Source organism: Vanessa atalanta, chromosome 10 (genome assembly GCF_905147765.1).
Source record: "Vanessa atalanta chromosome 10, ilVanAtal1.2, whole genome shotgun sequence".
Taxonomy (NCBI): domain Eukaryota; kingdom Metazoa; phylum Arthropoda; class Insecta; order Lepidoptera; family Nymphalidae; genus Vanessa; species Vanessa atalanta.
In genome coordinates this window covers 7,817,129-8,088,628 of record NC_061880.1, presented here as the reverse complement: position 1 = coordinate 8,088,628, position 271,500 = coordinate 7,817,129, and the positions used below count along the sequence as shown (strand labels likewise).

Here is a 271,500-nt window from a genome sequence, read left to right as displayed (position 1 = left end):
TTTGCACGAAGTTTATGTAAATCACTTACATAATAAAATTTTCAGTAAGTACATTACACTTATCATCGAGTAGCGTGATTATAGAATACCTAAAACATGTCATCACTTTCTCAATGTAAAATGTATCACTTTTACAATTATTAGTAAGAACTAGATCTTTTGAAATAAGTCAATAGTCTTACTGTCACTACAACTATACGCTTTATGACTGATATTTTCAATTGTATAATGAAAAAGTATTTTTTTTGTTTGGAGACAATGACAAATTACAGAATTATTATGATATTTATGTCAAATTGTAAGATTATATTTTAGACTTCATTTGTCTTCTTTTTTTAAATAAGTAGACGGACGGTGCCTACCTGAAGGTAAGTGTTCACCATCGTCCATAGACATTAGCACCGCAAGAAATATTAACAAATCTTTACAACACCAATGCGCCGCCAACATTGGGCACTTGGATGTTATCACTCTTGTGTATATAGTTACACTAACTCACGCTTTAAACCGAAATGTGATGAATGAATGGTACCTAAACGGGCTTGCTCCTTTGTGCCCTACCACTAAGTAAATAAAATCAAAACAATTACACACAAACATTATCACTGACTCAGCTCCTGATTATTATTAATATATAGGTATCAGATGAAACAAATGTTACTAATTTATAAACTAATTATACAGATGCAAAACTCTTATGTATGAAACAAACATTCGATTCCTGATCATATCACAAAATGTTGTAAGCCGACCGACATTGATATGCAATTTTGATGCTTATGTACTTTTAATATTATGTTTATTGTAGTCAATATTGCATATCAGTTTTAGGATCGTATTCAAAAACAATTCTTACGGAATAGCTCCGCAGTTCATTGTCGTCTGTGAATACGTTGAAAATTTTTCATGCAAATTACTCCCGAAACCGACAAGCTCTTATGGTAATGTGTTTTGATCAAATACAGTCTCGATTATTATGTACATATTTTCATTTGCTTTGATAAAAGATGATTGAATATGTTTGTTTCTATTTGAAAATATTAAAAATGCTATGAAAGCGAACTCGTTAGCAAGAAATTTGTATACGAAAATGAAGTTAGATGTCTCGTGAGTAAAATTTTCTGACTAAAAGAATCGCACATAGTACCTTTAAAACTTTTGTTTCGAAAATATTTGATGAAACTGCCTCATTGTTAAAGTGGCTAGCTGGTAACACCCTTGTCCTGGGTTCGAATTCCAGATAAGGCTGATAAAAATATATTGGGATTATCTGTTAAGAATCTTTTAAACTTCGAACGCAACGATACCTAGCAAAATACTCTATTGAGTTTATGGTATAGCTGTTCATAAACTTTTTTTTTAAACATTGCATTGAATCTTTCTTTGATACGAACGAATTAACTTAATAAAAATGTAGACAAAGTAACGAAATAACAAAATGCACCAACGTCAACAAGATTTGTACAACTAAGCTCAGAGATGTTATACTCAAAATATTTTCAACTTATAATGATCTGAATTGCATTAGGTATAAGAATTAAAATTGTGTGTACCGCTCATTTGTTGGGATTAGAATTTATATGCACCGTCCAGTACTGTCCGTGGGGAAATTTTCTAGGTTCAGAACGTGCTATGAACAATATAGTTTGTTTATGGCCATAAAATGTAAGCAAATTATCGCAACTGCTTTATCTACAAAATAACAATGAATTTTATATAGCACTTAAATTCATATTCTTTAAATATTACGATAAAAGCGTTAGTTACCTTATGGATATGTTCTACTGCCAGCAATAATACAATATAAAAAATGTAGTATAGGTAGGCAAACGGCTTATGTTAATGGCTACTTACCATATTTGTCCATTGATATTTGTGCCGTATAAAAAAATTATCATCGTTAATTACCTTCGCTCGACAATGCGCCACGTCCCGTGCTAAGATGATATGTATCTGTCGTTATACTAAGGTTTGCTGCTACAATAACATACATACATTACCAACTTGTAAAATTCCCACTGCTGGGCTAAGGCCTCCTCTCCCTTTGAGGAGGAGGTTTGGATATTCCAACCATGCTGCTCCAATGCAGGTTGGTGGATTCACATTGGTAAAATTGCGTTGAAATTAGACACACCCCACACGCAGGTATCCCCACGATGTTTGCCTTCACCACCGAGCACGAGTTGAATTATAAACACAAATTAAGCACATGAAAATTCAGTGGTGCTTACCTGAACGCGTAATCATCGGTTAAGATGCACGCGTTCTAACCACTGGGCCATCTCGGCTCTTTAATTGCTGCTTGGCAGTGAAATATATGTTGAATAGGTGTTACCTGCCCAAACAGGTTTGCGCGAAGCCTTCCTTACCAAGTAAACCAAGTTGCAGTGTCAGTTTCAATGGACGATTCATCCCAACCAAATTTTCGTTTGCTTTTTAATCTTATAAAACAAATGAATCACTAGAATATATCTGCTGCATTCCATCATGATGAATTATTATCAGCGCCTGTAGTAAGCGCGTGAGGGAGTACGGAAATTCGATTTGCCCGCACCGTGTGCAAGTATCCGATTAGATTAAAACCGACTTATAAACAACAGTATATATTTGTATAAAATCAACGCTAGAGAGCTTGTACTGTATAACCAACGTTGAATGATTTCAAATTTTATAAATAATCAACAAATTGAAATTAATAACGCTTACATTTTGTTACTGGATCAGTCATTTTAAATACATATACTAAAAGATTTAAATAAACATATGGGAAAAATATACACGAATTTATTATATACAGCTTTTCTCGATACTTTAATTACATATAGCACATAAAGTATTTGATAATAACTAAAACTAAATAATTTTACCGGTTGGATTTCGGGATGGGTAGCTAAATATTATTTTTACGAAGCATAATATAAGTTTTTTTAAATAGATAAAACTATTTGGTTACTCAAAAACTCTCTACCGTGTCTCAAATACTCTAATTTAATATGCGACTTTATAGAAAGGTGTTTTACTTTTGAAATTAATTACGTAAATAATGATATTTAACGTTGGACGGCTAATGCAATAAATTTACAAAGGCTAGCACACATGCATTTAAATGTCCACTTGATTGTCACATTAATTGCATTGGTCAGGTATACTGCACCTAATACTGAGGCTTTGATAATTAAGAGGAATATTGCAAAGGATACAATATTCCGTAGATATTGTTCTACATACGCTTTTAACTAGTTTAAACTGGTTATTGGTTGTATGTAACGACATATAACACTTATACTCTGAATAAAATGTGTTATAATCATTTATGAAAAATACTCATTCGAAAGAGTTTTAAATTTAAATTTAATTTCCTTATTAAAAAACAAGATCTGTATGTGAGCTTATCTGGATTTCGTGTTCATATTATTATTGAATTTAAGAACGGTTTTGTTCGTATGTTCGTTGACGATTTGTTTTTTTAAGCAAACATAAACTCCATTTTTTTCATAATATTTTGAAAATTAAGCTGTTTATGAATGTTTGGGCAATTTGACAAATACTTCAGACCAGAAATGGGCCACTTTATTTTAGATGGTGCTCTATCCGCAGAAAATAGCACACACTAAATATGTGTTATATTACATATTTGAAATGCTCGTAGCACTGTCTCAATAAACCTTAAAATAAAAGATCCACAGAAAAAAAAAAACAACTGTAGACTATATAATCATTAATAGTATCCACCCCAACTATCATTAGAATTGAAGCCAATTCTGGTATAAATACAAGATTTATAGGCATACGACTCTTGAATAAAAAAACTTTCAATGATTCTTATCAGTATTGGAATACACATGCTGTTTTAGTATATTTTATAAGCAATAGTTTACATAAGTACCCACAGCATTGTACGAAGACCTTAAATACAGTGCCCAAAGCTCGCAGCCAACTTTCTCTACAAACGGCTAATGAATTGCCATGTAACCCATACGTTTAAAGTAAATGAACACCTTCGCGAGTCGATCCGTTGCTTGGCAACGTTAATTGAATGAATCGAGACTTGTTTATATTGTCTATGTTTATTTAGGAGATAGTTCCGTTTCAGTAGGAACATGCCTGTTTAGCTTGGTATGTAATTTAGTAATTAGGAGCAAGCAATCCACTTTCTGCCTGTATAAACATATTTTGCTTCAGTCGAAGGGTTGGTAAATACAATGCAGTGGAATATGATCTAAGTAGGCTTATGTCGGTATTAATTATAATTTGTATATATTATGTACAATATATAAATACACGTGTATTGTAGACACAGTAGGTTAGAATAAGGTAAAGTACCGGTTAATTTATTTATAAGTATGATATCAAAATCAAATGAAAATATAAATTACTTTAAAAAGACTCCAACCAAACAAGGTTCGTCTCTATCGTGACGTCCTAATACAGGATTAAAATATGTTTTTTATTTTTAATTAGGCTTTCGTCTTGCAAATGAGCTGGACTAGATGGTAAGTGGGAGACCACTGGCCATAGATATTGGCGCCGTAAAAATTTTAACCATTCCTTACATGCCTAATGCGCCACCAACCATGGGAAGTAATATGTCTTTTGGACCTGTAGTTACTATGGCCTAGTCATCTTTAAACCGGATCACAACAATACTAAGTATTATTGCTTGACAGTAGAATATATGATCAGTGGGCATCATCACAGACGAGCTTGCACAAATCATTACTACTAAATAAAATTAATTTATATTGATAGTTTTTTAGAAGCTTGATCCTCATAAGGTCATCTACCTTAGGTCTCATTTACAAAAAATGAATAATAAATGTTATCAGAGCTCTATTTGAAAATAGCAACAGCTTGAAAATATCCAGCACCTGTAAGAAGGCCTCGTGAAGAGAAGGTTTGCAGCGTATTCTACCACACAACTCCAATAAGGATTTATGGATACAAATGATAGTATTTCGTCTGACACGTGCAGATTTGCCTCACCGTCCAGCATGAAATGTATACTTAAATCTTCTATATTTTTATGTAATAAAAATTAAAAACATATTTGAGGATCATTTTCATCTATATAAATATACTATAAATAATGGAACATATTCCCTGAGGGTAAATCTTGAATCCGGCGTTATAAATGGAGTAAGCTAATATTTTTTTTAATAATTATCTATTTCTATATATTACATAATATACCAGGATAACACCAGGGACCTCATAACCCACATAGACACAAGTCACTAGACCAACGAGGCAATTGCAACTAACTTACCAATTATATGACTGCAGCTTTATAATTTACAAATAGATAAACAGCCGTTCCAGTAATGCATTTTACACGAAATCCTTTGTTTCATTCGGAGCACGTCACCACCATGAACAGGGACATTGTTGTTGAAAACAATTGACACATTTTTTCACGTACATTTTTTCCTTTTATTTATGTAGCGATCGCGTACAATATTTCAAAGCGACTTAATTACGTTGTTGTAACATATGCGATTCGTTTGTAACAATCGTTGTCGTTTATAACAATTTCATTTAAATGTTTGTATATTGGAAGTATTTTAGGCTGCATGTTATTGACAATAGCATCTGTTGGATATTGCACATAGGTAACCATTTACATGTTTATGGGTCACCTAATGGCGACATTACAAACTATTATATTAAATAAAATGTTGTTGCAATAAATTGTAATCACCAAGTGGGAAATGGTTACACACCCGCGTCCACTTGCATACTCTTTATATCAGTATCGTATTTGAATATCAAATTTCTTTCTTTCGTTTAAAGCTAGTATCAAAATGATGTAATTCCTTTAAATATTTAGAATTATAGTGTTGAAAATTTTTATCTTAATAGCGTAAGCCGATTTTTGTCCCAGTGATTATTCCCATAATCACTGGGACAAAAATGTGAATATGCATATAAAAATTTGGTTATGGTCTCATTTTGAAAAGCTCCAGCCGTAGATGTGCAGAAAATTAAAGAGTATTCTTAATTGCAATTTATTAAATTATTACGATTTAACAAAAGAACTACTTTTAGAGAGCGGAAAACTAAACTAATGCAGCCACAATTATTTGATATTAAAAAAAAAATATTTAAAAGAGGTTTCGTAATTCCTAAAAAATATTTTGCACAAACGCGAAGTTTTGCGGGAGATCCTCTAGTATTATATAAATATATATAATGAATATGGTATAAGACAATAAAATGTAACAGCGTTATTTCTTGTATAACTTTTTTTTGGCTGTGGTATGCGGACGAACAAATAGGCCACCTGATGATAAAACGATTACGAGTACCCGGAGACATTGTACCTGTATGTTTTATTAACCACTCCTTATATAACCAATGCGCCACCAACCTTGGAAACTGAGATTTTATGTCTCTTCTGCCTGTTGTTAAGTTGGCTTACACTGAGTAAACTGGCACTGTAAGAAACATTAAACATTACTTACATCGCCAATGTGCGCTAAGACGTTTCTTGTGCCTGTAGTGATTTTGGCTCACTATCCCTTCAAACCGGAACACAACTATACCAAGTATCTGCCATTGGAATATATGATAAGTGAATGGTACCTACTCAGCCGGGCTTGCACTAGGGCCCACCACCACGTAAAACATTAGAATAATATTATAGATACAGAAAAAAAAAACTTTATTTAAGGTACATTCATAGATATTCCTTATAAGTATGTTAATGTCATTTTATATATATAAAGAATATATAAAGATAAAGATACATTTACTTATATAAGTAAGTGTATTCATTTAAATGTATTCATGAGATAAAGTATTTATATTTATTTCCAACTCTAAGATCGTAATGTTAGACATTTCTGCTTCTAAAAGTGGTATTAAACTTATATACGTTCGTAGGCAATTTCCTTAAGAAAACTCAGATATTTTGTACAAAAAACACTGTACATAAATAATGTAAAAAGCAAATCGTAAAATAGCAGAAATTTCGTAATCGTGACTAAACGTAATTTATCCAGACGGCTTTTTTACTACCGTCGGGCAAAAAATGCTATCTATCGCCATGCAGAGGTTAATTTACATCTAACCTGTGGCTTTATACAAAAAAAAAACAGAGAATAAACTGTACAATAAAGTAATATTTCCTTTTCGCGACGGAACCCATGATTAGCAGAGACTAGCCAACTACGTATCTAAAACAAGTGTTGTTGTGTACGTAAACAGTTTCTATTCTGTAACTATCATAAACCAAGGCAGGAAAGGTAAGGTCGAAAAGAAATCAGGCAAAGGTACGGCTGTATAACAAGTTTTACTCCAATAACTTTATATAAGACCAACTAAGAATTAATGCAAGAGCAACAATGGTTTCCAAAGTTGACTGGATCACATAAACGAAGCTTCTAATTTGGGACTAACGGTTTGATGAAAAGACAGGAGCCTGTTTTTTGACATTATAGATTCAGCAGAAATTCTATTTTAGCTAATTTTTAATCGCACTGAATTTCAAAACCTCCAGACCAATGAACCAAGATTTTTATATATATCTCTATATCAGACGTTTGTCTTCTTTTACTTGCCTTTATCCCATTTTAAGTGGAATGCAGGCTAAAGTACGATTCAAGGTTTTCTTTTTAAAACCAACCTGAAGCATTAAAATGCACTTTATATTGAGTATTATATTAGTAGGCTCTTAAAAATTTTACTAATTCTACTTCCTCCAAAAATGCACACTTGTAATATATTCAACTTCGATAGATGTTTTCAAACTATATTTCACGTGCAAACACAATCCCAGACATTTAATTTATTTTGGTAATGGGTATATTATTAGCAAACTTCATTCATGATTCTATTCGTCTAGTAAGTGTTGCTTAATTAATAGTTTCGCAGAATCACCGACTAGTATTCACGCCATCCGTAGTGTTTTATTGTTTGTAGTCTTTTCAATGTTTTTTTCAGCTTTAATTTCACCTGTTAGTATGCATAGGTCTTCTTACTCAACATCATTTTGGCAAACACTTTTAATGCTGGTGACAATAATCTTATACGCTAAATTTTCCTTATATTTACTATAATATAAAGAAAATTATACTAATAAAAAATAAATAAAATAAATTATAATAATATTATCATTAGGAATTTTTTTTTATTACTTTATAACATAAAGATAAATAATAATATTATACTATATTCAGAGTTCATGTGCTCAATATTTCAAAAAGTTCGGAAATTAAAAAAAAAATCACTTGAAGAATTTGCACAAACTAAAGAATGATTATATTTATCATAAAAGTTATTCTAAGCAAACAACAGACAAATCATGGATTTGCCTGATAACGATCTATTCATGTTTACAGTACCGTGTTCCCTCGTAAACTTCGTAACTGATTTCTGGCGTGCCATCGAGCAGTGAGCGCGGATTACGTTCTTGTATCACGAATGCCGTCCCTCATAAGAAACCCAGCTTTTTTCAGTTTATTGTCATGAAGGGTTTGTGTTACTATTGTTATGATAACATTTTCAAATGCAATTGGAGAAAAAGTCATGAATATTTTGACTTAATTAATGACCCTTTAACTTTAGACAACAAATCAAAAATCAAAACTGTTACAATATTGTAAAATTATTGATAATTTGTTTAAGAATTGAAAACAGTTGAAAACACAAATAAACATATATTTAAGTGGAAACGCTCAATGCTTTTAAGATTCTATATAAATATTTTCAACAAAAATGCAATCAGATTTTGAGAATTAGTATCATTACAAAATTATGCCAAATCTGAAATTCATTTCTTTCTTTGTTATAAAAATAAAAACTATTCGTACATAACGTTTTAGTAACTAAATCCTTATTTTTAATAAAATGTGAATATTCTTTAGGGAATGCATTTGAAATTCTCATTGATATATTTGTATGGAGCTATAGTTTACGTTTTTGTTTCGCGCAATTAAGTCATTGTGGGTTTTACCCACACATATCACGGCAACAAACAACTCGATGAAATTGTATTTCTCATACCATACTTTTCATTGAGCCTCACTTGGTTTTGTAGGTATTTCCATATATTTAGTATTTACCCACAGATCAGAGAGGTATTACTGCAACCCATTAACTCCTATGATTATTCCTGTTTAAAAGTTCAGCATGACGGTGTAATTAATTACGAGAACAAGTCGTGTAACATCTTGAATCGCATGTTTGACAAGGAATTGATAACACATGTAATGGTTTACACTTTTTCATAATATCTTAGATAACAAACAAGATTAGTACCAAGTGGTAGGTACAAGCATGCAGCTAATTTTACTGTCTACTAAACTGTCATCTAAATTGATAACTATTGTTTATATTTTGAAGCAAATGTTGTAAACATAGAAGAACAACTATATTTCAATACATTTGTTACATTAAAATTATTTTTATACATTCTATAACCAATGGAGCAAATAAAATACTGCAAAATCAAAATTAATACGACTTAACGTCAGAAATTGGAAAACAATTTAAAGACCTTTATCAATGCACGCCTTGATTTCCATTTCCATTTCCATATAACGGTAACGGACAAGCCGAAGCGGATGGTGCAAATTAAATACTGGAAAATCAACATTGATACAGATTAACATCAACTTACGTTAAGAATCAAACGGGATTTAGCAAAAATCTGATTATACAAACTTGACAAAAACGTCACTATTCGATTTAAATTTGAATTCGGTAAACGAATGCGGACTACGGAATTAAAATTCAACATTTGGAATAGTGGCGTGGTGTAATTAATCTTGTCCAACCCTTACCGGGTTACCGGTCTCGGGCGTGTCGTTAATCTCGCTTCTCATATCTGCTCACGTATACAAATGCTACTCCGAGATATGGTAGAATTATGGAATTAGCTGGTGTAGTATCTAGAATGTTGTTAATGAGAGCAACTGTTTTAGCAAGAGATTTGCAGCATAGGTGACGACCTTTGGCGTATTATGCGGTTCGGCGAATGAGGTATTACTAGTTACTTCGATACTGTTCTGTCTAGCCCTGTTTCTAAGGTACTTTTATCGGAAATTTATCTATTCATTAACGCTATCAGTTCGATAGCTATTGAAAGTGCGTTTCCAATTAATCTCGGACGGACATTCCGCTCAAGATTAACTTAACCGACCAATGTAAGTTATTTATAAGTTTATTTAATTTGATGTTAAGTTTTACATACACATAAACAATTAATATGAATATTGTATATTATAATTTTTAACACCAATTGGAACATTAAAAATGTTTGTGATTTTTCGTTTTGTTGCGATGAATTTGCGCGCTTTGGGGGTAAGATCGGCACGGGCATTCCGTGACGGCAAATAGCATAACGTTCTCTTATGCCGTGCCCCCTCTTCGCCGCCCTTACCGGCTTTCGTATTATTTATTAAACAATCCGGTACTATTCAAATTACCTTCGACAAAAAACGATCTATCACAGTATAGTAATAACACCGATAGCAGTTACTGTTAAATTACTATTGTCATTATTTTATTTCGAAGAATTATAAGGCTAATTATTTTAATAGTAAACTAAAACTTATAAAAATATCCGTTTTATTATTTTTTTGTCATCGCGGTCAATGATTTGCCAACTGCCTCACTGGACTGCAATCCGGAAAAAGTTCAGGGCTTAGGTTCAAAGGATAACTTTCTAACATAGACAAATTTTATCGATTCAATCTGCGATTCAAATCCAGATCCTTGGACAATGCAGTTGTAAGCAGCAAGGGATAGTTACGACATTTTGACTTACAATTTTTCATTCCGATAAATAGTTAATGTAAAAATTGTATTTTAATTCAATTTATTTGCAAATAAATAATGCAAACATAACATAAGCAGCCTGGAATTTCCCACTACTGGACTAGGTCCTCTCCCTTTGAGGTGTAGATTTGGAACATTTCCACCACGCTGCTCCAATGCGGGTTGGTGGAATACACATATAGCTGAATTTCGTTAAAATTAGACACATGCATCCTTACGATATTTTCCTTCATCGCCAAGCTCGAAATGAATTATAAATACAAATTAAGCACATGAAAATTCAGTGGTGCTTGGGTTTGAGCCCGAAATCATCGGATAAGATGCACGCGTTCTAATCACTGGGCCATCTCGGCTCCACATAATGGAAACTGATTTTTTAAAGTTTCCCAAAAGTATCCATTAATTTTTACTTTGACTATCAATAAGTAAGTGCTTCTAGATTGAATAAATAAATTTTAATTTGTGGACTCGAATACTTTGTATCTAGTGCGTAAGGTCAGTACTCTTATTAATAGCCATGATTGCAAAGTCAGATGTTAACACAACATTATTCCGTTGTTTCGGGTCTAATGTTTTCAACTTTTTAAGCAGATGTGCGCAAAGTATTTTCATATTCATATTGCATAAATTACATTTGCAGAGAATGAATTGATGATTTTTTGTAATAAGATCTTTAGATCGTGTTAATGATGCGCCAGTCGGAATAATTCCTACAGGAACACCAAAACTCAATACATGGTCAACTGACATTAAATACAACTTTTTCAATCATAATTACGGTCGAATTTCAAAAAAGTGAGAAGTTAAAATATCTTTTGGTTCCAAGATTTTCTATAAGCAGGTATGACTTCAATACTAAAGGAAACTAATATCATCGATACTTGATGCATACTGGGTAAGTTAATTTATCTCCGCTCGATTGATACATCTTTTGAGTTCTTACGGTACTTCGAAGCACTTCATACACTAATATGTAATAGGAAAGTGTCTTTAATCCCAAAATAGTCAAGTAATGAACTTCGCTATTCATTTATTTTATTTTAAAAAGAGAATCCACATCTTACATCATCAATGAAATGTCATTAACGGGATCTAAGATGTTATGTCCCTAGTGCTTGTAACACAAGCCCGTTTAGCTTACTATTCAAACTCAAAATCTAAAAACTGCTGTTTGGCGGAAGATAATTGATAAGTGGGTGGCGTCCACAAACGAACCCCTACCATGCCCACTGCCCCCACTGCTAGTAAGTTCCTTCTTAGTATAACCGGTATTTTTTATCGCCCAAAACAGTTGTATTATTTTTCAAAATATAATTCTTTAAACAAAGATAAGATATATATTTTTAAGATATCTAAACGCTTATCCGCAATTGATAAAATAACTCTTCAATTTATCGTAACATTCACCTTTCGCTATTTGCTGACTTTTTCAAAATAGATATGTTCTCGTTTACTTAGATTTTATATGTATTTTAGCTTTTTTAGCGTCTCTGTCTGGATGCAATTTATTATAATCGAATAGGATTGCGACAATCGTAACTTTTTTGGCGTAAAAAACGTGGAAATTTTCATTGAAACGAACTCTTAAATTCAGTTAGTCTGAACGTTAAATTATAACAATACTACAAATATTTTTTATATAAATATGGTCTTCATAAACATTATGGTTATATTATTAAATGCAAATGTATTTTATAGTGCTAGTAATATAGTCCTACTAGACTATTCATGTTTTACATATTATCTGTAAACTTCTTGGGCTATTCCGTACATATATCATAATAACACTTCAAGTGTAAGGCAATGTCACTTATTTTATATTTTATTTGCGCAATGAAGTAGCTATATCATTATATCGATAGAATATCAAGTACAAAAGATAGATAAAATCATTATTAAAAGACTATTATAACATTTTCCTTGTAACTAGTGTATATGAGTATATGAGTACTTTTATAAAATAATAATTGGTTTTAATAATCACTCAAAGTTTATCTATAATTTAATTGCTTTTGAATTTATATTAAATGAAACAGTTATGAGTTTTATTTGAGGTCTTGGTTTTATTGGAGAGTTGTTGCAGCTGTACTTCGTGCTAGATATAATATTAGCCATCTAGTAGAGGAATGGATGACGTAAGTTTTTTTTTATTATTATTTCATTAAGTGATTCCTGGTAGGCGTTTTTTTATTTTATTATATAGTATTCTACAGCAAACTGATTACGCGACTCTCGCAATAACTACGAAGTTTCAACTCGAGTCTGGCGAATTAGCATTTGAACAAAAACAAGCATACATTTTTATATAAATAATACTTATTGAACTTACTATTACAGATATTCACTTAGTGTACAATCATATACTGTAACAAGTACACTTGTTTGAAGGGCTTTGTGCCCAACCGGGCTGGTAATCATTACTATTCTACGGCCAAACCACAATACTGATCCATTTTGAAGTGTGACATAACATCTTACTTCCTAATAATTACATTCTTACAACGCCCATGGCTAAGGGCTGTGGTGACCACGTAGATGTATTATTTATGAATATTTATATTTATAACATCACTCATACGCACACATATAAAATTATCATAAATTTAACCTCTAAAATAATATCTTTTGTAAAGAATGTAGAACAAAACGCATCTCAATTCAATTTTAAACCCAGCTAACATAAAACCACCAATCCTTTTATACACAACACAAAGGCTGTAGAAAGCTTTCAACGAAATAAGTGCCTTTATTTTCATTTAACAGCTTATAGCCAAACAAATTTAAGTTCTATTTAAAATAAATGAATGCTTGGCTCAAGTCATGTTGTGGACTAATTATGAACCATATTATTCTGAGTGTGGTACACACACATATTCGTGATTGTATTCCTTATAGAGAGAATTCAAGATAAAGTAACTTAAGTATATATTTTAACGGTATTCATTGTGGTCAATTATTTTAACAGACGTATCGATAGTGACTTGTAACTCCTCTTTTATTATATAGGTTGACGGTCGAGCAAATAGGCCACCGATGATGTAAATGGTCACCATCACTAATAAACAATGGCGTTCTAAGAAATATTAAGTATTCCTTTCATCGCCAATACGCCACCAACCTTGGGAACTAAGATGTTGTATCCCTTGTGCCCTTTTTTGGCTCACTCACCATTCAAACCGGAACACAATAATACTCCTGTTTGGCGGTAGAATATCTGATGAGTGGGTGGTACCTGCCCAGGTGGGCTTGCACAAAGCCCTAGACCAAGAAAACTCAGTATCTAAACGAATCTAGAAAGAATCGATTGATGTATTTATGTAAAACTTTGCAAGTAAAAATTCAGATAACAACACTATCATTTATAAAGCTTAAATGATGATGGATCCAGCGTGTATATCAAACCCAATTCATTGAAACTTTAGTAAGTGAGCCTGGTTTAATTTAAACTCGTCCTAAAAAGTCGGATACAAAACCAAAGACAAAAGTGTGTTTTTATTTAATACTGTGAGTTATACCATATTTTTTAAATGCATATTATAATAGTACCAAACTAAACATCTGTGGCATTATAAGCTGAAACCTGGTGCTATTAACGCTCTGTATTGCTAAGCTCAGTCATCTTGGTTAAGAGAACTAATTTAGAAGTTTTTTTTTTATTGGTGTCTTCGGACGTGTCATTTCAAAGCCCAGCCTTGCAAATTCATACTCGTTTAATGAGTATTTGCGGCGCTTGATTACTTGAGTAGCGTCAACTGTAATTAATTTTGTGTAGCTTACACGCTGTACCGCGCTCCAACCGATGGGATGAAGCGAATGATGATCATTTGTTAGGTGCATTTATTTTGTAGGTCAAATGTAACTAAAATCGGGCCCATATTTAAACATAATGTTAAACTGATTCTTTAAATATACAGTAACCTGCAGACTAACAAATGGATATTAGTTCTGAATTGCTTTATAATTTTTTAAGCCGTCGTCAACAAGTTTCAAAAAACCTTGGCGGTGGGGATTTGCGCAAGGCTGACAAGGTAGGTACCATCTACTCATCAGATATTCTACTGCCCAACAGCAATACATGTTGGTGAAAGTTGGTGGCGCATTGACGATGTAAGGAATGTTAATATATGGTGGTGACAACTGCTAGACCGTCTACCTACATCATAAAAAAATATAACATATAAAATAACTCTTGATAGAACAATAAGTCGCATATGAATGTATGCATAATATTATTAATTTAGATTTATTTTATGTCGACGTATTCATAGAAATGCTTCAAAATTTCAGTAAAACATACTTGAATATAGTCAAGGTCTACGCGGTACGGCTTTGTGTAAGTCCGATTGAAAGGGACTTGAAACTCATCAATATTCTATTTCCAAACAGTATATTCGGTATCGTTGTGTCCCGGTTTTAAGGGTTAATGAGCCAGTGACAATACAGGCATAAGGGATTTCATATCCTAGATTCCATGGTCTGCGATGCTTTAAGCCTAAAGGGATTTGCGAATATAAATCACTATCAGAAAACCATTTCCTGCCTGCCGAATAAAAAATAAATAAACATACTACCAGTTATAAACCGTACCAAATACAAACTTTAATTTTGAATTATTCACGATCAAAAATCGACAAATATGGAATCACGTTTTTTATCAATACATCATTTATGTTTAATATAGTGTAACATAACACAATGCAAGATTAATATTTGACTGTACGAAAAGTGCGACATCAGTCCTACCACTTTTAATGAATTTTGTAGTAACACTGGTAAAACGTAGGTATACTAAGCTTATAAAGGTCTATATACTATAATAATATATAAGAAATAAGAAATAAGAAATGTTTATTTGGACACAGTACACAGTAAAAAGGATAAAAAAGTATAAAAATTTAAAACAAAAAGTAATAAAAAAAAATGGTATTAACTAATTATAACTACTAACTTAATTACAAAAAAACAAAAACAATACAAAACAACACTATGATACTTAACGTGTCCTAAGGGTTACCATTCAGCTTCCAAGTTGGGTTCCAAGAACCCAACGCTGATTTTCAATGGTACCCTGTGTGGTTGTGACGGGCTGTGACAATATATTATAAAAAGAATAAATAAAAAAAAAAAAAACTAAAATATTAAAATACACATAATAACAATATATAATTTTAAATATATAAATACATACATCATTTATGACCCCATTAGGAAATGGCAATTTTGTTCCATTAGCTAATAATTAATCGGTCGGGGGGAGACGGGGGAAGGAATGCAAGGTGTCGGTTAATGGTGTAAGTTTTATCAGTGAGGCGCGCGCGCCGGCAGTGGATCGACGCTGTCACGCAACCTTCAAATTTCGAATTACTTTCAACTATTTACTGTTTACCTTAATGAAATGTATACAGATACAAAATAAAACAAAAAACTATATAATATAAAAGTTAATAAGCTTAATCCGAAAGTTGTAAATTGTTAAGACGGTAAGTTGATTATCTAATCATTATATCTTACGTAACTCAACTGTATGCTTTAATATATTATTACCTGTCATTCAAACCATACAGCACAATATGTACAATATGTACAACCACGAAGAAGTCGAACCAAAAGAGAAAACGAACAGCAGCCTTTGCAGCAGCGCATAGCTAGACCAATCTGAGCCATAAGCTACGGAGCCATACCATTAAGGTAAGAGATAAATAATAATTATAATAAATGTTAAATTATATATACACATGTACACACATATATAAATGTTAAATTACAAATGTTAATGTTTAGGCAAGTAGTACCAGTAGATAAATAAGTTGTTTATAAAGAATCTGTATATACCACTACTTGTATTGTAATAATAAAAAAAAAATATATACATATAACGAAAAAAAAAAAAAAATAAAAATAAAATATATATATATATATACATATAAAACCAACTTGGTCTACACATATGTCATTTTGATATATGAATACTGCAATTATATGTAATATTTATTGTATACTAGTTAAACTAAATTAAATAAATAAATAATAAAAAACAAATTATGACTGAAGCTGTAGATTACGTAAATATGATTTGTGTCTAAAGCGAAATATATTAATGGTTTCCAGGATCCGAAGGGGAGGCGGCAGGTTGTTCCAGCACTTCGTCGCTGCATAGCGGAAACTACCACGAAAGGCTGCTGATCGATGAAGAGGCACGCTAAGCATATAAGACGACGCTCTCGTGGGATATGTTTTGTTACTTTCTTTTGCCCAACTCAACTTACTATACAGATATAAAGGTGCTTTATTTTGAATAACACCAAATAGGAGGGTAGCAAGATGTAATTGCCTTCGGTATTCCATCTTAATCATCCGTGCGGTATTAAGGTATGGGGATACATGTGCGCGAGGCGGAATTTGGAAGCAGTACCTGAGAGATGCATTTTGTACTCTTTGTATTAGGTTTTTTGAGCGAGCGTGCAGTCTAGGTCCTATAACCGCATCAGCATAATTAAGTTTAGACAATACCAGGCTATCACAAAGTTTAATTCGCATGTCTTTACTAAGAACGTCTCTTATCCTATACAATACTTTTAATCTGTAAAAACAACTACGAACTGTATTAATGGTGTGTTTTTCGAATCTCAATTCCTCATCAATCAACAAACCCAAGTTTCGCACTTCTTTAACGCGCTCGATATTCTTACCTTTAATTTGTATGATAGGGTTTAAGCTACCAATTAGGTTGATTTGTTTCTTCGTTCCTAATATGATATACTTAGTTTTGTCGGGATTTAGTACGAGATTATGAGATTCTGACCATTGCGTAATATAACTCAAATCATCATTCAATTTTTGAATAGCCACGCTAGCTTCAGATGGCTTAAACGTTATATAAATTTGTATATCATCAGCGTAAATGTGGTATTTGCAGTGCTTAATGCTGTTAACAATGTCGGCACAATATAGCGCAAAGATAATTGGTCCTAGTATAGAGCCTTGTGGAACGCCTGTATTAACCGTGCTACAGTCTGAAAGCACCCGGGAACCGTTTCCATTAACTACCTCAACCATTTGTTCACGATTACTCAAATAACTTGCAAACCATTTAATTGTTAGAAAACTGAATCCGTAATATTTTAGTTTGGACAAGAACAGAGCTCTATCAATGGTATCAAAAGCACGAGAAAAATCTAATAAAACAAGAATCGTTCCCTCGCCTACGTCCATACCGCATAGTACATTATCTGTAACATCCAGTAGCGCAGTTGTAGTGCTGTGATGTTTACGAAATCCAGATTGCATAAGTGGTAATACATTGTTATTCTCTAAGAATCGTGTCAATTGGTTACATACGATTCTTTCCAATATTTTGGATATGCATGGTAAAATGCTAATAGGTCGTAGATCCTTAAGTTCACAAACACTCTCCTTCTTGGGAATGGGTTTAACTATCGCGGTCTGCCAAAGATTCGGAAATGTGCCTGTTTCGATTGATGCATTTAAGATTTTAATTATAACTGGTAAAATACGTGGTAACGACAATAAAAGCATGTCTAACGATATTCCGTCCACACCTATGGCCTTAGACTTCAACGAGCGGAGTATTTGTAAAATTTCGACTTCGTTAGTCGGCAATAATGAAAAAACAGATGTGCCAAACTTGTTACATTCATAAAAATTCATTGTTTCTATTGAAACGTGATCCCTACTACTTGGCACATTAAGGAAGAAGTTATTTATCATTGTTGGGTCATTAAGATGTTCTGGTATATTTTGGTCGTGTTTCTGTTTTATATGTATAATTTTATTTAAGTGTTTCCAAAGTACAATTGAGTTTTTAATATTGGAATTAATATGAAAATTAAAATATGCAGATTTCTCCCTATGTATTGCCTGTACTACTTGTCGTTTTAGGTCTTTATAGTAATTTAAACGCAAATCTGTTTTAGACAACCTTGCCTGAGTTTGAGCTTCATCTCGACGTCTCATAAACAATTTAATGTTATATGTAATCCATGGGTAGTGAGTCTCTTTGATGGTAACCATCTTAATAGGGGCGATAGCATCAAATACCCATAGCAAGTAACCAGTGAACTGGCTTACCATCTCATTAATGTCCTCAATTTTGCATATGTCCTGCCAATTAACTAAATTAAGTGTATCTGTGAGACATTCTGTGTTAATATCTTTTAGCGGTCTGAACATTATGATCTTTGATGGACTTTTATTTCTCTTAATATTTATTTCACAAGATACAAATGCATGGCCGCTAAGCTCTGCAATATGTTCTACTACAATATTGTCAACTCTTGTATTAGAGCAAATGAGATCTATTAAAGTTTCACTGTTAGTCGTAAAATGTGTAGGATTCGTAACATGTTGTGTCAAACCATGAGTCAATAAAAATGTGTCCAGGATTTGTTTCTGATATTCATGAGTTCTAAGATAATCGATGTTGAAATGTCCTAATAAATATAAGCAATCGTAATAAGGCAGTGCACTTATAGTTTCTGACAATGCATCAAAAAAAACAGAAGTATTCAACCAGGGGGGGCGATAAGCCGTTCCAACAACTATAGTCTTGCCGTTCAATTTTACGAGTATCCACATTTGTTCAACCAAATGAACAACAGGATGCACAAGTGTACGCGCAGATATACCACATTTTATATAAAAGCCAACACCACCACCTCTTGATCGTATCTCCATAGGTCGCGGTATATGACGTAATCGATAACCTGGGACATGAGGTGCTCTGCCGTCTTCTCCCGGACGCAACCAAGTTTCATTAATGGCTATCACATCGGCTTCATGACGCTCCATTAATACTATGAATTCCTCATGATGTGACCCAAGCGAGCCCGGGTTGAATAAACCAAATTTAAGATTGCTCATATTAACCATTTGATAATATATATAGATAAATGAGAATAAATAAAATGTATTATTACGAATATGAGTAAAATAATGAATTTTATAGTATTAATAATTAGAGAGTAATTATACAGCACAACCCCCGCTTCATACGCGTTAATAAAATGATAATTGTTATAAAAATAAATAAATAAAATAATACATAGCTTATCTATAATATATCTTAGTATACAGAACAAGGCCACGACACTGTTGCTATCATTGTACATGCCACCACATCTCCCAAAACTTAATATTATTGTGAAATGATAAAATTGAAATAAAGTCTTGAAAACATCATTAATTACAGAGACATAAAAAATATAAATAATCATAATAAAATAAAAAAGTCGTTTACAATACATAAACAATAAGTCTACCAAAAGAAAACATAACAACGGAATGTACGAACTTAATTTTTGCCAAAAATTTTGCAGATATCGTTTTCTGAACGTACCCGTTGAACTGCTGCATCCGTCTCACGCCGCATGAATATTCTCCCGTCGCGACTCCATATGTAACGCCAACCATGACGTTTTCCCTCTTCTCTGGCCTTATAAAAGAGGAGGCGGTTAGCTCGTGTAAGATGTTCGTTTATATAGACTCGGGAGGGGTTGCCGTCAATGATGCCAGACGTATCAATTCCGCGTCGCACCCGCGCCGACTTTATTAAATCGTCGCGCAAAGACCGCCGCGCAAATCGCACCACGACAAGTCGCGGTCGTCGATCTTCGTTTGGCGACAATTGGTGTCGAAGTCCGACACGTTCGGCACTGACGATGTCGCGAGGGTCGAGTGTCATGCCCAGTTTCCTGGAGATGGCTTGAGTTAGGTGCACCACATTTTCACCCTTCTGTTCTGGAACTCCTGATATTTGAACGTCATTCAGCAATGTACTCTGTTCTCTATCATTAATCTCTGCTTTCAATGACGCTATTGTTTCATTAATTTGTGAATTACTACCCTCTTCATTTATTTTAAGGCATTTTTCCTCTAAGGACGTCATACGGTCTTCAACCTTGTCCACCCTTTTGTTGAACTCAGCCATATTTTCGTTTAGCCTTCCTAACTCCAGCCTGAAAGAAGTCATCTCCCGCGTAACTGTGATGAGCTCTATTCTTAGCAGCCTGATTTCCTCGGCCAATGATCCTGCAGAGCTTTTATCTACCGCATTGGCGTCTATAAATAGCTCTTCAGTAGGCGATTCAGCAGAAGGCTTGTTTTTGGTATCAAGTCCACGGCAGAGACGACACATCCAGCGCGCAGGGAGGCGAGAGTCGGGGCTTATATTGACACACGAACGATGGAATACCGAACTGCATTTATTGCATTTAGCGCCATCTGTTGTTGAGAGGAACTTGCCGCATTGATTACATTTGTTAGCCATTATTTAAATATATCGTAGTACTTTGAATATCCGATAGATGGCACAATGAGATGAGTAACAATTGTTAATCAATTAAGTGGTATTAATTTAATAAGATTCAATTAAAGTGTATGAGTGATGTGAATATATACGAATAATGCACGAATCGTTAGATGTATAAGTTGTGTTTTTGGCTTTGTTTGTTTGTTTTTTCTTTTTTGTGGGGGTACCTGCGCATTCGCTATTTGAGCAGCTGATTGTTGTATCCGTTAAGAGACACTTAAGAGACACTTATATCACAAGCTATACACTTGTATCAGTCTTATAATATTTCACTCACTTTGTCAGACTCACGTAAATGTTTAAATAAACTTTTTAGAACAATATCCAACTCTTTTTATTTTATTTGTTTGAAAATATACAGAGAGACTATTGTCACCGCCAAACGTCAACGTCGTCAATTCAATATATATATATCTAAAAAAAGAACGCAATCCTTATTTTTTTGTGATATTATTTCTTTTGTACTATCTACGTCATATTTCTTCAAATCCATGTGCTTAGTAAATGATAAACTTCATCAAGTCACAACTTTGTCCATAGTCCTATAAAAAATGAATATCAAAAATTTATGTAAAGAATAAAAATGTACATGTCCTAAAGAACATCTTTCCCAATTTAGACAGTCCAAAATAAATCGACTTAGCGTTTCACGTGTCAACATGACATATTACGCATTCTTTCCGCCATTTTGAATGCCGACGGCCATTTTAAGTTTACTCAGAAAAATGTACGCTTAAATCTGCGCCTAATTTATTTATCGCTCCAATTTTTTCAAGCGTGAAACATTCTTTCGCGTCCTTATAAAACATAAAGAGGCTTTGATGTCTTAAGAGTTGTTTTGGAGCCAATCTAACAGATTGACAAAAGAAATATGTGAGATGGTGCTAAATTGAGACCTAAACACTTATAACGGCAGAGACTTTTTTCATTTAAGCCACTTAGAGATTTTTACATTTAAAATGTTGAAAGCCAATTAGCAAAATGTTTTTATTTTGGGTAATCATTTACAATAATACAATAAATTTAAATAGCACGTATTGACATACCTAATTAAAACTGTTATAAGACTTTTATATTAATATGTTTAACGCTAAAAGTCCTTCAAAAAGTATGGTAGAGTCATTTTATATTAAAATTAAAATAAAATAAAATGCTGATACGCTGTATTCTGAACTTTGCTAGTGGCAGCGGGAATGCAAAGGTTTATTTCGATTTATTGCGTTCTCTGCGTTTCTGCTCCGTTTCAAATGCACGTTCCGTAGCTCAGTAAACTTGACATTGACACGCGTAGGAAATGTTACCAGTCACCGTTCCAACTAGTAAATAATGGGAAATAAACTTTTGTATGTATTCGGGTTAAAAGTCGTGTCAGTAGAGTTAGTTGTTCGAACAGTTTTTAGTATCTAAATTCATTTTTGGCAACAAATTTTCTAGACGAAAACGAAATAAATTTTGACTGTCGTGCCAAACCGTGCCATCCTACAAATTGAAGTTTGGTCGAATAAGAAATATGTTAGACATTTGTCATTGCATACTTTTAAGTATATTGAAGCGGAATATACTCATTTTAGATATTACACATATTTTATATAACACACTTTAATGTTGTTAATAATAAATATAGGGTAACTGTAACCCCTCGGAGGACCGAGGGGTTACAGTTAGTTATGTGATATTACGAGTATATAGTAAGGATACTATATACTCGTAATATCACATCGTTATATTATACCCCAGTACATAATTATGAAAATAACATGTAATAAAATAAAATATAATAAACAATAACATGAATTTTAGGAAATATTAAGCACGAATTCGTGAATGTTAATTTTTCTATTAGTTTTGGAATTACTTACTAATCTTTTATCATAAGTTCTCGATATATTGACTAGTCGATATATATAACATTTTTTAGTGATTTGAGACATATATTTATACTTAATAATTAAGAAAATAAATAAATCATAAAGCATGTCATGAAAACACAACTTACAAAAATTAATACCGTAAGATTTATGATTATGATATTATTTTGCTAGCATTCTTGATTTTTCAAGTAAAATGTAAGATTTTTTTCTATTAATTGCAGAATCAAAGCACAGACTTTATTCCGTTAGAGATCACTTTACTTTACTAAGATTTTACGATCGTGTTTTGCAGTAAGTTTCGAGATTGTTATCTCGAGCAAATCAATCAAAGCGTAAATCAATTAATTATTAATACAATTTTAATGAATTTGTTCTTAAACTATTTGATTGTTATTAAAATAATGATTAATAAAACGAATACAATTTTCAATAGGTTTGGTATATTATTTGAGTTCAATAGAAAATATGAAATTATTGTCATGGACAGCTCTGGCATAACAATACATTACTTAGTCTTATTACTTTATTAATTTTACAAAGACCTTTTTGTCACGAAACACTCAAATATTTTCTTAGACTCCTTGGGGAGTAATTCATAAAGAACAATGTCTGGGCTTTGTTAAAAGGGTACTCCGTTGTATCATAGCTTTTGATATGATTTTTAAATTACCTATTTTAATGCAAATATTCTATACGTTTTATCTAGTACTCTATCAACTTAGCATTAAAACCTTTTTGAAACAATATTGGTTTTCTTTTAACTTTTCTTTTTATATTTAATATATTATCTTTAGTTTCTTATAAATAATCATTATCAAGATTTTATTAAAGCTTGATAAAATTTTGTACATAATTAAATCAATCTAAAATTGTTTAGTACAGTACGAAATCGTCAATTTCCAAGATGAGGTTATTTTGTCGATAACAATATAAAAATGTTTATTTTATTTCATTACGATTTTTTATTGCTAATAGCTATCGTTACTATTACTATCAAACCTAGTTAAGCATATAGATAAAATAATTTGCCTCTAATACACGCTGACCCAAAGCGCTGGGCCATTGTTTTTGACGAACTTGTCCCGATTCGCGTGTTATTGTTTTAGCAACAAGTATTGGCCGTTATAGCTAAATAATACGGTTTTTTTTTCAGCGCTATTGAAATGATCTGAGCCAACGGTATTCATGTTTATCCAGCAGTCGTTACGCTTCAACAAATATAGTATTGCGCATGAGTGTATTAGTCCAGTTTTGAATTACAAAGCGGTTTGGATAATGTCAAAAATTTTTGGAGGAGTTTTTTACCGAAATAAATCAATATGATAGAATTCAACTTTTATATTCAAAATTATTTTACATGTATGGGTGTAAGGATGTAAAAGATTTTTGATACCATTTGAATTTATAAAAAAGTCAAAAGACTTTATATTTGTGTTTACTTCATGGTAGAGCTTCATGCAAACCCGTTTGCGTAGGCACCACCCACTCATCAAATATTCTGCCACCAAACAGCCGCAAATACTTAGTATTGTTATGTTCTTGTTTGAAGGATGAGTGAGCCAATGCAACTATACAATTTTTACACGGATGTCTATGGGCGTTAGTGACCACTTACCATCAGGTGGTCCATTTGCCTAATTATTATATAAAAATTATATATTATTTTTCGATTTAATTCAATATAAGATTAAATATCAAAGCTCCTATGATAATAATATTTACTGCAACATAGGTGGCGATTTGAAGATATTGTTTTTAAAAGATGAAATAGTATATTATTATTAATTTTTATTTAAGAACTATCCAATAAGTCTAGTCGACTATCATCAGTCACTCATAATTGATGAAAGTTTCTATATTTTCTTCGCAAGTATGTTAGTTAGTTAGTTTGGATATTATTAAAATGATGATCTCCGAATAATAACTTAATTCATTCAATACGTAGACAAACAACCGTATATTTATATTGATTTAAAAAATAAACGTTATTAAATAAATATACCATCTTTATATTTTATTGATGCACGCATTTTTCATTTTCTTTATTTATAAGTTGCAACCGTGCGAATCCGGAGCAGGTGGCTAGTATAATATAAAACATATTTCATTCAAGTAGACTTTTGAAACGTCATTTCACAAGTTTATCACGTCTATTCAATGTGAAGCTACTAACGGTTCGGAAAATGCTGTCTACCGAGAAGAACTGGCAATGGAAAAACTATATAAAGGAATAAAATAGAGGAGCACTCGTCCCGTAGATTTCCTCGCAGGATATTTGAACTGAATTGTACGCATCAATACGCGAATTAGGAGGAGCTTACTACATTATTGAATTAAAATAAAACTTCAGCGATAATTGTTACAAAATTAATGACAAAATTATTTGTTTGAATTTATTATTAAATAACGTTTTCTAAAGATTTGAAAAATATATCGTCAAAAATTTTAATGACGTGTTTGTTTTTACATTTATAAAGATGGTTTAAGCATTTGTATTTAAATAATAATTATATCAAATAAGAGTAGTATTTTTTTTTCAAATCAATATAAATTTATAAGCCTAGTTGTAAGTACAAATAAAATTAGGTAAGGCATATTAAACTAAGCACATATGCACGTACAACTTACATAGCATGCTATTAAAATTCCAATGCAATACAGTTTCTGAACAGCTCTCAGTTACCCGAGTAAATATCAAAATGTCAATTAAGAGTAGAAGGTACCAAATAACTGCATGCACTTCCAGCTATGTCTATTCTATTTACACGTATTCTTATATGCAGAATATTACCATGTCATTTAAAGAAGTCACTTTTTATTATTATCTGTTGGACTTCCACGTATCTTTTAAAATATATAAATAATATTCATTTCAATATTTTTTAACCAGTGCTATATTTAGAGTCAGCGTTACTGAGTTGAAATTTAAATTGTCATTATTTGTTAAGCGTAAAGTAAATTAATAATTTGTTTTATTTACAATAAAAAAATTATTACTTTCTTTATATGTAATTGCTTATATAATTGAATATAACAGAAGAAAAAAGAGAAACGTACGAATACAATTAATTACATAAAAGTGATTTTATATAACTTTTTCAATTCAATGGCGTGTAAAAAAAAGTTAATGTATGTTTCTGTAAGTACGCAGAAAATATAAAATGAAATATTTGCATTTATACCACGCGCATCATATAAAAGTTATGTTTGAAATTAAATAAAAGAATTCCTTTATATACGGTAGATGTTTCATAGAAGTCTGAACGTTTTTAATGTTTTATAAAAAAATCTTTCATTGGAATCTGCAAAAGATTTTCTATGTGATAGATTATCTAATTGTCTAAGAAATACTACCATTAAACTCAATTTTTATATACACTTACTCTTTTTTTATGACATTACTCGTAATCTAGTCAAAATTATTCTCACTATTTAAACCGGAATCGAAGTATGCAGTAGATAATCCCAACAAATAGTGTTATACTTAGCTCTTTATCTAGTAGAACAACTGATACGTGGATATCATCTACCTGGCACCAAGAACTGTTACGATTTTTTATTTTTTATTGTCAAGTAGAGTTAGTTATTTTATTAAAGAGGTTTCATAACGCCTTCGATTTACTTTATTTTATATATTTTCAATATTATATTTAATATATGCAAGTTATCATTTCCTAGCTTCTTTAATTGGACAACCTCAATAGGCAAAGAGAAAATAATTTTACTCGGAATAAGCAGTCCAAAACTCTCATAAAATAGCTCTTTCGTCAAAGATGTAATACGCCTACATCTAAATTAATAGTTTACCTACATAATTAAGTTTGTATCTCCATTCCATCACTGTGCTTACCTTAGCACGAATTAACTAATGAGTCGATAGTATTAAATCGGACATTCAGGTAGCTTGGGGCTTACGAGGAAAAATAATGATTCTTACGTAGTTGTTGGCTATAAATAACTTACCTTAACAGAAAAATACAGTGTACAACGGTAGAACGTAATACTTTATTGGCTTTGGACATTAAAACAAGAGATCAATAGTTTCAATAACAAAAAACAAGTAGTGATCTGTATCATCCGATACATCTGTAAATAACAGGAATATTTTGACTACTTGCGAATACTTATAGAAGCTATAAAAATATCCCTTTGCAATTACTACGTTCACTGTTTAAACATCTCCCGGAAATCCATTAAGTAATTGTTAATTATCTCACCCTACAAATGATGACATCTTGACGAAGACTCCAAATTAATTTCTTTCCTTGGGGAACGGATGTTCGTTGTCTGCACTTTTTTAATATCAATTTCGTTGGTATTCTTGGTACCCTAATATTATACGAATTATTTTTAACGTCATTATAGCCACCGCTATATGCTTAAAATTCTAATTTGGAATGAATTCTTATAAAGTTTTTGTTTCTTTGTATTTTGCTAGGACTTATGTATTCACGTGTATTTCAGTCTGTGTGTATATTTACAATAGATGAATTATTCCATGCATGCCATATACACTCGTATAAAATATTATAATATTTCTAAAAAAGAAAATGTTTTGAAATGTATATAATGACATAAATGCATGTGCATAAACCTATATCTTGCAATTGTAAATTTTGTCCAGAACACTTTGTTCCCTCGAAGATATATTGGAAAAGTTAAAGCCGGTGGCATCGTTGCATTTATAGAGAACAACATCGGAAAACGGCAAAGTTAGATTGGAGATCAATATCATATGGATATGGATTTGTAACACTTAAAACTACCTTTAAATGTTAGATTAAATTTCGATATTAACCGGATAAAACCAGTAAAGAAATTAATTTTGTCGAACTCCATATATTTTTTCATACCTCAGCTAACAAAACATAAATATTACATAAGTCCAAGTCAAAATTTTAATACAATACACTTGTAGCGTTACACTTGCTTAGTGATAGTCAAAAATCTACCACCGGTTCGGAAATAAACCTCGGACCTAAGCAGAACCAGCGAAAGAAAATCGGTTTTTTTTTTTAAATGTTATATTTTACAATTACAATTTTCATACAATAATAAAAATTATATTTTCATAATTTGAAAAAGCCTGGAGGCTATCATCTCATTCCCAAGGTGTGCAATCAACTAAATAAGTTTAGTAACATCCATTAGCACACAAACGCTCTTTAACGAACATCATAATGAGTTTCTTTAAAAATTATATCGAGGCATAAGTTATATTATGATCAACTAGGGGCCTACGACCTAGTTTATGCGACTACAGAACCCGATTTTTGGAGTTCGAGGATCAGGTGACTTGTTTTATTTCATCATAAGTTCTCAGAAGCGACCCGAAGCTAAAAATTAGATGGTATGATACGGACGTACCTAGAAATTAAAAAAAAACCTATGAGAATGAAGGAATTGAGAGAGTGCACACTAATTCACTTTAATGTAGCCAAAATTTTATCAGGGCGTCAGTAGGTCTCATAATGATATCATTAGATAGATAAGTTGCCTTTATATACATGTATGTAAATTATGAAAATTCTCCTCAAATAGATAAATACGAGTTATACCCAGAACTATTTTTTTTTTATTATTTTGCCAAAAATATTATATTACGCAGTATTTCATTTATTTGAAAAATCTAAATTTACATGATAATCGAATATAATGAACAATACAATATCAAACTTAGAACCAAAACTGAGTCTGAGAGCTAGGAATCCCTGTGGGATACTGTAAAGTGCATGGTAAGCACTTGGCACGTACGGAACCTTGTTGGCGCTGGTCTGGGATTAAGGGATGGCTTGAAATTGTCGCACGGGAGTACCTCCGCAAACAGACGTGCAGAGAATCCGATATATTTAGACAAATTAATTGAATGAGGTGTCGTGTGGCCAAGTTGCTGTCATAAGGAGAATGTGGATTTTGTTAATTGGTGTCAAATTTACTTCAACGTTATGAATTATGAATTAAATTATGGTTAACAGTTTTGCTTGTAGGTTACTACAATCTAAAATAATCTACATGATACATTTTTATTTTGAGGTGATGCTACTTACTTCGCTATACATTATACTTACATGTAAATGGGAAAAGAGTATGCTTGAAATAAGCATGCTACCTTATAGCACGGCACCAACTTTTATTTCGGCTGTTGGCTAGTTCTACTTAAAGATTAAGTTCAATTATATCTAATATTATTTTTTTTAGCATTAGCAACCTGTAAATTTTCCCACTGCTGGACTAAAGGCCTCCTCTCCCTTTGAGGATAAGGTTTGGAGCATATTCCACCACCCTGCTCCAATGCGGATTGGCGGAATACACATGTGGCAGAATTTCGTTGAAATTAGACCCATGCAGGTTTCCTCACGATATTTTCCTTCACCGCCGAGCACGAGATGAATTATAAACACAAATTAAGCACATGAAAATTCAGTGGTGCCTGCCTGGGTTTGAACCCGAAATTATCGGTTAAAATGCACGCGTTCTAACCACTGGGCTATCTCGGCTCATCAATATTTATATAGTTCACTTTTATTTCAATGAACATTATCTTAAACATAAAACATACATAAGCAGCCCGTAAATGTCCCACTGCTGGGATAAAGGCCTCCTCTCCCTTTGAGGAGAAGGTTTGGAGCATATTCCACCACGCTGCTCCAATGCGGGTTGGCGGAATACACATGTGGCTGAATTTCGTTGAAATTAGACACATGCAGGTTTCCTCACGATGTTTTCCTTCACCGCCGAGCACGAGATGAATTATAAACACAAATTAAGCACATGAAATTTCAGTGGTGCCTGCCTGGGTTTGAACCCGAAATCATCGGTTAAGATGCACGCGTTCTAACCACTGGGCCATCTCGGCTTAACATTATCTTACGATATATATATATTTATTTTATTATAATATATTTATTATGAAAGCTATAAAATGGCAAATATGCACATGTAAATATAAAAGAGTATTTGACTTTTTCAATTGAAATGAAATTAATAACTCTAGTCCTCTGTCGAAACTCTTATGAAATTTGGTATGGAAATAGCAAAGAAGGATATATGTTACTTTTTTAATTCATCATAATTAAAAAGTATGTTTTTATAAATTACGCGTGGGTAAAGCCACCGGTTCAGCTACTTTAATATAATTCGCAATCATGTTAAATTATATTATATGGTGTCAAATAATGAGCTAGTTTATCGCAGTCGTACGAGATCTTAATAAAATACGTTTCTCAATCTGCGCTTTCAAAAATAAATATAAAAGACTAAAGATGCTAAACGAAAGTAATTATAATAAGTTAAAGTAACACATCACTTTATTTAATAACAACGACGCCATGCGGTATACTTATAAATAAAGTATGTTATTAAGTAATGATAACATTTCGCGACTTTTGCTACATTTTATTCAAAATAAATAATTGAACACAATCATTATTATGATGACTTATTGTCTTGTTTATTTTATTTTCTTTTATTTTCTTCAGCTCAAACATATTATTATTTATTCCAGAGACTTTTTAAAGAATGGTCTATATTTATGGACAAAGATCTATCATAAATAATTTAGTTAAGTTGGTTAATGAATTAGTCGAGTAAGTAGGCAAAATTATTTTCTAAAATTATAATTTTTTTAAAACTTTGATAGAGCGTAGTTTGTAGGGTGGTGTCAGCTATTGTGAGTCTTGTTATTCATAGTTCATGCTACATGCCGTCAACAAAGCGAATGCTATGTTAAAAATTCAAATCTAAAGGCAGATGAACTCGCTTTCTGGGTCGAAAACACTTTTGAGCCAGCGGTGAACTGATTATGCGAACACGTGCTTGGTACAAGTTTGGTGGAAAAAATTTTTGTTAAATCATAAATTAAGGCGTACTTATAATGATTCAGTGGTTGAAATGCAACTATAACAGTCAATGAAATTTTGAAAAACTTCATTTTCTTGCTACAATTGTATATTTTTTATGTATATTTTAACCATAAAATAATAGCCACTAAAAAGAGAGTAGCTTAAGTAACTATTTTATCTTTTCCTTTAACATATTGATAATATTTGATTAAATAATTTGGCTGTAACTATTTTAAAGTATATTGTAATAACGTAACAAATTTACAATTGTTCGTGATAAATTTAATCTACTATCCATGAACTGTGAAAATAATTCGCGCATTTTCAAAGTTCACGTACAGCCTTTCGCTGTAATTATGGTTAAAATATATATTATATACTAAAAATTCACTAGCTTTACTTCAAAAAATATACAACTCAATCATTCGACTGTAATAATATAATAATATAATTCACAGATTTTAAAATAATATAATATCAATTCATTTTTTTATTGAAGTCTTTGCTCAAGCAATTCCGTGACGTCACCCAAAAAGACGGATTGGGTACCGCTGGACTTTTAGTGAGCATTCTATATGTATTTGCAGCAGGTGAGTCCATGCAATACGTTGGGTAAAATTACACCAAGAATAATATTTATGATAGAAAAATCATGCATACCTTCCGCATAGATATATTTTTTTATTTTTTAATATACAGCATCCACGGGCTCACAGTTGCCCGTGCCTTTTTTTACATTTTATTTTTATAAATTGTGGCGTTATTTTATATTTTTACTAAACATCAGCAGATCTTCGCTGGACTTCGCGAGCTTGTCGTCTTCTTGGAAGACGTGGCCCACACTGAATTTTTTTTTTTTTTTTTCACTTTAAAATCCGCATAGATAAGTACTTACTGTGCCATTTTATTATTTAATTATCATCATATTGTCATATACTGAATCATCAACATAAAGTACAAATATACTTACTATAACAGCTATTGGTAAATTACCCGAGAAATAATAATTAAAAAATATAAAATTCGTTAAAGCCACTTTAAGTCAAGATTTATAAAACGTACTAAAATATATTCCGCAGATGCAAAACTTCCGACATTCGATGTTTTTGTTTTTCTTATTCATATCGTCCAAGTAAAACATTGAGAAGTCATCCACAAATGGGGAAATAAATAAGACACCATATTCAATGATTAAGTTGCGTATCCCTTTTTTTTACAACATATGAAGGCAGTAGGACCACCAGATGGTATGTGGTTACAACTGCCCATTGATATTGAAATGCCTGCCGTATGAAATTTTAACTATTCCTTACATCGCCAATGCGATACCAACTTTAGAAAGCTATGTTCCTTGTGCATACTGTTACACTGGCTCACTGTCCTTTCAAACCAGAATACAACAGTACTATTGTCGCAAGAATATATGTTGAGTGGGTATCTACCTACCTAGACGGGCTTTGCACAAAGCCCTACCACTAAGTAAATTATCCTTCCCTTTAACCGAAAGGTTCTTTAACTAGTAATTGGAGATAAAATAATTGTATTTATTTACAGTACTACTTGTAGTTAGTTACATAACTAATGATTTGTCTTTACTTGTATGTGGAAATATACTATAAGAATTTCAATAGAAATTACATTATGGAAAAGTTTAATCAACATTCAAATAACCTTTATTTGTAATTCAGAACAAAAATCTAAGGCTCGAGAAGCATTGTTACCAGGAATTCATTTATAACTATGCACCCTTCCAGTGGAGGTTTGTTACAAGCACATTTGTATATTCATGTTTTTTTTTTTTTCATTACGTAACGATAAAATATATATGTAGATGGTACCTACACAGACGGGCTTGCAGAGTTACTTACTTATTTACTCCTCGAAGCCGTCGGTATAAACTTGTACGAATATTGACAGCTCTATGACCCTCGGCTGGCATCATTCAACGGAATACAAAAGCGTAAAAGGTCCCTGTACTAATGCAACTAAAGGAACATGCATACTTACAGGGAAGTAAATTTGTTTGTATTATGTAACGTATTGTTATTCTCAACCATAGTCGTGTAATTTTTCTATTCCGACCAGCAGTGCTATTGCATGAGAACCCACTTCAAGTCTCACTCTTGTTGAAAACCGATAAACGATGAAACTCTATTGATGCGTGCGTGTATAAAATGGCATAATTATTATATTCAATGTCGTCATCTTCTGACATTTCACGATCGATTTTTGCGAAAAGTTTCGAGTTCGGAGGATAATTGTACGTCTTTTTGAGCGTGATGGTGAGACTAACTTATACATTTTCATACGAAATATTATAAGTCAAGGATGTCGTACTTGGAATTTGCTTATATAATTTATACCACAAAAAATTTAAGAGACTTTGTCATACAATACTATTTTTTAGTTTTACGATTCCTTCTGGAACATTTTAGTTTTTCTAAAGGAATTCGCATTTTTTGTAAACATTGTTGAAATAATTTTACGATATGACTAATGGATCATTTAGAGTAATTGTGATTAGTCGTAATTTAATAAAACTGTAAAAAAATGAAGCAGCCCTCCTGTCACCAGCGGAGGCAATAAGAGAAGGTATTATACTTTTAATTAAGGAATAAGCACTACTATTCCAATATTCAAATAAATATCTCATTCCTTTCTCAGTAAAAAATGTAAATGATACAATTAATTGGTATAAACTCATAAACTTGAGGACGTAATTACCGTAATATTTTAAAATTAAAAAGTAACAATGCCGCAACAGTATGTTTATGGGCACGTAAATTTGCCTACTATCTCATATTAACAAACTACCACGCGTTTTTTTATGACGATGAATCCACAGTCAAAAAAACAACAACGGTTGTTCTTCAAAAAAAATGACGGTTCTTTGCCTCAACAAACTATCAATTTATATCTGATCCAACATATAGACAACAATACACCAACTATTATAGAGTTTCATTTTATAAACTACTTTAAATACCGTAAAACTTACACCGTACAACGTACATTAGATATTCATTGTGCAATTAAGGTTACAATGACCACATAAAAAAATAAACAATTTAAACTAAAATTTAAAAATTCAGCATTAACGTTCAAGTACGTTATTCCATCCCCAGAGGTTTCAAAGAATCTGAAAGGATATTGGGTAAATGAATTGACGTGTTCAAAAAGGTTTCTTTGGCGTTCAGTGTTCACGTCCCATGTAGAGGTCGCAGCTGTGCTCTTCTGTAGGTAAGGAGCTCATTCAATATTTACGATTGTTGCAACGACGCATGGTGCTTCTGACAAGAAATAGCGTTTTATACAGCAATATATACTAAAAAAAATCTTACTCTGGCTACTTGGTATTAATATTGAATTTGCTTGATTATTAATTTGAAAACGGTGTCCGCTCTAATTGCAGCACTTAAGCTTATAAAAGAAAAGTTATATTTCTCTTTCATTATTTTCGATGTGTACTTGGTTGGTGGTTTATAAAAATAAAGATGGTTTCTATCTTAAATACGACCTTCTTCAGCTACATTAGAATTATCCAGGCTTCAGACAGCGTCAGTATGCTGAAACCTCAAGACGAAAAAGGCTTAAGAAAAGCAGGCCAGCTGTAGGAACAGCGCTGTAACATCACCACGTATTAACATTAGAACATTATGTGTATCCATATAATGATTATTTTGATAGTAATTGTGACAAACATTATATACATAGACAAATCAAGATAAAATAAAGTTCTTGACTCCGACAAGTAAATACATTATTCTTAGAGAAAGGTATTCATTTTTTTAATAAAACTGTGTATTTAACTTTTATGAGGCTTTTATTTTACATAAGCGAGGCAAATTAATCTATAAGTGACTAAATAAATGATTGCTGGTAAATACGTGTATTTGTAGATTTTTAAGAAGAGAGGAAGAAAAGTACTTACGAAAAGTAAATATTAGTCACAAATAAATATATTTATATTTATATTAAATATAGATCAAAAAAGTAACTTATCCGAGCGTACTTGAACAAAATATAGCCGTATCTATATTGAGATATTATATTGATATTCAAATACTCTAGACTCCAGACATTATGTCAAGAAAATGTCAAGGAAATTCATTCGTTATTATTTAATTTAACTAGAACCTTTACCTGTCATGTGTACCATGTAGCAACATCTGATTCATGCTTATTATTTAAATATTGTGTCATCTATTTGAATATATCTGTCAAAAATTGCCAGCGTTTCTGCCATGATGACGGCAGGCAGAAACGCTGCAGGATCTACAACAAATGCTGAATGAGTTGGCTGATTCCTCTATGCGCATCGGCCTACGGATGAACTTGGATCAAACCAAGGTCATGTTCAATGAACATGTTCTACCGGAACCGATTGCGATACAAGGTACCGTCCTCGAAGTTGTTCAAAAATATGTCTACCTCGGACAGACATTGCGATTAGGTAGAAACAACTTTGAATAGAAGAATTCAGCTAGGTTGGGCAGCATTTGGGAAGTTACGACGAATCTTCACATCGTCAATCCCACAGTGCCTTAAGGCGAAAGTCTTCAACCAGTGCGTCCTACCCGTCATGACATACGGAGCCGAAACGTGGACACTCACGACAAAGCTGGTCCACCGGGTAAAAGTCGCTCAGCGTGCTAAGGAAAGGGCTATGCTCGGAGTATCTCTGAGGGATCGCATCAGAAATGAGGTGATCCGTCGGAGAACCGAACTCATCGACATAGCCCACCGGATTAGTAAGCTATAGTGGCAGTAGGCCGGCCATATTTGTCGTAGAACCGATAACCGTTGGGGAAAACATGTTCTAGAGTGGAGACCGCGTGTCGGCAAACGTAGTGTAGGACGTCCTCAGGCACGGTGGAGTGACGATTTACGCAAGACGGCTGGCAGTAGCTGGATGCGATTTGCCGAAGAAATACCACAGTGGCGTGCATTTGGAGAGGCCTATGTTCACCAGTGGACGAAAGCGGGCTGATGATGATGATGTGATTATGTCAAAAATTAAATGAAACTAAATCTGAAAATTAAAAAAAGTGTCTGTGACATACGGATAGACAGACATGACGAATCTATAAGGGTTTCGTTTTTTGCTATTTAACTACGGAACCCTAAAAACATTATTTTATATTTAAATAAAATTGACAAGCGCATCCAATTTTAATTATCATACTGATTTTCTTACATATCTGATGGGAATCGACGAGTTGTTCTTGATAAAATAACTCACCTTTATTGTCCGGTTTTAAAAATAATCTAAATTAAATTAAGTTGATTGATGTGAGAGGAGTTTAAGAATTTTAATTTCATGATATTTGAACTGAACTCGATTAAAAATACGTCAGTTTCTTGTACTTTTTGACTTGGACCACACATTCTCTAGGACCATACACTGTATACAAGTATAGCATAGTATAGCTCGATAAAGCTTACACAGAGACACCATAGCTGTATAAACAATGCTCACATAGCTTCACAAAGGCTGAGTTATCTTTGAACCCATACAACGGAACTTAGTATGTTACAAGTTAGTACCCGCAACGTTATTTTTCGTGGGTATTGGCCCCCTGGCTATTGACGATTGGTCCGTTAATATTTTGAGATAAACAGTTTGCTAAAAATATACAGAACCGATGAAACGATAGTAAATAATAAGCGAATATTTTTGAAATTAATTCTAGAGTTCTTTCTAGAATTATTTCACGATCCTCTCAAAGATACGAGACAATTTAATCATGAAAATATTTTCATATTAAAATAGGTTAATCTTGAATCACGCTAACATTTGGTTTAAGTCGTTCTATATAAAGTCTACTTGCATATAATTTGAGATGTACCATTAAATGTGATATACCTGTAAATTCCGATCGAGACCCATTGAGGGCTTATATTCCTTAAGTTTCTATCTGTTATTTCCATAGATACGAATGCAATTATTTATTTGTACTCGGCCGAGAATGAAGAAAATTATATAGATAGTTGCACATATCAGAAGAAATTTTGAAGTCTATTAACATAGTAATTAAAACTTTAAACGAGAGGAAAGATTTACAAAACATAGGGCCACATACAAATACTCATAGTTCCGTACACATATTTTTTTATTTGTTATGTAATTTCAACAGACTAAGCATCCATACAAAGGCTACATCCAAACAAGTGCAAATATTACATAATAATGACTGCAATTGTTTTCTGAGTAAGTATTAACATACTATATACTATACATTTAATAGTTTTTTTATAATTTTTGCGTTTAAATTCTTAGTCCCTTTATCGAACTCTCGAATAATTTCCGTACTGCACCGTTACTTTGGAGCTCCGCTGTTCAATTTAGCTCCTCCCAGTTCCAGCAAGCATAATAGTTTTGTGCATTCGAAACTAGCAGACTGGGTGGGATTTGTAAAGGCATCTATCAATATATACTATACCGAACCACAGGGTTTTGTAGCGTTACGTAAAGGCGGCTGAACCGACGTAATTACAGAGACATGAGATTGTATAATATCTGAATTTACGGTTGATAACGTTTTGTCAATAAGCTTGTCGGGGAATGTGTGTTCTATTCGCGATCATATATTCGAAATACACTAATATTAGGATGAGTAAATATTGCGTTTGTTTTTTTTATTTACGAATACAAACTGTTTTAAATATATTTATTTAAGATTTTATTTGACAAAGTGAATAACTAAGAAAAAAGAATCATAATTAAAAATAATATTCCAAGGATTGTTACCTGAACAGTCAGGATAACACAAACAATAATAATTAGTAAACATAATTAATAGAGCCGAGATGGCCCAGTGGTTAGAACGCGTACATCTTAACCAATGATTAAGGGTTCAAACCCAGACAAGCACCACTGAATTTTCATGTGCTTAATTTGTCTTTACAATTTATTTCGGTGAAGATAAACATCGTGAGGAAATTTACATGTGTCAAATTTTAACGAAATTCTGCCACATGTGAATTCACCAACTCGCATTGGAGCAGCGTGGCGGAATATGCTCCTAACCTTCGCCTTAAGGGGGGCTTTTTTTTAATTTAATTTACAACATCCACGGGAAGTATCTTAAAAGATACATTTAAACAATGTACTAAAAAATTATAATTAAAGTCTTAAAAAGGTCTACAGATAAATAAAACTCTCCTAAGTTACACTTTTTATCTTTTTAGAAAGTATTTATAAAACTATGTGTTATTTGCAAAACCTTCTTACAATTCATTATCAACGCTTATTCAGGTACATCTACATGCATTTACACATATAATATAATAACAATAGATACATTTTCACCCTGACTTTCGTATGAATAGCTACATTAGAAGGTGTCATCGTCTCAAATCATCGTTTCAAATGATGTGCAATCAAAATAAAAATGCTCGCACGAAACGGGTGATCGGATAACTGCTAGTTATAATAGAATTTTGACCTCCTCAATTAATTATTATACAAATTTGAAAATTTTAAGCCGCGGGACGTACTGTGATCTGAACATATTTAACAACAAAATTATTTTTCGTAGGAAATTTGATTTACTTCTATAAACAAAACGTTATATAATAATACTACTTGTTCGACTAACTACTACTTGACTAAGCGCAATCCTATTTTCTTTGCAAATAAATTGAACCCAAGCAAAGCTGGATCGGGTTGCTAATATTATGTAAATTGTTGTTTTTCAAACTACTTTTCCCTTTTAATGTCATTTTATACGACACAGACACGACGTAAATAAGAAACGTGCGATAAATCTACGTTTCCTTTTTTTTAAATTTGTATGAACTAAAATCAACAACTCTTTAGAAACAAGCATTTAAAACCCCAATATGAATAAGATTTCTTTACTCTTTTTTTTAAACACCAAAAATTTTGATATTATATTGTTATATGTAAAATCTTATATACTATAAATACTCAACGCTTAATATGTGTACAAGTAAAGAAATATAAACGTAACTTATTGCTGATGTACTTAGCATAACGTAACGTAACGTAACGTAACGGAACGGTAAAAGTGAAATTATAATAATCTTATAAATCCGTATTTATAATAATCTATCCCTATTGATCTTAATTCCGATTATTATATGTCCCTAATTATTATAATCCAGACTGATAACAGATTTCCATAAATACCCGTGTTATCATTGTTTTGATATGAATATCTAGTTGTAGCTGCATATTCGATTCGCATTAATCACAGTCAACACAGCTTTTGGACTGACTTTAAACGAAACTATGTCAAAATTTAGAATGTATAGCACTGAAATACATCGACAGGAAAAGCGGAAAATTCGACACTAGCTTAAACTTATTTCAATGACCTTATCCGTATAGAATTGCGGACAACTCGAATTGCACCATTGAATAACAAAAGGTACTGTTTTTTAAATTAACATGACATGTATGTAAGTTTACAAGCGTAATTAACTTCAATATTCATATCTAACCAATTAGAACAAGATTTTCCCGTTGCAAAATTCTCTTAGACAAAAAGTATTCATTTTTTATTTCGTAATTATAAAGCAACGTAAATAAATATTTTTATTTATTTATGTTGCTTTATAATTTATTTCACCATTATTTAACTATTAAAATTTAATAATTATTTTATAGTTTACAGAATTATCATAGTTCTTCCTTTTCGATAATTGTCTATTTTCGATATAAACATAATAAAATTATATAACGATTCTAAAACTGTAAGCAGTAACTGCATTAAAAATATTTACTATGGAAGATAAAACTGCAGCACAAAGTGTTAACGGTATCTCGATTGTCGCTTTCACTCAACACTATCATCACCTCCTTATATCACCAACCAGTACACTAGATCACGTGAACAACGTTTATTATGATATGCTAACTTTACACCTATTAAAGCAAAGATAAAGTTCAATTTTCCAGAGCAAAATTGCGTTTAATCCACACCTTTCAGCACGCGATTCTTTTAGCCGAGTAAAAGCCCGCTCGTAGAAGATTTAAGAGTTTAAGAGCTCCCCGTTGTACGGTACTTCATGACGACAAAGCGGTATTGTAACGAGTTCAGCCCATTTTTTAGACATTTCACAGCTTTTTGTTCTAAATTTTAAATTTCAGTACGAAAAACGTGCAGTGTATTTTTAAATATATAAATATTTTAATGCCGTTTTTCACATCTACCTAGAAAAAAAATTGAGACGTTTTGACGCTGATGCAGTTTGTATGAAGATGTTATGTATGGCCTAAGACATGAGATGCTTTAAATACTTTTAACATAGCCCATGCAGTACCATGGGTTTGTAATTATCAGATTCCTTGTGACTGCAATTGTGCGGGCTCCCCACATCACTCACTGCAAAGCATTGTTTTCGATAGTCGAATAGTTGGAAGTACTTTTAGTGCATACACAGACGAGCATGGTACAACTTCTACAATATACAATGTTAAGTTTTGCAAATATTACGCTAAAGTCGAAACTTATTACATTGTTTTGAAAGTTTTCTCAAAAATATTTGGCAAAATTATTGACACTATTTGGTATAGCATCAAAATATTCGAATTTAGAATCAATCATTATTTAGAACAAAATCTTGATTTTGGCGTTTTTTGCAATTAACTTATTTAAGTCCTAAAGAATTATTTTATATAAATAGACGATAATTAATAGATGATACAACGATGTTATGAAGTAACATACTCATAAAATAACCAAGAATACTACTGATTCTGTATTGAATATAAAATAGTGAAAATATCGAAGTACCCAAACACAAATATTTGTTTTAAGAAAATAATCATTTATCTTTATGAGAACCTTGAAGCCAAAAGTATTTTTATATTCACCGGATGCATGTGCATCTATAATCAGTACATATATGTAAATATATAATGTAGAGCCGTTTGTTATTTAAAATATATTTACTTACTCGTTTTTCTTATATATAATTAACTGTTATATTACCTGTCGGCACAACGATCTTTGGTGTTTGAGACTGATGAGGCCCTTCTAACCAATTTTGACGATGGCGACTGACCTCAACGAAGACTAGATAATTGCTCAGGGGACGCTGCAGTGCATACGTACATGCAAAATTTTATGACTATTTCACGATTAACACATTCTGAATATTTCTTTGAAAAATTTAAAACACATTCCACATTGGAATTTAAAGCCTCATCTTTACTAATATTATAAATGAGAAAGTCCGTCTGTCTGTTTTTTTTTTATTCAAGGCCAAACTACTGACCAAATTTAATTTAATATGGTATGAAGTAATCTTGAATTCCAAGAAAGGACATGGATTACTTTTTTATGTCTAACACGACGATCAACTCCTAAAACTCGAGCGGATCCGCGGGCGATAACTATGAAATAATATGACTTTTATTATGAGTGATTAATATCACGAGACGTAGACCAATCCTGTCAAGAGTTGTAACCGCAATCTTTAGTTATAAGTAAACTAACTTCATTTTCTACGACACGTTGTAGGGAACCCTTTTCTTTTGTAATTAGTGTCAGTTGAGCGCGGCACTTCAATTTTTTTTTGTATGATATAGATAGGCGGACGGCGAAAGTGTTCACCAGCGCCCATAGACATTATCAATGCAAAAATATTAACCATTCTACATCGCCAATGCGGCAATCACCTTAGGAACCCTGGTGCTTATTGTAACAGTTAATGACTCACTATTCAAACCGAAAAACTCAAAACTCACTCTTCTACCTACCCTGATGGACTTGCACAAAGATCTAAAACCAAGTACATCTGTAAGAGTCTCTGTCAATGTAAAGAAATAACCATTACACTTGTAGTTATAATATAAATTATTCAGCGTCTAAAAACAAAGAATTCATATAGTTTATTTTGATCCGACATAAACATTAAACACAGTAATTTGCACTAAATTCTTAAACAGACATAGTTGGCTCGTTTATTTTGTAACGCAACGGCTAAATTACAGTTTCTAAGTACGACACGAGTTTCAGTTTTGTTTTGACAACTTAATAAGTAACTTAATAACACTAGAAAGGAAATTTAATATATCTCAGTTCCTAGTTAGTTTTTTAGTTGATTAAATTATCTATTATATATTAAATGTATATTTTCTATTAATATGATTTTCATTTTTAAATACGAAAGAAAATAATAACTACAATAATATTGATCAGTGTTTAAAAAAAGCAGAAAAATAAAAACTGTGTTTTATTTATAAATATATGGCTCTCATTGATGTTTAATATATTCCGTAAAGTTGATGAACGTCACTTGTTCATTTGATGATAAGGCCATATAAGATATTCTACCGCCAAACAGGAATTCTTATTATTGTTAAAAGGTGAAAGGGACATAGCATCTTAGTTCCCTAGCTAAGGAATGGTTAGGTTAGTGTTAATCAGGCTACCCGCCTATATACATATATACTTTATAGTTCTCTAAGCGTTATAATATAAGCATGCTATACAGCGTGCATATCATTTGGCCACCAAAAGTTGACAACTTTTTTTTTCTGCTGAAAAACGCATTACGTGAAGTGGGGTTTATGTGGTATTCGCCCGTGCCCAGGACGACTAGTAAACTAGAATACTTACTAAAAAACCAGTGGTACCCTTTCTGTCTCTTCAGAGGGCGCCACGGGATCGCTTTCGCATGCTACCCTGACCAAAACAACCTCCTATTATGTGTCAAATCCATAAGAAAAATTAATAGTTGTTGATATGTTACTGAGAAACATCAGACTTACTCTTATAATTATTATTAATATGACTTTTAATATAAGCGTAATTATTTTTTTGATCAAAAACGTAACAGGCAGTGTTTATTACATTTTATATTAATCTGTTTTACCATTCGATATTTGTAACATTAAAATATCATTCCCAAAGCCAAATTTAAAGATAAAATAGATATAATAGCAGCCATCCGATGACTTCGAACATATTTCCATAGCGATAAACTTTTACGAAATCCACTTTAAGACTGAATTTTATTCACAGGAGAGCTCGTAATAGGGGTTTAAATATTCAACACTATTCTATATCCATAAGTTTTAAAACACAATTTTTAAACGAACACGTTCCCTAGCAAATCGAGATACTTATTTATAAAAGCTGAAATTTTACAGTGCAAAGAGTTTAATAGGCAGCTTTTAAGCGTAAAATGTTATTATAAATTTTTAATGGACTGGAAACACGAAGCACATTATTTCTAATCATATGCAGGCTATAATAAAGCAGCATGCAGTGTAAATAAACTGACTAATAACAACAATGTTCATACGAACAGACGGAATGCTTGATGTAAAAGATTTTAAATTGAGTTAATGGTCGAAACCATAGATAATAGATGCATCTCAAGTCTATCTAATTTTGAAAACGTCTTATCGTATACAATCACTTTGGGCTTATATCTCTTTTTATGATTTTTACCTACTCAATCACAATGATTTAGATTATATGATTACGTTTGTTTTAAGTTTTACTTTTTTTAGAGTGGAGGGGCGCGCCTATAATACATATATATAAAATATGAGTCTTAATAACTTTATTTCTTCCAATAATGACACTTATACTTATAGTGTTATGATTTACATGTGATTGATTAATGTTTATTTTTTCGTTAGTACATATTATGTAACGTGATAGTGCATGGTGAGACTTCCTGTAAATAGTAAAATATATGCCAAGATAATTTTGAAAAGTAATTTTGTTTTTCCATATAATATTTTCCATTTATCTACTGTTAGTTGTCTTACTGAAAATATAATAAATCGTTTGAAAATAGAACATTTAATTTCAGTTTGTACTTAAATATAATAGTATCTCGCATCTTAATATATTAAAATACAAATGTTAAGTAACAATCTGGGCCCCAGTGCTGGGCTAAGTCCTCCTCTCCTTTTTGATGAAATGGTTTGAAGCTTTATCTTATATATTAATCCCTCCATAATTGTACCAGACAGGTTGCTTAATATACTTTTGAATGTTGATAAGTTATATTAATTAATAAAAAACTTAGTTTAAGTAAACGGGCCGCCTAGCGATGTAAAAAGTCGTAAGGTCGATATGTATTTAAAAAAAAAATATAACGATTACCCAACTCTACATAAGAAAGTTAAGTAATAGCTACAAAGCCCAAAACAAATTTTCGTATAAAAATTCATAATTGTAATAAAGTAAGAGGTAAAAACTGCAATTGTCCATTAATAAATAAAGTGAGTCAAATAAAATACTTGGGAATAATGGTCGATCAGAACTTGTCATGGTACCCGCAAATTGAACATGTTGCGGCACGCATTAGGAAGTTCACGTGGATGTTCAAATCACTGAGACATATTGCAACCAATAATACTGTAAACGACTCCTCAAACAATCTTTTAAATCAAATTTATATAGCTTTGGTGCAATCCATAATAACATACTGTTTACCTATTTGGGGAGGTGCACGTAAAACACGTTTCATGGAAATTGAACGAGCTCAAAGAGCATTGATTAAAGTAATGTTCTTTAAAAAACAACGGTTTAGTACTGAAAGACTCTATGAAGAAAGTGGTTTGTTAACTGTACGGAAATTATATATTGTGCATACTGTTCTAAAAAAACACAAGTCTTTAACCTACGATATATCGTTACTCAATAAACGTATAGCATATAATGTTATATCTATCCCTGCTACTAAAACAGTCTTCGCTAGTATTCAGTATGATAATAGATCTGCCTATTTATATAATAAAATAAATAAATACGTTGATATATATTCAAAAACTTGTAAAGAGTGTAAAATTAAAATAATAAAATGGATAAAATCTTTAAGTTTTCAAGAAACGGAAATTTTTTTAGAATATAGGAACTAGCATTCATATCCTACTCACACCAACATGCACATACACACACACACACACACACACACACACACACACACACACACACACACACACACACACACACACACACACACACACACACACACACAAATGCGCACGCGCACGCATGCATACACATACATTTTAATCCCACATTTGCTTCCTTTTTGGTAATTACTTCTCTTATTATTACTTTTTTATATTGTTTCTTTATTATTGTTGTACTTTAAATATCTTGTATACTTGTACCTAATTCGTGATATGGAAGAGCGGAGTTTCCTGGCACAGGCTTTTCATATGCTTAAAAGGAGACTCCAACAACTTTATATTTAAGTACAAACTTGTTAAATAAAACATACCTTTTACTTTTTTTTTTACTTTTTTTACAAAACTGCCAGTAATCCAGAGATTATCTATATTACAGAATAATCTTGTCTAACCTTGAAGAAGGAGAGAACTGGCTGATCCTACAATGACTGGTCACTATCGCCTATAGACATAGGCACCGTAAGAAATATTAAGCATTCCCTTCATAGCCAAAATGCACCATTTTTATGTCACTTGTGCCTATTAACACCGTCTCACTTACCCTTCAACTACGAACACAACAACACTAAGTAATTTTGTTTTCGCAGTATAATATATGACGACCCTACCCAAGCGGGCTTGGTGAAATACCTCTCATTAGGTAAATTATTCCAACATCTGATATATTTAGAACCACAAGAACTATCCACTAGAATTAAATGTATATATATAAAATATATTGAATATACTATAAACGCATAAATTAAAACGTTGTCATAAGAAGTAAATTATTACACCGAAACTGTTTTACGTTCACCGCAGTGTCATTAAAGTTGACTGAATGTTTGCTATCATACATAACTCAACCGCTTGTACGCTCATATCGCATTGCGTACATTCCATTAGAACATTGCCGTACAATTAATGGCCTGAAGCGTACAGTACTATTAATAGCCTAATCCCGGTAACATAAAACACTATGTCATTAATGCGCCGTCCAGCCTATTTGTTACTGTTAATATAAATTGAAATATTTGATGCGTACATTCAAAACAACAATATCTCAATCATCCTTATATCCGTGAGCGCTAAAGTCGTTTTTATTTTACTCATTACAAATGATCTCAATATTAAAACTATTTTATAACGCAAAAAGAACAAGTATTGAACAAATACTTTAATCATGCAGGCTTTTATAAGGAGTTTCATTCCGTATCATTTCAAGTCTGATAGTTATACGTGAAGTTATTATCGGTTCGGACTTAAATTCTACCACGCACATACATACATAAAATAAGTAGAGCTTAAGTTTATTTTACTAGGCTGTTCCGAACTGGTTCTAGTATCTTAGATGTACATACACGTGGAGGAATTTCCTCCAATACATGTATTTTCTCAGGATTGGTATATTGATCGCAGAATACGAGATAAGTTATAGAGACAAATTAAGCGATGTGTGAAATATAAATTGCTACTTGCTTGTTTTAACCATTGCCACATTTAGTTGATATTAATTTGTTTGTGTTTCATGAACTGGTGTGTGAGGGTCGGTGGTTGCACATGGCAGTTTCTTATCCGCCACGTATAGGTTCCTTAAGATAAAATAATAGAAACCATACTGTATTGTGATTTCTCCCATTTATCATAATTAATAACGTCTAAAAAAGCCATATTGTTTATACACAAGCAGAAGTTGAGCAAAAATACTGAACGAATAAATAGTACATAATATAAAAATATCTTGCAACCGTTTTATGTGCTAAATAAATTAAAAAAAAAAATCGACGTGAAAAAAGTTAACCGCAATCAACTTTAGTCGAGTTGATTGTCAGCAACTATTATTACTTTATCAAAGCAAACAAAGAGGAAGGTTTTACAGTTCAATTAACAGAAACAACACCGTGTATGAGGTAGTAAATAATTACACAAACACTTTATTGAAACGAAACGTTGACCCTGCGGGTGAAATTAAAACCGACAATTGTATAATTTATGCATCAACACGGGTCCCCCAGGCCCCCTGCGAGTCCCCTATTCGTCCCTTTAACCCGATGATAATTAAATGCCATGTCCATACTTCAGACAAAGTTCGAATAACTGGTCAGTTTTGCCCCACAGAAATTGAAGGGTTGCAAAGTACTTGGCAATTAAACTCGAAAAGCATAATTATTCCATTGTGTGTACGACTAATTTAGTTCAATTATTACTTTTCACATTATATCTACTTTGCAGTTTTGATAAAAAAAGCCATTTATAAATTTTCGTCAACGCTTTGTTCCATTTTCCTGCCCGCCATTTTCCTTTTCAACAATAGCATATATTTTTTTCTATATCATAAAAAATATATTCACAAAAGGTGTAGAATTGTGAATATTTTTGGAACACACGTTTTCATCTAAAATACTTTTCAATATTTTTATGCTTACATCTTAGTTAATACAGATTCAAAACAAAAAAGAAAATAAGTTTGTTTGTTTTTATATTTAACGAATCTATTGATATAGAAATTTCATACTGAATAGCCTGAAGATAAATCTATACTAATATTATAAATTCGAAAGTAACTCTGTCTGGTCCTATGTCTGTTTCTCTTTCATGGCTAAACCACTGAACCAAATTTTATAGAATTTGGTGTGAAGCAATCTTAAGCTATATACAATATAAGCTAATTTTTATGCCTAATAACGGGAGTATTTTTTATAAATTTTGAAACTTTGGGGTTTTCTCCCAAGGTGAACCAATTAATATGTTAGTGTTTTTTTTTAACAGATAACTGTAAAGTCATTTCAATTTAAATAGATAACTATATTTTTTACAACTATTGTATTGTATGGGCAGTGGTGACCACTTACCATCAGGTGGCTTATATGCTCGTCCGCCAAAATATGCCATAAAAAAATTTACACTGGCGCACTCATCCTTCAAAGCGGAACACAACATTACAAAGTATTGCTGCTTAACGGTATGAATATATGATAAATGGTTGGTTCCTACCCAGAGAGGCTTACATAAAACCAACCAAGTAAAATACAGTAATTTGTACCCAACAATTCAATCAATGCGAGTATTATATTTTACTACAATTTAATACACCAGCGCGATAAATAAGAGAGCTATACGAATGTTTTTAATTTTTTATTGTTATCTTCTTTACCTGTACAGTTTATTCCATTGAAACTACTGAGAGGATTCTGATTAAAATCGTGATGTTGGTATGTCGTAGATAATACAGAAAATGCTTAGAAGACCCCATAATACCGTTGATACTTCGACTGATCTCATCCTGGTCCATCCGGATTTACATGACTGAATAATTTTAAAAAATTTGGCTAATCATACACTACAAATACAAACGGATCAGTTTCCTTTACGTTCATAAGCCACTCATCCGATTACGATGAAACTTTGAAAAGTTGCTCTGCGTATGCACGAGAAGATACCTGAAAAAGAAAACAACAATCTTTATTCTACCCCTACGAAACCACGGTGGGAAGCTATTTAATAATATTAAAATATTGCTCAACTCTTACATAAACATCAAAGACACTACTCAAAATTAATTCACAAATATTACTTAAACAACAGTAACAGCCTGTAAATTTTCCACTGCTGGGCTAAGGCCTCCCCTCCCTTTGAGGAGATGGTCTGAGCATATTCAACCACGCTGCTCCTATGCGGGTTGGTGGATACATATGTGGTAGAATTTCGTTGAAAATTAAACACAAGCAGATTTCTTCACGATGTTTTCCTTCGCCACCGAGCACGATATGAATTATAAACACAAATTAAGCTATTGAAAATTCAGGTGTCATTCGGTGCTTGGGTTTGAACCCGCAATCATCGGTTAAGGTGCACGCGTTCTAACCACGGGGCCATCTCGGCTCCAATACAAATACTAGCTATCCGTCATGCATATGCATATCTGATATTACCCTTGGCAAACTCGTTACCCTATGCAATGTAATGGCTCGAAAATGAGACGTGGACTGCACCATGAATAATTTCGCCAGCATATTTCAAATGGGGGCATTAGAGTGATTTAGCCTTAAATGTCATTTCCATCGTCATAATATAGACGCAGAGTATAATTACACTTAAATAGCGGCATGCTATGAATATTTTATGTTCATTATTATTTTATGTAACTTCTTTCAGGAAATAATAATAAGTAATATAGATATTTCTATTATCGTGAACAAAACGAACGAACTAATCGAGAACGGTTTTTCCGACTTGCACTACAAGGACTCAAACATTTAAATAATTTAAAAAAAAGAAAGCCATAAAATATTTTAAAAATAGAATTATGGTTTTATGAAAGGAACTCAAAAAGGCAAAAGTCGGTTGAGAAAAAATTAGATTAAAAAAAGTTTTACCTAAATGGCGTATATCAAAAGCGTTCAATAGTGCAGCGTATGAGTAACGTCTCGTAAATTTTGAATTAACATGTACGAATACTTGACGTATTGGAACGACTTTAACAGCTCGTAACATTACTCATAACTCAAAACGATCAGCTAGGTGATTCTGAAACTCATATTTCGATTCCTCATGTGGATTTTTTAATGAAAACTATATTTGGTATTCAGAAACTCGAATTAAAGATATACTAGCGCCACTTTGTGAGATTGTAAGTATATTATATAAAAATATTATAATATTATAAATAAATATTTATAAACAAATATTTTTCAATTCAAGGTCGTATCGAAATGACTTCAGAAATGAAAACTGTTTATAATCCTAGCGTGGTTTTTGCAGAATCGCACTAAAGTACTGATGTACATTAAATATAAAATTACGTTAGCATGAATCTTTCGATCTATTTAACGCCAAAATTATCAATTTTAGTATTTGAATTCAATGACCAGCAATCATGTATTGTTGAAATTTGACTATAAATCAACTACACTACACTCCTACAGATTTACGAAGAGGTTTTATTACTTCAAATAAACATGTCTAAGTTTTTTTTTTTGATACATACACTTTTCTTTTAATATTTGCCGACAACCTCGATTCAAAGTAAGATCTCCATATTCACTAATAAGTGGATTCAGTTGTTAATGTACCATAAGATCAAAACAAGTTTCTTTATCTTATCTTTAAAAAAATTTAAGTCTTAGCCATCGCCATATTAGTTTAACGTAATAAAGATTGCGGGAAAATTCATTCGGCATTCCATTATTGGCAGATTTCTATTTTTATGCGTTCTTTTTTTAATTCAAACTAGGGAAGTAAAGTTAATATCCTACTTCTGGGCTAAAGTCCTAAAAAGAAATATTACTTTACAAAATGCATTTAGCATTCTTGCCACCATTCTACACAATCATGATTTACGAGTTTATAGTAACTATTTAATTTTAATAATTCTTATTTAATAAAAACAAAACTTTTATATAATTATAATTATAAATAAAACTACAGATTTGTTTGGGCATAATTATAAATAACTCTATTAAAAAATATACTCAGTACACAAATTTAAGTCTTAAAATATCGTACAAATCTTATATTTTATAGCCATATAAGTCGCGCCATCGTTAAACTATAATGATGACATAAAGGCGGATACACACGCAGTAAATTTTTCTAACGCTCGTTTTATGTCGGTTCACATTCCTAAGGCCATTATATTCAAACGGAAAAATTGTTGGATTCAGTTTAAAAATACATCACTAAAATTTATTGAAATAATTTCACGTTTCAAGACTTACTGTTACTTAAGTATTTTAAACTAGCCATATCAATTAGTTATATTTACTTTTATGGAAATACTAATCAATATTTGGATTTAGTATTTGTTGTTTTCTAGACATGATATACATAAATTTAATTGTACTTTAATGACATACTCTGTAATTAAAATTACTGAGTTGCTTGACGGTTCTTCTCAGTAGAATCTACTTTCCAAACCGCTAGTTTTACATTTAATTCTACACTGTAACATGACGATTCAAAAGTATTTTTATGAGCCTACTTGAATAAAGATTATTTTGATTTTGAGCAAGTAAACGACCATTCATGTAGCTATTTTACTTTTAAGCAGTATTTATGACATTGTTTGGATGCTCGCATCTAACGTACATATTGTAAAGTTAAGTTAAACAGTGTGCCTGCTTTTTATTGCCCGATGGCAATTTAAATTTTGGGATTGCAAATTGATTTCAAAAAGTTTGCCTTGACCTCTATGACGACTCCTTATTGACTGGGAGTTTGTCTATGTACAGTAGTATTCCTTGGTCTCATTTATCTTTGTGGGAGTTTTCTCTGGATTTCTCAGGTAGTCTGGATGATACTTGGACAAACGTCCATAACGTGGTTATTTCTATTATGGATCGCCATTTAGAGATTGTAATCCAGAATCTTGAAGAAAATGTTTTAAAAGTAACCGTGATTTTTATTAACATTCACTCCTAATAAAAATATCGGTCTAAATATATAAATAAAAGTATTTTATTACGTCAAAGTGCTGTCTGAGTCGATAAAAAGGTTAATTCCCAAAAGAAAGGTTAAAAGAAATACGTCGATTCGCACTAACTGCTAAACTGCTAAACACGTTCTATAAAATACCAGAATGAACGAACTGTTTAGACATCTCATATAATGAGGCTTAGAAAAGGTTATTATTTATTTAATGATTTTCACTCCAAGCGTTTTTTGTGAATGAAAATATTTCTCATATGATATTATCGTTATCTTATATTAGGCTTATAGTATTTTGTGATACGTTTACAAAATACGCAATCTAGTTATGGCCTACTGTTTTATCCGCCATATTGGTTAAACTTTATGGTTAATATTCTACTCCTAGGCGTTCAACATGCGGAATCTTGCAAAGCAAAGTTAATAAAAAATATATTAATTTATTTTTTTAGGGAATCAGTTTTGAACAAATCATTAAACATCATTGTTTTGTTAGTGTACGTGAAAGTTTGGAACATTTTTTTTTTAACTTTCGTACTGTCATCCTTTTTCTGAGGTTTAAGACATTTTTTTAAAGGCTCACTCTTACCTTATACATAATGATTGAAATTGGATTATTTTCTGCCTAATTAGTGCATTCAAATATACAAACCCTCCAGCTTCAGAAAACAGTTGTAAATTAGTGTGTTTATCCGTGTAACATATTGATTTTTTCACAAAACATCCGACCGAGTTTCCCAAAATTATTTCTTAACGAGCACCTAGAAGCCAACAGAAACACTTGCCAAATAGGTTCAGAGGCGCAGTTGTATTTATACTGTAGTTCAATAGATTTCGCTTTGTTAGTAAGAAATTTTGAAACCTATAAAATTACATCAAAAATCTTAAATTTATGAGGACTCAATTAGTCAAAGTTATAACGTATCAAATCGTGACTTTAACTGGCGTTACTTGTTCAGGATTACGATCAAAATTTTCTTTACTTCTAGACTCATATTTTTTATAAAAATGAATCTTTTTTCATAAGTCAATTTTTATTATAACGAATTTTAAAAAATTGTGAAGTTAGCACTGCCGCGTATAGAAAAGCAAGTGACTTGTGTCAGATTACCATCTCTTATAAGTGCGGGAATAAAAATATACATGTGTTTGTAAGTACTATTAAATCTCCTATGGACCTGGATATTCTCCATTGCAAATGGCCAATTACCGAAAACAATCTGGAGGACAGCACCCAGCCAAGAATATACATCTTAGTTCCGACAGTTGGTGACGAAATAACCAATATCTACTTACCTCTGGCAATTAACATTTACCATAAGAAGTATGTTAAGAAATTCTCTATTTCTTTTATGCAAATGTAGATTATATAAAAATACTATGAATTTCTTATATTAACGTGGAAAATCCATATTAAAATAAATTATGAACCTAACGTTGAACAGAGACATTTAATTTATTTAAAATAAGTAAAATAATTTTATATAGAAGACATTGGCGATAAAATCAAATACTTTATATCATCAAATAAACTTGCAAATGTATTTTAAACTCTCAAGAGAGTTCTACAAAAACATCGACTGATACCGAACTTGGAAAGGACTTGCCAGTAAAGGTTCCATTCAAATAAACTTTCATATTATACTATTGCTTAAATTATGCTATCATTTAATCAATTTGTGCCCCATTATATTAAATTAAGTAAATATAACGAATTGACCGTTATAATCTATGTACTAATAATTTTCGAATAGGCCCGCCCTCAAAGCATTCATAGGTTTTTGGTATAAAGAAGTTCCTGTCTCGGGGTTCAAGTTTTCTTCATTTGATGAAATTTGTTATTTCATCAAATTCAGTTCAGTGGTTTAGCCGTGGAAGCATAACAGACAGACAGAGTTACTATCGCATTTATAATATTAGTATAAATGAACGTAAATTATAAAGGGAGCAAATTGATTCATTAAATTTTCGTCAATTAGTTTATTCGGTATAAATGTGGTAATTATGGAATCTAAATCCACTATTTAATAACGATATCATATAAGAGATTTTTATTGAATTTATAAATAATTAACGCTTACAATAATGAGACATATTTATTACATTAATAATGTTTTATTTATGTTATTTACACATATCTTTTTGATAGTAAATTCTGTACAAAGTCAGTATTCCATACATTCAAAATGAAATAGTTTAGAAATAAACCATAGCAAAAATCATATCTCTAGCAGATGCCATCAATTACCTAATTGCAAAGCCGATTGTTAAACTGCCATTTATATAGAACGGTATATAGTCGCTCATAAAAGAAAGTGGTCAAACAGTTTCCTATTAACCGTTCGTAACTCTTCGGTCGCTAATTGAGGCGTGTCTGGTCATTTGTTCTGAAGTTTCGGAGGTCAACGCTTGTTAGCTGGAATTCGGAAATCCAAATGCTAACGACAACCAATTTGTGGGTTGAAAAGACCTCGGCAAGTTGTGGTTACTATAACTCGTGAAAGGGTTGATTAGTTATTTTTTACATGTGTGGTGTTAAACCCAACTGTTATGCGTTAAAGTTATTATTTTACACAATAAATGTTTCTTAATAATAATTTTAGAGACTAGCCTGGTTCATAAACCATGTGTCTCTCTTTGTGTACTCTTATTCCTATACTATCAACTAGTTTCGTTAAATTGTATATACCTATAGACGTTAAAATATTTCACAGTACATTATATAGATTGAATAAACAGCCTTAAAATTTTACCGGAGGTAGGCAATTTCGGATATAATTTCATATTTCACCTGCAATTTCACAGCGGCGCGTCACGATGACGTGCGCGGTAACTCAATATGGCGGCAAGCGAAGCGTCATGGCCGCGGGCGCGTCATAACCTCAAAATCGCATTAGCGTGTATAGATTACCGGAAAATTAAACCTTCGCTGTGGCGATGGGTGCCTGGTACATGTCTGTCTTGCGTATACAGTAAGATATTATTTACTTTATTTATTTTAAAGATTAAAAGTTTTTGCGTGAAGTGAGAATTTAAATAATATCTCAATCTTTTTTCAAAAGTTATTTGTTTTTTTTTTTTTTTATCAAGGAATTATCTTTAGTAGTAGTAGTATTCAATTAAAAAATTTGAAGTGTTATAACACTAAGGTTTATCACGCGCATCGTAAACTACTTAAAGCCTTATCTTTTATACCTAATTTTATTTTTTATTATGAGACTTCTAGAATACAGACAGCATCGGTTTATGCGCTGGCATTTGTGCATAGTAGAATTTCTTCCACAGATGGCTGGTCTTTCAAATTACATACACTGGGACAAATTTAGTATATATTCCTTTTGCTTCGCATTGGTAATATTAAAGTTAAATATAAATTTAAAGTATAAAAATATAACAAATATTTTAATATTACCAGAAGACATTCCGTTTAATATAATATTACATTGGATTTCAAATATTTTAAAATCGATTTTTATAAAAAAGTATTTTATTATGATATGATAATTAGAACCTATTATTTGACCTCACTATATGTATATGTTCTTGAGTAATCAAAAAGTTCATAATGATATATTAAAGTATCCAAATAAATTATAACGATGTATGCTATTCCTTCAAAATGCACCCTAGATGTTCTACGTCTGGCAAAAATTTAAAGTGTCCATAAATTTAACGAAATCGCAAGAGAACGTATTCGCTTAGACACAGAGTTTAAGAGTTATGGATATTGAATACCGTAAAACGTTTGTTTGACCCTTACTTAAATATTTTATGGTGCATTTTTTTTTATAAATAAAATGCACACATATGTTTATTTATTACAATTCAACCCATTTTACTGTAAACTAAAGAAATTACAACTTTTAAAGTTTACAATTTAATTAACTTTTTAGAGACTTACTAATATCAACTTTAAAGGGTCTCATTTAATGTATCCGTTCAGAACTAACTGAAATTACTGAGCATGACAGGAAAATTATTTAAACTCGCCCACTCAAAAGTTTTAATTAGCGGTTCTCGAAAACATCTGAAAAGATTAAGAAAACATGCGAAATGTTTCTTTAAATTTTGGGACGAAATCAGACAACGATGACAGTTACAGGCTTTATCGTTAGACATGAGATGATAAATATTATTTATTGCACGCTAAGTTGTTTTTTAAAGCTTCTTGTATTTAATACATAAAAGTTAAGTAAGATTTGTTTTTCTTGTTGTTTTATGGTATCTACATAACAGTTTTACACCGACTAACATTAGTATTTAAGATAATTCTTACTAACACTATATGGGCTTGTCCGGAAATAAAGGATTATTATTTTTATCATAACAAAGCGTTAGCTAGAAAAGGTTCCATCTTTATTATTTATATTTATAATAATACTGTCAAATGCCATCGATATGCAGTCACAAGAATCTTCTTAAAAATATTATATTTCAATTTTATCACGACATTACCAAGAGATGACCGCATTCATTATATTTAAAAATCGTTCAAATACTAGGAAATTATTCCCAGCTCATTAATGAGCTGATGCGTTGCTCATTGACTCCATTGTAAAGACAATACAACTGAACAATGAGAAGTATTTGAACACGAGTAATTGTATTGGGTACGTCACCTAAATAATTTGCCAGATCGTTATAATTTGCCCATTGTACATACTGTGTTCATGCGTGCTCACAATTCAATACACTAAGCGGTTGAGTTTATGTTAAAGTGATTCCTTTGATTTTCTAAAAAATGTTGTTGTTCAAATTAATATCGACAGTAGCTTAACAAGCTAGATGATGACAATTTTTCGAACATTAATCTTAATTGTTTTAGGCATCCTAACACCTACACCTAAGATAAGCACACTGTACCTACAATTTAATATTCACCTTAACCTTACGTCAAAGTTCATATGCATGAAATTAAAAATAGAAGATCGAACCGAGCGTTCCTTAAAAAGTTGGCATAAAAGAGTCGACGGGTCAGAAATTCGTTTTCGCCACGTCAGCGGATTTCGTCAACGGTAATCCAATATGATCTGCAAAACGGCAGCATACGGACTTGGTGAGTGGTCCATGTGGATAATAAATAACCCTAGTATTTCGATCCAATATTTTTATAGATATTCGTTGCGAATTATTTATGGTTTCATATTTAAATGGCATTTATTCGGATGTAGACTTAAAATTTACTGGATAACATTATTTGAACGTTTGCCTAGCATTTATATTATATTTTATACATAATTTAATTGACATTGATTTTTATAAAGTTTATAAGATTGTTTTAAAAAATTAAAAATTATCTTCATATTTTTTTCTATTTTCTATTAATCGTGTTTATTTAATATTAGCAGTGGAACTATTTAAATACCATAACAAAATATATCTTTAATTGTTATAAATTAAATTACAATAGTATGTATACAAAAACATATTTAGTGAGGTAGGTAATTGTTAGGTGTAGCGCAGTGGAACCTGGTTATACACATTTGGGTGACATGGGTAGAAAAAAGCAGTTACATTATGTTTACCCAATGATCAATATTAACAATTTTGACCATTTAAATTATTTTAGGTTTTAAACCTCTGTAATACAATTTACTTCTTAGATAAATATAGACAGAGTCATAGACAGAAGTAAAAGGGGAAATAAAAAAACGTTGGTCTAGTTTTATGGCAACATTTTAAAAATATATACAAAAACCTTGTTCGAGACTAAAACAAGACAAGACATCTGGGGCATTTTATTTTATAAGGATTTAATACCCCTGCATTTTAATAACATACAATTAAATCTAGACTAGGTCAGTTATCTAGAATTTAATAAATATGCTTATTTATTGTGATTATAAATTGAAAATATTTCGCAACGATATTTGTTAAATTGTACCAAGGAAAGAAAGGGACTATAAAATTCGCCGTGTTCTGCAAGATGTCGTTATGACATACACGAAGTGTTTTATTAAAATGTTAACTTATTACAAAACTGAGGAGTAACTTGTGGACGAATAGTTTGCATTTCTAACGGAAAAGATAACTCGACCAAATTGTGCAGAATTTTATTTATTAGAAGACGAACACTATATTATCTTATATATTAATAGCGTAAGCCGATTTTTGTCCCAATGATTATGGGATGATGGCTGCATATAAAAAATCGGTTATAGTATCATTTTGAAGAGTTCCAGCCGTAGATGTGCAGAAAATTAAAGAGGATTCTTGATTGTAATTTATTATTTTTTTACGATTTAACAAGAATTAATTTCAGCGAGCGGAAAATGTTACTGGCCGACTAGAGAGCGGTACTACGACTGTATAAGAAAAATAAATTAAATGTTAACATACTATTTGATATTAAAAAAATAATTTAAAAGAAAAGAATTTCATTATTTTGGCGCCAAATGTAGATGAGTGACTCGGAGTTTACATTGAAATGAAATCAAAAAAACCTGTTAGGTTTCGAAATTCCTAAAATATCTTTTGAATAAACGCAAAGTTTCCTAAAATTCTATACATTCATTTAAACATATCTAATACCCGTATACTTTCTTATTTAAAGAGGCGATGTAGTGTTACTAGATATAATAAAAAGTGAAACTATAGAATTGCTGTACTTCTGAAAGCGACTTAAAAAGTTATAATTATCCTCTTGGTTTCTTAATTACATATGAAAAACATAAAATTATTTCCTTTCCTCCTCTCTTGATAGAATTGACAGATTTAATTATGACAGTAGAATGACATGATTATTAAAATCCATCAGCTCGACCTGACATCTATTTTCCTATCTAAAACCTTTTTTCAATTTTATCACATAAAATTATGAGCATAGATTAAAAGACGATGTCAATGTGGCATACAAAACTCCTTCGATGTATCCTTACAAAACAAAACTTATGCGTTATTAATAACTTTGATGTAAACATTAACAAACGTTGCGTAAATACACTTACTATGAAGTCAATTTCAGTAATTGATCGTGGGTTCGTTTACTTTGTGAGTGGCTTGACCAATAACAACCATTAAATATATAAAGCTACCGAAGCAACTTACCTCGATTATGAAATATTCTATCAATCAATCAAAATATAAATTATTCAAGAAGGCTCTTACACTCTTGAGTAATATTTTTAATTTAATAATACCGCCCGCTTGGAACGTACATTTATCCCAAACGAATCGAAAATAAAGTAAATAGTTTTTCTTTTTCATCGATGATTATAAATTAGAAGGATCGAATATCATCACTAGTTCATTTATAAGAACTTATGTATGGCATTGTTTAATACTAACAGCAAAATTAAGACTTTTATATTTTTATTTACTTATTTATCACGTGGCATATAACTGTATACCCAGTGTACAACCGAGTTGATATCAATTATTATTAGTGCTATCTCGGATTGAAAGTTGAGAAAAATTTACAAGTTATGATGATAAACCGCTTCGTTACGTAACGCGTTACGGCGCCAGGCCGTCTGTATTCCCTTTCTCTTACGCATACGACAGTGGTAGGCAGGTGTCTCCTCTCTCGCTCAAATCGACAGCGCTAGCCGTTATTCGGACAATTTAATGAATTACTTCTGTCGGGCGTCCCGAGACGCACAGGATTTTATACTTTTGGAATATAGGCAGGCGTGCGGTCAAATGGACCACCTGATGGCAAATAAACACTGTAAGAAATATTAACCATTCCTTACCAATACACCACCAATTTGGGTACTAAGATGTTATGTCTCTTGTAATTGTAGTTACACTGCTCCACTCATTCTTCAAACCGGAACATAACAAGCATTTCCGTTAAGCGGTTGAATAACTGGTGAGTTGGTAGTGCCTTCCCAAACTGGTTTGCTGAAAGTCCACCAAGATACCTGCTAGAGTTAGATTGAATGTGAATAATTATTAAGTACAACAAAATTAATTCGTCGTAGCTTATTAATTACCAAAAACTTCTTTTGTGTAAAATATAGTCCAATCAAGATAGTATATTCAACACTCTTGTCACCCGCTTTATTATTTTATTAAATAGATTTTCAAAGGTTTTTGATAATTTGTTTAAAGTAAAGTAACGATTATACAATATACCATATGAACATCGAAATTTAACAAAAATACAGCTTAGAAGTATATATATGTATATATTTTAAATCTTGTACCGCCACGTGGCAACGCGGAAATCCCTAAGGTTTCATTACAAACGAATAAATAATTAAGGATCGCATAGAATGCGAAGAAGCATTCAGTTTTATATATTCAATATTTTTATACGCGTATGTAGAGTGTGTTTCGAGAAAAACATTTCGTCAAACGAATAATCCAACGCATCAAATCCTTTTAAAATAATTAAAACAAACATGTACATATCTGAATGTTTTATAAAAGGTAAATATTTTCAAATCTAAACTAAAATTTAAACCAAATTGCATAAACAAACAATTTCACAACATTTTGAGTTGGATTGATTGTTGTAACTCATTCAAAATAATTGGTCATCCATTATTGGTACAAACGTGTGTTTATTGAACATCGCGATTTTTGTACCGATATTTTACACGTAGGTTGGCTAACTGTTTTATTTTTTCAGGATAGACTTGTACTCATTTTTTTACCCTCGACGTAATGAGAAGGGTACTATGAGATTAACATTGGTTATTTATATGTTTGGATAGACGATAGATGTTAAAGCTGAGCGTCAACGCATCGAAAAAATAGTGGCCAATAGTTGGCCAACATTTGACCAGTTGGCAAGTATAACTTTATTATATTTTCCTTTTTCAGTAATATATTTATAATGTATTTATTATTCGGTTAATTAAATTAGTTTTTACTTATTTTATTAGCCTTCCTTTCTCAAGATTTTTAATGCTAAATAAATAATTTGTACGGATTTATATAAAAAAAATAGTATCATTTTTATTTATATTGCAAGCATTTATTGAATTTTAATTTTGTTGTTGGTACGCCAAGGTTTTTGACATAGTACCGTCACCGTATACCAGGTTAATGATAATATATAAAATAACTTGTCAATACATACAAATAACGTCCTCGTAGCTATGATACAAAATATAAATACGAAAATGTATTCGTTATAATGACTCATGGTAAGCTCACATGTACGCGATCCTATATAAAACATTGACGAATTTATCGCCGCTGTACATCGAGTTTAATTAAAACGCCCATCCAGAAAATTATCCACGCCATAACTAAATTGTAAGGCTTAAAGGAACTATGGGTATAATTGTTTGGTAAATAAAAATGTTTTATCGGTCTATTTTTAATTCAAATTCTATACATCGAAAATTGAAAATTTTGTCTCTGAAATTGTGTAAAGGATAAAAAGACCTCTCCGCCGCCATAGCAACTACGGCAGTTGATAAAAGGAAAATTTATATTTTATATTTAAACAGAACTGTCATTGATTTCTCTCGATTTTCGATGCGAATCGAAGATTCCTCCAGTCTTACATGGTTTCATCCTACATGTTAAAGTTAGTTCTTGCTTATTATTTATGAATGGGTTATGTAAGGTTAGACAATTTTTTTTCTTCGCTGATTTTCAAATTAAGACTGGAGACAAAAGAGTTATAAAATAGGTTTTTGTATTTTTTTCGTCTTAGTCGGAATTAAATTAAGGCGCCAGACACATCTTTGCCATTTTTTAATTTTTTTATTTACAGTAACCTCATACGCCTTAAAATGCTTGGAATACATAATGTATTGTTATTTAAATTTAATACAAAATATTTAGTAAGCACATTAAACACACAACGTTGCCGTACACGTAATCAGGCGAAAAATAAAAATGTTGAAAACATCACGACTAAACGTAATGGAGTACAAAAAATATTTTCATAATTTCACATTTTCAAGGAAAACGACTAAAAAGTGGTCTGTTTTAGCCGTTAAAATGTTATCTTACAGTCAGCCATCGTGCATGACGCTATTTAACTCAACTGCCGTGTTTATTATTTTCAAAAAAGTTTACAGTTTTATTATAAATATTTTGATGTTCAAACATACACCTTATTACATACTACTTATTTCCGTACCACGCGAACTAGAAGCACTTAATGTAAATCAAACTTTCAAAGAACAACTAAACTAAAAATCGAATTACTTTTTTTGTTAAGTATGTTTTTATTTCAGTTTTTTATAATATTGCAACAATGTGCTCAGTAACAAGTTGCATAAAACCATAATATGTTCAGTGCTATCAAAGATCTCACTTTGCAAAATATAGATACATATTTACTAACCATAAATAAAGTTCGAAGTGCATAGTCATTTACTTTACTAAGTAATTGCTTCATTGTACAACATCCCAACAGTATAGTCTTCAAATTTATGAGTTTCGAGGAACAAATAGCATGTTATTAGTGAAGAAATTTTCACTTGTAAATTAATCCATGATAGCATTTTAACTACCTAAAATGAATATAAATATTGATAATCATTATAACTCGCTTTAAAATTAATTTTAAATAATAAATAAACTAACAAAGATATCGCAAATGTCAAATAAAAATTGTATAGGTTTTTGTGATGTTATACTTTTTAGTCACGTGACTTATATGACAAAAACGAAGTACTGAAATTATCAATACAAATATTATAAATGCAAAAGTGACTCCGTCTGTCCTTCCGTTTGTTACGCCTTCACGGTCATACAACTAAATCGAATTTGATGAAATTTCGAATGAAGCGAGCTTGAACACCAAGGAAGAACATATATTTTACACATAAAACCTACAACCGACCCTCCTAACTCGCGAATGAAGAGGCGAGCGAAAACTAATAAAAATATTAATAATAATCGTCATCTATTTTATAATATAAAAATCACCCTTAAGCTGTTAAATCTTCTTCTTCAAGTAATCCTTTCTTTTCTTCTTCTGAGTCAGGACGAACGTCACTCAGAGCCCGAGATGGCTCAAACTTCAAGGGTGAGTCCAGTACTCGCCCCCATGCCCGCTGACGCTGTAAAGACTAGTAGGACCAACAGCAAATAACAAACAGACACAAAAAAAACTTCCTAACTATTATACCGTTAACAACTCAGGAGAAATCGTAGTCTGTTAAATTATGTGAATAATTTACTCACCGTTCAAAGTTTGGTTAATTGTGAAGTGTGCAAGTGTGTCAATTTTTATAATCATTATCAGAAAGTAATCTGTTATTTTGTTTCCCTAATTGATTATTAATATTTCGTTTTAATTAAAATCATAAAGTTAATATCAAACCAAATATTTTGTTTTCTTAATCGATTAACACTTCTGATCCTAACAATATTAGATCCTGATTAAATTTGTAACTATAGTCAAGTAGTTACCTTATTACTCAGCAATGACACTTCTTAGCTTCCAAGGAACTCGTTGTCAAACTTGTTCTAATATTTGATACGAACTAGGACGAAATTCTTGATCGTCAAACTTCCAAAATTTATGCATCAGCAAGGAAACAGCTTTGTGAAATATATAAGAATTATCAGAAACAAATTCCAATTTTAACTTTAAATATCGTATATACTTTAAAGTCATAAGTAGGCTACCTAGACAGTATAACCTACTTTTAAAAAGTCAAAAAATTGATGTTGATATTTTTTCGGACAGATTGCCAAAATATAAAAGCAGGATTGTAGCAAACTTTAAGATCACTATGTTCTTAAATATCGATCACGTTTATATTATATCGTTTACGTTTTGTATTAGGGTGTGTGGCTGTTGTTGCAATGTTGTTACAAAATCTTTGTTACCTATAAAAAAGTTACATTTTTTTTTTTAATTTTTTAATTGTTTAGTAATTAGTTGGTAATTTGTAATTGTCTTGTCTTTTGTCATTTGCATTTTTACATTGTATTATTATTGTTAGTATTTTTTCCCCCTTTTGTATAGCATAGAAGAAAAAAAGTTGTGTTAGGTTAATAGATAAAACTGTCCTTTTCCATGCCGTGATAACTTTTAATTGAAACAACACTTAGCTAAAAAACAAAAAATAGTCTCCTCGAATTAATATCACTTAACAATTCTATTTGGTAAAGGACACACTTTAAATGCATATGTGTAAATTACGCTGGCCTAGACCAATACACGTAGCGACTGTCCATGTCTTAATATGATATATGGCTTAATATTATTGTAAAGACATATTATGTGTTCGATATCTCACGCGATAATAAAACTTATTCGTACTTTACATTTACGAAAAAAAACTTTTTCGGAACCTATACCATACATCGTAATTATTCTTATACAGTCAAGTTTATTTTTATGAGTACTAATATAGGTGCTATCTAGATATTTAAACCTATTCAACGGCATATATTCTTAAATTTTTAAACGAACAAGCTAAAAATGCCGATTAAACTAATTGATTCCCTTGATACGTTGTACCGCGATACAGTTCCTAAGCGGCCTAGTGAACTCAACCACAAACGATCAGCCACCGGTTGATTTGCTGGTCAATGCTAAGTTACTAATGCCTAATGTAATGCCAACAATCAAACTGTATAAAGAAAGATTAATTTAAGTGCTTGTGTTTAAAAAAATGACGTAAGATTATAAATCTACTTAAATTTATTCCATTTTATAAAAAGCTCTTAATCTTAACAATTGTTAGTTAAACAACATTGTAATATTTGTAGTAATGTGATTAATGAAACACAGTTTAAATATTTACCATTTATTAAAAAAAAAGTGATGAATTTAAATAAATGCCAGAATTTTAAATGAAGATTGCGGGTTAAAATTTTAACCTCGAGAAAATGAAAACTAAATGGAGTTTTCTCATGCTCGACGGCGAAAGGAAACATCGTTACGAAAAATCAATTTCTCGGATGAAAATCTACCTCATTCGTATCCCCGTATTGAACCAGCGTGGTGAATCTCAAAACCATTTCCTAAAACAGAGCCTTTAGTCTAGCACTAGACATTGACAGACATTAGCCTGTTAAGCTAAAGCTTGTTCGTAAGATTGTATGTACCACGTGAAAGGGTCTAAAAAACTATTCCTTGTAATTTATACATTATATTTATAAAAAATGATATGAGCTGTTTTATTAATTATTCTCGTTGGTTTGTTCTCTTCAGCAACATAGCCACAAATATATGATTATTTTTACCTGCAGACCATTTATGGATTGAGAAGTAACATAAGCTACTAGAAAAATACACGATAATTATATATTACCTTCATGCTAAAACATGTGCGAACCTGGAGTGGGTCACCTGGTGGTAAGTGGTCACCACTGTCCTGAAGCATTAGCGCCGTATGAAATTGTAACCATTTCTTATAAGACCAATATGCCACCCTAGGAACTGAGATGTTCCATCCCTGGTGCTAGTAGTTACACTTGACTAAGTGAGTCAGTCAGCCAAGAGCAGTCAAACCAGATCACAACAATACATATAATAGAATATATGACGGTGGTGGTAGGTACCACACCTACCCAGAAGAGCCAGTAAAGAGCCCAGTGAGATCAAAACATAGCCAACATTTGAATCGATTCCTCATAGCGATGTTGAGTATGTATTTAAACACACGGTATATGAGTGAGCCAAATCTCTGGAAGTGTGTTATGATAACATTTAATGTCTTATATTCATAATAACATAATAATACTAAGCTGTGTTTTGGTATTATAATAATATAATTATATAATATAATAAAATAATATAATTATTGGACTTGGTTTGGTGTATAAATTAGTTTCAATGCGGGTCATAGTTGTATGTGCATAACACTTTTTTTTTCCTAGAAACATTTTCAGCACACATTGTAATTAGCCACAAGCCGCTTTGCTTGGCGTAAAATATACCTAAAGTAGCTAATCCGGCCGCTTCACTGAGCGTAAAATATAGCTTAAGTACATAAGGAGATGTACGAAACGTGTTTGATACGCTTTTTTGTAAATGGGGCTGAAACTTTTCTAATTTTAAACCAAACCATACGTGTTTTAAATATATGTAGGTATAACACATTTGATATACCTTCACCCTTTTCTATGAAATGAAACCTTGGCCATGGATTTTCGTAAATCTATATTAAGTTACATATTACTCTTCTATAAATAAATAATATTGGACCTATGTTACAGAGGCTTGTAATCGTTCATTGTAAAATCAACAAAATATTCGTTAGTTTTCCAATCAACGAGTATCAACCTACAAGTATTAAGCATATAATTACTTATTAATCACGAAAATTTATCATCCAAAATGATGTGACTTCAAACTAAAAACAAGCTGACATCATTTCTTTTGGGATTTACGTAATTTGGCTCTTATGTAAATTGGATTCAGAGATATAAAAAAAAAGCTTTTTGAAAACCTTTCCCTAGGAGTTTTTTAGGGTAAAAATATTAAACATTTCGAGTATTTTCTCTCATGGTATATTTAAAATTCAAAATAAGTAATATACGTATATCACAGTAAACCGATAAGTTCCATTGGAAACTATTTTCGAAACTGTACTACGAAGTCACGTAGATAGATCGAAACGCCAGTAACCTCAAGAACTTTCGTCCCGGCAATAAATCCAGCCGTCTCCCGGGAGCCCTGGACCTTATCCTAAACCTAACCGAGCATCTGGACAATGGTTATTGCTTTCTACTTACATGCTCTTGTTTACTTGTTTATTTTTATAGTAACCAATGAAATGTGGTATGGGAGTTTTTAAAGCGTCGAAGAGAAAATTGATTTTATAAACATAATACTGCGTTATATTTAATATATATTTGATATTACTTCTTTTTTAAGGTTTGATTTTTAAAGTCGGAGTTTTATTTGCAATATATTAAATTGTTATATTTTAGGAAGTTAATTGTAGTATTTTCAGGCTATCTTTTGGGTCAGTTGAGTTTCCTACGTGGTCGCTACATGGATGAGCTTGTCAAAATATATTTTATTAACTCTTGCGATACCCATAAGCTGACATAGATACTATTCTGCTGTGCCTGGTCTTGAGAAAATAATAGATTGTTATCATGTTCCACAGTTATGTCGTACCCTTAGTAACGATGAAAGTTTTAGAACACTTACTAAATAGCTGTCTTAATCTGATTGTACAATATACTTATTACCAGCGACTCGCCCCGTCTTTATATACGTTCACATCTTTTTGTCATTAGACAATACAAACTGCTACATATGTTCTGCATTTTAAATCTATAGTATCTGCATAAATTTTCATTTAAATTACATACTATTAAGAAGCGTGTTGATCTATTCTATCAATGTATTTAAGGGGATACTTAATTGGATAATAATGAATGCTGTATCGCTTCGTAAATAAGCCATTATTTCTCGTAAAAGTAAATTGTTATTGTGGGTTATCCTTAAGACATATACCATTGCAGATTGTTTTTAGACTGTTTAAGGGGTACAATACTGTAGTACATTACTTTGACCTATCTCGTATGGTTCAGCCAGCGTTTGCAATGTAAGCGTAAAAAATGTGTTTATTTGCAACATGACATTAGTCCATTAGTTAGTATCCATGTATTATATCCATGCACAAAAACGTTCCTCTTGAATCACTCTATATATTAAAAATCCGTTGGGTGATTTTAAAAATCTAAGAATACACAAGGACAGACAGAGAGCGGGAAGCGACTTTATTTTATACTATGTAATGAGAAAGGCGGCTCAAAATGATTTGCCTTTTGTTTTGTTGCATAAAAATCCAACAATATATATTAAATAAATCTATTACATATTTATGAGAGCTTTGGTATACAATCCGCACTAATATTATAAATGCGAAAGGAACTCTCTGTCTGTTACCTCGTCACGCTTACACCGCTGAACCGATTGAGATAAAGAATGGAGATCGTTTGACTACCAAGAAAGGACTCAGGTTAGTTCTAATTTCGAAAATTATCCCTTAAGGATGTGACAAGGAAGATAGAAGTTTTTATGGGAAATTAATCATTTTTTAAACAGGCAATACACAATTCATCACATTTTAACTTTTTAAATAATGTTTTGTACACTACTAATATTATAAATGTAAAAGTAATTCTGTCAGTCTGTTAGGCTTTCATGGCTTAGTCACTGAACAGATTTTGATGAAATTTAGTACGTACTAAGCTTAAGCCCAGAGCAAGGGTATAGAATACTTATTTTAATACAGAGGTGTGACGATTTGTTTGCTATACATTTTTATAAAAAGCTGTTGGTGAAGCTAGTAAACACACGTACCGTGAAATAATACTATAAGTAATACTAAACTTTTAACATAATGTGTTTATTCGTAATATATCCGCATGGCTCCCATATATCCCTTGTACTTCCTTAGTGTATTCCGCATGCTTCCATCTTATATCATATCTCGCGTGTGGTGTGCACTGTTTATATATTAGACAATATTTTTTGTAAAAAAATTGTTTACATCATTCACTATAGGGTATAATTTAACCTTATACCAAAAAACTGCTCTATCAAAAAGCAAATGTTTTTATATAATTCCGCTTTTGTGGGTAAACCACTTTCGTTTTGCGACACAACAAAGTTATTTTTTACGCAACAAACGAATATTTTAGGTAGAAATCTCATTCGAGTAACTTTGATGAAAAAAGTACCTAAAAATGATTTGATTCTGGTTCAATTTATATTTGCGCAACTTATTTATAACACGATTTTATTAACTTGACCTATATGTCACAATGAATACAATGAAATCTTACAATTTCAATTTCCTTCATTCCGGACTTCACGTGAAATCGGAACGGATGATGTATTGTCATCTCTCTTTTTTCTATGAGCATGGAAAGATAATAATAGTATTTAAGTAACGTGTACAGTTTAAGTGAACAGAATTTAGGCATGAGTCAGATAAACAAATTGTATTGTACCTATTTATTGTAAATAGAGGTTGATAGTGTACAGCCTATTAAAATCGAATGTGTAGCGATAAACAAACTTTAAATTTACATATTTTATAGATTAACTAATAGCTCTGCTATAATATGCACAACAAAAACATCTTACTTAATAATATATGACAATTATTCCACTTTAATAATATATTATGTAGGCTATAATTTATTATTTTTTTATTTTATGTTTTTCTTATTCAATTATATATAATTAAATAATAACGACATATTTATTGAAGGGTAATCTTTTTTAGTTGCGTTAGGTGCAATTTGGTATAGGAAAATCTTATAGATTCGCGTCACTGACATGATCATTACAGCGCATGCGCGGCGGTCGTTTGCTATGCGCGTTAGACGCTTTTTGGGTGATTGAAATATCGTGTGCTTGCGTCTCCGACATGCTTTATTCTGTAGCTATACATCTGACGTATTATGCAACATTAATGCTGCAATATCTTGTATCATCGTTTGATTTGAATTATTTAACTGTAGTACAATAGTGATTTCTAAATAAATATACTAGTACTTTTAAGGTGAAAAATAAAGAAAATAATCTTCGTATTTATTTTGACATTTGAAAATTGCATATTATTTATTTTCTAATATTTTAACCGTGACGTGACTTGAGTATTTCAAATAGACGTTTTCTTACTAACATAGCAAAACAGATTTCTAGTTGTATTTTTATCATGGATTTTGAAATTAAAAATTTTATAAAATCCAATAATAATTTAAGATTATTGTGTTAAAGCTTAAAATATGATTATTAATGCTAAACTGTAGTTTACACATGGTTAGGTTAGGTTTAGGTTAGGTACCCCGAGAACCCCCTCTAGTTGTTGGAGGCCCGCATAGGCGACCATCGGGGCGTCACGGTAGCATGCGCAAGCGATCCCGTGGCGCCCGCCGAAAGACGGAGAGGGTACCGCTGGTTTTTTAGTGGGTAAACCCAGCGTACCTGGGCGCACTCGTCGTCCAGGGCTCCGGGGAGTAACACCCCCTCCCCTCTTTCCATCACGTGGGGGAAACGCGTAACGCGTTTTTCCAGCGAGAAAAAAAAGGCTTAGGTTAGGATTATTTTAAATTCAAAATCGAAATATACCTATGTAATGTACCTATACTATGTAATGAAATATACTTTTATATGCAATTGAAGCACTTTTGAAACGTCATTTTACATTATATAACTACATATTTAGATCATTTATCTCCTTAGGATTAAAAATGTCTTCAGACGGTTTTAAAGCAATAATTGAATTTCGAAACGAAACACCTGATTTAAATTCGTTCAAAGATCGAAAATTCAATAGTTACTACAAAACATAAAACGACGATCGATGCAGTTTTTACGCGATACTTACATAGTTTTCAATCAAACATTTTCATTCCTTACTTTAGTTAGCCCTGTAAGCCTCTTTCTTTTTTGCAAGACAATGACATAATTGAAAATACAAATGGTCTTAAGTATTGTTGAAATTAATTATGAAAATGACGCAAACAATGAAAGTAATGTTAATTACTTACTTACTAATAAAACCAAGTACATTTACATTTATGTAAATACAAATACTATCCATAAATAATATGATTGTATTTTAATTGTTATTTCAATTAAATTTTAGTCATGATATTGTACAGTCCGTTTTTATTTTAATAAAAACCATATAAACTTGCATAAAATTTAGTTTTAATTTTTTACTCTATATAAATTTATGATAAATTATATTATTGTTAATGTACTAAAACCAACTTATCAATTAATTATCAGTTTCTTCAAAGTTAGAACTTAGTACGGAACTTATCTCGTTTCAAAGGATTCGAATAAGTAACATTTAGCTCTGGCTATAAGGCTAAGTTGAGACAAAGTGCTAAGTTAGCGGGTCCGGCGGTTGTAAATCGATTTGGTACGAGTTTTGATTTTATTAGGGCCTAGGGAATACGGTATGCCTTAACATGAGTATAAGTCCTTAAAGTTTGTAAACGATATCAGCTCTTATTGCATCACAAATAAGGATGAGTTTAGCATATTCCAGTATAATATTGCTGTTCATTTTTTTATATTGTGATAAGATTTGAGTTATGTTTTGATGATTTTCATAAATTCTGTCCGGTATAATAATATATAATACATATATAAATATATATTGAACAATTTGGTTAAATCAGTATCTAAAACAAATATAGTTAAGAGAACTTTGTATAAAAAAGAAGAATTGATTATGATTTTATTTCTGCAACAAGAATATAGGTAAGAACATTATATATTACATATTTATATATCACTGTGGTATTATATAAATAAACTGTTATATTAAATAATGATCAAGATTAATATAGCTTCCTACCGGAAAAAGCAATTGAATTGAATTATTAGTTCCACTTCATAATATTAGTAGGTATAGATTTTAATAAATGTTACTGAAATATATACGATCTTGCAGATGAAACACGTAATACTAAATACATACATATGTATTTATGTACCGAAATTCCAAGTTTCGACTCAAGCAAAGTTACAAAGGCATTTTTCGTCTGTGGTAGATTCAACTACTCGTATTATTAGTAGTAGTATTATTTACTATTATTATATTATACTTATTAGTATTAGTTACTACTAATCTCATTATTTTAAGCTCATGTGTAAATGAAGTATCACATTGACTTGACTTAAGGCTTTAAGTTTTAATTTTTATGTTGCAATTTTATATTTCATACGCTCCCCTCGACTTCGCACGTGTGAGTTACTTGGTGGTAGGGATTTGTACAGGACCGTCTAGATAGGTGATACCCACATATATTCTACCTTTAAACAGCAAACTTTCTTGTGTTCTGGTGAAAGGCAAGTGAGTTAGTGAAACTAGAAAAACAAGAGTCACAATATCTTACTTCTGTAAGTTGTTGGCCCTTTGGCAATGGAAGGGATGGTTAATATTTCTTGCGGTGCCAATGCTCGGTGACAACTTACCATCACAAATTGAAACCCTAACTTTCATGTGTTTCTTTTATGATAAAGTTATTAAATGTGAAACCAAATTTTATGTCAACGTAAATTTTAAGAAACGGAGTCGCATATGACTAGCTAGTAGATTTGTGTGAATCGAAGCGTACGGTAAGATGTATTAGAATAAGGTAGACTGGCTGCCTAATCCTAAACCGGGCTTTCCACGGCCTGTGATTACACGGGCCTTTGAAGTTACCGACTATTGGTGGATCTGAAGGGCACTTACAGACGAGTCTGCACCAGCACGGGCGGTACGCTTCCCATGGCGCATTAGCATTACCTGACGCGGAAATCACAGGCCGTGGGAAACCAGATTAAAATATCTTTCCACACGCTTCGTGTTTTTTAGGGTTCCGTAGCCAAATGGCAAAAAACGGAACCCTTATAGATTCGTCATGTCTGTCTGTCTGTCTGTCCGTCCGTATGTCACAGCCACTGTTTTCCGAAACTATAAAAACTATACTGTTGAATCATGGTAAGTAGATGTATTCTGTAAACCGCATTAATATTGTCATACAAAAATAGAAAAAAAAAATCAATAAATTTTGGAGGTTCTCCATACGTAACTGAAACTCAGATCTTTTTTTTCATCAAACCTATATGTGTGGGGCATCTATGGATAGGTCTTTAAAAATGGTATAGAGGTTTCTAATATCATTTTATTCTTAACTGAATAGTTTGCGCGAGAGACACTTCCAAAGTGGTAAAATGTGCCCCCACCCCTCTGTAACTTCGAAAATAAGAGAACGATAAAACTAAAAAAAATATATGATGTACATTACCATACAAACTAGTAAGTAGTTTTTTTTTTAATATGTCATAAATCGTAAACCGCAATTTACTTTTCATTCAATCAACTCAAATATAAAAATAAAAAATTGAATTTCATAAACCTTGTTACGAAAACCTTCATGGACGAGTCCGACTCGAACTTGGCCGCTTTTTACTTATTTAATATTTAAAACATATTTTAATAACTACAAAATTCGTTGCGATGTAAAATTTAAACGCATGTTTTTATTTATATTAATAACGTTTGCATTTATTTTTTTTTACTATTTTGGCTGTGAAATTTGTGACCATGCTATAAGTTTTAACGCAGACGAAGTATCTGACGACAACTAACTACTGAGGTTCTTCTGGTTATATAGGCTCTGCCGGTTCTTCTACAACGGTGCTTAGCTTAACATTGAATATTATTATGTAAAATGACGTTTCAAAAGTTCATTTTGATAGATTTGATTTCAAGCTAGTAAAGTTTTTATAAGCGGACGTGTTCATACTAATTGCCCTTATAAGCATGAGGAACTCATTCAACCTTTTACAAAACATACATTCGATATCGCGACCGCAATTCGTAATAAATTTGAATTGCGGTCAATATAATTTCTATTTCACATAAACACTTAAACCGAATAACGATTAAACGGTAACATCTGTTTAGTGGCTATTTATTCACTATTAAATAAAGTTAGTTGGACTGAATTATTAACCGCTTCGGCGACCGATCGGAAACCATAATGCTTTTTCTATTTTATTCCCATGAAATATGTAGATTAAATATTAAGATAAACATTATTATATTTGTTACGTAAACTTTCTCCTGTCTTATTTTTAAGTCATATCTACATATTTTTGTAAATAAAAGTAAGAAAGAATAAATGAATAAAAAAATATAAAAAAATTAGGTTATAAATTCGAAATGAGGTTATAAATTCGGCCGTTTCTCTGTATCTAACATAATAACTTCGCTTATTGTAAACCAATTAATTTTTTTTTTAATTAAAAGATTTTCGCTTTGAAAATAATTTGACGAAGAAATATTATTTTATTTGTAAGCTAAGAGCGAAATCATAATTCATAAGTGATCCAAGCTTGTTTTGTACGTGTGGACAGTGGACTCGATAACTTTGTTGTTTGTCGATTGATTGAACTCGATTGTCTTATGTTTTGACCAATGCGTTTCCGCTTACCAAGCTGGGGCTTGCGTAAGATTTGCTTCGTATTCGAATTCACCATTTACAATACATTATTGCACCATTGAAATTGTCTCCCTTAAGATTGTGCCTCAGCACGTATTATATAGCAAGTACTATGTTAAAAAAAACATCGAGGATACAAATATAACTAACGTAACTAAGACCATGTCTCAGTCTAATACAAAAAGATTGATCCTATTTACCAACATAAAAAATAAGTCTCCGCGCATTAAGTCGTATGACAAAATTTTTGGTTTTTCAGGGGAAGGATTTTTAATTTTCATCTTTGCATTGTTCAGCCACCAAAATCAGTGTGTGATTAATTTTGGAACACAGAAATTATTGTAAGTACAGGTAGTAGAGAGGCTTTTTATTGAATAAAAAAATATTATTTTAGTAAAAATAAGTAAAAATAAAAACTAACGGCGCTATGTGCGGGAGTTTCAATATGATAAGACTATTAGCGAGTTAAAATCTCGGTATTTAGAGAAAATATGAAAATACGGTTTTCACGAATGTGTATGTGTAGTATTTATATAATATTACATTATAGTATCAAAATCTCATTTAGCCAAAAAAAAAACATTTTACGACTTTTTGTGTGGAGGGCGGGGAAGTGTTCTCGTTTTGTGTCTAATTTATTTTTAGTATTTTTTTTATTATATAATCATTTAGGTTTTTTTGTTACTTGATTTTAGTGTACTTTAATGAGTTAATATACTAAATTATAATTATGGGAAGAACGCTATCATTGTTATTTTGTGATAAAAATGTAAAAATTTCAATTCGCACGCAAGTTTAGTACATTTATTAATTAAGTAAATTCAAATGAAGTCTCGTTTATACAAACCAATACGCCGGAAGAACATGAGGAATAAAAAATCAACATAGTTAAATGTGGTTTCCACCGACCGTTTCCTGTTCAAAGCGGTTTATAATTCAGGTCGGCCGTCCACTATTTACTGTTAAATAAATTAACGCTGGAAAACAGGTGTTACCGTTTAGTCGGTACTCGACCAAAATGTTTCTAACAATTTGATATTAGCATTTTATCAATCAATTTTATAAGTAACAAAATAAAAGAGGAAGTTTCTAGATATATTTAAAGTAAAAGCGATGATAACGCTCAGTGATATTTATTATAATATTACAATCAACTTCCATGCAAGGCAAATATTAAGCCTTAATATTCCTGCGTTACATTGGCGATATAATAGACAGACGGTATTTTTTAATGTCACTACACCAACAATTAAATATAGTAAAAGTTTTTTTTATGCAATCGGTAGGCGGACGAGCAAATAGACCACCTGATGGTAAGTGGTCACCACCGCCCATAGACAATGGCGCTGTAAGAAACATCATCAATTCCTTACATCACCAATGCGCCACCTAGCTTGGGAATAAAGACGTTATGTCCCTTGTGCTTGTAGAAACACTGACTTACTCACCCTTCAAATCGGAATACAACAATACTGAGTAATGCTGTTTGGTAGAATACCTGATGAGTGGGTGGTTCCTACTAAGATGGGCTTGCAAATAGCCCTACCACCAAGAACCACTTATACACGCTTGTACAATATGAAATTTTTCGGCATTGGCGATTTCTTGTAGGTGCAATGTACACACACACTTCTCTATTTAAAACATGTAAGCTGGCAAACTTAGCGAGCCGGTGTTTAGTAATTACCAATGGTAATAGACGCTGTAATAACATTAAAAATCCATTAAATCATCAAAGCACCAGAAACTTTGGTAACTAAGACGACACGCCCTTTGCGCGTTGTATTACGCTGGCTTACTCACCTACAAACTAGAACTCAACAATATTCTGTACCGTTTAGTAGTATAGCAGTAGAACACCGCCAACACACTATAGCACAACTAAGACAAAGAGTTGAATTGAAATTTTATTAAACTCTGAATTGGTATTATATATTGAAGATGTTATTTATAATTCCTATATTCTTTTGCATTATATTAACCACTAGTTGTCATCCCCGGCTTTGCTCGAGTTTTAAGGGTTGATCGTCGGGTCGTCTTTGTCCTTTCTTGGGATTCCAGCTTACTTCATTAAATCACCAGCTTTCATTAAATTTGATCAAGCCGTTTGGTCGTGAAGGATTAAAAGTTATTTTTGCATTTAGATTTTTTTATTTTATGGTGAAGGTGCTAAACGACCACGAGGCTCTTGTGGTGGAAAGTGACTACCACCGCCCATGGATATCTGAAACACCGGGGTATTTACAGATACGTTGCCGGTCTTTAAGATATGTTCCGGTTCTTTCCTCAGAGGTTCCAAAGACATATAAATTCGGAAAAACCGCCGCCGAAAGCTGGTTTCACTGACTTGTTGTGTGAGGCAGAAAATACCTTAAAAATTGCGCTATTATTGATTTCCGAACATCAAAGTAGTGCGGATGTTATTTGGTATTCTGACGCGATGATTTTTTTTTAGATTGTCCCGTGAATCACATATGACTCATGGTTACCTTTTTTTGTGTCTGTTTTATGGGCAAGAAAATTGTTAATACTAGCTGACATCTGGGACGGTGTTTGCATAATCTTTAAATTGTTTAAGCCAGCGCGCCATCTTCATACATTCGTTATTGGTACATTGATTATATTGGTTCAAGAATTCTTCAGAAGCGTGCGATAAATTCTCGAAGTTTCGTTAAGTACAATGACCATAGATAATAATATGTGATTTACTAGAACTTCTAATAATAATCAAAACGAATTTTATATCCTCTAATTTGTTAAAATAGTTCGTTAAAGTTTTTGCCAAAAAATGTTGAAACGTAAAACATAAACCACACTGCGGTGGCTTCACCACTCGGTTGTTTTATTCGTAGCCATACATTTTTTCTTTATTTTTAAAGTGGAATTTTTGCCAGCACACTGCTTTAGTTCTATTTTGAACAAATACTTTTTCTTTTAGCTTTTATTCCGGTCTAATTTTATTTTCGCTTTCTAGTCAAATAAAACAGACTACGGAATAATTTGTAATAAAACAGAAAATAATAAAAAAGTATATATTTATATCTGTAGGGTACCTCTTTATTATTTAAATATTTATTATTTAATTGATGAAATAAATGTCGAATGAAACGTGGTAAACAAAAATTCTGTCAGTTCCGATACCAGAAGTATATATATATTGGTATCTCCAATGTACGCAAAGGCGCGTATATAAATATCTACTATTACTCGAAGGCTCCTAACACATCAGCTGTTAATATGAATAAGGTATGATTATTATTTCATACAGCACCACTGTCTATGGGCGGTGGTGAACACTTATCATCACGTGGTTCATTTGCGCGTCCGCCTACCTATTACATAAAATAGGACACCAATTTCCCGTTACCAGGGAACCAGTGTCAGTCCATCATTTATACAATCATCACGACAAATTCCAAAGGCAAAATCAAATTAAGAACATAAATTTGTGATTATATCACGTTATAGAAATTATAATTAAATTATAATTACAATGTCTTTTAATGACGTGAAAGCATCTAAATTGAATATTATTTAAGTTTTCTTTCTTAATCGTAATGTACAATATCGTATTCGATACAAACATAGTTTAAAAAAACTTTAAATTCAAATAATTCCGTGCTTTGTAAGTTTCCAATAGATCTCCGTGCTACTATAGATGTGATTTCCAACTTTTAATAAATCGTGCCCAGGTGGTCGGAATACTTTGTATAATCTCCCTGTAGAAATACTTGTAGCTTCGATTAATGTTCCAAACTTAAATTTAAATGTAATTTCAGACGATAAGATAATGCTTTTCTGATGTAAGTTGGTAATGTCTAATGTAGTGACAAGTTAAGCTTAGCAGAAAATTACAATATTTTTATGTAAGTTGACATAACTTGTAGCAGTGCAGGCTATTTTATTTATGGTATAGTTAGCAAGCGATATGGAAAGTCTAGTCATTTTCAGTCACTAGAATCCATGGGCGGTGGTAGTCCACATGGATATTTGCAACACCGGGGGGCTTAAAGGTACGTAGCCGGCTTTTCGAAATTCAGTCCATTTAAAAGAAATTGAAAAAATAGAGGCCCAGTGGTTAGAACGCGTGCATCTTAACCGATGTTTGCGGGTTCAAACCCAGACAAGCACCACTGAATTTTCATGTGCTTAATTTGTATTTATAATTCATCTCGTGCTCGGCGGTGAGGAAAAACATCGTGAGGAAAACTGCGTGTGTCTAATTTCAACGAAATTCTGACGACTTTCAACTAGATGACCACTTATCACCATGTGACCTGTTTATCAACGTCTATAAGATTATGCTTATAATATACATTGAATTATTCTATTCGGACAGATAATTATTTTGATTATTTTAAAATGCATTATGTCTCAGCAATCGCTGTCTTTTGTTTTTCTCAGAAAAAACAATAACTCGGATCGTCAATTTTATTCGTATTATATCTTCGAATAAAATTATGAGAAGAGTATATGATACATGATAATAATAAAACAAACAAGAGTTTTCAAATACCATATACATATTAACTAGATTCCTCACACGCCATTCAAACCGTCCCTCGTTATAAATCTTCACCGGTATTCAGATAACCCTGTCACCCCTACTCAAACAATTCACAATTACATGCAAATACTAAGGCAAAGATAAGGCATTATACGACGTTATATTAACAAGTTAGTGTCCAAGGGTAAACATATTAAGATCATTCCATCTCTGTCACCCGATTGTCTATCTCAGTCTAATGTGTAATTATTTATATGAACTAACGACCCGCTTCGGATTTGTTCGTGCATTCGGGATTGGTCTTTGTATAACCTAAAATGATTAATTTACAGGAAGTATTTTGCAAATAAAATATGTAATTTTGCTAAACTCTCTATCTGAATGTATGTTATTACAGTCACTTGTTTATAATGAACGGAAACTGCCTTCTTTTTTGAAGAGAAGATATTTCACAGATTATGAACATCACAATTAATTGCTTACCTGAGTTAGAACCAGCAATCGAGAATCAACTCGACTCTTAAATGCACGTATCACGACTATATAATTTAAACAATACATAATATGTATTAAGTATATAAAGATTATATATAGAATCCTCGTTCTATATTAACATTCCCAGGTATCAAATACTTAAACTAAAGTGTTGGTAATTCAAAGACATCAAACAATTATCTCCAACTTCTAACCATCATATCCCTGTCATTCTAAGCATGTTGTAAAATACAAAGGGTTTACGACAAAAGTTACACAAGAGCTCTTAGTTTGGACGAAGTTGTAGTGTGGAAAGGACTTCAGTAATCTTGAGAATTCCTACGAAAGTTTAACTTGACGATGAACTTGTCGAATTTATAATCTATTTTGACTTAACATGCAAAATGTATGTATTATTGCTTGCCCGGATAGCTGTTTGGTTGACTTATTTATCATGGGACGATCGGTTTTTGTGGCCTCTAAATTTTGTGGAAATTAATTCACAAAAAGTATATCACAAGATTTTCATTTATATATTTTCTTTTAAATTAAAATAAGTATAGAAGATGCCTAAAATATTATCGGTATTACTAACAAAATCTCAAAAAACTTTACCTCTTTCTTTCATCAGTAACTTGACATTAGCAAGAAATAAACAAAACATCTTATAACTATTGAACAATCTTTATTTGCAATGGGCTATTTATACAAAAGGTTAAGTTATACATATTATTAAAAATATATCATTGATAATTTGACTAAAATGTATAATTGTAAAATTATTAACAATTCATAACCGATTCGATTAAGAGAGACATAGTCACATAAAAATGTATGACTTTTGAATAAATTATTTCCACGCTTGTAACTTTTAAATTTATTCATGAAAAAATCTAATTTATTTCGCATATCGTAAACAATGTATCATAAAAAAATACAAGTCCTATCCTTAGTCCTTTTTTTATGATACAATATTATGATATGATAAACGTGATGACTCAGTGATATAACAAGATTACTTTGACTGTTTCGAGATCAAATCCGAGTTAGTACAAGTGTTAACTTTATTTCCAATATTCGTCATCAATGGTAAAATACATTGCAGTTATAACAGTTGTGCATACTGGAATATACCTACTTACTTTTAAATAGAATCAATTCTAGCCTTAGTTCAGAGTCACAGGATCATGTCGGACGTAAATTTGAAACACGTTTTATTTTTCTGCCGGCTTGATGAATATAGAAACATAAATTTGAATTTGCATGCAAAATTTCTACGTAAAGTTTGAGTGAAAAATTGCTGTCACAAATATGTTTCACGCAACATCACTACTTCTAAACCCCGTGAACTAAATTGCAAGTGCTTTATTTTTAGATTCCTCCGTATATATCATGAAAAAACTAAACCTAAAACTACTAAAACTATTTTATTAAGTGATGAGACAATTTTTTTGAAGTAAATATTTTTGGAAAATAATTCGATTACGCGTTACGTGAATGTTTCAGTATGAGTATATTACTCTTGCAAATGAAATTCAAACAAAAGCTAGATAATGATGATGTCGATGACCGCTTTCGGCCACGGTGCCCAATCTTCAAAGGAGACTGGCCAACTACACTAGACCTTTAGTGTACAAGTGTGTACACAAACACAGATGCACCAGGAAATCAGTAAGAAACTGAGAATATAATGGATAGAAAACCACAATATTTTTTATCGGACCGACCTGGGATTTGAAACCAGGACCTTGCCACCTGCCACTAGACCGTTGAGACAAATATGCTAGATATTATTTCTATTAAACTTTAAAAATTCTCACGGAGAACAAATCACAAACGCTCTGATGTCCATGAGTGCAAAAGTGTGTCCAGTCTTGAAATAACACCGTACAATATCCGGTGTATTGTATATTTCTTACCGACATGGAAAGGTTTTCAACGAACTACCGATTATTTATATAGTATATCTAGATGATGCGGTCAAGGGTTACGGAGTGAGTGCTTTTAAAAGGAAAAATTTCTAAATCCTTACACAGGTTGTATGAGCACGTTTCGGCTTTGTCAATGTTTACCGTCCATTACAACCTAATCCCCACTGATTTAATTAGATTAGAAGTTTTAAGAATAAGTTTGTTGTCATTGTACACGTCTTCCATGAACCGTTCACACTAGGTAGATTTCTAAACCAAACCCTAACTATTCACAAAAATATGCTTTAGCTATAATTTACATACAGGATATTATAAAGTCACATAAAGTATGTTTTCATTGAGATTAGATCAATAATGTATTGGAAAAAATGGCGTCGCAATAATCTTTACTTTTTTACTAATCTCTAAATGATAGTTAATACGATTTTTTGTAGTACATAGCTATGATGTATCTCCTAAGGTTTAACCAACGTTAGCCATACAAGCGTATGAAAATGTTTTTTCTTATATAAAACAATTTATCGCTATTATATCTATTAGTAAAAACTGTACCGAAATCCGTAGAGTTTTTTTTTTTAAAGAATAAAGTGATACAGACAGAAACAGAAACGGACTTTGTTATTTACTATTTATATAACAAGTATATACATTTTATTTATTTAATGAAATACTTTATTCATTATTACAATATAAATGTAAATTATTTGTAGTACGATTTTATTTTTCTTAAAGGTATTCATTATTTATATAAAATTTTAGTAATATATTCAAACAGGTTAAAGATATGACTACGATTGATATGTAGACTACGAAATTTGATATGTAGTACAAATAAAACGTTTACGAATTCATTTAAAAATTTCAATAGAAATAAGTTGTCATTATTTTGACGAGATACGGTACTGTATATTTATTTATTAATCAACATCGCCAAAAATGTTCAGCTTAATTTTTCTCTTAAGCAGAAAGAACATCAACTATATATATTATTATAATATATACTTGGCTGTTAGATGTTGGGTCACTACAAATGGCTCGACATCCTGTCTGCGTACTCTAAGGTTATTTTTTTCACGCTGCATTATACGCGGGACCTGTGAACTACACTATACAGCCAAAACAAAAAAAAAAAAACTTTCTTATGGATCCTTTGCAAACATCTCATACTTTATTTTTCTTTCAAAGTCATTTTTCAATTAATCAGAAAAAAATAACATTCACCAATTTTAAAGTAAATAGTTCAAATAATTGTTATATTAATGAAATCGAAAATAGGATAATATTCATGAACGGCATGATTTCCAATTATATTTAAATTATAATAACGGTAACAGTTACGGTAATTATCGAATATTGGTTAACGATTAATTTGCGTTGGGTTTTAATTATTAAAATCTTATATGTTATCTGTACTTAATATTTATTTTATTTATTTTCATTATAATTAGTAGATTTTATTAATTGATATTACCTCTATTGATATTATATCGTAATTATCCAACCATTTTCTACAAAATATATACGAAACTTTCTAGTTAGAGGAGATAAACTCTCTTTTTATTAAAAAGACTACAAGAGCTAAACGCAAGTTTTATAATGCATAAAAGTACATGATCCAATGCAGTAAACAAAATAAAAAAAAAATATATGATAATCTTTAGAACATATGCTAATTAGATAGTGATAGTTTTGAAAACATGATATAATGACTTTGATACGATAGAAAAAAATTAAAAGTTTCCTCTAAAAAATATTTTAACGAATAAAATCTATACTTATATTATGTTCTATTTATTTTTTATAAGATTTATGATTGATCTTCGCTCTGTTTGCCGCCATCTATTAGAATACTCGGGCGTAACCTCGTTACCTTGCTAAACCATTAGTGCACGGGCTTGCCGTTTTTGTCGATTGTGTAAGTGTTTGCGTGCGATTTTCAAGGACACTTAGCTCTTGTAGTCCTCTTAATGAAAAACGCATCAAAATCCGTTAAATAGTTAAGAAGAAGTTAACGATGATACAGAAATGAGCAGAATTTGGCTTTGTTTTATATTATTTGTATAGAGGTAAAGCTATCGAAGGTATCCCGCTGAAAATTCATCCCAGATAAACACAATAATTTCAAATACTGTGAAAGTTATAAAGACAATATTCATAAATATCACAATATTAAAAAAGTATATATAAATGTATATTTCTTCACCCACTCTCTTTAGAATTAGAAAAAGGCCGGGTACGATATTAAATATGAAATTCCTAGTCATCGCACGCCTCAGTCCCTCTGTAGCCCGCGCCAGCAGACACACTCCGTGCGAATATTTAATGCGCTCTCAGAAGCTACAGCTAAAGCCGCTTACAAACAACGCAGACAACGCCTGATCAGTATTATTATACGTGTACGGTTTACCTACTGTCATGTAGTTATTGGTATATGTGTATTATATAAATATATCACACAACGTCTAGTACATTTTCAAATGTCCTAGTCTAAATTTTGTCTGGAAAAAATCGCTAGTAAGCGATATTGCCGTCTTTTGTGACACTGTATGCTAAATGTTGTGGTATAAAGGTTAGTTTATCGTCGTTTTTTTTAAAGATTTATATTGTAGTGTAAAATAAAGAGTTAAAAAAATATCTATAAAATTTTATGTGATCAAAAAATAAACACCACTTTAGAGCCAAGAAAACGAAAATTTAACATGAATAAATTTGCTATTTTAAAAAATAGTTTTTTTTTTTTTTAATAAAAGTTTGTCGTTAAAACGCTTCGTCTGAAAGTTGCTTTAATAATGACAACAGTTATTCAGAATTCATTCGACTTCCACTCGTGGGCAGAACGATGCGAAACATTGAACAAGTTATACTCGCAATTGACAGAGCTTTGTTCGATTTTTTGTATAATTCTGTTTAATCTTACGCTAAATATTAACATAATGTTGATCAAATAGAATATTGCAAAGAAATGACTTTTTAAACAGAGTGTAGTAAAGGAGAAAATAAATATCTTCATTACAAGTTTTATTAAAAATTATATAATAAAATGCATATAAATATATAATTTTATACTTACTCATTCCTTTAACACTCATATAAGTGCTCAATAAATGTCGACAAATAATAATGAACAGTTTCCCATTATGGTTCAACAAACAAAACTTCGATGAATTAACAAAAACTGCCATTAGAAAAATAAAAATAACTTGCAATATATTAAAAAAAAAAGAAAAGTACAATATTAATTTAAAATGAAAAAGATTTAAAAATATCATTAAAGCACGTCTAGATAAAATTTAAAAAGTCCATCTTGAAAGTTTTTTAATAATATATAAAAGGCAGAAAGAAAGCAGACTTGTTTGTTTGAATTTTGTAAAAGTACGACTGCGGTTTTTACTGAGAGTAAATAAATAAGTATATTTATATAAAACGTTCAATATTCATAAGTGAAGAACGTACAAGTAGACTTTTAGACAAATTAATAAGAGTAAACCGCAATACAAACCTTAAGTTACATAATATGCTAATCGAAGCGTGGAAGATACTCAAATGCAATACTATCTGCGGCACTATGAACAAAGTTTCTGAACTTTGCTTAGCAATTTACGTGCAGCGTGCTTTTGAAAAGAAATCTTCGCTTTATGTCAATGAAATTTTATCTCTAGACACGGTATCTACTTACAAAGTTCACATCTGGCATCGAGTATTTATATACAACTAGCTGCGCCCTGTGGTTTTAGACTCGTTTTGATTGCTAGTATCGCGCAGTGGTTGAAATTTGACAGTAATTAATTTTAAAAATTTCCGGCAAATACATACATATGAATTTGTACGTTTGGTAGATTTTGTTTCTACTCATATTTTCATATTGTTTTACAACTAACACTTAAGAGGACTACAAGAGCTAAGTGCCCTTGAGAATCGCACGCACACACTTACAAAATCGACAAAAACGGCAAGCCCGTGTACTAAGGGTTAAGCGAGGTAACGAGATTACGCCCAAATATTCTAATAGATGGCGCCAAACCGAGCGACGTAAGATCAATCATAAATCTCATAAAAAATAGATAGGACAACAGAATTATTTTTATTTCTTTCGATGTTAGTTAACAAATGATTATGAAATAAAACTGATTCAATTAAACTTACAATATTTTTATTTATATTTTGTATACAATAAAATAGACAGTTAGTTTTAACCTTTTTTTTCTATTATTTATATTATTATACCACAATTAGTTCTTATACTAAATATTGAAACATACCAATTTAACATTTTATAAAAGTTTAATGATCTATTTATATAATAAAATCGTAAGTGTTCGAAATCTGTAGTGTAGTGACCGTGGGGTAACATATAGCGGAGTATTTGTTCGTTTTATTAATATTGGTTCATAAAGAAAAAATATATATTAAATTAAAAAAAAAATATCTAAATATTTACTAGAAAAAAATGTTGTCAATTCGGTTTGGTTGAATCATTGATGAATGAAAGGTTAATCATAATAGGTTTAATCATAAATCTCATAAAAATAGATAGGATATTAGAATTATTTGTATTGCTTTTGACTGTTATTCGAAAATGATTAAAAAATAAAACTGATTTAATTAAACTTAAAATATTTTTATTTATATTTAGTACTACAAAAAAAAAACATTTAGTGTTAATTTTTTTTAAAAAAATTTTATTTAATTTCACTTGTATGTATTAATGTTATTACATATGTCCTGGAATCTTGGAATAAATATTACACCCACTTTCAGCTAAAAGTTGGCACACATATTTAATCTCGATGACAATGCACGATTCATGAATTGCTGCTATATTCAATCCAATATGGCGGACGTTACAAAAAAATTTATTTTATGAATTACGTACAAATGACACTTCTAAATATTCTAGTTCTCTGGTTCACAACAATTACATTTTTTTTGTTACGACTTTACTTTTTTTTATTATTATTAAAATTAGTTCATACATAACTTTAATTCTTATTATAAACAATCGATAAAATTAAACTCTTACGCAATATAAATAGCTTCCGTGTTATTGTTTTCGACTTTCTTTATTCTGTAAAAAATAAATATATGTTAGTAATTACATTTTTATTAATTATAAAATTATGTATTTAAAAAATATGTATCTTAATATGTCATAGTAGTTATAATGAAAAAAAAATGTTTCGAGTTCATGGGGATCGAATGTAGTCACTTGATCCCCATGAAAGTCAATTGATGTTTTCCTTCCTTTAACCAAATACTCTATCGTAATTATTAAGAATTGCTCGAAAAATCTGATTATATGAGAACTGATTGCACATTTTTCTAATAGATGTTTTCAATATTCAAAATTTATAAAAAAAAAATATGTTTACTAATTAAATACTCTTACCTTTTAATATCGTTCATATGTATGTTCGGCGCTTGATTTATATAAACGTTTTTTAGTTTTCCTCACGCGTTTCACTTTATTTCCCATATTTACACAATTAAAATTTATAACAAAAAATATTATTAAAAATCAAATGCCTAATTACTACTACACTATTTTAACTTAATATATTTATTTACAAGAAAGAATAAAATTTATTATAAGAAAACATGAAACAATGAATTTACAATTAAAATTACAAAAAAATATCTCGTAACGTAATGAATGATGCGGCGAAAAGATCGACACGTCTGTATAGCATCAGGCCTCGGCCGGCATTGTCTGTACACGGCGTTTACGCACACATGCGTACGCATTTTGTTCGAAAATAAGAATATCGGATTTAAAAAAAATCTATTGATTTTACTAAAAAAGTGAAACCGAGGTTAAATAGTATATTGCTTGTAGAATAATCTGACAAAAAACCAGAATTATGGAACGTATATAAGTATAGTTATTATTGATTAAAAGATCTTTTTAGAGGTAACTTTGTGATTTTTTTCTATCGTACCAAATTAATTACATCATGTTTTCAAAATAACAAATACTTAGCATGTATCCTGAAGATTATCATATATTTTTTTCATTTGGTTTACTGCATTGGATCATATACTTTTTTGCATTATAAAACTTGCATTTAGCTCATGTAGTCCCCTTAAATTCTACACTAACAGTAATAGCTAACAAATATTTAAAAAAAAAACATCGACAAACATACTGCAGAAAATTGTATTGAACTCTTTTGTCTTTGCTTATTTATAATATATATATAGATCTGTGAGAAAACAAAACTTTTTGCTATAGATCTTGTTTATTGTGACAGCTATATAGCTGTACTATATACTATACTATGCTGTACTATATACTATATACTAGATTGAGAAATTGGTTATGATACGTATGAAATGGTTGTATGGATTAAATCGGCATCAATGTTGAGACAATGGATTGTCAAATATAGTAGTAGTAGTAGTAAAAGACCGTAAATGTTCCGCACGTTGTAATATGATCTGATCTTCAAGAGCAAGGTATAGTGTATAATCTATCACGGTTCTAAGGGTTGGTGTGCATGGTGCATATATCCATTCGATAGTTGTAGTCATATCATATTTCCTAAAGCATTTTTTATTAAACTATCATATATCATTGATCAATTTATAAATCTACTCGCCAACGAAAGCCTTTCGACGCGAAAATAATTATTTTTTAATGAAATATACCTAATTTAAAAAATATATGTATGTGTAATAGAATTTTTTTTTATTTTTTCTCACTCATACTTATATCTTATATCTTATATCGTGTGTACATCATGTACACACGAGCGTCACTCACTCATACTAATATAAGTAGATTATAAAAAAATATTGTTAAGCGCCTTCGTGACTGGATAGATCCGTATATTAGATGATAGTTAGTTTATAATAGATGAATCTTGATTTTCTGGTAATCAAGATTAATATTTAATGAATATATTAAAAAAATATTTTTATGAATAAGATAGACGTGCGTCTTCCCTAGACTTTATATGAATATTTATTTGCTTAAATATTATTATGAAATAAATGAGGAATATCGTGAGGAGATTATTATTTTGTTCATATCAGAATCGTATTCCCCGCACACAACCTATTAATGCAATTGAAATAAAAATATATCTATTTAATATGTTAAATCTAAATTTTAAACGAACTTTATTGATTTGTTTGTATCCGTGTAATTTTATAAATATAGCTATTAATTTAAATATGAACATATATTCAAGTTTATGCATAAAAGTAGGAAAACATTATTTTATTACAGCAATCTATTCTAAGATATCTCGAAATTCATTTAAAGCGTGGTGCAGTACGGTAGAGTTGACTATTTATAGGAACGGATTAAATATCAACCTTATTTCTATATATTGTGATGTCATATTCGATTGGCATTCACACAACATTATTGTCCAAACCAATTTAAATTCTACATTCTGTGAAAGATAGATTCGTTTTGCGCGCAACCAAATATATTAATTCAAAAATTAGTCTTATTGCGTTCGAAATAAGGTAGTGGGTTGTGAGTTAATTATAAATTTCGATGGTAACCTTTAATTTTGTTTTCATTGCACGTTATTGCAAGTGAATTATCGATAAAGAGTTTCATTGAAGTGGAAGTTTGGTACGATCTAAAAGGATATCGGCGATCGCATGGAAGGAAGTTTTGACGACACAATATGCAAAGTTTCAAAACTCTTAACTTTCTTAGAGACGGAAGGTCTCATTATTGACCTCTTCGGGTTCTAGTTTCGATATTTCTATATTCCTCTTAATATTTAAATAGCATCTTATGCCGGTGAATAAATGGCCGGATTTTAGCGAACGACGCAGAATTTTTCTTGTATTTTTTTTGCAATCGGTGCCTTTATTCGGTTTTTTATGTACCAGTTGTTTTATTAACGATTGCGATAAGATTATGGATTTCAAGTCTGGTCTGGATGGTATTCGGCCAGCCTGTGCATGATGGAGTCATCTTTATTATGGATCGCTTTTAGGTAGTAATCAATAATCACCTTGCATATAACATTAAAATTAATCTTGATTTTCATGATTAACTACTAACCCATACCGCAACTATGCGAAAAATTACAATCTGACTTTCGAATTTCAAAATACAGTAATTGTCAAAATTCTGTTAATTTACATTTGATTCTGTTTCATTTTGATTCAATTTATTAAATATATATTAATGTTATAGAGAAATATAATTTGTTTGTATTTATATAGGGGGGTATAATCTATGGAACTAATGACCCAATTGTAATTTTTTTTTACTGGTAGAAAGCAACTTTAGTCGTGAGCGTATTTAATGTTTACTTTATAAACTACTAGTAATGGATATACAACTTACACAATCAATGAAATAAAAAAACGTTTCAAGCTCTTATCAAGTTGAAATAATATTTAACAGATCAATTCGAATCCAAACAAGTCATTTAACGCGCATTACGTAATGAAAATCCGAGCGATCAGCTGATCTGACGCGAGCATCCTGATTGATGACGCGCACATCAACGAGTGCACTGTGTACCTCATCAATGATCGGTATGACAGCTATTTTATTAATCTACCGGATTGCGATCGGGTTTTATTGTTTTTAATACGGGTAGATTTAAAAATACGTAAAGGATACGTGGAAGCCGATATGTGCTAGTAGCTAAAATTTTTTTTTTATTATATACATAGGTAGGCAGAGGAGCAAATGTATACCTTACGGTCTATGGTCATCCCCGCCCAACATCATGCTTGAGCGAGGACTTCTTTGCCCAGTAGTTGGACATATACAGGCTTCATTTGTAAACTTTTACGTTTTTTTTATTACACATATGGATGGACAAACGACCATGGATGTTATGTAGGCAGTAGTTTATACACACTGGCGAAATCACTAAGACGCTAACTTTAGCACGCTTTCCACATTGGCTTGGTATAAAATACCTCTGACAGAATTTCATTCGGATATATAAACCGTGGTTAAGATATCCGTATGAAATGGATTTTAAATCAAATATCTAAATCATATCTTTTCTTGAATAAAATTCAATCGTTATTGTGTCCGTGTGAATGAACAAATAAAGAAAAATGTGTGCGGTCACTCGGATGGTAAAGGATTCGAATTTGTGCAAATTATATTAAAAAAGTGACTCGTAGTTCACCTAGTCCGTTTTATCTATACATTCATAAAATTTAAAATTTTGGTCAAATTATATCAAAATTATTTTAATTGTTTTTTCCCTTTTTAATTAGTTTTTTTAATTATTTGTTAAGAATCGCTGTAATAAACTTTTCTATGGTTTTACACATATGTATTAATAATTAATTAATTTAACCTAATCAAGATTAATGTAACTTTAATTACGAATGTTAAATTTTTTTTTATACTCTTTTTATAGATAATTACAACGAAACTATACAAAATTTTAAATATATAAGATATGTACTTTAATTATAGAGTTTGGAGTTCTTGAAATATAAAATTTTATTTGTTCACTTGATGTAAAAATGCGTTATCCTAAAAACGACTTCGATCAATCAATCCAGACACTTGGGTGGGTTAAGTACTCCGTAAAAATACTTTTTTCTCGAAATTATTAGCTGAGCACCTGAGCCCGTTCGTTTCCATACAATTTCGTTCAATTTTCTCCATCCAATATTATTTATTGACTAAGACCTTTTTGTATTATTTATAGAAGATGATTATTGTTTATGAGAAATATACGATAACTTATAAGTTAATTATTTAAAAAAATAAATAATATTTATTCGTTTTAATTTTTTTTTACTTATTGTCATTTAACGATAGTTTTTTATGCATATAGTTATATAAATATGTATCTTGTTTTAAATCCAAAATAATTATGATAGGTAAATTAAAATAATTAGTATTATGGTCGTAGATAGTTTATTCGTGTTCTATATTATAAGTGCAATCGAAAGTATGTGTTTTACGTTTCATAATATGATCGTAGTATTTTAAATTACTCATTTTGATACAAATGTAATGAATGTGTTCAGAAATCACTTCGCTCTAAATCGGACCGTCACCCGGCGTTTATTTCCGTCCGGACAGCAAGAGAACTCAAAATAGAAAAGTCCACCATCTCTCCTCAGTGGCGCAGCACGCACGCGAAACTGAACTAAATTAAAATACCTAAACTAAACATTTGCGTGTTTACGAAACCGTGAAATTAAATCCGTCTCCTATTTTCAAATTCAAAGTGTCGAATAAAAAGTGTGAAAGAACTAAAGCGCTTAATGCGTCCGCTCTCTATGATGGTACGACCACAAATGGCGGCCATCTTTTTTTTATTTGCCACGTGGCTCAATTTGGCTTTGGGGTGTGAAATAGACATGGCTGTTTATAAAGTGACCATCAAATTTTTGTGGAGTGAAGAAACATTTCCTAAAGATTATCCTTTATATCGGCCTAAGGCACAGTGGTCGTCTGTCTTTGGTTTGTATGTTTTTTTAATTTCCTCTGTTAGGTCATAAACAAAATTTACGATTAGAAAACGTTTCGGATACAATGTGTGTGTTGAAAATACAACCATTGATAAAAGTTTTATTTATCCGTTCCTTTACAAACGGTCAGCGCGGCGAGATCAAAAACCTAATACGAAACAATAGACAGGACGTCCGCTAATTCATTTCGCTATATCCAAAAAACTTACTCATCAACTTCATCGAAGCGGCGATTACACAAAAGTTCCGCCTCCATAAGCGAATTTTTTTGTCGAAAACATGCCTCTTCGCCGGAAACTTTTATTTATGTAATTAGAACAATCGAAAAGACAATCGGTGGAATGCCTTTGGAGGGGAACTAGAAAGAAGTTTTTCTTTTATCTTTGAAGATAAGTGACATTTCGCGGCTTCTCTCGCTCGAGATAGGGCGATATTTATTTGTCTTTACTTTTGCAAAGGGAGATGTTATCCAAAACGCTCTATTTTACCTGATCGCTCGGAGACATCAGCTTAAGGTTGTTTTAGATAAGGTTATTGAATTGAAATTGAAAGCTTTACTTAATATGAAATCGTAAAACACTTTGATGTAATCGAAATGACTCGTATATTTTGCTTCTAATTTAAAAGAAAGTAGTTGTTACATATACCGACATAATATTATCGAATACATAATAATAAATTACTTTCTAATTTATTTGATTCATCTTTTCAAATGGTAATATCATATGAATTTGAATGAAGTACATACATTTCTATTGAAACATTTTTAGCAATGTTTATCTTTAAAAAATAATAAAGTTCTAAATCACTTATTTGATTAAATTGTACCTTTAAATAGAACACTAGAGAATATTTCACACGAGTGATTCCTTAAGAAACAAAAAGTATACAAATACGCGTGAACCTAAAAATAAAACGGATTTATCACAAAACAGTACAAAAAAATGTCGACCTGTGCTTATGAGCGGACGCGTCGTCTCTTTCAAAGGAAATAAAAATAAATAAACGTCACTCTGAGATAAAATGAACAAAGCCGAAATTTAAAACAATTAAAGACTACTCGTGACACGAAAACATTGCGAATTTTATTATAAAATAAGTTGATATTGAATTATCTGATAGGAAACGAATCTTCGAACGCGACGCTTTGTGAGCGGCATTTGTTCTTTTTTTCCAGAGAAATCCTTTTGTTTGGTTTCAATCAAAAGGGCCGAGGACATAGGGCTGCGGATCATTATTACGAAATAATCCTTACTAATATTATACATCGGAAAGTGTGTTTGTTGGTTGATCCTTCTTTTATTGCCAACATTTTTAAAAGCACCGAAAGAGGTAGTTTTATTTTTGATTTAGATTGACGTAATATACTATCCATGTATGGAATATATTTGTAGTGATATTCTGTTATCGTGAATTAGATGAGACCGAATGAATTCCAATGAAATTTTACATGAACTTTTTCATAGTTACTTATGTACTTTTATACCGAAGTACGAGTACATGGTTTGAATATGATAGCTGTTTAAATAACAAACGGCTATTTCTTTAAAATAAAGTTAGATATGAATAATTATAGACTTTGAAATAGTACGAAAGATACTTTTTATCGCGGAAAAACGTCACGGTCCCTGTGGGATAGATTCAATTAATTACGGCCTTATAAATGGCGGAACGGATTTTGTTAAAATTTCGTAAGACTTTAAATCGTAAACATAAACCTTCTACCTCGTTGAAATAAAACAAAATGTTTTTGTGGCATAGCTATTGAGCATAATTTTGTGATTCTCCCTACATAATAAAACGACTAAGCGGATTGTGACAAAATCAAACTCCGTGTTTGTATGTGTATATGTGACTATTCGCGTGTGGTAATACGCGCGTTTGTTGTGTGTACGGCCGCGCGAACCTTTCGGTGTGTGCGTGTGTACAATACATACATCCAAAATTATCATGAGTTGGCTTAATCAACTAAAATAAATCCACTGAAAGTAAAAAAAAATATCAAAAATAAAAAGCATAATGTTTTCAAGTTTTTAATCTGTAGGTCGTAAATCTAAAAATCATAATTATTCTTTGGTAACGTTTACCTTGATAAAAAGAAGTTATCGACTTCAAACAATTTTTATCGTATCGCTCTCGTTTTTCATTATTTTAGAACTTAACATAACATAATACTGTTTTTGACAGTATTTTATGACAAAATTAACTCTTATCGAGTCTTGCTTGAGAAAATCCCGGTGCGAATTTAGTATATATTATTATATGTATAGATTATGGAATTAAAACTTGCCACCGACGTTCCTTATACTGCAAAGACAATAACTTAACATTGTATCTCCGAAGGTCTATTACCAAAGGGGTGAAAAGGGAGAAAGGAAGGAGGTGTTTCTTTACAATAACATAGTTTTATAACACTTGGACTATTTTATTTATACGTATATATTAATATATGTAGTTCAAGGCTTTAGCTACTATGTTATCTCATCAGATATTCTACCGCCAAACAAACTCAGTATTGTTGTATTCTAGTTTGAAGGATGAGTGAGCCAGTGTAACTACAGGCACAAGGGACATCTTAGTTCCCAAGTAATCTTAGTGGCGTATTGGCGATGTAAGTAATGGTTAATATTTCTTACAGCGCCACCATTTACCATCAGGTTGCCCATATGCTCCTACGCCATCCTATATTATAAAAAAAACTATGGTAAATAGTGTATTTATTTTATAATAAAACATAACATTCTTTAATTATAATTTCGTATTATTAGTTTAGCTAGTATAGTAGAAGGTACATATAACATAAACTTATTAAAAACACAAAAATGGAGATGAGGTACCGATACAAAACAATCTAGTACTTTATAATTATTATTCTATAATGCTATCTCGACATTCTACTAGTCTATAATGCTTAGACAAGACACGATAAATCAAACGAAATAGTTCACAATGTTCTCTAAAATTAATTGCAGTCATAAAATCGAGGCACAGTACTCTCGTGATTGTAAGGCAATATATATCACTTTCATTATGTTATGGAAAATTTTCGACATTTTCTTATAATATGGCCTTGAGGGTAAATTGAACTAGCTACGGAGTTTGGTAATAAATACAGCAATAAATCTAGATTCTAATTTCGTATGTTCGTATTTGGAAGATTTATATTATATATACCTAAACTTTGAAAAGTTTTAAGGCACCGACAGCTATAAAGCTAATAACAAAAAAGTATCGCTCGGAATAATGCTACAGATTTACTATAATATGCCAATGGTAAAGTAAGAACAAAGGCGGGTCCCGATTTTTACATACATAATTTAATTAAATTTATTTGTTAAATACACCAAAATATACTGAAAGTCCACAAGCATTTGACATATCACGTGATCAAAGATTAACAAAAGAATGACGATAAAAATCGATGAGACTTGAATCGAATACAAAACACATAGCTGCTGAGCTCTATCCTAGAGATGAATAAGTTCAACTATTTAAGAGTACAACGTAAGGGTAATCGACGTCATTATGACAATGTGTTTGCATATTCATTCACACCAAATGCAAAGAAACATTTTTAAAAACAAAAGCAAGTCAATTTATTACGTCGCAGCCACTTTGAGCTTTCTCTAATCGGTGAACATAGATCGCGCCTATTGTACAGTCGACTTTTGCATTAATAATTGCCATGTTTGATGTACTTATATTTATAGATAGGCGTCTTGGTGAATGCATGTATTTTATTGGTATTTCTAGTTTTATATATACATAGGCATTTTTAATAATGCAGCGGACGTGCTGCGAAAGCGATCCCCCAGCCTCTCCGTTTCCGTGCCGATGGCGGCCATCGCAGGGGTTTTTAGTGAGTACAATCTCACATAACCCGACTTCCCCCTAGGAGTCGGGTATCTATGAAGATTTACCCTGCGTCAACAAAAAAAAAGGCCCCATTATTAGATATGTTGATTAATAGTAACACAATTTACACAAACACAACACAAAATTGAATCGTTATATTATAATTCAATTTATCAGTTCAGTATTATATGAATACTACTCTTTTACTAATTATCTGCCAAAGACCAATTGCACTGACGTAAATTATCAAAGTTTGCCAGGCACATTGCGAGAAAACAACGGTTTCCAAAATCACGTAGACCTCCGATCATACAGACACACTCAGACATAGATATGCAATTTTTTAATTACTGGTGATCAGTAAGGCAGTTGGTCTCATTATTTCTGATAAAATTGATATTATATTTAAATTAAGAATGCAATCAAGTTAGATTAGCAAATTTAGATATGTCTATTCAAATTGTGCCACATATGGAACTAAATAAAAAAAAACATTTTCTCTATAACCATTGTTTTTTTTTTTTTAATTTTACCTGAATTTCCCGTGTTCTAGGCCACAAAATATATGATCAAATAAGATTTTTTTTTCTAAAAAAAAACATAAATTGTAGCGTTAAATTCAGTGTTACAGTCTAAATTTGTGTTTTATTATTTATATCAGTCATTCATATCAAAAGAAGTCAAGTATAAAATGAAAGCTAAATTTAATAAGATAAATTCAGTAACGACAATAGCTTAACGTCATGCGAAAATAATTAAGGTTATATATACCGATGCCTTTCAAATACTAATATAAATGAATTTATTATTTATATTAATAACTAATAAAACCAATTTACCTACAACTTATACAAGAAGACGCAGTGCGTTACTCGTTGATAACAAATTAAAATTGGTCACGAATTGACAAATACCACATCAATTCAAATATTTTATTGTACATCATTTCTTTGCGGCATTGCGTATATCATATAGAGTTAATAACAAAATCGATATTTATGGACAAATATAACTCATCAACACAATAAATGTATGTTGGTTTAGTACGTTTTCTTGTAAAATGACAAAATTACTGAAAAGGTTTTGTGATCTGTCGAACTATTGTTAAATTTTTACTATACTGTCAATCCAATCCAACATGATTTGTGTTGAAGGTATGAATAAAGAAATTATATTTAACACATATTTTTTATCTGTTTTAAATGTATCTCGTAAATAATTATTAAGGAACCCAAAAGTCCATACATTTATAAGATTACTTCATTTTAATCTTAATATTATAAGAACAAAAACTTCAAAAAGAACACGGATTAACACATAATAATATACAAATTCGTAATCCTAATAATAGTTGGGTTAATAAATATGTTCGTCTAAATAATCTTATATATCACATGCAATTAATAAATAATTTTACATTAAACCTTACTTAAACAACCTTCTCAGGTTTTATCGCCGGTTCTTCTAAGATATGATGTATGTCTTTCTGAACCGGTTGTAGAATTACGTGTGAATGAATTCTGTCTGTTGAATGCTCTTAGCATGAATATTAAATAAAGATTTCAACTTTGACTTGGATCTGCCTTTAATACAAAATAATTATTTATTTAAATTGAGCCCACCTTTTGTTGTTTTAGGACAATCTCACAACAGGTCCTACAATCTTTACCACATAGATGAAGTTGCGAGGAAATCAGTTCGTAATTTCGCCCAATTCGGAAAATTAGATGAATTGGTACAAGAAGGTGACGAGGATCAGAGAGTATACGACCAATTCTCAGCTCCGTCGGTCGGAGACGGTACAGGTGAAACTGGTAACATGGTGTTTGTAGATGGAGATCATAGCTTAGTAAGTGTTTTGTTATATTAGGTTAAAAAAATATGCACAATTGAATATAGAACATGTTTTATAAATTTTTTGTCGTCGTGTTTTTATTTATTAAGCGATTATTCAATGTACGTCGTGTTTGCTTTAATGCTATTTTATACATAAAATAAAAATGTAACATACATTTTTAAATTATATCTAATAACCTCCCGCAGAACTATCAAACAATGATAACATAAAGTAAAAGATGTTTTGATTTAGATTCAAACCTTTGAATATGTTTTGGTGATAAAATAATGTTATTTGTTTAAATATATACATAAGATAAAAATGAAAGAAACCTCATAAAAACATATTCTTATTAACAAATCCACTTTCAGATTTCAGTTATCTCTCGTATCATACCTTCGCCGGATTGGTTCGTTGGAGTAGACAGCTTAGATCTGTGTATTGATTCGTCGTGGATTGATGAAATAACACTTGATGTAAGTATAAATTTTAATATTACTTACACGTTATATTAAAACAAATAAGTATAATTTTATTGAAATTAAATATAGGTTTAATTTAGTGATAACTAATTTCGAAAACTATTTCATCTGTAAACTTAGACTTTCGTCAGAAAGATAATGAATAATTTAAAGGCACACTTAATTATTAATTTACATAAAAAAAGACTATTTTATTTATCATCTATATACTCGTAGAAGATGTGCTTTACATTTCATTGTGGAATTTAAAGTTTTGTTAAGGCAAATAATGTAGTTTAATTTAAAAATTTAAAATGAGATAAAAACCATTTAGTCATATTGGGGATATCGTTCTATTTTAGTTGGAACCTCTGGATGCTGGAGCAGCAAGCGGTCTCACTTTCACATCCCCACGCTGGGAAACCACTCCACCAGATCCTGTCAGTAAACATGGCCCTCGTCACCCAAATCACCCAGCTGCTGGTTTCTATTACCCAAACCTAAGAGAGTTACCGGCCATTGCGAGAATAGAAATTTCTAAGGTAAGATAAGGTATAGAAATTACACTATTTAAACAAAATTCAATTTATTTCCCTTTTAAATTGACTAAACTTCTGTTAATTAAATTCAAAAGTTGAAATTCTCCTAATGAACAGAATTTTTAAGAGAGAGTAATACAATGCGATTGTATTAATACTAAGTATTGTATTTGTATATTATTTAAATAAAATTAAACTTTTTATCATTAAAATTTTAAACATTTGTATCAAATAGGTAAAAGAATATTCAACAAAGCAACTAAATGATTTAGCTCGAAAGGAACTTCTTCAAAATTTGAAGTTAAAAGACAAACGTAAGGGTTCCCCGAGGAGAAAGGTAAACATCGTCGAAAATTATCAAGAATCAGAGAGAGACGTAACTACAAAGAATTACGTCGAACAAATAAAAGACCTCGAAGAAGATGCAGTTGACATACCAACATATAATTTAGCTGACAACAATGTTATTGTTGTTACTAAACCTCCAATTACGTAAGTTACATACAGCCAATATACGTATATATATATAATAGTTATACTAATAAAATGACAAACGGAATCAAATATCCTGTGACGTTTAAAATAATATTAACAAATAATACGTAATATATGCGCCTTTTGTTTATTTAACAAACGAGCTAAAGGTACATATATATTGCAATTTAGCTATAAATACTATTGATACTGATCTGCATACCTCCATCTGTACTCTCTCAAAGCCGATATTACATGTAAGACTAAGGCCGGTTGCTTAAGCCTCCGGCTGTTTGACGACAGGGGCATCGGTTGAATGATCGTGGTAGTTCTGATCAATCGTATTAAATGTTATGTAAATGTCACAAACCATTATGTTCAATAAGCAAATCGTCACTGTGATAGAGCTGAAAATCATTGAGTAAATGTAAATTTTCAAGTAAACATAGAACTAGAGATAAAATGACAATTATAATACATTTCTGATTAAATGTGGATTTAATTGAGATTTGATTTGAGGACAGTATAGAATATCCATTCATGCATAAAAGCGTTTCGTTCTTCGTTAAATTAACCTCGTTTTAATAAAACAAACTTCATTAATATAATCTAATTCGTATATTTCTGCTTCCTTTACTTTTATCCTCACGCACACTAAGACACCGTGTAAGCATGAACGCCACTCACACTAATACACTCCGATAGTTATTTAACTCAGTGGAGGGGCGCGTCTTTGTGATTGAATAGATCTGTAACATCAATATGGAATATAGCTAATTTGCCCGATAAAAGATTCATCCTTGCATTTTTTGTCTGGCTTATATATGTAGATGTATAATTAAATTCACCTTTAACTTCTCTTTCATTTCAGTACAACGACAGTCCAAGAATTCGATAGTCATCTTAAGAATATGGATGACGTCGTCCTAGCTGTGGCTCACGGCAGGAAACTTGGATTGGGAAAGCATCTTCCAAGGCATTTTCGATCTCGTCTACACCACGCTGTTAATAAAATACAACGTAAGTAAATAATACGTTATAATAATATAATTGCTGTGCTTTCATTTGGTAGCTTTATATTTAATTCAATACTGTAACATGACGATTCATAAAATCTTTTATAGGCTTACTTGAATAGAGAATATTTTGATTTTGATTTGAACACGTTCTGAAATATTATAAATTCAATTATGATCTATAAAACATTGCTCACACTTGACCTTATCCGTTTCTAATACACACATTTTCTTTTGTACTATATAAACAAAATTAATTATGGACATGGTCGTTGAATTTGATAAACAATATCATTTTTTATTCACAATAAATTTCTATAGAATTGTTTCAGATATAGTTACACGCTTAAGCTTTTGGGTAAATCATATTTGGGCGTATTATGTATTAATAATATTTTATTTCATCAGCTGAAGATTGCCTCGTATCAGAATGGAGTGATTGGACACCATGCTCTGTGACCTGCGGTTTCGGTGATAAATTTAGAAGTCGTCGCGTCGTGCGAGATAAAACAAAGAACGGACGCAACTGTCCTTCTCTAACTGATAGACGGCACTGCGGCGACATTAACTCTTGCGCGCACATTGACTACTTTGAATGGTGAACATATTAATGTTAAACTTTTTTAATTATGTTCTACAATTTTACCCTCATTAACTTGAATTAAGACTATAAATGATTAACAAAGATATTTTGTTTTCTTTACCTACGTCTTTAAAAAAATTATTGATATGGAACTAAATATAAAAGCAACGGACTGACGAAAAAAAACAGAGTTAAGGTTTTCTTTATTGGTTTTTTTATACGTTCTATTATTCAAAGTTTTTTTTTTTGATACTTTGTTGGAATAACAAATACAATTTAATTTTTAGAGTTAGTAGTCAAACATAAACACGTAGGATTTCATTGTTAGTATTTCATGTTATAAAAACTTGATTTATGAATTATTAAATGCACTTGAAATTATAGAATCATAGTGTAATAAATGTATATAATTTATTAATTTTATACATTACTGTTTTTTTAACATATTTGTAACTAGCGAGCCGCCCCAGCTTCACAAGGGTGCAATTTATTAATAAAGAAAATGATGAGTGCGCTTTGCAAGAAAATACTAAGTAGGTATTATTATTTTATAACGTTTATTTATTTATTAATTTATAAACGTAAGTCATATTAGAAAAATGAATAATTATTTAAATGTTAAATATAGATCAAGTGCACGACTGAAAGATTTAAATATGAATAAATTTAACTGCCAAGGTAAACATTATATTTTTACAGACATTTATCCGAACAGATTTACATCAAAAGATTTTTTTTTTTTGTTGTACGTAATTTGAAAACGGTGATCCCATTTTAAAGTTTCACTGGCTCACTCACTATTCAAACCGATAAACAACAATACTGGGTACTGCTGTTTGGCGATAGAATATCTGATGAGTGGGTGGTACCCAGATGGACTATCACAAAGCCCTACCACCTAGTAAGTAAGTAAAGTAAAGCAAGTGACTTCGCAAATAACATTAACACGTGGGAAAGCTAATAATGCTACATGAGACCTTGTTAATAAACAAATAAAATTACGAATTAAAATTTAAATATTTCATACGATAATAAACAATCCTTTTAAACTAAATGTGGAGGTCTGACAGGCCCGCTCGGGATCATACTAACTAGAAATATTTGATAGCTCTATCAAAGCTTTTTTTACATATGTGTAATGTGACCTAAAACCTTACATGTCATGTCATGTCATGAGTGTAGTGCGATACTAACCCGTACTGTCCCCCCGAAGAAACGGAATGGGTAACGCTGGTTTTTTAGCCGGTATTCCGGTACACATAGCGTCATTTAGCGTCGGTGGGTCCCACATAACCCCCACTTCTTTTGGGGTTAACACATAAATGCGTTTTACCAGCGAGATACAAAAAGCTTTTGTAATTATAGCTAAACAGAATAAAAAACTAAATAATTTTAAGGCTAAGATCAACGAGCCTACGGACAAAGATACAATACAATTAATATCAACCACTGGAAGTGCTCTCGATGAATGCATGATGTTCATTTTACATAGATCTATCTACGTGGAATAATATAATAAATATTGAACATTATGTACCAGTTACATAAATCAAATTGTCGGAAACTTGTTTTATTGGATCATGTATCAGCAATATTTCATTGGGATGATAACAAAAACGCTTACCCTGGTAGTCCTCGTCGTAAAGTGCGTTGAAAACGTATATTTTCGATTACCTATCCTCTAAAACGAATCATCCAGCGAATGCGTAGATACGCAATACGTTTTTTACGAATACACGATAGCAAAATACCAAACCAATAGTGGTCACTGACTGAGAAACCAAGATTGTTGAAATTAGAGATCGTCATAATTCTCAAAATTAGCTTTCGACGAGAAGACAACTTATGCCCGAAAAATAATCACTCATAAAAACTGTCCATATTAACATTACAGTATGTTATGACTACACAATTTGAGTATATATAGATTTTTTATAAATAAGCTTTCGTCATCATGATATATTAAATTATAACACAGGACTCACTGTACCAAAAAATAATCAGTTCTATACTGCGGACTTTTATATCGCCATACTATTTACTTCAACAGTTTTCTATGCAGGGGTTATTTCCCAACATACATAATGAGTATACTGTACATGTGCTTATGTAAGTATCAATAAAATCTGCGACATTGGTCTAGCCATGTTCATCTAGATATGGGTTGAAAGACCGAAACAATCAATTATGGGTGGGAACGAGATGGATCGACCACGACTTCACGCTACATGTCTACTGGACGAGCGCCCTGAGGGTGAAAGTTCGATCGACGGTGGGACATGCTCATTTATATTCCTGGCATCGTCTTCGCAAAATCAAGGAGTATGTGATTCGATTTCTAGACACTTACGTAATTATATGGAGTTGTATCGACAAGTGTAAAATATACACTATATAGTAAAATTTTATTCTAAGCTTCTAAATTTTTACATTCAAGGGATACCTTATTTATATTTTTATATCTTACACATTTTAAAAACCATTTTATTATATTTATTTCGTTCCTAACTGAAATATATTTGTCTCTACAAGTACCTATACATCCTATACGTACACGTAAGATTTGCGAAATTAGAAATTGACGTGTTATTGTTATATACCTATATATGTCACCGTAAAATTTTAAAAACCGTTAGATAATAATCTATCTCACGAGATTGTGAACTGTCAAAAGATTTTGAGCCGTAAAATACTGCTTGCAATTTAACTCATTACTTTTCGGTAGATTATCATCTACCGAAGCTAATTTAAGTTAAATTATAAAAACTCTAACCTAACCTAACTGAAATATCACAAACTATCGAAATTTTTGACAAAATAAGATTCTGAGTTAAATCATCGTTCGCAAAATTTGGCCAGTTTAAAATTTCGCGAGATATATTACAATCTAACAGTACTTACAATTCTACGGTGATATAGGAATATGTATATAGGTTATTACGTAGGTATTTTTTGCGTATCTTCAAACATTCATTCACGCTAAGTTTTCAATTTCAGCAGTAATTTTATTGCATTGTACGAGTATGAACAATAAACATAGATTTTAATCTCTTTGTCTTATGTGGTATGTTTCTTTTTAAGCCTTTTTTAATACGCTTCACTACCCGCCTTACCCTTTCATATAATTATGTTAAGTATATGAGATTTCATTATAAATACAATCAAGTCGCACATATGGAAGCATTTTCTTGCTACGTGGTTCCATATTATAAGCTCTTTTGAATCCCTCCCCTTTATGATTCCTACATGACTGCGTTGACTCAACCTCTATTCCTCGCATGTAACCTAGTTTTTCTTATGAATTTCAAAAGAGCATTGTATGTTTTCATTAAACTAATCAAAAATCAATATAAATTATAGTTTAAATAAAGCTGTGTTTACAGCTGTTCTAAATAAAATAAATAAAGAAGATTTTATATATTTTTATAAACGCGTATTTAGCCAAGGGTACGTTACATTTAAATTAAAAAAATATATACTGCTAGATACAGGCCCGTCAATTAATATACAGATAAAATAAACAAATTAATATTCAATACCTTCCCATATTCAAAATTAATTCTTTAGGTAAATACAGCTTGATATAAATACTCTTGTTCACTCAATCGGCAACATCAATTGAGTGTTGCGTCACAAGTTACATACTAAACAAACGGACCGTTTCGGTGAGGTTCACCTCTTGTCAAAGTTGACCAGCTTCTAGGACACAGATACAATGTTATTAGTAATATGCATACCAAAGGCGTATCTAGACACGCGGTAGCGTGTCAGCCAAGTTCTAGTAACAGAACTGGCTAGTAGCACCGTGTGTACTATTACACGAACCATTTGGAGCCACTTTTGACCTCCTCATAACTCAAAAACTATTTGACATAGATGTGTCAAATTTGGCTCATATATTAAGACTCGCGAGATACATATGTGTTCCAAATTTCATAAACGCATCTCAAATGGTTATTTAGATATTAACGTCTAAAAATCGTCATTTTTATCACTGACTGACCTATAGATCAAAACTATATCCTACTTCCAGGTGACCTAGAAAGTTCAAATTTGGCATGCAGGTAGATAATTAAGCCAATATAAAGGAAAAAATCTGAAACTGGTAATTTTTTATCATTTTATTATAATTTTTCATTTTATTGGGTCTATAGGAACACTTATATACTTAGTTCCTGCAATAACTGTAATAATAAAAAAATGATGTAAAAACCAGCAATCAAAACTTATGACAGCCGGTCTTCAAGTGGATTTTAAGGTCTTCACGTGAATATTTAACAAGTTGAATACCACCCTTAAGTTTTTTAAATCCAAATATTTCCGTTTTAGTACTTATGAGTATAGCCGACTTTCATATTTATTACGTTATTAACTAGCATTTAGCGCACATCAATGGTGCCGAATAATTATACTTAAAAAAATAATAATAATAGGCATTTCGGTACACGGCGCGCGACGCGACGCCGGAGCAGCGGGTTAGGAGCGTTGCGATTAAACCTTATCGCGGACGTGTCTGAGCGAGTGGCAACCGCGCTCATAAGAATTATTTCAATACCTTCCGATGGAAACTGCCTAGTCTATTCGACTGCATATTTTTTGTTTGAGTATACTAGTATACAACAATAAAAAAGGTTTCATGAGATTGTAGTAGAGTATGTATATCGTAACTGGAATGATTTAAGTTTGTACTCTAGCGCTACAAACGGGGATCCTTATTGCTTGGAAGAACAGTATCGAGCAAGCATGCTGATGTCAGCAAAGGACTGATGAATGGGTCCAATGAAAAATAGAGAAGGTACATTGGGGACGTCGATAACAGCAATAGCGCACGTAAAATAACAATTCAATTTAAACATAATTTAATTTGCGAACTAGAAGTCAAAACCAAGTTACAGATATTAAGTAATGTACATATATGTTCAAAGGAAACAATTCTCTATTTGCTTAGCATATTCTACTATTATACACAAATTACAAGGCCTTCGCCTTGACGGTGCTCTTTTCGACATAGGCTCCTCTATATTAAGTAAAGAGCAGGCTTACGTTGGCCTCTCTAGAGTTAAAACCTCAGATGGAGTACATCTTATCAATTTAGGTCCAATTCAAATCAAGACACAAGAGAGCTCTATTGTAGAGTACAACCGTCTGCGCACGTTATACCACCCCTACTTGGCCAAATTAAGTATAAACAGAAAACGCGTAAAAAAAAATCCGGACACTGAATGGGCAATTCACTCGAACATTTCAGAGGTACCTACAAGAAAAATAAGAACGTATCAAAAAAAAGACAATTATACCCCGTAAACGTAGGAAAATAGAATAGCTTAACAAAAACCATTTGGTATTAATTTTGTTATTAATAAGTACCTATTAATAATTTATATACAAAAAGTAGTGATATCCCATCAAAAACATAAATGTAAAAATGAGAGCCAAGTTAAATATTATGATATATACCTTGGTTGTTGACTTCAACGACAAAAGAAGTGAGATCTAAATTTTTGCCAAGTTAAATAGCCCTTCTGAAATTTATTTATAACTACATAAAATAGCATTTCTTCTTATAACTTGGGATAATATATTGTTGCCTAAGGTCTGACTTGGCTAGTTCTTATATGTTTATAAACACAACTTGTAGTTTGGTTTAGAATAACAAATTATAACTCAGAACATCTAAGAAGAATGGAGGACAGCTCAGTATTGCTTAGTTAGTATATACGTACATTAAGAGCTGTGATGGTCCAGTCACTAGAAAACATTAATCTTAACCAGATATTGCGAGTTCATATCTAGACAAGTACCATTGAATATTTGCGTGCTTAATTTGTGTTTATAATTCATTTGTAAAGGCTTAGAACTTACGAAGGCTATAATATAATTCTTATATGAGAACTAGCCAAGTCAGACCTTAGGCAACAATATATTATCCCAAGTTATAAGAAGAAATGCTATTTTATGTAGTTATAAATAAATTTCAGAAGGGCTATTTAACTTGGCAAAAATTTAGATCTCACTTCTTTTGTCGTTGAAGTCAACAACCAAGGTATATATCATAATATTTAACTTGGCTCTCATTTTTACATTTATGTTTTTGATGGGATATATGTTACTATAAATGAAGGGCTATCGGAATAGTTTCTGAATAGTTACTTTATTTATGGTCTATTCTACATTACATTACATTAGCAGCCTGTAAATTTCCCACTGCTGGGCTAAGGGCTCCTCTCCCTTGAGGAGAAGATTTGGAGCATATTTCACCACGCTACTCCAATGCGGGTTGGTGGAATACACATGTGGCAGAATTTCGTTCAAATTAGAAACATGCACTCACGATGTTTTCCTTCACCGCCGAGCACGAGTTGAATTATAAACACAAATTAAGCACATGAAAATTCAGTGGCGTCTGCCTGGGTTTGGAACCCGAAATCATCGGTTACGATGCACGCGTTCTAACCACTGGGCCATCTCGGCTCTTCTAAGGAGAATTTAATTTATTCTTATAGTTTCATATGATAATATAAAAACTTTTTTGTGAACTCCGGGTTCAGTCATAATTATTACAAAATTTGAAATTTCATAGTCATATAAACTCACATCCATAGTTTATGGTAATACGACGTTATTTACAGCTTTCGAGTAGTTCCAATACGAATCTGAGATCGTCATACTTTCATACATACCAACACACAAGGGTATAATGTTATGAACGAATTTACCTATTATAATTTATTATCTAACTTTCAAAATGATTTATTAAGACTATATAAATATTAAGATTATATCATTAAAAACGAAATACTAAGATATTAAGAAGATTACTATTAGGATGGGAAATGCAGAACTCGTGCTTTCGAACTATGAATGAAAAAAGGATTACAGGAAGAAATCTAATAAAAAAACAAACCTGTGGACATTGGCACCGCAAGACTTTGAAACTCTAATATATATCTCACAAATTTATTTAGCAAATTCACTTACCAAATAAGAATAAATCAATAATGAGTATTGATGTTTGGCGTTAAAAAAAAATATGGGTCCGTTGGTTCCGTACAGACAGGCTACACGAAGCTTGGGGAATAAATTTTGAAATCTAATATAAATTGTACGTGTCAATTTTATTAAAATAACCAAAAAGTGGAAAATTATTATTGTTCATAACCTGATCTGTCCTAAAAATTATTATAATATGTTCGAACTCTCTTTACTTTTAGATTGAACGAGAAAATGGAAGTTATCAAATTGCGATTTGAAAAATCTTATCCAATAATCATATCATATCTTTCATTAAATGTTAAGAAATAGACAAATCTATTTGCACATTAATACTGAATGAAACATTTAACTTATTAAACATTGTATAATATTACGTCAAAAACTTTTTCTTTAACAAGATCAGAGATATTTACTTCTAAATTTGCAGTTTGAGTTGAATTTCTGTATTGTATACGTAGACAGTGATGTTTCACACGAATTTATTTCATTTAAATAAAATATACTGAAAATTAAAGTAAACAAATATTATTTGTAAATTCTTCTATGTATTACGTGTGCATTCCAACGAATGCTCCAGAGCACATTCTCAACCTCCCGTACCCGCTTACATACCAACACGTACTTAAAATATTCGAGTTGTTTCCAGAAAATTCTTAGAATAAAAATCACTACGTAATCATTCTAACGGTGAAGGTATCGAGCATTCATGTAAACAATTACCTACATTTGCAATTTTTTCGTGCTGTTAAGGTTGATTATTATCGATAACCCTTGCAATACTTGAAAATCGTATTACATGGCTTCGCGCAAACTTTTCTCTTGTATTTGGTGAGGCACCGGTATTGCTTATCATAATCAAAATATTATGTATTCAAATGGCTTGGGAATCACTTTTGAGTCGTGTTACTGTATTTAATTAAATGTAAAGCAAACGCCAGTTCGAAATGTTGATTCTACCAAGAACAACCGACAAGAAACTCAGAAGTTACTCTTTCCCACCAATTTAAACGTGAACATTAAATACAATTAAATTATATGTTACTAGTAACACTTGACATTGTTTTATTGATTCAGTATAACTGGTATATGAACCATAACATCAAGGATCCCATGGTCAGTAGCTAAAAAACAGTGTAGGCATTGTTTATTATTAATAGTGTAAATTTGACTGTGCAACGGTTACTATTTACTCTCAAGTGACTTGAGTTTTTCTGCCATCAGGATCATTTGAATTATGACTCATAAAGACCGACCTAATAATTGAAATTTTAAAATGGTTGAATCAACATCTAGGTGGCCGTATTTGCACTGAGGAATGGACTGAAAATAGCAGAAATTATATTATTTTAAGTCTTATAGTAAGCTTTTAAGTTACATCCATTATATGTGGCTTTTTCATTATGAACCTTTTTTTATTATTTTAAAATATTTTGGCTTTTTTAACACATAAGATTTTATGATATTGTTATGAAATGTATTTATTTTATACTTTCTATCGCAAGAACGCTGGTGGATTAACTAGTAAAATCTTAAGTTACAACATCAAGGTTAACATAATGTTTACGATAATTTAGTATTTTTAATATTTATCACTACTTTTAAATGATATAATAAATAGCAATTCTACAATTCTTACGTCTTAAAAATCAAACATTTACTTGAGTAAACTAGAGCGTTACCGCACATCATCGCATTGCAAATTTTCAATTTTCCAATACATTAGAGATGGTTTCGCATCTAGGGGAACTATATAAGGGCGCGTTCATTTTGGGGTTAGAATAAAATTTGTTTTTTTTTTTTGGAATGTTCATATAAAATAACAGAGTTTAATGTTGAATATTCTGAATTTTATCCCTATACCTTATTACCGTGTGATTATTATATTAGTGATATTAAAATGTAGAAAATCTCAAATGCTTGTCAATCTTTACGTTTATAACGTAGAAATCTTTAGATTTCTGGTGAATGATAATCCTTAGTGTATTGTTGTGAAGTAACTTTGCACAAATAAAAATCATTTCGTTTGTTTAGTGGTAGGGCTTTGTGAGAGCCTGTCGGGGTAGATACCACTCACTCATCGTATATTATACCGCCAAGTAGCAATACTCTGACAGTGTAATTTCAGGTACAAGGGACATAACATCTTAGTTCCCAATGTTGGTGGTGCAATGGTGAAGGAAATGATTAAAAATTCAGACAGAGGTGACCACTTACCATCAGGTGGTCCAGTTGCGCGTCCGTCCTAATGTATATTAAAAAAGTTTGAATCAATTTACAGACTTATTCTGCTCTACCGCTTTAATAAACACACTCATGCCATTTTTTACATACAATAATCTCTTTAAAGAAATATACTGGCATATTTTGTTTCCATAAATGACGTCACCATTTAGACTTAAGTATTGAAATTTAAATTTTCAGACCTGAAATCATTCTGACCGTTTTCAGTCACGGCGGTCAACCTCATAGATTAGCCAACTACACACAAATGTGTGCGCAAACACAGGTGCATTCTCTTTTTCCTCACTCATAATCCAATAGGATGGCAAATCCAACACACCGGAAACAGTTCAGCAGTACCATCGACCACACAAGCTTTCCGAGGCACGGAAATGGACACATATCCAATTTCGTGACTCTGGGCTGTTGCCGAGAATTTTTCGACACAAAAAAGATTTTTATCGGCCAGACCTTGGACTTAATTCCAGGTCTTCGGGGTAGATCAACAGGGCAGTTCAGATCAACTAAATAATTAAACGTAAAAATATAGTCACACATTCATATAAACACTGCCTTATATGATGGATTTCCCATCCGGCGCGCAGATACAGCACTGATTGATTGTTTAAACGAAGAAAAACATAAAAACTCGCGATAATGCGCTTGTATTTAAATAAATTCCTTCAACCAATGATAAATTGTCAGGGGCCTTGATGAATGTGTATCGGGTGTGGAATTTTAAAGGGATCGAACGTCAATCGTATTGAAATATTTATTTATCTTTTCATAGACATTTATTGATCTTTGCTTTCTTTAGATATATATTAATTAAAAGAGTTATTTTTTGTAACACCAAACAAAAACCAGAACCAACATTACGTTAAGGAGGTAAAGTGTATACTTAAATTATTACATAGTACTAATCTAATACACTGCGGTGCTTCACTGTTAAAATTAGACTATTGAGGCGATATTACACATAAAAAACGATGTTTGTCTGACTAAATTTTAATTCACATATATCGACAATAAGAAAGAATATACTTTGCAGAATTTAAATATGAAGGCCCATCTTTAGCATTAACCGATCGATTCATTTGAAGGGACAAATAAAAATATTTATATTAAAATTCGAAATTCGAAGTTTAAATGTAAGCGCTATTTGAACTCGACTACGGTGAAGCCAAGTGACAGTTATGTTTTCAATAAATATCTGTTACCCCTTATATTCTAAACTCAAACGAAAATGACATATGAGTTATCGTTAATAAGGTCTTGTTTGGTTGCCAATTATTTGATAAATCAATATGGCACGGATATAAAATAATTTATTAAATAAAATAAAATATATCTTTTTGGTTATGCAAAAATAAAACTTTTTTATATATTTAAATATCATCCTCATTCCTAGCAACGCAATAATTTTAGACTTAATTCGTAGAATATCGTGTAGAATTTATAATATTATAGAACGAAAACTGAGTGACGTGATCAAGGAAGTGACGTCACTTTTGAGTTAGTTATTCAGTGTCTGGCGATATTTATTTTAAATGTTTTAGTGAATGGTCGATTACAATATATATATTTTTAAATAATTATACTAAATTAAGTTAATTCTACACAAATCTTTTTATTTTTAAATGTAATTACTCCAGAAACCGGAGATTTCTTTTTTCATAGTTAATTTCCCCTACAAAATTCTTCAATGCAAGGATTTTAGTCTTTATAAGAATTAACATACTTCGGTGTCTTGTTTCTTACATTCTTTTAACCGTTAAACTTAAGTTAAAACTGAATTTTCGCAAAGAAAAAAAATACGATTTAAATACTTGGGAGTGGAAAAGCGTAATAAGGTCTGAATTCTTAAGCAGAAGAAAGGCCTTTGCCAACAATGAAACAGTTAAAAAAAAACTTAATTCTGCGGATATTTCTGCCTAATAGTAGTAAGACATTTGATATCGGATAAGATAAACTTCATTATTAAATATATTTGATATCTATTACTATTCAAATATTTGTTTTATTAGATTCTTGCAATAAATCAATCAATTCACAATTCTCATTAAAGCATTCCGAAACGGTTCGCATAAAATACAATTTTCTGGGACATTAAGCGTTCGGATTTCTGAGCATTCATCGAGTTATAGAATAAATTGAGATTTATTGAATAATAATAAAAATACCATCAGACCGGAAGTCATTACAATGTATTATTTATATTGACATTTCAAAAACGTCGTGTGTTAAGATACTTATTTATGAATTAACTATGCAACTACAGTTTTATGCAATTACAATTACACTAAGGGATATTAACCATGCACAGTTAAAATAGAGCACACAGATAGTTACACACATGAACAATATTCGTCTGTACTTACAGACCACTTGACGGGTCTACTCATTTCGAAACTCATGAGGCTTTTTCTGTTGCCGAAGATCTTCCCTGGCACCGGTAACAATGATTTGGTAGATAACATAGGTTGTCGTATGTCTACCAAATCGTTGTTACAGAAAGTTACCAGACTGACAGCATGGACCGAAAAAACTCGCCGAGTTTATTTCGCTGGTTTTCATCAGGCCTGTGGGTATTTTATTGGGCAGATATTCTGCCGCATGTGTATTCCATCAACCCGCATTGGATCATAAAGAAATTTACAGGCTGCTAATGTATAAAAAAAAATGTATAGAATAAATTGATAAACACATAATATACTAAGCATGAAGATATATCATTCCTATCTATAAAAAAAAGAAAATGATTAATGTGAACCGACGAAAAAACATCGAATGTTAACATTGAAAGTTAAATAAAAATAAATTGATTTCATCTGAAGAGCATTAAGATGCCAGACGCGAATATCTATGGAGGATTTTTAGCGAGACATGCTCAGACTTTGTCATTTGTTTATTTAAATCTGAATCGTCTAGAGATCACATTCAACCGTATAGAAGTTTAAAAAATCACATATTACCTATCGTTCGTGAATTCTGTCACTGAATACAACTCCATTGAGAATTCATGGATTAAAAGTTTAAAATTTAAAAAACGCAATCTTATGTTAGAACTGACAAAGCAAATAAAAATGGAACATTTGAAGACGCAATTTCTTAGTATACTATTACAGATATTATGATAAAAACTATTAGTTTTTGAATGAACAACGATACTGAATAATTTATCACCTTGTTTGTCTGCAATATGAGACCGCATCTGAAAATCTATAAGCCGAAAAACTTTAAAGTAGAGAATCGATTCTATTTTATCAGCTATATAATCTTGATACTTGAGAAGTGAATCAGACTATGCGAATTACTGTGAATTAAAACATATATTGCTATCACATACAATAAAAAAACAGTATCAAACGACAAAATATAGCAATTAAATTTTTAAATTCCTAGCACTAGCTTACAATATAAATTATCATTTAAGCGTAAAATTTAATACAATTATCCAAATGCAAATAGATTACAAGTAAACACAGGCCCCACAAGATAAATAACTTTGTATTCTGACTGTCATAATTCTATACATTGTTTTAATTTATTCCACTAGCCATCACGTTTAATATAAACATTTGCAATACACATAGCTGAGTGATCGCTTCGCCCAATCAAGTGTGAAACAGGTCAAGTTAATTAAACTCGCACAGTTTTTTAGATCAGCTCTCAATGTAAATAAAAACGACTACTCTAAATTTCCCATTGTGCGGATGAATGAAACAAAAACTGTTGTTTCTCGAAGTTTCTAAACTAAAATGGCCCTAAAGACTAAGCCGACGGAAGGGTTGTGTCACTTAAATGAATAATACTCATCGACGTTGTCAATATAGATGCTAATAATAACAATAGTATGAAATAGTATAAAAATTTTAGATGTAAATATATATATGTACATAATTATAAATAAATTTGCATATATATAATGCAAAACGCAATTAATGGAGCGAGACAAAAATAAATCGTTACTCCTAAAAATAACTCCTTAAACAGCACAGACAAGAAATTGTATTAATACAATTAAAAATAAGAAAAGAAATAACCGTCGTGATCAAAACTCGAACATAAAAAATGGGTACCACATAAATATTTACATTTAAATTGATAAAAATAATTAATCATCATCGCCATATCACCAGACGGCTCGTTTTTCTATCCTACGATCGATCCAACAAATATTCTATATAAACAACATTTCGTCGGAAAGTAAAGATTATAATTTATATCTTAACATTTTTTCCCATAGGTCTAAGGAAACTGACATTTCACGGGTCCCTTAATTCGTGTACGAAAAGTTGGGCAAGATAACATACCTACATTCTGAATGTCATTTAAACCTGCCTACAGTTCTCAAGGTTGTAGGGAATTAGATGTTCAAGTTAATTCTCGCAAACATAAACATGATACAATTTCTTTAATACAAGAATAATATCAATAGCGAACAAAAAATGAAAAACCCTGTATGTGACAATTATTATATTATGTCAATTTTTACTTATATTATGAAAGTATATTACTTTCCTCCTCCTCCTCGGCCATTTTAGTATTACTTTCAGAAATAGTGTAGTGGATACAATAACTAATTAGTGATTATGACGTCATTAGCCGTTTACAGTCCTAGAAAGTGTTAAAACATGCCAATGTTCTGATGTGCTAAGTCTCCTCTTCACTCTGACACCTAGTAAGAAAAATGAACAAAGGAACTTTATAATACGAGATAAAAGCACAAAGCATTTCAAACATTAAAGACACATCTAAAAGACTCATGTATTTATTTTGACTTCTTATATGCTTGTGATATAAAAATACTAAACAATAATAAAATAATATCAATATATTTTGTCTTATAGTCTCAGCAGGGCGTAGACAAAGGCCTCTATCCCTTTAACGAGAAACATTTTCAGCTTAGTCTGCCAGACTCCACTTCGGATTAAAAGATATACATATCTCAGAATTGTAAACATGTATACTAGTAGTTTCCTCCTTTGTTATATATACCTCTATAACCTCAAAAATAATTGTCAACTCACATTTAAATAAGGCCTAGTTGTTTAAGCATGGGAAGCTAAAGCGAAATTTGCAGGATAAATATTTTTCATGTGTTTTATTAGTTTTTCTCATTAACATCATAATAAACGTAAAATTAAATAGTTGAGTAACATAAACATCTAATCTGGACGTGTCTTGAGAGACATTAAGAGCTATTGTTGTGTAATAATATCAATCTATTTAGACATCCTCAAAAAGATTATTTTGGATAAATCCATAATCGCTCTTCCGATAATATTATAAATATATAAAACACGGCAGTTTTATGACTAGCTTTTGCTACGGACTTGGATATGAGTGCCAACATGATTTTTTCATCAAGAAATTCACAGTAGCAGTGGAGATAGATAGTAGTTAGAGAATGGATTTGACTTCTCTTCAGCCGTCTGATTTTCGTTCCATGGGCCTTGTAACACAAGCATATAAGTAAGTTTTACTAAAATTTAATTATCACTTAAGTTCACCGAACGATTATTGGCGAAGTGAGTTTCCTGAACATATTAGATATTACATGATAGCTTATATAGCTAGACTAAGTAAATTATAATTGTATATTTTACATAAAAAATAATTGCGTATTGTAAATGTTGCCATTAAAAATAATAGTATTAATTTACCGATTTTTATAATACTCGTATATAATTATACGGCTATTTTTGATAAATTCAATTATCACCGTAATAGATATCCCAAGATCGCAAGTTCATAAATCAATCCCCGGAAAAACTACCCGCTGTCGTGACGGCGCGAAATACCGAATACTGAAAGTTACATTATCTTGAACATTTTTTGTTTACTTTCTGAAAATAAGAATAAAATCGAGATGTTTCTTCACGACTTTGAAATGACAGTGCACATAATAATAATTACTAAATATATATATATATATCGGAGCGTGGTTACTTTAGTTGTTGATTTGGATAATTAATTAATCGAATAGTTGGCAATAATGTTTGATGCCTGATTTACTTATAAGAGCGGGTCACCCCGAATGGAGTTGTAAGTGTCATGGCAACGCGAGTCGTTATGTTTTGACAAGCTTCTCGAATGCGATGGTTGCTTGCAAACCCATTTGCTCTTAATCGAGATGAATTATTGTAATCCTTTGATATTATTGTAGTGTACGATTATTGAATCAATGAATACAGTGATTAGACGATAGTAAATACGTTTTATTTTATGAATATCTCCATTGCACGCCCACATAGTCTTACAAATGTCGGATCAATCCCCGAACCCAACTGTTCGGCATCCTGCTTCTCCGACATCAGAAGTGGGATCAGAACACATATCAGACCACGCAGGCTCACTCAGCAGGTTAACAACGCCAAAGCTCAAGCAAGCAAGAAATACAATGGACGTCTCGAAGAAAACATCCCCGCTGACGTGTTTTTCTTGCGGCGAGCGAAGCCAAATATCGACGCGTTGTGCGAAGAAGGAAAACAAAACAAGCGAGTCGGTTGTGGAACGTCGAGTGGATATCTGCACCATGAAGCCCCAGCTCTAGGTCTATTTTCTATTAAAAACGGTGGGCAGTTTTCATTTTGTTTTGATTTCGGTGTTAACAAATTACTTGGTAAGAGAAAGCAAAGCATAGTGACCCTACTAGAGATTGACTTGGTGACAAAGTTGGCCTTGGTGGCAAATGATGGCCTTGGTGGCAAGTGATTGACTTGGTGACAAAATTGGCCTTGGTGGCAAATTACAGCCTTGGTGGCAAATGACAGCCTTGGTGGCAAGAGATTGACTTAGTGGCGTAAATAGACCTAGGTGGTCTTGCTGGTCGCTTACCTTGTAAAGTTATGCTGCTAGAGAATATTATGCTATTGAGATAGCATGGACGGTTATAATATTCATCGTGTGGTGGTCAGAATGGCCAAGCGTGTTATGATGTGTACATTTGTTGTTTCATTGTTTACAGACGAGGAGGTTTACAGCAACGAGACACACGAGGACGTGTGATAGTGCAGGATGGCCGTATCGGAGCGTGGTTACTTTAGTTGTTGATTTGGATAATTAATTAATCGAATAGTTGGCAATAATGTTTGATGCCTGATTTACTTATAAGAGCGGGTCACCCCGAATGGAGTTGTAAGTGTCATGGCAACGCGAGTCGTTATGTTTTGACAAGCTTCTCGAATGCGATGGTTGCTTGCAAACCCATTTGCTCTTAATCGAGATGAATTATTGTAATCCTTTGATATTATTGTAGTGTACGATTATTGAATCAATGAATACAGTGATTAGACGATAGTAAATACGTTTTATTTTATGAATATCTCCATTGCACGCCCACATAGTCTTACAAATGTCGGATCAATCCCCGAACCCAACTGTTCGGCATCCTGCTTCTCCGACATATATATATGTTTATTAATAAAAAACAAAATATATTCACCTTACTATTTAGGTAAATTAAATTAAAAAATATTCCGGTACCGGGAATCGAACCCGAGCCTCCTGGGTGAGAGCCAGGTATCCTAGCCACTAGACCATACCGGATGATGCATGCTTACGTAAATTTTACGAATTATTATTACATACCACAACTAAAATTATGACAAAATAATATATTGAGTTAAATTTTAATTTTATTTTTCAATTTATACCTGTAAATGATATTCAATTCTCTTTTACATAGAAAATAAATGTTACTTGAGGCAACATACTTGCTATTGACAGTAAATAACAAAATCACGTTCAAATCGCATATACAAAAGACATAAAAAATAGTGTACCCAAAATTGTACACTCTTCAAATATTAACGCCACATCTTAGCTCTTACAGCTAAAACAATAAAGTCGAAAATACTATAACGTAATAGATCTATGTAGCTACCCTACAGTTTCATACAATTCGCACAAAGTTGTCTGATAAAGAAACAATTTGTATTCAATAAGCCTCGTGAGGGTGTAGAGATCTGGTATAGCGTTGGAGTTTTTACTCCACTATTCTTTCTGGAAACTGTGGCAACGAGAAATGTAGAATAATCCTGTGTTATTTTATATCCAGTTACTATAAAATTTTATGAAAGCGTTTCTTTTTTATTTTCTCCGGTCCTCTTCGTGACCTATTTTGAAATACTATTTTATCACTGTACGTTTATTTTTTAACGTGCAACATTGTATTAATCCTTATAGATAAAATAAAATCGAATACGTTCCTAATTCAAACACGTTAGCTGTCTAAATTAATTATTTAAAAAACTTGTGTTGTTGTAAACATTATTAGTAAATACGTTTTCTTTTTTTTATGTTAGAGGTGGCAAACGAGCCGGAGGCTCACCTGATGGTAAGTGACTACCACCGCCCATGGACATATGCAACACCAGGGGGTTTGCAGGTGCATTGCCAGCCTTTCAGGAAGGAGTACGCTCTTTTCTTGAAGGTTGCCAAGTCGTATCGGTCCGGAAAAACCGCTGGCGAAAGCTGGTTCCACAGAGTGTTTGTGCGAGGCAGAAAATGTCTTAAAAATCGCGCCGTTGTGGTTTTCAGAACATCCAAGTGGTATGGGTGATATTAAACAATAACATATATCTACAATTGCTTTTTTTAAACAAAAATAAGTAAATATTATATCCATCGAATTACTTCTTAATATAACAAGATTTTAAATTTTAATGATTGAATTTTATTAAGTAAAACTTATCAATACTAACTGCATTCATAAATTGAAATCATTTGTAAAAATACATTCATAAAAAAATAATATTTTTCAATACAAGATTGTAGAGATGATAAAAAAGCGTGGACTTAATACTTGTTGACTTCAAGGCAAGATATATTATATTCATATATAATATATCCTGCCAATTGTGTTTAACTAACATAATTTTGTATTTTGTTGAAAAAGAGTAACTGCTGAGTTTCTTGCCGATCCTTCTCGGTAGAATCTACATTCCGAACCGGTGCGGTGGTACCTTCACTTAATATAGTTTGATTCTTCAAATGACTTCAAAATGACTTGATTTTTTTTCTTGGTACCTTATAGGACGTTTACAATAAATGTCGTTGAACTCATACAGCCGCTCCAAGTATATCTTTTATGTGGTTAAAAAATCTATTATGAAAATTTGTTGGAACATCAAACATTTCTAATTATACGGCATTAAGGGCATAAAATATACAGGGCATTTTTACCGACCACTCAGCATTTAGTATTCGTGCTGTAAAATTTTATACAAATATTTATACCCTATTTGAAAATCAACGAATAGTAAGTATTTAAAACAATAGTATTTTTCCTTAAACGTTGCGCAGCATAGGCGATTTAGTAGTATCAACGTCAGTTACATGTCAAACTTTTCTTTTCGCGTACATTGCGGAGTTGAGCATTACAGGAACCTTAATGTAACCACGGCTGCGATCGAACAGTACCTTCGAGATACGCAAATAATATATACCTATATAGCAATCGATTGATGATGTCGTTAACATTAGTTCATGGAAGAAGTTACAAATAAGTAATAATAATTATACTCTTACTCATATAGAATACTTGTTATAGATAACATTTACTACTAACAAATCCGTGATAACCCAGTGGTTAGAACACTTGAATCTTAACCGAACATTGAACCGAATTAAACGCTAGTAAGCTCAGCGGTGAAGAAAAACAATCAGATAAAAATCTGCTACAAGTGTCCCAACAAGTATTGGAGCAGCTTGGTAAAAACATTGTCAGCAGTGAAATATTTATAGTTACTACTTTACTACCAAATAAGGCTTTGTGTAAGTAGCACCAGCAAAATTTGTATTGCTCATCTGTAGCTGAAACCGGCCTTGGGCCCGTGTAATTATAGGCACAAAGGCCATAACACCTTCCTTACCATGGTTTACGGCATATCGGCAGTTTTTACTTTTATTTTAGAGAGGAATAAATAGGCACCTATCTATTTCCTATCCTTCCTATAATAAAAAGAAAATAAATAATGTATCGAAGTCCAATATGTGTGAGAAAAAATTGTCTCAATTTTGTCTTTATATGACAAAATGATTCTATCTGTCAAAGTGGGCTTCCACTAATAAAATATTTTTGTTTATATATAAACGATTGGCAAATTGGCAAATTGGCCACTGGAAACACTGCGACTGCCGTATCATCCGAAGAAAGTTAAGGTTTCTTTCATTTTTCTTCACGTGAATGTTTCAAGGCATTAAGGTATAACTAATGAGGATTTATTTCGAGCTTCGAGTCTGAAGTGTTTCATTAAGCTCTGTATTGTCTGACATTAGCAAAAAATGTGGTTAACCTTTATTGGTCAAATAAATAGTATCTAATCATTTTTTGTTTTTTAGTGTTTAGTATTTTACTAAACCCATTTTTTTACAAATAACGCATATTATCATCGTCTTCAAATATTTCTTATATCTTAGATTAGGTCTTAGGTCTAGAATATTTGAGCGTGATTTAATTCAATAAAACCTTTAAAATAAATCGTACACACAACAACACAATTCAGCGACAACCGAACAACAAAATAAATTCTAAAGTCCCTAATGCGCCACATTTAGCATTCGATACTCGATCAAACTCAAGTGCACTTGCATGCGAAGTTTTACCATTATCTAAAGTTCCGCATGCACGCCGACTATCGTCTACATATCCTTTAAACATCATAAAACTCCTTAGAGGGCTCATGTACTGAAAATGTTGAATTAAGAACTGAATTTATTACAAATTTACAGAAAAACAAAGGACGTACGGCTTATATTTTGCCAAGAAATTAAACCTATGAGAAATTACAAATTTTGAAGGAGATATTTTTATATGGTTACTTAATTCAAAATTACTAATTCTGAATAATGTAAAATACATATTCTATAATAACTTTTCCGTCCCTATCAATTTCTAATATAATATTTTCCTAATACACGTAGCACGAGTATACAAATTCATCCATATGTTCTAAATAACATAATATTATCGAAATTTTGCGATAGCATTTCTACTCATATTGATTACCAACTGTCGGATTTCAGAAGACAGTCTCATTCCTTATTCTTTTAACTCATGCACACTAAACACGTGTGCTTATACACATTACTATACATACATACTTTCTGAACATATATTTCTCTGTACTTTATAAAAAAATTCATGAGCTACTGAATTTTTCATTCGTGGAAAATGCATATATATAATATATAAAATATGGTTGAAATTACCAAGTAACTAAAACTTAAATATTTCAAAAAATAAATAACTAGTTATCGCCCGTGGCTTCGCTCACGTTTTAGGGGATGGTCTTCAAGTGATAAGCATAAAAAGTATGTCCTATATCTGTCCTTGGAGTTCAAACTTCCTTTATACCAAATTTCATCAAATTCGGTTCAGTGGTTAGGCCGTGAAAGAGCATCAGTTAGACATACAGACAGAGTTACTTTCGCATTTATAATATTAGTATAGATGGTAGGTTTTAATTTGTTAGAATTGTTTAATCTATCTAAATAATTCTCGGGCGACCTAGTTAAGTAATAAAAATAACTGCTCTCTCGCACCTAAGTACTTTCACAAGTACTGAGAAATTTTCTTTTTTAAATTGCTCGCGCGACATACAAAATTGAATAAAGTAAGCATAATTCTTATCCTTCCGTCTAGACGACAATTTAGATGTGAAATGATGGCGACCTTTTGTTTCTACAGTTCACAAACTGCGATAGGAACCCACACAAATTGCATTCACTGTTGTAGCTCACAATTCACTTAAATGAAAAGTGTTGGACATAAATTTTTCGCTGAACGGTGTTCTGATAATTCATACCAGAGTTAAAAAGAAACTTTGGCTATTCGTTGAGCAGTTAGGAATTCAAGTCGTGGCTTGAAAAATACTGCAACTAATAAGTATATTTCTTGACAAGTTTGATATCGAAAAATGAAAGAATATAAAGTGTTGTATTATAATTAATACACTTTAATGTAAGAAAATAAAAAACCAACAGTAAGCCTGCAATTTCTGACACATTTTTGTTCAGGCCGTAAAGATCATTCGATCTTTCAAGATCATTCGAAACAAAAATATAAATATTATTAAGAATAATTAAAATCTCTTAAAAAAGGAGGCAATTGCGGAGGAAAATATTCTAGAGTGTCCCAGGAATGTTCGCTATCATTACATGTTCTTTTAATCTCTTGTCTATTATTTTTATTATATGCTTTAATGGATTGTTCTTTATTATAATTGTCAGTATCTAAATGTTCATTCGATATAGACATATATTTATAACAAGGTTGAGAACAGCTACCATCAACAACGTTGTTATAGGTTTCTTTTGACACGCTTAAACTACAGCCACAAGACTCAGTTCCTGGCTGGTATTTATTTCGGACATTATTCGACTGTTCAGCTGGTGTTTTAAGAAATTTAAATTCTGCGTTGCTTAAATCCGATCTTTTACGCATTAAGTCACTGTATTTCAAGCTGTTAGATGAGTTTTGTTTTGATTTTACACTAGTATCACACTGAATATTCATGTTTTTATGGTCAGAATTTTCCCAACGCCATTGCTTTGATTTATAACATATATTTTTACAAATACATTTACTTTTATCACATAAATTATCTTTGTATTGACCATTACAAGATGTTGCAATCTCTTTGCATGCAAATTTTTTACCCCCTGGATAGTCCTTTTGATATTTCTGTTTATTTTGGTCTAATAAATCAGACTTATCTTTTTTGTACAATTTTGAGTCACTCAAAGACTTAATTGTAACTGGTAATTTGGTAACTTTCGAATTATCTCTAATATCTTCCTTTGATATTGATTGGGATTTGATTAAGAGTTTATTTAAATCATTAGCTGTCATTACAAAGTTAGATGATATCGAATCTTTTCTAGTCAAAAGAGAGTCTGTTTTGGACTTGTCCACTAGTACTTTAATATTTCCAGATTCAGTCTTAATCAACAATACCTTATTTTTGTCATCGTCACTATTTTCTCTAAAATTTATTACAAAATGCCCGGAATTAGTTTTCAGTAATTCAGCAAATTGAACACTGTTATCTCCTTCATATTCTTTGATAGCTTGTTTGTGATATATTTCAAATTCTTTATCTAACACTATTTTAAAGTTGTCGGATGACGTTTCTTTAATTGCAAATATTGTTTCCTTATCTTTGCAGTTGTTAACTCCTTTAAATTTTACTTCGTGTAAATTATTTATCTTATTTCCGTTATTATTATATTCTTTTTTATGCTCTTTAGTATCATAAAGGTTATATTTTTTTAAACTACTTTTACTAGGTTGACTAGAATTATCTTTAAAACTTTTATCAGTGTTTTTTATTTCCTCGTGTTCCTCATTTGTCGATTCTTTACTATATGCATTATCAAATGAATGTTTGCGGATCGGCTTATATGCTTCAAGAGTTATGTTACCAGATGGCGATTTCTTTGGTAAAAATATATTTTGATCATCCGCTATCGTAGCATCTGATTGCAAGCTAAACACTGGCTGACCAAACTTAGTTTCCATAGTCACAAAGACATTAGTACCTTCTTGTAGGTGTTTGTTTATCTCTTCTACCAATGTTTTATTTAAGGCTATTTTTAAAAAATCCCCAGAGAATGATTTTAGCATAATTGGATTATTATCAATTAGATCGTATTTATCGTGAGGCACAACATTTAATTGTTGATTTCTAACCACAGGCTCAACAACCATTTCGCAGTTATCTGTATCGTTTATTTTGTCTTTTACTGCTTTCAGTTGTTTGGTATCTGTAATTTATTAAATTATGAAGGAAAACGTAACATGAATAATAAATAATAAAATGCCATTCAATATGGGAGCACAAAACAAATGAAAGCAATATTATATATAATATTTTTTTTATTTACGATTTTGTTCTCTATTTCCTTATTTTCATGGTCTAGAGGATCTAAGTGAGCACCAGAGTTTTCATCACACTTGAGTACCAATGTATTTCGGGTGCAAATGAATAATCTAAGATTTACACCCATCGCTAAATCCGATCACGACGATCGACGATCAGACGGTTAAGTTAAATCTTTCTTAACCACTCAACAATATTCCTTTAAGCCTTTGGTATCATAAATACTTAATAATAAGCTCAAATCTTAGCACTTAATAAGTACCCATACCCATACCCATTCTTTCTTCTTTGATTTCTTTTACATTTTTCTATTCAGTTTGTTCATGTTTTGTGTTTATTTCACTTTACAATGTATTCTTCCGTAAATATTTGATTATATTTTAATACTGTAAAATGACTTTTAAAGGCATGTGCAATATTTTAAAATGAAACTACTTCTAGTCCAATACCATTTATTTCAAATATTGTTGAATAAAACAAAAACAGAAACCACACTGAATGTTCTTCAAATTTAATTCTTAATATCAATGGAATCACTACTAATCATTGTATAACTCACTTTCTCTATTGGTGTTACTTCTGTATATCTACCCAAAACTTCTTCAATAATACGATCACGAGGACGACATCTTAAATCTAAAATAATTCAAATTCAAATCGAATTCAATCATTTTTTTAATAATGTCTTTATTTTGTACTCCCATATAAATAAGGATATAAGTTTGACTAACCTTTAAAAGAAGCATGAGGGTCTGTTGACGAATGGCTATTTTTAGATGGATCCTATGAGAACAAAAGAAAAATAATCACCATAGAATATGAAGTTAATTATAAGTACTTGCAATGTCACTGACCTTATGGGACAATAATTATAGTAATAAACCATTTTGTAAAAAATAATGCATTTACCTCGTCTCTTAATATTTTTGGACTTGAAAATGTAGACAGACCTTCCTGGCCCAGGACACATTGCGCTGCTCGCATATTTTTAAAATGACAAGACGGTCCTTAAAAATATTAAAATAATTAATTTAGTAGTGTTATGTATGTTGTTCGTGTTAATTTTGTATGCCGGAAGAATAAACGTAATGTACGTCAAGTATACTAAGTAGGCAGTCTGGCAAATGAGTTACTTAATTTTATAAAATCATCACAACAAGCTCATGAGCACTGTAAGAAATATTAACCATCTCTAACATCGACAATGCGTTGGTAACGCTTTGGAAACAAAGGTTATGTCCCAACAAGACGCATTAGCGATTGGTAGAATATATGCGTTGAGTGAGTAGTACCCGATGGGCTTGCACTTTGTCCCTGACAATAAATGATTACTATTATTTTTATTCATTAGTAACTATGTTAGAAATAATAAGGTTTAATTAAGTGCCAAAAAGTTTAGAAATAAGTTAATACCTTGACAAGGATTAGGCCTCCAAGATGCCACTTCGCTACCAACAGAGTCCGGTAATTCATGCATAGCACAGTCTGGACCACATGCTGCAGATTCTTTATAGGGACATACAACGGCTTCGCCCTAAGGAAAGAGCAAGAGAAAAGAAAAGAGGATTTATTTAATTCTTTTATAAGATTTGTATTTCATTTTATATAATTTTATTCTTACCGCATCTTCTTTATCTTCTGTTGTTGGTGGGCATGTCTTTGGTTCATTTGGTGGTGGTGGCGCTTTTTTGGTACAAATACAATCTTTCGGTCCTTTTGGACAATTACATTCACTATTACCCCAACGTCGACAGGGATCCTAAAATGAAACAAAAGGAAAATTACAGTATCAAGTTTACCCAATTAATGTTGATACAATATATGAAAGATTTTTATTTATTTTAGAAACTAACGTTATTATCATAATAGATAGATTAAGACACATTGACAAAACTTAATCAATGATAGTTTCCTACATTACATTCATGTTAATATTAAAGGAAAAAGATGGTAAAAATGTAATAAAAATATCAAATTACATAAGAGAAATATAAAAGTGGAAGAGAAAGAGTCTATAAGATTATATTAAATTAATAAGAACACTGTCACACCACATAAAATGCTATAAGAATTCTAAATGTATTAAAAAGTTAAAGTTAAATCTGAAATTAATACCTTTTTAGATTCTGTTCCTTTATCAACTTTCACCGGTTTCGTCACTTTAACTTGTTTTAGACAAAGCATCAGTTGCTTGTAAGTTTCACGGTCCATCTAGGGAACCATTAACATAATAAGTTAGTTACATTGTTAAGTTACTTGTTAATTTTCATCCAAAACTAAAATTACAGCCGTAACAATAAATATTCTTAGTTTATACCATTTAAAAGCAGAGCAAACAATTTTTACCTCGCATCTTGTTTTAACAGCTCCACCGACGATAGTCAGATTCAAATTCTTCTTAACAGTTGTCAAAATGAAATCCTGTAGAATTTTCCTCGTCTCTGCATTCAACTTTCCATTTCTACTTTTCTTTAAGCAATTTAAAACTACGTCAGCCACTGCTTTTCCTGGTCCTGATTTCACTTGCCTTTCCAATACCGTATACATATTGTCAAAAACATTATCCAAAAGTTTATGTTTTACTGTTGTACAAACACAATCAAGTGCATTATCTGGAATACAATGATCGCCCACATATAAACAATCTCTTTCATTAACACATCTTGGACAATCAGTACAAAACCTCCTTATATCCAAAGTGTCTGTGCATTCATGACATCTTATACATTTAACTTTGAATTCAGCAATTTCTTTATCTAGTGTTTTTATTTCTTCGTTAATAGATTCTTGCTTATTTTTGCATTTGTCTTTACATTGATCACAATTCTGTTTTAATAATTCAATTTCTAATAGCAACGCTTCTTTCTGTAATATTACGTTGATAACATTATATTATGTTCGGTTATTATTTTATAATTATTATTCAAAATGTCATTATGCTGTATAAACTTAATTCAAAATTAATATTAATAATTCAGTTTTTATTTATTTATTTCCTAAAAACAATCTAACCCCATGAATACATATTACCTAAAAGCTTCGATACATCATTGCTTTAAATACCCATCAATATGTCCTTGTAAACACTAGTTATAATGATATTCAATTACCTCAGCTCGCATATCTTCACTTTCAAGTTTCTTTTGTAACAATACTTTACACAACTTTTGCAGGTCTTGTCTCGCTTCTTTTACATACTTGTCAGCTTCTTCTTCTTTTGTTACTTTATACTGTTGCTCCTCTTTCAAAACTTTCTCTAACCTTGATACTTCTAGTTGTATATTACTAATTCTTGCCTTAAATATTATTTTTTGCTCAATAAAATAATTAACAAATAAATTGAAAAAAATAACTGGAAGATATTAATTGTTAATAACTATAAACTCACTTTAGAAGCTTGTTTTTTTGTACCGAAAGATTTTTTCGCTACTTCTAAATCTTTTTTATTACTATCTATACGTTTTTTAAAATCATCGATTTCCACATCAATACATTTAATATCGTTGGTTTTTTGGTTAATCCTCTCTGTTATTTCTTGTTGACATTTATTAACATGGTCTATTTCGAATTCTAAATCCTTTTTGTTTTTACGCCATTTCATATTACTTGTCTCTACTTCTTTTAACTGAAATGTGTTCAGATTAGTATTTTCCTTTTTTCTTAAATTTTAACAGAAATATACACAACGTTTAGTTATAACTTTAATTTAATATTATCTTTGTATTTGATAATTATACCTGCTTTAATAATTCCTTTTGTCTATCTAAGGATTCTCCTATTTTCTTCTTATATGTTTCTTCCATACAAGACCACATGCAATCAGCTTGTTTTAGCAACTGAACACCATCTTTCTCTCTCTGTTCTAAAACTTGAATTTGATCTTGCAACCGTTTTTGCGTTTCTAATAAATCGTTTACTTTACTTTGACACTTCTTCTCAAATGAAGCAGCCTTTGGATGGAAGTTTAAATTGTAAATGACTTTTTTAAGAATACTTATTTAATTTGATTACTACAATAACGTGATTTTATGACTGAATATATAGTTTGCTTAAAATTCGATATAGTACTTTTATTTATACGAGCAAGAAACCGCAAAATTAGGGATAAGATTTGGTGGTAATAGTACTTATATCATCGTAATTTGGAACTCATACGAATATATATGTTATCATGTTGACATGACATGAATCCCATGACATCATTCGCTTACGAGTTATCATGCAACAAACTAGTCATCCAATCCTAATGAGATGGAGTTTTTTATATTATAACCTCCTGTTCTAGTAGATACAACCATCATTTTCAAGTTCCATATTATATTTAAACAACTTCGAGAATCCCCTCAACCTGACACTTGGTGGCCGATTGAGACCACCACCTCATGCTTGAAAAAGTCAATAATTTAAGATTAGAAGATGCCTAAAAAATAACTATTACTTTTTCAGGAGATAAGACATTAGTAGGAGAATTAGACCCCATTTTAAATATACTATGTCTTATAACTTGACATGAAAAAAATAATTGATTATACTATCTCACACTCATACATGAATACAATACATACATTAATATTACCTGTTTCAAGTCACAAAGAACTTTATTCAGAGGTAATTCATTACTTGGTGCAGTAGATTGTGTTACGCAACAGACATTCTTTTCAGAACTCTCTTTGCTTGGCTTACTCCGTGTACTACAAAGAATACTTAATTATTCAATTTCATACAAAATGTGAATCGTCGCTTTCATTATGTATCGGTTAAAAAATTTATTCTTAATTAAATTATTTTTAATTAAAGTTTAACTTACCTTTTACATTTATTTATAGTATCTTGTTTTTTATCATCGTTCCTTTTACAACATCCAGCCATATAACAATTGATATTATGCGACCCAAATAAAGTACATCTCTGTGGATTTGCACACATACGTTGCTGCACAGCTTCCTGATTCATACATAAAATAAAACACAGTCTTCAGAAATTTACTTTTTCTTACTAGTTAGTTTTGTTTATTACGTAATATTCAAACAAAAGTAATGCTTCGTTAATGACCCACTAGTAATACATTTAAATCGTTTTTATTACTTTTATTTTGGAGTATAACACTATAATAGAACATAGTCTGCATGAGTTTATGTGCACACGCACACATCTATAACTGTTTATATATAAGCGTGCTTGAAAGGGTGCTTGTATATACAAACTAACAGCATATTGTAAATAAACAGACCTAAAGTGTACCATAAATAAATATATCATTACAGAAAGTAAAAGGGTTTAAAATACTTTGATAATATCTCTTAAGTATAAAACTTAATACAAAGCAGAAATTATACCATACATATCATTGGAGAAAATATTTTCCAAGAAACAATTATTAGGTATTTACTAACGAATTAAACACTTAAATACTTACTGATAGATTAACATCAGGATCTTCTTTAAGTATGTCCCAAAAGTTGCATAGCAACCTGATACTAGGGTCCCCAGTTGAGCAGTCAGCATTAGGCCTCGATTCAGAAGTAGCAAACTCTTTGACCAGTTCATCCAGCGCTTTATAGCGTCGGCTTAAACATTCCGGTATCTCCTGCATTTTATTTTAATAATTTCGCATTTCAGATGTTTAACGTTAATGAAAATACTTAATTAAAAATAGCTCTTATAACAACGACTTTTGTCTTTTATCTACCCACTAACAGCTAAGTAGTTTCTCAAAATAATCGAAAAGTATGAATATTTATATTTTCGCAGTTGTTTTCCTTTAGTTCTATAAAATAAAAGTAAATAGATGATGGCTTGTGATCTCAGACTTAATTTTTATTTGCTATTTTCTAACACTGAAAATTTGGCGTGATTGTTTGTAAGCGTGACTTATAATAATGATTGACAATTAATTTTGTCAAAAAGAAAAAAGAACTTTCATGGCCACTACGTAAATATTTTATTAAAGTTTTATAATTTTTGAATATTAGTTATAATAAATAATTAATGAAAATTTATGTGTATGACGTTTACATGACCATTCTTTGATAGGATAGGAGAGGATGTGGGATCTTTTTCATATACGCATCTGCTGCCTGTCCCGTGCTGTGCCGCGCTGGTGACTCAGCGAAGCTGTCCTATAGGGATTTGCTTATGCCCTATTATTCTAAACATATTTAATTCTGTTTCAATATTGAATTGCATCATTAACGTTAATTGTTATTTTTATCAAGATTAGATAGGTACCTAAGCAATAGCTATTCGATATTCAACAAGCTTCATAGTATGAAGCTTACAAAATAAAACAATCCATCTCTTTGCTAAAAATCAATTTAAAATTACTCAATCAGTTATGTACTGAAATTAATACTTAATGGATATAAATATGTCATGTCAAGCAATAATGTCAATGCGAACGCTTGACACGACCCTTTTGACCGTTTCTGTATAAATCAAAGACTTATTATATTAAAATTCAACATTAATGTAATGGCATGTAGGAAACATAAGGAAATGTTTCCTACATGCCATTACTTCCCAGAATTTAATTCTTATTAATGACACTATCAAATCGTGTAATAATACAGACAGGTGTAATATTCTAATTTCCATCAAAATTGGAACAGACTCCTTTGAGTATTTTTCGCAATTCCTTATAGTTTCGGATTTTCAACTACCACTAAAAAAATATTATATATGACGGAGTAGCATAAATATTATATATGATGCATTAGCATTGTCAGAATTGCTGACGTCATGAAAAAAAACAAGCCGGGAAAACATCGTAAGGATCTCTGATCGGGAAACATCTGCATGTGTCTAATTTCAACGAAATTCTGCCACATGTGTATTCCGCCAACCCGCATTGGAGCAGCGTGGTGGAATATGCTCCAAAACCTTCTCCTCAAAGGGAGAGGAGGCCTTTAGCTCAGCAGTGGGATAATTTACAGGCTGCTTATGCTTAAAAGTCAAACAATTTTCAATTATTAAAACTAATTAAAACAATAATTTCCGGGCGCGTTTTTTTCTTAAATACGTAATTTTCCGCCGACATATACAAACGATTTACATTTTTGTAAAACTTTTTAAGCCTAGACGTAAGATAAGGAGCATCATATTTGTGTACAAAAAATGTTTCTTAAAATAATAATGTAACTTAGACGGTGCTGCTGGAATAAAAGAATCAAATTTAATGGAACGCGTTAATACCCCATAGAGTTGAACAGAATTAGAGTTATCTGAAGTTAGTTAAAAGGGCGCATTTTTCTATTTTATTACTCTCATAATCAAATATCATTTCAATCAATAATAATTAATAAATACATAGTTAATGTTAATTTCCGATAATACCCAGACTGGCCAGTACCAGTCAGGAAGAATTCACCCACTTTTTTTTATTTTTGTGTGAATATTAATTGTTCTGTTCTATATCTGACACTTACTTCTTACCTCTCAACTCACACATTCTCCATAAACGCATATTGTGTGTAACTGTCAAATTCATTTTACGTTTTGTAAATGTCATTTTGGTCAATACAAAAAAAAAAAAACATTTCATTTCTGACAAATGCTGTCATTGTCAAGTGTTTACTAAATAAAATATACCCAATTGGAATTGGTAGCCTTATCAGGCATAACTTCATTCTTTAATAATTACTAAATAATTAGATAAGACTTATCAGCCAAGTTCAATATACACTGATACAATTTTATTACAGTAATGTTATTCATTATTGCTTGAATTTAATACATGTTAAGATATTCACGAAGTAAAAATGACGGATTTTGGACCTGTAAGTTAATTATACTTGTTCTACAATAAGATATTTGTATTTTGTTATTCAAGTATTTTTAATCCTGTGTATATACATATTATTTAGTGTCATGTGTCTAACATAGTATTTTCTAATAAAGAGATTGTATTTTCTAATAAATATTATGTATTGTAAAATACAAAAATATATAATTTTATATAATATTTTATACACAGGAACACCCTAGGAATTTGATTCCAGAGCTTTGCAAGCAGTTCTACCACTTAGGATGGGTAACGGGAACCGGTGGGGGTATATCTATCAAAGAAGGGTAAGCAACTACAAAAACAAAATAATATACTAGATTGTTTAGTAACTTCAAATTCTACATACAATTTTACTATAGAGTTCTTGATGTTACTTAAAACTATTTATATGAAATAATTGTATAGGATTGTCAAGAAGTGGCTTATAAGTGACTAATATAAAATTAACATGAAGTTATTTATAAGTAATATGAAGTTTAAGGTATAATAAACTTCTCAATACTTATTGCTAATAATATATACTATTATCATTATTACTAATAATACTGCAATCATGAAAAAAAAATCCTTGCTTCAACAAAACTAAAAAAAAAAGAAATGATCAACATTTGTAAGACTACCTTCCTATATTCAGTACTTTCTATTAGTATCAGTGGAAACTTAATTGATGTAAGTACTATTGTATATTATTATGACATAAGTGTCATCTCATTGTTTGATTCCCTAGAAAAAAAAAAAATATTGAATTTATAAAACCTAATTTCATGATATTTTCATATGTTTATTTAGGGATAAAATTTATATAGCACCCTCAGGTGTCCAAAAGGAAAGAATGAAACCAGATGATTTATTTGTCCAGACCATAAATGATGAAGACTTGGAACTGCCACCTCCGGATAAAAAGTAAAAGTATTTAATAAATCTTTTAATTATAAAATGTAATTTTTTCATAACTTTGATGTGTTTATTTATGATTAAATATATCAATCATGTCAATGAATCTCAGTATGAATGAAATTTATTGTAATAAAATTGAAAAAAAAATAAAACTAAATGAACAATAAGGAATTAATGATTATTCTTCTATATCACAATTTCAGGCTAAAGAAAAGTCAATGTACACCTTTATTCATGCTTGCGTACCGTGAACGCCATGCAGGAGCAGTCATACATACGCACTCCCCACATGCAGTGAGGTGTACTCTGTTATATGGCAATGAATTTGTTATTACACACCAAGAGATGATTAAGGTATACAAGTTTTAAACCATTCCAAATTATTTGTGATTGTTTATTGTGCCTGAATTTTGATATAACATCTTGATAAATTTAGTCAGTAATTCCATATTTAAAATCTATATTGTGAACAATTGTAAACAATATATTACAACAACAACTATATATTTGTGAACATTTTTAATTTCTATTAATTTCTTCTTAGTACATATTATAAAAGAAGGGAAATAAAATTCTCTTCATTGGTGTTTTATTTATTATTATAATTAGAAGTGGAATTCTATTATATTATTGTTATTATTGCTAGAAAATATAACTAAATTATCTAAACTGAGTTTTATTACAAATTTCAGGGTATTAAAGATGCCAAGCTTGGACGATACCTCCGTTATGACGAGAAGCTAGTAGTTCCTATAATTGATAATACACCATTTGAGAAAGATCTCGCTGGCAGTTTGGCGGAAGCATTAAACAAGTATCCTGGAACGAGTGCTGTACTTGTTAGACGACATGGTGTGTATGTGTGGGGAGATACATGGCAACAGGCTAAAACTATGTAAGTTCTACTCTCTTTCTCACTTAAAAATTCTTCTAAGTTAATGTATCAAGCTGTTATAAATATTAAATCATTCCATTGGTTGGCATCATACTGTTGATCTTAATCAAAGGTTTAAATTAGACAAGAACTTTTTTTTTTAATTTAATATTGAAAATCTTGTTTGTTTTAAGAATGAGGCAGTTCCACTGAAATTCTTGGCTATTTGTGTGTTTGTACATTTTCATTTTTACTCAATAATGGAGGATTGGTACCAGCACACAAGTTGGCTATTTGCCGAGGGAATCTATTAAGACAAAACTTGAGCATTTATTGTTTGAAAGAAATATTACGTCATTATGATAAAAAATATTGTACTAAGTATTTTTTTTAATAATTAAATAAACGTATTGTTTGCTATTTGCAGGACCGAATGCTATGATTATCTCTTTGAAATGGCCGTCGAAATGAAAAAACTAGGCCTAGACCCGACCTGTCAAAAATGACAAAAGTTAAATTAATTATTCAAATATGTGTACAGATGTAGTGAATAATCCTTTCCTATCGGCAAAACTCGGAACAACGATAACACCCGAATGGTGCCGATGTGTCTATGAATTACTGTATTATAAAATTACGCGTAGGTATCAAATAAATCGCATACTTTATTTATCAATGTCAAATGTCAAACTGCCCTTTTGACGTATATTATACTGAGATGTTAAAACCACCACGATTCTATCATATAAAGAATTCGTTAGATAAACAAAAATATAACTAGTTACCGAGGATGTTTTATTTCAATAAAACGCACTGATAAAAACCAAATTACGGTTGGGATGATCTAATGATTATATAAGTATTGGAACCCCAAAAGTCTAACTATAAGTCAAAACTACAGTAAGAATTTGCAGACCTTTTTTATAACAATATATTTTTGTAATTAATTAAAAATACTTATAAATGACATAACAAAAAAGACACCTCAACATAAAACAAAACAAACCAGCAGAGAAATTAATATAAATAAATATGATTTTCTGATTGGATGAACGTCTTCGATTATGACAGCGGGATAAGAGGAGGAGGAGCGGGGTGGACAGTGTGATGCGAAACAATACTTCCAACTTCCATATCACAGTCAGAATCAGAACTATTTTCTGGTGTATCATCGTCAGAGTTTTCATGAACTGTGATTACAAAACTAGCCATATAATTTTCCAACTCAGGTTCGTGTTTTCGGTACTCGTTTTCGCATTTGATGGCGTGGTCACATACTTTGGCCCAAACATCGGAACCAATCATATTAACCTTTTCCTGTACCAATTGTTTCACAGTAGTCATATTCATACTGATGTTTCTTTTGGATGCGTATCCCTTTATTTGAGACCATATGTTTTCAATCGGATTGAAATCAGGATGATATGGTGGCAATCTTAGTATGCTGTGTCCATATTCGTACATAAGTTTATCTATAGAGTATTCTACAAAGACCACTGGCCTCCGAAACTAGTTTTTGGACTTTACAAAAGTAAGCAGTATAGTTGGTATGTTTGAATTTATCATTTTCAGTTAAGAAATATAAATAAATATTGAAAATAACTTCGCAGGCTTGCCGATCTAAACGTTTCCCTTTTCTTAGTGCTTTCGGCATGTCTGTTATAAATTGTTAATGTGGATCGAATAAAATAAATGTTTATTATTTACTAAAATTCCAGACAAGAGTGAAATGTAAAAAGTCTGTCAAAATATAGGTGGCCTGCATTAATACACGAGTCCATGAAGTTTATCACAAAATCTAACATAAATATCAACAAAATATTTCTGTGGTATTAACTACTCTATATAGATACTTCCTCTTGCAATGCGACCGTTCCCTACGTTGTCTCGATGGGTACTGAGTGCGAGTGAAGTAGTAAGACAAAAACGAACATTTCCGAGAAAATACGAAAGGAAAGGATTATTCACTACATCTGTACTTGAATTACCCATTTGTGTATATAATAATAATATATCTTAAAAGTGGATTAAATAATTTAACTCAAATAAGAGACTAATATTTTTATAGAAATTTTGAATAAAATACAATCATAGAAAGGATCTTTTATTTCTTATTTAAGGAATAGTCATCACTTTTTGTCAACTCTGCGAAAATACTCTTCGAAACGTCACTAACGCATTCAATTGGTTTCGTTTCTTTCGTCTCGTTTTCGCTTTTCAGAGTTCGTCTATTGATTCCATGTTTGCTTGTTGCGCATTTATTCGCTACCAAATTTTTTATTTCTTCTAATTCCACTTTGGATAGAAGATTTTTGTCTGTAAAATTTTCTAAACCAGGACCTTCCATTTTTGCCATTGCATATAACGCCATTAAATCTAAAGAGGTTTTTACCTTCCGAGCACATAATGCTTGTTTTCTTTTAAGGACTTTTTTTAAATCATCTAAATACGGCTTATTTTCAACTATCATACCATCTATAATCTCTATTTCCTTTTCGTCTAGTTTCCCTAAATCTTCATTAGTTACGTTGAAGTTACGTTTAACAGAAGATGGTATTATTGATACTGGAACATCTGGAATATTAAACTTATATAAACTCAATTAAAAACATGCATGTGATAAGAGACATGCAATATAATGACAGGATGAGCTATAAATTGTTTAAGTGAGCCAAATAGCTAGTCGTTTTCCTCGACTGTCCGTCTGTAATAGCTTTATTTATCCACTATAGAAAGCAGCGTGTTAAGGAGGTCTTTTGGCTGAACATTTAGGATTAAACACTTAATCATATTAAGGTTTAATTCATAAACAGAGGTACCTTTATGTTTATCGGTTTTTGGCTTTACAGAGAAGTAAGCTCTCAATACTTGTTTCGGAGCTTTTAGTTTATTTTCCGCTATACATGTTTCAAATACGTCGTATTCTATGCACACAATCTTTTCTTCTAGTTTTCGGAGTTCAACATTATTCTTCTTAAATTTTGAAAACTTCTCAATAATCACTTTTACTTGGGGTATTTCAGATATATAAATGTTTTCACTAGTATTAGCTTTTGTCGGGCCACTTAGTGTCTTAGCTAAAAATTAAATTACGGAATCATTTTAATAAATTATAATAATGATAAAGTGAATCTCAAACTGTTCAATGATAGCGATCATTGAATGTTAAATTTAAATGTAATCCTCAAGAATGTTAATAAAATGAGGAATTAAATATTTCTTTAAAAAAAATATTGAGAATATATTTAAATAAAAAGGAAATATGTTTAACTTAGGTGACTTTATAATGCTTATAAAGTCATCTAAGTTAAACATTCAAGAACAAATTTATCCCATTTGAGGATTGTTTTATGAAATCTGCCATATTCTTCTGTATAACGAAAATAATATGTAATAATTACTTCACAGAAAATAAAATCTCCTTTTAGACGAAGATGATGATCGAAGAAATGTATATCCGATATGGCGACATTTCTTGACCAACTAAATAGTTCATTTTATCTCACCTTTCTCAGCGCTAAGATATTCTTCAACATCATCAACGTTTTCTAAGCTTTGCCATTGAGATCCATCAGCTGTTACCACATATGAGGGACTCCGTGGCCTCTGACTGACGTACTGCGAGCAATTATCAACCTTATTTGTTACACCACAAAGCACTTTCTTTAACTCCTTTATTTGCTTGATGGTGTCAGGAATTGTCGGATCAAAATCGTATTGTTGCAGAATTAAATTATTAAACTGTAAATTATTTGATTACCAATTTAAGAAATATGTATGTTTAATTATACTTTTTTACTACAAATATCAAGCATACTTTCAGCTCGATGTGCTTAATTATTTTATTCGGATTTTTTTTTGAAAATTATTGTCTTTAAAAGAAAGCTTACTTGATCATCAACTCCAGAATATTCTGTTGACTGTTCTACATCCTTGTAATCAGGAGTCACATAACAACATCTATTGGTCATAAGTTTGTCAGTTTTAAATAGATTTCTCCTGCTTTTAGGAGGTAGAACTTCTTCAATATCATCTCTCTTTGAATTTTCCTTTAGTGCGCTATTGGTATTATAATTTTTAAAAGCGCTCCGGACGTTTTTACGTTGATTTTGGTTCATTTCGCCGTAAATAAATCATATTTTAAATATTATTACGTTTACATGTTACAAGAAATTTATGTTAAAAAGTTGACATATTGTTGGCAAATGAAATCGAGCGGGAGACAAGCTTTTTTTTTAATACAAATCTGTGATACAACTGTTTATAAGCAAATAGTATATATGTCACCGTAAGATTACAAACATCGGTAGATTACAATTTATCTCGTCAGATTGTAAACTGTCGAAATATTGTGAACCGTGAAATATGATTGCAATTTAACGCATTATTTTTCGCTTCTCTCTCATCTTCTCATCTTCGTATGCCTATCTGGCACCACACCGTGGCGCCAGATAGGCATACGCCACAACATCGTGTTAAAGGTCACGTGATATACAGACTAAAAATTACGAATTTTAATATCTATATAATAAATTAATAATGCGCTTTTACTACTCAAACTCAATATAATTAAGTAAACTTCTAAAAATACTTTCAATTTTTATTAAATTTCATAATTTATTTTTCACTACCGAAAATACCCTATTGTTATGAGTTCATTGAAATAAGTGAAAATAATTTAAATCAATTTATTATTTAAATAAAATACAATATATATGTAGTGATAAGAATATTCATTTATTTATTATATGAAAATTTAATTTGTTTTGATAGACATGTACAATGCATATTATTAAACGTCATTTTTAGATAAAAAATGTAGTCAATATAATAAATATTTGTTACTGGAAACAGCATTTCCTTTTACGCGAGGACGATAAACAATAGTAGCTGCAGGCTGGTGATCGAATGGTAAGTTAGAAGTGATCAGTGTTCGAATGGTTAGCAGTAGTTTTTCACTATGCGGTAAGCATGTCAAAATTGCCATGCATCTCGTTGGGCTGAATATCTTCTGAACTGGTCGACCGTCTACTTGTAGCTGGTAACAAATTAAGTAACTTTTAAGTTATTTTTTACTGTAATATTGTAATTTTAATGAACTCTATGATTTAATGTTGTCTTAGATTTTCGTGATTATTACACATTGAAATAAAACTAGTTTTTAACGGATTTAATCACGAAACAGTCTGCCCGTGACCACAAACACTGCAAAGTGCTCGAAACGTCGGGATGTTAAAATAATTAATATACGCGATTAAATCCGTTAAAAACTAGTTTTATTTCAACTCTATGATTTATTAAAATAATAAGTTAATAATATTGTAAATAATATTAACCTCATATCCTTGAACATAAATTATTTCACGTGGTATTCTCCATTTCACCATCACGGTGTGGTCTGAAATAGTTCTTAGTCCTATGAACGTAGCTTTGAAACCATGGCAGCTGCTTTTGACCGACTAATTATGAAAAGAGAATATAATTTAAAAAAAAACGCGCTAAATATTACCTCCTACTTTTTAAGCCGTTAATTGATAAATTTGTATCGGACTCGCAGAAGACTAGTTAATTTGTAGACATTGGTTCGGCAGAAAAGACCAGCCGTCGTCATATTTATGTACGTCCAAAAGTCGTTTGTGCGTACATTACAATTAAATCAATAATTGTGTTCTATCTGGACTCGCTAGCTCTACCAAATAATATTTATACTCACATTTATTTTAGGTAGTTGGTGCGTAAGTCCCTTTTCCATATTTAGCTTATTCGTTAAGAGCTCTGATTTATAAACAGCGTTTGTTAACACATTATTCATAAGATTGGTTATATTTTCTTGAAGTTTTTCCTACAGATAAAATTAAAAAGATCAAATTTACTTTTGATGTTATAGAATACCATCGAAATAAGGTAACAGGAGATCATCACAAGGACCTGTTGATGGCAAATAATAAACGCTACCAACAAGCGATTCAGTTTCACATTGATAGACCACACTGACCGTCAAATATAGCGATGGTAATCAATATAAATTACTGGTGGTTGGTGTGGTTAAAAAATATATTTTATAAGCATAAATATTACATTACTTATAGCTGAGATAGACAAATGAATAAAACATGTATATTCATGTACAAAATTATTTATCTTGTATGTATCTCGTCGGATAAAAAGTTTCATTTAAAAAATAGTTATGCGTATAACATCGTTTTGGAATGTTATATTGCTTGAGTAAATATCCCAACAACTCAATGCAGACGGAAAACAAGTATCATTTTATTATATATTCATACCATACATCGTAGAACATACCATCGATCGGATGAGATTACAATACGTTTCCTTGTCAATAGGGCTGCACTTTGAATGCGTGTATGACGTGGCATCTTTATGAATAGTTTTAAGATCTAAATCCAATTTACTCTAAAATAAGAGATATATAATGATCTATTAAAACTGAGAGAGAAAAAAATAACGATGCAAAGTAGCAGAGAAAAAGGAAAAAAGCAAGACAAACTAGATTGTATATTTTAAGACCAAAATTCAAAAATTTTACACCTAACCTTGGTAAAGTATATATGTATGTATCTATTGCATTATTATCTTTATTAAGGAATTTGTCCTATTTAACTACTAATTATTTATTATTCTAAATATATTCCGAAAATATCCATATTATTTTTTCGGGTTTTGATCTGGAGTCACTTATTTTTTTTCAGATTTGCATCCGTCGTGGTAACGAATTGACCTTAGCGTTTGATATGTTATTAATTCAAAGTCAGTCAAAATACTATTTTTATAATTAATACCTTAGATAGATGATTTGATTCTTGTTTTATATCAGGAGACTTATTTGAATGCGATGATTGCAGTAGCGGTGAATTTAATAAATTATTCACTTCAATAAGTAGCCGAGTCTAAAAAAATATATTAGGTGTTTCACATTTTCTCAAAATATTTAGATTTTTAAAATTGATCATTGATATTTACCAATGCCTGTTTTCCGTTGCTTGTTTCAACTTTATTAACATATTCCGGAGTTTGCAATGAAATTGATTTCAATGTTGTCTTAATATTGAATTCCATTGTGGGTATAGCACAACTACCCTTACTTTTAACGACTTCGGCACAGCTTAAATATAAATTCTTTCTCAGTATCGGCCAAGCTTTATTACTATCTATTGCATTATTGTTCTGAAATAGATATTTTAAATTATGATATATAATTATCGAAATTATCTTAATTAAACTTCAGAAAAAAAAATGTAAAATTTAAATACAATAATATAATAAATTATAAATACAATATTGACACATACTTGCATTTCCGTGTTCAAGTTTTTACAGAAAATATTTTCCGATGTGACGAGATTATTCGATGTCTCGGGTAAAACCATTCTTTGAAAAGCCAAGTCTGTCTTAATTTTTTCTTCTAAATTTAAATTCTCCCCTTCGTTATCATTTACAGACAATAAGTTTTTTTTGACAGACTCAAAAATAGCACTTCCTTCCGGTTCAAAATTCGTTTGATTTGTATGTGTAATATTTTTTGCACTACCTCTTCGCTTCATTATTCTGCTATACAATTGATTATATTTTTTGCCTTTACTCTTTTTAGACCATTTATGAATGTTATGTTTTGATAGTTTCGTCATACATTTAGCGGGAAAACTATCCCTTTCTTCAGCTTTCAAATCTTTATTTACTTTACCGTTCTTTAAATCCATAAGTACATTGGAATCTGTTGTAAATGTGCTGGTATTATAAGTAGCTCTTAAGAAATCATTGTTACCGTTGATTTTATTTGTATTAACAAATTCATTTTCACAATCGTGACCAGCAATATTAATTATTGATGACATTTTATCACAAAATATAATATTTTTTGAGGAATTAGCGTGGAATGTATTATAATTTTGGTTTTCATTTAAGTATTCAGTACTTACAGCAGACGAAGGAATTGTATAAACGAATTCTTTGGATGTATTTTGATATATACATGGGTCATTTTTTCTATGTCCATCGAGTGTCCGAGAAATGTCCTTATTTAACATTTGACTTGAAGCATTATTTGAGTTTGTTGATGATTTTTTTGATGCTGCATTTGTTTTAGGCAGCATTTTTGATAAATATATATATTTTTCTAATAATTCCAGGTCTCTTATGGGTTTTTGTTTTCTTGCATTAAAAATCTCGCATAGCTTATCATGAGTTCGCATATTATCAGCGCTGTTTTTAGAAAGTATGGTGTTCTTTTCTTTTTGATGCATACCATCCCTTACTTTCTTTAATAAATCTGCATTTTGATAGTAAGTATTTGATGAAATGATTTTTGATGGAAGTTCAGAAACATCGGATAATATATTATTTTTGTCATGGACACTCTCTATATTTTTATGGTTTGATTCTGTGTGGCATGCTGTTACATTTTTATAATGCGATGTTTTCCTAAAGAAAGAATCATTCGCAGATATATTAAAGTGAGACGTATTTATAGTTTCCTTTGTAAGCTTATTATTACTCATACAACTTTCTATTTTAGATACGGAATTCATGTGGGCGTCAAACATAGACGGTGTTAAAAGTTTACCCTTTTTAACTGGATAACATGTCTTGCACGAACTATTCTTAGCTGATATTATATTGTTGTCTTCATTAGCGTAGTGGAGTAAACTCTTACAATCAAAACAATCGCATTTATTACATCCGCAATTAAATCGAAAGCAACTTGCTTTTGCAAATTTTTGTTTGTTAATTTTACTACATATTTCACATTCGCAAGATGAACATTTACAAGTATTGAATGAATCATGATATGGTTCAGGACTTTTATTTAACGTTTTGCGTTTCCCTTCGCACACCATGCATTCACAATTTAAGCATTGGCAATCGTCGCGTTTGCTTTTACGATACGATTTCGGGTTTGAGTAGTCATTACTAGATAGAACGTATGTGACTATAGTGTCATGACTGTTAAACTGACCTGTACTTTCTTGGTAATTAATTGTAGCTCTATGAATATCGTAGTCGCGACTAGCTCTCTCATTAGGTTTCATCATTAATTTACTACGCATATCGCATCTACAAACTTCGCTATTAAGCTGACATGCATCATTTGAACATCTTTCACAATGACAGATTGCATTTGTCATTATCTCTGTTGATACTTGACGCCTCAAATTTGAAGCCATAGCAGTGTAGTTATGGGTACAATTAATACATTCACAAGGTTCGCATTGACACATAGTCTGCTGAAAATTTCCTTGTACGGGTGCAACTATGACTGTTCGCAGTAGAGAGGCTCCTAACGCATTACATTCTGTACATTGACAGGGCTCGCAGTTACATGGTTTTGAAGGAAAATCCCAACATCTTACACAATCGCAGGGTCTACAATCACAATTTTTTTCATATTGTTCGTTCTTTACAACACCTCGACAATCTTTTCTGTCACAACTAACGCATGGGCATCCGGAGTGTGGTGCAGATTTTAAATCGTCTTTAATATTTCTCGCGTATTTAGTACATTCATCACATTCACAGGGTTTACAATTGCAAGTATCATCATTATTGAATAGAAATTTTCCAGAAATGCATTCACATACTTTACAACTACACGCGTTGTATATTTCTTTCAACTTTGTTAAAAAATCTGGTTTATTAATTTTATTCAAATTCGAAGAAGACATATTTGTTTGAGAGTTTGCGAATGAAAGAGAGGATCTAAAATCGTTAAAGGGCAAATTCATTACTTGTGCGCTTAATTTAGATTTTTCTGGTAAGTTATTTTCTTTTGGTAAGGAATTTTCTTTAGGTGGCGGGTTTTGTTTTGGTAACAGGGTTTCATTTAGTAAGGAGTTTTCTTTCGGTAAGTATTTTTCCTTATGAAAATGATTTTCTTTTGGCTTATAATTAATAGCGACACTATGTATGTGGTGACGAATAGAAGATTTTGTATATGATTTATCTTTAATGTTCCAAGCTATTTTATCTTTTGTTAGTGAAATATCTTTACTACTATACTTTGTATATTCACGTTTATCATTAGACGTATTTGCCTCTTTTTTTATTACGCGACTTATTTCTTTTTTAAGCTGATTTTTTGGAACTTCATTAATATTTTTGGAATCGGTCTTATCTTCCGTGATTGATATATCTTTACTGCATTTTTCTACATTTCTATTTTTAGTAGATAAATTAACTTCTTTAGTTTTTACGTGACGTAATTCTTCTTCGATTTCATTTATTTCATTTTTTATTGAATCCTCGTTTATATTTGGAGAATATAACTTATTATCAGTTACCTCTTTCTTAATTTTGGGACAAGTATTTGGTTTTTTGCATTGAATACAGGTACAAGATGATTTAGATTTTTCATTTGCAGAAGAGGGCTCATTTTTTGTGAATGATGTATCTTTACTGGTATCTGTTTTATGGTTACTATTATCGGGAAATGATTTTTGTTCTCCATTTATTATGCGGCGAAATTCTTTTTCAAGTTGATTTATTTCATTTTTTGTTAAACCCTCATTAAAATTTGTATAATAGTGTTTATTATTTGTAAGACTGTTATTTGTTGTATTATTACTTTTATCAACAGATGAATTGGCTTCTCCATTTATTACACGACACAATTCTTTTTCAAATTCATTTATTTCATCTTTTATCAAGTCCTCATTAACATGTGGAGAATAGGGATTTTTTGTAATAGAAATATCTTTACTGACATTTGTTGTATTTGTACGTTTATCAATATATGAATTGGCTTCTCCATTTTTTACTTGACAAAATTCTTTTTCAAGTTCATTTATATCATTTTTTATCAAGTCCTCATTATCTTTTGTAGGATAGGGATTTTTCGAAATAGATATATCTTTACTGATATTTGTTGTATTTTTACGTTTATCTATAGATACATTTGCTTCTCCATTTATTGCTTGACAAAATTCTTTTTCAAGTTCATTTATTTCATTTTTAATTAAATCAGCTTTTGTAGAATAGGGATTTTTTGTAATAGAAATATCTTTACTGAAATCTGTTGTATTGTTACGTTTATCAATATGTGAATTTTCTTCTTCATTAATTACAGGAGATAATTCTTTTTCAAGTTGATTTTTTTCATTTATTATCAAATCCTTATTAACTATTGTAGAATAGGGCTTAATTTTGGTTAGTGAAGTATCTTTGCTAACATTTGTTGTAAATTTATAAATATCGGTAAATGAATTTGTTGCTTCATTTATTACGTGACAAAATTCATTTTTAATTTGATTTATTTCATTTTTTATCCAAGCTATATTACTTTTTGTAGAATAAGGCTTATTATCTGCAAGTGAAATATCTTTACTGATATTTGTTGTATACTCACGATTGCCAATAGAAGAATTTGCTGCTTCAGTTATTACGTGAAATAATTCTTTTTCATTTTGATTTATTTCATTTTTTATCGTAGTCTCATCAATATTTGTAGAATAGGGCTCCTTATCAGTTACCTTTTTCGATAATTTGGCACAAATTTTTGGTTGTTTGCATACACTACACGTACAAGACGATGTAGATTTTTTTTTACGTAATTCAAAGCACAGGCTTAAGTTACATTGGGAGCATGAACAATAAGAATCGATCCGAGATTCTGTAATTTCTTTATTGGATAGAGTGTTTAGTACATTTGGTGTCAAGTTATTAGTGGACATGGTCCTTTCCTCTAATTTTTCAAACAATTATGTTTCTTTATCCTCGGTGATGCTGCAACACTGCATGAAATATTCTTAGTTTTGGGGATCTGTAAGAAATTCTATGTGTCATACATTTTCTAATGTGAAACATTTTCTTTATTTGAAGAGGGAATCGAAAGATAATTTTTCTCTAAATTGAAATGATGATTAGATCTTTGTAACGTGTTATCGTAATTTATCTCTAAAAGCTACAAAGTAGCCATTCTAAAGACTACCACGGCAATTTGAACGTTTAATTTGAAATACTAAATTACATATAATTAATCTAAACTACAATATACTAAAGTAATTTAAGCTAGTTACAAGTAATTAAATGCTGTTCATTGCTATTGCTATTATTTTAAATTTTATTTTATTTTTCCAATTTTTAAGGTGTCATTGTCACACTGTTTCGGCGAAAACTTTGTTAATTTTAAGTGTCAAAGAGTGACAATTAAGAATTTTAAATATTTGGCAGAAAGACCAAATCGAAGAGGTGTGAAAACCTAAAAAGTAAGTTTCGATTAAAAAAAAACAACAGATAAAATTAAATAATCATTTAATTCATCAATGACATTCATATTTTTTTTAATATTAATAACATTATTTTCAATACATGAACCATGTAAATAAAATACAAGCTTCGATTGTAAGTCGGAAGTTTTGTTATATAATAATATCCCGGCAGGCTTAAATTATTTACAGACAACACGATTGGCACGGAAATTATAAATAAAAAAAACTCATTACAAACGTTATTTCTCGAAATATCTTAGTCGAAATGAAGGTACGATTTTGTTCGATATGTGTTCGCTTAATTTTATTAATTACTTAGGTATTATTAGTTATACCTAACTTAGTATAATACAATGTATATACATATACAGGTCGCTAAAACTCGTTAGACTAATGAAGGCACCAGATTGAGGTCGGTGGAGGTTAACTGAAATGGAAGATAAAATTATTGACAAACTAATAAAGATGAAATTAAAAATAATTCTTGACCAGACAATAAACAGCTTTACCTACAAATATTGCATAGGGCGTGATTCGTTAAACTATCCTCTGTCTTCTTCTTTTGAATGTCAAATCAATAAAGATAGACAGAGATAAAATAAGTTAGACCCAAACACATTTGTAAATTCGTTTGAAAAATCAAAATACTAAGTTAGTGTAATTTTAATCTCCGATAAAATATTATTTACTCTGTCAAATTTAGATTTTTTTTAATATGCGGAGTTTATTATTTATGTTGAAATACTTACATAAATTACACGCGAGTCCGCACTAGACATCCGTGCTCCAAACTATCGCATTTGTACCCAACGCACAAGATGGACAATTCTGTAACAACAAAAGTCATAAATGTGCTATACTTTAATGCTCTTACTCATAAAAAGCAGTATCTGAAAAATATTTAATATAATTGTTAAAGCTTATCATTTGACACTCACAACAATACTTTCGATCGCATTCGCCAACTGTTCCTCCATAATTTTGACATCGCCATGATCCAGTACTTCCTGCAATTTTAAGATTATAATCGTTCAAATGACATTTAAATAACACAATTCAGGGAATAATTTATCTTTGCATCGATCAATCGTGTGAATATTTTTTTTGGATTTCAAGTTTATGCTATTTGGCTTCTAAATAAATACAAAAAAATAACCGGTCCGTGGTATACCAACAGAGTTTAGTTCTCTTATTTGAATCCACTAATCGTACGGATACCGGCCTCACGGCACACAAACGCAGTCAGTGTATTGGTAAAATGGTGTCGGACCTGCTGGCACGCGTTGACGCAGTCGGCGAGCGCGGGCGCGGCGGCGCACAGACGCGCGGCGGCGCACGCGCAGCTCACGCTGGCGAGGCGCGCGGCGCCGCGCAGCACGCCCGCGTTGCCGCCGCGCGCCGCCCAGCTGCCCGACGGGTACGACAGCGACGACACGGCGCGCTGCCACTCCTGGGGTTGCGGATCAATCGAAACTCATGTTGCGTGTACTTTCAGTTTTGAAGTTAAAATTGTTTAGATTCGGTCGGTTATGGTCGGCGCTAAACTTCAGAAATATCCATAATAATTTAAAGGACGGGACGAGTTGAGCGATAATATTTCGAGCCTGTGAACGATTCCGTTCCGATCGATATACTACCATTAAATATGCGGTCAAAAACTATTGATAGATGACTCATATGATCCCAACTGCAGTACCGCTTTCATCGGCTATCAGGTTTTATTTACGACGATGGTGAATGCTCTTTATAAGTGTTTTGTGAATGTTTGTGCCATTGATTTATCATTTTTTTTTAAATATATCGATAAAAAGTGTTCTCTTTTCTTTTTTTTTTTGTTTCTAACATGCGAGAAGTATTTCATTTAGGTTAAATATATTGTAGAATACCAATCCCTATTCCTAAAAGTTATCACCAGTTTATCCAAAACCAACATTAAGATTATTAAATAACATTAGTCAAAGTTAGACACATTATCTAACGCAGTTAAAATTAAAATTTAGTCACAATTTATAAAATAGTAATGTTTACTCACCTCACTGTCGGTCTTTGCGTCTGCATCTCCTATTGATCTAATAAGCTCTTTAGATATAGCCATTAAGAGGTAATTCGTAATTTTAGACTTTGCTTCCGCGGTCACTTTGCCATTAACTGGAGCGATCTCTTTACAAAGCCTCGTCAGGTCTTCGTCGACCGTATTATGGATTCGGTCGAACAAATCCTCGATCAGTTGGCTGACTAGTTGACTCCTCATAGATGGGCATGAACAACGCGATTCCGACGTTATGTAACTCATACTGTGGTGCATCCTTCCATAATCAGTCTTCTTTGGTACGGCCGTATATATCGAGTATCCTTCATCGACATATTCAGTTCTGTCCGGTTTTAAATCTATACGTGATGCGTGGAAAGATTGCCTCAAAGTTTCACTACGTAGCTCCTCTAATTCCTCGGTCTTTATAGACAGCTCGTGACTCATTGTCTTTAACTTATCGTCACATTTCCTCTTACACTGGTTAAGGGCTTTTTGTGTTAACGCTAACTGCTTTTCCAGAGATTCCACCTAGAACACATGTCTTCTTAAAAGGAGTTTCCTGGTTTCCATGCAATATATACAGGACACTATCCACAGGTGTTCAAACATGCACTGTCTTCGTGAACCGAGCGATCGGAATATTTACATTCGACAAACATGCTGTTGTCAATTATAAGCGGAAAAGTGGTCTAAAAATACAATATAGCTGCAGTTTCCTCCTTAATTTACTTATCGAGTAAAAGTGAGTTTAAAACAATATCCAATAAGCATTATATCCCGCATTAAAAGTTTATCAAACTACTACAGTTAAAAACCAACAAACTACAAAATCTCTACACCCACTAAAAACACTTACTATATCTAAAATATCAAGACATTAAAATTTGAAGATATATCCAAGGTAAATATTAATTACTTTACAAAAATGTAAACTAATTAATAAATGAAAAGGCAGTGATTGAGATTTTAGATTAAAAGCAGCTTATAAAATTGTTTCCTTAAGTTAACCCACCTTACCCCAAAATAAGTTTCTTTAATTGATATTAATTAGTATTAAGCAGCGGACATAAGAAAACGACGTACCTCCTCTTTAAGTTCACTGTTAGTAACTTCTAACTCCTGGTTGTTTTTGCACGCCCGGGTTAGTTCTTTTCTGATACATTCGAGGTCACCCATAAAACCAACTTCAGTTTTCTTCGACAGTTCTCTATGACTCTTCAGATCTTCGTCTAGCTGCTTGTTCATTTTTCGCAGTTGGTCGATTTCACGCTGAAATTGAGCAAACGAAATAATTGTAATTAATTATTATCTTATTTTGATATACATACATTATATTTAAGCAGTTTTCAATTAAAATATCGGATATAGTTGTGACGTATTTCAATTTACCTTAAATTTACTTTCTAAAGCTTTAACTGTTGATTCGGCTTTCTTCGCATCAGAGTCAGCCTTTCCAAACATCGCAGTTAAGTTGGTATTCTGTACTTTAAGAGTTTTTGCATCTCTCTCTGCCTTCTCTAGAGCTATTCTCATGCCAGATTCTGATTCTTCGACTTCTCGCAGCTTCTTCTTTAGTGGTTCAAAGCAATTCTTCCATTGGTCTCTTTCTGTTTCCAGTTTTTTTACCTGTTGACATGTTTGGAAGTAAAATATGTTAAAAAAATAAAAGCCATTTTATTTATAATATCCTCTTGATATTTCCTTTTTAGCAGTAAAATGCCTATGTGTTTTCTTTTTGTTAAATTAATTCATTAAACCTACATTTAAGTTAAAAAAAATCATATTTGTATTGTTTTTTTAATTGTTGAATAACATGGATAAGGTTTATAAACAAGTATGAATTTTTACCTTTCCATTTAATTGCATCTCTGTGGCTTGCGCTTCTTCAATCTTCTTCTTGTATCCTCCTTCCATCTCCGCCCACATGTCATCAGCTTGAGTCAACATTTCCAGATACGCTGTTTCTCTTCTCTCCAACTCTGCTATTCTGTTCTTTAGTTCCTGTTCAGTTGTGAGTAGAGCTCGGATTTTACTACTCGTTAGAGAGTCCATTGGGAGCTAGAAACGAAGATTTCCATTGTTATCAAGAAAAAGTTAACATTAATTACATATAAACTAACTGAAGAATAATTATATTTTACCAATTCCCAGAAAGGCATTAGCGACTCCATTTCGATAAATTTTCATAATATTATGTTTTTGCCGATCGATCTATCTACATTATTTTGACATGTTTAGTGATACTTAAATATGAATATTTGAATATTTTAGAATAATTAAATATAAATGTGAGCTCAATAGCATTACAATATATTATTAATATTATATAAATTGTATTAATAAGACCAATGTCATACTTGTTTCAAATAAATCTTCTAAAAAACATTGTTGATAAATGACTTCATATAACAATTATGACAGAAAATAAATTAGCAAATAAAAAAAAAAACTACCGATTGCTTTGTGCTTTTTAAAAAAGTCAGATCAATATGTCATGGAAATAATTACGGTGCATCATCAGTATACCAAATAGATAATTTATTATAGAAATCTGTCACGGCCAATGATTACTCGAGATAATAACATGTTTATTCTACGCTCTGTTTGTTTGCGTTTCTATTGTTCCTAGTATTTTCATTATTTATATCAGAAGCCACCGTTTTCAAATAATCATCTTATAAATTTTCTTTAGTATGCTATATAAATAATATTTTTGTAAGTCGAGTCTGTAATTATTTTAGATTTATTTTGGGATATTATAGAAGAAAATGTACCTGCTCCTCTTCTTTCTCCTTTTTAATTTTGTCTTCCAATTCATCTATCTTTTCTTCTATTTTGTCTTTCTGGATTTCAGCTCCCCAAACGGCTGTAGATACTTGTCGCCTGGTAGTTTCTAATTCTTCTTCAAGTTCTTGTACTCTAGTTTCTAGAATCTTCTTTATTTGTGACGTTTGTTTCTCTATCTCTTTCTTTTCATGAATTAATCTAAAAAAACAGATTTATAATAATAATTATGTTACGCAATTAATTGGCAATTATGTTACGCAACTATTATTATTAGTATTGTATTTATCAGATTTTATGCATTTATCGATAAAAATATTTAAAGCTTACTTGGAAATCTGCTGCTGCAATATCTTCACATTTGTTGAAACACCAGAGTTTATTTCGTTCCAGACAACCACTGCTCCACAATTCGATTCATTACCATCCGTATGTTTAATTTCTGTTAAACCTGATCTTGTTTCATTGCCCAAGTTACCCATTCGGTTCATTAGAGCTCGCTATAATAAAAAAATATATTTACAATTATTATTACTTGTGTTCTATATCAGTAAATGAAAAATGTATTACATTATTGACAAGTATATAATCTTATTTAAAAATAGATATTCATTATAAAATGATAACTCTTGTATTTTATCTCTAATATTAAAGTAACTGAAAAATATTACCTGATTTCCTTTCGTGATGTTCGCTCCAACAACTTGTAAGACATTCCAGGCGATGAGGGCTGGAACAGCCCTTTCTAAGCCATTTAACCTCGTCAGCAATTCATTCTAAAAGTTACAATTTTTTTTTAACATGTACCCTAATTTCGATCATAATCCTTAGGAGTTTTGTATTCCTTTATTCTGTTTCGTTTAAAGCATTTTTATCAAATAATTTCACGTTTAGTATTTCCAATATCTAGTAGTTGTAAATTATTTCATATTTAAAGATTTATTTTTAGTTTAAGCAGAAGGTTGATGATAAGAATACGATTATGTAGCATTAATTAATAAATTCTCACCTCTCTCGCTTTTAAAGTACACTCTCTCTTAGCGAGTTCTCCCATTAACCTCTCTGCTTGCGCTCTAGAACATTCCCTCTGTTCCGTCATGTCTCTCAACTGCGCTGAACAGAGCTCGTAGTCCATTTCAAGCCTGAAATAGAAATTATATTATATTAGATATTTAGAGCGATGTTGCCATCCCGTATCCTCGCCATACTTTGTGTTAGTATGAAGGTTAATAAGACAGTAATATTTTGGGCACAATGGCTATGAAAATATCTAAAATCAATAATATTCCTATAAAATCCATACAACTCTTTTTGCTTATCGACCTCCCTAATACCAAATAAAATTATAGAATAAAACTAAAACTTACTGCTGCCAATGTAAGCGTGTATCATTTTCAATCTCCTCCAATTCACAACAGTCCTCCTCTAGCCTCTCATACTTGTCTTGAAGGTCTGTTAGCTGCGATTCAAGTTCCTGTCGAGTTATTTATATGTTAAAACCTTTGTATTAGTGTTTGTGTTCATTAATATTCATGTCTATTCCATAATAATTAATGTTTCTTTGTCTAGTATGACCTTGGACAATCTTTTTAATATGAGTTTATTTATTGATATTTTACCGAAAACTCTTTTTTAAAACGAAAGTATCTTTTATTGACCTGAAATATATTGTATGACAATTCACTGGCAAAGTTTTTCATAGGTTTCAAACAATACTTAGATAAACAAGACCGTTAAAACATTATTGATCATTACTTGTTCGAATAAATTATATACCTAACTACAATTGAATTGAAAATACTATATAATGTTTTGCAAAGACGCGAAGGAGTCATATTGTATTATATATATATATATGCCGGTAGCTGTAATATTTTAAATATATTATTAGCATATGATAAATAATGAAGCTTAGTATCTTTAAGCATTGTTTTCAAAACATTACGTCATTTTCAAAAACCATTACTAATACTTCGACAACATTATATATATTAAAACTGTGCCTGATGTCATTATTACATCGGAATGACCCAGAATAGTACATGCTAGAAGAAAATTCTGATGTCCCTTAACAATTCTAAAGTAGTATATTTATGACCTGTCAAATTTTATATTCACTTTTAATGTCCTAGTATTGACCAACTCGGATTCTGACAAGTAGCTATAACGCTAATTAATAGAGAATGTTCTAGAAGCACCATGGAAAGCTAATAAGGATAACGTAATACGAATCACATATAATGGCGTAAAAAGAAGTTACTCATAATATGGTACCTAATCACACTGACTATATCTAGTTTTCGAGTAAGCAAAGTTAACCCGTATTTTCTATGCAAAGTAAAATCCCACATATCTAACAGTTACTAGCTTCGTTTTTTGTGAAAAACCATTTATCAGCATAGCTAATAAATCACGAATATAGCGTCGTAATATACGTCGTGCGTAGGTTTATAATTAATTTAAGATACAAAAGTATTTAAAAGAGAATTTAGTCGTTTATATAATGAACTGTGCACTTACTTGTATTCGATTCTCCAGTAGAAATTCCGTCTGCAACCTCTGTGCTAGCTTGGCTTGCTTAACATCCTGTGCTGCTTCGTATATTGATATCTTTCCCTCCAAAAACTTAAGCCTCCTCTCGTAATACTGTTTGTGTTTCTTTCCCAGTTTAACACATTTGCATTCTAGGCTATCTCCATCCTCTTTAGTATTAAGCGTCCTATTCCTAACACCTTGTTTCTCTAATTTTTCCCTTATACTATTCAGTCGTTGTATTTCAGTGTTCAATTCGCCGCTACATTCAAAACTTTCGTTTATTTCCGTCTGAGTACCGATCGATTCAGTTTCCACGCCCTCGAATATACCGCTTTCCTGTAAGATGTTGCTTGGTTTTCTTTCTTCGCATAGACTTTCTAAGGATTCAGATTTGTAACCCTTTTGCTGGTACGGTGTGACAGTTGCTATCGCTTTGTGGGTTTTGTGCGATGGAATGTCGATTTCGGATTTTAATCTCAGATCACATATTCTTCTCGGTTTCGTCTGGAAATTTTAATTTATTTATTTTAGTACTACATTATTGCTTTTTTTAATATGATTGACTTTGACACTAATGACACGTTAATTTTATATATTTTTTTCTTTATTTAATAGTACCTTATTATTTAATTTAAAAATAATTAAAATAAATAAATAAGTGCAAGGAAGTAAAATCAATTAATATTGCATACCTGATAGCATTCATCTTCACTAACAGAACTGCTCAACGCTTGGAAATTGTAGAGCATCATCAAAACCTGCTCCAAGCAGCTCCTGTCCTCCGCCGAAACCGCATTCAAAATCATCTGTTCCAAATGATCTTTGACGGGATTACTTTTCAACGAGTCACTGGTGTCTGAATTTCTATCTAAGCTGTCGGCTAGTACTTGAGCTTTGGCGAAGTCATCCTTGAAGTCATCGTGCGATGTTGTAAGATGTCTTCTTGGATTGCAGGGACTGCTGGGCGTGTGGGGGGACTTGTAACCGGAGTCCATTCGTTTGAGTTCTGGGGACGCTGAGTCCTTTATCCGGGAGCCGGGGGACACGCAGCCCGAATCTGAGTCTGTTAGGTTGTCCCTAGCACCCTGAAAGAAAATAAATCATTTAAATAAAAATATTAACATTATAAGACATGGTTTCGTCAGTGCAACCATAGCGTAGGAACTTAACGACCTTAATAAATCTCCAGATTGAAAATCTACGACCCATCTAAATTTTTGCACAATTATAATGTGGCCACGTATATGTATGTTAAGTTTCAAGTAATAAATGATGTGATCGCTTTGTTTTCGGTACACACGAGTCGCGCAGGCCTTACTATTTTCGGCAGTGGTTATCCAGCCCACATAATTCAAAGGCCTTTAAAAGGTATTGTTATGTATGGTATTAGCATTAAGATAATTTGATTATGAATACAAATGTTACAAAACACCGCGGCTGTTTCTCGTTTGATATAGATCTCAAATCTCCTTAGACGGCGAGAGGCCGCTTCGTAGAAAAATATCAACAACTGCGCGCGGGCGTAAGCCGTGAAATGGTTTGTTTTAACGCAACTGTTTAATTAACTAGACGTGACGAAATAATATTAATTACAAGAAGAAAATAGTAATGTATAAAATGTTTTTTTTTTTTTACTATGTCGTTTGTGCAACAAATGTCTCATTTCGGGAATTGAGATTTGGAAAAAAGTCTATAAAAGTTTATAAGGAACAATATATTACATCACAACGATCCGATTACCAACAGTCAATTACACTTCACTGAGTATTTGTAACAGAATACAGCCATAGAAATGCGTAATCTTCTTTCACGACAACAATATGGTTTTAAATAGGCTTTCTTAGAATATATTGTAAATAATATTCGAACTCAATGTTGTTAAAGCATTGTTTATAATATTAAAATATTTTTTTAAAATAAATAATAATTGAATCAATTTTAGCTTAGCGTTTAAACGGAAAACTATTGAACGGGTTCACAATAATAGTTTAACATAAAAACATGTTTAGCAACATCCAAAAATTTACTAATTTTCCAAAACATAAAATAAACCAATTTCTTATAGAACTTAAATGATGTATGTATGAATACGGTTTAGTAATACAGCAGATAAGTTTTGGCGAAGCATTTGATACGGATTACGGTACCAAGTCAGTGCATAAATAGACTTTAATTGCGTTCAAACGGAAAGAGGAAACGCTAGCGACCAAAACTGTACGTCTTCGTGCGTTATGACGTCAGATTACTACTTGCTCGCGGAAATCGTTTAAAGTAGGCAGTCATTGAAGTAGTTGATGTTAAAAAAATATTGTAATTAAATTTTTTATGGATATATTTTTTCTTTGCCTGTATGAACGTAATAATTAAAAACTAAGTTATAATTATTACGATGATTAATAATGTATAAATTTGACCTAGATTAAGTAACAGACGTAACTTACTAAGACTTGGTACTTAGGTATGTTTATTAGATACGACACAACAGGATATTGGAAATAAAACTAGTATAAGAAATGTCGTAAAGGCAGTTGCAACTAGTAATATGTCAATAAGATTTTAAAAATAATTACAAGTATTAAAGTTGATAAATAATTGACAAAAATCTTCAAAAACAACATTTGAGCGATCTAAGATACAACAACAAACTTCAGTTTAAGAGAAGTTTAAATCATTGAAACATCGTGATCATTAATTAAATTGAGCAAGATTGAATTCAAGTCTAGAATTTTTAAAAAATATTTATATATTAAATCTACTCGAAATATCTATCTTAAAAAATGTGACAAAGGATTCGTCAAATGTTGATAATGTTATATGCAAATGTTTGTTACAAAATATAATATTCACAATTATACAGATCACAGATTATCTCAATCAATTTTTAATTAGTTAAGACGAGTGGAAAAAATACTAAGTATTTTTTTATTACTATTCGAAAACAATCTCTTACAATAATGGTTAACGAGATAAACTTCCTGCAACCTTGGTAAATATCCTTTCATTTCTATTGAATATGCTAAGATTCTCAAACGTGACCTCCGCTCTACAAGTAAACAAATAAAAAACATGAATTTTTCCATAAACATATCTGTCAACAAACATATTGGCATATATTTCTTGTATAGAACTTGGACATACAAAATTTTAATCAAAAAAGTCTATAGAATCATCATTCATAAATTTAAATCGTACCTTCCTTACTATAAGGCGTTATAAACAATTCATTTTTAATAAGAGTGTAACGAAGCTATACACATTTAATACGAAAAGGCACGGACGCAAAACCTCGTGGAGAAATAAATAATTACATATATGTAGATTATATACCTAATTTGTCGTATTTGAGACTAAGACTTTCAATCGATCTAGATACACGACATAGGCAACATGAACTTTAATATCCTCTTAATTTTGTTCGCAATGTAAGACAATAACAGTTCAATCATGTTTAAGTCATAAATCATTAAAATTTGCTTTAAGTGTAAGCTAACCGAACAGGCGTCGCAAGCGTAGAATAAGGGTTTGAATGAAATGGTTATGAAGTTACATATTAAGAAATTAAAAAAAAAGTTGGCGCTTGATTTTTTCGTTGAACATCTAACTTAATTTTCATCACAATCGCATGAATGAGTTAATAACGCATAGCGAACGAACATAGAAAAATCATTAATTTTATTTATTCATTGGAGAAAAAGAGTAATAACAATACTAACACCTGCCGACTTTTATAAAATAGCATGTGATTATTTACATCTTACCAAGGTATCAAGTACACATAGCAATGAGACTTTATATATACTTACATATATATCAGATAATACGAATGAAGAGATGTATATTTAAATCGATAATACTATTTTAAAGTTACCGCGACTCTTGAAGCAGTGTGACTTGAAGCGAAACTAATCAAAGATTTTAACAAATTGGTTAAAGGTAAAAACAATTTAGTTTCAACCGAGGAGCTAACATCTAGCATTGATAAAACAATAACCAGAGGGAACACTAGTATTAGAGTATTATTCCATTATGAAATTACTTCAAGATTAATTCTATTCACTTGACGTTAGTAGAAATAGTTTCCCCATAAGGTACACAACAGATGTAACGTATTAAATATGCAGGTCTTGCAGGAAGTAAGGATGACGAACGCTTTGTATATTTGGTTTGTTTAGTATCAGAAGCACTTGTTGAATCACCTTAAGAGTTTGAGTGTACTGAGTGACAAGAAAATGGTCTTATAGGTCACTTTAATAATATTCGGAAAATGATCTTTTGCCAATGGCTTTGGCTGTAAAGTGTGCCATTTATTGCCACTTTGTTTAATAGAACGTAATTTTATACGACCCTTGTTTGATCATTATTTAAGTAATTATTAATTTAAATATCGATATTTCCTGTAACGTCTTAACTAATGAGCCAAGGAACTGTCTGTTATAGTTTATTAGTAACAATTTACAAATAATGACAATAAATAATAACATGTGAATTAAAACTTGAATGATATTAAAATCTTAGCACAAAATCTGGATGAAGTGAAATCTGGGTTTATTGTAATTCTTAAGAGTGTAGATTAACTAACAAATGATCAGCTAAAATATCCAAGTTTATACAAATAACTACTCAATTACGCAGTTATCGCTTCGACGGTCAAAACCTTCAACGTAGAGGTTTATTGAACAAATCACTTATTTAAACAATGGCCTTTAATGACAATAATAAAGTTACTTTAAAAAAAGTAGTATGTGATTAATCAATATACTATCCGTTTTATTTAATTTAACTGAATATAATTGTTGTTTTAATAAATCACATACGTTTTTCATAGTAAACATTTAAACTTGTCATAATGAAAAATAAAATCTTCACAGAATTAAAAATGAAAAATCAATACATTTTATCACAAAAACCGATAAACATATTTTGTTTCTTAAAGCACATGTCACAAAACTTTAAAAACAAACACACTGCACATCTCGATCGTACCTTATCAGGGCTGGCGTCTTCTAACTCGAGTAGTCTGAACTCCATGAGCTCGAGTTGGTCGCGAGCGTCGCGCAGCGCGTCCGCGAGCCGCGTGCACTCGCGCGCCGCCGCCGCCGCCCGCTCCGCCGCGCTCCGGCACTGCCCGCATGACTGAGGGCACCGTGATGTCGATTAGCACGGGACATTCAAGGTTGGAGACTTTCTAAAGGTGTGATTTATGCTACGATTTAATTCATAAATGCAAATACTCTCTACTCAGTATACGTTGCTTAATTTAAAAAATTACGGTTCCTCTCTAGTGTATAATTAGACTGTGCGAATTGTATTGAATAGAATAGAGCCAAGCAAATCTAATCAATGAGTGTCGTAAAAGCCAATAAAGGGAATTTTAATTAAGAGCCATTATCGACCAAGCACATGGGAAAAGGTTACGCGAATTAATTATGGTAACTGTACAATTATAAGATAACAATTATTGTTCAATTTCGATTATATGGTACAAGCAGGTCGCGTAGTTTCACTCCTATTTACTGCTATTGTACGTCCCTTTGGGTCAAAGGAGAAATAACAAGGCTCATAACCTTTCTCGACTGGAGCTATCTAACGGAAAAATATTTTTTTAAATCGGACTGGTAGATGTCTTTAAAACGTGCGCTCAAACACACAAACATTTACTTTTAAATTTATATTTTTAATATGAGAAATTTAATATTTAAGTATTTTTTTCTTATAATTCCACTTCGGCGTTGTCACCCTACACAACAATGGAGCAGTGACGCAAGATACAAGCGCCAATAGTTTAGTGGGTGACATGCTCATATCGCAATAATGACATTAGCGGTGTGAGCGATGCTCTTGTGATATTTCAAGGCCATGAGGTTCCGAATTCCTCACATCTAGTCAACATTACATATTAAGATAGATATATATTAATTTAAAATATAACCAATAAATTTTGTGCCGCCTATTATTATAAGTTGAAGATTCTATCTTGGGGATTAGTCGACCCCCATAAGTCGATTATTAACATAGCTTTACGCTTAATTGGCGGAGTAAATTAGAACATTTTTAATTAAAAAAAAATAAACAATACGAAAAATACTCCAAACGATTTTACGGAAGCAATGAATTTCAGTAAAAAAAAAAAAAAAAACAGATATATTAATTTTACCAAAAAGTAATTTATTTAAAATCTGCAAGCTACAGGCGAAACTGGAGATTGATAAATATTACTCGTTACAATAGTTATTAAATTAATTAAGTTATAATTGTGTAATTGAGACCAGACTTCTTGTAACACGACCTTATTGTTCGGAGCAAAATCTTACAGACTTTATTCACTAGCGCAGAAAGAAATGTTAAGTAATTTATTCCATCTAGAAATATTCCATGCACTCCAAAATGGTACAAAATAATAATAAAAATAATAATAATACAGGTTCAGTCTTTCTTTATTGAAAACGATGTATCGATGAATCTTAATTAAATAAAAAAAAAATTCATAGTTTGTTTGGATACTTTTTTTCTTTTATAAATAAAAACAAAAGTTTGCTTTCTGTATGTGCAACACCATATTTTACCACCATATTTATATATATATATATATATATAGAATTGGATATACAATAAGTGGCTATAGACATAATGAATATTTACAAAATATTTCGATAAAATTTGGGTTATACATAAGACCACAAATTATTCTTATTAAAAGGTAGGTTTAAATGATATCTTATAATATCATAACTACTAACCTATTTACATAGATATAATCACATGGATATATGTATAATCAATAGGAAAAGTATTCATTATTATAACCCATCAGTATCAACCAAATAGGCGACTAAATATTAACCTCATTTAATTTTTATCATACAGACCTTTTAAAACTTTTTTTTAAGTCGTATAAGAAAGTACATTTTTTTATTGGAAAGTATTAATTGTGATCTTAATTTTTGAAACGTTTAAAATTAATGATTATTTTCATAAGGATGAATATTGTGCGTCAAATAGTTATAACTTAAGATAATGGGAAACGGGCGGATGTCAGAGCGTTAATGTAAGCTGCGTTACTATAATGTAACTTAGAAACTACTTAACCGACTTAGATAAAACAATACGTGTTCTTGGCAATAAATCTATACTAATATTTTCAATGCGAAATTAACACTATCTGTTACCTCTTCACGCTTAAACTGTTAAACCGATTTAGATGGCATTTGATGTAGAAATTGTTTCGAGGATATCGACACCTCCCGCGCTTTAAGTCGTAGGACAAAATTTGTGATTCTTTTGGAAAGCTAATTTTTTTGGTGACCTTTTATTTTAAACTTTCATCTTTGCATTGCTCAGCCACCAAATGCAGTTTGTGATTAACTTAGGAACCCAGCACTGATTACCTACAATCAGTAGAGAGTATAATAAGGCTTTTTCATTGAATTAACAATTCATACTTTAGTAATAATGGGTAAAAAAGAAAAACTTAGTGCGTGATTTATTGTTATTGCAGTATTAGCGTACAGTGTGATTGAAGTGCATATAAGAGTATCATACATCTTTTTTGTATGTTAGTAACAATTACTTTATTTTAAGAAATTCTTAAGGATTTAGTTTTAAAAAATATATATTACATATTTGTTAATGATAATATACATATAGTGTTGCACTTTGTACGATCACTTACTAAACCTGATGAAAATTATATTCTGTGATACTTACCCACATATCGTTGAGCGGTTGAGGAGAGAGGGAGGCGGGCGCGGAAGACACCGCGGAATCTTCGTCCGACGGGGCCTCCTTAAAAATATCTTTTATTAGTCACTGTTATCATAGAAAGTTGAAATAGAAAGACCCGAGATAGCCCAGTGGTGAGAACGCATGCATCTTAACCGATGATTGCGGGTTCAAACCCAGACAAGCACCACTAAACTTTCATGTGCTTAATTTGTGTTATGTGTATAATTCGTCTCGTGCTCGGCGGTGATGGAAAACATCGTAAGGAAACCTGCATGTGTCTAATTTCAACGAAATTCAGCCAAATGTGTATCCGCCAACCCGCATTGGAGCAGCGTAGTGGAATATGCTCCAAACCTTCTCCTCAAAGAGAGAGGAGGCCTTAGCTCAGCAGTGGGAAATTTACAGGCTGTTAATGTACCTATGTAAAATGTTATCATAGGGCTCTAATGTAATACTTTAAAAATAAATCGTATTATAGTATTAGTATTCACGTCACATTCGAGGACATCGCTAGTATATGTGACGTTTTCCAAAAAAAAAACATAAAAAGGAGCACTTCAAATTATCCCCACAGTTTTTCACGTCAGATACGAGTTAGAACCATGTAATAGTTATAAACATATAACATATTTTATGTATTGTTTTATAAACAAGATATCTCACCCGATAAAAGCTTTCTTTTCGATGTTGTATATCTGTTTTCAAACCTTCTCGGTTGCTCTTCTCTTTAGCCTGAAACAAAATAATAATATTATAACTTGATTAAGTACTTCAATAACTGTATATATTATAATATGATAATAGCAGGTTAATATAAATTGCGATACATATAAACTATGTAACAAAACCTGTTAAGTAAACGATTGTCATTGCATGTTTCCCGGTTTGTAATTAATTTTATTAACTTCTAAATGTACCTCATAAAATTATACAAGCATTCCATAACATTATTATTATTCCATAATTATTGGCAATATACATAATAAAACTGTAACAACTGTGAGGTATGTATATTGTGTATGCCTCGTTTACAAACGTGACATACAAAGGTGTTACTATTTACGAAATAAGACTTAATGCAGGAGTGTTTGGGAGGCTACTCATCTCTTATTAATTATTCGACCGTCAATATATGTATATTACATTACACATTCTGCAGGAAGAGTGAGCCAGTGGAATTACAATTAAGGACATTTCATTTGCCTAGCATAGAAGTGCATAACCAATGTAAGGATTGCTTAATACTCGTAGTGCCAGTGTCCAGTTTTATTAGAAAAACAATTACACATCTGAGTGTTGTTAACCTTATCAATTAATTATTTTAAATACAAGTAAATATCTATTAAATATTCAAAATTAATTAAATAACTACGATAACCACCACTAATAGAAATAAACTTTTATTGTGATAAGCTTAAAACAGGTGAAAGGCAGTTTGGCCGAAGATGGTAATTTCATAAACGGGACCCGCAATGTGTTCACCGCAAACACTGGGCTGGTTAACTTTCTAGGGAAATTTTAAGTGCTTAACGAATTGGAAAATGTGGATGGAAAATGTTGCTGGTATATAATACCGATGGTGTCGAAAAGTATCAAGATTTTATTTCCAAAATATCCAAGTCACCACGTGCACAGGTGTATTGTGAAGTCCCTTTTGGTGTATATTTTGTTTCGTTTCAAAGTTTTTTTTTTAATTGCTTGCATGGTTTTGTTTCCAGCCAGCAAAATCAAAATTTTAGGATGATGGATTGTTACATTTTAGTAGCATTTTGGTGCCCTTTTGTCATTTTATTTTATTCGTCACGATTCTTATAGATGGGACGAACTTTATAGTACAACTGGATTAGTACCGACGGACAACGAAGTTACTTTTATGCTTAGTTTTTTACTGTATTTACTTTAAATTATATATTGATTATATTTTACTTTTTACTATTACGTAAGTGAAATTAAATATTATTATGTAAAGCAGTAACACTTATTACGAGACTTATGAAACTGTATTTGTTGTACTTACTTTCTTTTCCTCGTATTTTTCAAAGGTCATTTATGAGTATTTTATCTTTTGAACACACTATCATTTACAGAGTAATAAGAACCAAAAAATGATACAAAGTTTTCTTTCCTTAGGCATGAGCCACAAAAGTAATAGAACAAATCCTTTGATAATCGTTCTATTACTTATGTGTCTCATATTGTACAACAATGAATAGATGAAACGGATCAAGACGAACTAAAACTGTTACCTTCACCGTCTACATTACTGCTCCATCCATCCATAAACTGTGGAGGTATTTTATAGTATTAATCGGTTGCATAGCTTTTAATCAATCGAGATATTTCTGTACATTCAATGCAAGATAGATCCCGTCTGTCTGTTTGTACTATCGCGATGACCCTCCTTGCCTTTCAATTGGCTTTCGCTGATCAAATATTGATCAGTATCAAGGAATCCGCACATTCATAGTTGGAACACGACACGACTACATTGTAATGTACTGTAAGTACATTATTCGTGAGTTTTTGTGCCTATTATACCAACATATTTTTATACATAAAGGTTAATAAGTTGTAAAGAAAGAATAAAAACAAAGGTTTTATATTATAGAACCATTTTAGAAACTCGCTGATGAATTCATATATTTTATTCTTGTCAAGAATTTAAGCTCTTCTAGTAAGGCACTCTCTTACTTATTAAGTAACATACATATTGTTTAATCGAAATCTTTTAGTGGTTCGACACATTACTTGTGTTTGTGTAGTTGATGAAACTATTTTCTGCCTAGCTATTTTCTCTGAATGACCAATCAGCACAATAATAAAATGTCGTGACGTCTCAACTGATTTCGCAATCAAAATGTCACATCGAATTATTCGAATCGCAATCGTATCCTTGTAATATCTAATGTAACTCACGCAGCTACGATTCGAACATTCAATAATCGAGAAAGACTCCCGAGTCGTGAAACATAGGTCACTAGTAGAACAGCATATTTAATGTTCTGTAATTCATCTTGACACCACTGATAAGTACTCGTTACCGGTATTGGATAATTCATAAACAAAACATTGAAGACGTATTCCTCGGTTCGGTCTTTTGTCCGATTCTGTGTACGGACAGCACCACTCTGTATTCCTTGCACTCTGATAATTGGATGAAAAACGCTCAGGAATTCCAAGAGCAGGAATAACGGCATCACTTGCTTTCTGAAATACAGAGTGTTAACTCTACCAACTTCATCCGAAATCATAAAGTTAGCAGAGTTAACGCTGCTTCTACTCTGATTTCTGAAACTAAATAACTTAGGACTGTAAACGCAACACTGTTTTTAAAATCAGGACCTCGAGATATGCAAGCTTATAAGCTGTTTCTTTTATAAGAAACATTAACCATTCCCCACAAGACCAACGAGGTAATCATTAGGCAGGCAATAGGATATTAATTGTCCATTGAATACAATAAAGAGTCGAGTCTCGTATTGAGTCTACATTATCATCTTGGCAACGAAAGTATTAAAGTATACCTGATCCGAATTTAATAGAATTTCTTCATTGATTCCATCGAAATTCTTGAACTAAACACACTTTCACTATTTATTGTTCCTTATAGTATTGCTATCGGAGTACCGACTGCGACGGCATAAAACACGGCTATTGTGATCGTATAGATGATAGCTGATCTGTAAATGAATCGCAACAAAAGCCAATTGCAATTCTCTAGATTAAAAATCTTTTTGAATTCGACATATTCGAAAATTGATTTCTCTACTTTAAACATCGTATCGTATATCGGACGAATACTAAAACTTAACTCAATATAAGTCCATTAAATTCAACAAAAGCTGGCCTCGATATGGTAGTATTAGTATAATTTGTAAGTATTTTATCTGGACTTCCGCGTAGGGTATCCAATGAAGTGTGCCATTGGCGAGACGGTATATCACAAATAAATTATCCTTTAGACTATAGTCCGCGGGCTGTTTGTGGATCGCGCTCACTTGCCCCAGTTCCCAAGCTGTTGTTAATAGCTAGCCGTGACTTGCTTGGTACAGACGCGATGTGCTCACTTTGTTTATATCTAGCATAAATCTTACTATTGATTGGCACTTTAAAATATGACGAAATAAATTACATTTTGACGTTTTTCGTTATTTTCATTTTAACGGAAATCATGTTTTCTAAGTTCATATTACAAATTCTTGCTTTATTACAAATTTTTGTGTCTTCTATTGACTTCATCTTGGTAAATTTAAAAAGAACAAGATTCTTTCGTCCCTTATTTAAAATTACAAATATCCATAGAATATTATCTAACACATATTTCTTAATTGAATTAACAAATACTGCAAGTTTGTACCGTTATAAATTAAATAAGCGCATTCATTGCAATCGGTAATCGCCTAATATAAATCAACGAGACACGATAAATAGCGATATTTCACTTGACGTAATATTTCAAACAGTATCGTAACAACGCAAATTCCGTAATACCTAGGACTTTGTTTGAATATCGATGATAATAAATCGGAATGTAAATGCAAGTGGCGCCGCACTAGTTATCGATAGACGGCAAAAATTGGTGAATTTTATATATAAAGTTCACCTTTCAGGTGCAATAAATTGATAGTTCAATGAACACCATTTTTAGATATGAGCGATAACAGATAAAAACAAACTTGCTTCTATTAAGAAGTAATAGATTTAAGTCTAGTGTTGTTTAATGTTTAGTAGAAGTAAATTTTATATAATGTCAAACGACAGAAAAAAAAGTTTTAATAATTATAATAAATTAACTAATTAATAATAAAGTAACTGAGAGCGCAGGAGGCAATTTAAACAATTTATGCAAAATTTGACAACATTTTTTTGTTGTCTGGCAAATGAACCAACTTTTTTATGGTAAAGGTTGGCGGACGAGCATATGGGCCACTTGATGGCAAGTGGTCACCACCGCCATAGACAATGACGCTTTAAAAAATATTAACCATTCCTTACATCGCCAATGCGCCACTAACCTTAAAAACCAAGATGTTATGTCCCTTGTGCATGTAGTTACACTGGCTCACTCACCCTTCAAACCGGAACACAACAATACTGAGTAATGCTGTTTGGCGGTAGAATATCTGACGAGTGGGTGGTAACTACCCAGACGGGCTTGCGCAAAGCTTACCACGAAGAAATGAACCACCTGATGATAAGTCGTCACTACCGCCCATAGGCATTGGTACTCTAAGTAATATTAATCATTCTTTATATCATCAATATGTCAGCAATTTTGGGAACTAAAATTTAATGTCCTGTATGAAAATATATGTTGATTTTTTTATTGGTGAGTCAACAAGGAATTTGATAAATGACGTACGAATAAGAAATCAAGTCAGAATAAAGGCATGGGAAAGTTCGACCCGCGCTGAACTGACCTACGAATATGACCACGACACTTAACGGGCCACTGGGGTGACCATAAATGTTTCACTAAACTAAAACATTGTTTTCATAAGCCTTAAAAAATATCTTATATTTCGATTACTTTTCACATATAACTTGTTCGTAATGTTTTTTTTTTTTGTAAAATTAATTAAATATATGATAATTATTTAATCAATAGTTCTACTCAGTACATTAGTAAATACAAAACGTATACAGTTGCCAAGCTGATTATAAGTAGATATTTAACTATATATTCTTTATAAAATACTAACAACCCGTCCCGGCTTCATACGGGTGCGATAGACCCTTAGTTTATATACAACTTTTAGATTAAAGAACAAACATAAAAAGTTGTTCTTCTTTCCGGCTATGAAAATTTAAATTCCCGGCTTTTCTCTAATATAATATGCATGTATTATCATATAAACTTCCTCATTAAACACTCTGTTTATTGATGAAAACAACATTAAAAACCGTTTTACAGTTTGAAAAATCTAATCGTAGAGACGGCGGGAAGCGTTTCATGCTACCTAATCTAAAAGTTGTATATAAACTAAGGGTCTATCCCTTAGCTTATATACAACTTTTAGATTAAAGAACAAACATAAAAAGTTGTTCTTCTTTCCGGCTATGAAAATTTAAATTCTCGGCTTTTCTCTAATATAATATGCATGTATTGTCATATAAACTTCCTCATTAAACACTCTGTTTATTGATGAAAACAACATTAAAAACCGTTTTACAGTTTGAAAAATCTAATCGTAGAGACGGCGGGAAGCGTTTTATGCTACCTAGAGATACGTTGATTTACCATGTCCGAGTCGAAACTTCTGGAGTCACAAATAATGTTTTCCGAGTAGGATTCAATTCGGTCATATATGTCTATTAAGAAATGATTTTTGAATATTCTACCCCTAAAGATGGAAAAGGGCTAGAAACTTTATATGGAATTATAAAAGTTCTTTTATAAATTTTGCTTTATGGTCACTCTACAAATCGCGTCACAAGTGGGGATGATCAATTCGATTGAGAATATTTAGTACAAAGAGTATACGTGGATATTAGAAGTGGGATATTTCAATAGATTACGTATATGTTGATGTGGTGTACCAGTGGATGGTTAAAACCCCGATACAAAAAGTGAGATATAAGTAATAAAATTAACTTATGTATCTCCGTGTATGTCTGATGGCATCGTAGCTACTAAACGGTTTAACCATTTTTTTTAATTCATTAAGTTTTTAATACAATAAAGTCACGCAAGACTTTAAAATAATCACCGTGTTATTTCTTTCACTAATTGGTATTATTCATTAGCTAATTTTACAAGTAATGTTCTTAAGAATAAAAGTATTCCATTATTTTTATTTGTCTTGCAATCTTGCAAGTCAAATCTTGCATACAGAGTAAGAACTATTCCCTTTTTCCAACAGTTTTCCAAAAAAAATACAAATTATGTTTGCAGCCTATTCTCAAAATTTTGGAAGCTGCTGTAACAATTAAAGCCACTGATCGCACACGCGAGTACGACGTGCCATTTCCATTAGATATTACTCTTTGCGAATATTCAATTATGTAGTGTTATTGCAAAACATTGCCCATCACATATACATTTATATGTTGATAGTGAGATGGTGTGAAAGTGCCACTCACATAATAAACTAACCGACTGTTTTGTCTCTTTGATCGTAACGAGCTATTGTATTTTATTGTTATAGCATTACCACGCGACTTCTGATTACCATTGGTCGTAAAAAAGATAAACATCAACCTTAACTTAAGTTACCATTAGTTACCTAAAAATTATGTAAACATATACAATAAGCAGATTGTTTTAATATAATTTGTGCACTCTGTAAATAATATATATACAGATATAATTATTTTTTACCAGCCCTCCTGTCACTAGTGGTGTAATAAGACGAGGTTATAGCTTCGTTAAAAATAAAGGTTTTTGCACTTTTACTCCAAAATATATATTGCTTTAGCCGGGTTTGGAAAATGTTAAGGCATTTAATTCAGAAGTCTTGATCACTTTTTTAACTTAATTTGTTAAATAAAAAAAATTACAAGATAAGGAACTAGGTAATAAGTTTCTTATATTTATGATCTGTATGGTTATTTTGAATTTATTATATTCAATTTACAAACTGATGGCTTAAACCTACCTATATTCAAGTAACTTTTAATATTAGAACCCGAAAGATAATTACGGATCCTTATTTAACAATTGTAAAACCAACTCATTGGTATTTTTAACATCATAAATAAACACACTTATTGATTTATCTAATGAAAACGACTCATACAATCATGTAATATTTATCTACCCATATATAATATATTTAGCAACTGGTGATTTCTACACGTAACATTTTAAGTTTATTACGAAAACGATGATAGGATTATAAAATGGACTGCGCGAACTATTTTTCATAAATGTTTATTTTAAAAGGGATAAAACTAGTTAAAACCTAATTCTTTGTTCATTAGGAAAATATATAATAGTAACGAATACCATGCCCAAGAAAAAAGTATTGACTTTAGGAATTGGGAAATTTAATTTTATAACATGGGCAAGAAATATACATACAAATTAATTTAAATTTGGAACACTGATGGTAATTTTAAGTATGTAAATCTTTTGTAATAATACTTTTCCGTTTCACTGAATCGATTTCCCTATAATTAACGCACCTATCGCAATTTTTAATCATTGGCGATCATATGACTTTTGTCACTTAGATTTTATAACTTAGAAGGCGTACTCGATCAAAAAGGCGTTTGTGTTTGGCTCAGAGTACGTTGACGATTTTACGTTCTAATCTGACAATTCAAGGACCTTTGACCTATTTAGGGGTACCATTCTCTGCCATTTTAAAGATAATTTATAAGAACAAAGAAACCTACCGTACTACATTTATTGCGACAAGACTCGGGTTTCATTCGTAATATTTTATCACATTAAATATAAAATTGCTTTTGCAAAACCGTCCCGACGAGTATTTAAGTGAAAATTTAATATTAAAATTGCCGTAAAATTAATCATCTGATAACAATAAATGGCAACCTCATTTAAGAATCGCATGTTTACTAAAAATGAGTTAAAGTAGGAAATAGTTTTGGGTCGAGCAAGACGCATCAACTTTCACCAGACATTGCGAATTCTGATCCATTCATTCGAATATATTTGTTCGATTATTGGATTACATCATTTGATAAATGCCGGCACAAATGGTCAGGTGTTATTTTTTTTTTAATTTTATTTTGGCTGATCATGTATGACCTATAATATTTTGTAGATTTATAATTTATTTGTGAAATTAACTTATTTGATTATATAATTAATTTATATTAAAGTCACAGTCTGTAAGAGAAGTGTGTCATCTTGGAGAAGAAGATTTGATTTATTCCATCACGCTGTTCTAATATACGTTGGTAGATACCCATGTGTCAAAATGTCATTCGACACAATCAGGATTCCAAACGATTATTTCCTTCACCGACTAACATGTGAATTGAATTAGAAACACGAATTAAGCACATGAAAATACATTCAGTCACGCTTACCTGTGTGTGATCTCGCAGTTGAATCTTCAGTTAAGATTCATGCTTTCTAGGGAACGGTTCATCTCAGCTCGTATATATTAGCGTGTATGTAAGTATTTATTTCATTAAAAAACGTTGTGCTTAATTATATTTTATAATTTCAAAAATAGAACAGTAATATTCTCAACTGATTTCTGCGCTATCAGTAAGTAAGAATTCAAATAATATCATCAAAATTCAATTTTGAATTTATAAAAAACTAAAGTATAAGCCAAAATTACCTAATCTTAATATGGATCTTGAATAATATATTGTACTTCATATAATGAAGTAATAAAAATTCTTTAGTCGTGAAACAGTTACCATAGTAGGCTTGCTAAGACACGACGCGCCTACAAATTTTAAAACACTTAAAATACAACGCAATTTAATAAGATCCTAAGTTGATTTAAAAAAAGGAATCAATATTTTTTTATAATATGAATAAAAATGTGTTTCTAAGAGTTACATTTAAATAAAAATAAGGTGCTGAGAGCTCTTTTGAAATATGAGAACGTTTAAGTGCCACGCTGTGTAAGTAGTTTTGTCAAAGCTATTCGGTATTATCGTTAAATATACAAAAAGAAAAACAACTATTATCTCAGTTTAGGTTTTAAGTGAAGTATAAGCATGACACCAGTTTACTTGTTTATGTTTAAAAACCGCAATTGTTCCGCAAATGACCCTAATAATAATAAATAGCAATAGTGACGCTAGACGATAAAACCTTTAATATAATTTTATTTTTAATTTATTTATTGAGTTCTTCAAACTGTTGCAAACAAATTCCCACAATCCTCGAGAGCTTTCTAAATGTTGTACCTATCTGTCGTTAGCTAGATCTGAGATGCAAGCAGGGTCGAAGGTCCTCAGAGAGCCTACTTTTGTTATTTAATGTTTACGGGTCAATGAACTTTACGCAATTATTTAAATATATATTAACTGATGATTTATAAATCATATACGAATACGATTTTGCTAGTATGACTCAGTGGGTGAAATACTTTGTATTTAACCAAAGATCGGGAGTTCGAATCCGCGAAAGCAGCACATAATTCTTCGCTGTATTCATCCGGCTGTCGATGGCGAAATCAACAGTTAGAAATCCAATTCAGAATTAAGCGGCGAGGGGTATTTACTACCTAATAAATTGGTGTTCTTTTACCGGCTATTTGACATTTAGATAACTACCAACACGACTTAAAATATTATTATTACATCATATAACATTAATTATACCTAAAAAGGCTTTATAAGGCCTTTCAAGCAACAACACAGTCATAAAAGACATAATTTTATCTTTAAAAACATGCTTACCTTTTATCTTTAACAAAGTAACAATAACAAAACTCTATAACTTAAAGAACTTTCGAGAAAGATGTGAAATCTCGGATTTATGTGATAAGTTATACGATATTTCTGAGAGAAATCTCAAAGAATCCTTACGAGGCGACAAAAATGATGGAAAACTACACGTGAGAATGCAAAGGCTTCCGGTAGCACGATTCCCTTAGATTTATGACTCATACATGAACGAGTTACGTCAAGATTTGTCATGATAAATATTTTCAAGTATAACTATGTTCTATCATGACCTATACAAGAAAAGCGAAGTACCATTAATCGGCCGAAAATTCTACCTACTTATGGAGAGATACAACGGAGACACCATTGACACTTCAATTTGGTTGCCACAATAAGACAACGGGCTACAATTTCGATGAGAAAAGTATGTACCTACGTAATATCTATCGTTACACAGTAACTCGTATTACTTAAATAAAAATGAAGAAAATTTGTTGTAACTGCTCTATACATTATCGATTTTTCGTCGTTCGATTATAATTTTTGCCATAGTAAGTAATTCATAGCAATGCGACACTTCAATTAAGTATATGTCGTCTTCAGAAAAAGTTATCGATTTACAAAAAAAAAATCATAGGATTATGTTGTAACTACTCAATATAGTTACTGACTTTTGGAGTTCGAATACAATGCTGATAACAGATTACCATTAGGCTTATATAAAAACGAAGTGAACGTAATCGTTGAAAGTTCCATATTCCTTATTTTATTGTCCAGAACATCAATTTAAACGAAATTATCGGTCATAACTGTCAATAGATCACATTTTTACGCTCCGTTACATATCGTTCAAGATTCGAATTTACGCGTGTTATTGAGTCGGTCCATTATGTTAAATGTAAAAGTTTTATTCCATCATTCATTTATAACTGTAAGATTACCGACACATTCCTCTTGTCATCTCCGTCGAGCGCACTTATTTATGGCAATTTTAATTTCCCATTCATAAATAAATCGATAATTCTCAACAATATAATGACGGTGACGTTCAAAATTTATGGATTGACTAATAAATCATACTTATTTAAAAAATTAAAGGAGGATTTTTTTAATTTTTTATATATGTCTGGATAACGCTCTCAACTTCGGACAGGTAGAATAAGGTTTAGCTTATAAGGTCACGTCACGAAAGTATCCGTTAATTTTTGTCACAATGGAACGGGGACGAAATTTAAAATATTTATTTTTATTTATTTAAATGGAAATGCATAAACAATTGATTTTAGTCAAACCAGTCTACAACTGATATTGATCGTTTTTTGAACAATATTGGTTCAATTTGTGCTGTCGACATTTCGATCTTCGTTCGATCTAAAGACTCTGTATGCATCGGGATTGGTTACAACCTGTTTGCAAAACAGAAGTCGTGATATATTTTCCGGTTATTAAGGGCAAGTCTATTCATATGTAAATACCAGCTGTTTATACAAAGATACAAAATAATATTCTAAATATTGACATAAGATATAAATTATCTCTACACCACCGATATTTCTTAGTTTTCGCATAGAAAAACTATATTTTAATGGTTTATGGTATTGTTTATACTCTTAACATAATTACATTGTTTTAAATTTATTTTTTATTATAATATTTATTATTCAACATATAAATTGTTATCGTTTTACTAATATTCTAAAATGACAACTTATAAAAAAAATAAATATATTTATTATGATTTCTTTTAAAAAAAAACACTTCAATTGCTGAGACCCCTACTAATATGATATCCCTACTAATACTAAAAATGCAGAAGGTCTAGAAGGTCTAGAAGGTCATAAACTCTGTCTAATACCTCTTCGTGCCTAAGCCGCTGAACCGATGTAGATAAAATTTGGTTGGAGTCCCGGGGATTTACTTAGCTTTTATCACGAAAACCATACTTTAAGGATGTGTAAAGTGAGTTTGAATTTTGTATGAGAAAGGTTTGTGTGCTATAAAGTTTTAAAAATTTGCGCTCGCAAAGCCGCCGATTCAATTAGTCGTATGTATGTATCAATTTTAGAATACCGTTCGCTAGAAAAATGTGTAGGTAGTACCTACTGTAGAAATCATACAACTTATATATATTACATACTTATAAAATATGAAAGTTCCATGTCATAGTGGGAAACGAATAAATAAAACTTATTTATATTAATAATACTCGCTACTACTTTTTGCTTCCCCTTAACGTTTACCGTTCTGACCGGTTGTCGCTCGGTTCCCGGTCCGGTCTGTCGTGATGGATGACCACTGTGACGTCAAATTACCGCTGAATGGGACGGGTTCGAAAGTGGGCTAACAAATTTTGGTGCAATAGCAAATTTATCGGCTTTTCGGTTTTCTCTTTGAGTGAGTTTACGACCACCATTACTTCAAATTAACAATTTTCTTTTATGTAAAAGGCGAACGTGCAATTATGCTACCTGATACTGAGTAGTTACCACCGCCCATTGACATTGGCGCTATAAAAAATATTATCTGTTCCTATAGGGAACGCAAATGCGCCTTGCAACCTGAGGAATTAAGATCGCATATCCCTTGTGGCAGTAGTTGCTCTGGCTCACTCACCCTTTATACCGGTACACCAGTAATGAATACTAAGTATCGCTGGACGTGCACTCGGTACGTGTACGATGTTTTAAATAGTATTTTTTATGTTCTATTTCAACATTTTGGTCACTGTGTACATGATGCTGTATATAATAATCAATCATTTTCTAAAATATAAAATGAAATGAATCGTTACTTTTTGGGAACGCAATACAAGAAATAACTATGTGTTAAGTTAAATTTGTTGCAATATTTTGATATATATTCTATATATATGTGGAATATGCTTCAAACCTTCTCCTCAAAGTGAGAGGAGGCCTTAGCCCAGCAGTGGGAAATTTACAGACGGTGACTGTGAAATAGACCAAAATATCTTAAAACATTATCGCGTACTTAAGATAAATTAGCAGTATTTATTCTGAGAGCTTGTTATCACACAAGCATTAAACCATTCAGTTGTCAACGTCTCCAGCTTCGAGTGACAGCTTGTGAAACGCTATACAATTGAAAACTGTTCCATTGTTTATCGCATGGGAATCGAACTTGTGCTTATGACATTCAGGTTTATCGGTCAAGCCATAATCGTAAGTATAATCGTTTCGAGGTAAGTCTCGTTAATTTTTAAATTCAATTTGGAGCCCATACATACTGGCAAATAATATTGTAAATATTTATTTTCTCGGCTCCATTAGATATTACTTATATTTTTGAAAGATAGTTTTATGACAAGAAAATAACAATAAGCACGACGCATTTGTAAGACCAGCAAAACTATGATCAAACTTTACGACCTACAGAAAAAGTATACCCAAGGGAGATCAGGCAGCCGGTGATAAAATACTCCCAAATTCAATAGGATCACGATTCACGACAAACCAATGATGACAATGCGACACTTTTGTTACAATGTAAAATGTATTAATATCAATAATATTACAATTTACTAGACACATATATACATTGGTAGACAAGATGGTGTCATTGATATAATGCGTGCGGTACGGTAGACTCACCATCCGGAATTTCCCGGATTTGTTCTAGTTAGAAGAGTGCCCGAACAGGAGTTTTTATACAGACAAACTGTTTAAATACAAACATAATACAACATAGAATACCAATTACTCTCAAATTTAAACATTTCAACTTAAATTTGTAATAAAACAAACATGTCAAAATAAGATTTGGTGCAAAGAAAAGAAAAAGTATTTAGCGACCAACTGCATCGTGTACTTTTCCCGCCAAACGAAGCAAAAGTTCAAAAAATGTATATTCAAAATATATTTTTGTTATTCCAATTACGTGTATACTATACATTCTATAGTGCCCTGTAAAATCATAGATGGCGCTGAACGTGAATGAAATTATTTAATAAACTTATTTTTGTCAACGTACTTACCACGACTATAATATTCACAATAGCGCATTATTGTCGACTAATACAACTACAAATCAATAATAGTAATTTTATATATAGGTTGGTTTATATGTTCAATAAATCTTCATAAGCAATTATGGTTTCTTAGACATTATATAAATCTACGTGGTTTTGTGTTATTTTTATTAGTATTCAGAATTAGGATTATAAGCCTGCATGTCTTAAGATTATTATTCCTGTAATACGTGAAATGTTACTAAAGTAGTATGCTAATAGAACTAATTATATTTATTATTAGCCTGAGATTTACAATGCAATACTTTCGCTCTGACCGGGTTCAAAATATTATAAGTCGAGAAAACTATTCTTATTAATATCCTAGAATAATCGTAACTGACAATTATATTAAATTTGAAATTTGAATAAACTTATTGATTCCAATAAAAAGTGAGTCGACAATGTACGTATTTATTGAATAAAAATAATCTAGAACGGAATAAATTAAACTAATATGACAAAGTAAAAAATAATAATAGCGTAAGATTTTACTTTTATTCAAATATCAATGTATCTGTAATGTCTAGAAAGGAGGTTACAAAGCCTTACGATTCTACAATACGCGAAGTGAAAAGATGATAACGTATGAAACATTATCGAAATGAAATTCGTTGTATAATCTGTAATTATCAGAGAGATGACTAAATATGGTGTTAGAAATTTTACAACATGCTATGATGTACGTTTGAATTAATTGACACCCACTCAATAACTCATACTACTCGTAATTCTATGCTTGATTTATGTTACCGGTGGAAATAATTGTTACATATATATTGAAATCGTAACTTTAGTCGATATACTACAACTGTCTTTAATGACACACACTATGAAAAGCCAAAGTTTGTTAAAATACTTAAGCCAATATTGGAACGAATTTGCATGCCGACTTAGGTATCAAAGAACATGCACCCAAATCGAAACGAATATGTCTTTGGCCAACACCAGAAGTTAGCACCAACCTGCGTTGAAATTGTTTGGTTACAACTCTTTAAGAGGTAGAAAGGGCCAGCAATGGAACATGGAGATGTTTTTTTAAATATAATTTTACATGCAAATGGAGCCGATTATGTTCCATAATTGACAAAACTAAATAATTGCATTTCCCTGGCGAGAAGTTAGAAGTGTATATCTTTACTCTTTATCATTAACATTATTTTCACCAATTCTTAGTGGTATGATATCATAAAAAAACACAAGGGGCTATTATTAGAGGCCTAGGATCACTTTTTGGCGCGATGTTTATGTGCTTCGGACAAAATACTACGTCAGAACATATGTGTCATTATTGTAATTCATAATTATTTATATAAAGTAATTAGTTGTTTGTCCTTGAAATAAATAATAGTTATCTCTGGGTATTATTTCAAAAAGTATCGTCAATTTTAATTGCAACCTTAACTTACTCATAGTATTATTGTATTAACACTGTTTTTAATTTTATTATTGGACCAAGCAAATGATTTCCTTATGAAAATTCAAATATTCGTTTCATGACACTTACCTAAGGTTTTTTTAATATTAAAAGCACCAATCAAAAAAATATAATATCATGGCTCTTTTGCAAATTGTAACATTTTAATTTTATAATAATTACTTTAGTTCTATAATTTAAAAAATTAAATCTTATTATTTTTATTTTTGTAAAGTTTGTATGTAAAATCGATGTATATTTTCTTACTTTATCTGACTTGTGTACACAATCCATTCTTTATAGATAATACATTGAGCTCGTGCGTAGAGCGGAACCGTTACACGAACCGCTCGATCATTATTGATATCGAATAGAATCGATTTGATTGCACGTGTACAATCGAAGTAACTCTTATACGAGTACAATTTTTTTTTTAATTAGCAATCATTTTTACAGGTTTTTTTTTAATTTTCACTAAATTTAAACAATGACTTATTATTACCAAAAAATATAAAATGATTTATAATAAAATAAAATTTTATTTATTTTATTACCGTCCGAGATAGTACAACAGTATATTAATTAACGAAATATGAATACAAAAAACTATTAAAATATTAGTCTGACAAAAACTAGTTTTATTTAGATATAAAATTCCATCGACAGTTAGAGTAATCATAAAAAGTATCACATCTGCCTCATATAAGTAACGATGTAATTATAGCAGGTGTTCGCAATAACTCTTCGATTGCATAATTTGACAGCTGTCAATGTTCGTGAAAGCGGAATGGCACGCGCATTTTCATTGGGTGAAATGTCAAAGAGTTTTGACCACCGGTTTTGACATTCAAGTTTTGTTTTTGTTCGTTACATAAATATATACATAAGGACGAATTTGTAAATATATAATTGGAAATATAATTTGTTAGTTATTTGAATTTATTTTCTTAAAAAAAGCTAATTAAAAACATACGTACATACATATTGTGTTTCATAAATAAGGTCTCATCGAATAATAAGAGATTAAATAAAGATCGCGAGTTCATATCCAGGCAAGCAGCACTGAGTTAATGTATTAATGAGTTAATTTGCTTAACTTTTCTTGGAGGTGAACATTAACATCGTACAGAAATCTATAGGTCAGAACTAAAGACATTGCTATCTCTTTCACTTGTTTGGTATCAAAAGCCTTTTCAAATAGTTTCGTTTAGGTACTACATATATTACCAAACATTCGATGTAAGCACATACTTCCAATAACGCCAAATCAATTAAGCCACGTGCACATTGAAATAATGAATACCTAAAAGGTTACGAAACAGACATTATTATCGGCGCTATTTTGATCGAGATATGCAAATATTTGTCATCGAACAATAAGACTGGTTTAATAAAACCTTGGTCTAATACCTATAAAAGTAAACGTATACTTATCATCATGTCATTTTAATGCAAAATAGAATAGAATGAATTGAATAAGGTATTTAGGGTACATATAAAATTTTAATTATATAAATATTGACTTAAGTATTTAATTCATAGTGGAATATTGCCGCGTTGAGATATTCATTGGTGTGGGTCATAGTGAAAACACTCGCACCAAGATTGAAACGCATATGGGCATAGCAAAGTGTTTAAAAACACTCAAATTAAGATCAGAATGAATTTTTACATGACCAACACTAAAGTAGTCAACGACCACGTTTGAATCAAAACGAATGTGCATGGCCAAAAGAAACATTTGTAGCGATAAATCGTGCCAAGATCATAACTAACGTGATCAACCAGCATTAAAATTCGTCGTGTGTGTGCATGGCATACATGACCATGATATTTCACTGTCCAACTGTCAATAAAACTACGCAGGTTATATCGACAGCCTCAATGGTTGAGCAGCTAGTGTATAAGGCCTCAGGCCTTGAGGTTTAGGCCCCGGTTCTTAAAAATTAAAAAATATTTTTTCTGTCAAGAAATTCTCGGTAGCAAGAGTCTGGAAAGTGGCTTTTTACCAAAACCGTACCTACGAAATCATGTAAAGCCGTGAAATGTCTGAAATCTTTCCTGCCCCTATTTATTATGAGGGTATAAGAACAGAGTGTAGTTGAGTTTACGTACACGCGCCTGAACTAAAATATGTCCCGTGCAGATCAGTTGCGGTCAAGAGGACATTATCTCATGACACATGTTACCACTAAACAGAAGGCACGAGTTGCAAATAGCTTTCAATACATCATCATCATCAAGTGTACGTTACGTATCTTGTGTTCGTTACGTAAAAGGTCATTTCTCTTATATAGATTGTTATTGGCACACGATTTATCTTAGCCGTCGTCTAAAATAATAAACAAATAACGAGTGGGAAGTTATTAATAATGAGGAAAAAATTTAAATGCAAAAATGTGTTATGATTATGAAAAAATTACTCCCCTTCTTTTGCAAAGATGATTTGGAGCTAATTAAATACACACATATAAAGACACACACTTACACACACGCCCACATAATACTAACTGTTTTTTTTAAATTCATTACTTAGATTGGTAAATAGTATTTTTTTTGTATTTTTTTCATTATTATTATCTTTACTTTTTATTTTTTTCTTCTACTTTTATAATAAGAAACAAATTTATAATCTAACATTTGGAAAGGAACTGACTTCCAAAACAAAGCTAGTTTGGAATTCATGGCTGGAATTCATACTCTAATGTGGATTGGTTGGATTACATGTGGCAGAATGCAACCGAGAAATTCTTGATTCGTCGTGTTTTCCTGTTCCCCTTCACCGCAGAGATGAATAATTATTGAAAAAATTGATAATATAATATCAATATACATAGAATTAAAGTGATAACCCGAAACCAGTTTACACTTTTTATTTTTAATATATTTTATCGAGATATACGAGATTACGATGCAAAATAGGAGAGTATCTTATGATCTAAGACCAAACCTCTACCAAAGATGACACTTTATTTGCCAAACATCGAACGCATTAACATTTACTGTTACGTCCCTGGTGCCTGTAATTACATTAGCTTACAAACACTTTGACCCCAAAAATACAAAGCATAACTGTTGGCGGTGGAATTACTGATGAGTAACCTACCAGACTAGACTAACCTACCAGAATATATTCAACCACTAAACTAATCAACGATCTCAGCCTGTACTAAAGTTATATAAAATAAATAGTCTTTTCGTAAAACTGTGTAAGGTGTATTCAACTGAATTTAGCTCGAATAACATTTTTGTTGTTTTTTTATGTAAATGGAAGGTTAATAATTAATGAATCGAGTAGCTATTCAATTATAGTCAGGATAACAACTTAAGGAAATAATTTAATTCTACCATATATTTCAATTAGACACAAGATATGTCTTAATACGACTGGTCAGCTCATCTTCCAACTCTGTTCATTTGAATTAAAAAATAAATTCTTACTTGGTCACCACGCTTTCTGCCGAATTCTGTGGTTCCGCACTCCATCCTTTGCGCCTGTAACAAGGAAAAAAAAAGAAAAATGTTAATTTTATTCGAATCAAAATTATGAATGCTTTAAAAAAAACATTTTTTATAATAGGCAGGCAGACTAGCAAATGCCCCATGATGGTAAGTGGTCATCACTGCCCATAGACATTGGTGCTGTTAGAAATATTAACCCTTCCTTAAAAAATCTATTATGCACTTATGTCCCATGTATGTGTAGTTACACTAGCTCACTCATCCTTATAACCGGAACATAACAATACTGACTATTGTTGTTTGGCCGGTAGAATATCTGATCAATGGGAGTTACCTATCCGGCCTCGTTGAAAGCTCTACCACCAAGTTAACCTTTTCTTAATCAATAATAGCAAGGTAATATTCTTTAAATATCATCCTTTTACTTTCTGAAAACGGAGTCAATACGCAGTCTCATGTAACATTAATATTTGGAGTTAGAAGTGCTAACTGGTTATTAATAATTATTAAGATGGGTCTGCACTAATCACCTGTCCTTATAGCCCCTATAAAAACGTGTAGTTGTTAGCGCTCGTATGTTCGCTCCCTTAAGTATTTAACGGACTAAACAGTTACTCTACTTATGTCTAATATGGTCTGAATTACCCGATAGCTATCCTAACGTTATGCCGAGTACAGTGGAACAAAAAACATCGTCCGTTTAGAGCGTAAGACAGGAAAACGTAGCAATGATTGTACAGCATCCGCTTTACTTCCAAATGCCTATATATACTCATATACAAGCAAGCCATTATAGTCTTTATCACTTCATAATAAGAGTCACCAAGAATTGTTAGACGATTCAGTAAGCAAGTGATGATACCGTTACAGGTCTTATACCTTATTTTTAAGGGAACAAAGTTTAAAATGCATCTTTACAATTGTAGAAAGCATATGACTAATGATTTATATTATTACTATCAGGATGCGAATAATCGCGCACAAGTGAACATTTTTTGCCGCTTAATGACAACTTTCAATTGTAAAAATATGTAGAGGAGACATTAGTGACAATCTTTTCTAACCTATTTGTTAAAGTAGAAACTCAACCGTATAACTCTGTCAGAGTAGATGAGAGGTAACCCCGTAGTTTCGTAAAAGCCGACTAATTGTAAGATGTATTTTGTTAAGCTCTTCAATTAGTAAAACACGTATATACCTCAACTGTTCATGATTTAATGGAAAACCAGTACTAGCAAACTCATTCCTAAAGAGTGTTAGCGGTCTGCTCTTAAATTCTATTACATTAAATTTATTTTAATTATATTTTACTCAGAGTTCGCGCGCACACACACTCACAAACTTAATTTGTTAGAAGATGCGATAGTCAAGTCAAAGTCAAAAATCATTATTCAATATAGAAGTGTTACACTCGCTTATTGATAGTCCAAAATCTAACACCAGTTCAAAAATTAACACCTCGGATCTGAGAAGAACCGGCGAGAGTTACTCAGCTGATATATATATTTTAAATCTTTACAATATTCAATAAAAAAGAAAATACATTAAAGCAGCAATACTTTTGAGCTCGTGGTGTTGTCATTAAGGTTAAAACAAACCAGAATTCGGAGTTTAATAAGATATATTCTTTATACTTTTCATTTTGAATAATTATGTAATCCCCAAGATCAAACAAAGAAGCGAGATTAATTAAATGTAAATAAAATGTCATATACAAAATTAACGTATAATAAGGATGTCAGTGATATAAATGAATATTATATTTTTAATTGTGACATTTAATAGATAAAGGTCAGTCACATCATCACATGTGACTCTCAAGTCGTCTACGCACGATTGAATTAATAAATATTTACTATCTAACTGGTCGGCACGAAGCGGTGAACCTTGAAATACCTTGATATAAAGTACACATAATATCCAGAGCTATATCTATAGGCGACGTGGATAGTTGGGAAAACTCATTAACATTTTGTACATCGGTGCAACTTGGTTTAATAAAATGTGTATATATGTACATAAGTATTATGTACGACTGACTGTTGTATGGAGCAATCAATATATCATTTGTATATGTTAAGTATTAGGTAGTTTATTTATCTTATACTTTTTTTCATATGAATGTAACGCATACGATAAACTTTTATTTTGCCTGTATCGACATATAATGACAAACTCATTGTATGCGCGAGAGATGAGTGGACTGTATATGATAAGTAAAAAGTTTTTATATTCATGTTAAACATACCAAAGTAAATAATTGTTGCAAATATATTAAAATACAACGAAAAAGGACTGAAATACATATCTATCTTGAAATTCTGCACTCATATATGAGTTCTTTTTTATTTGATAGCAATCGTAACACCTCAATAGTGGGCGACTATCCACACAATTACAAACACCTGTATAATATTTGCAAGCGCTATTAACCTTCCGAATCTGATGTACACTTCAGACGAAACGTCGCCCAAAAACGCGAGTTGCATACTTAATTACGTTTAACGATTCTGACCTCTATTACAATGCGATAAGAGTATTTATTATGACTCAGATTAACTTGGTGACATACCAAGTATTGTGCAGTACATCTGTATTTTTAGCGATGATCATATTGTTGTGTAATTACAAACAAATTGTAACAAAATACGTATTTTTTTATTAATAAATTCGTTAATCTCTGTCGTCGTATTCATGTCGTACTCACGAAGACGTGTTCCGCCACGCTGAATTAACGCTACTATTCTTCGGACAAAACGTAATAATATGCAAGCTCTTAAGTTAGTCACTATTGACTATTGACGCTGTGAGTATTGACTCACATAATATAAAACACTCAGTACAAATACTATAATAACGACTGAATCTATCTTTAAGATTAATATTTTTTAAAGAAATAACGAATTTTCAGTGTCCGGTGACGTGTAATCTCGGTAAAACGAAGCTGAAACTCAGATATCACAAACTGGTAAGAGATTACTCTAGGGATATCAAACGTCCATAATTATGAAATCGGAAATGTGATTTCGTGAAGGGTTCGCGCTTGACCGGTGTTTATGTCAGTTATGCCCTGGTTGTCGCAGATATGCAATACTTTACCGTATTGTATAATATAATATGATACGGCCATATACGGCGCATTCGGAGCTCAATTATTCGAAGTTTGTTATACAAAATGGCAATGTTCGTTCATTAAACTTTTTCACGGATTCCGAGTAAGAGGCGGTAATCTGGGGCAGGCACCTAAATGCGATATAAACGGCAGTTAGCCGTAGTAGGTATAACCAAAAATATGTTATATAGTACGTAAGTTTTACTTACTACACAACGATTTTTTTTTTGGTTATTTATGGCTGGCAATTTTTTATGAACATTTGCTGGTCTGGAGCTAGAATTTCGTTACAGTTTCATAAATGCTCCTATTGATAAATATTTATTTTATTCGTAAAGTGTACCATTCTTCTATACTGAGAAACTTGTGATAATTTATCTCCTAATAAAATACCAGGAACGAATTATAATAATCCCATAATTTCACTAAAATTATAAAGTGATGTAGGGGATGTTGCATCAGTGATCAGACAGTACTAAAAATTACGATCAATTTATTACACACTAGTTGTCGTCCACGGCTCCGTTCACATTTTCGCGATTTGTTTATTCTTCCTTTAAGTTCAAGCTTGCTTCATACCCAATTACATCAAATTCGATTCGGTGGTTTGTGAAAGAGCAACAGACATACCGAGTTACTTTCGCATTTATAATATCAATAATTAAGATAAATAAATACTAGATATAATATTCAATCTATTTAAGACATTGTCAGTATTTGTACATCTGTAGATATACGGTACTTTTACTACTAAATCTTATTTGTTTATACAATTTGTATAGACTGAAGTCGAGGTCAACAGACACAAATATACAGTAAATACTCGTACGTTATTGAACTCAACATAAATATATTAAAACTAAAGCTCTAACTCAAGCGTCAATAAAGAAACGAATTAAATCAGAATTACATATTGCACGCGATAATCAACAATAATAAATTTGGTTCCTGTACTTTTGATTAGCTTTAGTTGTTACCGATTGACTTAAAGTCGTTTTAAACATAAATCAGACTCCAAATATATACTAAAAAGTAAATCAAAACTCAACCATTTCAATACTAAAATTCCAAGATCATCTACGACCAATAATACTATACTGATGTTAAAAGAATGTTAAAAGAATAATCGGTTCATAAACAAAAATACGATATAGAGTGATGGATTAGAGTGTCGCACTAAGAAGGACTAAAACAAACGGACCAACATTATTATCTTAGTGTGCGTGGCACTCGCCAAACGTCATACTTATTTACTAGTGTGCGTGGACAGACTGTGTAATCGACATTTTGACTGTGTTTTACACATTTTTTTTCGACACGTTCTCTTTAACATTTTATCTAAGCATATGAATAATCAAAGAGCTGAACATACACACGATTTAAGAACTTCTGAGTGTGTTATCGAGTGCGAAATGAAAAATGAAAAGGACAAACAGCTTATAACACTTGTAGATGAAGATTCACATGTACTCGTAGTATCTGTTACACCACTATCTAGTTCATATATTAATCAACAAATTACACTCCCACGATACAACTTACATAACAAATATGAAATTGGCTCGATTGATTTTCACTTAACGGTGATTACAAAACGAATGCCCACAGATAATCGATAAAATAACGTATAATTATTTCATCTCCGCTGATGACATTATCTGTGGACTCGATTCTATTTGTTATGTAACATTGCAAATTGAGAGGTTCTTTATATCTATTTAGTTTTAATTTTATTCGAACTTAAGGCAAAGGTAGACATAATTCTCTAATAAGTTTATATTAACAAAAAAAACTCTATTACAAATCTTGTGTAATCTAGTAATAATATACTGTAATGTTATTTTAATAAATTACAGTTTAATAACAGTTGGGAAGGTTGATTTTAAGGAAGAACAGAAATTATTAATTTTGCATTACATGTAACTCACGAATATGCTTGATATTTGATCGCATTTAATGCAGACGAAGACGCAGAGAAAAGTTATTAAAGAGAAAAAGATAGCTACTTTTTAAAGACTTCTTGACTGTTCTTTTATATCCTATATGAGCAAAGGCATATTTTCCTGTTAAAAACCACGATCCGAAACCAATCATTTTTATATATCGCATTCGATTTAATTATACAAGACATTAAAATTAGTTTTATTTATCGTTTAAAAAATCTCATGCAATTTAGTTTAAAGATAAAAAGCTACACTACACATTCCACATAAACTAGATCTTAAAGATGTACATATTTATGTATGACTTTCTAAGGAAAATAGTAAGAAAATAAGTTACAAGTGGGCAACACACTAACGTCATTTAAAATTATAATATAATTTCTATTATTCATACAAAAGCCCTCGAAGCGATCGAATACTGTATAATGAATGGGCAAAGTTACAACATATGTATTATTATTATATAAAAACAATAATAAATTATGTAAGAGGGAAAGTAAACAAAAGTTATTAAATTTCTCACACACAGTATAAAGAAAAACTTTAAAGGTTACGGATATAAAGAAATATATGAGAAATTCGATCAATACTTTCAATGATTGATGATCTCGATTGATGAAAGAGAGTAACTATTGAGTTCTTCTTACTTCCGAAAAAAATCAAAATTCTGAATAAGTTTTATAATAAGCTTCTTGAATAAAGTACATTTTGATTACATAATATAAGCGAACAGTAAAGTATGGAACAGCAAACATAAAATTGAAACACACACGAGAATATGTTACAATTAGCAGTATCTTCGAACCCGTATATCTCTCTGCTCTACTTCCATTAATTGCAATAATATAGAGCCTATCCTAAATCACTACTAACAAAATCGTTATATTAAGCACAGGCTTTTTAAATGCTTACAAATATTGTTAGGACCAAAAATGCTACACAAATATTTTTTAATAATAATACATAACTTATACACCGTAACGCAAACGTAACGTAAACAATAAATCAGAATAATTAATCATAAAACTGAAACAGTAAAAGATTTAATAAAATAAGCATAAAAACCGATTACACAATAACAAAAACATAAATAATATGAATCAATAAAACCATATTACTTATGACTAATATTTAATTTAGCTTAAATTAAATAAACAATGAAATAAATATTCATTAATAAATTCGTTAGCATGTATATACAAGTAACTATGAATAAGATAGACAACCGACACTTGTGTCATTCTCGTAATCCGAATCACGACTTCCAATTAGTAATGCTATGGCGTGCTTTCAAACATACAACTATGTATACCGATGCCTATTGATGTACCACGCACTACAGTTTGGTAGTAATCTCTATTGCATAATCGTCGTTAACGATTACGATGGTATTTGTAATAATATATAATTTATTATAATGAGTTTCGGAAACCTTTAGGGAGCGGACGGACAACGTTATGTTGTGAGAAAGTTTTTCGTAAAAATAAACATCTGATAATCGGATATTGTGAAATATTCAATATATTTTATTCGTCGAGACGTAAGTTATATATTTATATATTGAATATTGATAATTTATTATATCTTTATATATATACATACCTTATACAAAATCATTAGATGAATTATAATTAAGTTGAAATCTAATAGTGTACACCTTTTGTTACTTAACTTTAAAAATTACCCAACTCGTAAAATTATTATCGTTACATTTGTTAAGGGGCAGCAAAAGGCGAATGCATAACAGTGATAATTACTTATTTCTTAATTAAACTTTTATATTTTAGTGTGTAATTACTAGGCATTGTTTTACTACACATATGACGATATCAACATAAGCCAAGTTTCATTAGGCGAGTAAGAGACGATCTAAGTGGGTCACGCAAATGTCTATATTTTTAATTAAAGAAACAATTGTTAATATACTTCGCTACATCTACTTACATTATATAATAAATATCAAGACGACTCTAATACTTTCCTGTTCTGTTATCATGATTAGTATCTACAGTGCAATCAAATAGGCGGATAAATACAGAGTCTGCCGCCGATCGCTAATTTGATAGACTCGGTAAGTCGGATACGAAAAAGTCAAACTGACATCAAGGAAAAGTATGCCTTTCGAAATAGAATATACACTAATATTATGTGTAGCCAATAATTAATTTAATGTATTAAAATGAAATAAAGTGATTTCAGTGTTTTTGCTTCTTCATATGTTAGAATGCACCCTCTGAAATGGTAAAATGACGATTCAGAAATGCAACATCCTACTTAAATGAAGTAAATATCAATTTGCAAAGACAGTTTGTTAGTGTCTAACAAACATTAACAAAATACTGTAGAGTAATATTCAGTTCGTTCTAAGATGAGACGGTAAGACATCTTAGTCTTAGACGGCTAAGATGTTTCACCGATTTTTGTGTCATATTAGAATACATCGACTTAAACTCACGGGAAGAACAAAAGCTGTTTTTTGGAGCTATATTTGACTTCGTGTTTATGCTTTTACAGTAGTGATAAGTATGAATTAAACTGGAACCAGTCGCGCGTTTCATGTAGTGTCATACAAAACCACTCCGCACGAGCCAGGATGTTTAATTTTTTTATATAGCAACATTCATAACTTTTAAAAATAGACCAACGTGTATTGTAAAGATGTTTCCAAAACAATTAAGTCCAGGTGAAAATATTGCCACATGTCGACCGGTTGTGATGATCGAATGATTCCGACGTAATTGGTAAACGAACCGTTGAAAAATATAAAAAAAAAACTATCTTTAATTGCTATTGGGTAAGGTCAAGTGTATTGTTAGAATTATTTCGAGTTTTTTCTCGTCTTCATTTCACTCGTTATGCTCGTGGTTTCTGCAAATGGTATCTTTTAATGAGCGTATTTTTGCGTTATTAATGTTTTTTTTTATTTTTCATTGAAATTATAACGTAAAACTGTAACGTTATTACATATATTAAGCCGTATAAATATTTTAATGAAATCGAGTTATTTATAAAATAGTAGAAATTAGATGTAATCATGGTTTAGGTTGATTTTTCTTGAATAAATTAATATCATGAATATGTGATGATGACAGATGTGTTACATGATGGGAAATAGTCTTTCCGTTGTTACCAAGTAGTGATTAAGAGATGATGGAAAAATAATGTTTCCGCAATTATGATTTCTATTACTGGCTTAATAACGACGAAGGACATAAATTTGGCCTCAAATTAACCACACATTGTCAATTGTAGATATATAAGCCTGGAGATCTCGAAACTCTGGGTTGAAATTGGGAATGCCAATAAAAAGCTATTGAGTTTTTCCCATTGCTGGACAAAAGACTATCTTGGTGAATATATATGGCAATAAGAATATATCGCAAGCTGTTTTCTTCGGAATGATTTATTTCATCTCCACTAGATTAATTACAAACATTAATAAAGCGCGTATGTACTGAATGTTGCTTAACCGGATTTGTACCCATGATCTTCGTTTAAGGTACAACATTTCGTATGTACTTGACCATGTAATCTCTTTTAACTAGGTATATATCTTGCTAAAATTCCAAATTCAAAGTCTTCATATAAGAATTCAAAGGAGACTTTGTTCCTCAATATTATTACTAACGAGGTCATGCCTTTATTACCGTCAGTTTGTGAATTTCAGCCATTTCACAAATATATGTAACAAATGCTTGAAAGTATTGTCTTAGACTCTCATTACTAACGCTTTACGCAATGCATTCTGGACTCTCATTTGTATGCTTAGTATGTTTTGCTAAGTACTTTGCCGTTTAAATTCTTAAGTAACGTCCTACTTTCTGAGCATTCATTACGATAATCTTAAAGCTTAATTTCATTTTATTTAGTAGTATTATATGACATATATTTGATTTTGTCAAAAATAAATGTAAATGAGGATTGATAAATAAAAAAATATGAACCAAAATACAGAAAACAAAATCCATTGACAAATCGATTTGTATGTTATGTAATGCAAAGAAAAATATATTTCAAACATACTCCACATTTATGAAAAGTCAAACAAAAAAATTGCATATAATTTATTGTATTGTTAGATTTGAACAAACGAGCAAAAAATCTGAAAGTACGCGCCTACGATACACTTTCTGCACATGACACTTTAACTGCTTTTGGCTAGATTCTTACATACCCGTCTCATTTTTTTGTATTGCTATTTTAAGGTAAGCAGAAAAAATCTTCAGTGTGGAATAAATCTATATTAATATTATAAATGCGAAAGATACTCTGTTACCTCTTCACGATTAAGCCGCTGAACCGATTCAGATGAAATTTGGTATGGAGGTAGTCCTGGGGAAGAATAAGGCTACTTCAACTCGAGACGGTAAAATTGTGCATGACGGCTATGGGTAAAGTTTTATAAATTTCGCGCTGGTAAAGCCGCTGGTTCAGCTCGTATTCGATAAGTGACATTCTACGGCAAATAACTCCACTAAAGACTTGAATCATCAACGCCAAATGCCGTCTTATATTACTCTTTGTCTCGCCTACCTGTAAAATTATCGCTTTAATAGAAACATTGGCAAGCACCGCTGTATTCATGTGCCTAATTTGCGTTTATAATTGATCTGATGTTTAACGTTGAAGGATTGAAGGAACATATGTCGCCGACGAAATTCTGCAAATTTACATATCCACCAGACTGATTTTCTTAATAAAAGCAGTAGCTGTTGCCCAGTTATTGGACATACATAAGCCGATACCTTTTTACTTGCACTTATAAGCCAGACAGTTATGGATCATGTCAAAAATAAACGTTATGTAACTGATAAAATTGATCACTGCAAATTGTTAAAAAAGGTAATATTCCATATATTTTGGATTTATTTAAAAATGGAATGCCCCAATGAGTTGTAGGATAAACAAACACCATATCCGACAAGTTGTTTGAGAGTAAAAGCAGTTCATCTATCTAGGGCTATAGGTTTCCGTGAGAGTGCCTTTACGTGCTCTTTAACTAGTTCTCATTACCTGTGTTGTAGCAAACGCGAATACGAATTGTTTTCCATCTATCCAAGTTGAGTTTGCCATTACTAAGTTTCAGACCAGTAGAGCTATTCCTTAAGTTTCGAGCTAACCTTGATAGGTATTCGTGAGATACGAAGTAAGTTCTAACAGAATAACACTACTACAGAGACAATTGAGATTTGAGAATGAGAGATTGAATTGAAACATGACACAATTGAGATACATAATAAAACTCCGTAGACATTTTTAACTTTGCCGTTTCATAAATTCAAATCATTTGTAAAAAATAAATGGGTAAAGAAGGCATATCATTCGATACAAGATTATATAGATGATAAAAAACGTAGAATTAATGCTTGTTGACTTCCAGTCAGTGTCAGAAGACATAACCTACATATATTGTATTTAACTAACGTGACTGTATTTTTAGATGTTGAAAAAGAGTAACTACTGTGGTTCTTGCCGGTTCTTCTCAGAAGAATCTACATTCCGAACCGGTGGTAGCTTTACCTTATATAATTTGTTGAATGACGATTCAAAAGTGCTTGTAAAAGCCTACTTGAAAAAAGTGTAATTTGATTTGATTGTAAAAGCAGAGAAGCAATAAGCTGTTATTTACTTTTAACGCCGCAGATAAAGTATTTCGGGAAGTAAATACGTTTGCATGAAGAGAAGCGTAGGAAGAAGGTCTGTAAATATTGGTTTAACAACAATGCCATTAAACTACAAACTGATTAAGATTCTGTGTATCATCTACTTGTAAATTACAATATATAAAATATAATTCAAACCGCTACATATAAGCTATAACTAAAAAACACTGACATATGTTTGTACGAAGACACGCCTATTAGTACCTACTGACAAGTAAAAATGTTCTAGGAAATGACGGCGGCTCACAATTCAACGTCTCATAGAATAAATTAAGAAAATAAATAGGCGATTGAAATGAAACGTGTTCTTGTGATTATGATTTTTGTTATATATAATTTTTTATACGTAACGGTATTTAGTTCTTCTTTCAATCGAAGACATTGATAGCCCTCTTTCGTATATTTAACATGTTAATTGACAATATATTAAAAAAAAAAACACTTTCTAATACCCTTTAAACGACAAGATTATGTGATAGCGACGTTTATATTACATGAATACAGACTCATTAACATAAGCCGTAGAAGTGAATACGAGTTGGAAATTAAAGAACTTAATTTATTAATCAACCGGCTTCTGCGTTGGAGTTTTGACCGCGTAAGATTGATTGATCAATAGACGCATTTCATGTAAGAGATTAGATAGATTCTCATATTTTATAATAAGAGTCCGAAGTATGAATAAAGATGATCATAAAGCAGAAGAAAAACTGCGTAATAAGTTGGACACATTATATTAGATAAGAATTAAATATGTACTAATATTATATATGCGAAAGTAACTGTGTCTGTTGTTCTTTCGAGGTCAAAACACTGATACGAGTTTGATGATTTTTGGAATGAAGCAAGATTGATCTCCAAAAAAGAACATAGTTTACTTTTTTATACCTAACTGTGACAACCAACCCCTACAACTAAAACACGAGCGAAACCGCAGCCGACAACTAGTAAGATATATATAGGGATGTATATATTTTAATTTCAAAATTATCTTTTAAATTGATTCATGAACTGAACATCTGTATGTTTTGTTGCTTGTATTATATTGTATTGTATTTACTAAGTCAAATGGATTATTTGATTGAGTGGACTGATTCAAATGTAGGATGTAACCCATTAAATCGTTTTAAATTCAGTATTAATATTAGGTGTCGATTAAAACGCCAATTGTAATATAAAATACTACTAAAATATTCTTAAAGACCCATCATTTGTGATTCATTCAAGAAATATCAATTACTACAGGTATATTTATTTAGCTAGTATATATTTTATAGGTGTATGTTTTGCCTACATCAATGAACCTGGTGTTATCCGATCAGAATTTCCAAGCAGGGTCAAGACCCTAACGCGTATGATAATAAACAATTAAACATTCCCGACACAGCATGCGAACGTTACTGCGTGAGGTAATTCGGTTATTCGCCTTCTTTGGTTAACCAGCCATTATAATTGAAATTATGGAAGCGTTTTTCTTGTGAGAATTTATTTTACAAAACATAGTTCTTTGTTTAAAACGTTTCGATGCATTTTATTAAGTGTATATAATATGGAAATTTTATTTACTTATATACAAAAGGTGTACAATATACATACTAGTGTACGTCGGTGGCCTGAACAAAAAGATACAACAAAAAGATAGAAGTTTATTGTCAGTACGTTAAACTTGCCACCTTTTTTACAGTGGGCAAATGGATCACCTGATGGTAAATGGTCACCACCGCCCATAGACATTAGCTTAGTGAGAAATCTTAAACATTGATTTCATCATGAATGGAGCTATTATAGAATTTGGAGCTAAGTTGTTATGTCACTTGTACCTGTAGTTATACTGGATCACTCACCCCTTCATCCGTTGTTGAATAAATCTATTAGCGAATATGTTCAAAATTTAGCATGACATAAAATATTCATTTTATTTTATATTCCATTCGATGTTAGGGCGGATATAAACTAAAATCTATATTTAAATTCGACTAAAACTGTAACAGAATCACATTACACTTTACCACTGCAAGTGTTTAAGGGATAAAAGTGTAGCAATCATCTAAACCGCAAAACCAGACGCATATAAACTGAATAAAATGATTTACGAATTTAATTTATAGATAGTTAATTATTAGCGTAAGCACTCCAGCCATCTAATGGTAATTTAAACAAAACAATGGTTTTACGGTCGTGTGACCGCGAGCCATTCGCACGCTCGTGGTTATGTCGCGAAAATATTTGAGAGTCAAATCGTTTTGATTTCAATATAACTGTGTGTAGTGTATACCGATTCTCACATAACTTTAGTTTCGTTTTATACTCAAAAGAATAGATGGCTTTGTAACACACATGTATTTTAATAAAACTTGTTACTAACAGTTAATCAATTCAACAAAGTCGGGCATGAAGTTAAATTAGTTAGCACTTTCAAAATTAATAGCTACATTGTTTCATTGTAAAATTATTACACTGACGAAAATGGCTTATTTATTAATAATATTAAAACGAACATAAATGAATAGAAATAATATTAAAACGAACATAAATTCTAAATTCTTATATAAAAAAAACTACATTTTTGAAGGGATAGAATGAAAGGAAATATAATTAACAGCCCTAACCGGTAATCGAAGGTGTGAAACTTTCGAAGTTCGGTGCTAATATGATATTCTTAGTCCGGTCGGTTCAAAGAAAACTATTGGTTTCATTCAGTCACAGTAATATAGCTTAAGTTATGAGACATAGCGATTAAAATCGATTAAATTAACCCTTTATTATTCCTGTAGTATGCGTATATACGATTACATAATGGACCGATGTTTATACAGACGGCCGGGTTGTCTGTGACACTGTGAGGAAATAATTTATCAACATAAACTATTGATCATGACATAGAATAAATATCTTATCTCCGTCTAACAAGCAATTAGTCAATAAAATAAAAAGAGACAAAACATGGTCAGGTGTCACAAACATTTTTTATTCTGTGAAAATCGCTAACATTTTTTAACTCACAAAAAGTGATAATTCAAACATAGGTTTAAGAAGGCTTATGTGTTATGTAAATAATAAGAAAGGGTCCGTGGGAAGAGCAAATAGAGAACTTGTGAATGAACACACAGTTACACGACTACCGAACCTGTTGTAATGTCTTATGACCGTAACATTTAAGAAGACGTAACCTTCAATCAATCAATGGTACAAGAATATTAGTGTGACAAAGAAATATAACGTTAAAGGCACTTTTTTAAAAATTTACATTAAATGCTTGAACATTGTTGCTTGAAAATTGTATTAAAAACATATTTTCTCAATGATAGGTATTTGTTCAAGCCCTTCTACCACCAGTAGACACCACTCATTCATGAGATAATCTACCACATAAGAGCAATACTTTGTATTATTGTGGGCCGTTTTGCAGGGTGAAAGAGTCAGTGTAATTAAATACCTGAGTGTATCTACCCTTTGGTAAAATTATCATATTTTACTTTATCGTCAAGTAGCAATACATACCCAGTGTAACTACAGGCACAAGGAACATTACATCTTAGTTCCCTAGGTTGGTGGTGCATTGACAATGAAATTAATGTTAATATTTCTTACAGCGCCAAGGTCTAAAGGCGCTGGTGGCCATTTACCATCTGGTGGCCCACTTTCCCGATGGCGCCCCTATATTACATAAAAATATAATTCTTTTTATTATATTATGCGTTAATATTTAATGTGTAATATCACATCAGTTTTTCCTAACAAAACAAAATTTAAATACTTGAAACTATTCAATACATACTTTAAATTACATAATAAAAAACAACATTAACCTTAGAACAAAAAATAAACGCACACGCATGTTAGAAAGTGCGTGCGCATTCAAGGTGACGCATGCGCCGTATAGTTAAGCGCCCTAGTCACGTATTGGAAACTACGATCCGCATTATCGAGCATTTCGTGATAATAATCATTACGATTCATAGACACACACACACACACAATATGTATGCATAGTTTACACCCGAAATTACTAGAAGCGTTGTCATTATAGACAGACTGACAGTGATTTATCGGATGTTGAAAATTAAGCGCGACGAAAGGTTGGTAACCTGTGCGCCTTGAATATAATTTAAGATAATTTATGTTTCATTTGTAATTAAATCGTTACATATGATTAAATTGTATATATTAACATTTCTTTGAAGTACCGTGGATCGTCTAAACTATATTACTAGCAGTAGGTACAGAAGATAGAAAAGACACGGTTTACAGCTAAAACTATTATGTACATACTCTGGAGTAATTTCTAGGGATGGTTAAAAATCCATAGACAGTATAACATTTTTATTGGGGAATAATTCTATTATTGAAATATAAAACATCGAACTATTTATGCTTATTTTCAAAGTTATCGTTTTTATTATGTTGCTTATTTGTTTATAAATACAGTGTTGTTTAAATAAAGATATTATTTAAAAAAACACATGTTGTGCGATTAGCTTTACAAATACATAAATGACAATACAAAATAGAAATGGTATAACTGCAATTTACATTACATAATTTCATCGAAACAGCTGTACGTCGCAGACAATAGCTCGGCAATTATTTGTATTGGCGATAGCCTAAAGTTATGTATCGTACGTATATAGTCGACGGTGACGTGTCGTTGTGTAATAGTCGCCCCCACACAGTGAGAGTTTAATTTACTATTTTCCTCGATAAAAAACATAACCTGATTGACATTTGACAGACATTTAACGTGAGATAAAAATAACATTTTTTTTTTGAATGTTAATTAAATACAGAATATATTAAAGTAAAGTTTATTAACATAAGAATTAATAACATTAAGTGCTTAAATATATACGAATATGAATTAAATATATACAGTAACTATTTTTAATTCAGAATATATTGATACTTATTTGTTATGCATCTTGTACGTCATAAAATCTGTTTCTAATTTTAATGAGACGCATATAATCGTTATTCGCATATGGAAATGTGATTTTACGATATTTCCCTTTTGTGAGTGTAACATAATTCTAGGTTCCACATATAATATACATAAACACATATAAACAAGATGATGTTGTTTTAATTAGATTATCTTTCAATCTATAACAATTATAATACTCGAATAATGTTTCCCTTTTCGTTTAATTATGTCAATCTTCAATGGATCATCAGGACATTTTTATCAGCCATAAAAAAGTCCACTTCAAGTACGAGATGAACACATGAAATTATTAACACCATTTGTACCAGGACAAATCCATAAAGGGTATCATTTTGTTAAAACTCAAATTAGGAAATACTTTAATATTTCTCTGAAAAACTATCATAATTATCCCAATTGTTATTATAAAAAAGAGAAAAATCTCGACGAACCTAGCTAAACTCGTATGCGTCACTCACACTAATAAACTGTATATTATCAATGTGTCATTACACTTGATTCGTAAATCTGCTTATAATCTCTCGGCAGGGTTTACATTCAATCAGCATAACATACACGCAGACATAATAATAAAAGTGTCCGTCGTAGTGTTTATAAGTTAAATGTTTTTAGAAAATAATAAACAACGGCATTTTACAATAGGCGAGATTTTTTGTTTTGCACCTGAGTTCATAAGTCTGTACGTCATCTTCTATCATTGCTATCGTCATCAGTAGCTAGGGGGGCTCTGGAAAAATGGTCCGCATAAAATTCTTCATGAACTGTATAGTCAAATCCAATTAGCATATTCTTTATTCAAGTGGGCTTTTACAAGCACTTTTGAAACGTCATTTAACAACACCGGCAAGAAACTCAGTAATTACTCTTATAGTATATCAACTTCTATGTCGATCGGCCAAAGTGACGAGGTCTATCAGTATCATACAGTTATACCTATACAACAATTTTATACATAAGATAATAAAGTGAATGTTGCGGGTTCAAGTTAGTTTGGATATAATGATGCACTTTAGTGCGTGCCGTCATTGCTCACGACACGGCAAATTGCATGTTAGATCATAAGCGGCACTTGTGATCGCTTCTTACATTAAGGAACGTCTTTAGAACTTTCCTGTTTTTATGGAGAATCGGAAACCAGTCGGTTTACCTGAGATCAACAGTTAAAGTTAGAAGGAGAAGGATTTCCATCCAGCGAAGGTACAATTTTTACTATTAAGACCTATTTATTGCTATTATTATTTTTTACTACAGAGAAGTAATTTGAAGTTATTGTTAAAAACTTAAAATACAGTTCTTCTACACATACAAGTATACCTAAATTCTGATCAAAATACATACAGACTGGATCATGTAGCACTTAAAAAATCAAAAGATTAAAAAAAATCTTAAAACAATTGTATATTTGGTAATGAATATTTTAAAAAATATGTTAATAAAATCTACTTTATTGAATTTTTAATACCTTTGAATCGGCCTAGAACGACAAAAAAAAAAAAACAAATTAAAAAAAAATTATCCTTTAGAACGCGTCAGTCAATTCGAAAACTATACTTTTCTGTTAATACTTAACCAATTTTGGCCTTAGTAAACACTTCTAAAAACTCACAAAAGCAAAGAAGTCAGGAGGACTGAAATTTTAATAATAATTCAGTAGGTAAGTTATTCCATGGAAGAATACTCATAACTGCTTAAGATATGACTTTACACTTCACAGGGTAAAATTGCACAGTGCATTGAAATCGATCGTCGACACAAGCACCGAAGCGCAATCCGAACACGATATCCCTGAGTAAAATTTTATGGAATATTATTATTTATTGGAATTACAACCTTAATCATTTGTGATAAAGATGTCTTCCCTTTACAACATAATTTAGTGTCAATAAAATCAGGTTGACTCCGGTGTTATAATATTTATGTGTTATGAAATTTCTTGTTTGTGTCTGGGAAAGCTTCGATTTGAATTAATTAACATAATTTAAATTTGTATATACGCATACTGATTTCTTATTTCCGGTACACCCATATATGTAATGTGTAAGACTTCACTAAACGTAACGCACTCAATTTACGATATTATGATATTTTCTTTATCACGGATCTTGAGATTAATTATACGGAACTGGCTGGGTTAGTAAATAGGTACTTATATCGAACATTTAAAAAACTACTATGAACTAACTATATCAAAGCCCGTAGAAATAAAACCACACGAATAAATACAGAAGTTCGGTGTTCACCTTATTATTATTTTTTTATTTCAGCTTATATAGATATACTTTATTATTATGTATTATTGAACATAAAGTGTTATATAATATTCGTTCGACTAGTGTTTGCTACACATTTAAAACAATTATTTCTTCTTAAATATAAATTTCTGACTTAAGGAGGTCGACTAAAATAAGGTGTTATTCAACTGCGACCATAAACAACTTTCCTTGCGATAATTACAATAAGACGCATTCGTATTCGAATCAGGCTTAATGCTATCAAAGCCGCGGGCGAAACTAGTCTGATTATAATCTGTACCATAATAATTGCTATGAATCAAATACAAGTAACGATAGCAGAACCTTTTTTTTTTCAATGTTATAACCACAGTTCCTTCAATTAGAATTAAAAAATTGAGATGTTAAATTCAATATTCTTATTGTAATATATTTTATTTAATCATATTGTTTGAGTTGATTACTTTAATTTCTAATATTTATTATTTAAAAAATATTATTTATGTTTTTGATAACAGTACATCTTTATTTATGTAGTGATATTGTCTATACGCATCGCCTGAAGCAAAATTGCCACCAGGCGAACGGTGTGTTAATAAATCATGTTATTGATTTGTTTTGAAAATAAATTACATTATGCACAATACGTCTCATCAATAGGACTTTATGTAATGTATATAACTGTATAAACATACTTTAATTAGTCAACTATATTGCTGTCTCATGATAATTAACTTTAGTTTACGTAAATATTAATAAAATATGATACGATAGCAATAGCGACAGTAAAAATAATTAATTAACATGGACTGTTAGCATCAAACATGTAATTAAAACGATCATACATCTAAAACAAATAATTATTATAAATAACAAAAAAGTTTTTAAAATTATAATTTATTTATGAATTATTTACCAAGGGCTGTTCACGTTTTGTTTTTTTTTAAACGTCCTTACACGCAATAATCCCGGGAGCTAGCTGATTACGAGAACATTCATTAATTTCTAACTAAACAATATTTAAAAAGTCTAACCTGTTTCGTAGCATGATTTATGTTCTTTTTAATGTTTCGATATCGATTACACATGTCTAAATGTATGTCAAAACATAAGTTGAATATATAAATGCAAGAGCTATTAATAATATTTCTCAACTGCAGAATACTGTATATTACAAAATTGATAGTACTCGATGTCAGACTCGACCGTGAAATCTTAAAAAAAAAAAGAAATATAAAAAATTTACCACAACACGACATTTTCGCTCATATATACTTCAAATAGTATAATTATTATAAAACTAATATTACATATATTTTTCTGACATTTTATGCTAGAGATCTACGACGCGCTTTGAGCCTGTCCTTAAAAAAATAGTTTTACTTTTAAGCGTTGCATCATGAAAACAATAGAAAATCATATTTCAATCGATAACTAATAATAAGGCTATAGGCTAAGGCTAATTATATACATAAATAAATTACAATGTTCAGCCAACCTTTCTTAATATGAATACGATTATAACGTAACGAGTTTAAAGACATATTAATTTTCTTAATGACATACCTTTAGTTAACCAAGTAAATAATAATTCTTTCATTTGTCCATTAGTAAAAATGAATATATATATTTTTTACTTAACTACAATTAGTGCTAAAATGCTCCAGGCATTGTGAATGCAGCACAAGATTGGTGATTTAAATTGACGTAACTTTCAATTTATTTTTTTATAGAGCCATTTTGTGCTTTGCGATAGAAGATATCCTGAGTCTTAGAACCGATCGGTGCAAAGAAAGAGCTCACGCAACAGCTGTATTATGCTATTTATTAATGATAGTATTTTTTGCTTTTTAGTCATAACTTGTCTGCCTTCATTACAGAAGACGTTAAATAATCTTGAGGGTTACATATTCTCACATACTTAATTAAACTTCCGCGTTGGCCCAGGAAAATATTTTATAAATAAAAAATATATTGCAAGAACAATCAATTGTATTCAATCATCGTGGTAATGTTTTAAGAAGACCCTTGTAATTATTACTGGTTCAAGGGTATTTAATTGTATACTTTTTGCAGTAGAATATGATCTACTTAAATAATATTCCGAACATTCTTCCACGTATCGTAAACAACTATTACGTATATAATATTTTATTGAATAGTTAAATAACGGGTTCGATACAAAATTTGAAATAAAAAATAGCTTAAAATAATTTGACGGTTCAATTTTACGATTTTTTATCAGTATATTTATTTTGTTCTTTCACATGTTATGGTTTTTACGAGTAATGTATTACACATATATGAATATAAAACAACGAATATGTACAAGTCTGAGCTTAACCAAGTATAGTGAACAGGGCCGGATCTACCATATGGCTTTTTGGGCTCCAGCCCGTAGATTCAAAGGGGGGCCAGCTAAGTCAAGTCATAGTCAAAAAAGACGATAATGCTAAAGAATCCATAACTTTATTAAATTAAACAAATCGTAAAGTTTGCAGCCCTGCGAGTCCTGTAATTAATCAAACCAATTCAATTAATTTAATTCAAGTCTACGTTCAGATATGTCTTAGGTGGGTCCCTAAGTAGTATTAGCCAGGGCAAACTTACGGTCGGTCCCTGAAAGTGAAGCAGTCTGTATACGAAGACTCCAAAATCTCTTTGCTGTGAATTTCGCGCCTATATTCTATTAGTGTGACGTAGTTTTAAAACATTTCTATTTACAAATGCCACGATCGCACTTATTTGTTCAATATCACACCAAAATATACTAAGAGCAATCAATTCACCTGGTATTAATTATTATTAGACAAACCAGAAAACCTATTCAATTGACAATGAATACATACGAAATATTATTCGTATATAACTCGTAGTATTTGATGATATAACTAGCTCTAAGTGCTAACTCCTTCGACAAATATTTAATACATAAATTTGACAGATACGTAAGTCATATTTATCGTGTATATGTTTGTCCATTTCTCCTCGCTTCCGGCACGCGCTTTCGTTTGTATTATTATTCAAGGTACGGGTACTTTCTTAGAACCATGGGCTTCTGGGATTTTAATGTGGGCTACGGAATGCAACGGCTTGTATATTTTAGGGATTTTAGTCGTTACTGCGATACATTAAGGTCTATTGATAGTATATTGATATTGATACTTAGTTCGCTATGCTTCTGTTTGTATTTTTTTTTCTGTGAATGTAATTGTTTATGACGATAGCGTGTTTATTTGTTATAAAAATACTTGTGACATTAAGCGCATATAGATGATTCTAACCAGCTGGTATATGTATCGTGATAGAGTGAAATTTTTATTTACTATATCTAACTCTATCTAAGTATAAAATTTAATCAAATTGTCCATCTATAGGTACATATAGTTCCAGAAAAAAAATATCAATAATATATGTAGGTATAAAATCCTTTCATCAATTAATAAATCTTTGTACTCGATTTATTTCAAACCGCAAACACAGAATCCCATTATGATACTATTAAAATACAATTTACGATTATGATACTGTTACTGGTCGTATTTTTAAAACATAAAGACACGCACACGCGCAAACATACGCACGCATACATTCAGACAGCAAATATGCACGTATGTAAGTACGTGAGGCACGTGAATGTATTCAGGCATGCATATAAAACTTGATGGCACTTAGGCTTAATAGAAAAATAAAACGAAATTAGTTTCGTTAAAAGAGTTACTTAGTGTAAATAATTTTTTCTTTTTTATTTCAATGTTAGCATTGATTTGAATAGTATATAATGACTCTATATACTATAGAATGTTTGTTAACATATCAAAAAATTCAAAAATCGTACGACAAAAATACATGTACCTATAATTTTTTTAAATATTAATATATTTCTGTAATATTAATATTTTTTTTAAACTACCGTTAATATTTTTCGAAATATTATCGGTATTCAATAAAAGTCTTTATTGACAACAATAAGATGGCAAAATATATAACTTTTTATTTTATTATTACACTGATTAGGTATTTGAAAATAATATTTATTACACGATACTTTCGATTTTGTGATACTACTGAACTAACCCCTGTAGTTCGTCATAAAGAAAACAGCATTAAACATAGTATTCATGATATCCCATTTTACTTGATTTTGTTGAATTAAAAGGTATTCTGTTTTTAATTTCCGGACTTGTTGTAACGGGTTGTTAACAGAACTCTGGTAGTCAAAGGTTTGTTAAATCAATAATGCGATGTAAAGTGTTTGTGAATTACCGACGTCCCAGTGCATAGTTATCAATTTGCCAACATTGATCAAACACATACAATTACTAAGAACAAGCAGTTTCAACTTGGATTGCAAGGGGACAGTTAATTGGCAATAACGGAACATTTCTCGTTCAATCACGCTCGAACTAAACTATTAATTTACATAGAGGCACGACTTGTTTTAATTTCAATACTTAGCCGGTAAGGCGACCTAGCAAATGCACGTTTATTCTAATATCTATTGACTATTTCAATGTTGCTTTTTATGAAAATACGGAACGATATCATTTATTGCACACCTCGAATGGGAAACGGCGTGTTAGTGGTCTATAAATTATCGTCAGGATATGAAAATTGCGATCCACTTAGATTTAATTATTCGTAATAACTTATAGGATTAAATAATACACTAATATTAATGAGATATTCCAATAAATAGGAAAGAAATAAAGAAATAAATAAATGGAGAAGGTATTTCATTTAGACTAATAATAAACAAAAGTGAAAAAGGAAAAGAGATCGAGAGTCCCTGGAAAGATGGGGAGTCGAACTTATAAAATTCGGTAATAATGACAGGATGAGAATAGCCCAACACAGGAAAAAGTGGAGTAAGATGGAGGGGCTTATACTTATAGTCGAAAGGCCTTTAGTTAAAAATGAAAAGAAAAATTAATGCACTGTTTTATTAATTCTAAAGAAGTCAAGAAACTATAATAAATAAACAAATGTAAGTTTAAAAACATTGCGCGTTCCAATTTTGAATTATTTCATAACATAACAACATTTTTAATGATATTTTTAACCATATGAATTGATCTATAGAAATACATGTGTGTCATATATGTGTGTATGTGTCATTGAGGATAAGATTTATATAATATAAATAATATAATGAAATGTGTACTGCAGTTGAATATTAGTTAACGTTTATCTACATTAAACAATACAAAGTATTAATGTTCAACGTGCAATAAGTGATGCCTTGGTTATACCCATTTGGACGGGCATGCACACGTCTTAGTCAGCCTTGCTATACTAATCAATATTCTATCGTAACCATAAATATAAGAAACTATGAAATATAATTACGATTTTCTCCTAATATAGAAAATCATCTGATTGTTCTTTTGTATCAGAAAGATTATGACATGATTGATCATTATTGCTAAAAAGTAATTGTTGTTGGGACTCTGGACTTATGCATATATTTAGTAGCGTATTACTTCGCACTACAAACTGAGTTTTGAAAGTTTAACAAAGGGGTTCAATGGTGTGTTATTTGAATAAAAATCAATAATTAGAAAGGGGAAATGGAAAACAAATACTAAGTAATACGTTCGATGCATAAATAATACATCTCCCCTTTTTCGTATAAACGTTCTATATTCTTCTTTCGAATGACAATTTACTGATGATAGAAAGAGACAAATCGATGTCTAACTATTCCTACACAATATTAAAAAAAAACTTTTATAAACTATTAGAGAATAATATTTCTATATATGTTAAAATATATTATTGTTATACGTCCAACATGACAAGTTGGAGTTATATAGATCGATCGTGTGGTACTCGACGAAGGTTCAACTTCTACGGTTTGATTAATGAAGTATCGTCTGTGTTAACGTTCATCATCTGATGTAAAAGATGATGAATAACATTATCGGCATGTTACACTGTATGAAATATTAATATTAACAAGAAATATAAATACAAATGCAGGTGATGCTTTACATGTACTTTCTGCGTCAGAATATTTTTTAATCGACGTTTGAGAATTCGAGATGCTTAGAACACGGGAATGATAACCAAACATCAAGGGTCAAACCTCCACCCTATTATGCAAGCTTTACTTAATACTCATGTGCTCAATAATTGGTTTGAATTCAGGATGAAATCATCGTGAGAAAACCTGCATGTGTCGGATGAAAATACACTCAAAAAACTAACTCGCTTGCACTGTATTGGAGAAGCGGGATGGAATACGCTGAAACCTAGATATAATTATATAATGCCATTTCATCTATAAACAACTGTATGGGTACATTATATTTTTATATAAAGTAAACTGTTACGGAATTTTCATCGAATTTTATATACGTTTAAAATTATAAGAATTTTTTATTATGTACTTATATCGCAAAAAATTGAATTTTAATATTCGATATTCTTAAGTCAGAATATCCTGAGAAGATTATAGGCTATTTGGCATTACGGTAGACGAGCCGTAGTTAAGCTGGTTAGAGGTAACATCATACGGGATATTATAAAATGCTAGTTATCTCTACAGCGATCTACACAGTTAACTAACGCATGTGTCTTTGGAACAAAAGTATATGAATATATATGGGAGGATAACGTGACTTATACAAATACAGACGATCGATCGACTTCAAATTAAATTTAACTCAAAATTAATTAGACAATATATACAAAAACGACACTGTATGATCGGTGACGACAAGCTCCCAATAAGAGTTATTGAGTTTCTCTGGCCTTATTAAAATCCCGAAGCTCGAATTGTGAAACTAGTTGATCCTGCGCCAGAACTCCCTCCAGCCGTATCGGATTGCCGTCCAATCGGACGTACTCACAAAGCACCTAATCATGCAAAAGAATATAAAGTACGAGAAAACCGTGTCGAGGGTACATGTACAATAATAAAATCTCATATCACGCCTCAGTCATTTCACTCGTATAATTGGATGTGAACATTACATAGATTTGTCCGAGCCTAATGGTTGGTTGTTGAACTCTTTCTCTACGTCTAATGATTTGAAAGTCAATATATGTGATTAATCGAACATTTGCATTGTAACTGTTAAGTGCATTCCGTGTCGCGTGAGAAATGTCTACTTCGAAAACGTTACTTGTTTTATTTATATGCAAATATTGCGTACAGAAATCACACATAATGTTATAGCCAAGATGTCTCAGTGGAAGAACAATACGTCTACTTAGACCGAAGATCGCATGAGCATATCCGAGTCAACGACACTGCTTTGAAAGAAATCTATCAAAATCTATTGCCATGTGTACGAGTATATCTTATAATCCGCAGTAGACCACCTTGAATGTTAAGTTCAGAACACTACCCTAAAAATGATAAGATCTTTGTCTAGTGGTACATTTACGAGTTCTTAATACGAGGCCAATAATAATGATCGATATGATTTGGATACATTTTATTAAATATCTTGGCTTTTTGATAGAGTGACTTACCTACGGTAAAATCATGTATATGAATATTATATAAGCATAAATAAAGACTATCATCAAGTCGCCGTATGCGTATTGGCATCCCAGAAATTTTTAAACATACATAACATTTTTTTTTTTTGTAGCAATAATCACGTCTTTGCTTATCCAACTATTTTAAAATATTATTTTTCCTTCCTTTGATTACTGTTACTTAATTAAAACCAAAATTACAATTAAAGTTATAAGTCGTTTTCGAATTATATTTAACATAATTTAAATAATAACAAAACTTACGTTTTACATAGTGTCAAAGATTTATCTGTTTACCTGAAACAATTAACATACTATTATAACATTATAATAATCACATAAATCATACAACACAAAGGCGCCGATTATAACATATTTTATATTATTCACACAAAATATTTATTTTAAATAAATTATTTGTAATTTGCGATGATAATATTGTAGATTTCGCATTAATACAAGCCGTAAAGAATGTATATTCGTTCATCCGCAGCTGAGCAGACAGTTTCGTTTGAGAGAACCAAATTCTATCCAAAACGCTAAGATTTTCAAAAAGTTACCCGAATTTAAATTGAAACCTTCGGTTTTTATCTATACCATACCATTATCTACAATCAGTGTATTGTATAAATTATTCTCATGCAAAACAGTTTCAATACTTTAATTACTAATCGGCTTAGAAATCAAAACATTGATTAATATACAACGCTCGTTCAATCAATAAATTAAACTTGAACAAAATGAATTTCTCAACTCCATAACATGTACATAATGAATTCATAAGCATGCATGTTTCGTAATGAGTCCTACACCAAAGTCTAGGCAGCCTTAATACATATTTGATGCCATTGGGCAACTGAATTTGAACCTAGGCGACGTTCTTTTAACAGACGCATAAATTGAATCAAATTATAAAATAATATAGAATCGAACGAAATCATTGTTAAAGTTAATATCGTAAAGACAATCTTATTTCAGTAATTATCCTTGTAACCAAATCTATATTAAAAAATTCAAGTATTGTCTATTCTAGCCTTGTTTTATTGTTAATATTCTGTTTATTGATTTATTTTTTTAGCGTAGATAATTATTGTTCTCGAAAATGGTTAAATTTGGATCAAAGATACGTTCGTGAAAAAAACGTAGGACCCATCATCGATTGTTTTATTCAAGAATCCTGTTACCAACGGTTGTCTGAAAGAGATTTCTAAAAACAATAACCCTCTTGCACGCTGTCAGTAACATATTATAATTTTAAACTGAATGCTGTAATGTATTTCGACAGAAGTGCTGTGCAATTAAAGTGTTCTATTCTATTTTTTAATAAATAAATATATATATATATATATATATATATATATATATATATATATATATTTATTTTGTGCCTATGTACACTGGCTCATTCACCCTTCAAAGCGGAAAACAACAATACGGAGTACTGCTGTTTGGCGGTAGAATATCTGATGAGTGAGTGGTACCTACACAGACAAGCTTGCTCAAAGCCCTGCTACCAAGTAAAAGTATTTGAACTATTCTTTCTTTTATCCATTATAATAAAACTTCTTGATTAAACGTTTGCACTATCAAGGAATATTAGAATCATTCGGAAAGCTTAAATTTTAAATAGTTTAAAGTCCTTGTCATGCAGTTCACCGACTAAATTGAAATGTTATAGGATATGCAAAGAAAGATGAATGATGATATTATACCAAACTAATATGCCAAATCATCTGCCGCTTGGCCTCAGTGACACAAATAACAAATTTTGCTCTATGGCGGTAGAACAATCGATGACCGAAGGGTACCCAGGCGGGACCGTACATCAATTACCCCCGCATACAATTATTAGAAATTATACTCCATCATAAATGTTTGCAATTATTATTGTAAACTCTTGCACATACCGACACTTTCAACTATTCCTCTATTGTTACTTTTACAATGTTATTGTTTTCGAAAGTGTCTTAACTCATTGAATTGCTGTACCCAAAAAGGTGCGGTTGAATCGTGATCGACAGATACGGACGATGAAAGCGACCCGCTGTCCCACATGCATTGTTATTGTATTTTGCAATAAATTAATTATATTGATTATTATTGTTAAACTGTTTTACAAACCGATTTTCAAACAAGGACATGTTAATTGTATTTTTTTAAAACTGTATCTGGTTCATACTGGTATACCTAAATATGTAACTAAGCATTCCATAGTGTATTCCTCCTGGCAGATTTATTCACAGGCGGCGGCGGAAAGACAGGTGCTGAACAGGTTTCAATATATATACTTTTTTGTTAGATAATCCCCTTAGGAAAAGAGGTTATAACTGCACATAATAATCACTTCACGCTACAATTATAAGAAGCTGAACAATAACCACAAACCAATATGTCAAAATTGTTGGAAGGTTTTCATCGTATAAGTAACAGTTTGGAGATTGCCCACTGCTGGTCTAAGGCCTATTATCCTTTTTGAAGAGAACATTTGGAATTTTACGCTGCTTTAATTCGGGCAGGTTTTCATCCTGCACATACAAATTATCTCACGATGATTCCCTTCACCACCGAGCAAGAGATGAATAAAATAACATAGAAATTTAGTGGTGCTTGCCCGGGTGCGAACTTGGTATCATCGGTAATGAATGATGATAATCATCACGGCTCATTCAAAACCGCAGGGTACAGTCAGTAAAAACTTAAACTAATAAGAGCAAAACGGTTGTGATGGTACAGCACAAACGATACAAAACAGTGATGTCAATTTATTTATCGATTAGTGTAATTATTTAAAATGCTTTTGCTTAACTCATGAACTCGGCGTTTTCATGTGTAACGTTTGATCAAAACATAGTCACACGATGTATAACGCAAATAAGTTTCATTCTGTCACGTATTGTGCTTTTTACTTATGTTCCACCAATTCAAATATTTAGGAAATTAAAATAAATTGTTATGCAAAAGTCTTTATATTTAAATTTCATTATTTTTTTTTTTTATATAAAAATATTTTATATTTCATATTACATTATTATTATGATTTTCAAAAATATCAATAACATTTTAGCAAAAGTATTTACTAAAATTAGTAATTTAATTAATAGCCTTATATCTATCATCTCAAAACAATTTCCGTAATTAGTTTCGATAAATTAATAAACTTCAACTCTCATTCACACATAATCATTTCTCCGTCACATTTGATAAACACGATAAAAACCACTGTAATTAAAACGCATAATTGAATTACAACATCCAAGGTCGATAATAAGGGTCTGAGAAAATATCGACAACGTTTTCCCATCACTATCCTCGATCGGTCAAGGCTTAGCGCGAGGTTGTGGTATTGTTTATCGTGATCGGCGGAGCATGGCTACACGGCTTTTTGAAGTCGATGAGAAATTATATTCTTTATGGGACATCCGTGTTTATAACATTACAGCGAGACTATTCTGTTCGTAACAAATTCAAAACTTGACAATGAATTACATCGAAATGAATTATACCGAAGCATAAAATGAGCTTTAGTGACGTGCGACCCGAGAATCTTTATAATTTACAGATGCAATTGTTACGTAGTATGTTTGAAATATTATATTGCTATTTCAAATTACCCGACTACGACATGCGATGCCAACAGGAGATTATGATTTTAACCCGTATTTATGTATGTATGTTCATCTGTTCCCGCATAACTTCTAAACTACTAATCACATTTCGAAAAATAAAGCCTCCCGAAAACATAAGATCTTGTACTATACGGACATGTATTGGATTTTGAATGCAAAGTTGCGTACGACCACATATATTTATGAAACATTATTGTCTATCTATGTATTGAATTATAATGTATGTGTAAGTGGTCTGCTTATTAGATGGTAAATATAGAATAGTTTGCAGATTAAAATGTCACACAAGATTATTTTCTTTTTACGTTATATATTTAAGAGGACACTATTGTTATGCAGGTAATTTACTTTACTTTTTTTCAATTATAGCATAAAGTAACTTTTAATATTTTTTATTAAGAAAACACATGTCGACAATTTTGTTCAATTTATAGTCGATATCAAAGCGTGACTAAGCGGTGAGTTTCATACTTCGAGCTATTTGTTACAGCGTTCTGGTGTTATAGGTGTTCTTGCTGTATTAAATTACATTGGAATCGATAATAGTCTTTATGAATATAGACATAAATGTTAAAATTAAATGAGCAACAAAATAAAATTGACAGTTATGGTCAAATACTCGATTTATCGAATTAAAAAATTATATGGTATTATAACTTTTTACGGACAATTTTATACCGGTCATTTCAATGTACCTTTTTACTTTAGCTGTTTTTTACTTTATAAAAAACAACACCATAGCTCATTTTATAATTCATAAATTATATAATTTACTATTAGCTTTTGCGCTTTGATTGTATTTTCATATAGAATTTTCTATAATTTTCTTATCAAACTAGTGTAATATAGGTCATATTTACATTTCTTAGCGCCAGATCGTTATCGGAACGTAGGTGTAATGTACGCAAGAGTCGCTTACAATAGGTGCCAAAGCGGGTCATGAACAGTCACCATTATTCAATACTATGTTCACAGATATACTTATTAAAGATAATTTAGTTTCCATATTTGTAATTGTCATTTACAATAGTCCGAAAATATTATTTCAAAATAGTGGAGCTATTCTGTAAAAACAAAGTCGAATCTCACCGGAGAACACGATAAAGTAATGTCAGATAGTGATAATAATTGATTACAATAATAATATTTAAAGTAAGTAGAATTTACAAACTTATTCGTATACCTATACGAATAAGTTCATATAGAATATCAGCTAAACGTGAAATTTAAGACAAATATCGTTGCATTTCATGCTTGTGTCAATCAAACTCATCATGTTGGTCCTATTAGATACATTTACAAACTTAATAATAATAAATTTCGAAGATTATTTATTATTTTTAATTTTCAGTCTGACTGATTGAGATAACATCGGTTTGTGGAAAAATCTTTAAAATTTGAATGTAGCTCCTAATATACTTTTTAATTACAATAATCATGCTTCCTGAGTATTTAATTCCCAACAGATACCTTATCAATTGTAATTTTGAACTTTAGTAAACCTAATATATAAAATTTAAAAAACAAAACAGAAACAAATCGAATAATAGAAGTTAGGATTCAATTTTTGAATTAATAAAAAAAGTCGTTGTTATGACTAATTAATTCTGGTTATATTTGAATATATGTATACTATTTGGCAAACACGTGTAGAGTTTCTTTAAAAAATGGTTTAAAAACTAGAGTCTTAACTAAATTCTCACTGAAATATTGCAAATGTTATTAATACCAACAACCTAAACCTTTATCAACGACTAACAGCGAGTCAAAAACGGGTTCTAAATTCTCATCAAATAGGACAACGTGAGGTCAAATTTAAACAGTTTTGTTTTTTTTTTTTTGTAAAAAGTTAATTATTAAGTTAGGTGTTCACAGAACTGCATTATAAATAACAACATCCTTTTTTTGAAATGTCAAAATTTGATACCTGAGATAATTAATTATACTGTAAGAATATCTACTCAAAATATAACTTCAAATGAAGACGTATATATATTTTTTTTTAATTTTATTCGACATTAATCTCAGTGGTAACTCTTCAAATACCAATATCACATGTATTAACCGTATTTATTTTTTATATATCTAGCATGAAAATCGACGAATACTATCTCAACGCTTCTATATCAATTTATAATATTATAAAGTAATATAAACTTACATACATACCTATTTTACAAAAACATACCTAGGTGGGGCTTTAAAATTAAAGTAAGAACCGTAATACATTTTACAGACGTAGTTCAGAATTGGTTTACTTGGTGGCAAAGCATTATGCAAGCCTATCTAGGGAGGCACCACCCACTGATCAGATTTTCTACCGACAAACAGCAAATCTTAGTATTGTTGTATTCCGGTTTGAAGTTTGAATGAGCCAGTGAAACTACGAGCACAAGGTTGTTAACACATTAGTGATTTGAACTATTCCTAGTTAATATTTCTTATAGCGCCCATCTACGGGTGTCGATGACTACTTACGATCAGATGCGCCATTTATCCGTCGGTATCGTAAAATAAACTTCAATTGTATTTCGTATATTAAATAACTGTATCGTTCTAGGCTGCCTTGCCCTGGCTGCGTCCTTTCCCAAGGGAGACAGGCAGGGGACCACATATTTTAGTACACAAATGTATACGCAAATAGAAGTGCACTGCCATTTGTATTTGTATCACTCATCTTCTCGCCGGGACAGCAAACCTGACAAGAGCGGAAAGTGTTTTATACGCACGACCAACGCTTTACGTGCTTTCCAAGTCACGAATCAAATATTTACATTGCAATCAAATATTATACTAATTAAATATAGTACCTATTATATTGTTTTTTTTTTTATAAGTAGTTTTATATCAATTGTGCCAATAGAATCATAATTATTTAGGGAAATCCTTGATTAACAATGCATAATATTTCTTGAAAATTCTAGAACGAATTTAGCGTTCAGAGATGAAGACATAAGGATGAAGCAATTTTTCTCTCATTACGAACGGTGAGAAGTATATTAGGACCAATCAAAATGTATTAAAGTCTCAAATATCTTACAAGAGTAACTGTAAAATGAATTGCTAACAATGACCTGTTTGGGTGTGAAAAGGTCTAATAAAACGCAAGGTTAAAGTAGTATATTTGACAATTGCGTTACGCCACATAATACCGTTATGCCACACCCTCACACCGCTACTTGTTAGTTGGTTTCAGAATGAGATTATAATGTATTCAGCTTTAACAGTGTTCAATAAAACTGATAAATCAAAAATAATATTTTTATTAAATCTATCTACCTTATTCTTTGGCCCGAGTGTTTAGTTAGACATAGGGTTTGGCTAATGTATAAAATATTCAAAAAAACGTTGTTATCTTCATTAAAAAATCAATACAATATTAACAGCGATGTATGTCAGAATGATTCTTTATATGTATTATAAATTAAGTTCTTCGTATCTTTACCTATATATACTAATACTATGAATGCGAAAATAGCTCTGTCTGTTACCTCTTCACGATTAAACCGCTAAACAGATTTAGATTTACGGTGGAGATAGGTTTAGTCCCGGAGAACGACGTAGGCTACTTTTTGAAATTGTCCTCTAGAGGGAGTAAATTAGAGATTGACGGTTTGTGCGCTATAGATAAAAACGCGGGTAAAACCGCAGGTTCAGCCAGTAAGTATATAAAGAAAATTATCTTCAAGAAATAATTTAAAATATCGACCGTGTATTTTGAGTAAAACATAAAACGATGTCACACAAAGGGAAATAGGGAACCCTTCACTTTTAAAACAGGCTATAAAATTCACATACAATTTGATAGTTTATCAATCTAACTTGTGTGTACAAATAATAATAGCGTGTCGCGAACATTTGTGAAGCTTGTTGAGGCCTTGACCTGGGGATTAAGTTATAGAAATTAAATGAAATAAACTCGCCTAGATAACCTCGAATGAAGTTTCATTATAAAGACCTCTGACATTTACACATTGTGAACAGTCTTATTAGATAATAATTGTCTTAATTTCACACAAGCCACCGGCTCCGACTTCGGACGGGCACAATAAATTTTATCCATAGATTTTATGTGATAATTTTATTGAATTTTCACATTATACTAACTAAATATTTTTTTTGACAGTTCCACAAAATAATTGTACTAAAATATTGCACATATGTACGTTTGGACAGACAATCATTTCTTACATCGTCAAAGCGCGACCAACCTCAAGAACAAAAATGTTATGTCTCTAGTGCCAGTATGTGATGAGTGGATGGTACCTAATAATAGGGGTTTAAATAATAATAATAATAACCTAATAATAGTAACCCTATCAGGGTTTTGTGCAAACCCGTACCCAAGTAAGTAAGTGGTAAGGCTAAACTCATTTTTATTTTATTAGTGTAACAGATTGTAAGGTACAAATTAAGTTTTTATATTCTCTAATTTAATATTTCTATTCGCATACTAAATATTTTATAAAATAGTTTAATGAAATGATTAAATAACCTAATAAAATGATTTTGTTATTGCGATTATAATTAAGTTAATAAACATTATCCTGATTAGAAAACACATAAATTAAAATTCAGCTTCAATTATAATACATATATAGAAATAATCGTTTCAGTAAAAAGGAATATCTTCGTTGCTTTATTACATTAAAATAATTTATATTTGCAAGTAATTGTTTGACCTACGGGAATTGTTGTAAATTTAAAACTCAAGTCAAATAGATTTTCAACATATCCTAAAAGAACCTCCGGTCTGTGATAATATATAGTTATCTCGAGTAAAATTCATAGAAACTTTCTGTAAATTCTAAATTTAAATTTTTAGACTGTGCATTTACATTCAGCCGATGTAAAATATAGATATTTAATACCGTCGAATTCAGTACGAGTATATAAAGATACGATTTGAGAAATACAATTACATCATTAAGTCTCCTAGAGCAGATGACGGGATCCTTATTTAGCTGTCGAGTGTTCCAACACGTTAAATGTCAGTAACCCGCCATTACAAGACTTGGTTAAGAAAATGAGCCTAAATGTTTTTGAAAAGGGCAAGATAGGACGTCACACTTGTGAAATCATAATAGTATATAAATATTCGCTTAGATCGGTATATCGTTTAATATTTCCATTAACAATAATGACTTTAATATAATTTGACTTTCTAATAGTGTGATATTCCTTCTATCTTTCAATAATATATGTATGATATACTCAAATTACAACAGACCGTAAATGCCGTTTAAAACTTATTTCAACAAGTTGTTTCAGAGCATTAGTGGTTATGTACACTCGCATATCCGCTTCGCAGAACTACATGTTAATTTCCTTCATCACCGAACACATCGTGCACGTCTGAATTTAACAAAGAGTTATTATTGTAGCCTAAGTTACTCCTTATTACATCAGCTATCTGCCAGTGAAAGTCCAGTCAAAATCGGTGGAGCTGTTCCAGAAATTAGCCGGAACAGACAGACAAACACAAAAATTTAAAAAAAAATATTTTGTTCCTATGTACATATACATTTAATAAAAAGCGTGTCTCTCAGTATGACACTTTTAGCTAAATAACTTTGATATTACTATTATTTGTTCGTGAAATCCTTTCTATATGCACGACTATTAGTATGTCATTTTGTAACGGTATATTACGTGAGATCTTATCTGAAGAAAAAAAGTAAAATTAAGAATACTTATTTCTACAACATATATAACGTTACGTAAGTCTGCAATGCATTCGTCAAATTAACGTATTTCTTGAAAGATTTAATGTCGTCGGTCTTAGTGGCCCAGATATCGTCAGGATACCACCAAGACTTCATTAAGTAAATATTATTCAAACTGCTGACTTTACTGTACTTTAAAGCAAGTTTTTACTCGGCGGCAATTTAGAACAAATTACAATATTTAATATATTAAATTGATTTGTCACCAATACCAAAAGCGTGTGCAAAATATCATCAATATCGGTCGAGCGGAACTGGTTTAGAATTCATATGCAAGATTTGACCCACACATACGAACAGGTAGAGATAAAGAAAAAATTATTAAAAAGGGGTCACACGTGAGAGCTCAAAATACACTTCTTGAGGGTGTCTATCACATTTCGGCTGAGAATGTCGCGTCGGGAATGAGAAGGGTGTTATGCGGAGCACGTGTGTAGAATGAAGGACGTCACGTCTGACAACGGAACACATTTTATTTTATTTTTCAATTCAAAGTATTTTAAGAAAGCATAACCTTACGAACAATTTCTTATGAATAATCCGGACGAAAAAATAAAATGTATTTTTTTAAATGTGTCTGCGTACAAAGTACCCAATTACATATAGTTTAGACTCACCTCAAGTTATTTGCTCCGCATTCCGGCAAAACATTTTAAGAAAAGAGATTCCTCACCTGAAACAAAAAAAACGTTCTAAAGTGTCCGTTTACGGAGTCATATAGTAATTTTAGGTTTCTTAACATTAATTACATAATTTGCGTGTCAGTCCGGGTTTTTTCCCCTCTGATGGTTATATCTTGCATAACACTACTTAAATGCACTGTCGCATTCTTTTTAGAGTCACTGAACTCTCGTTTAATATTCAATTTAATAATATGTCTAATTGTACTTTCACTCATTGATATAATTATTTCTATACATTACTGTGACGCTGATGAAATGATCAAATAGCAATACTAAGAAAAGTAAAGCAACCGCTCGTAAATTTCCCACAGCTGGGCATGATCATTCCATTCAAGGCGATGGATATTAGAATTAACAATCATTGCATGTCGTTATTCTCAGAATATCCAGCGACACATGTGTTGTATACGATGTTCTCCTTCCACGTCAAGCACTAAATAAATGAATAGTAAAAATTAAACACTTAAACAGTGCTAGTCAGGATTTGAACTAACTCATTTAGAATCTTCAACAATAGGCTCATAATTAGCTATGCAAAAATACCATCTACACTATTTAATGGCATATTTTCGACTAAATTCTTGAGTAATTCCCACGTAGTATTATTAGTGTTCATATCTGATTTTTTTTATACATCCTCCGTGGATATATGTATCTATATTACTTCCGAATGTAATTGAGTACATCATGCTAATTTTAGACCGGTTTGAACTGAATAGCATCTATTTGAATTGAATTTATAATTGCGTGATTAATTTAACTCTGTGTATTTAATCATCGACATTCTTTGTATAAACAATAATAAAATATTCTTTTAAATATGACTTTCAAAAGAAAACTCTTTCTTCTTAAATCTCAATCTAACCGGGGTAGTTGCTTTATAAATTCGATACATATTTTATTAGAACGAAAGAAATACATATAAAACTGGATGTCGGCATATTTGTTTGAAATACATTGAGACTATTTGACCGATCAGCATGAAAGTTGAATAAATGAAAAATTAAAGCATTTATGCATATTTTTATTATCCCATGCAATGCATGCAATTGGTTGTAACTAAAAGAACATCGACTTTTAAAACCGCTGAAGCGATCGCCATGATAATTCGTATATATATGAGCACGGAGAATATGTTAGCGGTAATCGTATCGGATAATTTACAAACGACTTACAGGCATTGCAATGCATTCCGGTCATAAACTCTGAATTTATACATAACACTAGAAATAATGCAACGTTAACGTAATTGAAAATTTTAAAAACATTACATATAAAGCGACATACGGGTAGTGTAAAACTAATTAATAACGAAAAAAATCTAAACATTTCGCGGAATCTTAATCAGTTCAATTAAGAAAATCTAACGTGACCGCGATATAAGAATTCACGTATTCGAGTCCTACAAACACACCGACACGTCGTTATGATAATTATTATAATTGAGGACAGATATTCTTACTTTAGACATTTAAGGACGGCCGGGTTATTAAATATATTTAACAAGAAAATCTGACACTACCATGAATTTGTTAGCGTAACTCGAGAACCATGGAAGGGATTGATGCGGGTTTGTTTAAGATTATTAGAAGACTTACAATTGCTTATCTACATACAAATATTTACTTAAATAAGTATACAATCTTAATTAAAAAAAGTTCTTGTACAGATCATGACCCCGTGGAATGGTAGCAAGAATTAGATTCGCAATTCCAGATTTCTATGCCTAAATTTAACAAGCCCTACTGTCACCAATGGATTCAATAAGATGGAGTGCTATGTGTTTTGCATTAACAGCCTGTAAATTTCTCACTGCTCGGCTAAGGCTTCCTCTCCCTTTGAGGAGAAGGTTTGGAGCAAATTTCAAGACGCTGCTCCAATGCGGGTTGGTGGAATATGTATCCAAACTCAAATCACTGTGTTTCAACGGCAAATGAAACAAAGACGTAATTTGGAATAAGAGACGAATATTTGCATCGATTTTAGAAAACAATTAAAAAGATTAAAAGGAGCGATAATGTTTTAGTGATCTAATTAAAATAATGAATTATGATGGTCACCTCTATTAACATGTATAGACCTCTTAATAGTTGACATTTCTTAAGGCCGATGAAATTTTACGTTTAGTTAATCTCAAATCAATGCGAAAGACAAAGATAAGACCAACGATTGTTAACTGAAGTAGTAACATAGCGCCTACTTAGTATAAAATGTACTAGTAATTTTTTTATTACATTAGCATTAGCAGCCTGTAAATTTTTCCCACTGCTGGGCTAAAGGCCTCCTCTCCCTTTGAGGAGAAGGTTTGGAGCATATTCCACCACGCTGCTCCAATGCGGGTTGGCGGAATACACATGTGGCAGAATTTCGTTGAAATTAGACACATGCAGGTTTCCTCACGATATTTTCCTTCACCGCCGAGCACGAGATGAATTATAAACACAAATTAAGCACATGAAATTTCAGTGGTGCCTGCCTGGATTTGAACCCGAAATAATCGGTTAAGATGCACGTGTTCTAACCACTGGGCCAACTCGGCTCTACGACTACTACTACTAGTAATATTAAATTAAAATATTTAACAAGTGTCGCGTGTTGGCAGATCTAGTGAAGAGCACACCGACACGCTCGCACGTTGAGAGGCGTGTAAAATATTACTTAGAAAAAAAAAACCAGCACAAAGTGAGTAGATAAAAATATAAATTAATTAAAAAAAAAGTAAGCTAATAAATAATATTAAACTAATGAGAAGAACGAAACAACGACATTAAGTTGCAGTACTTAGTTTTATGATAACATTTTTCTTATAATCATATATTAAAATAATATATATTATAAGTCACAATATTATTCACCATTCATACTGGAATACGTAACATAATAATTGTTTATAATACAATGACAATGTTATAGATCGTAATCAATCGGACGTCTATTTAACCCCTAACCCACAACCAACATAACATCGATAGCCGTTAACATAACCATAAACACATCAACAAATTCTAATTAATAAATAGTAAAATTTTACTTAATGCTTTATTCTGTAACCAAAACCTTACGGCTTATGTAAGAAAACTTTCAAATGCAATGAATCGTTTCAATTACTTTCAAGCAACAATATATGATCAATATACTAAATACAATTATTACAATGAATTACAGTGAGATATTTTTCATACCTAATTATTTATTAGCATTAGCAGCCCGTAAATGTCCCACTGCTGGGATAAAGGCCTGCTCTCCTTTGAGGAGAAGGTTTGGAGCATATTCCACCACGCTGCTCCAATGCGGGTTGGCGGAATACACATGTGGCAGAATTTCGTTGAAATTAGACACATGCAGGTTTCCTCGCGATGTTTTCCTTCACCGCCGAACACGAGATGAATTATAAACACAAATTAAGCACATGAAATTTCAGTGGTGCCTGCCTGGGTTTGAACCCGAAATCATCGGTTAAGATGCACGCGTTCTAACCACTGGGCCATCTCGACTCTTATTATTTATTTATCAATTTATAATTCGTATTTTCACTTGCAATTCAGCTAAATTATCTTGAAAAATATTTATCTCCTGATCTTGGTGAACAGTTTATTTAAAGGTTCCATAAAAAAAGTTATCATATATGAAAAGGTTTTGGCTATTTAAAATCTTTTACTTAATTCTTGTATTTTTAATGCCCTTAAAATTCCGGAATTATTGTTTATCGACTCATAGTAAATGAAATCTCATATGATATCCAAGTATAACATCTAGATTATCGATATCCTTTCATTTATATGCCTCATACGAATTCAAATATCGGAAAGGTATGTTGATTCATAAATTCTTTATATAAACTTAATCCCAAAATACATTGACGAGACTAAATGTCTTGCTATCCCACTCACACCTACAAATGAGAAAGAGACCGCAACATTAGATACCCCAATCAATTAATTAGTTTCGTTGTACAACTATAATAAAAATTAACATATATAACAGGTATATTTTTTTTATTTTGACTTTTATATTGTAATTAACTTTCTTATAAGCTTCTGTTATTTAATTTATGTTATATATGTATGGACGTTTTTGTCCCATACAAGTTGTAGTCTCACAATGGCACTTGTATACCAATACGAGTAGCCGCTTTCCCTTATACACGATTAGCAACTTTCCTCAAAGCCCTAAGACGCGAAATTTTCATACTTGCACTCTTTAATATACGTTTTCTCCTATATACAATGTAATAGCAAAAGAGATTATAATTCTAAGAGTTTGGAATGTTTCTAGACTAGCGAGAATAAATGACTTAGGTATATTATTTACATGCAATATATAGTTGCTATAAATAAATTATTTAATTACTGGCTGTTATAACTGGCAACATAGGATCTAATATTACCATCTCGGCTCCCAAGGGCCGCGGCACAGTCACGCTGTACACAAGTCTAATAATTGTGACTTTGACAATGTGTATTAGGTGATCTGTTAAATAAACCGTTAAATGAAAATCCAATGGATTTTCAAGTATAAAATCATTCAATTAAATAAATATAAAAATATATTGTAATCGATTGAAAAAATATGATCCTAAAATTTTTATTATCGTGAAATTTGATTAAAGATTCTATTTATTTACATAAGAAAGACGTAATGAGCATAAGAAATTTTCTGATATATATTGTTTTGCATGAATTCAAAATTGATTAATTTTATGATTGCACAACACTTTGATTTATACAAAAAAATCAAAGTATTTAATGCTAAATACACATATGTACACACATACATATATTAAATTAGATTACACATATATAGTCCTGATATGTAATTATCTCTCTGCTGGGCGTCTTCCTCGACTCCTCTCGAAAACATGGACATGGAGTTTATTCCACATTGCATTATTTAAATCGGTATATGAATTTTACCATACATATCACACGAAATGGTAAAAAAATGTATGATAAAATAAATCAATAAGGAACAATATTATACTTTCCAAGCTGTAAAAATACTAACGAGCTATAATTTCTAGCTCCGTATATTGAGACACGCTCGCGACTTATATGTATCACAGTTTAAAAAACTCGTCAACTTTTGTTCCCCATTTCCTGTTTGAACTACCGCAATATACCGACTATATCCATTTTCCGTAAAGATATAGATACAGAAAAATTAAATCAACCGAGATACAATGTCTAAATAAAAAATACTAAACTTACACGTATACTTTTTCTTATATATAAATAAAAACAAATTCAGCGCCTCTATGTTTGTTTCAGTGTGTTTATTACATAGACAGCTAGCAACAATTAACATTATGTTCCGAAAACAACATAAAGTCTCATAAGCCCCGAATCATGGATTTTTTATTTTTTTTATTTAGTAAAAGAAAAACTTCGTTTACGTAAAAGTGATCATCTTTTTAACGTTCATTAACAGCTATTAAGCAAATTTTTGTTTAACTTTTATACATTTCTTTCTAGTTACGAGATATAATATCAAAATACAACTTATGCCTTTTCAATATCAATTTATCTTAATGGAAATTACAGAGTACTTTTCAAATCTTTCGATAACTTTTTCCAATCAAATCCAACGGCGACTTTCATCGCATTACGTATGTAAAATCGCACATTGCACGCTCTTTCTAACACTTCATAACGCGCCTACTATGTTACTTATTTCCACTGTACATTTTATTACACTATAAATATTGTATATTTAGTTTCATATTAGATATTTTTTACTATGTATTGGAATGCTCCGTCGTACTTTTATATAACATGAAAGCGGACGGACGAGTATTGATGATAAATTTTTTTTACACATTATATTTATCTAGAGCAGTGGTTCTCAATCCGTGAGCCGCAAAACACTGTCGAATATTACAAAACTTTACCTAAGCTAGAAAATATTGAGAATCATTAAAAAATATTATTGCAAATACCAATAACGATTAACTGCCTCGTTGGGAAGCGATAAGCAACAAAAGACCCCTTGAATTTGAGTTCTAACCTCTGATTGGGCCAATTAAATGTTATTAAGATATAATGTCTAGAAATTTTAAATTTCGAAAGTTAGATGTGTGCACTCCCTTGGCTACAGCCGTTAATCCTGCGCCTGAACTCTTGAAAGCCGTCCTATTAAATTATGAGTGTAAGGATAGGCCAGGTTGCGCTGTACGAGTAGACTATACAGGAGAGCCTTTGAGTTAAATATTGTTAATGTCACGCGCCTCAAAACACGCACAGATCAAATAACATTCAGACCAGAACTTTGACTTTAACGTTAGATTCGGCGAAGTGAGAGTTTTGTTTTTTAATATAATAAATTAGACGTTTTTTATTCATCTTAGAAATAAAATATCACTTTATATAAAATATAATTTTATTGGTAATTTCATTATATATATATATTTTTTAAATAACGTTACATAACACTGAAACTGACTTGTAATAGATATAGCCATTCATCCTCTATATGAAACTTTTACAAATGTACTTTAAAGATTGATTTTAATAGCTAATAAGTATATTAAATACATGGAAACATACCGCCGTGTATACTATGCTATTAAACATAAATGAATTATACACGTATCATTATTATATCAAAACAAAAGCATTCCACATCTCATGAGAATGTCAGACAGACAGACAATAGTTACACATACATTATTTTGTAAATAAGGCGAGATGTCTGTTATTATTTTACTCTGTAATTTCTGCAACGGTATTTAAATGCCCCACTGTTTAATAATTCGAATTTAATAACAAACTTCTAAATTCAAATCTCGACGCTTGGGAATATAATCAATTGGTGGCTTGTATGTTCACCTAACTAAGGTAAGACTCATCATTCTACCGCTGAATATAACAAACATAAAATTGCAGTGTTCCTTTTTCAAAATATTATTAAGTCAGTATAATCAGAGGCACTAGAAAACGGTATCTTAGAACGCAGATTTTACAGTGTATAAACAATACGTTTTGATTACTGACATGAACTGACAATAAATAAAAATGTGCACGTATTCTATACTACGTAGGCTCAATGGATGTTAAGGGCTATATATCTGAGTGTATTTATAAAAACATTAAAAACTTCATGGTAAATTAAGCTCCAAGCCTTCTCCTTAAAAAGAGAGTTTACCAACACTAATTATGTACAGGCTGAATTTTATTAATTAAAAATCTAAAATATTTACGTCTACATACCGTGTGACCACACCCTTGATCGTGTCGATCGGTGCTTAAATCTTTTGATAGTTAACGGATCGATCATTATTTATAACTGTAGCGAATCAGGTCATACATGTTCATTGCAATCATTGCGAAAACATAATTTAACAAGTATCAAAACTATTTACGCTTCATTAACAGTATTGAATTGCATTGCGTTCGTATCCTTTTTTCATAATGACCGTTCAACTCATAATCGGCTTCAGGTAATTTTTTTATTATCAAACGAATGTAATTTTTACTGACGTTATTTTATACGTAAAATTTTTTATTCATTATGCTGAGGTAAGTGCATTGTTATAAATTGTGGTCTTCCAATTATTGTAAGCACTAAAACATCCATCCAGAACTAACTCAATTTTTAAATGGATTTACAATTATTTTATTGGATACAAATTATACGGCTAACGAATACATTTGCTAAGACTATTATATAATAGAAATGTATTAAATATAACGCGTATATATTTTTTGGAAAGAACAGTAGCAATGCTTCATTTTAAGGAATTACTAATGTAACTATTTATCACTCCAATTAAGCTTTAAAGGGTCAGAATTTTACCGGCCATTTTTACATCGGGCCCGTACACCATTGCGCTACAGACGCTAATGTATTAATAAATAATACCATATTAATAGCTAATATATGTATATACTTAGCATCAAATTATCTGTCTATTCCTCACCCTATTTGTTATATTAAAAATCTATATATACCGTTACGAGATAAATGAGAGGCAAAAGTCACGTGCGAAATCTAATTAGAATCTTACAAATGAATAATAAATAAAAAATATGCCTTTAGTTAGAATTAAATATCATTAGATTCAATCTCTACTACTTACGCGATTTTGTTAACATTGACAATTGTGTACACGTAACGTGTAACAAAACACAGCCAATTGTCGGCGGATCCCAGAGGCTGTCGGAATGGACCACCGACGCAGCGTGACGTAACAAATACATTCTTAAGAAAGAACCGCGTCTTTATTCGTTTATTTTTAATGTATTCAATTCAAAGGTCCGTTTTTATAAAAGCTTATTTATAATATATTAAAATATGTAAATGTTATTTTTTTTTCTTTTTAAATTTATGTCATTATGTCAAATATACTTGTTATAACGGTAATATTTGTATCACAGATACCTTGAAATTAAAAATACTTTATATAAAATGTATATATACGTCTATAGTATATCTGTGCTAGATTTAATTTTTACAATTGTTATTAATGATGTTTTCTGACGTATTAAAATAATTTAATAAGAAACGGAAAGGAATACAATTATTACGGTTCAATGTTTACTATGTCAAAAATCCAAATTATTACACAAGATAAAATTTTCTCACTTCTAACAACAATTAGAACTGTTTCATAATAAAAGATCAACTGACGAAAAGTAACGAGACTAAAACTCGGACGCATATATCTTGACAAGACACACAATAGTAGAGCGAGGATCATAGAACAGATGTTACAAAGAAATGACTTCAATATTATAAAAGCAGCAAATTCTGCATTAGGTAATACAATCGTTTACATTCTAGATAATAATATAATAGGAATATATCGCTATTTTACTAGCTTTTATTGATTTTTGAAATTTTTTTTAACGTATTATTTATTGGCCTCATTCGTAAATTGGTAACTGTACATTTTTATATGCAATATATTTTATTTTTTTAAGATCTGGTTTTATTTCGACTATCGTTTGAAATTTGATAAAAGTTTTTAATCATTTAAAAAAAAATTGCTTCCTGGTGGTAAGTGATCAATATTATCTCGATACTGGCTCTGTAAGAAATCTTAACCAATCCCTAATTCACCATCAGCCTTAAGAAGTTAAAGACAGCGCTAGTAACATTGAGTCCTTTAAATAGAAAAAAGAACAGAAATGATGATGTTCGTTTTGATAGATGGTGGCATCTATCTAAACGAACATACCAAGTAAAATACACGACATCATAGTAACTACAAATTAAACGATAAACTAATTAACACTCTGGCAACTGTCTAATACCCTAAATATCCAATATTTTTTATATTTTTTTTGATAATGTTAAATTTCTCATATACCATTTTTAACGTTTTAGTCTTTGAGCTTAACGAGCACCGTGCTAGGGCGGGACCAGATTTGGAGCATTCACAGTCGAGCCTACATTATCTCGTATGTCGGTTTATTTAGTAAATATTGACTGCCTGTTTGTCGCAACTTCCGCTCTGATTTTAGTATAGTAGTTTAGATCATGAATACCTTTTATGAGAATAGAATCGCCCTAGATAAATGTTACAAAGTACTATCACAATGTTCTGGTTGACTTGTTAGAATTTTGTTATATGTATAATTTTATTATTTTACTGTGCTTATTTATCAGTAATATGAGAAATTTAAAGGGAAAAAATGGGGTATTTTTGACATTGTTCTTTAAAATAAAAAAAAGTTATAATTATTTTAATTTCAATTATTATTGAACATTCATATTAAACATTATGAACCGATGAAATGCTGAGGATTTGATGTTTGCTTTTTTTACCACTTTCATACATTTAAAAAATTAACTGTATAATTACTTATAGATAAAAATACATACTTTTGTTAATTAAGACAAACAATCGCATTTAAGACGCGATCATTAGATTGATAATGTTGTTTTTTCATAATTTCAAAATCTCTATCAACAATGTAACTTATGTCTATTTAAATAATATGGCAACAAAACTGTCAAGAACCACAAACCATGACGCATTAAATAAGTTGGCAACAATGGTGCGTAGGGCGCAGCATCCAGGATGTGCGTAGGACACACCTACGACAAGCTATGTACTTAAATTACATAACATTTATATGTATCTTAGTAAGAGTCACATTTATCAGTTAATAGTATAAGGATTTGCATATATGGAGTTTATATATAGAAAAACTATTCAGTTTATTTTTTTCTGTTCCTGCTAGATTCAAATAATTAAATGTATACATATTCTTTGTGTAATGTTACTCTTAATTAATCTTAGATCTCCTAGTTGACGACGAGGCGACGATGAAAGGAATAGTTCTTGGTATATTTCAATGCTTTCAAATTTTGCGTTACTATCGGGCAGGTTAGTTGGTCTTCTATCTGTCTATTGTATGCATAAAAACATTGTTTTTAATTTCGAAATATATTTAAATCATTATTTATAAAATTAAGTATCCCAGTACAATCAACACTACTCTAAAAAACGATATCTAGGAATTTAACTACGAATATATAAATCCACACGCACAAATCAAGAACCAGTATAAAATGTTATAAATCAGTAGAAAGGTAGCGCCAAAACCGCGAGTAAATGGTTTTAATTAAACTATGACCAACTCTATATCACGGTCCAACGAATTTCAATAAAACTGGTATATCAATGTACAGAAAAATGTACATTAGAATGTTACGTAAAACAATTAATAAATAATAGATTTGGAATAAACTATAACAAAATCGTTTCGTTTTGAAATTATGCAACCATTTTACAAAATAGATTGATTTTATCAATTACAATTTCTCATACCGATCGGTTTTGTATATTTTTTATATTCAACAAAGTCCATACTTCAGACGTCAAGAAAATATTATATTAATATTGATACTGCGTTCACTGGAACACTATGTGGCCTTATCATATTATACGTTTCTCAACAGGTAAAAGTAATCTAATCAAATTAAGTCTCCGTTTAATATGACGAGTTATGTGAAAAAAAGTATACATAACCGTTAATAAACCTCCTTAATTAGTCTCACAATTATTTTTAAACCGTTAATATCCCATTTTGTGATTTTCCCACAAGAATGCCGGTTATTACAAAGTCGGTCATTTAAAAAAAAACGCAGCCGTCGATGCATCATTGTTCTTTGTGCTCTATTTATCTAACCGCTATTCCGTGTTAGGGTTCCTTGGTGATGGAAAACTACGTAAAAAATGTATACATGCACGTTTTTTAATATATGCAAATATTTAAAAAAGTAATTACTAACATACATTAAAAATAATTCAATCAAACATTACATTCGTTTAAGCACCTTTTCCAATTTTGATTATAGTTTAACTAAACGTCGAACATACTTTGTTTTTCCTAAACAACATTAGACTACGGATTTTATAAACCCATCTATTATAGTATCATTTTATTTAAGCAAAGTTAAAATACAGAACTCAGTATTTATATAGACTCTCAGTAACCGTACTTTTGTAGGTATAACAAGAAAAACGTCAAGTGTTTGCCTTCAAAAATGCAGATGTCAAATGCTGATTACTTAACTTTTGTCTGAAATCTAGATAAACTGGTTACACTAACGTTCACGACTATAAAAGGAAGTTTTATGAGTTACTGAGAAACAAAAACTTCAACATTCAAGAATGTATCCATATACAGCGTAAATTACAGAAAACACAAAAATACAACAGAAATAATCATTATTTTACAACATCTAATTATATAAATATAATATTGAATTGGGAAACAAAATAAAGGTTACTAATTATATATAGGTACATATCTTCCAGATAAACTCAAAGTAGAGAATTAAGGATCCGTTTCAAAGAAGCACTTATCGTGTAACGTAATCTTAAACGTATTTGGATGTATTTAATTTTTTTTATTATTCAAGAGATTTTGACAGACTGACCGTACATAACGATGTTCCTCGTAAGAATGTTAAAAAAATATATTGTAAGCCGATTACAATATCTAATTTAGCCATTAATTCATATGCCTAAAGTCACATTCATTATGAGAAACAAAGTTTTATCTTACAGAATATTTTTGTACCAAAGCCGGACATTGCAAATACTTAAGTGTCAGAAATAAAAGAATCTAGTTTGATTGTATCTAATTATTCTAATTGTAAGTTGATCATGGTATCAATATAATTATATGACATAATTCATATCGCATAAATTAATGTCTCAAGTAGGTGCCGTTATTTAAATTATTATGCAATCGCGTGAATAAAACTTATATTTATAATTAGTTTAAATGACAGTTGTATGAAATAAGCAAATCCGGAGAAACATTCCCGCTTGAATTGTAGATTTTTGTTACAACTCAAAACGTTTGCAATTACACACGATTGTTTTTGATTGATTGAACGCAAACTCTCGTCAAAGTCAAGGATCAACAAAGGATTCGCCCGCTAAAAAAATAATTAATATCGTTTAAAACTCGGTACTTTCGTTCAATACACATGGCAGAATTTCGTTGAAATTAGACACATACAGGTTTCCTCACCATGTTTTCCTTCACTGTCGAGCACGAGATGAATTATAAACACAAACTAAGCACATTAAAATTCAGTGGTGCTTGCCTGGGTTTGAACCCGAAATCATCGGTTAAGATGCACGCGCTCTAACCACTGGGCCATCTCGGTTCTCGGAAGAAGAGAATGTCTCCTCTAAATTTCATGTCTCTTATGTCTTATAATTTTATCTGACCTACGCTAATTTACGACTTCTATAATAGTTATTAAAACGTCTCATACCGTAGAAATGTAAACAATACGGATTCGCTTTATTTTGTCCTATTTATTTGGCATCGACGTAGGATTTTAAAAAGGATTTGGCAATATTACATGACTGCCTACACCTTGGCGCTACTTTTGCTGGTGCTTCAGGTGGTTTCGTTGGTTGGTACCACCACATTTGAAGCACTGTTCGCTTCATAGAACTAAAAATCCCACGGGACCATCTCTTTCAACATACATGGCTTGCAATAAGGTACCTTTACTCTAAATTGTCGAATCCATATGGCAAACAGGTAATTTAATATTTTGAAACATTTGATAAGATGAGATGGTAAGTAATTTCAAAATACGTATCTTAAATAATAATTATGCCGCGAATTAGAGTAAATGTTTACAAACATCGCGCGTTGATTCTGAAATATAAAGATTTGTGGAGAATCACGGCAAGTGTCGATACGTTATACTCATAAGCTGTTACGGTGTCGCACATGGACGTTACTAATGGTTGTCACTGTGTGCGAGTGAGATGAAATTATACAAGATTCATACATTAATTTACAAATTTTCCAGCATTACTTTAACCGCTCTAAAAAGATTAATTACAGATTAAAAGCTCAATAAAATGTGTAATCTTTTATCCAATACCTACAGTTTACTCTATATGTATATGTATGTTTACTATACCATCAAGCAAAACATGTTGAGACGTTGCATTCAAATTCACGTTTCAAATCTACCAAACACGCGACTTTTTATAATAATGAAACGATACGGTTGATATCTCTTAACTGAACACCATTTGATAAAAACGTATGAAACTTATGAAATTAAGATGTTACAGGTTCTCACGTTAATTTATTAAACAATAAAAATACAACACAGAAAACAGGTATAAAACAATTTATTTAGAGAAATCATTATTACAAATGATTACTCAATCGAAATATGAATTTAACAAGAACTCGCAATAAACTCGATTATAACTCATTATAAAATATTGTTATATATAAAATTCATGGTAAAGCCGCGCACGCGCCTAACGGAACATAGAATTACAGTCACACGTTTGATTGGATACACCACGCATCTGCTCGGTGAAGTAAGTCTCTTTAGTTCCGCCGGATTCTTTAGAAAGCACTCTTTATTGACTGGTGAATGAACCTTATATTTTATTGCTAGCTATTAGACACGATTGTCTTTACATCAGCCGAATAAAAGAGATTGTACGTCTAATAAGCAGAACTAAATATAATTTTATAATTAATATCGTTATATCGTTATAATGACAGGTGTAAAATATATACAGTTTTAAGTCAAAGCGCCGCAATCCACATGATCCAAAAAGTCTAAACGCCTATCATATTAGACTAATGCAGACTAAAAGGGAAAGTGCTTTGCATAAAAAATTCTATCTCTAATCAAATTCTCATCTTAGTTCCCTTTTCTTGCGCAGTAATCTTGCTTAGAATAAACCTCGCTGTAAACAACATTCAAGTAGCAATAAATATTAGACGGGTAAACGAAAAAGGATGAAAACTGTTGAATATATTCGTAAAGACCTGTAAGCAGTCATTATGGGTTTGTGATTAGCGAAGTATTCGAGACGAATGCGTGGGAGCGCGCAGATGAGTATAATAAGTCATTAACCCTCAAGTTTATGCGTGGTTGTAACCCATACACTGAAGCGTCAGCCTTATGATTAGTATATTAAAATGTTTTTTATTTAAATTTGTTAAAATTACAAAATTTAATCAAATGAAATCATTTATTGATAAAATAAACAAGAATCAAAACCTGTATACCTACATCATAGATTTTAAAGAAAATGCAGTGCGGTTAATACAATCAGTGACAATACAATTAACAACAAAGTTTTTGTTCGCTACCCTCGGCATCGACCACATATTATAACTATCCAACAGCGGCCAGTGTATCATAGAAAAAGAAGTGTTAAGTGTAAGTAATACGGGTCATTATGGCGTATGTAGTCGCGTCGAAAATAATCATTCTGAACAGTTTAAAGATCAATCCATTCCCGAAGGCGCGTCTTTCCACGTCAAATTAATTAATTCATTATAAAAAAACTTAACAAATATACTCTAATTTATATTTTTTTGCTATCTTTCTCCTTAGTCGTCTCAAGTACACTAAGAAATATTGTAAGCACGAACGTCACTGACTCATATGAATCTACATGTCGTCTGCACGTTTATAATAATTTTACTTTATTGAGTGAATAGATTTATTTAACAATAAAGAATAATATTTTATGAATAACTTATATTTTAAAAGAATTTTTGAAATTCGAATAAAATATCGAACACAAAACGAAATTTAAAAATATATACATTTATCAATAAATCTCTGTAGAAATTGTAAAATGCATACTTTGAAAGATTGCTATAATGTAAATAAATTCGCTTATTCTCTGAAATTGAACCCTAAGTTCGCCATCTTGCACTTGTGAGATTTTAATTTTAGCTCCGTTCAAGTTGTATTAATCTGCGGAAATGTATTTACGAAATGACAAAAAACACTTTAGTACTTTGGAATGTTGAATTCCTTTGTCAGAATTTATGCCGCAAATGATGTTTCAAAAATTTTAAATAAGAAAGAATTTTAGATTTCACATATAAAATATCTACAAATATCTCATATTTATCTCTTGACATACTTTTCGGTAAAATAACAACTTTGATAATCATAATACGATTACTCATATGTTCCGCCTGCGATATAGAGTCGCGTGAAATTGAGATGTTATTAAATTAGGAAGCTGAACTTGAAACTTGGATTAAAAACACTAAATAATAATATAACACGATCGAAATAATGACTATAATGTTAATTTTAATGATGTACTGTTGATACACAAACATAACCAAACTATTTTTTTTAATTTAGAGTTTTCAATTATGCTCTCTATTTGGATGTAAACAAAATGTATTATCTACCGTTAGTTTTAGAAGTATATAACTTACGGGGCAATGATGTCAGCGATAAAACACTCGGTCGATACGTCGAGATATCGTATTATTTTCCGTTCGCTCAAAAACGAATAACTTTCTCCGAATAGTAGAACAATCCATAGTCACGATATCTTACGAATAAGATCTGACTTATTTAGATAAATTCTTTATCCGTGATGTATAGCTGTCTGATGTTAGTTATAAACGCAAAATATCACGTTTACGTCCACACAAAGTTAACTAAGAAATAATATATACGATGATAGTAAACGCTATCGAACAAAAAACAAAAATGGAGAAATGTTCAAAGTAGCACGCACCTCGTCAATATTACTCAAAACTTCGATTCTTATTCATTTTAATCGTTAAAGTTTCGCCTACGTTTAATTCTAAATGGAGGCTTTAATGGTTTCATTTGCTTATTTAGATACGGCACAAGTTTAACAAATTCAGAGTGAAGTCGTATTTTATAAAGTTATATCAAAAATCATACCGAGTATTTGAATAAATATGTCTTATAGTTAATATGCACTCAATTATCAATCCAGAACACCATAATATAGCAGTCTACCCTGCTAAAAATTATGCTGCTTAAAATTAATCCGAAAGCAGAACGCAGCGATGCCTACCAGATTCAATCTAAGCTATATACTATATATATATATATACTATATATCGACTAGGCTCAATTGTGTAATGCCTTACCTCAATGACAGAACGCACTGCAATTGCACATTTTGTTTGCATATTGTTATTCCATTGTCATTACAAGTTGATGAAGATATCAGAGTAAAGGAAATACATCCGTATATTGTTCAGTCCACTTCCTTTCCTGGACTCGACATCACTCTACTATGTTGTTCCTCACTCTCGAATAGTAATGAGTAAAATTTTAATTTTATCAAAACGTGATTTGAATTTTGGTTAGTACGCTGAATAAATTTGTTAGATTATTTTTCGTAAAAAAACTGAAAAAGCAATACATATTTATGTATGAGATATCAATGTTGAGACAGTTTCAGATTAATTAATTTTATAATTGGCTTTTAAATATGGCCGCTTTCTTAGATTTATTGAGACGTCATATAACCAACACTCGATATTACAAAATCTAATGAACACTCGTTTAGAAACATCAATTAAGACTTTTAATTGAGCTCCGATTAAGAGTTAACAAACAATAAAAATATATATGAATATTATAAAATAAGATTATACAAAGAATATTTATCACAGTTTTGAATCCATTTTAAATGTCAAACGGTAATCACACATAAAAAAGATCTACCCACTATCAGATATGAGTATACCAGACCTGAGATGTAAACTAAAATATGACAGTGGATTTTAAAATAATTTGGCTATTAGATATTTATTTTATATTAACGTTTTGAAGTTATTATTCAATTCCAAGAGTGTTAGCGTAAAAACTACATACAATATTGATTTTTTTCAACATTTGTCTAGAATTAAATTTAAATTTTGTCTCAATAATTGTTGTATAATGTTAAAATCTTTATTTTTTTTAGATTTATTTATTTAGGTTATGTTACCTATTTTTTATTGTAAATATTCTCATTTAAGCGACTTTATTTCTTATAAAATAATAAAGTCTTTAAGCCCAACATCTATGTAAGTAAAACATTCGAATTATGATCATGATAATAATTATCTCTTCCCGATTTCGGCCACGGCGGCTAGGCTCAAGAAAGACTAGCCAACTATACCGGATATATTATAGTGCACAAACACAGGTGCTCTCTCTGTTCCCTTACTGAGATCGATAGGACGGCAAAACCGACACAAACGGAAATAATTCAGTAGCAAGACTACGTGCTTTTCCACACTCCGGATTGTTTCTAAGAATATTTCAAAAAAATCTAATAACTTATTATCAGTTTGGCCTAAGTTTTGTAACCAGGACCTCGCGATCCTGCGGCCTCATGTCACCACTATCATTCAATAGGATAATATTAATATGCAGCTTAACTTTAACGATGTCGGTTATAACTTATTTTATATAAATAATGATTAAATTAAATTATATCTATTGAGTGAACGTTCAAGGAAGACATAATCGTTGATCGGATGTGACTAAATGAAAACCTGTTTGGTATTAACAGATACATGACCGATAATTCGATACACGCTTTGGTTTCGCCCACGAGAGATCTAATTCATATGTTACACTTTTATGGCAAGCTACTTTTTTTTAACTCATCGAATTTCAAGGATGAATACGATGAATCATATTCTAATATGTTTGTAAGGATAGGCTTTTTTTACATGCTTTGAAACTATTATTGTCCGTGCCGGATTAACCACGTAGCAAAAGTAACGATTGCTACGGGCCCTGGGAGAAAGGCCCCCGTTGTTAAAACCCACTCATTTCTGCTTGAGCGTATTTTTTAAATGGTTTGTGTAGTATCATCAGTTTTCAATTGTTAGTTTCTTATCAAAATTATTCAATCTCATCTTTGGCTTTTTGTACTTTTCAGAGTCCAGCAAAGCCTATAATGATCTCGTCACGGTAGTATGTGAAACCGATCCCGTGGCGCCCGCCGATGAGACGGAGAGGGTGCTGCTGGTTTTTTAGTGGGTATTCTGGTGTACCGGGGCGCACCTTGAGCACCGGCGAGTCCCACACACGAACGAGTAACCCGTTTTTCCAGCGATAAAAAAGAGCCTAGTAATCTAGTAGAATATTAACTACCCAAAAATGTAACCTATAGAAGGCGAATAAACGTTTTGATTATTGAATTGTTTTTTTACCACTTTATACTTAAGACCTCAAAGCAGATTAAGCGGTCTTTGAATGAATTGAACCCTGCGCTTGCCGGGACTGATTATGATGCGTAAAATATATCTCAGTAACCGAGTAAATGAGGAGTCTTTTTTAATGCTGAAAAAACTACTAAACACATAGAAATTACATCATAAGATGCAACCCGTTTCGGACGTTTCAGTATATAATATTACTAATTAAGTAGTTGCACTTTGCAGTTTCATCTTTTAAAAATTTATATTTATTGTTTGTGTTTTAAAATCAAGTTAGAGTTACGCAAATCACTTTAGATATGTGTCTAGTCCTGCAAAATAATATGATTTGTATGTCTGAATAATATAAAAACATAGACCCGTAAGTTTTAAGTAATATTTAAATACATAGACTAATTACCATAATGGTTAATCTATTTTTAATATTTATTCCACTTTAGCTAACATTACTACTAACTTACTAACATCACAAGACTTTAAATACAAACTTTCGTGTTCGTGATAAGGACCGTTGACTCCCAATTTGACTGGAGCCATTCTTGATCATAGAATTAGGTCACATAAAAATTATTTGGCATTAGAACTGTACCAAGATTTAATTAAAAATTTTGTAAGATTAGATGAACTAATTCTAATTCAACTCACAATATTTGATTATAAGGTTACTTATAGAAAATCGATTCGAATTTTAAATAAACTTTAAAAAAAAAATTGCGTAGCTATAAGTCGTTTAATTGGAACAGTAGGTACACCTAACCCACATGTTTCATATTGTTTTATAACAAAATCTTTTATCTGACGTATCAAACGCATTACACCTATTGTATTTAAATGAGATCGATTATTTAGACCGCGTGTCACGGACTCGGGGCGATTTCGTAACATGATACAAGGTTTGCAAGTGTGAGAAATTGTATATTATTTAATTTTTAACACCATTCATACAAAAGCTAAATGAGAAGTATGTTTGACGTTTTCACGTGATTTTTTGTAAGATACAATAATTTCAAAATTCCTTGTCACTTATAGTTAGGGTTATTGCTCTACAATTGCATATAAATACCATAATTTTGCCAATGCAAATGTTGTTTACAACTATAGTGATGTAACATCGTAATTTGGTTTAACTTTTATTTTAAGTGTTTTAGTGTCGATGTGAAGTGGATGGTGTAACTTTCTTAATAAATCATATACATAAACTGCGGTGCGAAGTCTACTAAATAATCTTCTATACATATAATAAGATTGCAGTGTCTGTTTGTAATATTAAAATAACCGCTTTTTACTAAATGGATATGTATGAATACACGGCACATAAACCAAAATAGAATTTTAGAATTTTTGTCTGTCTGTCTGTTTGTTCCGGCTAATCTCTGGAACGGCTGGACCGATTTTGACGGAAATTGCACTGGCAGATAGCAGATGTAATAAGGAGTTAGGCTACAACAATAACTTTTTGAATAAATTCAAACGCACTCGAAGTCGCGAGCACAGCTAGTAAGTATAATTCCTATGGCAGTTCACAACATGTATAATATTATGCCTTTTCAACAATGAGTCTACCCTGGCAGCCGCAACCGCTGGGAGGTGTATGAAAAATAACGAAAAGAGTATACATTAAGCGACAATTTAAATAAAAGCGACATTTGATGAAATTACGAGATAAAACTAATATTTATTTATAAATAATATTGGTTAATGTATATTTAATTTTCTTCATTATTTTTGGTGTCTAAGAAACGAAAAACGCTTCGAACCATTTTTTAAACACCCGTAAACTAAACTACTAGTATCTACAAAACTACTATTTTAATCGTAAAAAAAATAATTCAATATGAAATATACAACAGGAATGCCTGTTTCCATTAACTTGATAATATTCCTATATTTCACTCCAATCAGGCGAAAGACTCGTACGTGGAGCAAGGACGAAAAAACCAAATGAGATCATTATCAATCCGTCGACATGAATATATCTATCCCCTTCTAGTCCGAAAACCATTGAGCTGTTGCCTCTTAAACATTAATTAAAATGTTATAAAGACACAGCAATTTAAAATAATTACTATCGAACGATTGATATTTATAAATTTTACTGGTAATATTTATACAAAGTCCATCACACAAATAAAGAGTTATTCAATATTATATGCATGTTCACTTTCACTAGCTATGGCATGCTATACCGATATTTTGTTTCAAATCTAATTGCTTTTATCGTTGTTACATCACTAATTGTAATACAGTCGTTAACTTAGCGTGAGGGTTATCGTTTTTTTAATAAAATATCGATTTTTTTTTATGATAAAGATCGGATCTGTCTTTTGAGCGTCGTCTGGTCAATTTCTTTTTATGTATGTCTTGCCAGAAATAAAAACATTTACTTTGCTAAATATAAAAAGATAATCAGTCCGTCTGACAGAATTTACAATGGAGAAGACATTTAATATCTATGCTTTACATGATTTCGATGTATAGAAGTGTAAATACATATTTAGAGGATTTAGAACTGCTGACTACGTAACTCAAAGATTTAGAATTTCTAGACCGAAAATCTCAGTGCATTTATTAGCCTGACCATTTAAATCATAATACATTCAAATGAATTTTTATTTTTTCAAACATTTTTACGTAATACAATTTCAGAGTATATTATTATTTAAAGTTTTTTTTTTGATAAACTTATGCAATGTATTCAACTTTACAAAAGTTATATGTTTATTGGGTACTCACAAAAAAATATTATTAATTTTTACCAATTTATTACAAAAGAAGATTAATTTTATGATTAAGTGAAACCACAGATATACAATAGTATCCTCGTTTTTACCGTCATATTGTTCAGCTGTACCGTTTACAAAACAAGTATGTCAAAAAAACATAATTGTTTCCGTGGGACTGTTCATTAATTACAAAGTAATTAAAGTAGTCTCGCAACTTCGCAAGTGATTTATTAGATAAAATGACAAAGAGCAAATGAAAGTGTTGGTTCATGATTATAGAAATTAAAACATGCAAACTAAATGCGAATTCATCAACAATTAATAATATATTCACTCAAAAGATAAAATTGTTTGAAGTATTTCTTATATAAACATTGTTTCAAAGAGAAGCAAAATCATTTTTACCGTAACGAAAAACATAAATACATTAACCACAATATTTTCGTAAGACAGAATGTCATGTATTTTAAAGTTTGATTTTATAATTCATCTTTAAGGATATTTAAATGCTATGAATATAAATACATATATATATATGAAGATTTTAGTGTTAAATAGCCCATTTATTAAATAAAGCCGGCTATAGGCTATATAACTCTACGCTACGAACAGTTACAATAAAAGTCAACGGATATGGTAAACTTAGGCAAGTGCGCGAAGCGATAAACGAGCAAAGCTGGTGTTACGGTGGCGTCGTGGTGACTCGAAGGCGGTTTCTCAATAAAGTAAAATTATATTAGCTTCTTCATTGACAGAGAGAATTTAGCTTTTTGTTTGAGCAAATAACAATTTACTTGTTTTCGAATAGATGTATTTTTATAGAAAAATAATTAATTTTATTCATATTTTTAATTATGTGTAGTCTAAGATAATCGATCCGAGATGGCCCAGTGGTTAGAACGCGTGCATCTTAACCGATGATTTCGGGTTCAGACCCAGGCAGGCGCCACTGAATTTTCATGTGCTTAATTTGTGTTTATAATTCATCTCGTGCTCGGCGGTGAAGGAAAACATCGTGAGGAAACCTGCATGTATCTTATTTCAAAGAAATTCTGCCACATGTGTATTCCACCAACCGGCATTGGAGCAGTGTGGTGGATTATGCTCCAAACCTTCTCCTCAAAGGGAGAGGAGGCCTTAGCCCGGCAGTGGGAAATTTACAGGCTGCTAATGTAAGATAATCTACGATTACACAGAGTGAGTTATACTACAATTTCTAATATATAGTTCCGTTATATAGGATATAATTAATTTATAACACTTTATAATTTATGTATTTGACAATTAGTCGGTTACTAAGCAACACAAATGCGCGCACACCGTAGTATAAGAACGGAATAATGGCACGATTTTACTAAATAATTATATACAATTATAATTAAGTTTTTATTAAAACGGCTATTATAATAAAATACTATAAAGCAAACAATTTAAAAAAAATTGTCACAAGTAAAACAAGTTCTCTTCTACATGAGCCATCTGACGGTAAGTGGTCACCATCGCCCATATAAATATTACAGTAAGAAATTTATTCAATATGATCTCTATTTAAAAAAATATTCGTTTTCAAAACAATCACTTAAATTAGTGATAGGAGTCAATTATACTTAAAAGTTTACCCTGGTTTCCTGAACATAAGTAGCTAACTTAACTTTACTAAATCGACACGATATTTAATGTTAAGTACTTCAAATAATTAGGTACGTAATAGCGATTCAAATTTACCATAAAACGTGTATGTTTAACTGTTTCCAGTTTACTTATAAAGTCGACCTTGTTACATACAACCACTAATGATACCTAATCGTGTTTATGCGTACAAATTAACGTCAGATTTTGAGTGACATTTCAGTTATGTACCGTTTTTAAGTCAAAACAATTGAAAAGTGGGACAGTTATGCCATTATGCTTTTCGTATGCTTCCATTCTTCTCGGGCGTTGAATCACTTATCCCCACCACTAAAAAACTAGCTTGTATTTAAACCGTATTCAACCTTGCTTCTCCTTAAAATATTGACACAATGAATCATAATTTTATTATGTCTAAATTATTTTTTGTAACTATACCAAACATTGGCAACATAACGTATGTCACTGCGTTACTAAAAAGGTCATTATTATTAGTTTTTTTTTATAATTAGTACACATTTTATTGAGATAATTGTAAAGATTATTTTCAATATATATTATTTGATGTATGTTAATGTTATTATTTTTATTCTAATCTTGTCGTTAGTGGCGCCCTTAATCATAATTACTAGTATAAATCATAAGCTAGGCATGTGTATCGGGTAGCAACGACTGGTCAGTCAATAGCCTGATTATGAAACGTAGCGCCTTCAGAGTTCATTGCACCGACATGGACCCAATACGAATCATTTAAGGCAAAAAATTGACATGTCCGTCTAAATCATTAACATCAGATAAGAGGCGGAAGGAACGTTTAATTTGATTTAATATCAATGATTTGTTCAAATATAAATAATACGAACCGCCTTCAAAACTTTCCTAACGTTTTTTTTTTTTTTTATAATGTAATTAAAAGGCTTTCGTAAATGAAATTTAAAGAATTTTTCAAGACTCCACCCTTAAAGGTGAAATATTTTTAACATCTTGAGATATATATACCTATCATCATACATAGAATTATCAAAATTAATTCACAATAAGTCAAGAAATCGCGGAACATAAAAATGTTGCATAATTGTTACTTTTTTTTTTCTTAACGTTTTATTTTTCTATTATTTTTTTTTTTGACATAGCTCCGTTACATTTGTAGTCTAATTTAATTTGCACATTAAAGTAATTACAGTAATAAAATTAATTACCTTAATTACAAATATAATTTAATGTATTTTTTATATTCCATCGATGTTTCGTGCTACCGTGCCAATGATGGCTATACTATCGGCTTTAGTGTGTATATTAAATAATAATTATATGTTATGTTATATTAAACGTTGCATAATTTTTTAGATATAGTTTATTATGTCAACGTAGTCTGATAAAAAATGTCACGTAGGACGTTTTCCAAGTGAACACTGCTAAACTATAACAAACACACTAATTGTGTGTAACATTAATAAATATCCAAAATCAATGCTTAAGAATTTTAATTTGAATAAGTTAACTCTAATTTATTAATAACTTTGAAAACACGCATAAAAACAAAAGAAAAAAAAGGAAGGCATAGAGCGGATGTACGGTAAGATGTATTCGCACTGAGTGCGGGCAGAGAGATCGTTTGGCATGATACTGATCGCATTAAAATATCTGTTTATATTTTACTACTTAAAATAAATCTCATATTAAATTATACTCATTTGATGTCGAATCGAATAGCTGGTTTTATCATATTTATCTTGTAAATATTATTTTACATAATTATACTAAACTGGCTGTTCTGCGGAGTTTCAGCGTCTAAACATTACCTTAATCAATAAGCATTCTCTATAAATGGACTATTTATCGCAAAAATATTTTTATCATCTTATTAGCACATTCCAAAAAACAAACTCTTTGGTTATACATAGCTATATTTTTATACGCATAAATTAGGTAAAAGCTAATCATGTACAGTCAGCTTAATAAAATTTTATCGTAAGCGCATTCTTAGAAATTTATATTCACATTGAATATTTCGACATCTTCACATATGTTTGAGGCTGACTGTAATATATTTCTTAATGTGTTATACTTTGAAATATTCTCAAGTGAGATGATTATACTATTAAATACAATCTCATGACTGCACTAACAATAATAAGATTACATACGTGCTTTTTAAAAAAGACACGGCTTGTCTTGTAAGTATATTTTACATTTATTTTGTGAATGCTTGCAAAATTCTTACGACCTCGGTATGGCTGAATTAATAACAGTCTTGTACCAATGATATTTTTATGTAAAAAAAGGAACGTTTAGATGTACCTAACCTTAAGAAATATTTTTGTTACAAGTTTTGTTAGTATTTTTATGTGACATTTTCTTAGGTTCTTTGTTTTATTAATAAAACCACTAGGTCACTAAAGCATGATGACATTCAGCATAATCACGTTAATGAATTTATAGAACATGATATTTTGTCATATGTAATAGAAATAGTTACTTTACATAACAATTTCGTCGAATTCGAGACAGTAGTTTCAATTTCACAACGCCTTCTTATCAATATTTCAGTGACTTTTAAATTGTTATAATACGTTTTTTATGTAACTAATTTTATTATTCTTTAAATGATTTTTTATTCAAATCAATGCATAACAGGAAAGTTTATATGAATTTGTTATTGACATATTATTTAGTAGAACGATAATACAATTTTTATTTGTTGCGATAGTCAATAGCCGAGTGTTACAAAATATTAATTTTGTAAATTTATTTTCAAATGTAATAAGTTTTTATGTCTAGCGTACTTAATACTGGCACGTTTTTTATGAGCAATATGCAAACATGTTTTTTTTTTTTTTTTCTTTTACTAACGCAAAAACACACATAAACAATCCGTTCAAAACAATTACAAAACTTCCTTGACGGCTATCCTCTTAAAATTTACAAAAATTTTTAATTACATACGGCACGCGAATTGTTTTGCGAAATCTAGTTTTTTCGACGATGTTATTCAAGTAATTGGAATTTCGTGGATTAAAATAAAAAAGTGTTACATGACAAACCTACTTAACTCGTTCCATAGTCAATTTTCGCGGTAAAACGCGATACGCTGCGCTAATGAAATTATGAAATTCTTAATCATTATAGCATTTTTTAATAATCACTATTGGCTAAGTAAACTATTTATAATTCAACGTCTATTTATGAATTATAAAGTTAAAATTTCCATTAGACATTTAATTGTTATAATATGAGCAAATTACTTAAATGTGTTCATCAAACATAACTCCCGCTAAATCAAACTTAGATATAACAGCTTGTAAAAATATTTTTATGCAAAGCGATTGTAACCGAATGATTTTATGGTTCTGCTTACCAAATAATAATTATATGTTAAGACTTATTGCAAATGTACACATTTTCAAATTGGGCAAATATCTATTTATTTTCTGATAATTCTTGATTTAGTTTTCTGAGCAGGAATTGCTGGTGGACTTAAAAAATTACTTACGGCCGAAAAAACATATTACGCAGGGAATATAACTTTTGAGCTGAAATTTATAGCTTACCGAATATTAAATAATATCATTTATCACTTATATCTTGCCAAATATTAAGATGTAAACTAAAGCATATTTTTAAAACATTGTCCATTTCTTTTAAAAAAATTGTGAAATCGTAATTTCTAAATCTGTCGTAAATGCAATAGTTTTCCAATTTCGAAATTGTACAATGATATGTATTCATTTATTTCTTGACACGTAAAAGACGAGGAAAGTGGATAGCCCGTTGTATGATTTGTGTGACCTTTAATAAACCCGCGCTTTCCACAGATATGTGTACTTGGATATTTATTTCTGATACTGTGAGCAAAACTGCATTCGCTGGGACGTTCGACTCAAAAATTACTATTCTACCTGGTGGGAATTTACGTTTACTACATTTCTTAGAAATTAGAAAAGTATTCCGAAATCGGTTGAATTGTATCCATTTTTTTAATCCTTTTTTATTGCATATTCGTATGCTGCTCTTTAACAGTGACAACTTTTTTTTGTATATTTACATAGAAGTAATATGACATAACAGTTTAACTAAGCTCATTATAGTAAAGTATATTTTTTCTCTCTCAATAGAGTAAAACCTTATGCGGTATTGTAATTTGTAATTTAAAACCAAGAACATCACTTAGAAAACAATCATAATAGCAATGATCTATCCGCTGATACGTACTATTAATACATCTTACTGAACGATCCATGAGTTTTCTCCTCATATTTATATTAAAATACTAGCTGAACATGCGGCTTTACCCGCACGAATTTTATACTTCACCTATCGTACACAAACCATCTTATTTAATATAGGGGATATTACCTCCCTTGAGGAGTGAATAATTAAAAATAGCCTCTATTCTTCCCAGGGAATTAAAATATTTATAGTAATTTTCATCTAAATAGGTTCAACGGTTTAAGCGTGACGAGGTGACAGACAGGGCTACTTTCGCGTTTATAATATTAGTATAGATTAATATTGTGGTGTTAGTAAAAATAATAACTTATATACAGTATAAAGATGTGTACCTGTATAATAGGATTAGTATACATTTAAACAATTAATCAACTTTTTTTCTTAAACGTTGAAACATCGTGTTATATGCCATAAAGTCTAAACTAATTGTAAACGGTAATTGTTATTTTCGGATAGCTTTAAGAATTATTGTGTTATTCATTTTGATAAGGATTAATAATTTGTGTCAAATAATTTGACCTAAAGTTAACGGGAAGTGGGCGAACGTTAGTAATTGAACATTAATATACAATGCATTAATTACGGTATAACTGAGAAACGACTGAAACGATTTCGAAGCAAAATTTGCTCAAATTCCGGTCAAAATTGTGGACATAAATAGAGTTGTCTTTTTTCTTCTTAGTGAACCTTCATTTCGTATCTGTCTGATTTAGTTTTGCAAAATGACGATTTTAATGATCCCGTATGAGCTTACTTGAATAAGGAATATATCTTTTAGATAATACATTGCAAATTACCAACTTTGATCACAAGACATGACTTCCTAATGGAAGCATCGGTGCTTAATGGCACCTGTCCATTAGCGACATAACGAAACCACAGAAATCAATATTAGTTCCGCCAGACCTTTCACTCAGTGCCCATGTCACAAACCCATTGGTCCTAGACACGTGTTCAACAATGCATGACTACTGGTATTTCCTAATATTATTTCCTGTACCCTAAAATAATTGAAATAATTAAATTTCACGTCATCTTTGTATACAAACTTGAGTTTGAAACGCATTTCTCTGCCAACATTTGATCAGACATTTCTTTTTCAAAATAATAATAAATGTGGTCAGAATAAACAATACATCAAAATAATTTATAAGCTTTCTGTCGCTAATATTGGTGCCAATGTCTAGACCAACGCGTGAGGCATAATCGACTATGCGACACTAAATTACGCATACAGACTTCAGATAAACACAGTGCTATTAGAGCCACTTCCGCAGCCGCCTATGTCATTTGTGATCAACAAGTCGACACTTTCTTCACTAGTATTAGAAAATAATTACGGGAGAATATCCTATCAGGAAAATTTAATAATTTACTTAGACATATTAAAAACGCATTAATGTCAAAAATATTGTTAGGTAAAGTTATAAAAGTTTAAAAAATATCATAAAAGGCAATTAATACCAAATTGCGTATGATAATAAATTAATGAATGTGTAACATAAATATTATGAAACTGGATTAAAGGTACACATTTCCTCACAAGTTAAACCTTTCACGAGTACTGAGTTCAAGTATTATAAATATCTAACGCCTATCATAAACGTTGGCACAATTACGTGGGACAAATTTGCCTTTAAGTTACGAAACAAACTGGCTCTGAAATATACTAAATCAAAACAATATATACTATTTAAACTAGTACTAATATATATTTTATATTTAAATCAAAAGTTCTAGTTCTAGTTTCGTTCTTGCGTTACTAGACCTTTTAACTTGCTCTATCACATAATAAATTTGAATTATATTTTTAAACACAAGATATGGAAGATACGATTTCACCAGATTAAACAATATTAATCTACTTTTTAACTTAAGGCAGATTGAGCGCTCGGATTATAGTTAAGAAAAAGGGAATACAAAAGCGTGTTAACATTTAAATTATTAATTGACGTATTGAATATGTATTTATACTTGATTTTGTATTCGCTTTTGATGCTCCACTACAATGTTTAAAAACACTCCATCTGGCTTTTGTTTTATTATCTAAAGATAGCTTTAGATTATAAAACTTCAAATATATGACATCAAATAATTTAACTGAAATTGTATCTACAAACTATGAGTTCTAATCTAGATTTTCAAAGTTCGTCGTTCCATTTGGTAAAACAGATAACACAGATAATAAATAATATAATTAGTAGTATCTTTTGGTATCTTTCATCTTAGAAAAGATTACGGTTTTTTTTTAATATGCTCTAGTTAATTTATTTTTAACACATGTAGGTATATATTATAATTCAAGAGCAAAAAATAAATGAGACATTAAACTTAGTGTTCTTGTTAGCGAGATTTTAGAACTTAATGTGGATCACGAACTAGTTTTCAATTAGTATAAAGGAAATAATGTCTGAATTGCGTATGTACGATTTCTAATGCAAAAAGCCGAGGCCGGCGCACGACACGCGATTTTAAATTGGGCTGCATCGATGAAAAATACGTTATAAACTCATAAAACGCATTGATCCGGTTCAGACATTACTATGAATTTTAAGGGTATGCACTCGTTACGTATATTCTAATCAAACTACTAAGCAAAATGCTTATCATACGGACGTAGACAATTTTAATACATATTATATAAGGTTATAGTCAAGACAATCAAGCTAAATTTCCGTTAAAAATCAATCAATGAGCGATAGGCTTTAATTATATATAAAGTTAGTGAGTTATTAACTAAAAATTGTCTAGCTCTTTAAAAAAACAGGATTTCAATGATTAAAATAGAGCAAAAAGCACGGATGTGACTGTTTTTAATGAGATTATAATACTTAAAAACGGATGTTAATTTATTATTCAAACCTAGTTTGATTAATAAACTGTACATAATTACGTGTATTATAACAGAACTTTGTCGGTCAAATGATCGATTTTTATAAATATTTCATAATTCATATAATCAAACATACATTAGTATTGATTTGTTTTTTATTAACAAAATAAATCTATATACATTACTCTATCCTATGTAAAACTATAAAATATGTATTTGTTTATATTTTACTTCAGGTCGGAATAATAGTAAACTTATTCTATCATATACTTTTATTAATAGAGACATAGGAATTTTAATAATTTCGCGTAGCAATAGGTAGTGAAGCGTTAGTGAAGCGTCAATAGCGGAATATTTACGGGCCGCCAAGCGATGTACTCGTAGTCACAGGTACGATCCTGAACTCTTTTTTTTTTGTTACCAATTCTAGTACAAGAATTAGGCTTAATAGGATAGGTAAATAGGAATATTATTAATTGCTTACCATGGTACTTTTCTTTTAGAAAAGGGTCTATTTCTGGGAACACCACTGTGCTTTCAGTATCGAAAAGAGGTAAGACTCATTCCGCTTACACAGTCTAGGTGTACAAGCTTTCCTGTCACGGTTCTCTAATTATGTAACAATAAGGGTTCTTGAATATATATGCTATTATTGACCCCTCTTACGTAGTGATGATGGTAAAAGACCTGATGAATCGACATTGGTTCCTTAAGAATGGGCACGCGCTCTATTGTGGGGCACTACATAACAAGCGTGATAAATTGGCCATATCTCACATAAGGGAATCTATTTATTATTTCCTCGGTGTAAATATATGCAAGACATAGAACCAAATATAGTTTAAGATTTTAGATATAATTATAGAAATTATTTGTTTTACTTTAAAAGCATAGTCAGATTATGGTCATATAGCAATAAAATTTAATTAGCCCTCATACCAAAAATGAGATATTCTAATATTTGTACAAATCAGTTTATATTCGAGCATAGTTTAACATAGTATAATAATTATGAAATAAATAATATAATTCATAAATCGGCATTTTTTTTTATACAAAATGTTAACAAAATGTCGTATCAAGTTTTAATTCATATATTTTATATTTAGATACTATTATATAAAATACCAAAATAAGGAGTTTTAAACCATACATTAAATTATTAGACATTTTGAATTATAAATATTTATAGCTATTGTTTTTCTAAACAATAAACACATCCGAGTTCACGGAAAGTCGTACATCAAAACACGAGACGTCCACAGACAATCACTCGTAAGAACACATTCATAGGCCATTGAATGCAAATACAACACAATAGAATTAAAAAAAAAAACAATCCAATGTTTCCTTTCGGAGTCGCGAATCGCGATTATACCAACGAGGTAATTAGATGAGTGATTGAACGAATGGTAAGCGGATTCGACCTCAATGTCTTACTCCCACGGTAGTTAATCGAGACAGATAAAAAAAAACACAGACAATGATAACTACTTTTTTTTTAATATTTCCTGACGTAAGAAGTACAGCCTAAAACAATAAAACCTTTTTTGACATTCTACATTTTTCAAACATCATATAATAATGACTATATCGTTACTACAAATGCTAATAAATGATTGTAAATAATTCATTTTGTATATGAAAACTCTTTGGATAGCAAGAATATAAATAGATTTTATGTTAAATAGGTAATAAGAATATGACTTTGTGACTTTTGTAACCGAATTCAACGAAAAAATCAACGCAATTATGATGTTACCGCATTACGATCTTAGACAAATATACTTATCAGTACTGCATTTTCACTTACTTAACGTCAGTTATCTATAGTGCACGCTTATCTTATCGATGTTATCTTAACCTCTCTTATAGATAAAAAAAAATCTTGTTATGTTCATATTTCATCTCCATTTAACTAACGAATATTTAAAATTTTCACTCCGTCCAGCAAATGGTTCACATTATCCAAGTTTACATGGACTAAAAGAATACATTAATAGAAGAGATTTTAGAGATAATTTAGTATAATTATGTGAAACAACTATATGAATACAGAAGAATAACTCGCTTGTTGTTTATTAAAACTCTATCACCGATTCGGTAGAATTACCTAACGAGAGTAAGCCGCAAAATAAAATCATCTCGAAACTTCTTTTCCACCCCTAGCAATGAAGCAAAGGTCACAATTATAATTTTTATTTACAAAAATATATGGAGATAAATCTTCATATTAATATTTATTAATTTTCACACTGGATATCTAAATTGAACTGTACTGAAAGTAATTTTAAATAATTTCGTTTGCTAATATTTCTAGGCAGAATACTCATTTCCAGTTGTCGTCATATACTCTATGTTAAAATAACTTAAAGCTACTTCAATGAAGTATATTTAATTGATTAGATAAGGCTTACAATTAATAATTAGTCCTTGACACTGAAAATACATAATCAATATTAATCGCACCTTTATAACAACTATCTATATTTATATTAAAGGCTGAAATTAATTAATTATTAAAATTAGTTTTTTTTTAACTCAAACCTGCTATCATTGCTATAAAAATTCGACAATCGCCTTGAAAATTATGTTATATAATATAGAAACGTTTGGGGTACAATTATTAATAAACTTAAACATTATATTATCTCGTTGATACTTAATTGTACGTCATCACAAGTATACACGAAATCTATAAACCGTTCATACTCCTTCGTGTCTTCTCCATTGCACGTGATATTTACAGAATATTTTGTACTATTTATTAGCGCGTGCGCAGTGCGCACGTCACAGAAGGCAATAGCAGTTATTATGCATACCTGAAATTTTATTATTTGTGCCATGTTAGAAGATTAGTGATGTGATTTAAATCTTGATGAATGAAAGAAGAGATAATATATTGTATAGTCTAATGGAGTCACTAATGTTAACGTATATGATATAATTACCATTTTTTCAAAACGATTAAAATTAAAGTATCAAAAAATCCTTTGTAAATAACTTTATTTATTACTTGTAAATAATTAAATATGTTCTGCTCTGTAAAGTGACTACGCAGAAGTAGCCGATCGTAAATGTATTAATACTCGTTATAGACCACCTCTCCTTGTTTTGAGCATGTACCATGACTCTAGTGTACATACGGTTGTCGTCTAGTCTAATTATGTTCGATATTCCAAACATAATTTAAAAATAAAATGAACAGTTGCTAATAACGTTAAACGTTAAAAAAAAATCTGATATAGTTAGGCGCACGAGCAAATTGGGCATCCGATGGTAAGTGGTCACCACCGGGTAGCGTGAGTGGGGACAATAGTGCTGTTAGAAATATTAACCAATCCTTACTTCGCCAATGCGCCACCAACCTTGGGAACTAAAATATTATGTCCCTTCTACCTGTTACACTGGCTCAATCACACTTCAAATCGGAACACGACTTACTATATACTTAGTAATGATGTTTGGCGATAAAATATCTGATGAGTGGGTGGTACCTACCCCGACAGGCTTGCACAAAAAGTTACCACCAAGTAAATCAAAACTCTTATTGAAAACAACGTTTACTTATAATGAAAATGGATTCTTTATCACATCTAGTGACGTCATCTCCTTCCCTATGTTAACTTGCCAGAAGGTCTTTCAAGTATAGTTTTCCATAATATTATTTCCCTTACACATGGCTCGTACATTACTTCGCATGATTTAACAAAAAAAAAAAAAATGTAATACGGCCGATTGCCCAAAATTTCGCTTCCCATCATCAATCATCGGCAAATTAATTTAATTGAAATTTTGACCCACATGTATTTAATACACCTCACTACTTTCACTGTCCATAGGAGTATACCTATTATTATTGATAATAAAAGTTATTAATGTTTGAAACAAATTAATTGTTTTACACTTAATTGTAGAACTATCGTTTTTTTTTAATCATTCATATTTCGATGAAAGTATTTAAGCTAAAGTAATAAAAACTATTTGGTATTAATAGTCTTAATTTAATTTAGGCTTCTTATATTTATGAATCTTACATACTTCACTTCATCTACATAATAAAAATAAATAATAATAAAAAATATGTTTATAAACAAATAATGTAAGTAGCAACACTTGTATAGAGAAGATTAATTATATTTAGTAACTAATTGTTAATTGTATTTTTTTAAATTTGATCTATATCCTGTAAAAGATTTTTTAATGTAAATATTTATACAAATCAAGTTAATACATAATTTATGTACGGACGTAAATACGTTGAATCTGCCGATAATTTCACGATAACTAAGAATAATCGTATTACAATAAAGCTTGTAACACATGAAAGCACGATTATTACAAGTGTACAACGCTTCAAAGATGTAGAAAGTTCTTTACGAGCGAACAGACTGAGTGAATGACAGTTATTTATTATGGTAGACACTTATAATATGGTTATTCCATAGTTAAGTGTGCGAATATCGTTGTTATTATTATAGTGTTAAGAATTAAAATCGATTATGGATTTTTTTCTGTTCGATCGTCAAAATTGTACTTATTTAATGGAATAAAACGAAATGGGTAATGTACAAGTAATAGTATGAGATTTTAATTAACATCTCTCTTGTTAAGTAATGTTAAAGCATCTACCTAAATAAATGTTACTCTTTGTACATATAGACGTGATAAATGAGGAAAAAAAAGCATAACACGACAGATGATTTTTAGGCGTTATCTTTACAAATCGTCATACGCCATTCAATAATACCATCACACGATACATTCATCTAAGTATATTAATAAAATTATTGTATAGTATTAAAATATTTAATAAATATTATGTATTTTCAAACTAAAAGAGGAACGAAACTTATAATCATTCAAAATAGAGAAATTTCGCCCACAGACTTAAATTATACTTTACAAAATAGTAGAATAAGAATAATTTGAATTTTATAAAAAAAACGCCGGTATAATATAATTACCTTTCTTGTTAATATTATCAGTGAAAAAAATATAATCTGTATTTTAGTTCCATCAAGATTAAAACAGGATACAGGCACATTAATGTATACCTATATACATCTTAAGACCAGTGTACGTTGAAGGATCGTGCTAATGGTTCTTGGAAGAGGCTGGAGTTAATGAGGCATTATTTTAAACTCATTTCCTTAAGTTTAATCTAAATACTTATCATTACTTTCACATTTTATCGCCATTTAATGTTATGAGCCACTTCCCTCCTTAATAAATATACTATTAAAAGGTCAATGTTTCGGCAAATCTTCTGTCATTTGCAATATAAAAAAATTAATGCGAAAAAATTAAAATTCTGTATTCAAATTTAACTATTAGCAGATAATACAATTATAATATAAAGTTTTACATTGAAATAAATATATGTAGATATATAAAAAATAAACATTAAATAAAATTGTCATTATACATATAATTTTTAAATTAACAAAAACAGCTTATAAAATCTGTTCACGTATCCAAAATCCAAATATTAACCGGTTTTTATCCGTTTTGAATAAACTGTCCATTTGAATTCTAGTTACCTGCATTGGATACGAGCGTTTCGAGATATAACAATAAATTAGTTTTAACTTGCATTCAAAATTGGAATTACATTTAATAATATTGAAAAATTCGAATCCTCGGTTCGTTTTTAATAATTTTTCGGACACTTAACAATAATTTGAAGGTAATGTCAATAACCTTAACTAAAAATAAAAATTAAAGAATGATCTATCAGACAGAAACAGAGTAAGTAGATGTTATGTTATGTAAAACTACTTACTTCTTTTTAGACGTTTAAATTATTAATATATAAATAACAGTCACTCAAAGAAGAGTTACTGCAGCTTTTATCTCGGTGCATTTACATCGAAAAATTTAATCTTTAGATAAAAGTATAGTTTAAATGCCACTGAGTCCCAAACTTTGAGGTTCGTCTTTTCACCAAAGTTAATATTTAACTAACAAGTTCGTCGGCGACGATGAGATTCGTTTAAATATTGACCTGCAACTCGTTTGACTGGTGGAGCTCGTAAAGTATGCCAATGGGATCATATCCAAATCGGTGAAACACAAATTCGACTTTCTCTACTAATGAGTGATAAACATAAACAATAAAACAGGTACTTACAGTAATAGAAAGTAAATCCGAAATACAAAGTCGCACAAATAATGAGCGTTTGATCACGACTCAACGGTCACCACACAGCCACAGTCAATAAAACTAATTAAAAACACAGTGAATTAAAAGAAAAAAAAAATTAAACACCAAGTCACAGATTATATATGTTATTTAATTTTTAGTCTTGCACATGAAGCTATTGTATTTGAAAACGATACGCGGGGGCAAAATATCAGTTGGATTTTATGATAGCTTCGCGCGTGCGCTCTCCGCGGTAACCGGGATCGGTCTGTCTGATGACTCGTTGGTAAAGCCGGTGCAATAGAGCGCAACAACACGTATGCGTATGATAATGTACGATTTTTTCCACAACTTATTAATTACATAATTATTTGTTTATATAGGTCAGAATTTGTAATGAATTACATATTAAAATGAAATGTAAAATTTTAAAAATATTACCTATATCAAAGTTGGTCAATTGTGTTCTACAAATATATATATATATATATATATATATATAAAAGTTTATTTTATCACTTATTATGAACTGCTGTGATGTGTCAATGAAAATGTTAATTATTTCTTAGTATTAGAAATGGTAAAAAACCTTAATCAGTCCCGAATCTAGGAGGACAAACCGATTAATTATCTGCCCCGAGTTTTAGTTTCAGGCTATCGTGTTATTCTATTCTTTAATTGAATTTAAATTGCATCAGAGCTAAGTTTTGAACACATCACAAAGATTAATTTTCAAATTTCACTGAATGTATATTATTCTCCAATATAACATTACTAGTTTAATTGTCTGGTAAATAAGATACTGGAAAAAAAGGATAATGAATAAACAGTTAAAATGTAGATTTCACTACGAAAATAATTTAGATTCATAAATACATATTTTTTACGTTCTTATTATATTAATTAGTAAAATTTTACAGACTCTATTACTTTGTAACTCTATCAACATAATTTTTGACAGTTCGTTACTAAGGACAATACCCGTAAAAAAAATGTAAACCAATTTATTCAGAAAGTTTACTGCTGTTTTCTCTGAATTTTTAATAAAATAAATCATAAATATGAAATATGTTCATGGAACACAAACAACAAATGTTACGTAGAAATAACCTAAAACTCGTTACAGAGCATAAACGGTCAAGTGCCGATAAGAAACGTACACTGTAATTTATTTGTAAATATGATGAAAACTATTCATACCCTAAATTTAAAACAAATACTACTACTAGAAAAGGGTCCTACTAGAAAAACACTAAACGCACATTCTGAGTCATTCTGTTCGAACCAATTGCCTACCTTCGGCCTGCTGACAATTTCTTGACAGCCAAACCCTTTACAAGCTTTCTATTGGCCCGCGCCCGAGATTAGACCTCGAGATCCTAGGCGAAGTAAGTTAGTCACTAGACCAATGAAGCAGCAACCTATGCATGTCCTATTTTTAAGTAAAAGCTCTCCTATATAGATTGATGATTCGGAGATTAAATCATCAATTGATAATTTTTCTAGTATATACATCAAAATGTAGTGTGTAAACGAAAATATAGGTACATATAATATTAACTGACGTAACGACCTTTAATTGTACTCTTAATATATAATTAGAGATGAATATTGAAAGAAAGGAGGAAGATTTTTAAGCACGATCGCTTTTATATTTCATCTTTATAATATGTGTACGAATATTTTAAACTCGAAAGTAATGTATGTCTGTCTGTCTGCTACTCTTTCACAGACAAACCACTTAACCAAATTTGATAAAATTTTGTATAAAGGAAGCACCAAGTGACCAACCCCAAAAACGCGGGCGACAGCTAGTTATAAATATTTTTTTTTTTTTATTATTTCCTTGACATATTTATGTATAAAACCTTTTTTATAAATAGATATCACTAAAATATAAGTTCAAAATATTTTCGTAATTTAAGTATGACAGTTTTTGTTTTCAACTAAATCCACGTTTTAGAATGACTTGCTTTCAACATATGTTTAATATTTAATTAATATCAATATTTATACAATGCAGTAATATGTAAGCGATAAGTATATTTTCCTTATTTAAAAATAAAAATACCGTTGTACAGCGTTCCATATTATTATTATTATTCCTTAGTAATACGTTTGAAATATGTAAAAAGATTGATTATAATTGTTTTAAATAACGTGGAACGAACTGGATTCCCATCTAATTGCTATCCCGAGGCGATTTCACATGATTTACGAATTCCTCTCGTCCACACTGGATATTATCCTGTCTTATTTCTGAGATCCAAACATCTTAAGTTAGAGATATTTGTAATTATGATTGTTTGTTGCATTTTTTAATATTAATATTCGTGAGAAAACGTATTGTGATCCAAAAAGTGCGGTCTAAGTGCGTACCCACTTAACGGACAATTAACTGCTTCCAAAAGTTCTTTACAAGGGACACTTAGAGACAAAATTGATCTACACTTAACAGCAGTTTTTTTTGTACAGCAAACAATGAATCAGATTTTGGGCTACATTTCAAATCTACAGGGCTATTCTGTAAGAATTCACTTTATATCTCACTTATGAAATTTTCCCAACCGACTTACGGTACTACGTCGTTTTGATACGTATATCCTTTATATTTTATAATGTTTATAGTCAATGTTGCATACCACATTATGATACTTCACACTCTTGTTCTGAGATGAGTCTCGAGTACAGAATAGGTCTACTAACAAATCAAATACTGTTTCTTTTTATGTACAACAATCAAAATCTAAATGGTTTCCCGAATTGCTTAGAATACATACCCACTATAAACGAATGTCAAAGAAAACTTGCCAAATATTTATTGAAATTAATGTCAGACGCACAGCTAGTACAAGCATATACATATGTGATACGTTAATACTTTTCCTTATTAAGAGCAATTCTACATCTTTAATTCAAGTCAATGTTTATGTACCATAATGTATTCGTGCTAATCAGCTGTCATTTGTTTTTACAATTATTTATTACAAGAAAAATGTATAACCAATGGAAACTTACACGATGTTTTTGTTATAACCTCTATCTGTATAAACCATTTACTTTTTACTCATATCTTATGTTTTAACTTGAATAATAAAAGGTTCAAACCGCCGCGCCGCTGCATATTGTATGTTTCATTAAAATAAAAAGAAATGGTTACAATAGTTTAAATTTTTAATTATGAATTCGAGCTGTTTACGCATTTCACACAACTTCTTCTCCATAACATTGCGATCGGTATTTCTGGGAATACCCAAAATACCTTCAAGTATGAAGTGTTAAAGGGTGTGCCACGAATCTAGTGTGAAAGTCAACGAATCTAAACTCACTCTAAGAAAAAGTAGCGCAGTGTTTATTTTTTTAAAAACAAGCAAATATTCTTATGTTTGAATGCGTACGGTGATAAGCTGTGAACGATTTCGATTATAAACGTTTTTGAGACTTACATCGCAAGAAACACTAAAATTTACACCAATCCCTAAATCAAAGAACATGAAGTCTCCTTTATAAGTAAGAATAAATTTGATGAAATGAAATATGTCTTACTAGACATACGAAATGCCTGCTTGTGAACTATAAGTCATATTCTCTATATGTACATATACAACATATATAGCCCTAAGAAAAGACGATCCATTACGCTACAATTACACCTGTCAAAGCCATATGCTAATGGCGCAGGTGTGTTTGATTCTTATAATACAATTATAAAATTACTGTTTTCTATGATTAAAATTAAAAACAAGAATGTATTTACATACATCATTACAGTTATATAATTATTTTTAGTCATAAAATAAATGTCATTCCTTATTTAAATTATTTGAATGATAACGGTGCGCCGAAGAATCAACGTCAATTAATTTAAAAAAAAACTTTATGCCATGGTTAAATTTATTATGCCACAGGAAAACCATAATCACTGTAGGGCTTTCTTTGAGATTTACCTGGATCTTGTAATATGGGAAGCCATGTTTATGAGCTGAGTTACATGGTGTTCAGTTTCATAAGTAACTTATATCGTTACTAAAATAAGTAGGTACTTATAACGAGTTTTATTTTATTTACTAGAATATTAATGCAGGAATGGTTACTTAATACTATAAAAAGTGAAATAAGTAATCCCGTTTGGAAAATACGCTTCTCACGCGCATTTTTTATCACATTTGTAATTGTATAGAAACGAATAATTCAAACATTCAAAAAAAACATCTTAATTTTTTTAATAAGACTAACCTGTTCATTCGTCGCTGTCCGGGCCGCCTCCCTCTTCAGCTGTATTATCACTCGCTCTTTCGATTTGATTTCCTCCAGCTAAAAACAAAATATATTTTATAAAATTATTTGGATATTTAAAAATAACCATACATAATTAATTATATGAAGGAGGACCTAATAATAAGTTTTGACTGAATTGATGCATTTATACTGCAACGCTTAGATCTTAAATCTTTAGCTTAGCTTAATCCACGGTAAATAAATAATATACTTATGCGTTTTCAGTACGACGCGTTTCTTCTGCCTCAAACACCTTTATGATAATATTTATTTAATTTGGTCTCATAAAAATAATGACATTATAATATTGGATAATCTTTTTTTCGTTGATATTTAGAAGAGATATTCGTCGTCGAAACGAATATCTCTTCTAAATATCAAACCAAATAAATAAGTATATTTAATTATTATAATATTTTTTATTATATAATAAAAAGTATATATGTCTTCAATAACAGTATTATTAACAAAATCTTCATATTACAATTCCACCAGTGAGATTATGATTGCACGAAATTTCGTCACTAATTATAATATCAAGGTTTTGATATAATAAAATGTAATTATCGACTCTACCCTACTAGGGTGAGGCGAATGGAGCAGTAACGATTTGATTAACGACGATCACATGATCGCCGTCAGTGGAAAAGTAAAATAAAACTGAAAAAATAAACAAGCTTTAAGCTTTAACATCTTTTTGTTATATTTTGTTTCCTCAGCTCACCTTCTTTAATTTTTTTGATAATTCTAAAATAAACATAAATTAAATGTTTATAAATAAAATTAAAATACTTATTATTTAATTCTTTTCAATCAAATCTCATTAAGCATCTCTGTTTAAAAATATAATATTAGGAGTTTATGGGGGATGAATTTTTGTGAGTAGGTTGACTTTGACATTATTGACGCGGGAATTTGTGTTAAGGCTTTTATTTTATTTTGAATAAAATTTAAAAATGATTGACTGCCACATTTATTATTCACAGCATACAACGATGAATCCTAACAAGATTAAATTTTCCTGAAAAAAATCTTATTAAGTAGGCAATAAAAAAGGTTTTTTCAAAATTCACCTCTTAAGGAGGTTAAATAGACAATGAGAGAATGCCCAATTACAACAGGCGATGATAAGCGTTTGACGTTCGCCTTTTTTCAATGTTTGAAATATGAAAATCGGTATTCAGACTCCTCAGTTCTATAAGTATAAGCCAGCTATAACATAGGTTTTAAAATACATCACCCATAAATATGAAATTAAATACTGTAGAGGACTTCGGCTTTTATCAATGTTTGAGATATGGACAACGGGGTTTAGTATAAGGTAATTTAGCAGTTGTATTACTAGCCTTCTCGGGCCCCAATACAAAAACGGGTGGCCCCCTTTGACTATTATGAAAACAAACGTGGACTGTGGACTCTGGTGTTACACCTCGGCTACATAGTATGGACAGCGCAGCCCGTAACCTCATTAAAATCACTGTATAGTTTCGATAAAGAGAACAACTAAAATCTAAATCTCGAGACATTTTACTCTCACGGAAGAACGAAGAGCGGGTTGAGTAAAATTTAGTAAAAAATGTGAGCTTAGAGTACCATTCGTCATTATTTTAACAAAGGTGAATAGACTCTCATTGGGTTTTTTTAAACTTTTATGAGGGCCTCCTCGAAAAAATATTTTGAAATAAAAGTATCATCTTTGGCCCGACGGGGACCCCTTGCGACCGCATTGGCTGCATTGGCATAGCCACGCCACTGGTAATTAGTATAATGTGTTTAAAGTTACCCCTTTAAGAAGAATCATCTGCTTAATTTAGGATGAAAGTTTATATAGAAATTTTATATTTTGGATGTTATCAATTATTTTATTTTAGGTGGACCTCACGATAAAATATTATAAAAGTCCTTTATATTATAAAATACTATAGACATTGACCCTGCAAGAAATATTAATCATTTCTACTATTATACTATCCAGTCGAGCTTGAACAAAGTACCACCAAGCAAAAGTAAAATATAGAAAGCAGTGTCTAGGTTTCTACTTTTGAGTAAAATATATAAGATATAGTATTCTAAAACTTCATATAAATATATCTAATAAAATAATAATATAAAACTAGTTTAGATACGTCCAATCAAATCCTAATTAAGATAAAATACATCTTTAAGTTGTCTATTCTTAGAGCAATGTTACGTTAGTGTGTGAAATTGCTACCATTTTTGTTGCAGGCGCTATACACTCTATATATTTATATGTTGTTGGTTATTAGTTATTATATTGCGTTGAGCATTTTTGACAGCAAAATCGTGATCTAAATATAAATACGTACACATCGGTTATTGGAGTAATCTGCTTAACATTAATTTGGAAGGGGAATGAAGCTTGTATTATGCGTATTTAGACGAAAGACCAAACGGCAATCTCTCACAGTCATTAGTTTGCTAGTTTGTTACTAATAAACAAATGCCTACGTTTAGAAATCCGGATATTATAGAATGAAGGTTTTTAAACCATATTTTTATTGGATGTCATTTAATAAAGACCAGGTACATCAATTATTTTTCATAAATAATTTATGTTAAATATTATTCAACTATTTTTAATATACTATTAGAAGATTTTTCTATAAAATATTTTTATATAAATTAAGTTAGTAAATTCTGTGCCCTACATATAATAGCATAAATAATGGCTAATTTCGTAAAATAAAATATATAATTCCACAAAAAAACTAAATAATTTAATAAATAAATACTCGTTAAATATTAAGTTAAAAATGTTTAGCGGTGTCATTTGATGTATTTTACATATTTTTGTTACATCTATTCTACTTTTCTACATAAAATACTGTTACGCAATCTAAAATGTATGATAACAAATACTATTCGTCGATATATTAAAATGTAAGCGTTACACAGTCTCTTTGTAAAATTATAATTATAAATATTAACTGACCAATTTATGACATTGTGCTCGCGTATCTCTCCGCGCGGCTTGTTCGAGCGCATTGTGCTTCGCAACCTGAGCGCGCAACTCAGCCGCGCGGGCGCACTCCGCCGCCTGCGCAACCTGCAACAAGAACCATCACATTAAAATACATTTTAAATATAAGTATATACTATTACAATAAATAATTAATGAAACTCTAATCATTCATTAATACTGCTCGCTATTAATAATAATATGCGATTATTATAACTATATACATACAATTCAAAACGTGCACTAAGAAAAAAAGTCGAAAAAATAAATTATAAACGCAGCTACACCATTTTTTATGGGTAATATAAACATTGCAATCCAATCAAACGTTAATTGACAAGACAGCATTAGAAAATGTTGTTATGAACGCAATTAAACGATGCTAATATTTTCTTTGCACTATAATTGACGGCTTTTAAACACACCCGATGATATGCTACTAATGATCCCACACGGCTTATGAGGCCCCCTATACCTACATCACCCTTAAGCTCGGCAGTCTATTACCACACGCGAATCAATATGCTTCGTATCATATTTGCCTTGAGTCTTGCGAGTTTTTGCTTATGTCTTGATCAATCTGCTGTGCTTTACAATGAAGTATTCGCCTATCATAACGAAACGTATTTTAAAGCTGAGTTTGCGTATCAAGTTGTCCGGAAAATATTTAACGCATTCAACCAATGGTTTTTCACTATTACTTTTTGTGAATTCACTTACTTCGAAAATAGAATACTAAAATACACTGAAAATTATGGCTACGGTTATCCCGTCATGCTTTTGAATGGTTGCCAGAATCTTAATACTACCAAAGTGAAACCGAGACTAAATAGGCATGGCCAAACTGCTTATCTAGTCACTTCAGATGATCTAACTATTGATGACAGTGAATACGCGATAGAGGCTCTAACAAGAACTGGAGTTTTTAAACCAAGATCTGCTGTGATATTCGTTATAAATGTACCTGTTCAAGTCGATAGCTATTTCTATTATTCGATGATGAATCATTTTCAATTATTATGGAGTAGAAGCATAACGAATTCCATTGTAGTTTTATGGTCAGATCGTCTGAGAATGTATTCATACAATCCTTTTTACAAAGAGATAAGGGAAATTACAGATATTAAGGATATCAGTAGATACCTTTCTCGGTTATACAATGATCTCTACGGATATAAACTAAGGTTGAGTGTTTTTAGAAAAATCTATACTTCAGATGATACGGGACCAATATACTGCAATTCAGTACTCGCTAAAACAATCATGAAACAACTAAATGCGACTTGTATACCTCTCCCTCCAAGAGATGGAAATACAGTGGGAGACTTATTAGAAAATGGTACTGCAACTGGAGTCACAGCTGACCTCCTTGACGGATACACTGATTTAGAATTAAACTCTCGAATTTTAAAGAATTCTTACTATGGTTACATCGATACGACATATCCATTGATTCAAGACGAACTATGTTTCCTGGTGAAAAAATCTATGAAACAATCCACGTTTATGACAACATTAAAACTTATATCAGTCGACATGTTGATGCTCTTCATATTTACTGTTATCATTTTTATTGTAATAACCGTTATCACCCGTAGGGTTGAGACCAATATTTGCATAATAATCGATAAAAGATCTACTTCTGAGACAATTTTGGACTTAGTTAAGTGTTTCATAAGACAGACAGTTGACATGAAATTTTCTGGTCCGATTTTTAGGATGTTGGTCTTGTTAATTATGATATACTCTTTGGTCGTAGATTGCGCTATTGATGTAAGTTACTTATATAATTTCAATACATGTCCGCTCTAACCTGATATGTATAATATATAAACACAAAGTAGTACTTTTTTAGATTTCAACGGTAAGTCACCAGGGTTTTTTTTTATTTCAGGGTATTATCACATCAGCTATAACATATCCAAGATTTAAACCAGACATAAACAGTATACCTGAAATATTCCAGACAAATTTAACCATTGGCGTACATACCCGACATTTAAAATTATTCAAGAGAAGCTTAAGCGATGAATATTCCGAAGAACTTTTGAAAAAAATCGAAGTAATGAATGATAAGAAAATAAAAAAGATTATTGAAAATAGAGAATTTCAATATGCGTTGTTATTAAGAAAATCAGATGCAGAATACATTAGTCGGAAACCTTCGAATGTCGCCGATGGAAGACCGCTTTATCATACAATGTTAGACTGTCCAGTGCCCTGTTCAATTGTTTTCGGCTTACGCTACGGAAGTCCATATTTACAAAGGCTTGATTATATATTCAACCATTTAAATCAAGGAGGAATATTACAATATTGGATGAAATCAGATGAGTATACTCTCTTTCAAACTCGCAATAAGATACTTTTTGCTGACGACAGCAAAGATAAAAAACCCTTAAATACGAATAATCTAAAGGAGGTTTTCATAGTGTGGTCAATAGGGATTTTAATAAGCACGTTTATTTTTCTTGTTGAAACTTTAGTGTACCACATTAATAAAATACCACACTTGTAATATGGAATAAATCTCCAGTCATTGCAGTATATAAAATACTAAATGATATCCGAAATAAAATAGCTTCTGGTTTACATACCTTGAGTTTTTCTTGAAGACCCTTATTCGCAGCTTTTAAAAACTGAATCTCTGTTGAAAGCCTTTTCAATTCCACCACTTTATAACTAGCTGGTGGTTCTTCATCTTTTTCTGGTTTCGTTATTGCACGTAACTGTTTTTCAAGGAGATCTTCCTTCTTTTTGAAATCAGTCTTAATATTTCTGATTGTGCTTTCTTGTCGGGCTTTAAGTGCTCTAACTTCGCTCCGCTCGATGTCGAGCGACTTCTTCAAGGTTGCATTTTCAAGCCTCAATCGCTCGACGAGGCCTTTCAATTTATTAAGGAAAGCTTCATCGACCGTGCGCTTGTGTTCTTCCATGGCTGCGGCAGATATTTGGCTGGAGGTCGAAGTGTCGGTAGACGCCATAATGACGTCACCGGCTCGTATAGTTCGGGATGTCTCGATCGTCCGCGGTCTCGCCCAGTCACGGCTCACGTTATCGTTTGACACTGCTTCGTTTTAATCGTGAAATGGATTCTGAAAACGAATAAAAAAATGCCTTAAAATTAATTGCCCAAAATTCTTTTGATATCTTAATTTTGATCTTTCACTTTGTCCGCACTATTAGCTATTGGCTAAATAAATAACGCACCCTATTGCGTCAAAAATTTCCGCACCCCACAATTACGTGTAGCAGTAAGGTCCCTAATGGATATTCGTGGCGTATATATATATATGTATAGTTAAGACGTAATTTTAGGTATATGATGCAAACTCTACTAAAATAAGAGTAAAAGAATAATAACATTTATCATTAAATTTCATGCCGATTGTTATTTGTTTCGTTCTTACGCAATTACTTCTTAGTACTTATTTGATTTTCTCTTAAACATTTCAATCGCTCTAGATTATACGATCAGAGTTAGACGAACAAATTAGTCTCACTTTCATAAGCAGAGAGGGGCAAAGGACGCTCGCAATTGTGCCAATTAAAGCGGAATTGAACCCGACCTGAATCATGCCGCATGCCGGTACAATGGCGACTTGCATCCAGTCTACCGTAGCGAACCTTAATTTATTATCTACAGAATAGCTTGTTCATCTCAATATTTATTTATTTATTGTTAATTTATTATAATCTTAATATATTCTGTTATTATATAAGTAATAACTGTAAGTTTTCACTATTAAACCCAGTATCTTTACGCACGTAGGAACACAACATTTAGATAATTATTCCAAAATATTATTTAAATACACTCAAGCCGATAGCCACACGATTTTTTCTTGTCGATTGCTAATAAAAACCAACTTATTTAAAAAGTATAATCAGATATAACAAACAATGGGTTTTTCGAATATAAGTATGTAACGTTAATAACGCACCCTTATGCAGATAAGTATATAATAAAAATACTTTAACGCAACATAAAATACCTTTTATTAATTCAAATAATTATTGCAGCGATACAGGAGTGTTATCTATCTCTGACGCTGTTCTGAATCATATAAGCATATGCGTTTCAGGAATCATCATAATTATTATTTATAAATAAAATTAGCTGGCATCATCATCAAGATTTTATACAAAACTAGCTACCCTACCCGGCTTCACACGGGTAAAATAAGGATTTTTATATATATTTTAAGGGTATTTTTAATTGCAGAATGGCTAGGAAAGTTGAAAAATCCGCTATCCTTCATTGATAAAATGCATGTATTGTACATATAAACCATCATTGAATCACTCGGCTTATTGGTGATAACCGCTTTGAAATCCGTTGCGTAGTTTAAAATATCTAAGCGTACATACGGCGGGAAGCGACTCTATACTATGTAGGTATACGAAATTACATTTATTTTTTATTAAATCCATAATTGTATAAGATTTGGCGAATACCAATCTATGTAAAGACGGCATAGATCCCATTCAATGCCGTATTTGGAAGTGGACTTCCAAATAATTTAAATCTACTATTAATAATTTTGGAATTCAGTCAAACAATTCCATCACGGATTTTTAGTTACTCCTACAATAGTTCCAACGTTTACATTTACGATGCGCAACTATAATATATACTTGGTGGTAGGGCTATTGTGTAGGCCCGTCTGCCCACCCTGCCCCACACATAATATATTCTACCGCTAAGCAGCAATAGTTATTGTTTTTTTCCGGTTTGTAGTATGAGCCAGTGTAACTACAGGCAAAAGGTCTACCAATATTACAACTAAAATGTCATTTTTAGTTTTGAAGGTTGGTAGCGCATTGGTGATGATCGCATGAATGATTAACATTTCTTACGGCAGCAATGTCTATGGGTGGCGATGATCACTTACCATCAGAGGTCCTATTTTACAGTTACAGTCCTGTATATATTATGTAATATTATTATTATCTTTGTCCTGAGTCCTGATTCACTATAAACGCAGAACTAAAACTATTGAGTCTGAAATTTTGAACATAGGTTTATTGTAACAAAGTTACCATCCGCTACGAAAGAGTTTATGGAAATTCAAACTTAAAGCGGAAAAAATGTTATGAGTAACACTATAAATTTTACCCGTACGAAGTCGGTACGCATTGCAAGTTATTTATAATCCAAATTTAACGCTTTACTGTAGCAGTTACTTATTCATAATAAGGATAACATCATTAAAAGTAATTAATTGCAGTAGTTTCAACACTTACTTTAGTAAACTAACCTAAAATTATATTGTATAGCAAACCAATTACAATACAGTCTTCAATTCCAGTATTTGATTTTGAGCGTATTCACGACATAAAGGTTGTTTATACTTCTACCGATGACTTTTACCAGTGGACAAAGGGAACCTTATCATGTGATGGTCATATTTCATTGCCCTCAAAAAAATAATTAAAAAAAAAACATACATACACTTAGAGTTTATACATAAAAAGTTAGTGATTTAAATTCACTACTTGTATGATTATGAGAGCTTGTCTAATGTGTCTTAAAGAAAGAGTAAGGTAACGTTTGGTTAAAATCAATAATATCAATAATATAATAGTCATTGCGGGATCATGGTCAAAACTTCCTGATCAAGTTATCTATTTCAGTCTTGTGAGATTTTGGAGATGACAAGTATAAAAGGCTATCACGATACGAAAGATCTGTATAATTTTTTTTTTATTAATTACATGAATTTATTTGCTATATTAAATTATATATATGTTAAATTCTATGCACTAAAATCTCGGGTTATTTATTAATTATTTTAGTCGAATAGGTAGTATTTATGCATATGCATGCTTATATAATACGTAATAGGTACAAGTATACATATCTTTAACCAATGATATTATACATGTTAAAATAAGTCTTTAACACATTGCGTGCCCATGGTGTACACAGCTCCAGGCAACCGATGACAAACAAACGTAAACACAGAAAATTATTTCGGTCAATGAACCTACTTTATTTAAGTTTCGAAGGGTCAATACACTATTGCTTCAATATTTAGAAAAGATGCTTTTTCAAGACTGCACTCTATATAATTAAAAGTACTTTTAGATTTTATAGTGTAACTACCTACTGAGTAAAATTATAAATATTGTCTTCTGGATTTCTGTAGAAAACAATGTAGCGTTTTCATGACTACTGGAAGTGAGTATTCTTTAGTTCTTCTAGTAAACTTATTCAAATATTTCCATTTTGCATTCAACTACTGTTTGATATCAAGCGATTCTTTTATCCAAGAATTTTCATGGCCATGTTCAGAAATCTGTTAATTTATATAAGTTAATCTACAGAATATTTGCTTAATTTTTAGTTTTAAATCATGTCTTACTCGGTGGGGAAGGTCTTATGGTTACATCATCAGCATCTTTCGGGTGAAGATTTGCCACATAATCAACTCGTTTAGCGAAATGGTTGATAAGCTCCAAACCTTTTTTCTAAAAGATAGAAGGCCTTAACCCAGCGAGGACATTTGCAAGTAGTTATTTTATGTGGACAGATGCGATTACTTATCATGAGTCAAACCACGGTTGACTATTTCCTTAGTGATCCTAAAATATTCTTGATTGTACTCATTATATTTTTGAATTTTTTTATCATAAAACCTGATATTGATAAATATGCTGTTTTTTTAATAAACACAAATAAGAGCTTTTTAAACAACTTCTAAAAAGAAGGAGGTCATTAATTCCGCAGTTTTTTTTGTATGTTTGTTAACTCAAAATTCCATAATCTATGAATCCGATTTAATTTTTTTGTTTGGCAATGTATATCTCGCTTGGTCATATTTAACTTTGAAGAAAAAATTTGACTTCGGTTAATTATTTTTTTTGTTAAAATTTTGATATATATGTCTGTTAAAGATAAATGTACAAGCAAATTTAATTTCATATACATATATAGGCCCATGTATAAATGACGATGTAGTAATAACTAATCTCCTAAAATTTTAAACCAAAGCTCAACTCTACTTCGATCTAATTAAAAACATGACTTTATTTAAGATAAACAAAGCCATCGGGTATCCTAATGAAATACGTCAAATCTAAAATACTTGACCTTCGTATTGGTCTCATTTCCACTGAACATTACTTGGCATAGCGCCAAACCGCCTTAAAGCGATCAACTTTCAAGAAAACAAAATTTTCTCACAATATTTGAGTAAAGAGAGTATTGGTACAAAATACGAATAATTTTTATGAGTTTGATTTGTGGAAGAACTGCCTCGGAGTGAATTTTTTTATTGTTTCTCATTGATAAAATGTGAATTTCGATATTTAGTTTTTGATATTAATAAATAGTAAGTCTTTACACAGATTTTAATTGAATCGGTGCTCATAAATAGTTTGTTTAGTATAAATATAGATCTCTTTTTTAAATTATAAAAACGGAAAAGGACGATCTGTATTCTAACATACCTATTTATTCTGTTTGACTCACTGCATATTTAATTAATACCTTGCATGTTTGTAGTACATTAAATGGTCTCTAAAAATTTATTCCATAATTAAATGTTTTCATGCATACGTTAAAACAATGAAAAAAAATTCATAAGAAAACTTAATTAACCGGACAGAGCCGGTTAGCTCCTACGAGTCATAAAATGAAAAGGTAAGCTTAAAACCTACCTAATCTTAGGATAAGAATCTGATAAATCGACAAAAGTGATATTTATTACGAATTATCTACTGCGCCTTTAAAAGTTTATTATATTATACACCTATTGTTTGTTTTATTGATCAATTTACTTCGTGATTTATCATCATACGTGACTTTCGAAAAATATTTTATGCGTGATCTGTATATGCTACTGTGATCTAAAAAAAGTTGTCAGTATAATAATACTACGTAGTAATTTGGTGGTAGGACTTTGGGCAAACCCATCTGGGTGATAAGGTGTGGTACCTACCCACCATATCTATATCTATCACTATATTCTATATTTAGTACTGTTGAGCTATTTGAGTTAGTTAGTAATTTTTAAAGGTGAGTGAGCCAGTGTCGCTACAGCACAAGGGTCATAACATTTTAGTTCCCAAAGTCAGCGGCGCATTGACGTAAGGAAGCGTTCAAATTTCTTACAGCGCCAATGTCTGTGGATAATAGTAATCACTTCACATCAAATGGCCTTCCCTGTCTTTAATTTATATTATACATACAAATTAAAAAAAGAAATTGAGTTTTTCTTTCAATTAATTTTCATTACATTCATTCATTCATTCGCTCTTACGTGCACTCAATCTCTTGTCAGTTTTGTTGTCCATTCAGATAGTAAATATCTTTGATTGATGGGACAATTCTCTACAATTGTGTCAGCCGGCCTGTCTGCCGAGTGGGAGTGGTGTGGGGAGTAGGTGTTACCCACACTCGCTTACTAATTATTCTAACCCCAAATAGTAGTACTTTGTATTGGTATGCATGCGCGAGGGCTATCATGATCATAGATTATATTTTTAATTGGTGGCGCATTTATGTTGTAACCAGTGGTTTATTCTTAGTAGTTTATACAATGTGTTCTCCTAAAGTAATAAATAATCTACTATATACAAAGCTTTTAAATTAATATTCAGATTGTATATTTATATCAATTGGTTTAAAGTTAATACTTTAAATCGCATTTGTCAAAAGTACCATTTAGACACTTAAGCGTTTATTCCTGTCCGCTGGCGTGAGTTGTTTTTCCAATTTAGTGAATTATGTATTTGAATCAGATTAACACGATAACACGCGCTGTGTAATTTAGTGCGATATGAAAGTTCAAATTCAATGAAATTTCAGGAAATTCAGTAGTAGTTGATACGATTTAACCCCACGGTCTTAGTTTTGCAATCCAACTGTTATATATCAATTGAGGCGTTTTAGTTTATTTAATATAACGTAATGTTCATTTTGAACACATTTCCCAATCCAAACAGCTACGTTCGCGTACTTATTTTCATGTCGTTTTGAACATTCACATTATCTGCATAGAACACACAAAGATATATTTTATATAAATAATTAATGTTCATTTTGAACACATTTCCCAATTCAAACAGCTACGTTCGCGTACTTATTTTCATGTCGTTTTGAACATTCACATTATCTGCATAGAACACACAAAGATATATTTTATATAAATAATTTTCAAACTCCGAGGGCTTTAAAATCCCAAAAATTAAATCGTCAGTAACAAATATGTGACTTAAATATTGTAAATAAAAAAATGATCAAATAAATTACACGTAAGTAATAATTACATACATAAGCAGCCCGTAAATGTCCCACTGCTGGGATAAAGGCCTCCTCTCCCTTTGAGGAGAAGGTTTGGAGCATATTCCACCACGCTGCTCCAATGCGGGTTGGCGGAATACACATGTGGCTGAATTTTGTTGAAATTAGACACATGCAGGTTTCCTCACGATGTTTTCCTTCACCGCCGAGCACGAGATGAATTATAAACACAAATTAAGCACATGAAATTTCAGTGGTGCCTGCCTGAGTTTGAACCCGAAATCATCGGTTAAGATGCACACGTTCTAACCACTGGGCCATCTCGGCTCTCGCTCTGGACCTTCTCCTCAAAAGGAGAGGAGGCCTTTATCCCAGCAGTGGGACATTTACGGGCTGCTTATGTTTATGTTATGTATTATGTAAGTAATAATTTTGTCAATTCTTATGTAAATAAAACAAATTTATTGCTAATAAGTACCTATATAATTACGATGTCTATCATGTTTTCTTTTGCAAAAAAAAAGGTCTATAAAGATCTGTATACTATACTAAAAAGTCCAACAATGCGTCAGTCTGGTCTTTGGACTGAATGTTATAAGTTATTACAAAGTCCGTCACGCAAACTTATTCCCCCTAATACAGTTGCCTCTTTTAAATGGAAACAATGGGCTTATAAATCTTGTGTTTTATTGACTTTAAAATACACTAGATTTTATAATAAAAAAATGTTGTCTTTCCTTTTTTCTGTTTGAATATTCTTTATCCTATTAGAATATAGGAAAGAATCAGGGCCAGTATGAAATAGTCATTCCCGTTTCAGCATAAAATTGTAGAGCTTTGCATTTCTGAGAAACCTACTGTAGTAAAAGCGGCAAAAGCAAGACAAAAAAGTTGATAGATTTTTAGCAGTTTAGCATGAACCATCAGTTGGTCTAGTCTTTTTACTATAGATTACATGATTGTTATCTCACGTCTAGTTTAAGTTTGATAATTCCTCGATAATAATTGTAAATTTCCTAGACTAATAAAAATAAGTATTTTATCATCGCTTGCCGGTGTGATTCCGGCAAAATATAATAGAACCATCTCAACTCAAACTCTATCTATAGAACCGACTAAGCTCCTTTGGTTTGGGCTCCTTTGGGTTCCTTTGTTAAATGCAATCTCAACCACGTGTGTTGTATAGCAGCGTGAAAGTAACCCATCAGGAAGAATATTTCTAAAAAGCGTTGTTGTTGTATATAGAGTAATGTTTCCAATTCACCATAATATGTTCTACTTTCTGTGTTTATTTAAAATTCAGTACCATAAATACATAACGGGTTACGACACTTGAATGAATTAATTGTGTGTTTGTGTGTTGTTCGTTTTTCAAGATAGGCAAAGATGTAATTTTCTTCGTATAAATTAATACAATTCACATCGTTTGAAAAATAAATATCTACTCAATTTAATCTACAACGAATGCAACTAAGTAACTTATTTAGTCTAAAAGTAAACTTCCGTAGTTTTTTGATGTAATCTAATTTCAAATTCTTTTAAGCGTTTGTACAACGCCAGTTGTAAAAACAAAGATTAGTGCCGTACAGTTGGCAACATTGACGTGATTAACAGCTGAAATAAATCTTGAAATTTTCATCTCTGCGCACCGTAAATAAAACATGCTATGAGCGTTCTTTACATCATCTGTATTTTTATCGTGATTAAATTATGCCCGTGAAAGCAACACTCGGTATCATTTTCTCATAAATACCATTGTATACATTTAAGTTAATTACTATTGTATTAAAAATTAATTTACTCACTTTGAACAATCAAATATTAAAAAAATTAAAGACCACTTATTTTTTATCAGATTATTAAATAATATACAATACCCTAAACGTAAGGATTTTAATTTATACCAGTAGGTATTATTCACAAATCGATATAATTTAAGATTAAGCTGCTTTCTATTAGAATGTGTTGTAATTCAGCACAAAAGCCAATAAAATAATTAATGTATTTTATATTGCATTTGTTTTATTAATAATAATATATTGATGGTAAAAATAAAAACCTTTTAAAAAAGAATCCTCGATAAATCCTCTAAATAATAACACAAGTTCACCAAAGCATCCAAAACGTACAATTTGAATATCGAATTCAAACCGTAGAACGCGTTTTGCCTTTTCCCAAGGTTTGTAAACAAATCACACGCGTTCTTTAAAACTATATGTAATAAATAAATAGATAAATAAAAAAAGCAATTTGGCGGGAAACAGGCGGACCGCGCGGAGTGGACGACGAGACTGAGTTTCAGTGGGCGGATCACCGCCCAGTCGCCAACTAAATATACACACGCGTCATTTAGTAATGAAATATTTAATGTGGCCTATTTTTTATAATCCACATTTTTTTAACTCTAATACTCAATTTTTTTTTTTCAATGATATTCATATTCCCAAATCATTTTTAACACAATATACCTATTTAAAAAAAAAAGGATGAATGATATAAAACTCTTGGATGAGCAATATAGGAAAAAAATATGATACAGATTTTTTTGGTGGAGATTTTTTAACTCTACAATTGTTAAGTTATAACAATAACAGAGAGAAAAATAGTAAAGAGAAAAATAATTTTCTATTAAAATATTATGTGGTATAGTATATTATATATTAAGTGATAAAAAACAAACAATAAATGAACACTTATCGACGGTTTTATGTAATAGTATCAAATAAAAAGCAAAAACTAAAACGCAATGCATAGTAAAAAATTGTTGGCGTGTCGTCTATGCACACGATAATCTTCACTTAAACAGCTAACAGCTAGACGTTGAGCGAATCCCAAAGCTATTGACCTAAAAATAACACGCACGGACGCTTGAAAGTATTGTTCACTATAAAATAAATATGAATATTGTTCGCGCCTCAGGATTAATACTATATATAGCGCAGTGTACATTACTTGTAATAAAATTGATAAGACGATATGACAATGTGTCGTGTACTTTCGATATTTAAAATAGCAACCAAACAAAAAAACGGGCTCTTTAAGATTTTAAAGATTAGATAGTGTACTAATATCTGTCTTGGTTTGGAGTCTATGTAAATTTTGGTTGTGATATTATTTCATTTAAATAAAATGCGAGTGTTTTATAGGTCAAAAAAGTTAAGCAAGTTTATCGATACCGTAAAAATAACTACATCTTCCTGCTTAATGTATCCAAAAGAAAATCTAAACAAACATGGAATGAGTTTACTAATAGATAAACATTTGTATTCAACACTATTTTCCATGGAAATCTGATTTCTATACACTAAGTAATAGATTCGATTTTAATTTATTAAATAATTTAACTATTTCAGAAACTCCAAGAAAAACCCGTTAAAGTCCTGTCTATGAGATAGACAGATTCTTTCATCATTATATTATTATGTTTTACTTATAAATAACTAACAAGATTGAAAAAAATAATTGAATTGATTCCCCAATAAAAATTTTTGTACATCATCCTATCATCTAGCATTTAAAATTTACTGTTAATTTTGCCTGAGCAATGGTTTTGACTTATGATTCATTTATTTACATTTATGTCTGTATAGCTATTTTAGTAACAAAAAAAAACTTGAAACTCGCTATTTCTATATAAAAACTATATTATTCCAGACAATAGAGCACAGCTTTGACCACTGAGGTATGGTCGGATATTGAGTTCGCTTGATTGTCATTGATTAAAAGTCAATAATAGTCATTTCATTTTATTTCACACAAAAAACATGATTAGCTTAAAACTCTATAAAGATTACTGGTTAACTAGTTTTTGAGTCATATGATTTTTCTTGTCATAATGCTGACATAAGACTCATTCCTAATGTTTATTAGTAAAAATACGTAGCTTAGCACCTTTAAATAAATAGGTAGGTTGAAATAATCAGGAATCGGGTTATTACAAATTATTCGACTTTCCTCAAAAATAATGTTTTTAGCAGAACGGTTAGAAAAGTGATTACTGGTTAGTGTCCTTTCGCACTATGAGACAACTCTTTCATAGTTTGTTAGCTTTTGAATTTACCACCCTGACCAGAGATACATATTATTTTAAGTATAAACTAAAACCAATTGCAAAAATTAAAGTTTTTATGTGTTCTTTGTACTTGTTTACCTAAAACGGCTGGACGGATTTGGATAAAATTTGGAATAGAGATAACTTATTGCTTACCTTATCTAATACATAAAATGATGTAAGCATAACCAGTTAAAACAAATTTGTAAAACCAAGCACCGAAATCATAATTAACACTATGTGCACTCAAATTCAAAGTAATAAACAAAGTCGGTAGAGAATGTTATCCAATGCTTATCCAATGCGATACTATTTAAAATTACACGGACATATTTTTTATAATGTCTACCGAGGCATTATTATAAAACAACATGATGTTTTAAGGCTATATTCAGATGCTCTGGTATTTTAACTCGCACCACCACGCGTTGCCAACATATAGTTTTCATTTCTCCTATATTATTACTATATACTAGTATTTATATATTTTGAATATTGGCGCGCAATTTGAAAACACATATTAGAATTTTGACATCAGGCAGGAAAGATGGCGTGCTTTTATTCAATTATTTTTACCGAAATATATATTAAATTTTCGTTAGCGGTCTTTTAAACTGAAAATTATAAAGTGCTTTTATAAGTCTACTTTGATTAAATATATCTATTCGGATTTTTCCTTCCTTATCATATCCTTATCATTCACACAAACTATGAAAAGCAACGAGTGTTATTAAAAATTTAAAATATATTCACGGAATTATTAGAATTCTATTGTAATAACAATTCTTGAAAAAATATTCAAAAATAATGTATATTCAAACATATACAAACACAACAAGACAACTACTAAACTTTTCATAAGATTTTCCTAACGATAAATAAAATCAGTCCAATGATCCAAATTCCAATCACCCTGCAGTAACAGGTACTATTTATAAAACTTATAGATGTACCTATTATTTCCGATTGCTAATGGTCAACAATGATTATTTTATCAGTCAATATAAAAGTTAAATAAATATTATTTTTATTGAATTATGATTAAGTACCTAAATAAATGAAAAAATGATACATAGAATCTATTACGTGACTAAATAAAACTATTTATATAAGTTGATATTATCAGCATCATTAAGTTTTGGATTTATCCTATATTTAATTAGTCGAATTTCTTGAAAACTATATATATCTAATTTAATTTACTAAACCAAAACCAGAGA

General features: G+C 31.1%; 7 protein-coding genes, 1 long non-coding RNA gene and 1 other non-coding gene across 14 annotated transcripts; 4 read left to right on the top strand and 5 right to left on the bottom strand.

The window, feature by feature from the left end:
• The first annotated feature begins 16,015 nt into the window (after positions 1–16,015).
• Positions 16,016–21,280, top strand: LOC125066963. The gene is made up of 3 exons (XR_007119700.1): positions 16,016–16,259; positions 16,344–16,467; positions 16,888–21,280. It is a non-coding gene; the product is annotated as an uncharacterized LOC125066963 (long non-coding RNA).
• Positions 21,281–89,962: 68,682 nt separating this feature from the next.
• Positions 89,963–99,196, top strand: LOC125066847 (spondin-1-like). Its single transcript, XM_047675135.1, has 7 exons — positions 89,963–90,319; positions 95,820–96,031; positions 96,391–96,495; positions 96,843–97,022; positions 97,255–97,511; positions 98,365–98,513; positions 98,918–99,196. The coding sequence occupies exons 1-7, from the start codon at positions 90,121–90,123 to the stop codon at positions 99,109–99,111; spliced, it is 1,296 nt and encodes a 431-aa protein (XP_047531091.1). The 5' UTR covers positions 89,963–90,120; the 3' UTR covers positions 99,112–99,196.
• Positions 99,197–115,787: 16,591 nt separating this feature from the next.
• Positions 115,788–115,859, bottom strand: Trnae-cuc. The gene has a single exon. It is a non-coding gene; the product is annotated as a tRNA-Glu (tRNA).
• A 4,484-nt stretch (positions 115,860–120,343) lies between these two features.
• LOC125066831 lies at positions 120,344–128,055 on the bottom strand. 2 transcript variants are annotated; one of them, XM_047675114.1, is made up of 13 exons: positions 127,614–128,055; positions 127,005–127,141; positions 126,774–126,888; positions 125,935–126,147; positions 125,586–125,822; positions 125,308–125,493; positions 124,544–125,062; positions 124,313–124,408; positions 123,819–123,956; positions 123,611–123,731; positions 123,107–123,204; positions 122,929–122,980; positions 120,344–122,081 (listed from the first exon to the last, which is right to left on the bottom strand). In XM_047675114.1, the coding sequence occupies exons 1-13, from the start codon at positions 127,788–127,790 to the stop codon at positions 120,388–120,390; spliced, it is 3,783 nt and encodes a 1,260-aa protein (XP_047531070.1). In that variant the 5' UTR covers positions 127,791–128,055; the 3' UTR covers positions 120,344–120,387. The 2 variants fall into 2 exon arrangements, with proteins under 2 accessions (XP_047531070.1, XP_047531071.1); XM_047675115.1 differs by lacking the exon at positions 120,344–122,081 and adding an exon at positions 122,709–122,833.
• Positions 128,056–129,759: 1,704 nt separating this feature from the next.
• On the top strand, positions 129,760–133,777 carry LOC125066749 (probable methylthioribulose-1-phosphate dehydratase). 3 transcript variants are annotated; one of them, XM_047674998.1, is made up of 7 exons: positions 129,760–129,972; positions 130,170–130,264; positions 130,770–130,883; positions 131,081–131,231; positions 131,570–131,772; positions 132,179–132,290; positions 133,731–133,777. In XM_047674998.1, exons 1-6 carry the CDS (start codon positions 129,955–129,957, stop codon positions 132,255–132,257), a joined length of 660 nt encoding a protein of 219 aa, XP_047530954.1. In that variant the 5' UTR covers positions 129,760–129,954; the 3' UTR covers positions 132,258–132,290; positions 133,731–133,777. The 3 variants fall into 3 exon arrangements, with proteins under 3 accessions (XP_047530954.1, XP_047530953.1, XP_047530952.1); XM_047674997.1 differs by having other exon boundaries at positions 132,179–132,285; positions 133,726–133,762; XM_047674996.1 differs by lacking the exon at positions 133,731–133,777 and having other exon boundaries at positions 132,179–132,308.
• A 65-nt stretch (positions 133,778–133,842) lies between these two features.
• LOC125066898 lies at positions 133,843–136,020 on the bottom strand. The gene is made up of 4 exons (XM_047675213.1): positions 135,642–136,020; positions 135,258–135,492; positions 134,571–134,828; positions 133,843–134,325 (listed from the first exon to the last, which is right to left on the bottom strand). The coding sequence occupies exons 1-4, from the start codon at positions 135,867–135,869 to the stop codon at positions 133,856–133,858; spliced, it is 1,191 nt and encodes a 396-aa protein (XP_047531169.1). The 5' UTR covers positions 135,870–136,020; the 3' UTR covers positions 133,843–133,855.
• A 454-nt stretch (positions 136,021–136,474) lies between these two features.
• Positions 136,475–143,438, bottom strand: LOC125067088. Its single transcript, XM_047675466.1, has 9 exons — positions 142,334–143,438; positions 140,729–142,171; positions 139,065–139,486; positions 138,736–138,939; positions 138,555–138,662; positions 138,058–138,168; positions 137,465–137,593; positions 137,088–137,210; positions 136,475–136,789 (listed from the first exon to the last, which is right to left on the bottom strand). Exons 1-9 carry the CDS (start codon positions 143,436–143,438, stop codon positions 136,574–136,576), a joined length of 3,861 nt encoding a protein of 1,286 aa, XP_047531422.1. The 3' UTR covers positions 136,475–136,573.
• A 667-nt stretch (positions 143,439–144,105) lies between these two features.
• LOC125066971 (myosin-2) lies at positions 144,106–268,519 on the bottom strand. 3 transcript variants are annotated; one of them, XM_047675310.1, is made up of 23 exons: positions 268,289–268,519; positions 259,577–260,074; positions 256,953–257,066; positions 253,958–254,035; positions 178,254–178,307; positions 159,712–159,780; positions 159,031–159,108; positions 156,310–156,459; positions 152,019–152,411; positions 151,312–151,830; positions 150,159–150,265; positions 149,801–149,933; positions 149,463–149,567; positions 149,122–149,291; positions 148,782–148,992; positions 147,856–148,065; positions 147,397–147,633; positions 147,091–147,276; positions 146,008–146,535; positions 145,246–145,425; positions 144,914–144,982; positions 144,725–144,803; positions 144,106–144,402 (listed from the first exon to the last, which is right to left on the bottom strand). In XM_047675310.1, the coding sequence occupies exons 2-22, from the start codon at positions 259,961–259,963 to the stop codon at positions 144,747–144,749; spliced, it is 4,035 nt and encodes a 1,344-aa protein (XP_047531266.1). In that variant the 5' UTR covers positions 259,964–260,074; positions 268,289–268,519; the 3' UTR covers positions 144,106–144,402; positions 144,725–144,746. The 3 variants fall into 3 exon arrangements, with proteins under 3 accessions (XP_047531266.1, XP_047531267.1, XP_047531268.1); XM_047675311.1 differs by lacking the exon at positions 146,008–146,535; XM_047675312.1 differs by lacking the exons at positions 253,958–254,035; positions 256,953–257,066; positions 259,577–260,074; positions 268,289–268,519 and adding an exon at positions 213,626–213,681.
• On the top strand, positions 257,502–259,497 carry LOC125066972. The gene is made up of 2 exons (XM_047675313.1): positions 257,502–258,752; positions 258,874–259,497. Exons 1-2 carry the CDS (start codon positions 257,502–257,504, stop codon positions 259,495–259,497), a joined length of 1,875 nt encoding a protein of 624 aa, XP_047531269.1.
• Positions 268,520–271,500: the final 2,981 nt, after the last annotated feature.

What these genes read in the sequence shown, in the direction of transcription:
- LOC125066847 (XM_047675135.1), top strand. Translation starts at nt 90,121, where the DNA reads ATGCGTCCGCTCTCTATGATGGTACGACCACAAATGGCGGCCATCTTT. An exon ending in TAGATGGAGATCATAGCTTA is followed by an intron (nt 96,032 to 96,390) that starts GTAAGTGTTTTG and finishes ATCCACTTTCAG; the next exon opens with ATTTCAGTTATCTCTCGTAT. An exon ending in TTGATGAAATAACACTTGAT is followed by an intron (nt 96,496 to 96,842) that starts GTAAGTATAAAT and finishes GTTCTATTTTAG; the next exon opens with TTGGAACCTCTGGATGCTGG.
- LOC125066831 (XM_047675114.1), bottom strand. Translation starts at nt 127,790, where the DNA reads ATGCAGGAGATACCGGAATGTTTAAGCCGACGCTATAAAGCGCTGGAT. An exon ending in AAAAGGAATTATTAAAGCAG is followed by an intron (nt 125,823 to 125,934) that starts GTATAATTATCA and finishes AACACATTTCAG; the next exon opens with TTAAAAGAAGTAGAGACAAG. An exon ending in GTGAAGATATGCGAGCTGAG is followed by an intron (nt 125,063 to 125,307) that starts GTAATTGAATAT and finishes GTAATATTACAG; the next exon opens with AAAGAAGCGTTGCTATTAGA.
- LOC125066749 (XM_047674998.1), top strand. An exon ending in CTGCCACCTCCGGATAAAAA is followed by an intron (nt 130,884 to 131,080) that starts GTAAAAGTATTT and finishes TCACAATTTCAG; the next exon opens with GCTAAAGAAAAGTCAATGTA. An exon ending in TGGCAACAGGCTAAAACTAT is followed by an intron (nt 131,773 to 132,178) that starts GTAAGTTCTACT and finishes TGCTATTTGCAG; the next exon opens with GACCGAATGCTATGATTATC.
- LOC125066898 (XM_047675213.1), bottom strand. Translation starts at nt 135,869, where the DNA reads ATGAACCAAAATCAACGTAAAAACGTCCGGAGCGCTTTTAAAAATTAT. An exon ending in ATATCTTAGCGCTGAGAAAG is followed by an intron (nt 134,829 to 135,257) that starts GTGAGATAAAAT and finishes TTTAATTTTTAG; the next exon opens with CTAAGACACTAAGTGGCCCG. An exon ending in AAAAACCGATAAACATAAAG is followed by an intron (nt 134,326 to 134,570) that starts GTACCTCTGTTT and finishes TTAATATTCCAG; the next exon opens with ATGTTCCAGTATCAATAATA.
- LOC125067088 (XM_047675466.1), bottom strand. Translation starts at nt 143,438, where the DNA reads ATGTCCACTAATAACTTGACACCAAATGTACTAAACACTCTATCCAAT. An exon ending in AATCAAATCATCTATCTAAG is followed by an intron (nt 138,169 to 138,554) that starts GTATTAATTATA and finishes CTCTTATTTTAG; the next exon opens with AGTAAATTGGATTTAGATCT. An exon ending in GTAATCTCATCCGATCGATG is followed by an intron (nt 137,594 to 138,057) that starts GTATGTTCTACG and finishes TTTTATCTGTAG; the next exon opens with GAAAAACTTCAAGAAAATAT.
- LOC125066972 (XM_047675313.1), top strand. Translation starts at nt 257,502, where the DNA reads ATGCTTCGTATCATATTTGCCTTGAGTCTTGCGAGTTTTTGCTTATGT. An exon ending in TCGTAGATTGCGCTATTGAT is followed by an intron (nt 258,753 to 258,873) that starts GTAAGTTACTTA and finishes TTTTTATTTCAG; the next exon opens with GGTATTATCACATCAGCTAT.
- LOC125066971 (XM_047675310.1), bottom strand. Translation starts at nt 259,963, where the DNA reads ATGGCGTCTACCGACACTTCGACCTCCAGCCAAATATCTGCCGCAGCC. An exon ending in AACCGCTCAACGATATGTGG is followed by an intron (nt 156,460 to 159,030) that starts GTAAGTATCACA and finishes CGGTGCCCTCAG; the next exon opens with TCATGCGGGCAGTGCCGGAG. An exon ending in ACATCACGAAAGGAAATCAG is followed by an intron (nt 149,292 to 149,462) that starts GTAATATTTTTC and finishes TTTTTATTATAG; the next exon opens with CGAGCTCTAATGAACCGAAT.